Here is a 288,358-nt window from a genome sequence, read left to right as displayed (position 1 = left end):
AAGCTTGTGTGCACTGTGATCTTATAAAAAAACAGTTGAACTATTATGAACATTTACATGGTGCTTTACAAAAAATATACGGACTATTCCCTACATTTAAAAACTATTTCTGTCACAGAGGAAAATATGTACAACAACTAAAGTATGAGAAAGATTATCAGTGAAGAGATAAAAGAGCAGACAAACTATTTGTGCATGTCTCTGTTCATTATATGTTCAGAATAAAATCTTAAGGCTAAAGAGATACTACCAAGTTAAAAGGAGTCATATTTCCATCTGAAAAATGTACTTTATTATTATAACATGTTCTCTAAACTAATGTAACATTTTTTAGTATGGATTCTTATATTTCAGAATTAAAAGCATTTGTTTGGCAAAAAGTGTTTCATAAAAAAAGATTTGTGACCAACTGTATTTGGGAGCTATTGGCTCCACCCCTGATTGGAATGAATTTTGTTAAGTGCACCAATATGAAGGTGATGTGTCATAACAAAATTCATGTGGCAGGAATGGGACCAAGGGGTTCTGAGTGTGAGAAGGGGCTCAGGGCTGGAACAGAGGGTGTGTGTGCACAAGGGCTCTGGCTAGGTTTGCCGGCTCTGGGGCGGAGCTGGGGAAGAGGGGTTTGGGGTACAAGAGGTGTGGCTCTAGGCTTGGGGAGGGGCTCAGAACTAGAGGTTGGTGTGTAGGAAGAGGAACAGGCTCAGGGCTGAAGGTGTGGTCTTTGGGGTTGTTCTGGGGATGAAGGCTTTTTGGTACAGGAGGGATGCTCAGGGCTGGAGGAGGCTCAAGGAGGAACAGGAGGTTGGTGCTTGGGCTTACCTGGATAGTTCCCTGCTGCAGAAAGTGAGGAAGAGCCCCTTTACTCTTTCCCAGGAAGCTTCAGGGTTTGGGGAGAGATATCTCTCTCCATCTCAGCCCTGCACCTCATCGTGGGGTTCAATGGGAAGCTGTGTGAGTGACTTAGCTTTGCTCCCAGTGTTATGCACAGTCTACTAGATATGTGGTCATTTTATAAGTACATGATACAGTATCATTTTTATACTTTTAGAACAGGGGTTCCCAACCATTTTTGGTCCCCGTACGCCCTTGGCTTTTAGTAAACCTTCCTGTACCCCCTATTCAATATGAAAGGAAATAAATTCTAGACTCTAGAATGCACAACTTTTTTCACTAACACTACTACTTTTGGAATATTACAATTGGGATAATCTAGTTATTTACCAAATATTCCCCGTGACCCCTTGACAAGCTTCTCGTACCTCAGGTTGGGAACCCCTTCTTTAGAATAAGGAGATACTGTATATTCAAACAAATTCCTACAATTTCTGAAAGGAACTTTGCAGCTTCTGATTATTGGTTTACATAATTAACAATAAGACATCCTCCAGTGTGTCTAAAAATGTAGTTGTGAGCATGCTGGGCCTATAGCCCAGATATTGATGGATAGTGCCCATTCTCTACTAGCACTAGGCCCCATTATTTCAGGATTAGACTAGATTAACCTTGTGATCCCTTCTAAGGCCAGATCTATACTAGACCTGGAATGTCAGCTTAAGGTATGCAACTCTAGTTATGTAAATAACGTAGCTAGAGTTGACATATGTTAAGCCAAGCTTGGCACTATCTCCACAGCCAGAAGCTGATGGAAGCAAACACTTCAGTAAGCTTCCGTTACTTCTTATGACTCAAGGGGTATGACTAGACTATATGCCTCTGCCGACAGAGGCATGTAAACTAGGCTACCCAACATAGTCAAAGAAGCCAGGATTTAAATATCCCCGGCTTCATTAAAATAAACAGCTGATCATTGGCACAGCGCGCGAGTCAAGACGTGGATCGGTTGACAAGGAATGCCTTTGTCGTCCGCTCCCTTATGCCTCATGAAACAAGGTTTACAGGAGCAGTCGACAAAGGCTTCCCCTGTCGACTGCTCCGTGTCTTGACTTGCACACTGTGCCGATGATCAGCTGAGCCAGCACAGCACGGTGGCCATGTTCATGTTAATGAAGCCAGGGATATTTAAATCCTAGCTTCTTTGACTATGTCAGGTAGCCTAGTTTACATGCCTCTGTTGGCAGAGGCATGTAGTCTAGACATACCCAAGGAGTACTGGTGCCGACAAGGGGAACACTCAGTGTTCAATATAGTGTGTCCTTACTAGACCCTCTAAATCGAATGGCAGAAGATCAGTCTCTGGTGTGGCAAGTGGAGTCATGGCCTAACTCCCGAAGCGGACAGGGGACTGCAGACAGGGGAGTTGAAGAGGGAGAGCAAAGCGACCCCACCGCCGAAGAGGCTACCCGGTGAGAGTACAAGCTGTGGTGTGAGTGTGTGTGTGTGCCTGACTGTTTGAATTTTACAGTTTGAAGTGTGAATTGAGTCTGATTCCAGGTGAGTGCTAGCAGTTTCAGTTTCAGCTTCTGTGGCAGTTGGGACTGAGAGCCTGCCATTGTTCCCTTGATTGCCTCTGATTAGCCTCAGGCTCAGCCTTCCCCAGTGTGACTCAGAAGGGGGCAGGCCTGACCTAGGCAAGCAGGCTTTAAAAAGCCAGAGCAGTGCGACCAGGGGAGCGAAGCGGACAGGGGACTGCAGACAGGGGAGTTGAAGAGGGAGAGCAAAGCGACCCCACCGCCGAAGAGGCTACCCGGTGAGAGTACAAGCTGTGGTGTGAGTGTGTGTGTGTGCCTGACTGTTTGAATTTTACAGTTTGAAGTGTGAATTGAGTCTGATTCCAGGTGAGTGCTAGCAGTTTCAGTTTCAGCTTCTGTGGCAGTTGGGACTGAGAGCCTGCCATTGTTCCCTTGATTGCCTCTGATTAGCCTCAGGCTCAGCCTTCCCCAGTGTGACTCAGAAGGGGGCAGGCCTGACCTAGGCAAGCAGGCTTTAAAAAGCCAGAGCAGTGCGACCAGGGGAGCGAAGCGGACAGGGGACTGCAGACAGGGGAGTTGAAGAGGGAGAGCAAAGCGACCCCACCGCCGAAGAGGCTACCCGGTGAGAGTACAAGCTGTGGTGTGAGTGTGTGTGTGTGCCTGACTGTTTGAATTTTACAGTTTGAAGTGTGAATTGAGTCTGATTCCAGGTGAGTGCTAGCAGTTTCAGTTTCAGCTTCTGTGGCAGTTGGGACTGAGAGCCTGCCATTGTTCCCTTGATTGCCTCTGATTAGCCTCAGGCTCAGCCTTCCCCAGTGTGACTCAGAAGGGGGCAGGCCTGACCTAGGCAAGCAGGCTTTAAAAAGCCAGAGCAGTGCGACCAGGGGAGCGAAGCGGACAGGGGACTGCAGACAGGGGAGTTGAAGAGGGAGAGCAAAGCGACCCCACCGCCGAAGAGGCTACCCGGTGAGAGTACAAGCTGTGGTGTGAGTGTGTGTGTGTGCCTGACTGTTTGAATTTTACAGTTTGAAGTGTGAATTGAGTCTGATTCCAGGTGAGTGCTAGCAGTTTCAGTTTCAGCTTCTGTGGCAGTTGGGACTGAGAGCCTGCCATTGTTCCCTTGATTGCCTCTGATTAGCCTCAGGCTCAGCCTTCCCCAGTGTGACTCAGAAGGGGGCAGGCCTGACCTAGGCAAGCAGGCTTTAAAAAGCCAGAGCAGTGCGACCAGGGGAGCGAAGCGGACAGGGGACTGCAGACAGGGGAGTTGAAGAGGGAGAGCAAAGCGACCCCACCGCCGAAGAGGCTACCCGGTGAGAGTACAAGCTGTGGTGTGAGTGTGTGTGTGTGCCTGACTGTTTGAATTTTACAGTTTGAAGTGTGAATTGAGTCTGATTCCAGGTGAGTGCTAGCAGTTTCAGTTTCAGCTTCTGTGGCAGTTGGGACTGAGAGCCTGCCATTGTTCCCTTGATTGCCTCTGATTAGCCTCAGGCTCAGCCTTCCCCAGTGTGACTCAGAAGGGGGCAGGCCTGACCTAGGCAAGCAGGCTTTAAAAAGCCAGAGCAGTGCGACCAGGGGAGCGAAGCGGACAGGGGACTGCAGACAGGGGAGTTGAAGAGGGAGAGCAAAGCGACCCCACCGCCGAAGAGGCTACCCGGTGAGAGTACAAGCTGTGGTGTGAGTGTGTGTGTGTGCCTGACTGTTTGAATTTTACAGTTTGAAGTGTGAATTGAGTCTGATTCCAGGTGAGTGCTAGCAGTTTCAGTTTCAGCTTCTGTGGCAGTTGGGACTGAGAGCCTGCCATTGTTCCCTTGATTGCCTCTGATTAGCCTCAGGCTCAGCCTTCCCCAGTGTGACTCAGAAGGGGGCAGGCCTGACCTAGGCAAGCAGGCTTTAAAAAGCCAGAGCAGTGCGACCAGGGGAGCGAAGCGGACAGGGGACTGCAGACAGGGGAGTTGAAGAGGGAGAGCAAAGCGACCCCACCGCCGAAGAGGCTACCCGGTGAGAGTACAAGCTGTGGTGTGAGTGTGTGTGTGTGCCTGACTGTTTGAATTTTACAGTTTGAAGTGTGAATTGAGTCTGATTCCAGGTGAGTGCTAGCAGTTTCAGTTTCAGCTTCTGTGGCAGTTGGGACTGAGAGCCTGCCATTGTTCCCTTGATTGCCTCTGATTAGCCTCAGGCTCAGCCTTCCCCAGTGTGACTCAGAAGGGGGCAGGCCTGACCTAGGCAAGCAGGCTTTAAAAAGCCAGAGCAGTGCGACCAGGGGAGCGAAGCGGACAGGGGACTGCAGACAGGGGAGTTGAAGAGGGAGAGCAAAGCGACCCCACCGCCGAAGAGGCTACCCGGTGAGAGTACAAGCTGTGGTGTGAGTGTGTGTGTGTGCGCCTGACTGTTTGAATTTTACAGTTTGAAGTGTGAATTGAGTCTGATTCCAGGTGAGTGCTAGCAGTTTCAGTTTCAGCTTCTGTGGCAGTTGGGACTGAGAGCCTGCCATTGTTCCCTTGATTGCCTCTGATTAGCCTCAGGCTCAGCCTTCCCCAGTGTGACTCAGAAGGGGGCAGGCCTGACCTAGGCAAGCAGGCTTTAAAAAGCCAGAGCAGTGCGACCAGGGGAGCGAAGCGGACAGGGGACTGCAGACAGGGGAGTTGAAGAGGGAGAGCAAAGCGACCCCACCGCCGAAGAGGCTACCCGGTGAGAGTACAAGCTGTGGTGTGAGTGTGTGTGTGTGCCTGACTGTTTGAATTTTACAGTTTGAAGTGTGAATTGAGTCTGATTCCAGGTGAGTGCTAGCAGTTTCAGTTTCAGCTTCTGTGGCAGTTGGGACTGAGAGCCTGCCATTGTTCCCTTGATTGCCTCTGATTAGCCTCAGGCTCAGCCTTCCCCAGTGTGACTCAGAAGGGGGCAGGCCTGACCTAGGCAAGCAGGCTTTAAAAAGCCAGAGCAGTGCGACCAGGGGAGCGAAGCGGACAGGGGACTGCAGACAGGGGAGTTGAAGAGGGAGAGCAAAGCGACCCCACCGCCGAAGAGGCTACCCGGTGAGAGTACAAGCTGTGGTGTGAGTGTGTGTGTGTGCCTGACTGTTTGAATTTTACAGTTTGAAGTGTGAATTGAGTCTGATTCCAGGTGAGTGCTAGCAGTTTCAGTTTCAGCTTCTGTGGCAGTTGGGACTGAGAGCCTGCCATTGTTCCCTTGATTGCCTCTGATTAGCCTCAGGCTCAGCCTTCCCCAGTGTGACTCAGAAGGGGGCAGGCCTGACCTAGGCAAGCAGGCTTTAAAAAGCCAGAGCAGTGCGACCAGGGGAGCGAAGCGGACAGGGGACTGCAGACAGGGGAGTTGAAGAGGGAGAGCAAAGCGACCCCACCGCCGAAGAGGCTACCCGGTGAGAGTACAAGCTGTGGTGTGAGTGTGTGTGTGTGCCTGACTGTTTGAATTTTACAGTTTGAAGTGTGAATTGAGTCTGATTCCAGGTGAGTGCTAGCAGTTTCAGTTTCAGCTTCTGTGGCAGTTGGGACTGAGAGCCTGCCATTGTTCCCTTGATTGCCTCTGATTAGCCTCAGGCTCAGCCTTCCCCAGTGTGACTCAGAAGGGGGCAGGCCTGACCTAGGCAAGCAGGCTTTAAAAAGCCAGAGCAGTGCGACCAGGGGAGCGAAGCGGACAGGGGACTGCAGACAGGGGAGTTGAAGAGGGAGAGCAAAGCGACCCCACCGCCGAAGAGGCTACCCGGTGAGAGTACAAGCTGTGGTGTGAGTGTGTGTGTGTGCCTGACTGTTTGAATTTTACAGTTTGAAGTGTGAATTGAGTCTGATTCCAGGTGAGTGCTAGCAGTTTCAGTTTCAGCTTCTGTGGCAGTTGGGACTGAGAGCCTGCCATTGTTCCCTTGATTGCCTCTGATTAGCCTCAGGCTCAGCCTTCCCCAGTGTGACTCAGAAGGGGGCAGGCCTGACCTAGGCAAGCAGGCTTTAAAAAGCCAGAGCAGTGCGACCAGGGGAGCGAAGCGGACAGGGGACTGCAGACAGGGGAGTTGAAGAGGGAGAGCAAAGCGACCCCACCGCCGAAGAGGCTACCCGGTGAGAGTACAAGCTGTGGTGTGAGTGTGTGTGTGTGCCTGACTGTTTGAATTTTACAGTTTGAAGTGTGAATTGAGTCTGATTCCAGGTGAGTGCTAGCAGTTTCAGTTTCAGCTTCTGTGGCAGTTGGGACTGAGAGCCTGCCATTGTTCCCTTGATTGCCTCTGATTAGCCTCAGGCTCAGCCTTCCCCAGTGTGACTCAGAAGGGGGCAGGCCTGACCTAGGCAAGCAGGCTTTAAAAAGCCAGAGCAGTGCGACCAGGGGAGCGAAGCGGACAGGGGACTGCAGACAGGGGAGTTGAAGAGGGAGAGCAAAGCGACCCCACCGCCGAAGAGGCTACCCGGTGAGAGTACAAGCTGTGGTGTGAGTGTGTGTGTGTGCCTGACTGTTTGAATTTTACAGTTTGAAGTGTGAATTGAGTCTGATTCCAGGTGAGTGCTAGCAGTTTCAGTTTCAGCTTCTGTGGCAGTTGGGACTGAGAGCCTGCCATTGTTCCCTTGATTGCCTCTGATTAGCCTCAGGCTCAGCCTTCCCCAGTGTGACTCAGAAGGGGGCAGGCCTGACCTAGGCAAGCAGGCTTTAAAAAGCCAGAGCAGTGCGACCAGGGGAGCGAAGCGGACAGGGGACTGCAGACAGGGGAGTTGAAGAGGGAGAGCAAAGCGACCCCACCGCCGAAGAGGCTACCCGGTGAGAGTACAAGCTGTGGTGTGAGTGTGTGTGTGTGCCTGACTGTTTGAATTTTACAGTTTGAAGTGTGAATTGAGTCTGATTCCAGGTGAGTGCTAGCAGTTTCAGTTTCAGCTTCTGTGGCAGTTGGGACTGAGAGCCTGCCATTGTTCCCTTGATTGCCTCTGATTAGCCTCAGGCTCAGCCTTCCCCAGTGTGACTCAGAAGGGGGCAGGCCTGACCTAGGCAAGCAGGCTTTAAAAAGCCAGAGCAGTGCGACCAGGGGAGCGAAGCGGACAGGGGACTGCAGACAGGGGAGTTGAAGAGGGAGAGCAAAGCGACCCCACCGCCGAAGAGGCTACCCGGTGAGAGTACAAGCTGTGGTGTGAGTGTGTGTGTGTGCCTGACTGTTTGAATTTTACAGTTTGAAGTGTGAATTGAGTCTGATTCCAGGTGAGTGCTAGCAGTTTCAGTTTCAGCTTCTGTGGCAGTTGGGACTGAGAGCCTGCCATTGTTCCCTTGATTGCCTCTGATTAGCCTCAGGCTCAGCCTTCCCCAGTGTGACTCAGAAGGGGGCAGGCCTGACCTAGGCAAGCAGGCTTTAAAAAGCCAGAGCAGTGCGACCAGGGGAGCGAAGCGGACAGGGGACTGCAGACAGGGGAGTTGAAGAGGGAGAGCAAAGCGACCCCACCGCCGAAGAGGCTACCCGGTGAGAGTACAAGCTGTGGTGTGAGTGTGTGTGTGTGCCTGACTGTTTGAATTTTACAGTTTGAAGTGTGAATTGAGTCTGATTCCAGGTGAGTGCTAGCAGTTTCAGTTTCAGCTTCTGTGGCAGTTGGGACTGAGAGCCTGCCATTGTTCCCTTGATTGCCTCTGATTAGCCTCAGGCTCAGCCTTCCCCAGTGTGACTCAGAAGGGGGCAGGCCTGACCTAGGCAAGCAGGCTTTAAAAAGCCAGAGCAGTGCGACCAGGGGAGCGAAGCGGACAGGGGACTGCAGACAGGGGAGTTGAAGAGGGAGAGCAAAGCGACCCCACCGCCGAAGAGGCTACCCGGTGAGAGTACAAGCTGTGGTGTGAGTGTGTGTGTGTGCCTGACTGTTTGAATTTTACAGTTTGAAGTGTGAATTGAGTCTGATTCCAGGTGAGTGCTAGCAGTTTCAGTTTCAGCTTCTGTGGCAGTTGGGACTGAGAGCCTGCCATTGTTCCCTTGATTGCCTCTGATTAGCCTCAGGCTCAGCCTTCCCCAGTGTGACTCAGAAGGGGGCAGGCCTGACCTAGGCAAGCAGGCTTTAAAAAGCCAGAGCAGTGCGACCAGGGGAGCGAAGCGGACAGGGGACTGCAGACAGGGGAGTTGAAGAGGGAGAGCAAAGCGACCCCACCGCCGAAGAGGCTACCCGGTGAGAGTACAAGCTGTGGTGTGAGTGTGTGTGTGTGCCTGACTGTTTGAATTTTACAGTTTGAAGTGTGAATTGAGTCTGATTCCAGGTGAGTGCTAGCAGTTTCAGTTTCAGCTTCTGTGGCAGTTGGGACTGAGAGCCTGCCATTGTTCCCTTGATTGCCTCTGATTAGCCTCAGGCTCAGCCTTCCCCAGTGTGACTCAGAAGGGGGCAGGCCTGACCTAGGCAAGCAGGCTTTAAAAAGCCAGAGCAGTGCGACCAGGGGAGCGAAGCGGACAGGGGACTGCAGACAGGGGAGTTGAAGAGGGAGAGCAAAGCGACCCCACCGCCGAAGAGGCTACCCGGTGAGAGTACAAGCTGTGGTGTGAGTGTGTGTGTGTGCCTGACTGTTTGAATTTTACAGTTTGAAGTGTGAATTGAGTCTGATTCCAGGTGAGTGCTAGCAGTTTCAGTTTCAGCTTCTGTGGCAGTTGGGACTGAGAGCCTGCCATTGTTCCCTTGATTGCCTCTGATTAGCCTCAAGCTCAGCCTTCCCCAGTGTGACTCAGAAGGGGGCAGGCCTGACCTAGGCAAGCAGGCTTTAAAAAGCCAGAGCAGTGCGACCAGGGGAGCGAAGCGGACAGGGGACTGCAGACAGGGGAGTTGAAGAGGGAGAGCAAAGCGACCCCACCGCCGAAGAGGCTACCCGGTGAGAGTACAAGCTGTGGTGTGAGTGTGTGTGTGTGCCTGACTGTTTGAATTTTACAGTTTGAAGTGTGAATTGAGTCTGATTCCAGGTGAGTGCTAGCAGTTTCAGTTTCAGCTTCTGTGGCAGTTGGGACTGAGAGCCTGCCATTGTTCCCTTGATTGCCTCTGATTAGCCTCAGGCTCAGCCTTCCCCAGTGTGACTCAGAAGGGGGCAGGCCTGACCTAGGCAAGCAGGCTTTAAAAAGCCAGAGCAGTGCGACCAGGGGAGCGAAGCGGACAGGGGACTGCAGACAGGGGAGTTGAAGAGGGAGAGCAAAGCGACCCCACCGCCGAAGAGGCTACCCGGTGAGAGTACAAGCTGTGGTGTGAGTGTGTGTGTGTGCCTGACTGTTTGAATTTTACAGTTTGAAGTGTGAATTGAGTCTGATTCCAGGTGAGTGCTAGCAGTTTCAGTTTCAGCTTCTGTGGCAGTTGGGACTGAGAGCCTGCCATTGTTCCCTTGATTGCCTCTGATTAGCCTCAGGCTCAGCCTTCCCCAGTGTGACTCAGAAGGGGGCAGGCCTGACCTAGGCAAGCAGGCTTTAAAAAGCCAGAGCAGTGCGACCAGGGGAGCGAAGCGGACAGGGGACTGCAGACAGGGGAGTTGAAGAGGGAGAGCAAAGCGACCCCACCGCCGAAGAGGCTACCCGGTGAGAGTACAAGCTGTGGTGTGAGTGTGTGTGTGTGCCTGACTGTTTGAATTTTACAGTTTGAAGTGTGAATTGAGTCTGATTCCAGGTGAGTGCTAGCAGTTTCAGTTTCAGCTTCTGTGGCAGTTGGGACTGAGAGCCTGCCATTGTTCCCTTGATTGCCTCTGATTAGCCTCAGGCTCAGCCTTCCCCAGTGTGACTCAGAAGGGGGCAGGCCTGACCTAGGCAAGCAGGCTTTAAAAAGCCAGAGCAGTGCGACCAGGGGAGCGAAGCGGACAGGGGACTGCAGACAGGGGAGTTGAAGAGGGAGAGCAAAGCGACCCCACCGCCGAAGAGGCTACCCGGTGAGAGTACAAGCTGTGGTGTGAGTGTGTGTGTGTGCCTGACTGTTTGAATTTTACAGTTTGAAGTGTGAATTGAGTCTGATTCCAGGTGAGTGCTAGCAGTTTCAGTTTCAGCTTCTGTGGCAGTTGGGACTGAGAGCCTGCCATTGTTCCCTTGATTGCCTCTGATTAGCCTCAGGCTCAGCCTTCCCCAGTGTGACTCAGAAGGGGGCAGGCCTGACCTAGGCAAGCAGGCTTTAAAAAGCCAGAGCAGTGCGACCAGGGGAGCGAAGCGGACAGGGGACTGCAGACAGGGGAGTTGAAGAGGGAGAGCAAAGCGACCCCACCGCCGAAGAGGCTACCCGGTGAGAGTACAAGCTGTGGTGTGAGTGTGTGTGTGTGCCTGACTGTTTGAATTTTACAGTTTGAAGTGTGAATTGAGTCTGATTCCAGGTGAGTGCTAGCAGTTTCAGTTTCAGCTTCTGTGGCAGTTGGGACTGAGAGCCTGCCATTGTTCCCTTGATTGCCTCTGATTAGCCTCAGGCTCAGCCTTCCCCAGTGTGACTCAGAAGGGGGCAGGCCTGACCTAGGCAAGCAGGCTTTAAAAAGCCAGAGCAGTGCGACCAGGGGAGCGAAGCGGACAGGGGACTGCAGACAGGGGAGTTGAAGAGGGAGAGCAAAGCGACCCCACCGCCGAAGAGGCTACCCGGTGAGAGTACAAGCTGTGGTGTGAGTGTGTGTGTGTGCCTGACTGTTTGAATTTTACAGTTTGAAGTGTGAATTGAGTCTGATTCCAGGTGAGTGCTAGCAGTTTCAGTTTCAGCTTCTGTGGCAGTTGGGACTGAGAGCCTGCCATTGTTCCCTTGATTGCCTCTGATTAGCCTCAGGCTCAGCCTTCCCCAGTGTGACTCAGAAGGGGGCAGGCCTGACCTAGGCAAGCAGGCTTTAAAAAGCCAGAGCAGTGCGACCAGGGGAGCGAAGCGGACAGGGGACTGCAGACAGGGGAGTTGAAGAGGGAGAGCAAAGCGACCCCACCGCCGAAGAGGCTACCCGGTGAGAGTACAAGCTGTGGTGTGAGTGTGTGTGTGTGCCTGACTGTTTGAATTTTACAGTTTGAAGTGTGAATTGAGTCTGATTCCAGGTGAGTGCTAGCAGTTTCAGTTTCAGCTTCTGTGGCAGTTGGGACTGAGAGCCTGCCATTGTTCCCTTGATTGCCTCTGATTAGCCTCAGGCTCAGCCTTCCCCAGTGTGACTCAGAAGGGGGCAGGCCTGACCTAGGCAAGCAGGCTTTAAAAAGCCAGAGCAGTGCGACCAGGGGAGCGAAGCGGACAGGGGACTGCAGACAGGGGAGTTGAAGAGGGAGAGCAAAGCGACCCCACCGCCGAAGAGGCTACCCGGTGAGAGTACAAGCTGTGGTGTGAGTGTGTGTGTGTGCCTGACTGTTTGAATTTTACAGTTTGAAGTGTGAATTGAGTCTGATTCCAGGTGAGTGCTAGCAGTTTCAGTTTCAGCTTCTGTGGCAGTTGGGACTGAGAGCCTGCCATTGTTCCCTTGATTGCCTCTGATTAGCCTCAGGCTCAGCCTTCCCCAGTGTGACTCAGAAGGGGGCAGGCCTGACCTAGGCAAGCAGGCTTTAAAAAGCCAGAGCAGTGCGACCAGGGGAGCGAAGCGGACAGGGGACTGCAGACAGGGGAGTTGAAGAGGGAGAGCAAAGCGACCCCACCGCCGAAGAGGCTACCCGGTGAGAGTACAAGCTGTGGTGTGAGTGTGTGTGTGTGCCTGACTGTTTGAATTTTACAGTTTGAAGTGTGAATTGAGTCTGATTCCAGGTGAGTGCTAGCAGTTTCAGTTTCAGCTTCTGTGGCAGTTGGGACTGAGAGCCTGCCATTGTTCCCTTGATTGCCTCTGATTAGCCTCAGGCTCAGCCTTCCCCAGTGTGACTCAGAAGGGGGCAGGCCTGACCTAGGCAAGCAGGCTTTAAAAAGCCAGAGCAGTGCGACCAGGGGAGCGAAGCGGACAGGGGACTGCAGACAGGGGAGTTGAAGAGGGAGTTGAGCAGAGGGAGTGACTGATGGTGATGAAGACCCGAAGCGCTTGTGCCAATACTTCTCCTGTCTCCTCCACCTGTGCCTGTATCCAGACAGAGAACCTGAGCATGGATGCCTCTACCCAGGTCCTGGTGTGGTCTTGCTGTATTTGTGGCTTGCAATTCCCACTAAGTGATCTCCAGGCTGGGGGAGACAACCGTTGTGAAAGGTGCCTGCTGGTGGAATCTCTCAGGCAGCAGGTGGGAGAGCTACAGGAGGAGGTGGCCAGGCTGAGGAGCATTCGAAGCCATGAGGAATTCCTGGACAGTATTCCTGTGGAGTCCACGGAGGTCACTGTCCTAGGATGTGGTACTGTTGACCAGCCACTTATGGAGGAGGCGGTGCTGCAGGGTGAGAACTGGCAGCTGGTTACTTCCGGCAGCAGGCAGTGTTCCACCCCTGCTCCTAACCCTCCCACTGTGTTGTTACATAACCGTTACACTTTACTTTCAGCAGGAGACAAGGAGTCACCCCCCACAGTGGAGGAGACCAGGCCTTGCACCACCAAGGTTGAGCAGTCTCCTGCCACCACTGCGAGGAGGAAGCGTAGGGTAGTGGTGGTTGGAGACTCTCTTCTGAGGGGAACGGAGGCACCCATCTGTCGCCCTGACAGCTCATCTCGAGAGGTATGCTGTCTGCCAGGGGCCCGTATCCGAGATGTTACGGAGGCATTGTCGAGGATTATCCGGCCCTCTGACTACTACCCCATGCTACTCATCCACGTGGGCACAAATGATACTGCCAGGTGTGACACTGAGCGGATCAAGTGTGACTACAGGGCTTTGGGAGTACGGGTGAAGGAGTTTGGAGCGCAGGTGGTATTCTCTTCTATCCTTCCTGTCAAAGGTAGGGGCCCCGGCAGAGAGAGGTGCATCCTGGAGGTGAATGCCTGGCTGCGACGATGGTGTCGCCAGGAGGGATTCGGCTTCCTTGATCACGGGGTGCTCTTCCAGGAAGGACTGCTTGGCGGAGATGGAGTTCACCTTTCCAGGAGTGGGAAGGCCTTGTTTGGACACAGACTGGCTAACCTTGTGAGGAGGGCTTTAAACTAGGTTTGTTGGGGGCAGGTGAACAAAGCCCACAGGTAAGTGCTGCATGTGCGGGACTGGGAGATGGGTTGGAAATGGGGGGGACTACGGCCTATAATGGGAAGGAGAAAGGAGGGTCAGGGCACAACAGGGAGGCAAGATCAAATCAGTATCTTAGATGCCTATATACAAATGCGAGAAGTATGGGTAATAAGCAGGAAGAACTGGAATTGCTAACCAATAAATACAACTATGATATCATTGGTATTTCAGAAACCTGGTGGGATGGGACGCATGATTGGAATGTTGGTATGGAAGGGTACGGCTTGCTCAGGAAGGACAGACAGGGAAAAAAGGGAGGAGGGGTTGCCTTGTATATTAAAAATGTACACACTTGGACTGAAGTGGAGATGAATGTAGGAGATAGCTGTGTAGAGAGTCTCTGGGTTAAGCTAAAAGGGGTAAAAAACGAGGGTGATATCATGCTAGGAGTCTACTACAGGCCACCTAGCCAGGTGGAAGAGGTGGATGAGGCCTTTTTTAAACAATTAACAAAACTAGCCAAAGCCCAAGATTTGGTGGTGATGGGGGACTTCAACTATCCAGACATATGTTGGGAAACTAACACAGCGAGGCACAGGCTATCCAATAAGTTTCTGGAATGCTTTGGAGACAACTTTCTGTTTCAGAAGGTTGAAAAAGCTACCAGAGGAGAAGCTGTTCTGGATTTGGTTTTAACAAATAGGGAGGAACTAGTTGAGAACTTGAAAGTGGAAGACAGTATAGGGGACAGTGATCACGAAATAATAGAGTTCATGATCTTAAGGAAAGGTAGAAGGGAGACCAGCACAATTGAGGTAATGGATTTCAGGAAGGCAGATTTTGATAAGCTCAGAGAACTTGTAGGTAAGGTCCCATGGGAAGCAAGACTGAAGGGAAAAACAACTGAGGAGAGTTGGAAGTATTTCAAAGGGACGTTGTTAAGGGCCCAAAAGCAAACAATTCCGCTGTGTAGGAAAGATAGAAAATATGGCAAAAGACCAGCTTGGCTTAACAAGGAGATCTTGCACGATCTCAAAATAAAAAAGGAGTCATATAAAAAATGGAAACTAGGACAACTAACAAAGGAGGAATATAGGCAAGCAACACGGGAATGCAGGGGCAAGATTAGAAAGGCAAAGGCACAAAATGAGATCAAACTAGCTACAGGCATAAAGGGAAACAAGAAGACCTTTTATAAATACATTAAAAGCAAGAGGAAGACCAAGGACAGGGTAGGCCCACTGCTTAGTGAGGAGGGAGAAGCAGTAACAGGGAACTTGGAAATGGCGGAGATGCTCAATGACTTCTTTGTTTCGGTCTTCACCGAGAAGTCTGGAGGTGTGCCTAACGTAGTGAATACAAGCAGAGAGAGGGTAAGTTTAGAAGATAGGATACACAAAGAACAAGTTAAAAATCACTTAGGAAAATTAGATGTCAGCAAGTCACCAGGTCCTGATGAAATGCATCCCAGGATACTCAAGGAGCTGATAGAGGAGGTATCTGAGCCTTTAGCTATGATCTTTGAAAAATCATGGCAGACAGGGGAAATTCCAGAAGACTGGAAAAGGGCAAATATTGTGCCCATCTATAAAAAGGGGAATAAGAACAACCCAGGAAACTACAGACCGGTCAGTTTAACGTCTGTCCCAGGGAAGATAATGGAGCAGGTAATTAAGGAAATCATATGCAAACACTTGGAAGGTAATAAAGTGATAGGGAATAGCCAGCATGGGTTTGTGAAGAACAAGTCATGCCAAACTAATCTGATAGCTTTCTTTGATAAGATAACAAGCCTTGTGGATAAGGGAGAAGCGGTGGATGTCATATACCTAGACTTTAGTAAGGCATTTGATACGGTCTCGCATGATATTCTTATTGATAAACTAGGCAAATATAACTTAGATAGGGCCACGATAAGGTGGGTGCATAATTGGCTGGATAACCGTAGTCAGAGAGTTGTTGTTAACGGTTCTAAATCCTGCTGGAAAGGGATAACAAGTGGAGTTCCTCAAGGGTCTGTTTTGGGACCCGTACTGTTCAATATCTTCATCAATGATGTAGATATTGGGATAGAGAGTACGCTTATTAAGTTTGCAGATGATACCAAACTGGGTGGGGTTGCAACTTCTTTGGAGGATAGGGACATAATTCAAAATGACCTTAGCAAGTTAGAGAAATGGTCAGAGGTAAACAGGATGAGGTTTAATAAGGAGAAATGCAAAGTGCTCCACTTAGGAAGGAACAATCAGTTCCATACATACAAGATGGGAAGCGACTGTCTAGGAAGGAGCATGGCGGAAAGGGATCTAGGGGTCATAGTGGACCACAAGTTGAATATGAGCCAACAGTGTGATGCTGTTGCAAAAAAAGCAAATATGATTCTAGGTTGTATCAACAGGTGTGTTGTAAGCAAAACTCGTGAAGTCATTCTGCCGCTCTACTCTGCACTAGTTAGGCCTCAGCTGGAGTACTGTGTCCAGTTCTGGGCGCCACATTTCAAGAAAGATGTGGAGAAATTGGAAAGGGTACAGAGAAGAGCGACAAGAATGATTAAAGGTTTAGAGAACATGACCTATGAAGCCAGGCTTCATGAACTGGGCTTGTTTAGTTTGGAAAAAAGAAGATTAAGGGGGGACATGATAGCGGTTTTCAAATATCTAAAAGGGTGTCACAAGGAGGAAGGAGAAAATTTGTTCCTCTTGGTTTCTGAGGACAGGACAAGGAGTAATGGGCTTAAAGTGCAGCAGGGGAGGTTTAGATTGGACATTAGGAAAAAATTCCTAACTGTCAGGGTGGTCAAATATTGGAATAAATTGCCAAGGGAGGTGGTGGAATCTCCCTCTCTGGAGATATTTAAGAACAGGTTAGATAGACATCTGTCAGGGATGGTGTAGACGGAGCTTGATCCTGCCTTGAGGGCGGGGGGCTGGACTCGATGACCTCTCGAGGTCCCTTCCAGTCCTATTATTCTATGATTCTATGATTCTATGATTCTAACTGTGACTCTAAGACAGTGAATCTCACTCAGAACCATAGATTGATAATATAAACATTTCCCCCCCAAATACTTGTGTAAACTATTCAATTAGACTGAAGTGCACCTGCATTTCTTGACAAAAGAAGTCATTGGAAAGATTATTGGGAGTTATTGGGAAGATTTCAATTTGTAGTTAAGAAAACAGGTTCCTCTCAATAAGTTGTTTTACTAATAAGAAAGAGCAGATGTCCTAGGGCAGTAAATAAGACAAAGGAGAAAAATCTCAAAACTGAGTCTTCCCAGTGGATTAGATAATTACTGCAAGGTCTGCACCTGATGGAATAATTTGCTTATTAAAGCATCTACCCCCATAAACAATATAAGATGGTAAGCTGGCAACCATCACTATAGCAAAAGAGCTCATTTTGCCTTGGTGCTATGAAGATGAAATCATTTACTACTGTTTTCAGTTAGAGATGGGACCAAAGCAGAAGCACAAATCTGAGCACTACTCCTGACTGTATGAAATATTTGGACCCAATTTTTACTTGGAAACTTAGGCTCCTTGCTAATTACTATTAGTAGCGTCTATAAGGAGAAAGGGGCTGAACCTGTGAAGGGCTGAGCAAGGGCAGACAATCCTGCAAGTTGCTGCAGTTCAGTGGATGCACACAATGCTCTGTATTTCCCAATGACTGGGACCTGCATGGATATAACTCTTTGGGGTTTTTTTCCCATATGTTCTTCCTTTAAATAGACAACTGCAAATAGTTGTCTCCCACTTTAACTATTCTACCATACACAGAACCATTCTCTTTCTGAAAAATATTAGTATGAGACTTATGTTCAACTTTGTTAAAAATACAAAACCCCATGTTGCATTTATTTTAATATATTGTAATATCCATGTTTTTGTTTGAAATTACAAAATACAGAGCGGCAATCATGGGTAATGGCTGGGTGGAAGGAGGTTGCTTTTTATAAAATAGCTTGTCCTTTAGATGGCTCTTTTCTAGAAACACGGAATCTGTATAAAGGTTTTCTGCATTGGGAATAAATTAATGGATCAGTTAAAGAGGACAAATATTTTAATGCGAGCTGCACTCATGCTATCACAGAAGAACAGATGTTGAAACAGTAACAGACATTCTTGCAGAAACAAAAGGTTTATCGCTAGGCCAGCAGTGCTGGCCCATTAACAGCAGCACTGACCTACTTAGAAGACATAAAATTCAAAAGCTGGTTACTCATAACAAAAGTGCTCCTGGTTTTGATTGATACAAACAGCCTCTACTCCCACACTATTTCAAAGCTCAGACCCAGTGCACTACATCACTTTTAGCATCTATTTAGTATACACAAAAAAGAGTTTCTGATCTAGGGAAGACTGAGCATTATTCATCATATTACTCTATCTGTGGAGTTCCTATGATGCTAAAAAAGATCCTGGGTCTTTGTGACACTCTGTATCCCTATGATCACCTTTTTTTCAAGACTAAGTATGCCTTGTGAAGTCTAATTTTAAAACTCTTACTTTGCTGATCATTATTGTCCTAGCAACCATTATACAATTCTGCTGCATGACATTGCTGAGACACATTCCAAGTTTAGAAAAATAGGCACAGACCAGTTGCTCAGAGACAAAAGGCAAGCTGACACCTCAGCCAGGTGTTAACAAAATCAAATGACCTATCACCTGGTTAAGTGACCCTTCTCTGGCAGAAAAAAGGATGGGAGTGAGAAATCTACATTTTGGGAAAGAAACAGCTGGAGGTGCTTGTCCCCACAGATTTCTGTTTCCTGAACCTCAGCTGTAGATGATTTTCAAAGAACAATAGAACTACAAGAAAGAAGAATTGATGCTGCAAAAGATCTTTCCCTTCATCTCTACTCATGGCATCAACAATCTTTGAAAAACAAAGGGAGTATCTTTAGACTAGGCAGGGATCCCGGTGGAAAGGAATTCAGCCAGTAAAACTGCTACAATATGTGGTAAGAGAGACTTTTGATTTAAAATCACTTAGTTGGATGTTAATTGCATTTTGCTTTTTTATTTCTTTGCAACCCATTCTGACTTTTATGCCTCATTACTTGTAATCACTTAGGGCAGGGCTACACAGTATGTGGCCTGTGGGCATGCCCCGTTTGTTTGCGGCTCGTGGTGTAGTTTGGGTTTACATGGGGCTCAACAGGTGGCCTGTGGGTGGAAGCCAAAACAAAAAAGGAGTCAATATAATGGTCTTCTGTTGATATGCATTTTAGTAGTTAAATTCCTGGACTGTCATTGCTCATTAAAAGTGCTATCGTATGGGTGGAAATCGGGTAAATATTGCATTTTATTAATATCAGCAGAACTGACTAACATGGGGCATGCATGTTGTGTAGTCTTAAACTTTGCATTCATGCCCATCAATGTGAAAGAAGCTATTTGCATATACATTTGCATGCCTGTGCAACCACACTTAAGTTGAGTAGCCCTGCTCTAGGTCCTTTATAAATAAGGTCTTTCTAGGGTTGTTAGCTTTAATTGAAGCTATTCCTGGAGATTCCCCCCTCTCAACATGATGTAATGTCATTTTCTTAGAGTATCCCATTAAAATCTCCAGTAGTCACCAGGAGAGCGATGCTGATTCTAGGAAACTTCAGGCCAATCCTGGAGGGTTGGAAATTCTAGCCCTTTCAAACCAAGCCATATGACAGGGTAGGCTGACCAAACAGCACTACCCCATCATAATACCCTATGCATTAGATCACACTGTCTCTCATGATATGTCAAGACAAACAGGAGAACCAGTTAAACAAATTGTTTCTAGTTCTGGATTTTTGTATTATCCTAGATTCGCAAATGGTGTAGTCCTTATTTAGCAAATCTCCCATTGCCTTCACTGTGAATTTTGCCTGCATAAAGGACTGCAAAATTTGGCCCACCGATATTGGAGGTAAAGAAGAAGTCAGGTTTGTCTGTACAGTGTGTTAGTCTGCACTAGCAGATTGTACATTTTAGTTGGGACTTGCATGTCCGGCACTAACTGGCCCGTGTGGACCCTGCTGGCCCATGTGGTTCCTGTTTAAAATGTGAATACATCAACATACACAACAAAACTTTTAGGCTACATCTACACTGCAGGCTTCTTGCTCAAGAACTGTTTTGTGCAAGGGTGCGTCCACACTGCCATGTGCTTTTGTGCAAGAGATGTGCTCTTGTGCAAGAGTGTCCATGGCAGTGCGGATACTCTCTTGTGCAAGAAAGCTCTGATGGCCATTTTAGTCATAGGGGTTTCTTGTGCAAGAAACCCCTGTTGCCCGTTCACACAGCCTTCTTGCGCAAGAGGACTTATTCCTTGTGGGGAGAGGAGTAACTCTTGTGCAAGAAGCCCGCTCTTCTGATGCTTTACTGTAAATTTACTTGCACAAGATTGCATGTGCAGTGTAGACGCTCTGCAAGTTTTTGCACAAGAACAGCTGTACTTGCACAAAAAGCGTGCAGTGTAGACGTAACTCTAAAGTGCACTAGCAGGGTCCACTTGGGGCAATTAGTGCATGATACATTAGAGTGGACTAAAATGTATACCTTTCTGGTATGGATTAAAGCATTGTATGGACAAATGTTCATTGGGTTCATTGCCTTGCCAGTGCAGTATTATTCCTCGTGGGATATTTTTTGGTACTTCGTTTTGCGAGAACATTGAATTTTTCTGTGTATATGAAGTTTACATGTTACTAAATTGAAGATTTTGTTAGGCCAATATTCTAAGTTTTATCCCTCTAGAGAATTATCTCACAACATTTTCTGGTATGCAGAACAAAAAACTACAAAATCTACTGTATATTTGAGAAAGTTTGTTTATTTGTCTGTCTGTTTGTTCAAGAACTCCTCCTAAGAGCTAGGACCACCAAATTTGATATACAGCTTCCTCTTATCATAACTTAAGGCAAGGTCTGGATTTGGTTGTGCCAGGGAATGAAATGTGCCTAGAATAGGAGTGCTTCTCATAAAACCATACAGAAAAGAGAGAATCACCAGGTAGGTGAAAGGGGCTAGCTGGGGGTGCAACTCATGCTTCTCCAAGACTGCCCCCAGCACCGAGCCTCCCATCTTTCAGGCACCCTTTCGCGAAGGTGAGGAAGGACTGAAGATCCCCACATTCCCCGATTCATACAGGAATATTGTTGGCTGTTCTTCATCAGGGAGTGAGGGGAAAAGTGCATAGTTTTCTGTATTCATCTCTGGTGGGAAAGCACAAGGGTCAGATGAACCTAGATCTGCCCCAGCAAGGGGACATGTACTCCTCTCCTGGCTGTGCCTGCTGGAGCCGCAGCAGACATGGAAAGGTGCGTCCCACAACCTGGCCCCAAACTGCTGCAGTAAGAGAGGGCTGGGGTAGTTTTCTATCCCTGGGGCAGCCTGCATACTGCACCCCTCATTCTCCAACCCTATCCCCAGAGCAATGATTTAAATGAAACATGTACCTTTTCATTTTATTTTAAAAAAAACCCTACAATTAATTGTGTTAAGGTCCCAAGCAATGTCCGGTAAATCTTCTAGTAGAGCATAACATGAAACAAAAAACCCTTTTCCTCTCCTCCCAATTTTTTATAAACCAATGTCAGTAAAAATATTTATATATTCATTTTTATTTTCTGACCAACAAGGGGAAAGAGATTCTATTCTATGGAACACCATTTAACCCATTTTTTAAAAAATTTTCTCCCTCTGAAACTACTTCTTATGACAGCTAGAAGACTCAAAGTAGGCTCTCTGAGAAAATTAGATTCTATTCAGTACAATCTGAGGAATGCCAACCAATGGGTGATAATGAGAGTGTCGCCATTTGGACATGTTCAGTAATGAAATGTCTTTTGCCAGACAGTAGATTGTACTTCTGCCAGCTTCTGTTTCTTATAACAAACTTTTCTTTCCACTTCCAGCCCAAGCAATATTAAAGGTGAATTGGAATGTGCAATATGTCAACTTACACAATTCACATACTAATGCACTCACTTGTGATGAAAGTTGGTTGGGGCACTACCAATTTAACAGCCCTTGAAGGTGCAAACAGCTCTTTATGTAGACTCCTAAGTCAGGAAGGATACTATCAATTGACTTTGATTCTTATCTGCTTTGTTTTTACTACCCAGTCTTCAGATGCTCCCTGTCTCCTACCCCCCTTCCCCTTTTTTTTCCTCTCCTTCCCCTCTCCTATTTATTTTGGGTTTGCACATCCTAAACTCATAACTCCGGTCATCTGAAGAAGTGGGCTGTGCCCACGAAAGCTCATGATACCGTCAACATGTTGTGTTAGTCTATAAAGTGCTACCAGACCATTTGTTGTTTTTTTCTGTAACAGACTAACTCGGCTACCCCTGAAGCGTCTGAATATGCAAGGCACTGCATTCAGCCGTATGGAATGGAAATCCATCAGCTTCACAAGAAACTCGCACAGATCCAAACTGACATCATCTTCCTTTCCAAATGCAAACAGATGGGCATCATACCTAATGGCCTAAGGGTGAAAAACCCACTATAATCTACATACCCCATGGATTACAGCCAGAGATTATGCCACACACTCGCAAAAAAACTAAGGAACCACATTATCAGCATTCTCTACAACAAACAGAAAAAATCAAGGAGGAGTTCTCTACATTAGAAACTATCATAAAAAACCAAGCGTCCACACACATTTCACCTTTTCAAGACTTTACTACTATTCAACAAACCACCTACAAGGACCATTTCATCTCTCTTCAGAGGAAAAAGGACAATAAACTGTCCAAACTGCTATATGTCTCAGGATCTCTCATTACGGATACTTTCAACTCACCCGACAACATCATCAACCTATCTAATGACTCTCTCAGCTCAGCAAAAGAACCTCCTTCTGCCCCACCACACCCACAAATATGATTCAGTTCTGTGGGGATCTGGAATCCTATTTTTGCTGCCTCTGCCTGAAGGAATATTTCCAACACACCGATATACAACGTAGTGACTTCACTGCTCCCCCCGCCAATCCCACAAAAGGAAAGCTTCTATGTGGACCCCCACCAATGGATGTGATGAAAGTCTTGATTTTTACATCAACTGCTTCTGCAAACACGCTTGATCTGACATTATCAGCAAACAACAACATATTACATACAACCTCAGTCATGCAGAATGCAATGCTATTCACAGCCTCAAAACCAATCCTAACGTCATAATCAAAGAGGCCGATAAAGGAGGAGCTGTAGTCATCATGAACAGGACAGATTATGAACAGGAGGTGAACAGACCACTCACCAATACCAGATTCTACAGGCCTCTCTCTTGTGACCCCATTAAGGAATACCAAAAAATCATGAAAAAACTGCTCATGAAACTCCCTGATGCTGCTCAGGAACAAATTTACACTAACACCCCCCAATCCTCATCCAGGAACTTTCTATCTGCTACCCAACATACACAAACCTGGTAATCCTGGACAGCCCATCATCTCAAGCATTGGTACACTCACTACAGGATTATCTGGCTATATCGACTCCCTCATCATTGCAGGAGGAATACCAGCTAATTTGAGTTAGGGCTTTAAATCAGAATCCCCTTTCACTGCCGCGTGTAGACGCAGGCAGTTACTTCAGGCTAGCCAATTTCTAAAATGGTGACCGGCCAGGAACATACAAATCAAGCGAGGGATATTTAAATCCCGGGCTTGATTTGCAATTTTGGTCGCCCTCATTAGCTTCCCTAGATCGATCTAGGAGACTAGTGTAGATGTACCCCCTGTCTCCCATCCCCCTTCCCTTTTTTTCCTTCCCCTTCTCCTCTCTTATTTATTTTGGGTCTGCACATCCTAAACTCATAACTCTGGTCATTTGAAGAAGTGGGCTGTGTCCACAAAAGCTCATGATACCATCTACATGTTTTGTTAGTCTGTAAAGTGCTACCAGACCATTTGTTCTTTTTTTCTGTAACAGACTAACTCCGCTACCCCCTGAAGCTTACCTTTTTTTATGTAAGAGATTATGAACTATGAGTGTATTTGAATAATTATTAGCTTTCCCTACCAAGTTCAGACCTTATTTTTTAATGGCTAGGTTCAACTGAAATGTGCCATAATATATATTATCTAGTGACAACTGGAATATAAAGTTAGTAACATTTACTATTAGGATACATCTACACAGCAGTGTTATTTCAGAATAACTGACATTATTTCGAAATAACAAAGAGCATGTCTTCACTACATGGCTTTATTTTGAAATAACTGATTCATGGTATCCCTCATTTCATAAGGAATATGGGAAGTTGAAGGAAGAGTGTTCTTCCTTTGACTTTCTGCGGTGTAGATAGCGCCAAAAGCTGAGTTAAACTATTAATTGACGTAGCTGAAATTGCGTAGCTTAATTTGACTTTAGCTCTGCTGTGTAGATGTGCCCTTAGTTTCTACTTTTTCCCCATATCTGAGTAAATATATATCTCCCCGAGGATCTCTGGCTTTCCTACCTCTTACTATACTGTAGCTCTCATGGAATCAGAAGTATCTGCAATATAGTCCTGGTACTTTTGGTATGTCATAGCCATGATGTTGCATGAGCTTTGCATTGCATAGATTATTTCAGTGACTCACATCTCAGACAGTTTGACCAATTTTATTCAAGAAATATCTCTTATGGCACTATATTATACATTTCTTACTTTTATAGTATTTCCAGGGTTTATTTGTATATCTCTCAAAACCTTTTTCCTTGAACTACTTTGTTTTTTGCTTTTCTTTGTCATCTACGTTGTTGGTTTTGTTTTTACCCTGCATATATGCTCGGTGATGCACACAACAGCTGGTATTTTGAATATTTTCCATTCAGATCTAGAATTGTTTTACCTCTATATACATCCAAAGTTTGCTCCTTAAAACAAAAACAACATCAACAACAAAAACACCTGAGAACAATTAACTGCTCATGGTCAGAAAAGTTTGGATACCTCCAAACACAAAGTAGAATGAGTATGCTATTGCTTATAATACCTACCTGTCTCTCGCTGAGTTAAATATTTTGAAATTGTTATTCAAAACAGAAGGGGAAAATTAGGAAAAATACCCCCTACATAAATACTTCCCATTAGCTCAGAAATCGCAGGCTGAATTTTCTTTTCTAGTTTTTCCTGAAACGATATCATTTTGTCAGATATATTGTTTCATTCATGTGTGTGTGTGTGTACGTGTGACACAGAGGCTATGTCTAGACTGCAGGCTTCTTTCAAAAGAGGCTCTTTCGAAAGCATCTTTCGAAAGAGCCTCTTTCAAAAGATCGCGTCTAGACTGCAGGCGGATCTTTCGAAAGAGAAATCCGCTTTTTCGAAAGAGAGCACCCAGCGAGTCTGGATGCTCTCTTTCGAAGACAGCCTCTTTACATTGAAGAACGCCTTCTTTCGAAAGAGGGACTTTCGAAAGAAGGCGTTCTTCCTCGTAAATTGAGGTTTACCGCCATCGAAAGAAAAGCCACGTTCTTTCGAAATAATTTCGAAAGAACGCGGCTTGAGTCTGGACGCAGGGGAAGTTTTTTCGGGAAAAGGATACTTTTCCCGAAAAAACCCCTGAGTCTGGACACGGCCAGAGAGAAAGAATTTAACCCCTCCCCACATTTCAAGAACTAGAAACACAGTGCAACCCTGAACATCTAACCAATCTCATTCTGATAACCTCTAAAGTAAAACAAATATTACAAACAAACAAACAAACAAACAAACAAACAAAAAAAGATCCACAGATAAGAAGCTGGCAGCAACCACTTCTGTGTGTCACACTCTCCACATTGTTCTGATTCACCAAGAAAACCTGAGTTACAAGAACATGACACCACCTCTGCTTCTAATCTGTTCACTGGAATAGAGCTACCGTCCACAGGTATGTCTAGACTACAAGCCTCTTTCATAGGAGGCTTTTTCGAAAGAATCTTTCAAAAAAGCCTCTTTCAAAAGAGAGCGTCTAGACTGCAATCTCTTCTTTCGAAAAAGTGAGCCACTTTTTCAAAAGAGAGCACCCAGGCAGTCTGGATGCTCTCTTTCGAAAGAGCCCTGTTTACATTCAAGAATGCCTTTTTTCGAAAGAGCACTTTCAAAAAAAGGTGTTCTTCCTCGTGAAATGAGGGAGTACCACCGTCGAAAGAAAAGCCGCATTCTTTCAATTTAATTTCGAAAGAACGCCGCTGTAGTCTAGACGCAGGTGACGTTTTTTCGAAAAAAGTCTATTTTTTTCGAAAAAACCCTGCAGTCTAGACACAGCCCAGCAGCCAAACCACACCAAGTTGTCTGCTTAGCTGAGAAATGGAGTTTTAATGCTGAACATCACCAAAAATGCAGTTCCTCTCTTCTGTCTTGTTCACAAATTAGGATAAAATTGGAAGAGCGAGAAGATGTTATGTGAGAAGCACAGAGCATTGTGACACTTGTAATGTTTAGTCCTAGCCACAGAAATCTCCCATCAAATCAGTGAGAATGAAAGATCTTCTTTAGGTTTCCATTCAAGTTAGTGGGAGATACAGATAGCCAGCAGCTCTTAAAATCAAGTCATATTTCATTAGGGTGTAAGTATGGATTTAGGTGCTTAACTCTAGGCATCTAAGGTTGGTGAGCAAAATTGTGTCTAAAATATCACCCCCTCCTCCAAATAAACAATATCTTGATGGCTGCTGAAGAGTTCACTAAAGTATTAAAAATGTCCCACAACAGCCCTTAGACAAAATGACTTCAAACATATTCAGCTTTTTCTGTCTTTTGGTGCTGAAGCCCTATCAATACTTTAAAACAGCTCTTCTCAAGGATGAATCCCCTTTATGGCATAGCTGCTTCCCTCGGCACAAATTGCATTGCCTGCATCAGCAGTGGTGAATCATGTGCTCTGATGTATTTTCCAAATCTATTTTATTGAATCATTTTTATTACTTACTGTTGCTACATTTCAAGGATTTGGGTTCTACTTCCTCTGTTCCCCCCCTTAGGCTTTTGCCTTCGTCCATTCATTTCTGTTACCAATAGAACTAAATGTGCTGTATACGTTCATATCAAAATTTAAGCCTGCTTGAACTAAGCCTGTCTGGATTTGGTAAGTGGGAGGGAGTTCACACAATGGAGAAATGTAGAGACTTTGTCAGAAGATTCCTCCCATTCAGCCAGCTGGCATCTATTCCCTAACAAGACAAGGATTCCCTGTTAATCACTGCTGTCAGCAGGGGAGCCTCCCTTAGGCTTTTTGTGTAACCTAGCGACTCCCGACTTGGGCATCTGCCTGGTACCATCTTGCTGCTCTTCCTGTCTGCTTTATTTAGGAGGCAGGCATGTCCACTGCCTCCTATCCCAGTAATGAACAGGGAGTTCCAGAAGCTGAGGAAAGGTGTGAGGGAGATTTTAGTCAGTATAAGTAGGAGTGGGATGATGGAAAGCTCCTTTGAATGCTCAAATTGGCAAACTCAAACTACAAAGGGTTTAAAACATTAAAGGGTTTGTCTGCTGTTTAGCTCACATGATCTGAACTCTGTAGAGTTCATGCAGCTCTCATTTCTAATGTTGCTGCTAGCAATTTTAGACAGTTCAGTCTTTGTAAAACAAGAAAAGGCGAGGCCTGACTTGTCTATGGAATTCATTTGTTAAACACACCTTAACTTATTTCATACCTGAGCACTCTGTGAATTCACTGATCATGGAGGGCAGTATACTTCGAGCAGTGTTTCCCAATTTCATTTGGCCACGGAACCCTATGTTGCTCTGACATGGTGCCTGTATCATAACTGCAGGAAAATAGACAGTGTGGATCTTCATAAATGGTTACTATAACATGCAAAAATAGTAGAAAGAAAGTAAATTGTTTTCTAGATACTATGGTAATGGATAAATTAGAAATGCGTATGGAGACTATTTCATAGACTTGAGAGATTTTGTGTATATAGTACCAGTTCCCAGGTTTTTGTGATGCTTTATATACTAGCATCACATGAAGCAGTGGTTCTTTTTTCTATACTGTGACCTCCTTTTCCATAATAGGACCACATGGGCCCTCTTACTATCCAGCAGGGATCTAGCCAACATTACCCTATTACATAGCAATAAGGAAAAGGCAGGGTGGTCATGCCCTATGACACCTGTTCATGCTCTGTGAGATTGAAAACCCTTACATAAGAAATCACTTTGTAATGATATGTACTTGCACTTTTGATATTTAGCCACTTAAAGTTTGCACATTAGGACTGTTCCAGATAATATAATGGTCCCTGATACAGGAGAAAGTGATATATCATGTTTGTAGTTTGTTGTTGTTGGGCCTAAAAAGGTCAGTGACTCCATGCAATGACAGCTCCTTTTAAAGGGTTTTCGTTAGACTCCACAAAGATGCAAGATAGCTCTTTAAGAGGAGATCAAGGTTCAGCTGCAAAGTAGGTCTCTCCTGCTTCTGACTATGACTTAGTTGTCTCTCTTTTCAGCCAGAAGAAGTCCCTGACAGGAGGTCCAAGAGGCAGATGGACGGGAGAATAAGGAACCCTAGAGAGGAGGAAGTTCTGTGGCATCTGATAGAGACCTCAGGGGAGGATAGAGATGGAAAGGTTGAAGTACCTGAGGAGGGAGTTTCTTACTTTAGAAAGCCACATGTTACGATTTCTAGGAGGGAAGTTGAAGAACTAGCAGAAGGAAGGGAGAGGCTGTAGACTAGGGGGCATAATGGTATTAGAATTTGGAGTGAGTATTAGCTTCTGACGGTGTGCCCATGGCTGGCACTCGTGAGAGGTAGATGGCAGTGCCCCTTCATTCCCTTACATTAAGGGGAAGATTGCTGTTTATCCAATTTCTGATACCTCTCTGGCCCACTGACCAGACTATGGAAACCATTGTTCATCTGGAGTTTTACTGAAGAAATTGAGGTTTTTTGGTTTAGCCAGAAAACTAAGCTACTTAGTAGGAGGAAACAGAGGCAAAGGCCACCCCACCACAGCACAAAGGAAAGATACTTTATTATAATGATCCCTCCTAATATGTTAACTTAATATGACTCATCTTCCAGCTGCAGAATGTTTGAAAATTGACTGGGGGAAAATTTATGCTAAACTCATAGGGCTCTACTTCTTACAAGAACTGTTTAAATGCTCGCATGCACCTGGGACCCATTTGTTTACTTGCCAAATGAAGCAAATTGAGAGATGCTTTTTACACTTAATTACTCTCCAGTCCATAGAAACTTTTGATTAAAACCTTTATCTATCTGACAAGTGTTCAAGGGCCTAGTCTTGAGAGGTCACATCTACACTGCAGGAAAAAAATCAAATTAAGATACGCAACTTCAGCTACTTCAGTCAATTGCATAGCTGAAGTCGAAAGAGCTTACATTGGCTTTTGGCATTGTCTACACAGCAGAAAATTGAAGGAAAAACACTCTTCCTTTGACTTCTGTTACTCTTTTTGAAAAGAGGGTTACAGGAGTCTAAGAAGTCCTCCAGCTCAACATTATTTTAAAATAATGGCTTGGTTTGTAGATGTGCATTTTGTTATTTTGAAATAATATCATTTATTGCAAAATAACACTGCTCTGTAGACACACCCTCAGGTACAAAATAATAAAATGTGTGTCTACACAGCAAGTCGTATTTTTTAAATAATGTTGAGTTGGAGGGCTTCTTACTCCGACTTCTGTAACCCTCATTTCATGAGGAGTAAGAGAAGCCGAAGGAAGAGTGTTCTTCTTTCAACTTCCTGCTGTGTAGACAGCACCAAAAGCCAAATTAATATATTTTGACTTCAGCTATGTCAGTTACGTAGCTGAAGTTGCATAGCTTAATTCAACTTTTGCCCTGCTGTGTAGACATACCCTGAATAAGTGACTGAGGGTATGCTCAACACTTCTCAGGATTAAATCCTCATTTGACAGTTCTTAGAGAAATCTTATTACTCTCCCCCTTCTTCTTTGCTTGCTTGTAGTGCTTAGCATATAATGCACACTTCTCTATTCATGGGAGAAGATAAGGTAAATGCTTAAATAAAACCTCATTGACTAACTGTAATCTATAAAACTGATTTTGGTGCTTTAATGTGAAAGATGGTACAGTATACCTTCTATTAATTCTTGAAAAGCTGTTACAGCAATGCTAAAGCGCATGCCCAAACTGAGAGAATTTACAGGGAAAGCTCAATCTTTGACTTTATCACATTTGTTTTCCTATTTAGTATTATAGCATTTTGGATTTTGAAGCTGCACTGTGCATAAAATTGTGAGGCATTGTAGGAAAAGTTAGAGGTAAAAAGTAGCCTTTTTTTTTAGTGCTACAGTCTATGGTAAAAAGCACTTGTTACCAGAAATGGATTGTAAAATGTATTTCTGAATCTTTTTAATTTCTCAGACTAGGGCAAGAGGTTTCTGTCTTCCTACAAAATTCTGGGTTTTGTGTGTGTGTGTGATAATGGGAGTGTGACCACCTTATAGAAGGGAATGTAAAATGGTTTTTACCTAGATCTTGTGAAATATTCAACTGAAAATTGAAAATGCACAGATTTGCTTTTTTATTTAATTTAAACTGCTTCTCAGACCAAGCAGTGTTTAATCTGACACTGACAATCTTTTTTCAAGTAGGCAAAATGTATTCATCAAAATGAGACAAAAGGCCACATTTCAATAATTCACACACCCCTCTGTGCCTAGCTGACTTGTATGCACAATGTTCTCTTTACAGGTGTAGGTCAGGGATATTTTGGTTCAATCTAAATGCAAAGCTTTTCAGGCTGTAATATGAATTTTGAACTGGTTGATCCTCTGAGCTGGAAGGTATATATGGGGGCCCTTATTCAGCCTTTTTGAGATGTTACTTTTCATCCTTGGAAATATAGCTTTGAAAACGAAAACAACCTGAACTGATTGCTAACACTGAAAGGAATATGTAGCTGAGCTCTACATATGCACCAGGAAGCTGGAAGGTAGTGGAGAGCTTAAAAAATCTCTCCCCTAGTATCTCATGAGTCAGTATATAGTGTTGTAATAATCATGGAGATCAATGGAGGAGGCTGCACAGACTATTTCATAATCGGTCCCCAGATGCTAAGGCCATTTCTGTTTACTAAAATGTCCAGCCCTGTTGGAATGTGCTCCTTATTGCTGTGAACACAGCAACTGCTTCCGGAAGTGCCATTTACATTCCCCACCTGGGCTACTAGGTGTGCACAAGGAACACACTATGTCTATATTGCAATCCTTTCCTATCCTCCCCAACCCAGGACTCCCAGCAGTACATAATGAAGAGAGGTGGTGCCAAGCTACTGTTATATGGAATAGGACTGCTGTATGCCCTGCTAGTGGTGCAGACTTGGGGAGAGGAAGTAGGCAGTACCTGTGTTTGGAAGGAGCTCTCTTTCCCTACTCATCAGTCGGGAGACAGATCTCACCAACCAGACTCTGGAGATCCCCAAGTTCTCTCCTCCTTCCCAAAACTCCATCAGTCCCTTACCCATGGCCCCCACACCAGATGGGGAAGCCTCCAGCAATCAGGGAAGATCTGCCCACCTGTGTATCACCAATAGGGAATCCTTGTTCCTTGTCCAGCCATCCCATAAGTAAAGTCCATAGAATGATTAGCCAGCCCTCACTGCAGCTCGCAGACTCCACAGCTCAGCATGCTTGCTGTTGCTGCTGTTGTGGGGAACAACGGTCACTTGGGAGGGGTCACCTGTGAGGTACCTCAGTGTGGAAACCTGACGGATTAAGATATTGGTCTGGAATGTAAAAAGATGAAAGGCTGAAAGAGTCAGGATGGGAAGTAGAGGAGTATGGAATTAATGGAGTTCTCATGAAAGCTGAATCTGAGGTGGAGTGCTAGAACTAGAGGTAATAGGGGTGCTGCTGTACAACCCAGCGTGAAGTGGTTTCCATCATATTCAGGGTTCACAGCAGTGGTTCTCAGCACCCTCCCTATACAAATTGTTCCAATATTGTTGCCATGCAACAGGATCTAGGGACAGCACTATATTTCATATTCAGCAACTTCCCCCTTCCCCACAGCTGGGGCTATCCAGACACTATGCTTCTAGCCAGAGTGTTGCCCTTTCATCTTCTATATCCATTTAGGATGGCAGATTTAGTTATCTGGCAAGCGGGTATCTGGTAAATTGTTCAAAACTGGATGAAATGGAAAGGTGAGAAAAGGATTTTGAGATCCCAGCCGGAAGAGATACCTGAGAGTCAGAAAGGGAGACAGATTTGGGAATCATCAACACAGAGATAGTAGTTGAAACCTTGGGAGTACAGTAGATACGGTAGAGAAAACATAGAGCATACAGAACTCTGAGGGGCATTTTCCCTCTCCCAGTATCAGCTTTTCAGGCCTGGAGTTGGCTGTGACTGAGAAGCTGATAGGGGCAGAGTGAGAAAATGAGGAGCTACCACATGAAACACTGGAAAAAAAGGTCAGGAGGTGGGAGAAGCAGGACAGCACTGAGTCACAGGAGACTAGTGCAGAGGGAATGGGGAAGAAGAATGATTAACTCTGTCAAAGACAGCAGACATCAAGAATAATAACTGAGACCAGCATGCTTAACCTAGCTTATAACCTTGGCCAAATCACTTTCAGTGGTGTGAAGGGGTGTGTGAAAGACATAGGCAAGCAAAGGGGAAAAAGAAGGCAGTTCCTCCAGACACAGGAGGAAACGCCAGCAGCAGTTGTTGCTACTGTTAGAACTATTTAAAAAAGAATCATTGTTAATGTTTGTCAGATGGCAAAGATAACATGAGTAGGGAGTGAGAGATGTTATATTAAAGCTCTTAAAAGGGTAATTAAAGAATAGCATAGTTAAAAATAATACATATGTATGTGACAGTGTTCATTTAAATGAAAGTGTCTGGGATAGTTATAAAATAAAAAAAAAATACTGTAGAAACTTGTTAGGAACTGGGTTTACAGCTCATCTGGAAGTCAATGAAATATTAATAATTTCCATTTATAAAACCACACAGATTTTTAGTTGGAGCAGCACAAAAAGATATTCAAAATTAGTAAAATTCTATTTACTCACTGTACTATTTGAAATGCAAATCCATCTTAACTGCTAACTTCAATACGGTGTACAATGTATTACCTCCTACATCTGTACCCGTTTTATGATGTTTGAATGGGTTTGTACTGGAAAGACTGTAAGACCCTTTACTAAAGCAGTGCTAGCAGGCTTTTTTTTTTATTATTAAATCTTACTACTTCACAATATAACCTTACGTGAGGCCTATCCAAAATGAATCTCAGCCATAATATCATTAGTGAAATTAGATCCCACCCTTATAGACACACAGGTGCTTGCTTTCATTCTCAAAAGTAGCCCCATGTGTAAAGCTAAGCATAAATATAAGCTTGTTTGCAGGACTGGGAACATTAGTTTTTCACTCAGTACCACAAAGTAGATTCCTTAAATATACTTGGGAGTGCTTAGTCCCATAGCTGTTAACAGGACTTTTTGTGTCAGTGCTCATGAACATGAGTAAGAGTTCTGCATGTGGGCCCCTTAACCATCAATGATTGTTTTTACTATACGTACAATATACATTTAATTTTGTATGATACAAGTTACAGATCAATGAAGATAAAACATTGTGACTATCTGGAACAGAATTGGAAGGATGAGAAGGAAAAATAGTTATCTTTTTGGCATGCACAAAGTCTAAATTCACATGATTTTGATGTCTTTGACTATAGTAGAAATGTTGGGGTTTTTTTCTGGCTTGACTTGTGTAGACATGAAAAAAAGTCACCTTGAGAATGGATATCTACTTGACTTAACAAGGAGTGTAGCCTTAGGGATTTCCTTGACCACTATTAAATCTAGGTCAGTTAAAAAGTTAGTATAGGAACTCAATACACCAGGGCTGCTATTATTAATCTGTACTACATGTTGATGCCCAGGTTTCTGTATCTCAACTCAGTCCTACATTATTGTATATATAAAATGTAAGGAAAGGTGAATGTATTTAAATGGAGGAGACAATGAAATACTGTCAGAGGGTATCTAGTCCCTGCAAGTAGACCAAGTCCTGTGCTCCAGGTGGGCGCAGTTGACCTAATGAAAACGGGGCAGAGCTATACCTGGAACTATAAAGACCTGTTAGAGTCTGTGCCTAAGGAGAGGAGTGGGATTCATTATTGTCACGGGGCCCTAGAGCAATGGACCAGTGCTTAGGAAAGTAGCCCTGGGGCTGGCCTTCCAGAAGGGGAGCAGAGTTTGTTGGGAATGAGAAGCTGCAAGATGCAGTCAACAGGCTCACCAGTGACCCCTTGGAGAGGAGATTGTGAAACTCCAGGCAAAGGATGAGCTAGAGCATTGTTTGTTTTAGTCATTTATGTTTGTACAATAAACCTTCCTGAAGGAACCTGACCAGAACAGTGCCCCAGAGGGAACAAACAGAACAGGTAATCCTCAAGTGATCAATCCCCTATTACTCATTCCCATCTTCTGGCAAACAGAGGCTAAGGACACCATTTCTGTCAATCCTGAGTAATAGCCATTGATGGACTTATCTTCCATGAATTTATCTAGCTCTTATTTGAACCTTGTTAAAGTCCTGGTCTTCACAACATCTGCTGGGAAGGAGTTCCACAGGTTGACTATGTGTTGTGTGAAGAAACGTTTCCTTTGAAATACACCTTTGAAAATCAGACCCAAACAATAGAGGTCATACCTATAGAATATAGAACTATATCCCAGGAAGCAGGGCTCCTGGAAAGAATTTAGGGATCATAATGAACATGAGCTCACAGTGCAATGCTGTAGCAAAAAGGAGCTTATGAAGTCCTTGGATAAACTGAGGCTGACAGAGCTTTGACTCTACTATATTTCTGTTAACCAGACTCATATTTTTTTAGAACTAGAAGTTCTGGGTTAAACCACTCCTGCCAACGACACTATTTCTTGATTTTTACAAAAATAAACTCCCATTGAAGATGCGCTATAGAATACTTACTTAATTTTCATGAGATGTAATTTTGTCTAACTACCAAATCTTTGGAAAATATGAAACAAATAGAGAATACTGGAGCAGGATGAAATTCTAAACTAGATTCAGGCATTGCTCTCTTGTGTCCCTCTAGAAACTGATTCTTCTTCTGCTTGCAGACACTTCTGACTATTTCCCCTTGAGCATGTATGACTCAGCAATACACTACTGGGACTATTTTCTTATAGTTGTGAATGTACTACTTCACACTCCCCCACCAATGAAGAACTCATTATAGACTGAGAACTAAGATTTTTCAGAAAGCTTGGAATCATTGGCTAGATATATAGGTGTGTGAAATAGACTCTTTGTGGATATCCCATGCATTCTTTGCTTCACTTGGGACTGGGCAAATTACCTAAGTTTGGATTCAGAATAGACTCTATGTCAATGAAATAGAAGCCCTGCTAGACACAGCAGGAATCTTTATGAACCTTTTTGTATGCTATCTGAAACTCTAAAGAAATGTATCTTTAATAGATTAGAGATGGAGTTGCTAATTATGTATTGAATTTTTGCAGATTAAAAATGAACACTGTATAAATAAAGTCAAAGTCTTGAAATATTTTAAGATTCACAAAAACTTTGCATTATAAAAATCCTCTATGGTATACCAGTTTTATGTGTAAAGTTTTTAATAATGGTTTTGCATAAAGTGTAGTTAATGAGAAACATTATGAAAGCCTAATTCTTAAAATTTAAGTTGAGAACCTCCAGGGAGTGGGCTGGGAGGTTTAGGAGATTAGAATTATTATATAGTATATAGAGACTACCACCTCTCGATAACTGATTTAAACAGTTTAGAATTGGTAGGAAGTAATTATCAGTGATTCTTAACATGCATAATTTCCTATAAAGTAATTTTTGGGAAGGAGAGGGGGGAATTGCAGTGAAAAGAACCATTCAAATGGAAATAGTAATCAAACAGTATTTTGTAACCAAAAATGTATCCCTGTTTGGGCATTACCTTTTATTTCTACCATATTTGCGTAGTCAGGAACTAGCTAGCAAGTCAAGACATTATTGACAAATAATGTTTGTTTCATGATGGAGAGAATCACTGTTGACTATGATTCAGTGATTGTCCAAAACAACTTTATCTTTTTTGGAAGAAAAAAGGCAGAATGTTTGCATGAATAGATCCCTTCTATAGATATAAATCATGAAAGGCCTTGGCTTTTTTACAGTTAACCTACTCCTTTCACCTTTTCCCTTCTGCTCTCTTCTCTTCAGACCTAATCCTATATTTGAGGAAAAAATTATTTTGTTAACTGCTTTTGAAACCAGAGGATTAGGGTCTAATGCAGGGCTACTCAACTTTGGAAGCTCTGGGGGCCACAATGATAATCACAGCACATGCCAAGGGCCGCAACTTAAGTGTGGTTTTATATATATATATATATATATACAAATATATGCAAATAGCTTCTTTCACACTGACTGGCATGAATACAAAGATTAAGGCAAGACTACACAACATGCAGGCCCCATTTAAGTCAGTTCTGCTGATATTAATAAAATGCAATATTTACCCGATATCCACCCATATGACAGCACTTTTAATGAGCAATGACATTCCAGGAATTTAACTACTAAAATGCATATCAACAGAAGACCATTATATTGACTCCTTTTTTGTTTTGGCTCCCACCTGCAGGCCGCATGTACCCAAACCGCATCACGGGCCACAAACAAACGGGCTGTGGGCTGCATGTGGCCTGCGGGCTGCGTGTTAAGTAGCCCTGGTCTAAATTGAGGAGGTAGAAGGGGGAATAGCCAACATCTGCTTAATCCCAACCTTCAACACACACCTGCATGACACAGGTGCAATGACATCAAAGAAGCAGTGTTACATAGCTTACATTTTCTTCTGTCATAGAGATCCAAAGAAAAAAGGTAAGAAAAATTGTTAAAACTGTCAATTCTGGCTCCCAAGACTCTTGCACAACAGCAATTGAGCTGTCTTTCTGAATGGTCTAATCTGCCACATTTGCAGCTCTCTTAGGAACAATTAAAGTGTAGCATGGAGATGGATGTACACAACCACAGAATCACTCCCATGGGATCCTTCTGCCATCAGTTATTCAACTATTGTTAAACAATGTTCCTGTTCTATACGTTTTGTGGAAGGTTTGCTAACCAAATCATCAAAACTTTTTCTCTTCCCTTATTTTTAAGATTTATATAATAATAATAAAAAAGCTGTCTGACCACTTTCTCGATTGTTTCTGACCACTTTCCTCCATCTCTAATATTTTTCACCAACAAAAGTATGATGGGTGTATCTATTCTGAAGAAATGGGCTGTGCCCATGAAAGCTCATGATACCATCTACATTTTTGTTAGTCTCTAAGGTGCTGCAAGTCTCTTTGTTGTTTTTTAAATTTTTCCAGTTACAGACTAACATGGCTACCCTCTGAAACTGATAAGAGAAGTTTCAGGCAGAAGGGACATTTTAGCAATAATGCAATACTTGTAATTTGAAATATGTTGCATTGAATAATAGCTGATGGTCTATCCTTGGGGAAATCTGGAAAGTGGGCTCTGAATTTCAGTTTAAACTCAGAATATGCTTGTTAAATTCCTAGTAGATCAATGACACAGTGTCTCTGCAGAGGTAACCGAAGTCAAGAAATAATGAAAATAACACCTCATTTTACAGAATTAAAACATGGGGTGAACAATTAGTTTCTTCCCATCAGTTTATCTATACCAATTTTCAGCTTATTTTTCTTGCTTGATAACGACTAATAATATGTGTTTTTTGACATGTCAATGATAATCATAATGTGCACATACTGAATGAAGCACATCATTACATTTTTTGTGGTAGCCATACTGTATTCAAATCCCACACTGTGGTTTTTAAAAATGGAAAAGTGACTTTATATAACTACTTACCACAAATGAACAGAAATACTTCAGCAGCTCTCACAAAATCATTACAAACTAATTCTAAATTGAATAGAAAGTCCAGAGTTCAATGTGTCGTGATCTGACTGAAAGCTATATGTAACTTACAGTGCCATCCCAAGGATATTTATTTTTACCACTAGTATAAAAGAGTTTTAAATGCTTTTGTGTCATTATATCTTGTTTTACAGCACAACTGTCTCCCATTTAGATTATGAGTCCTGGTAGGTTTCTTTTAGCTTCTCCCTGTCAGATATGAGTACTACAATGCTGTGTTTGTGCAGAAAGCTTATCGTATACAGCAGCATTCTGGGTGCAGGGGTGAACAATGTGTTTAGAGGCAATCTAGCATGTTTGAACCTATCATAATTAGCAGGCCACATATAGCATTTAGATGCACTAAACTCATTGTGCAAGCATATCATGAAAAGAGAATACCCACCCCAAGGAGCTTGCAGCGTAGGTGTAAAGTGTAGTATTGTCAAAAGCATTCAAAAATGAGTGAGGCCCAAATATAAAAATGGTTTAAAATCATGAGGTTTTATTTAGTGAATAAAAAGACAAAATGCGCTTCCTGCTTTCAGAGCATTTAGCGCTCTCTTGATCTATTGATTCAGCATCTGAGACTGTAAGAAAAAACCCCAATATTATGAAAATTAGCAGCACTGAAGTTGGAGAGAAGAAGTTGGTACAACAGAAACAGCTGGCAACAGACTTTTCAGGGCGTTGGGCAATGTGGAGGAGGGAAAGCATGGAGCCTCAGGTGGAATGGGGGGCGGAGGGGCAGCCAGCCCTCACTGCCACCCAGACTGTGCCATTCCTCACTAACCTAGCTCTCAGAACCATCCAGACCATGCCATGCGATGCTCTGGCTGTTACTGCTGCCTCAGTAGCAGGGTCCTGGAGACCTGGGCCCTTTAAAATCACTGGGTCCTTGGGCAGTTGCACCCTTTGTCCTTTAAGGCAATCAGGGAAATGCTTATGTGCCTTACTTATGCCTTGCAATACTCTTGTTGTCCAAGTACTAATATGTATTTTTGTGTTGAATTCCAGTCGGTCATCTATAGCTACTCACAAGGGACAGAACTGCTACATTGATAATCCCCAAAACAGCTCTTAAGAAGTGATCACTTCCTCTATTCACATCTTGTGCACATCCTCCTTGTTTATTTATGTCAGAATATTATGCCTGAGCATTTACTACTACTAACTGTTTCCCAATCTACTTCTGATCTGATTCAGGAAATCTGGGTTCGGTTCCTAACTCTGCCACGGACATGGATGTAGTGGACTATGCTACTACGGTCACCACTTTTTATAAGATCATGATACATTTTGTACAAAATATTTCTTGTGACATTTCATTTGAAAACTCATATTCTTCTGAACATTATTGTCCTGGTGAAATGTGTGTATTGTTATACATTTCTACTACATAAAATTCTTGTAACATCTTCTACTGTTGGGCTATGTCTAGACTGCAGGCTTCTTTAGAAAGAAGCTCTTTCGAAAGCATCTTTCGAAAGAGCCTCTTTCGAAAGATCGCGTCTAGACTGCAGGCGGATCTTTCGAAAGAGCAATCCGCTTTTTCGAAAGAGAGCACCCAGCGAGTCTGGATGCTCTCTTTTGAAGAAGCCCTATTTACATTGAAGAACGCCTTCTTTCGAAAGAGGAACTTTCGAAAGAAGGCGTTCTTCCTCGTGAAACGAGGTTTACTGCCATCGAAAGAAAAGCCACGTTCTTTCGAAATAATTTCGAAAGAACGCGGCTTGAGTCTGGACGCAGGGGAAGTTTTTTCGGGAAAAGGCTACTTTTCCCGAAAAAACCCCTGAGTCTGGACACAGCCTTAGAGAGGCAGGCTCAAAACAGTTCTTTATAGACAAAGACACACTGGCAGCCCCATCCAGGTATCAGCACAATCAACTAGACAATCACTTAGTTAAACGATCTTTTCTTAGCAGGAAGAAGGGTACGAGTGAAGAGTTTACATATTGGCAAAGACACAGAAAGGGGTTTCCACATAAACAGATTGCAAGTCACCTGAATCCCAGCTACAGGTAATCATCAAATAGGGGAGAAGGGCATAAGGATGGAGGGGACATACACACACAGAAAAATTACCTTTTTCCCAAATCTCTCTTCATAGCAGCTACACTGCTTGAAAGACAAAGGAAACCTCTTAGGTGAAGGCACCTGTCTGAGAGGCTTTTCAGTCGGTAGAGACGGTTGTAACCTTATGGTGAGGGACCTTTTGCTTCTGAGTTCATTTGAGCTTGTTAAGATAAATATTATATTTTATTTCTTTTGTAACTAATCCTGACACTTTTGTCTGATTACCTACAGAAAGAAGAGAGATTTTAAGTTGCTACAGGTAAGCAAATAAAACAAGTTTATTATCTTAACGAGTATGTTTTGGATTAAAGTGTGTGGGGCAGATCCATTTGGGACAAAAAGGCAGGTGCATATAATTTTCCATTGTCTATTGATAAAATGATGGACTTTATATGAGCTTATGTCATTCAGTAATGTAATGAGCAATACAAGATGCATACTTTTAGGGGACAAGGAATATGCTGGTGTTCTTAAGTGGAATTCAAGGGTGGCTAACTAGTAGCACTTGGTACTGTGCAGCTGGGCGCAAGTTACATACTAGAGGCTGTGTGTTAACTAGCCAAGAATGTCTGTTCACTAGTACAGCAGACTAAAGTGACACACATTCAATAGTCTGGATAGTAACCTGAGTAATGTAACAATTGGCTAAATCATTTAGGTCCTAATCATGAATAAGTCTTTGCAGGTGTTGGACTTTACAAGCTGTGGGTAGGCCCACTGTAACCACTGTCTCTAGAACAATGTTTCTCAGAGTGGGCTGTGGATCCATTTTGGGAAAGCTGCTCGTTGACCTGCCCTACTTTGTTTACCTAAAGGCTCCATAGCCATGTAGTCTTGTGGCTCCCATTGGCTCCAGTTCACTGTTTCTAGCCAAGGGGAACTGCGGAAAGTGGTATGACCCAGGTCATTGCTTCCCGCAGCTCCTTTTGGCTCTGGTTCACTGTTTCCAGCTGATGGGAGCCGATAAGCTCAGTGGCTACATAGCCTTAAGTAAACAAATTGTCGCAGGTCCACCAGCAGCTTTCCCCAAATGGCCTGCAGCCCACTTGGAGAAATACTGATCTAGAACTAGGTTCAACAGGGCTACTAGGTGCATAAAGTTACTCATCTTTGAAAGTCTCTGCAGGATTTGAAACTGCTGTGTCTCTGTTTTCCATCTGTAAAATGGGGATAACACTTCCTTCCTCCCCTACCCTTTTGTTGTGTTTATTTAAACTGTAATCTCTCCGGAAGAAGGGCTGTCTCTTTTTATGTGTATGCACATTGCCTAGCACAATGGGACTTTTGAGTACTAACGTAACACAATCAGACTTTTTAATTTTCTGTTCTGATACAAAAATCTTAGACCATTCAATGAAAATGTATTTTAATGGTGAACTAGATGAACTGCTAGTTAAAATGTCATATTTTGAAATTTAACATTGGTGTTCTACATAAATACTTTACATGCCTGTGTTCTAGGGGTTTGATTTTCAGAGGAAGTTTAATAGGGGGTGCCCAAGACATAGCACAATAGAGAAGTCTAATTGACACATTCAAGTGATAAAATATTTGTTAATCTATCAACATCTATTTTATTTTCCTTCCTTATGTGCTAAAAATCCAGGATTTAGAATTCAGACCATTGTTGTAACAATGTTTTCTCCTTTACCCACTTCCCCCAGAAAGAAATCATTATCTAAACTAGACACAGGTGTTTGAGAATTATCTGATTGAAATTAATGGCATAGGACATGCAAAATGTGCCATTAACTATACCTGCTACTGGTGAAAAACATACTTATTCTGCTACTACAGTAGAACATTTCACTACTTGAATGTTAGCATAGTCCCTGAGTGCTGGTACATTCTCCTTCCCACTCATCTATTTCTGGAGATGGGCCTCACCCAAAGCTTTGCATCCTTCCATGGAACTCTCTCTTTACATCATATTCAGATCTTTTCTCCTCTCTCCCCGGTGAATGGAGGGGGCACAATCTTCTGGATGTTCCAGCCATTCAGTCAGCTAAAATCTTTTCTCAGTGGTTGTTAACTCTTGAAACTTAACCCTAATTTGCCTTTCCTGAAATAGCTAACCATAGACAACAAATCCTGCAGAGTCTCAGAAATGTTTAGGGAAGCAGGAAGTGAGTTGGCAGAAGGCCAAGAGAGCCAATGAAAACAGAGTATGGGCTTTGAATTGGAAATAGTAGCTCTTCTTGTTCTGTTTTGGAGGAAAGAGTTCCAGGAAAGTCTGGTAAGTAGCGAGGGAGCCAGGCATGGAGAATACCTCTTACTCCTTTTTAAAATAAAGACATACTTAGTTATTTCTAACATCTCTTTATTTCTAGGACCTTCCCTTGTTTTCCCAACTGAAATGTGCCATATTTTGCTGCAAGTCCTTTTGGGGGAGGAGGGAAGGGAAGAGAGAGAGAGAGAGAGGTTGATTGATTGGAAGAGGATGAAATCCAAGTGCTACTTCCCCCAGCCATACCTATTCCCAAAATAATTTTAAAGTGGAGAACAGATTTTGGGGAAAAATAAAATCTTTGGAGAAGACATTATACACTGCCAAGGAGCAAAAACCATACAAACCTCTTCATAATTTGCTTTTTAGTTAAGTTTTAAAGCTGTTAGTAACATGTACCATTAAGTTGCGTTTTTGCTTTGGGATCCACAGCATCCCTCATTAAGTTTCTTTGGTAGCACATTTTGGTATTCTTTTAGCATCATTTAATCTGAAATGACTTTATTCTTCATTCAGCAGTATTTGTGTTCAACATTTTCACAGCTCTCCTTACAAGGCAGCTTAGAACAGATGTTATGAAGCAGTTGAAGGAACGTGAAACAAATTGTAGGTAATGGCCCATGTTTATTTGTTTTGTATCAACTCTGGTTTCTATAGCTACTCTACATCTGCTTCATGCAGTTTGCTGTTCACTTTCTGTAGCTGTCGCAGGCCTTATAATTCAGGCAAACAACTGATTTTACTCAACACTGTAAACTTCTGAGTGCTATGAACAAACTCTCAATGTGTGTTATGAACTTCAAACTGCATTTGAAAATAATGTGTAATTCTAAACAGTATTTCTCAGTCTTCTGCTCACAGAAAATTGTGACATAAATTCAGCAAAGTCTTCAAGAATATGTCTAACTTTATACATGTAGGTGAAATTAGGCATATTCATAAGTATCTGGCTCAAATGGGCCTTAGTGGCAGAAAGGTCAGTTTAATTTATGCCTTTTTTTAACATGACTGTTAGGGTTGCCAGATACTTTCACAAAAAATACCAAACATGGAGGGGGAAAAATTAGTTGAGCAAAAAAACCACCCCACCACACAAAAAAAGAACCGCTGCGACTTTAAATCCCCACGCTCTCTGCTCACCCTAGCCCTGCCAGACGTGGCAGGGGAAGAATGTCCCAAGCGCCCTTCCATCCGAGAAAAACAGAAAATACCGGACATTTTACTGGACAGAGGCTGAAAATACCGGACTGCCCGGGCCAATGACGGACACCTGGCAACCCTAGTGATTGTGTAATTTTTAAATAATTGGGTCAAACTCACCTTGGGTGTCACTATGTTGGAGTGAAGGGGCTTAGTGCAGGGGTTGCACTAGCGTGAATTTCGCCCAGTATTTCATATTTGTATTGAAAGTTTTCTTCTCTGAAGTAGAATGGAACTGCTTGTGCTCCCACGATCTTTATCCATGCAAGGCCACTTCCCATTCTCTCCAAAACACTGCTTCTCTTTCTCTTATCAAGTAGGACTTTCTTTTATTTTGCTGATCTGCTAATTTTAAAGGATTTCACCACTTGGTTTGTTTTGATCATCACTTGCATTCTCTTTCTTGGATATGCTTAAGAATCCTATTGTCTCTTGTGGGTGGGGTAAGAAGGTTGTGAATTTGCAAGGCCAAACAAATCATGTCAATTCAATCTGTATTTTATGCTCTAAAGCTCAATGTTAATTACCTTTCTAGCAATTTCGTAGACAATCTAAAGGGATATTGTCTGTTTTCAGTACCTTTCCTAATGATATTTAAAAACATCTCTGGACTTTAGGTAGCACCCAAAAGAATTCCATCAACTACAGTGCCACAAAAGTTCCTTCTGTACTTTAGATTAAATAGACTTATTTCTTTATAATAAGTTTAAAGGGTACCTGGTATGCTAATTTAGCTTGAGTAATTTTAACATGTAAATTCTCCCTGTGTTGTTTGAAACATGTTTCATTAGTTAGTAACCCAGGTTTCCCAATTGTTTGGCATGCCCTGTAATTCCTGATATGGACCATGCTACCTCCCAGTCTTTCAAATTCATATTGAATTGATAGTCTGATCTGAAGCAAGTGTGCTTATGTGCAAGAAGCTGTGGATTTTATGTATATTTTCAACTGTGTCCATAGTAAAAGGAGAAATTAAATTCTTATTCTGGAAACATATTTTTCACTGTCATGTTCTATTATTTTATTCATTATCTAGATTTAAATGTGCACATTGATACAGCCAGCCAGTTTATAACTAGGAATGGAAATCCCAGTCTATTTTCCTCCTTAGCTGCAGGTGCTCTGGCTTCTTTAGCCAGTGAAATTTATCATGGCAGAGTGGACATGTGGGCATGATTTCCACTGTGTACAACACTGTGACAGAGGGTATGATTGATTATTTTTCCATTTTGCTCAGAAGAGTGTTTCATTTTTCATTTATAAGACTTTCTATGGCTCATCTCCAGAAGTGTGTACTGATGTGGCAATAAGTGTGTGACAAACTTGGTTGTTGTGCTGGTGGCGAGAATTATATGAACTATTTGTCCTCCAGGGACTGAAAATGAAACCCATAGCTGCAAACAAAGATGAAGCTGTACTTTCACTGAAGCTGCTAAATGGTTCTATAGACCACAGCAGCTGATCTCATGAAATAACAGCTGGCTGGGAAATGTGTAACAGCTCTCTTAGGAATGGAATTTTTGTTCAGATGTTCTTCATGGATAAGTCTTCTCAGTTACACTGGCAAAAGTGCTATTTCAGGTTTGCATGGATCTGTTGAAAGGTAGATGGGTACAAGGGCAAAGGTGACCTTCTTAAAGGAGTCATTGACTAAGTATAGTCAGAAACTAGGCCATTCTTGGGACATAACTCAACCCAATTATTGTTCTGTTTGTTCAGAGACCAAACTCGTGAGATGTGACTAATTTACCCTTGTCAAATTGAGTGCAGTTTGATATGACAGATCACAAGAAGGGGCAGATGATGCCATTAACATTGTATTTGTTACATGAGGTGGTGGAACCTACAGTAACAAGCACACACAGAGATTTAATACTTAGTCTTTTATTTCTTGCATTTAGGAGTATTCTTTCTAGGAGGAGTTTAGTGATAGAGGATTTATTACTTTTCAATATGCTAACAGTTTACATTATTCCCTCCCCCCCAAAAAAAACCCCTCCCCAAACAACCCTGTTATCTCTTTAGAATAACAGAATACAGAAACATTAATTTGTTTTAAATAAAATGCAACTCTGTGACAGCATTACAGCTTACAGTCCCTCTTAAGTCTTTTTGAATCAGAAAATGGTTAGTAAACCCCCATCTTTTATATACAAATGTGTCATTTGAATTACTGTATTTCCAACAGACTTTTCCTACATATCGTTCAAAGTGTTATTTAGCGTAATTACTAACATAGTTTAAATAACACATCAATCTTATTTTTTAAAATAGGGTATATTATGGTTGATCGGTGATGAATAGTCAATTAATATGGCTTGCTAGAAAGATGCATTAAGAAAGTATGCTGTTTACTATAAACCTCTTTTCCTCAACACTGAATTCTCTCTCTCCATCCCTGAAATCAGAAAGCCAATGATCAAAAAAGGGGATAAAATTAAGTGAGCTGACTTCAGACAAAAGGCAGTAAGACCTAATTCTTTAAACCAGAGGTCTCCAACCTTTTTAAGTACAAGATCACTTTTTGAATTTAAGGGCAAAGTAAGATCTACTTCAAACCCAAATATCCTTGCCCCACTTCCTTTGTGTCCCTTCTCTGCCCCCGCCCACTTACTCTGTCCCTCTCCCATTTTCCCTTCCTTTCATCAGGCAGGGGCAGAGGCTTGGGCTAAGGGATTTGGAATGTGGGAGGGGTTCTGAGCTGAGCCTGGGGCAGGGAGTTAGGATGCAGGAAGGGGTTCAGGGTACAGGCTCTGTAAGGGAGTTTGGGTCCAGAGGGAATACGGCTGGGACTTGGGGTGCAGGAGAGGGTTCATGACTGGGACAGGGCTCCAGCTGGAGCAGTGGGGCTAAGGCAGGCTCACTCCTGCCCTGCACCACTCTTAAAAGCAGCCAGCAAACTCCCTCCATCCCAAACCCTGTTGTGTTTTCCCATACCCGGTTCTGTGGAGATAGAATACAGAGTGGAAGAGGGAGCACACCGACATCAGCACCCCCCACCTCTCCCTTCCCTACTCTGTACCTCATGAGGCTCCTGGGGGTCAGGGGCCAGCTCCAAAGCAAAGAGCAGAAGTGAGCAGCAGTAGGGGGAAGAGATAGCTGAAGTGCCAGCGCTGATAACCTCTTGGCCAAACCAGTCAGAATCATCTGTCATAGGCTTCGAGATATACCAGTGGATCCCAACCTACTGATTGGTGAACACTGCTTTAAACAGTTATGCATTGGCTTAATTTAACTCCCATGAATAGTCCCAATGCCAAGTGTGTAAAAGTTTTCAGGATGAGTGTTTAAATTCTCCAGGCCTTTTAATAGTACCTTAAAGCACATAGGGTATGTGTACACTACAGAGTTAGTTCGAACTAACGGACATTAGTTCGAATTAACTTTCATAGGCGCTACACTAGCGCTCCACTAGTTTGAACTTAATTCGAACTAGCGGAGCGCTTAGTTCGAACTAGGAAAACCTCATTTTACGAGGATTAAGCCTAGTTCGAACTAGCTAGTTCGAATTAAGGGGTGTGTAGGCCCTTAATTCGAACTAGTGGGAGGCTAGCCCTCCCCAGGTTTCCCTGGTGGCCACTCTGGCCAACACCAGGGAAACTCGTCTGCCCCCCTCCCGGCCCCGGACCCCTTAAAGGGGCACGGGACGTCTACGGTGCCCGTGCCAGGTGCAAGCCTGCCAGCACCCAGCCAGCAGACCCTGCACCTGGCACGGATCGAGCCACCCACCCGATACCCCCCAGCCCTCCCCCTCTTCCCGGGACCAGGCTGGCGGCTCCCGGGAGCTTGCCCGGGACTGCAAGAGGCGGGCACCCGCCTGGGCTAGTGCGGACATCGATGACCTCTTCCACGATCTCCGCACTAGGCACAGGAAAGTGGCCGTCTAGGGCAGGAGAGCTGCCAGCCTGGCCACCCAGGAGCAGGTGTGCAAGAGAATCAAGGGGGTCCACTGAGATCCCCGACCCTGAGCCCTGAGCTTACAATGGCCGTCCTGGGTCAGACCTAAGGTCCATCTAGCCTAGTAGCCTGTCTGCCGACAGCGGCCAACCCTAGGGACCCTGGAGGGGATGGACCGAAGACAGTGACCAAGCCATTTGTCTCGTGCCATCCCTCTCCAGCCTTCCACAAACCTTGGGCAGGGACACCACTCCTACCCCCTGGCTAATAGCACTCCATGGACCCAACCTCCATGACTTGATCTCACGTCCCTTTAAACTCTGTTCTAGTTGTAGCCTTCACAGCCTCCTGCAGCAAGGAGTTCCACAGGTTGACTCTTTGCTTTGTGAAGAACAACTTTCTGTTACTAGTTTGAAGCCTGCTACCCATTCCTTTCCTTTGGTGTCCTCTAGTTCTTCTTTATGGGAACTAATGAAGAACTTTTCTGTATGCACCCTCTCCACCCAACTCCTGCTTTTAGAGACCTCTATCCTGTCCCCCCTCCATCTCCTCTTTTCTAAGCTGAAAAATCCCAGTCTCTTTAGCCTCTCTTCATATGGGACCTGTTCCAAAGCCCTGATCATTTTAGTTGCCCACCCCTCTCTCAGCCTCTCTCTTCCCCTCTCCCACCTCCTTTTCCCAGTCTCCCCCAGTTTTGTTCAATAAAGACAGATTCCATTTTTGAACACAATTGTCCTTTATTTTGTACATCAAGAAAAGGGGCTAGGGAAGGGTAAGTGGAAGGAGGTGAGGGAGGAATGGGGTACGAGCCACCGATGGGAAGGACTGGGCTGGCTCTGCGGGCTTCTGGGGGTGGAAGCTCTCCTGCAGCCCCCCAATTGCCTCCTCTCCCCAGATGGCAGCCTGCGGCAAGTGCAGCCGGTCTGATGGCCGAGTGCTGTGATGTGCCCAGTGTGGGTAGTCCGGGCACTCCAAGCCAGGACTGCTTTGCAAGCGAGGCACCCCTGAGAACTGTCTGTCCGGGGTGGGGGTCGGGACCCTTTAAGCACAGCCTTCGGCTAGCCTGAGACAGCATGTCCGCGCTCTAAGTCCTCCTCTGATGCCCTGCCGGCACTGCTTCCGGCCATCCTTAAGCCCGGTTCAGGGTCCACTTAATGTGGACATCCTAGTTCGAATTAGCAAAACGCTAATTCTAACTAGTTTTTTAGTCTGGATCCGTTAGTTCGAATTAGCTTAGTTTGAATTAACGTTGTAGTGTAGACATACCCATAGGCTTCACCTTGAAATGAGTAGTGATGGGCTGAGAGTATGATATTTCATTAAATATTTGTTTTGAGAATTAGTTGTTAGTAATTTTTGAATTTTTGTTGCTGGCATTTTCTATTTACATTTTACATTTAAAAAAAATGTAATTTATATATTAGAAATATGCATCTGTCTGTCAATCCATATGAGTCTGTTTGTTCAAGAACTCCTCCTAAATGGTAAGTGCTAGGATCACCAAATTTGGTATGCAGCTTCCTCTTCTCCTAACTTAAAGTAAGTCTAGGGTTTGGGCTGTGCTAGAAAAAAGAGAAAGATTTGGAATGGGACTGTTTTCCATAACATAAAAAGGGAAGGGGCTGTTTAGAGGGATGTGAAGAAATTGGAGAAGATCCAGGGAAGACCAACAAGAATGATTAAAAGTCTAGAGAACATGACCTGTAAAGGAAGACTGAAAGAATTGGGCTTGTTTAGTTTCAATCATAGAACATTAGAACTGGAAGGGACCTTGGGTATGTCTATACTAGCCCCCTAGTTTAAACTAGGGAGGCTAATGTAGGCATTCAAAATTGCAAAGGAAGCCCGGGGTTTAAATATCCCGGGCTTTATTTGCATGTTCCCATCCGGTCGCCATTCTGAAGTAACTGCCCGTGGCTACACGTGTCAGAGAAACGGTAATTCAAACTAAGTCCTTAGTTCAAATTAACTGTTACTCCTTCTGGAATGAGGTATAACAGTGAATTCGAACTAAGGACTTAGTTCAAATTACCGTTTCACTGCCGAGTGTAACTGCGGGCAGTTACTTCGGGCTAGTGGAATTTCAAAATGGCGACCGGACGGGAACATGCAAATAAAACCCAGGATATTTAAATCCCGGGCTTCATTTGCAATTTCGAATGCCTACATTAGCCTCCCTAGTTCAAACTAGGGGGCTAGTGTAGACATACCCCTTGAGAGGTCATCGAGTCTAGTCCCCTGCCCTCATGGCAGGACCCAGTACCATCTAGACCATTTCTCATAGATGTCTGTCTAACTTGCTCTTAAATATCTCCAGAGATGGAGATTCCACAACCCCACTAGGCAACTTATTCCAGTGTTTAACCACCCTTACAGTTAGGAAGTTTTTTCTAATGTCCAACCTAAACCTCTCTTGTTGCAGTTTAAGATCATTGCTTCTTGTCCTATCCTCAGAGGCTAAGGAGAACAATTTTCCTCTCTCCTCTTTGTGACACCCTTTTAGATACCTGAAAACCTTATCATGTCCCCCTTAGTCTTCTCCATTTCAAACTAAACAAGCCCAATTATTTCAATCTTCCTCCATAGGTCTTCCTTCATTATAGTAGCCCCATCTAAGTTATATTTGCCTGGTTTATTGATAAGACTACATGCGAGACTGTTTCAAATGCCTTACTAACGTCTATGTATGCTACATCCACAGCTTCTCCTTTATCCACAAAACTCGTTATCCTATCAAAGAAAGCTACCTGATTGGTTTGTCATGATCTATTCTTTACAAATCAATGCTGGCTGTTACCTATCACCTTATTATCTTCCAGATGAATTCCTTAATTACTTGTTCCATTATCTTTCATGGCACAGAGGTTAAACTGACTGGTCTGTAGTTTCCTGGGTTGTTCGTATTTACCTTTTTATAGATGGGCACTATATTTACCTTTTCCAGTCGTCTGGAATCTCTCCTTTCTTCCATGATTTTTCAAAAATAATAGCTAAAGACTTAGATACCTCCTCTATCAGTTCCTTGGGTATGCTAGGATGCATTCCATCAGGCCCTGGTGACTTGCAGATATCTAACTTTTCTAAGTGATTTTTAACTTTTTCATGTTAACTTATAAACCTCATTTTTTGAGGAGTAACGTTAGTTCAAACCAAGGGATTTGGTTCAAACTAACACATCCCAGCGCGCACTTCCTGGTTCAAATCAGCTGTTGAGCGGAGTAACGCGTCGGCGAGATCATGCTAATGAAGCGCGGGATATTTAAATCTCCGCTTCATTAGCAATTTCGGTCGCCTACATTTGCATCCCTATCTCAAACTAGGGAGCAGATGTAGATGTACCCTCTAGGATTTCATGATCACTTTCACCCAAGCTGCCTTCCACTTTCACATTCTCAAGCAGTTCCTCCTGATTTATTAAAATCAACTCTAGAATAGCTTCCCCCCCTAGAAGCATTTTCAACCTTCTGAAATAAAAAGTTGTCTTCAATGCAGTCCAAGAATTTATTGGATAGTCTGTGCCCCACTGTGTTAGTTTCCTATGTTTAGAAAAGAGAAGACCGAGAGGGAACATGATAGCAGTTTTCAAGTATCTAAAAGGGTATTATAAGGAGGAGGGAGAAAAATTGTTCTCCGTGGCCTCTGAGGATAGGACAAGTAGCAATGGGCTTAAACTGCAACAAGGGAGGTTTAGATTGGACATTAGAAAAAACTTCCTAACTGTCAGGGTGGCTAAACACTGGAATAAATTGCCTAGGGAGGTTGTAGAATCTCCATCTCTGAAGATATTTAAGAGCAGATTGGATGGACTTCTATAAAGGATAATCTAGACGGTGCTTGGTCCTGCTGTGAGGGCAGGGGTTTGGACTCGATGCCTTTCAAGGTGCCTTCCAGTTCTAGTGTTCTATGATTCTGAGAACATGGAAAGGGAGGTGGTGGAGGGACATTATATTGCAGAATGACCTTTGGGGCAGCCGCACCAGTGGAAGATTGGCCAGCAGGGGCTGGAACTCACCATCTTGCTGGCCAGTTGATTGGGTAAGTGACCCCTCTTCCCCAAACCTCTCTCCCCGGCCCTTGGCCATAGTGCCAGAGAACAGAAGGGAGGGAGGGAGAAAAGGTTGTGCCGGATGAGGAGGGAGAGAGAAAAGGCTCCTGTTGCATGGTGCAGAGAAAGCCCTGCCATCCTCCGGGAGGATCCATAACCTGTCCTACCCCAGCTTGCATGGCCTCTCCCCTCTACTTCCTGAACTGGGACCAGGGAACACCATTGGGGCCAGCCTATGTATCCGTCCCCTGCTCTGGGCTTCCCCAGGCCTGGCCTCCTGGGGACAAGCAGGTGGGTGGCCTGCGCTCTCCCCCATTGCCCAGGCCACCTCCAGGGAGAAGCCAGTGGCCACCCCCAACCTATGCTCTGATCTCCCCTCCCACGAGCTTCCCCTCCTCCCATTTCTCTGCCCTGATTCTTGCACCCCCATCCTTACCCTGAGCCCTTCCTCTCCCCCAACTCTGACTTGCACCCACTGCATTTCCAGCCCCCTGCCCTGAACCCCTCCTCAGCTCCCCATGCTGACTCCTGCACTCCCCCACATGCCTCCAGTCTCTTGCCCTGAGCCCCATATCTCTTCAAGGCCCTGTCCTAACTTCTGCACACCCCACACTGCCAGTCACCTGCCCTGAAGAACCTGGGCAATGCTAGGTAAGTCTTCTAATTCATGGTTAAGTTCATAGCTAAAGAGTGTTCCTTGGTGACAATCTGGAACTGAGTTTAAAAGGGTAAGGTGTCCCTTCCTGTTAATGGGAGCTTGCTAGATCTTGCTAGAGAGCTGTGGCTGCATGCTATCATAAATTCATCGATGGCCTGAGTCTTTCCATTTCATTCTAGCCAGGATTTTAAATTATTTTATACATTACCTGGGCTATCGAGTCGTCTCTTTTGCTTCTGAAAGGTCCAAAGGCCTGAAAATCATCTAGACTATCTCTAATCTGTAAATTAGATCTGCTGGACCATTCAGAGCCATCATATGGATCTGCATGAGACTAGCTGATTACCAGGTGGTAATGGATCATTATACATAAAAGTTTTCTTTTATGGAGCAAAGTCCTTCATTTTATGGACAGTCTTCCAGGAAATAAAAGGAATAAGCTAAGGCCACTTGTTCAGGAAGACCATGGTTTACAAGCTGCTTATGACAAGTGCAATAAGGCCACTCATTCTGTTGTATCTCCTTTAATTCTTGATAGGTCACCTTAGTTATCTATGCCCTGCCTTCTTATAAGAAGCCAAATAAAAGTTCTGGGATTTCCTTTGTTTGAGGACCTACCTGTAACTGTAACAATGGATAAAACTCTAGGAAAAACTCCAGCTGGTGACAGGGCCCCGAGGAAATGTGTTGGAAGAGAGAAGGTGGAGGGAGTGTGCAAGGAACTTCCTCAACAACCTTTGTGCACACCAAGAACACACCTCACCCCAAAAAGGGGCAGGGAGAAAGCAGAATGTGGCACTGCCTATAGACCACACCCAGCGTACCACAAAGTATGCTGCTTCTCCTGAAGGGATGTCATTTCTAGGCGGGCAAAATTCCTCCCAGTTATTTCTCAGGAGCAGAGAGCAGAATATCTCCATACGGCCTTAAACTTCAGGTTGGTGCCTACGTGGAACAGCAGAGCCTCTTAGAAAGCAAGCCCATCCTTTGCTTTGCAGCTCTTTCATATAGCTGAATTTTATAACTCTTCCACTCCAGGAGACCATGTTGTGATATTGGCAAACCCATAAGAACTCAACAAAAGGCATTACAATTATATCAGGACAATTGACTTGTATTTGAGTATTAAAGAGATGTACTAGACCAGTAATCACTAACCCATTTGTTTGCAGTAACAGAAATTAAAGGCAGAGGCTAAATGTTTGTCTGTGTACCTATGTCCTCCTATTAGAAGTTTACCAAGTGTAACCAAATAATCTTTTAGATGCTAAATCCTTGTCATGCCTTAATTGCCTTACATTATGTATGTGAACTGTCTTCAGTTAACCTTAAGATCAAAGATGTGATACACTGCAGGAACCTAATACTATTACCTACATTGTCTTCAGTTTATCTATCCCTATTAAAATGAATGACCTGCTGTTGCCTTATGTAAATGAGCGTAACTAGATTACCTGTGCATGCATTGGAAATTGAATGTTAACTGCAAAGTGGTGGATCAGTGTGTGCCCAAGGAAGAAAAATCCTGACACATGCTGTGCTCAAAACAATTGACAGCCTGCTTCAGCCTGTAAAAGTGAAACCTCTGGTCTGATCAGAGGGACTTTTGCAAACTAGCCGACTCGTACATCAGTGCTACAAATCTGATAGAAGGACCTTGCAAGCATTTGTAATGTACTATGTATAAAATCTTTTAATCATCCATTAATATAGCTTCAGTTTTATTAAAGACTGGCTGACAGTGATATTTGGGTAAGAGCTGAACTACATATAAGCCTGGGGTATCTGATCTTTCGGGATTAGTAGAACCTCATACATGGTGAACTGGGTTCTCAATAACCTCTCCCTACATTAGACCTGTTTGCCTAGATAAGAACCAAGATCTGGAAAGCTTAAAAGGGGACTGTGTTTGGCCTCTTCTTAAGCTATCTGGTACTACAGATGTTCTTTTGATACTATTTGATGACTGTAATGAAATAAACTACTAGTTTTCAGGCGCTATGTGCCCCATTTCTTGCAGTATTCCTTTAGCATGGGTCATTTCAGGCACCCGGTCAGACCTGTCACAGTGAGCCTCCAGTTCATCTGTTTTGCCGGTTCAGCAGCCACACACAGGTAGTCTTGGTAAGTTAGATTTTCATGACCCATTAGCATTGATAAAGACCATATTCCACTACAAATTTTCCTCCTCCTCTAGCACCTTCAAAGTAAGAAGTTTGCAGAACTTCAGAGAACCACAGGCCCACCCACATGGAGGGGGAAAATGGAGCAGCTGCCCTGGAACCCTGTGATTCAAAAGGGCCTGGAGCTCCCTGCTGCCACTGAGACAGTGACTGGAGTTTCTGGCCCTTTAAATTACCACCAGAGCCCTGAGCAGAATGCTCTGGGAGGCGCTAAGGGTTGGCTGGAGCTGGGGGAGGGAGAGGGATGCAGTATGGTCTGGATAGCCATGTGGGCTGTCTGCCCTCGGGCCACTCCTTCCAAGACCACAAAGCCAGCATTCTCCCCACTCCTTTGATCAGGGCACTGGCAATTCTGTCAGACCCCTGGAGAACCAATACATTCCATTTCCATCTCCTTCACCTTTTAGGGACTGGTTAAGATGCAAGTCCATCCGTTTTTCAAGGATTCCTCTCACAAGATACTTGTGAGGAAAGAGGATACATGCTAAGTTTGGGAGCCACAGTGAGTTCCGAAGACATAGTATAACAATATTATATCTTTACTATTTTATTTTTACTATCTATGCTTCCTTTTCTACTTACTCCTTCCCACCCCTGAACAAAAGGCAGGAACTCTTCATCTTTTTCTCAGACACACACAAATGAAACCAAGACTTCCTTTGGAGCTTGATTAAAACCAGTCTCAAGTAGCCTAGTACTTTAAAGATGAGAAGTCTCCAGTTTGCATCCCAAGCTTACTTTGTCCTTGAATGATTTTCACTTTTGGAATTTTAGAAGACTTTGGCTTTCATCAAGGAAATATATTCTAGACACCATATTAGGGAGCCCATAGAAATAGTCTCATTGGGTGGAGTCAAGGTGTATGAAATTTATCTCCTAATTATTTCCACTATGGCTACGTCTACACTACGAGTTTTCTCGGCAAAAAATATGCGAATGAGGGATTCATTTGCACGAGTCGCTATCTCATTTGCATATTTCTGCCAATCCGTTTTTTCTCTAGGGTTTTTGTGTAAAAACAAACAGAGTGGACATTTTCTTTTTGCACAAAACCCCCTTTTCCCGCCAGAATCTTATGCCCCAAAAAAGGAGGTTTATCAATCTGGTGGGAAAAGGGTTTTTTTGTGCAAAAAGAAAACGTCCACACTGCTTGTTTTTGCACAAAAAACCTAGTGAAAAAACAGATCGACAGAAAATATGCAAATGAGCATGACTCATGCAAATGAGTCCCTCATTAGCATATTTTTTGCAGAGAAAACTCGTAGTGCTGACATAGCCTATCAGTGCATTTTCCAGGCAGAATAGAAGAGATAAACCAAGTGGGAAAATCCATTTAAAAAAGATAAATTGCAAATAGAATGGAAAACGCTTCCTGTTTTCACCTGTTGATGGGTAGTGTCATGCCTCTATCTCCCTGGACTCATGGATTCTTACAGTAATCTAATGGGGTTGGCATGTTATTAAAATAATTCATCAGATGACTAAAGGCTCCTTCTCAGTGACCTCTTCTGGTGCATTTTTAAGTTCTGCTGTTACAATTACCTCCTGGCAAGACAGAATAGTGTGAGGAATATTGCATGACAGCCATGTATGTTTCTATCAGGACTTACAGTTTCTCGTTGTGTTTTTTCCCCTGAGCATGCTGCCTCCTCCCCCCTCCACATCTCTGTTTCTTTAGCTGCGTAGAAATAACAATAACCTACATCCCAGCCTCCGGATAAGTGACAATTGGTGTCCTGATCTGTGGGCACTTAGTTGAATGTCCATATCTGATATTTCTTCCCTTTTTCTTCACTATCAGTACCAACCATGGTGTCTTTCTTCTCCTGCTTCAATACAGGTGAATGTTTAGGTGTATTCATTGGATTATTTTTATTAAGATTCACTGTATTTTAGTTCAGTTGATAGTAAAAGAAATGGGATATTCTGATATGGGGCCCGGACGCAACGGGGTGGGTGGGGCCACTCACGTGACATCAGGACGACGTCACGCCTGGCGCTGGGAGCAGCGGGTAATTTAAACGCTACTCTGCGACGGGGGGGAGGGGAGGGGAGGAGAGGCGTGTGTGTGTGTGTGCGCTGGGGTAGGCATACGCCAGTAGGACCCCCTGTGAGGCAATGGGGACCCAAGCCTGTAGGAGGAACCAAGCGGCCGAGCTGCTGGAGGCCAAGTAGGCCCCGGGCAGGGGCGGTAGGACCAGTAGGGGAGAGGAAGTAGCCCAGGACAGGGCAATGCAACGCCCGCGGGCTGATGGGTTTCGGTGGAGACCCCTGTCAGCCGGGTAGGACTGTAGAAGGTCCATGTCCTTAGGGCCCTCGGCTGCGGCACGTGAGTGAGGGTGGGCCAGGGTGCCCCTCTGCACCATTCACCCTCAAAGCAGGGAATACCCCAGCTGCAGATGGGAGCTCTGCATGACTAAGGACCTAGACGGACTGGCTGGAGAAGCCATTCTGCAGTAAGACTACGGGTGAGGTGCTGGGACATTTGGGACAGTCAAATGGGCTAGGGCAAAGACTAGACAGGGGTTAGACCCAGCCTGGTCACAGGCTTGTGAGGGGCATTCCTGGGGTGTAACTTAGAACTCTTTAGTGTAGAACGAGGTGTATTCAGAATAGACCTACCAGTTTGGGACCCATGGAGAAAATAAGCACTCTTACCTCCTTACTTCTGCCACTTTCTGGTTTGCTTCGTGGCTTAGGCATGAGTTAGGTGCCTGCATGGCAGAAAACTAAGCATCTAGTGGCTTTTTATAGTGAAAAGGTAGGTGCTGAGTGAGTTTATGTGCAAGCAGGGGATTTGTGGATCCCAGCAGATCCTAAATCTAGAATCAAGGCACCTAAGTCCCTTAATGGATCAGCATCTATGTATATGTAACATTTCTCTTAAACTACTGTAGCTGGACCCCAGTTCTCCACTCTGTAAAATCAGAAGCTTACATGAAGACAAACTTCTCCAAGGTGGGGATTATTTATTAGGGACACAGAATGTAACCCAGGCTAACCTAGAAAGGCAGTAAGACTCCAATATCCTGCTTGTTGCCTTTGGGTAGACTACTCATACACGAAACAATACAGAACAAATAAAAACAATGCGGCATAGGGCTCAATTCCCCAAGCTTCCTGTGGCAATAGGTAGGGGAAAATATACTTTCCTGTAGCCTCCTTCCCTTCTGCCTACTCTTTATAAAAAGTACAGGCTCTTTAATTAAAAATCCACTTGTGTGAGTTTATTATGCACAGTTACATTTGTCATAGTGCATCAGACTCCCAAAAGGATTAACTATTTTCTCTGGAATTTCCTGAGCAATGTAAGGTTCTCCTTTGGGTCTAGCTTCCCTTAACCCTCAACCTCCTATCCCTAAAATCTAGCACTTGAATGGCTTTAAAAGATTATAGGAAAATATCTTAGATATAATTATTTTAAACTAGGGAAGATTTGGTGTTGCTTGTTTTTTAATGAAAATGTGGCAGAGTATTTTCTATTCCAGTTCTTGTCTTTTACCAGTTTATATATATTTATTTGTGTGTGGTGGTTTTATTTTTGCTTTGATGTCTTGGTTGACACTGTCTTTCAGGAAGACCGGCAGTCCTTAGTCTGTCCGTGCGCTGCAGTGGCAGACTGCAGCCCACAGTCTAGCCCAGGACTGGGCAAGATACCTCTCATGAGCCAGTTCTGACCTGCCAAGCCACCAGATCCGGATCTGGATCTGTCCCGCGGATGCCCCTCCTGGGACTCTCAAGCATATAGCAGCCACTGTTTTAAATGTAGGGCTGCTCCATGTGACTCTCTACTCTGGAGGGAGAGGGAGACTTCAGGTGTTTTCCCTGCCCCCAGCCCAATCCTCAGCTCCTATCAGTCAGAAACAACTGGCCAATAAGAACTGACCCTAGCCAATATCTCATCTCCTATTGGCCAGAAACAGCCAGCCAATACAAGCTGAGATACTGGCCTGGAGGATGGAGGCAGCACAATCCTCTCCCCACTCCTGGAGTTGAGAGCCAAATGGAAGGAGTAGGCTGTATTTTCAATGTTCTTGGGGCTGCAGCAGGCAGAGAGCCTGGCCTGCTTCAGGGGTGCTGAAGGCTGGGAGATGCTTAGGTAAGCGCCTCCCAGCCAAAGCCTGCATCTAGCACCCCTGCCCCTTCCACACCCTAACGCCCTTCCCCAAGTCACCTTCCAAATCCCCTGCACTCCCATTGCTCCACGTCCCTCCAAGACCCTGTACCCCCTCCCACACCTCTCCCCCAGGCCAGAATTTTCTCCTGCACCCCCACTCTCTCACTGACCTACACCCAATCCCCTGACCCAGGTCACAACCCCCTCCTTCACCCAAACACCATCTAAGACCCCACACCATCTCCTGTATGCCAGTCCCTTATCCCGTGCACCTTTCTGCACCCAACCTCCACCCTAGATCCTGCACCCCCTCCACAGAAAAGTGTAGCCCTTGGCCACTTTCCAAAATCTTGGAGTGGCCCCCCGCCAAAAATTATTGGCCATCCCCGGTCTAGCCCCTCCCTTGGAGGCAAACTGCAGTTCTTTGCTAGCCACTTCTTTCAGCTGCTGGGCAGAACATAGGCCCACCCACTAGCCTGCACTCAGGTACCCTCAAGTTGCAGCTCATACACTCCCTGTACTATCTGCCTTCTTTGAGCCGCTTCTTCATAGCCCTTGCATCCTCTCAGCCCTTTGTATCAGGGACCCAATTTCACTGTTATCACGACAAGGTAGAGCTCTCTCTACCTCCCCTGACTTTGCCCAGCACTGTTCTGCTCTTGGTGCCCCCTCAGGCAGCCAGTCTTTCCCCTTTGTCTTTGGCTGTGTCTACACTGGCCACATAACCCGTAATAGCTATGCAAATGAGAGAAGTCAGAATAGGGAAATGCGCGGGGGATTTAAATATCCCCCGCGGGATTTAAATAAACATGGCCGCCGCTTTTTTCCGGCTTGGGGAAAAGCCGGAAAAGAGCGTCCAGACTGGTGCGATCCTCCGGAATAAAGCCCTATTCCGGAGGGTCTCTTGCAAGTAGGAATAAGAGATCCTCCGGAATAGGGCTTTATTCCAGAGGATCGCGCCAGTCTGGATGCTCTTTTCCGGCTTTTCCCCAAGCCGGAAAAAAGCGGCGGCCATGTTTATTTAAATCCCGTGGGGAGCCTGTCTTTTGTGCTGCAGAGCAGCCCTTTATATCTGGTCAGCTGCAGCAAGCTTTCTCCTTATTGACTCTCAATAAGCTCATCCCTAATTGGCTGGGTTATGCACAGACTCCTTCTGCCCTGTTTTAACCCCTCCTACACCAAAGTGGGGAAGCTGCCTCAATAGACCTCCTGGGATCTCTGCCCTAAATTCAGTGTGGTGACTTTCTAGGTTATGTCCGAGGAGGCCCAGAATGAAAGTTGCTTTGGGAATGGAGAGAGAGATTTTCAACCTGCATATGCAATGTAGAATTAAACCTTGTATTGGATCTTTAACTGAGAGGCTTCGGACTTTTAACTACTAAAAATGTAAATGCTAACAGTGTAGTAGTACAGCTTGGGCATGTAATCAATTCCTAGCTTCTTCTGTATTTAAAGTTTTCTTCTGGCACAAATATGTTGCATTTCTGTGTGGCTGCTTTGTTAAAAGCATGCATTTGGAGGGGCAGATAATCGTTGCATTTAATTAGATTCTTCTGCATTCAAATTTTTATTTGTATTTTAGGTTTGGTCTTATTTTAGATCAAGAGAAATCCCTCCTCTTTATACACTGAAATTATTCAGATGTTTATGGTTAAGTTCACTGAACTGTCTCATCCTAATGATGCAAACCAAATCACCAAGTACACTAGTTCACATTTCAAAGGTGACTCATGAAAGCTAGCAATTCATCATGGGATCCTTTGCAGAACTATTTTTGGTCTGTTCTCAACACACAGCCTTACTGATGAATCCCAGGTGTTGTAGCTCAGAGCAAAGGGAACGTGTGAAGATTGCCCTGAAAGAAGTGAACATGCTCATTAAAAACGATTTCTGGTAAGAGTTCTGGCAGTTGGAACTTCTCCTTGTTGTGACCTGTTTCCCCTTTGCAATGTCACCAATGTGTTTGAGCATAACGAACAGTAGTTCATTGGGAACACTGAGGAAATATCAGACGTAGTTTGGGGATTGCTGGTTGATAACAAAGGAACTGGACATCTGTTTTTAAATTCATAGATATTTATTTAATTTTCACAATTGATATTTCCCACTTATATTCTGCTTACTACTGAGATTTTTGTTTGTAAGCATACAAGACAAATGGCCTTCTTTAATCAAATCAATTTAAATGCTTCATCTCTGCAAATGAACTGGAATATGATTTCTTGGTTAGAATTATTTTTAGATGCACTTTTTAATATGATTAACCTCAGCATAAATTGGAAAGAGACTTTAGACCCCCTCTCATCAGGACACTGGAATGAAAGTTGCAGTCAGATGAAAATAATTGCTGGAGGTCTCAAATTTCATTTACATTTGCATAATTTTGGTATATTAGACAAAAAATACCCAACAAAATTGAATAGAGAAGATCCCCAGTTGTGTGATAAATGTCAGTGAGAAGTGGGGCATTTTTTGTATAAAAATGTAACATGTCTGTGAGTGTGGGGGTTATTTAGAAAAGTATTATATAGGAGAATGTAATCAAACTCTCCTACAAAGACATTAAGAAGCAAATTTTAGGCATACTATTACTTGTAAATTTATATATTACTAAATTCCAGAGTTCTTAGGAAGTATAGGCAGTTCAAATACAGAAACAGGAAAAATTGCATATTATAGCTCAATATAATTTTTGAGTGAGAAATTATTGGTTTTATGTATTTGAAATATATAAAATGCTTTATCTTGCAATTTATAAGTTACCACACAAGTACTTTAAATGAAGCAAGATGGAATTACTACTAGCCTTCTGTGATCTTTTCTTTCTTGAATTTATATGATATGTTTCTTAAGAGTGAAGCATTCGACAACAAATGCAGATGCTGAAACTTCCTCCCTGGAAGCCCTGTGAAAAGAAAGGTTATAAATGTTTTAGATCGCATCTCGGGGTATTATGTTGTTTCCCCAGGAGGCCAAGTCTTCAGTGAATAACTTCCAGTGTTGTAAGTTAGCTAGCTGCTTCCTCACACTGACTTTAGCAGCTGAATATTCTTTATGCTATCCATGAAGTAAGGTGCTAATGAGGACAGCTTTATATGATACTGAGAACATGTGTGGCCAAGATACATTTGCTGAACTTTCTAGCATCAGTATTTTCTTGTAAATCTTAACTCTTCTGATAAATATGGATAATCTTTATAAAGATCTTATATCTTGTTATTAAAGCCTAAATAGTCTTTATGTTTGTAAAATATATTTGTAAAAGTAAACTTAACTTCATAACACTCTACATGGCCTCCCCCCTGCCATTAATATTTTGCATTTCTAGTGCTTCTGCACAGATCTGCAGGAAAGGAAAATAAAGCTCTTTAATCTTTTTGCTGCAACTGGCTGCATATAGTTATCTCACTGGGTCTGATGCTCCAGTCACTTTTCCCTGCAAAATTGGAATTCAGGGTTGAGTCCTGAGTCTTAGAATGATGCCTGCTGCACAAGCAGTGCTCTTAAGGCAGAGGACTCACCTCGTGTCTGCATAGCTATGCTCTCTGGAAAATTGAAAGAGCTGTATTGACAAGTTCCAGATAGTGCTGCACCCATGTCCCCTTCACAGTAAGTAATGTCATATAGCCTGTGTGGCCAGGAGTTATTTGGCACTGTCCTCAAAAGCTCCCTCCTCAAACCTTCCAATTACTACCCATTAGTTATACCACCTTCCGGAGAAGGGGCCAGTGTAGACGTAGCCTGTATGTTCTGTGTGCTGTAATATTTGTACTGAGAATACACTTACGTTGTAGAAGCTGTTGGGTGTGGGGGAAGGGAAGAGAGAGAGTGTGTGAGCTAGAGGTTTTGATAGTGGCATTTGGAGCTTTTGGCAACTACAGGCAGTCCCCGGGTTACATGGATCCGACTTACATCGGATCCCTACTTACAAACGGGGTGAGGCAACCCAGCACTAGCTGCTTCCCCCCAGCAGACCAGGGAGATGTGAAGCTAGCGCCCCCTCCCCAGTAGACCAGGGAGACGTGGAGCGGCTTTTCTCAGCAGACACCTCAGCTTGAGAATAAAGGACTGAGGGAAGTGAGGTGTGGGAGAATAAAACTGAGCTCTGGAGAAATGTTTGGCTAGAGTTTCCCCTACAATATGTACCAGTTCCGACTTACATACAAATTCAACTTAAGAACAAACCTACAGTCCCTATCTTGTACGTAACCCGGGGACTGTCTGTAGTAAGTCATGGGAGGATGTTTTTGTTGACATTCAAAATGCATCTCTGGTTTTATGTACAGGGGACAGAGGTGACTTTAAACTGATGGGATGGGGAGGCCTCTTATTTCATCTCAATATCTGCCATGCCTTCCTACAATGATGGATAAGTAAATTATTTTGATAATAATATTATAATAATTAGTAGTAAATAGTTAATGATGATGGCCTTCTACACACGATTAAGCTTCAGAGTTAATATGTGCTGTTAATGGGCAAGCCTTATCTTAGAGATATTGCAGCAGGCTGTCTACTGATTCAAGCATACTTCACTGCCTGTGTCTACATTTGAAGCTTATTCCAGCAACCATAAGAGTATATATTTTTTAAAGAAGGTTAAGATTTTCAATCCTAATTGTGCAGCAGGCGAAAAAGAAAATAAAAAGGATTATGAAGCTCTATCTTGTGGTTCCAAAATTGCCTTAACTCATAACCATTTCATGAGGCTTGATATTGTACAGAAAAAATATCAGCAATAACTGTTGTTCATATCTATACAAATAATTACCCAACATTTGCGAAATAATCTAATCAAACACCGAGTAAGAAGTATATACTAGCATCTGAATTGTACTTATCATATAAAGAAGTATATTTACATAACTGTAGAAAGACACATTACATTATATGAAATGAGCAACTTCTATAATGGCATGTTAATTTGTCATCAAAAGAGAGACCTTGAAATGCATGTAACATGTTAGCATAAAGCAAAGTACATACAGATATCGAGCTGATATCTATTTTTTACTAGCAACTAGCACTTCTGGTCACAATCACAGAAGTGGCATGGCATGCCAAAGATGGTGTACTTTTGTCAATCACTTTGGCAGTTCAAACAGGTCGTTTTTTTTAGTAAGGTTCCAGAGATCAAAGTCAAAGTTGTTCATGTATAGTGGTAATTCTGATATGGCGGTTCACATACCCTATAAGCATCTAGGCTATGAGGCTGCTGTTAAAGTCCTTCGCTGAGAGATGACATTGAAATCTATAGTTTAATAGCAATACAATTTGGTGGTTCAATGGAACCTCTTCATAGACCCAAATCCTTCTCCTGCACAGAGATTTAAGTGCAATAATCAGGCTTTAAAGAAGTATTCTCCAAAAGAGTTAAACTCTGTAGGCTACAGAATGCCATCAGACAGCATGTCTACACTACAACGTTATTTCAAAATAAGTTATCGTTATGATCATCATGGAGCATCATAGAGTGGTGGGATGGCCAACAGCGGCTCCAGAACTTCCACATGCAGAAATAACGACTCCCCAAATAACTATTTTGAAATTATGCATCCACACCTCAAATTCCCATCAAAATAGCACAGAGCTATATTCAAATAACACGTCCACAGTGATTGGAGCCTGAATAGCATTTAAAGCCCTCTGGAAGCACTCCAGGCAGGGCATCAGGACAGAAATCACTTGCTATAGTTCCTGCCTGAAGCTAGCTGAGGCTCGTGCTTAAAGCGGCTCCCCTCTACATCCACGTCTCACCTTTGTCTACTTCTTTAAGGAACAGCAAACATCACACCATGTGCTGGTTGCCCTTGCGGATGCCACAGCACTCCTACCATGAAGCCAGACCTGCTGCAAAGCAGTCACCAGATGTTAGACTTGCTGCTGCAACTCCTGGCGCAGTTTATGCAAACTGGCCTCATGGCACTGCCTGAAGACTATGACCAGCCTGGAATGGGGGACCTCTTCACCCATGCCTGGGCACTCCTCATTCACCACAATCCCTCCTTCCTCCCCACACTAAGCACCTCTGCTTCTGGCATTGGGAGACCAGTACCGACTGGTGTGACTGATTGTTATGGAGTGGTAGGATGGCCAGCAGTGGCTCCAGAACTTCCACATGTAGAAAAACACCTTCGTGGAGCCATGTGAGTGGCTCATCCTTGCTCTCAGGTGATGGAACACTCACATGCGACCTGCCATGCCACAGCGGGCACTTTCCTGCAATGGCATGGACATCCCAGGGGAGCCTCGTTTCCCCAATGTCCCAGGAACCTGTGGAAAAGAGGGGGGATGGGCTCAGCTTCCTTCTGTGCCCCATACACACTGGTTCTGACAGTGGTAGCATCCCACAGGGAGAGAACTGTGTTGGGGTGGGAGGTCTGTGTGAGTGGCAGATGCCACTTGCCAGGAAGGGTGGTACAGGGTTTCCCTCCACTTCTTCCCCCCAGCAGGGGATTGGTGTCATCCACCTTGCTGTGCTTGACTGGGAGTGGATGCTGCCCAGAGAGCGTGGACATGAGCCTGTGCCATGTGAAGCACTGCTGTGTGTTTCCTGATTGCAGCCTCCTTAGTGGTGGCTTGTGGTGGGAAGGTGTCCCACCACGGAGTCCGGAGTAAAACAGGCCTCTCCAGAAACCTTATGAGGAGTGACAGGTTCCTGTGTTGCAGCTTCATGGGGCTCAGTGTTCCAGACTGGAACTCCACGTGCACAGACTGCTGTGTGATCCACAGGCTGAGATAGCCAAGCAAGGAGGTGCCACCTCTCGCAGCCCAACCGCCTCTCCCTATGTGCATATATGGAAAGTAAAGGATCATTCCATGAGGATGCCCTCCTCTTCTCCCCCCACCAAGGGTTTCCAAGTTGGCTGCTGGTGTGCTTGCAGTTGTGGGGGCTCGGTGGGAGTGCTGGGGTCTGCCATGACAGCAGGGAAGGCTGTGCATGGTCCTGCTGTGTGGCACAATGCGACCCGGGACCACAAGCACTTCTCCTTCTGCCTGCTCTTTGAAGGCTGCAGGGAAAGGGAAACTATAGAGTTTTAAGGGGTGTAGACAGAGTGGCCACCAGGGCAGCTGTGAGAAACCCTGGAGGCCAATGTTTTTAAAATAAGCACAGCTTCACAGTCCACAGTCACGCGTTATTCCTCATGAATTGAGGGTTTACTATTTCAGAATAAGAAGCCTGTTACATCAAAATAATTTAAAAATAATGGGCTTCCAGTGTAGATACTCACCTTATTTCAAAATAACATTGTAGTGTAGACATGCCCAGAGAGACGCTGTGACCATTAGTATACTTCAGTCTCTGCCCCCTTAGCCCCCATTTGTGTGAATTTGACTGTTGGATCACATACTTCTTAGGTGAAATTCTTTGGCTTGTTAGATATATGAAGCTTCAGGCAGTAGCCGAGTTAGTCTGTTAAAGAAAAAACAACAACAAATGGTCTGGTAGCACTTTATAGACTAACAAAACATGTAGATGGTATCATGAGCTTTCGTGGGCACAGTCCACTTCTTCAGATGACTGGTCATCTGAAGAAGTGGGCTGTGCCCACGAAAGCTCATGATATCACCTACACGTTTTGTTAGTCTATAAAATGCTACCAGACCATTTGTTGTTTTTTTAAATATATGAAGTCAGTGTAAATTAGCATATTGATTCCTTCCAGACTTAAAATCTATGAATGTGTCCCAACCCCTGGAACACACATAGGTCTATTGTGTAGGAAGGGTGTAGAGATGTCTTTGCTTTCTGCAGCCTGTTCCCTAACATCCTAAGTCTAACAACAACTGATATGTGTGTTGAGGGAGTGTAAGGGGAGCCACATTTGGTCAGAGGAAGGAGTTTTTTTGGAGAACAGCTTCATAAGCAGAGGTTAATATCTTGAATTGTAATTTACACACTGCAGAGCATTAAAATAAAATTCTACTTCACAGCAATAATAGTCTCAGTGTAAGTGTGTTCCACTTTATATTGCAGGCAAACACCAGGCAGGACCATCTAAACTTCACTCTGACATTCTCACTCATCCAGCTACAGAAGAAAGAAGAAACTGGGGATAAGTGAATTTGTCCATATTTGATTACTGCTTCTCTTTCCTTCCAAGCCAATATATGAGACAAAACAGAAACATATCCTTTTTCCGTATAGCCATGATGTCCTGTGTTTGTTACATTCTTGTCTAAGGGCTCGTCTACACTGGCCCCTTTTCCGGAAGGGGCATGTTAATTTCAACTATCGTAGTAGGGAAATCCGCGGGGGATTTAAATATCCCCCGCGGCATTTAAATAAAAATGTCCGCCGCTTTTTTCCGGCTTTTAGAAAAGCCGGAAAAGAGCGTCTACACTGGCCCCGATCCTCCGGAAAAAGCGCCCTTTTCCGGAGGCTCTTATTCCTACTTTGAAGTAGGAATAAGAGCCTCCGGAAAAGGGCGCTTTTTCCGGAGGATCGGGGCCAGTGTAGACGCTCTTTTCCGGCTTTTCTAAAAGCCGGAAAAATCGGCGGACATTTTTATTTAAATGCCGCGAGGGATATTTAAATCCCCCACGGATTTCCCTACTACGATAGTTGAAATTAACATGCCCCTTCCGGAAAAGGGGCCAGTGTAGACGTAGCCTAAGTGTATAAAGAAAATAAAAGTGAGTTTGCAAATCCCATTTACAAGATAAATTAGATAAGCTAGGATTTCCTTTGTGACTGAATTTTTAAGGATGGTTAGCAGGAATACAGGAGACTGAAGCTATAATAATATAAAATGTCCAATATCTGACAATGTACATGTAATATACAGTAACTAATCTGATTTTTTTTAAATTCCCAGTAGAATGACAAATGGCAATATACAGTACTTTATTGCATAAAAACAAACCTTTCTGATGAGTCAAAGGTGACTTATTTTCATGAATTTCTCTAGTATGGAACAGACTGTAAGATAGGTGAATCATCTGTTCTTCTTGAGCCTTTCTCCTCCTCTACAAATAAAAAGGTATGGCCATTTATGTCAAGTGATAGATATTTCTTCATGGAAAAGTTAATCTCTAGTCTACAGAAGAAGATGCATTTGCATGATTCGTTTAGTTGTGGATGTGCAATGGAAACCTCCCCCCCCCTCCCCAAACCCATTAGGAAAGAACTAGGAATTCCATCATTTGTTCAAATAATTGTGACTACTTATCAGGATTTGCTACAATTATTTTTAAAGGCAACATATTGCGATTTGGTTTTGAGATAAAGGACAGCTCCTGTTGTGTTTGTCTGGAATATGTGTATCTTGTTCAGCTATTATCTGCTCTACACATTGTATCTACTCATTTAGGACCCAGCACCACCCTAAGATCTGTCTGCACAAGAACATCTGTTCTCATTACGATAGATACAAAATTAGGCCCTGAGATCTTTATGAGAATGTAAACGTGGGATAATTTTGAAAAAAACAGTACTGAAAGGAAATTTATCTACCCGGTGCAAATGCCTATATAAGTGTCTTTGGCTGTGTCTACACTGGCATCCCTTCCGGAAAAGGGATGCTAATGTAGCACTTTGGAATAGGCAAATCCGCGGGGGATTTAAATATCCCCCGCGGTATTTGCATTAACATGGCTGCCGCTTTTTTCCGGCTTGGAGATAAGCCGGAGAAAAGCGCCAGTCTAGACGTGATTCTCCGGAAAATAAAGCCTTTTCCGGAGGATCTCTTATTCCTACTTTCAAGTAGGAAAACTTGCTTTCAAGTAGGAATAAGAGATCCTCCGGAAAAGGCTTTATTTTCCGGAGAATCACGTCTAGACTGGCGCTTTTCTCCGGCTTACCTCAAAGCCGGAAAAAAGCGGCAGCCATGTTAATGCAAATACCGCGGGGGATATTTAAATCCCCCGTGGATTTGCCTATTCCAAAGTGCTATATTAGCATCCCTTTTCCGGAAAGGGGTGCCAATGTAGACACAGCCTTTGTGTATATAGGTGAATTCCTAGTGCTGAGAGAGGTAAACTATTGTTTACCTATTGTTAACGGCCAGGCACAAAAGCTTTTGAAAGATGTGGAAGAACTAAAGCCTAGCAGTATTAATTACTCTTATGCAAATACTTGAAACTTAACTTCCTACAGTCTCCAAGAGCTATTGACCCAGATTATTCCTCTGAGATCTGTGCACAGAAGGGACCATTCCGCACAGATCCTTTACCTTCTGAGCAGAAAAAGCTCAGGTGCCTCCATTCTCTCCCTTTCTTTAGGCTTCATGGAGACTTCACCATGAATTCTGTACTGGGTGGCTGACAGGGCCAGGAAAGATGTAGTCCCCAAAAGAGAACATAGCTGGGGCTCTATCTTTCATGTGTAGTTTTCCCAACTAGGAGTGACTGGGACTTCTTAAAGGTTTGGGAGACTCTAATGCAAGGCTATACTTTTAAGTACTTTATTTGGAATATCTTGATTTTATAATCTTAAATTTCACTTATTTTGCCAAGCACGCCAAGTGTGCGTGTTCATCCTTATTTTCAGTCTTAGAAGTTTTATTATTTGAGGAAAGAGTAGAATCACAAGACTGGAAGGAATCTTGAGAGGTCGTTTAGTCCAGTCCTCTGCACTCATGGCAGGACTAAGTGGTATCTAGGCCAGGGTTTCCCAACCTAGGACCTAAATATGGGTTGCCATTACATTTTAAAAGGGTTGCCAGGTGTCTCCCCAGGTGGCTCTTAAGGAGCCATTCACACATTTTTTGAATTGCCCTGGTTCACCAAGTCTACCTGAATTGTCAAAATGGGTCCCCATCTGGAAAAGGTTGGGAACTGCTGATCTAGGCCATCCCTGGTAAGTGTTTGTCTAAGCTGCTCTTAAAAATCAATGATGGAGATTCCACAATCTCTCTAAGCAATTTATTCTGGTGCTTATCTACCCTGCCAGGAAGTTTTTCCTAATATCCAACCTAAACTACCCTTGCTATAATTTAAGCTTCTCATCCTATCCTCAAATGTTAAGAATAATTTTTCTTCCTCCTTGTAACAACCTTTTACACTGAAAACGGTTATGTCCCCTCTGTTTATTCTTGAAAAGAGAAGACAAACACAATTATTTCAGTCTTCTCTCACAGGGCATGTTTTCTAAACCTTATTTATTTTTGTTGCTCTTCTCTGGACTTTCTCCAATTTGTCCACATCTTTCCTGAAATATGTCACTGAGAGCTGGACACAATGATTCAGTTGAGGCAGAACAAAATGAAACAATTACTTCTCATGTATTACTTACAATATTCCTGATAATATATCCCAGAATGATGATTGCTCCCCCCCCTTTTTTTTTGGCAACATATTTGGCTGGCTCCTATTTGCTTTGTGATTTACTATCACCTCCCGATCTCTTTCGGCAGTACTTCTTGCTAGGCAGTTATTTCTTGTTTTGTACGAGTGCAGTTGATTGTTCCTTCCTAAGAAGAGTACTTTGCTTTTGTCATTCATGAATTTCATCCTATTCACTTCTGACTATTTCTCCAGTTTTTCCAGATTATTTTGAATTTTAATCCTATCCTCCAAAGCACTTGCAACTCTTCTATCTTGGATTGGACAACTGAACACAAACTTCCCAAATGTACTTTATATGCCATTATCTAAATAATTGATTAAGGTATTGAACAGAACTGATCCATGCAGTACCCCGCTTGATATGCCTTTCCAGTTTGACTGTGAACCACTGATGATTACTTTCTGAGAATGATTTTCCAAAATATTCTGTACCCACCTTAGAGCAGCTCCTGCTAGATTGTATTTCCCTTGTTTGTTTATGAGGTCATACAATACAGTATCAAAAGCCTTACTAAAGTTGAGAGATACCACATCTACCGCTTTCTCCTCTATTCAACAGGTCTGTTACCCTGTCAAAGAAAGCTATTAGGTTGATTTGACATGATTTGTTCTTAAATGCATGCTGTTATTTTCCCTCTTATTATATTTTAGGTGTTTGTAAATGGATTGTTTAATTATTTGCTCCATTGTCTTTCTGGATGATTAGACTGTAATTCCCTGGATGGTCCTTATTTCCTTTTGTTATATGTTGACACTATGTTTGCCCTTTTCAGGTCTCTGAATCTCTCTTATCTTCCATGAGTTTTCAAAGATAATCAGTAATGGTTCTGAGGAGATGTCAGCTCCTTGGATATTCTGGGATTTCATCAGGCCTTGTACACTTGAAGACATCTAAATTATCTATATACAGTAGACTTCCGATAATCTGGAACCTATGGGACCTAGGTGGTGCTGGATTATCAGATATGCCGGACTATCAGGAGGTACTATAAACTGGTTATATATATACTGTATATAAAGTGTTCTTAACCCTTTTTATTGTACATACTGTATACAGTATACTGTAATGTTTTAGTTTTTTTAAGCCTTTTTTACCCTTTTTGCTCAGTTCAGCTGCTGCCGCTGTTACCTTGTGACTCATTTTTTGCCAAAGCTCACTCACTAGGCTCTTGCCATTTTGATGCCGGACTATCAGGAGTGCCGGATTATTGGATGCCGGACTATTGGAGTTTTACTGTATTTTTAAACTTGTTTTCATATTTTAGCTTCTGATCCTACCTCATTTTCACTGGCATTCACTATGTTAGAAGTCCAATCACTGCTATCTTTTTTTATTTAAACAGTCATTTAGCACTCCTGCCATTTCCACATTTTCTGTGTGTTGCCTCTCCTATTAAATAACGGGCCTATCCTGTTCTTTGTCTTCATCTTGCTTCTAATGTATTTGGGAAAAAATTTTTGTTACCTTTTACATTTCTAGCTAGTTTAATCTCATTTTGTGCCTTGACTTGTTTAATTTTGTCCCTATAAAGTTGTTTATATTAATCCTTATAACTTGACCTAGTTTTTATTTTTTGTAGGACAACACTTTCTTATATTTCCTACACAGTGGGATAATTTGCTCTTGTGCCTTTAATAATGTCCGTGTGAAAAACTGCCAATACTCTTGAATTTTCCCCCTTAGACTTGCTTCTCATGGGATCTTACCTACTAACTCCCTGAGTTTGCTAAAGTATGTTGTCTTGCAATCCATTATCTTTATTGTGCTGTTTTCCATTCTTTAAAATTATAACAGTACCATTTCACAATCACTTTTACCTAAGCTGCCTTCCACTTTCAAATTTCCAACCAGTTCCTATTTGCCAAAATTAAATCTAGAACAGCCTCTCTCAGGGTATCATTCTCCGCCTTCTGAAATAAAAAAATCGTTTCCCATGTATTCTAAGAACACGTTGGGGAAAAACAACAGCCAGGCATAGAGACATCAGTTGGAGAATGAGTAGTTGAAGTCCTCCCATCACCACCAAGTCCTGTATTTTGGATGATTACTTGTTTTTAGAAAAGCCTTATCTCCTCATTCTTCTTGGTAGGTAGTCTGTAGTAGACCTCTACCATGAAATCATCCATGTCCCCCTCCTCATTTAACCTTACCTAGAACTCCCTATCTCCTTCTCAATCTCAGTCCAAGTTTATACATTGTAAGGCAACATGTCCTCCATTCCCCCCCCCCCCGCCTGTCCTGCCTGAGCAAGCTGTACCCATCTATTCCAATGTGTGTCATGTGTATTATTCAGTCATGTGTATTATTTTATAAATCTATGTGCTGCCACTGTTATAGTAGTATTTGTTAATTAGGACTTCAAGTTCTTCCTGCTTATTCTCTGTACTTCTTGCATTTGTATATAGACATATAAGATACTGATGTGATGTTTCCACTCCACCCTGCATGTTCTCTTGTATTTTCCTTGTCCATTCTATGAAGGTCCATACACCCTTCCCCCCCTTCCTGTTCTGACTCTTCTCCCAGGTCTCCATGTTTTTTTTACTTACCTGTGGACTTTTGTCACCTGCGCCCATCAACCCTAGTTTAAAGCTCTCTCCACTAAGTTAGCCAGTGAGTATCCAAATATGAGCTTCTCATTCCTTAACAGATGGACTCCATGTTGAACCACAAAATATTAAAAAGTCAGATGTTCTACTTTGTTCAAGACAAACTATTTCTTTTCTTAGTATGTATAGCATTTAGTGCTTACTAGTTACTTTTAAATGTCCAGAGGTTCTTTCCATACACTTATTATACAGCTGGTTTTTCTTAAGTTTTAACTTTTAACACTTCAGACCCAGAAGGTGCCATTTTTCTACTGTTCATGCAGAACAGTCTTATTGTTTTTGGAAGAAACTGTTGTGTTCAATTTTGTATTAAAGTTTTGAACATAAAGAAAACATTAATAATTTTCTGAAATTTTATTCTATTACTATTCTATATAGTGCAATAGGGCTTAGGAGCAGTGTTCCCTGTAAACTGAGAGCTTGTGCGACTTTCCGGGAGAGTCAAATGCCAGTCAGTTAATTAGCCAGCAGAATGTGTTTCTATTGATAGTGACATCTGCACATGCCTTGATGCGTATAACTAAATCTATTTTGCACATGGATGGAAAAAATTAGAGGGAACATTGTTTAGGAGCCCTAGTCTTAGACCAACACCCCTTTGTGGTAGGTGCTGTACAACACAGAAAACTGGTCTTTGCACTGAGTCTATCTAGACTGCAGGGTTTTTTTGAAAAAGTGGCCTTTTTTTTTCAAAAAAACTTCACCTGCGTCTAGACTGCCACCACGTTCTTTCAAAATTAAATTGAAAGAAAGCAGTGTTTTTTTGACAGTGGTAAATCTCATTTTACGAGGAAGAATGCCTTTTTTCGAAAGAATTCTTTCGAAAAAAGGTGTTCTTGACTGCAAACAGGGTTTTTTCAAAAGAGAGCATCCAGAATGCTTGGGTGCTTTCTTTCGAAAAAGTGGATCGGTTTTTTTGAAAAAGTTGTGGGTGTCTAGACGATCTCTTTCGAAAGAAGCTTTTTCGTTGAAAAAGCTTCTTTTGAAAGAAGCATGTAGTCTTAGACGTACCCTAAGAGACCAAACTTCTGAAAACATTATTGTACAATATATTTAGAACATCTTCCTCCTACTTAAACATTATTTCCATAACATGTACCTAAGATCCTGTTGTCAACAGATCTCATATTCATGAAATGTTTACACGTTTTGCATTAGTATTCATTAGCCAGGATGATGATGGGGATGAAATCTGAGCTTTAATGAAGTGCATTGCCTTTTTTTTCCCCCTTCCATGTCAGTCCACCATTGTACTGCTTTGTCTCAAAAAATGAATCTTTGTTGTGCTGAAGGGAGATCTAGGCAGCCCCTTGTTAAAATTAAATCATCAAGTTGAAAGGGGAAATTTCCCTACTTCTGGTAGAGCTCCCTCTTAATTTTAAATCCATCCCTGCCTAGAATGATTTATTCCTGGACTCAGAAATTACTGCCGATGCTCATGTTTTCATTGTTGGAATGCCTCAATTCCCGCAAGTGTCAAGTACTTTCAGTGTTCTCTGATAAGGATATTGGCAGGGCAGTCCTTAGACAGTCACAGACCACCACTAAATTTGGGGAACCACTGTGCCACAAGTAGTACTTTGTTTGTGTTGATTATGCCTAGTGCTGGCTGAGGACAGTACTGACTCAAATTGCTCCAATTCCCTGCCCTCCAGCCCATGCTCTACCTCCTGGCCCCGGCAGCCCAAGCCCTCAGCTCTCTGATCCCTGCTCCAGCACCCGGCCCTGGCAGCCCCAATCCTCTAGCCCTGCCCTCCAATATTCCACCAGCCTGCAGCTCTAGCGGGCTGCACTGCTTCCCCTTCCGCCTGTTCCCCCACCAGCCTCTATGCCCTGTTCCTGTCCATACAGCCCTCCTCCACCCTTCAGAGTTGCTGCCCTCTCTCCAGCAGGAGATAGGGGTGCAGATGCTTGGGCTGCCTAGGGCACCAGAATTCATAAGGATGGCACTGGATGTTGGGCCTGTATTGTATTACATAGGGGTCCAAAACCTCGCCTGCAGTGGGCCTTCTTTACACCACTGCCAGCATGCACCGACCATAAGGCCAGAGCATGTGAGGAGCTTTCCAGTGTCACTGAAAACCAGTGGAATGCAGGGGAGGGGCATGGTAAAGAACCATTACACTGCATCTGAGACACTGGGGTGATTCTCTCACAGTAATCACCATTGCTCTTAGGGCCCTGGGCAGCTGACATACGTTAGAGGAGACTTCAGGCTTCTCTAGCTTATGGCAGGGCACAAGCTCAACATACAATCAATCTAGAACCAGCATAATGGTGACAGAAACCAATCTTTCACATTGGGGAGGGGTATGTGTTACTGTCCCTTCTAATTTTTCCATCCATGTGTGGAATAAATTTTGTTATATGCATCAAGGCATGTGTGAATGTGAACCACCAGTAGAACACATGCTGTCAGCTGTGAGAACTCTGCTAAGCAGTGGGGCAGCATTTGAATCTCTCCTGTGTGACTGCCCGAGAACTCAGCTTAAAAGGACTGTGCATGCCTCAGCTATGCAAGAGAATCAGAGCCACAGTTTTAGCCCTTCCCCTTTCAAATTAAAGTTGAAGTGTGTACGTGAACAATACAACTGTACTGCTGGTACTGCACAAAGTACAAGTATTTCTGGCATGTGTACTTACTGTATTATTGCAGGTTGAATTCTCTCCCTTCTTGGTTACGATTATCTTTGTTTTAATGGAAAAATGCATAACTATCTTCCCTTGTCCTTCATTCCTATTCTCTGCAAGCACACACTCAGCTACACAGGCTTCACAGCAGGCTAAGTGGGAAGTGGATTTTGGGGGGATTTCTTTGTCAAAATATTGGCAGCAGCTCATTGCTGTAAGCACAATAAAAAGAAAGTGGAGACAAAGGAGTGTTTAGTTAAAACTACCCATCTGGGAGTGGCTCTTTTACAAGCTATGAATTCCAAAGCTACCTACAAAACTTGGTAGATGTTAATGGTTTTGTGGTATCCTTCCCGCTAGTTTGTGGTATCCTGTAGTTTTGTGGTATCCTTCCCGCTACGTTAATCATGCTCAACTAATTTTACTGCAATTAATATTTAAGAAAACGAAGAAATTAATTTTAGTGTTATATAAAATTGGACATACCGAAGAAAACCATTTTTAATAAAGGAAAGAATCGGGCTGTTAAATATTGCTTATAAAAATCTGGGATGAGAGAAATCTCAAAAGTTAATTTCTAAATGAGACAGAGTCCAGAACTGTGCATAAAATACATATAAAATAGGTAAATGAGTCAAACGAGTTTCTCTAATTTTTTCTCTCCTTAAAAAAGATGTTTGTGCTGTGCATTTACACTATGACAACTTAAAGAACAAAGGGTTTTTACTAACTTCATTTACAAGGTAGCAAATGTGGTTCATATAGGATACTTAACTATCTGAAACCCAAACATGCAGACATCATGCTCTAAAACTGCCATGTGTAAAAGGGGTTCAATGACCCTGAGCCTACACCTTCCATGCTCTGTGAGTCTGAGGGGAAAAACATGCAACTCATTTGCTCTCTGGCCCTGCAGAAATTACTTAGCAAAGATTTAATATATCTTAAAGTTGTATCAACTTCCCCCGAGCCCGCTTTTAGGGGTTATAGCCAGGAGAAGACCCTATCCGTGTAGTTCTATGAAAGTCATACTATCAAATAGGGGAACTGAGACAGAGTCAGGTCAGTAGCAAAGAACTTATGGGTATATATGGACCTGGCCTCTTCTCCATCAATAGAGAGCTGCCATGATAGGCCAGCATATTTTGCAAGGTAAGAAGACCCTGCATCTGCTGGGATGATGCTGAGGGGAGGCTGTGGTGAATTAAAACTTAGCAAGTTCTCTGTGGGTATGAAATGCAATATCTAGCCCATCTTGCATACTAATGGAAAGCACAAGTGCAGCACATCCCCAGAGTGGCCAAAAGTGTTGTAGAGGTTTAGGGTACAAATACTAATAAAAAAATGTTCAGTGCTGAAATACTGTATGGTCTGAGAGCAAACTCTCCCAATACAGTTGGGATGTCTACACTCCAGTAAGAAATCCCATGGCACAGGGTCCCAGAACAGCTAGCTTGAGTTCTAGCTGTGGGGATAAAAATTGCAGCATAGAGGCTCAGGCTGGAACTTGGTCTCTGCCACCTCCATGCCCCTCTTCCTGGGGTCTCAGACTGTCAGCCAAAGCATTCATCTAGCAGTTATGGCCATGCCGCAGGTCCTCAGAGTATATTTACACTGTGTAAAAAAAAAATCCAAGTCACTGGGGTCAACTGGTTTGGGTGGTAAAAATTGCAGTGTAGATTGATGCCCAGTCTTCCCAAAGCCCTATGAGTCCAAGTTAGTTAAAACTTGTGGCTGGCCTGAGTTATCTCAGTACATATATACTTCATGCGATGCAGGGCAGCTATACCCTGTGGGATTGTGGAAGGAGCTTTGCCTTGTACTATTGGGGTATGTCTACACTAGCTCCCTAGTTCAAACTAGGGAGGCTAATGTAGGCATTCGAAGTTGCAAATAAAGCCCGGGATTTAAATATCCCGGGCTTTATTTGCATCTTCCCATCCGGGCGCCATTTTTAAATCCCCTTAGTCCGAACTAACTGCCCGCAGCTACATGCGGCAGTCAAACGTTAACTCGAACTAAGTCTTTAGTTCAATTCAATTTCATTTATTATCTTATTGATCTGTTATAAAATCATATTAAAATCATTTACCGTAGTCTTCACTTTTACTCTGTAAGCAGCCTTGTCTATTATTGGTATCTACAATTAAAAGGAAATTGGGAAATATATTTACATAGTCAGAATTATTTTAAAATCTCACTAAGAATATCTCTGGTTACTAATCTGATTTTCTGAAGAATGTAAATGAAATTTTAATAACCAATTAATTCAAGTTACAGTACAGTATCCTTTTCTTCACTTTCATTTTTAATTAAAAAAATAAAAGTATTGAGAAAACACACATTTCTGGTCACTTTTTACAAAGTATCTTTTACAAAATAAGTACCTATTTTGCCCTAGTTATGCTGCACCATACACACAAACTTACCAAAGGAATATTAAGTGCTAAAATGTAGGTTGCTGTTTTATATAAATCCTTGAAATGATTAGTACTTAGATGAAGACATGGGTTTGTATCAGATGTTAAGACAATGATTCTGGCTGATTAGTGGTATTGATATCATCTGGTCTAAACTGGTCTCTTACACTTTTTTTTTTTAAATCGGTCAAGTTGGTTCATGCTACGTCATCTCAGACATACATCAAATCCTATCGTGTTAGAAATACAAGTATTTGTGATAATAAAAATGACAAACTACAAAGCTCTGAAGAGCTTTATTCAGGACAACAGTAACCTCTACTGGATTGTGACTGTCTCCCTGGAAACCTGCAATATAAAAATATCTTGTACTGCTTTGTGGAAAAGCCCTACTCTGCATAACTATTATACAGAGCCACTCACCCCTATGTTTGCAGTAAATTTGCCATTTGTGGGACTGAACTCGAAACCCTGCAGAATTTACGTTTAAGCTCTCTGAAAGAAATCTGTTCCTTGTAAATGCTAATTGAGGAGAGATGTAACAATACTTCTGAATTCACAGATAAATTATGAAACCATACTTATGCTCACTAGTTTACTTCACAGTTAACATTAAACTTCACCCTCTACATTTTTTCTTGAAGTACACAAATATAAACATGCTTATACAAAATTACCATTAACAATATCATCATAAAATACTGGACATGTGTCCCAGACAAGTATGAGCACTCTTCAAACATCTCAAATATATTGGTTTTGTAGTTGTGGAGGGAATAAGGGAAATGAAAAAAAAAGCAGAATTCACTGTACAAGTGCAAAATACAATCTATTAAATAGTTATTTTACTGAAAAACTGTAAAAAATCCAAACCAATTCACTTCTCCAACTAAGAATAAAAAGCATTTCAATGTCATACAACAGCAAACTTTTGTTATCCCAATGCTTTCTACATGTGTACTGGTTCCTTAGTGGTCTTTGCAAAGTGTATTTTTCTGCAGTTATGTTTTCCCCCTGAGCTCTAGTTTGCAAAAGCCTTCTTTCTTTTTCCCCAATAGACAATAAATTATACACACTACAGACACTGTAATCTTTATCGAGTATTAAATTTATCAATAGACAAACTCCTGCTCTCCTTAATAATATTAGTACAAAGATTAGAAACACTTGTTCACCAAAGTCAGATGTGATAGTTCAGTAGTCCATATTAAAACTCCCAGGCTTCACAGGATCAGTTTGGCCTTCCTTTTTCACTTGACATGCAGTACTTCTTTACACTTAATTTAACTGAGGTGTTTAACCAAGTCTGATCTTGAGGTAAGTTTGAGTACTGCTACTACAGTTGTAGTGAGAATTCTGGGTATCAGTGCCCACTGGGAGAAGGAAGTCTATGTTCCCCAAATTACCTCCCACTCTGAGCTTTGGATCAGAGACCCTCTAGCTGAGAAGTTTTCTGGTATCTTGGAAAATGGACTATAAAGGGTGCACATGGGAAGAGAATTAATGCTACACAGAAAACTCCAACTGAAGTCTTAAGGTATATGCCACTTGTGAATTCATTTCCTCCGTCACCCTATTTTATTTTGTACACAGCTGCTTTCATAAAATTGTATCCTTGATTGCTTAAAATAGTAAAATAATTAAAGTAAAGGTGGAGAGAAAGGTGAGAAAAGAATATTTCAAATATAGACTGTGAGCGAATGAGGTAAGAGATGCAGGAAGGCTGTTGCATATGCCAGCAGTTACAGAGAAGGCTCTTGATGGACAGTGGCAACATTTCGGGAATGGACAAAGGTAGGCTGTACAAAATCAGCAGAGGGAACAAGAAAGGGAGTGGACAGAACGAAGACTCTCGAAGTACTACACAAACTAGTGTAGTATTTCTATGAGATAGATATACTGTTTGCCAGTTCTGTCACATGGAGGTTAAGATTTAAGACTGTTAGAGTTGCTTGAGTTTTGGGTGCCCATCTTAATACAATTTACAGAGGCCTGATTTTCATCACTTTTCAAAAAAGTCAACCCTAAGGTCTCAAACTGGGCACCCAGATTCATCAGCCATTTTTTAAAATATTGGTCATTAAGCACCATCAGCTTCCATTGAGAGTTATAGTCAGGGTGGAAAAATGTGATTTTTTTAAAAAATAATTTTATATTTTTAATTTGATTTTAATTTTGTTTATATATATGTAAATTAACACCTTTAAAAGAAATCTGAATGTAATACACAATGTAGTAAGGCATAAACTCGACTTAAAAATTTAATTAAAAAGTTCTGAATATATGACCCTCTATCAAGACTATCATATAAAGGAAGATTTAAAGAAAAAATAGCTAACTTTTGAGGACAAGCTTTCTAAATATGGAACAATAAGTCAACCGAAATAATGTAAGAGTGTCTCATTTTCATCAGGATTCAGGTGAGTAGGATCTTAAGTGCCAGTCTCTTTCACTTAAGCACATATTAAAAACTTTTCAATGCTGTCCTGACCATAGTTAATTCCTCTTTAATAAATCATTAAAATTGTAAATATGAAACGTGTTGATGAAAATCATATATATTTAAATCGTATATATTTAAAACATTTAAGTTTGAGCAGTTTAAACTTTATATGCTGATGGATTTGTTTAAATTTCAGTTACTATCCTAATGCAGTTTGACACAAATCATGAGCAAAAAGTTAATTATCTAGTAAATAAGCAAGATCATTCATCATTTTCTCACTTAAAGTGTACAGCTATTAAGAATATGAAATTAATTTGAATAATTGCTTATACAGTTATAGTGTAGCAAAAAACATGTACCATGTCTAGTGTAAAGGCTCTATTTAACAAGATTTGAGGGTTATATCAATCTAAGATAATGCAATTTTAAAAAAAAATAGCTCAAGTACAAATGGAGAAGTTGATTACAGATAGATTATTTAAATGTAGATTTTCCACTTGATTTAAAAATCAATTTATCTTGTGATAGATATTCCACACTTGTAAAAAGTAATAAGCGAAATGCCCAAGGTCACATATTGGTTAAATAGCAAAAAGATTACTGCCTACCTCTTCTAATTAACCAATATAATGGATGCCACAAACTCTTTTTTGTTGTTGAGATGTTTAAAGGCAAAAGTGTATCCCTATATCTAACCCATGAACAGATCCATTGGCTTCAATGGGACTTCCGTTCTACATAAAGTTAAATACTATATACAGAATCATGTTTGCAAGACATGGCTCTGTTTTTAGACTGCAAAACAAGAGTAAAAACAAGCAAAGAAAAAAAAAAACAGTCACAGGGAAAAAAGCCCCAAGTTTGTCAATAAACATTTTAGCATTTTTCTTCCTCAATTCTGGTAAATTCAGTCAGTTTGATGTGTCCCAAAAGGATATCAAGTTGTTAATAACTGTAACATACTGTTAACTATAATTGCTATTTTCATATTTTTCTAAATATTACACTAACATTTTTTCTCACTAACAATACCGGACAATCATCAGAACCTATCCAATGGCACAATACCTCTGATACAAATATTATTTTCTTACATATATGTTTGTGGTTTACCAAAGGACTCGGCTCAGCTCAGCTCAGGCTGAGCCAAAAACAAGTCTGTTGTGGGAGACAGAGGTTTGTGGAGCATTTAGACTAATACGTATAAACAAGTTAACTAATTCAAATTAACTGGCAATAAATATGAATTTAAAAACACTACTGTAAACAACCACAATAGGTTTACATTTAAGCATCTTTCTGTGCTGGGTATCACTAAGAATGCAACAAAACAATAAAAGTAAGGAAATTACAACTAAGCGTGACCATGTACTTTGGTTTATTCTTGTGCCAATGCATTTGAATAAAGTACAGTACTGTTCTGTCATCACCTCAATCCTTTGCAATATCAATGGATAGCGAGAAGAAATAGCAACCTTCACTTTTATTTCCACTCTGTCACAATCTAAAATGCTCTTAGAAAATAGGGATTTTTTAAATGAGATTTATTCTCATGATTTTTATTTTGTTACGTGCGGTTGAGCCTATGGCCTTTGTGTAGTCAGAACTCTGGGCAACTTTTTCTTTAATTTTTCCATAGTAAGAGAATTGAGACTCAGCCACCATAATTTCTTTGTATGTCATTATATGTAATTTTATGTTTACAGACTGTAAAACAGATTTTTATATAACCATTAAAAACCCAAAAATGTATTATAATTAAGAATGTTTAAATCAATATGTAGCATGGAAAGAACTGCTAAGATTACATTTTAAAAACAAAGTTATCATATAGCATTCAAAACAAGAATACTTAGGTCACAAAACCTTAAATCACTTGTCAAGTTTACTTGCCAAAAAAAAAAAAAAAAAAAAAAGTCCTGTAGTCTGCAAATAAATGGTTTTTACTCGTACTAGTTAATGATAATTGCCCACAGCCATAACCTTTACTATAAATAAAAATTGCATTTTTATTTAAAACCACAATTCAGCATTGCCTGTAACAATTTAAAGTAGATAAATCAAGAAAGAGAGCACACATTTGTAAGTAATCTGATAGTAAAACCAACAAGTCTTTGTTCAACAACCATTCTTAATTATAAAATATAGCTATAATTTGCACATGCCCTGAATTTAATAATTTTACAAGTCTCTTCCATGCATAACATTTCTAAAATTGAATCAGACTTCAACTTTAATTCTTTCATCACAATGTCTATTAAAATATCACTACTAGTCTGTCTGGATACTCTTATGTTATTTCATGCATCATTTTAGAGAGCTCAAACTCAGGAGTCTACAGTATTTTAATAACATGCCATAAAATTGAGCTTTGTACAAGGGGAAAATGCTGCCCAATGAATGCTTTGGGAAGAAATGTAAATAAGAGTAAGTTACTAAAAAGTTATTTTAATAGATGTATCTTAAAATAGTAATTAATCATTCCCATTTGTTATTTATATTGATTACATTAGAGATCTAAAGTTAACTAAATTCAATTGGAAGTCTCTCTCCATTTATTTAATAAGAGCTGAAGCAGGCTCATAATGTTCAGAAGTTTTGAAGACTGCATGCAAGTTTGTTGGTTGCCAATTTAAAAGAACTTGCACTTAAGAGCACTGAAAGCCCATTTGGGCATAAAACATGTAAATATGTTTGTAAAGTATCTATCTACATCTATATTCTATTATGCCAAATAAAAAATGGCACCGGCAAAACACCTGCATTAAAGAATGTTACATAACTTAGCTCTGCTTGCTTTGCCCAAAAGCTTGGCTGCTGTAGATTGTTAGTGATAAGATGCCTGGAGATCCATAAAAACTGTCCACAATAAGAAAGGCCATGAGTCTTTGACAGCGTAAGAATACTATCTTATATCAATCAATAATTGTATCTATTAGCTGATAATCACTGCTGACAAATTTAATAAAACCTCACTGATGTCTCTTTCATAGTTTTATAAACAATTTATCTTTTCAATCACCCTGTCCTCCATTACAGAATACAAAATTCATTTGGAAGCTTGGAATTTAAATATTTTCTTACCAAATGTTATTTTCTTTCATCACACGTTCAGAATTACTGAGTGGTTGCTCATGAATACTCAGGTGCTGCAGAGAGGAAAAAAGTGTACGTCAAGTTTTGGTCCTGTCAGCCTTGAAAAGGGCCTTTTTTATAGAGTAAAAACTTAAGAGCAAATGACAATGGTGAATCTCAAAATGCAGTTGCACTCAGACTGATTTGTGGAGACCTTTCATTATATATAATTAGCTCTGCAATAAAATGTAACGTTATCACCAATGGCTGCTTTGATCAGTACTGTATATTGGTTTGGACTGAGGGCTTCATCTACACTGCTAGGGCTTAAAAGTTAAACTACTGAACAAGGAAAGATTTAAAATAAGGCATATACAAATTCTGATTTATTTTAGAGTTTCTAATCTAGCAGCCATACTATGTTTGGCTGAACATATGAAATAGCTGACTGTGCCTAGGAAGTTTTGGGGAATTTGCACTCGCTGAATGGACAATGAACTGATCCAAACTACAGGGTTTGTTTTTTTATATTAAAAAGAATTCTACCACACTTCTCTATTTTGTTTCCCCCCTCTCAAAGTTTAAGCTTTTTTAATTAGACTACTTTCATGACAGTGACAGACTGTTAAATTTAATACTATTTTCCTTTTTGTTTCAGGAAGCTTTATCCCTTGCTTTATGCCAGATAATGTTTCCTATGAAACCTCAAAGACAACCTAGTCCATCTGAAACTTTTAAGGTGTCAAAGCAGGATAAGCAATGGGAAAGAGTAGGCTTTCAAAAATCCCCCTCTCAAAGTTTAAGCTTTTTTAATTAGACTACTTTCATGACAGTGACAGACTGTTAAATTTAATACTATTTTCCTTTTTGTTTCAGGAAGCTTTATCCCTTGCTTTATGCCAGATAATGTTTCCTATGAAACCTCAAAGACAACCTAGTCCATCTGAAACTTTTAAGGTGTCAAAGCAGGATAAGCAATGGGAAAGAGTAGGCTTTCAAAAATCCTTCAATCCCAAAGCATTTTAAAAATATACTTTTTAAAAATTCAGAAGCTCCTATCATGAATTGTATAGAAGATACTTTAAAAATCAAATGCATTTTAGTCTCTGCAAAACACCAAAGCATTCATTACTGGTCAAACATTTTAGATGCATATCTGCGTAACACAAAACTGTCACAGGTCTAATGGTCATATATGAATAATATTTGAAAGCAAATGGCATAACTTATTTTTAAATCAGGAGTTACCAGTTCTCTCAAAAATTTTACTACAATGAGTTTATAATACAATATTGATAATCATTTAGTCTAATAGCTGTTGATACAAAAGTGACACTATTCCACTACACAAGCACCGAGTAGCTGAATTCTTTAGTTACAGAGTATATGACTAAAAAAGTCAATTAGCTATGCTTAATAAGCTATGTATGACAGACTGCTATTTTATTAAATATTTAACTTATCTATTAACAAAGGCCACACCTCCAAGAAACTGCTTGGCTGGTACATATTTCACAAATTATTCTTAAACATTGATACATAGTAGTAGTTTCTACAGGCCAATGATATTGAGGCCTCATTGTTCTAGGCCCGGTCACCTTTCATATGTTTGTACAATCACTGAATTAACTAATACAATATAGTTTGTATGTAACTAACAAATACTATCTTGTAACAGACTGTTCTGCATGTACTCAATAATCATGAGCTTTACAAAACTTTTTGGTAGTTGCACAGTAAGTTATTCATACAATAACTGAACTATTCTTAATATACTTGTAACTAACTTTTGGGAACTTTTTAAAAAAAATCTGTAAACTGAACCTATTGTGCTGTGGCCCATTCATCAGAGTAGAAGAAACTGGACAAAGGTAGCATAGGTCATTAGTTTTAAAATAAGTTTGTCAAAATCTTTGAGTGTTCTTCCTTTTGCAATATTCCTAAAATTGTGCATACTGTATATTTCAAACAAATGTCAGCATTACTGAAAGTTGCTAATTTCAAGCTACAGAAGTTAGTCTCAAAATCAGTTACTTGAGAAAGTCACTGTGGGGATTTAAAAAAATGCATTTAAATAGGGACACTGTCACAGTTTATTTTTTTAAAATCTAGTATCTTAGTTTAAGAGCTTATGTTCATAAAAAACTATTATGAAAAGCATATAGCTACTAAAATAAGTATTTTGCTATTAAAAGCAAAAATACTTCTATATACCAGAAGTTTTTTGCATTATGCTGAGTATCATTTAAGAATGTCAGATAAAAATCATTGAAGGGTTTAGCCAAAAATACTAAATGAAGTGTTAAAAATTCAATGTGAATCTATACCCTTTCATTTAGAATCTGCCTGTTCACAAGAGAAAGTTTGTAAGTTGATATCTTTTCCATATGTGCTATCACAATTAAATACTAGGTAATATGATAAAGTCCTTCCTTGTATCTTTTGCATAAATATTTAAACAAAACATCATTTATAGGCAAACATCTAGCACAGACATCTACAGAATTATTATTAAAGATCACCGGTTAGTAGTTTTAAGAAGCTGCAAAATTAGGTCAGGTCTCAAAACTCGTGATGCACAGTGTAGATTACTGCAATATTGTCCAAGAATTGCAATTTTTAAATGAAAAACATTTAGTTTCATGTGCCAAATTTTGCCTTCAGGATTTGTCAACATTTAATGTACTATGGGAAATACATCTTTATAATTGAAAGCAATAGTTTAGATGCTTCCCCCATCATCACACTTGATTTTTAACTAAAGCGTTATTGTTTTCATGCAATTTTTATAAACTTGCAGTATTTTTAAGGGAGAAACTAGCATTAGCCTCTGTTCTTTTGTTTGCTGGTGTTTTTTTTTAAACAGGGAAATCTGTTCTCTCCTTGTGGAATCTATATGCTTACATTACATGGTGCTTCACAAGTTGCCATGTGAGTATTATAGCTACACTTACAAATGGACCCTGTTCTAGAAAAGTTTCTCATAAATAATACTGTACAACCTGTTGTGAATGGTACTATATTCCATCAAACTTAGTCTTCCATGCATTTATTTCAGAGTTTTATAATTAAACAGCAAACTTCAACAAAATGGTAGTTCTTTGTAATTACATTTATTGAATTATTTAACAGTTCAAACTGAGTTTCTATGCACTTTATATTAAAAAAGCATCCATCCTATTTTCACATCAACTGCCATCAAAAAGAACTTTACAAAAGAGAGTAAGAGGCTTATTGAGGTTGTAAGTTTTCCCTAAGATGTAAAACTACAAAGTATTTGTGCATGCTCACTATTTTAGTTGCTTCTTTGTACATGGTTAGGAGCTTTAAGTCTATGGAATATAATTATTTTCTTCTCAATTAGGATACATAAGAACAAAACTGTGATGAATAAAGCTTCTTTCCCAAAAAAGTTGAGGCAGCTTTTGTTGAACAGTATCTGTATTGGTGCATTTTATATGCTCTTGCAGTTTGGAAATATCAAAGAAAGTATCCTTTTTCATTTCAGATCTTGAAAAATGTTTCAAATAAGTCTTGAGAACAAGTTGCAAAGAAATACAGTTGTGTGTGTGGAAGGGAGGAGGGGAAGCAGCAGCATGATTCTTATGTACAGCCTAATGCCATGCACAGTTGCTCAGTATTTCAGGGTAACAGAAAAGAGTCATCAACTTAACATTATGTGAAGGTATATTCTCCACATGGCACTGCTGTTCCTTTGGAAATGGGGAAGCAAGCATGGGGGTAAAGCTTATGTCTATATTTCATGCATAGCTATTGTGCCTTTCCCTGCTTCCATAGTCTACCTTCATATATCAGAACTAGAACTGAGGTTTGTTAACCTAGGGTCTGCGTTGATCTCGTATCTGTAGTGATATCCCTCCATGTGATCCCTACATGCATCTCTGATATTGTACATCCACTTTTTGATTCCTTTTCGGTTCAAATACAAAACCAGAAGAAAAATGGCTCCAATGAGAGCCAGCACTATCCCTAAGAAGACATACGAAGTTTGCAGTTGGGACTGGATGTCTACAGGCACAGAACAGTCCAGGTCTGAGCTGCTGGTTTTCACCAGGGGTTTGTCCTGCATCTTTTCAGGATAAGAGCACTTCAAAGCCTCTTTCCCTTCCACCTGGTCACTCTCCTTAAGCCAGTTCACCAAGTGCTGGATGCAGCAGTCGCAGACCCAGGTGTTGTGGCCCAGGTTGATCCTGTGGAGTGCGGGCAGGCTGCGGAGCTGGGCGATGGTGGCATTCTTCAGGCACTTCAGGGAGTTGTGGCTGAGGTCGAGGCTCTGAAGCTGGGCCAGGCTGTGGAAAGCCACGGCATGCAAGCTAACCAGGAAGGTGTTCCGCAGGTCCAGATGCTGTAGGTTAGGCAGAGAGGAGAACATGCCCGCGGGCAGGAAGAGCAGCTTGTTGTCTGCCAGCTCTAGGCGACTGAGGTTGCCCAGCACCCCCCAGCCCAGCAGCTCGGCCAGGGCAGGCACCACGCTCTGGTTGCTGAGGGAGTTGCTAAGGTTAAGCTCCTCCAGGGGGCTGCTGGCGTTGCCGAAGGCCTCGGGGCTGAGCTTGGCCAGGTCGTTGCTGCTCAGGTCCAGCTGCCTCAGGCTGGGCAGGCTGGCGAAGGCACCCGCCTCCACCTGCTGCAGCTGGTTGCCGCTCAGGTTAAGGAGGCTGAGCTCGGGCAGCGGCGGCGAGAGGAAGGCGCCGGGCTGGAGGCTGGCCAGTTGGTTGCCGGTGAGGAAGAGCAGCCGCGTGTAGGGCGGCAGGTCCTGGGGCACCGCAGTCAGGTTCCTGTTCACGCACTTCACCGTCCGGGCCGCCTCGGAGCACTCGCAGGGCGCCGGGCAGGAGCCGGACTGCTGAGCCGAGCCCCAGCCCAGCAGCACCTGCAACAACAGCCCCAGCGCCGCCCGCCTCTCCCCGACCGGGGCAGGAGGCGTCGCGCCCCGCACAGCGCGCCCCGGCATCCTCGCGCCACTCGAGCCCCCCTCTGGCTCGCCCTGGCCGGGATCCGGACGCCGGACAGAAACTCTCCGCTCGGGGCACGGCCCGCTGCCCGCGGCGGGTGCAGGAGGCGAGCAAGGCAATGCCCGGGGCGCCTCGCACGCAACCAGCCGCTGCCCTTCGCTTGCTTCCTCGGCGCGGGGAGCCGTCCCCTGAGCCCCAGCGAGACCTGCAAAGAGCAAAGAAATGGATAAAGCAGCAGCACTTCGCCCCGGACCTTTGTAGCCCCCTCCCTGGCACGGAAATAAAGGGAGACCCTCGCCCCCACTGCTCCCCAACACTCGCAGGTAGGGGCCCTTCGGGGTCACAGCCTGTCCAGCACAGCCCGGCTCCCCCTGCACCCTCAGGGGAAGCTCCCCCCCACCTCGGAGTCAAACAAGCGCCGGCTATTCCCATCGGAACCGGCGCCCCGCCCGGCCCATCACGCGGCTCCCCTGGGCTGCCCCCGTCCAGAAGCGGCTGCGACCCCCTGCCCCAGAGCCAGACAAAGCCCCCGCTGCACAAAAGAGCCGCCGCCGCCCCGCAAGTTGTGCCGAGACACTGCCCCTGCGCCGCCGCCGCTGCCTCCAGCCTCACCTCTCGGCCCGGCGCCGAGCGAGCCCCGTGCAAACTCCACGGCAGGCGAGTGCGAGGAAGCGACGGTCCCCGGGCTCGGCGGCCAACTCTTCCCGCGCAGTCCCACCCCCGCGCCGCGCCCAGCCCCGCTGCTAGCTCAAATCAACCGCGGCCGGGGGAGGGGCCGGGACATGTCCTGGAGGAGAGCCGCTCGCTGTTCCGGGAACTGTTCCTTCGCAGCCCCGCACTGGCGCACCGCTAGGGAGCCCCGCAGGGATGTCCCTGCTTCTCCAGCTTGGTGGCTGCTTCCGCACATTTGCCTCGGAACGGAGCCGCGCCACGTGGATCGCTCCCCAGTCCAGCCAGGGAGGAACAGAGTGACTCCCTGCAGAGCAGGCGGAGAGGGCAGCCCCAGCAGACGGAAACGTGTGTTACGGATGTGGAAGGGAACCCTCCGACACCGATGCTGTTACTGAAGAGCAGACTAAAGCTCCCAGTCAGACGAAGGAGGTGTGCGGTTTTGTGGTCAAGGGGAAGAAGTGGTCTAAGTGGCCTGACAGGGTGGTGTGATTGATCCGGAGTGTGGGGGAAAAATAAACTATCCTCTTTCCTTTCCCCGCCCCCAGAAAAAGGGTTGTAGGTCACTTAGCTAAGGAGTATTGTTATAGTGAGACACTTACTATCTTTCATTGGACCCATGAAAGATAAAGCTTCAGAGGGTAGACTAGTTAGTCTGTACAGGATAAACTTAAAAAACAACAAATGGCCTGCTAGCACTTTATAGACTAACTAAATATGTAGATGGTATCATGAGCTTTTGTGGGCACAGCCCACTTATTCAGAAGACTATGATACCATCTACATGTTTTGTTAATCTAAAAGTACTACCAGAGGGTTTGTTGTTTTTTTAGTGTACCATGAAAGATAGAATCTCACCAGAGGTGAAAGAAGGTCAATATGGCATAGTGGTAAGAAGTGACTGCTGGTACCAGCCTGTACACAGCCTGCGTTAAAATACTACTGCTGCCCCTCAGTGGTGGCCCTGCTGGTAGGTGAAGCAAAATAGGGTTTGACCAGCACTGCTGCAGCAGCACTTAACATTGCTGCCCCATTTTGCTACCCTAGGGTTGCCAGTGGTGGGGGGAGGAGAGAGAAAATGATCAGCTGTTAGTGATTTAAAATGCCTTCTTGGGCTTGCAGTAGTGACTGGTGCCCCAGGCCCTTTCAATCACACTAGAATCCCTGGCAGGCAGGGATCCTCTTCTGCCCAAGGTCCTGCCCCTGCTGTAAGATTTTAAAACTACTTTTAACTCTGTAACTTGCTCATCTTGCTTCTCAGTTGGATAAGAGATGACATTGATAGAAACTTCATCAAGGTATTCAAATAGCAACAAGAGCAGCCCTCTTAGTGCTAGTTACTAAAGCCGCATCATTGCTTCCCAGAAGATCAACATTGAGGTGGTCGATTTTCTGGAGTTCGATTTAGTGGGTCTAGTAAAGACCAACTAACTTGAACACTGAGCGTGCCCCATCAGTGCCTTCTCCTTGAATCATGAGAAGTAAGGGAAGTTGACAGGAGCATTTGTTTCTGTCAACCTCCCACTGTGGAGATGGTGCCAAAGTTTGAATTAAGGTACATCTACTCCAGCTATCAATTATTGTAGCTGGAGTTGCATATCTTAATTAACATTTCTGCGTAAATATAGACATGGCATAAGGAGTTGCTAGCCTTTCCTTCCAGGTGTGAAGCTGATCAGAGCAGCACACACCTTTAAGTGCAGTAATAATCAGGGACAAAAAATGAAGGGCTGTGTCTACATTGACATGAATTTCCGGAACTGTTTAAAACGGAATACCGTTCCATTTTCAGTTTTTCTGGAAAAGGAGCGTCTACATTGGCAGGCTGCTTTTCCGGAAAAGCGTCTGTGGCCAATGTAGACGCGCTTTTCTGGAAAAGAGCCCCGATCGCCATTTTCGCGATCGGGGCTTTTTTCCAGAAAAGACTACTGGGCTGTCTACACTGGCCCTTTTCCGGAACAGTGTTCCGGAATAAGGACTTATGCCTGAGCGGGAGCAGAATAGTTTTTCCGGAATAGCGGCTGATTTTGTACAGTAGAGCATCGTTGCTTTTCCGGAAATTCAAGGGCCAGTGTAGACAGCTCGCAGCTTATTCCGGAAAAGCGGCTGATTTTCCGGAATAAGTGGCCCAGTGTAGACACAGCCAAGGTGTTTATCAGCGGTGAGAAATTGTGCTCTGGAGCCTGCCCATCTTTTCAGAGAACTGGTGATTAGAACACACTTAAGGAGTTTGGGATTCATCATGCTTGTTAATGATAGTTTTGTACTTGAATCTAGCCTGATTTTTTTTTTTTTAATATCCATCCCCATACCTACTGATTTCTAGGGCGTGTGGCTTTGGGGAACATTCTATTGTTTATTTATATATATATTTTTTACTTAACAGAAGTGAAGGTGAAACACGAATGAAATAACACTGACTTTTAGATATAATGTAAAGTGACCCCATGTTCAAGAGAATTATAATCTAAAAATCTCAAAACAATATATTGTGTATTTAAATTTGCTACTGAAGATAGAAATACTTTTTCCTTGGTTTGTCCTTTAATGACTGCTGTATAAAAAGTACTATCAATCAAATTGCCAAGTGTGATAATATGGAGACAGTCACTTTATGTAGGCAGATAACAATATTTGTGGTTGGGGTGATGTTTGGGGAAAATGAAGGCAATTTTGTGGGAGTAAAAATTGTTCAAACCGGCAACAATGTTTTTTTCTTTATGGAAGCAACAAGATTGGTGTTATGAATCTAACCACCAAAACACAAATCACTTCATAAAAATGTGTAATGCAACATAAAATAAACTGTGAAAAGTAAAGCATACAGAAGCAAAAATAATGGAGGTTTTGTCCTAAACAGATACATAATCTAGTTGATTTAGTTTCTGACTCTTGGAGTATTTATGCTGTATTAACGAAATCAGAGTGCAGGGAATTATTTACTATGTTTCCTGTCAGCCACTTGAATGACAGCTTGTGTGGCAAGGATAGAGAAAAAACTACTTACAGAATTTATTTTTTTTCTAAAGTTTCACCTTTTAAGGCAGTATGTTTGTCTATGTATCTACTGGTTTTATGGCGGTCACACTAATGACCCTAGGACTGACATTGGCCAAAGCTAACTCAGGTTAAGTGATTGTTACTCCTGCAAATTTGATAAATTACAAGCTTTAGAATAACAATGTTATGAACAAGAGTACTACACAAGGTTTATTAAGATTTTCTTCTCTTTTCATCTCCTACCTCATCCCTTTTCCAAGAAAGTAAGCACGTGATTGGACAGTTAAACTCTGGTGTGGTCCAGATCAGATTTCTTGCATTTCAGGTCTTGTAGAAACATATAAATGTAGGACAGCTGGAAGGGACCTTAAGGGGGCATATGGTCTACAACTTCCTTGGTAACCTATTGTAGCCAGACACAACTTCCTTAACTCCCTACTATTTTCCTCACCCTTATCTAAAATAATGCTTTAAATACCCCTAAATTATATTTTTTTCTGGTCCTATTGTGCGTAGTCATCTATCTCCCATCCCCCCAGGCTCCTGATCTTTTCTTGGGCTCACACATGCTATATCATGATTCAACATCCTGATCTCATTTTTGTCTCCTTGCAAACTTCTTAAAATCAGCAGAAGTTCCCTCACATCTTAGTAGACCACATTGGGATCTTGTGTTTTGGTGAACAATTAGTCTTCAGCAGGTCCTTTGAACTTTAAAAAGCCAAGAGGAAAGCAAAGATACAAATCAAGCATGGAAGCTGGGAAAATAGGTGAAAACAACTGGCAGAGATTGAGGAGACTGAGCCAAAGAGAGCTCTTAAATTTCACAGCATTTCCTGCCTCTTGTCTCTCTCTGTTCCTGTTGTTCTTCAGTGGTTAATCAATGGGATGATTCATTGGGTAAAGATTAAACACTGCAGAAATAGTTGCAGAATCTGGCTATTAGATAGAAAGTATTCCTCAGAGAGTTGTTAAGGAAAGAAAATGTGAAATAGATACCAATGATGTGAATAGACAGAGGAATGTAAACAGCTCCAGAAGACTGGAAAGCTGTTACCTAATTTTAATTTTAAATATTGTGTATTTAAGCTGTACCTAATTTTAGATATTGTGAGCAAGTGTAGCTCAAGGTTGGAAAGCAGCTGGATCTGGTCATCAATGAATTCCCTGGAGTATGAGGAAGCTCTCAGCTGTCATAGATGAACTGCCTGTCTCGTGCTATTCTCTGTCCTAGTTTCCATGTATTGAGTAAGGAGGATCCATGACTGGAGCACAGCATGAACCAACTAGCTGGTGTGTAGCCCCTTTGGGATTGTGGAAAGCTCCCATAATTTAAAACAGCATTCCGGTTTTTACAGTGAGCAATTTCGCTGTGAGAATCAAGTAGCATCAACTGGCTCTCTCTTGTTCCTCTTCACTGTAGAAACTCAGTGTAGCCCAGAATCTGAACCCTGTTCCCTCACCTTTCAAATCATTGAACACTAAAACTGGAAGAAACCTCGAGAGGACATTGAGTACAGTCCCCTGCACTTATGGTAGGACTCAGTACTGTCTAGACCATCCCTGATAGATGTCTGTCAACCTGCTCTTAAATATCTCCAGAGATGGAGATTCCACAACCTCCCTAGGCAAGAACTTATTCCAGTGTTTCACCACCCTGACAGTTAGGAACTTTTTCCTAATGTCCAACTTAAACCTCCCTTGCTTCAGTTTAAGCGCATTGCTTCTTGTCCTAGATCATGATCCAACTCAAAGCACAGCAGTACATTTTAGTGCAATGCCAAGATCTCTGGATCTCAGTACAAAGAAGCTGACTCTGCTCTAACTTCCTAATGGCTAATAAACAAGTGTGGTAGAAATGTAAAGACTCAACATCTCAAGCATACAGGTTTAGAACGTAAACTTTGTGATTTGAATTAGTTGGAAAGGTTGTCATACAAAAGACTGAACAGATTGGAAGAAATTGAAAACAGATAGGGCGTGACTCTCCACTGCCTTGCACCTTGTATTGTTAGGTACACTTTTGCAACGTGGATGCAAAACATAATTTTGTGAAACTTGTAAAAATTTACGAGGAGTACACAAAGGACTCTCCTGATTACTGTCTAGCAAATTTATTTCAACACCAGATAAAATAATGCACATTACCATTACAACTGCAAATATAAAGGAGTATGCAAATTTACGAAGAATAAGACGCTGGAAAATCAGGGGTCTCATCCTTTCTATGTATAATCAGTAATCCACAGTTATCCACTGTGAAACTCCATATTACACTTGTTCATTCACTGAACACCACTCCTCTCCTTCACTTCTGCTTTTCTTCCATTCTCTTCTCATCTCTGTCATTTCTTTCTGTTTTTCTTGGGATCTGCAGCTCCTCTTCTTTGGACTGATTGCCGATTTGTAAATGTATCTAAATTCTTATGATCTGGGAGAGGAGGAAAAGCCTATTTCTTTTTTTCCTTTTTCTTCTTTTTTTTGTGAGCTGCACAAGAAGATACATATTGTCATAGAGCAGGGGGATGATAATTCCTCTTCTATGCAGCACCAGTGAGACTGCATGTAAAATACTGCATTTAATTCTGTCACTCCAATACCAGTAAATCTACAAAGATGATGTGAGATTTCAGAAAAGAGCAATAGAAATGAAAAGGGGCTGTTGGGATTTATTTATGAGGAACAATACAGAGAATTTTAAATATGTATAGCTTGTCCAAAGACTAAGGGGGATATCATAAGGTCTATAAGCATTTGAAAGAGGATAAACACTAATGAGAAAGAATTGTTTACCATGATTTGAGAGGAATAAGTAGGAGTAATGGGGAAAAATGAAGCAAGTTACAATTCAGACTCAATACCAAGAAATGAGCTTGCTTCTGCTGTGGAACTGCCTAATGAGCACACCGGAGAAGTGGAATTTTAAACAAACTTCTTTACCTAGTTCAAGAAAGTACTTCAGAATTCACATTCCACTCTCTGTAATAAGATTTCCTAAACCTGTGAGAAGGCAAATATAATACATCACAACTTTTCTGCCATGTAATTTGATTGGAGACAGATTCTTAAAGGCACAAATGGCAAATAGATGTTCTGAAGTGGTGTATAAACCTCCCATATTGCGACAGCAAGGAAAGAGTTAGTAGACAAACAATTGCTGCTCCCACTGAGACTAAGGATAGGTCTACAGGGGGATAAAAAAACCTGATGCTGGCCCAGGTTACCTATCTTGGACTTATGGTGCTTGGACTCTGGGGCTGAAAAACTGTAGTGTTGGAATCTGAGCTTGGATTGGAGCCCAAGGGTAGGGACCCTTCAAGGGTTGGAGGATCCCCAAGCCCAGATTTTAATGCAATTTTTAGCCCACAGCCTAAGCCCCACATCAGCTGTCCCAGGCGAGCTGCTACTATGCTGTGGGTCGTTTATCCATGCTAAGGGTACGTCTATACAGCTACATTACTTTGAATTAACTAGCTTTATTTTCAAATAACTTAGTCTGCATCTACACAGCAGGCAGTTATTTTGAAATAATGTCGAAATACTGTCAAACTGGAGGACTTCTTACTCTGACTCTTGTAACCCTCATTGTACAAGGATGTACAATTGTACTCCAGTCATCTGAAGAAGTGAGTTGTGCCCACGAAAGCTCATGTTTTGTTAGTCTTTAAAGTGCTACTGGACCATTTATTGTTTTTTAAGTTTTTCCATTGTACAAGGAGTAAGGGAAGTTGAAAGAAGAGTGCTCTATTTTTAAATAAGTGCTGTGTAGATGCTCCCAATGTGACTAGTTAACAATAACTGGCGTAAAAACTGCAGTTCAGTTAGAGAAGGGATGTTGCTAGAGACGGTGAGAGAGGTGTTGAGAAAATACCTCAGTAGAGAAGAAGCTTGGGTGGAGAGTGGAATCAACAGTGCTGTGAGAGATGTGGACAGAGGGAAAAGGTGGGAGCAGCCTAGGAAGTGCCTGAGGGATTGCAAGGAGCGGTCCTTATCTGACTAACACAGTCAGGTTTCTGGGCTGGAACCTAGAAGAAAAGCTGGGTTTGGGTTCCCCTAGGACTCTCACTAGCAAAAAGGGAAATGCAAATCTTTCATTTAAAAGTGGTAGAGTCTGATGAATCTGATGGGGGCTGGCATAAGGACCATTAAACACCCTGGAAAAAGACTGCTTCTGAAGGTGACGTGGTGAGAGAGCTATGCCATGGAAGCTGCACACTGCTATGGCATCGTATGACATCGACAGGCTGTGCTAGAGCAGATCCCCTGCAATGCTGTGTCCACAAGGTGGTAGTGTGGCATTGAGTTCACCTGGTGAAAGGTGCTTAGTTCCTTTCATACCTGCCAGCTGTGCCTCTAAGACCTCCTCTGATCTGGCAGATGTAATTGCCTTTTATGATATAAAGAATTTTAAAATTTTAGTTGCATTGTGACAGTCCGATCTTGGAAGATTCCGCATGTTTTCTTGGTGTAAGAGAACACAGGAAAGCTTTAAAAGTCTAGGGCTAGCCAAAAGCAGCATAGAAGGAGCTGCCAAGGAATTAGAGTTGCTGAGCACTTGTCCTTTCAATGGTTTCTTTTCCTAATCTATCCATTTCAAAAATCACTAAGTCAAGTCCTCAGCAATTGTGTGCAAAGAAAGAAGCTATTCTTTCTCTATTTGTCTAATACAATTAGTATCTAAATCTAAATGTTCAATTTAAATTCTTTCTGCTCTGGTTCAATCTTTTAAAAAAATGATTACTACAGAGTATTAAAAAATGATACTTGGGTTATGTAATTAATAGCTAGCCACTGACATAAAAATCCTGGTCTGAATTAATTGGTATTAATTTTTATAGTATAATTTTTATAGTTTTTCATGCATTTTTCGTAAGAGTTTTGTTAGAATTGTTAGTTTAATGTCTTAGCTTCCATTCCGTACTCTGTACTTCCAGAGTACTGATTTACTCACAATACTGAGTAGAAATTAGAAAAGATTTGTGCCAGAACACTTGTTATAGTACTTCAAGGTTATGAATATAGCTGGCTGAATCATTTCAGCTAAAAAATTTTCCCACTAAAAATGAAGTTTGTCAAATTTTGTTGTGGGAAAATACTGCTTTTGATTTAAAAAAATATTTTAATGGGAAACTATAAACTAAATCAGTCTCATAGTGTTTTTCCTTTCATCACTCTAACATTTTTTAAGTCGGGGAGTTTGAAAAGAGTAGAAAAAAGGAAGAGGGGAAAAAAAGGGAGAATAAAAGTCAGTAGATTTCTAACTTTCATTCTCTTAAACTCTGAAGCAGAGTGGGGGTGAAAGTGAAAGGGTTTGGGGGGGGGAGACCAAAATCTGGATTTTTTTTTGTTTAAAAAAAAACAACTCAAAAACTTAATTTAAAATAAAAAACATTTTAAGTGAATTGCTTCAACTTCTTGTGGGAAAATTTCAAAATGTTTTGAATTTAAATTATTTTATTTGAAAATGTCCTAAAAAAATTGTTCATTCAGCTCTAATTATGAAATTCTCACTGAACACTGTTTCAGCCAACTCAGTGGTAATGTTTAAGAGATCAGGGAAAATTAATTAATTTTAATAGTCTAATGAAAGAGGGTTTTTGATAGTTTCTCGGCATACTTTGTCATGAATAATGCTCTTTTATTTTAGAACTGTAAATGGGTATTGTTGAATAAACTCTTGGGTGCAAATCTGCTAGAAAGGGTAGCTTAAGAAGTTCATAAACTTCCTGCAGACCTACTCTTCATGTAAACATTGGCTTGATTTTGAGTAATATTAAGGCCTCTTTATGTCATTTTGGCAGCATAACAGTGATTTAAAGTATGAAATGGTCCTGAGAGGATCCCCCTGTACAGAGAGCCTATGTGGCTAATACAGAAAGGTCAGTAAAGGCAAATCTGTACTAGTTCTACTTTTAGTCCCTGGCATATAGGTAGGTCAGGGCGTGGTCAGACTACTCTCACCTTCCAGTGCTCTGGAATGCAGATTATAACTGAAGCTGCTCTGACTGCTGGGCAAGACCCTGGATTGTTTCAGAACACAAGTAGTATATAAGCCATATTTGTGCCCCCCTTTTCCACTCCCACTAACCTGTTTGTCTATGTGCCAAATATTAATGGAGTAGCTAAAAAATCAGGTCCCATTTGTTCATTTTAATTTCTAGGAAGTGCACAGTTTTCTTTTCCCAGTCTATGGTGCACGTATACCAAAATGTTATGAGGTGCCTTTTGAGTGTAGGACTGCTGCTCCCGAGCTTATAAGATTTTTTAAGACGAGCACTGAAACATTATTACTACTGTATTATGGAATAGTGAAATAAAAAAGGTACAAACTTGGGGGAAAAGACTTGCATCATATTTTGACTCTACCAGTGATGGTAGTGGGCTTTTGTAAAAAAGATACCACAAATATTGTAACAAAATATCTATACAATTTTTAAGTCTTCCTTGCTGAATGCTTCATTTAGAACTCAGAATAGAAGGTTGGTAGTCTCATAGGGTCCCAGGTGTCCGGTATTCTACCAGACAGTCCGGTATTTGCGCTCTTTGTCTGGTAAAAAAAAACCCAGAGAATTCCGGACATGTGAAATGTCCGGCATTCTCTGATTTTTCCGGCTGCGCACCAGATGGAAGCCTGACGTGGGCAGGGGGAGCAGCTGGAAGGTGGGGCCACGATCGATGCTGAGAGCCTGTGATTGCGCAGAATCCTGGTGGGGGCAGGGGGCAATCACAGACTCCCAGCAATCACGGGCTCCCAGCGCCAATGACGGCCCTGCCTCCTAGCCAGGGAGTCCCAACTGAGAGGCAGGGTTGCGATCGCCGCTGTGGGTGCCCCAGAATGGGGGGGCTTATTATCCCGCGTTCCTTTCTTTTTTTGTTTTGCTTGACCAAAAAATAATACGTGTCCGGTATTTTTTGGGAGACCATCTGACAACCCTACCAGTGAGGAGCAACTCAGGAGTGAGGAACAAAACAGAGCCAGTGGCCAGCAGATGGAGAAAGCTGGTATCTCAGCAGGGTTGAGAGTGGGAGGAACTGGAGCTCCGGGAGGCTGCAGGCTCGGCCAGGCACTGGGGCCAGTTCAACTCTCATGGCGTTGGAGGTGGCCAGAATTTAGACCGCAGTGAGCAAAAGTGTCCAACAGAGATCTGATAGTTATACTACTAGAATGCAAAGGCTTGGTATATGTACTGTACATTAACAGACCTTAGACTAATATGCCTGATAGCCAGGTATACAATTGTGAGTTTTGGAAGATGGCTATAAAAGTCATATATAATGGAGAAGTGACAAGAAAGAAGAGTGGGCAGAAGTTATTACTTTTACAACTAGATTAAAATATTCTGAGGTTTAGCACTTTAATGCCCGGTAAATACACATGACATTTAAAAATTAATATGGTGTCAGGGAAAAGGGCCAGAAAGGAGTGTTAATACTATTTAAATTATCTGTAGTTCACAGTGTTTAAAAAAATATCCGTATGCAAGCTTTTAGCAAGGGGAATGTGTTATTGCTTATCATATAAATTCACTAATGATAGTTATTAACATAAATGAGCTCTGGTGGGGTTTGTATGTTAATCTAAGGGTAAGAGCCAAGTGTTTCTTTGAAAGGTAAACAATTTTAACTTAAATAATAATGAAAATAATAATAGTTTTTTAAAAATAACCTACTCTGAAAAAAGCTACTCTTACCTCTTAAAATGAGTGTAATATGTAGGGAACTTAGATTTATTTGTGTTAAGGAGTGCATCATAATCAGGAATCCCATAATAGTATAGCATTTCTGAAGTTAAAGTAGATGCATTCTGCTGTTAACACATAACTGCCCACAGTCTCAAAGCCATAGAACAACTGACCTGCAGCATTTTGCAATTATGGCTTGTCATAATTACCTGCCCCTGCAATTCATTTAGCCCTTTCAGCATACTTAAATGAGTGCTACAGCAAATCCATATGTCTCTGAACAGATGCTGCAAGCCATCAAACAGAGTTGAGGGGAAGAAACAGAAGAATGTGGGTTTAAATGCTGCATTTACTTGCTCTTGATTGTATTTTCTAGTGAAATGGGAAAGAGGTTAAAAAGATAAACAGACACCACTTCCGCTTATACTCTACATAGCATTTATATAACCCAGACCAGTTCAGTCTTTCAGTGTGCTTTTCATCTAGCATCTAATATCAGCATTAAGAATGCCCTCACCTTGCCAATTGTGTGTTGCCAAGTCATAGTTCAGATTTGCAGGAGAGCAAAGTCAAGATCAGTAGCTTCAAAAATAGGAGAGAGAGAAGAATAGCTATAAAAGGGATGTAATTAATGTTATTTAAAACATAGTATTATGTTGAACCTCTTTAAAGTACTGTTTCATTCAGTGCCAAAATCTGTTCTGTACTGATTATTTGTGTCTGAATATAGGCAAATGACTTGGCATTCTTTTTATTTGTCTTCTGGGTTTTGAACCTTTAGGGTTCATGTTTTCAAGCTCTCCTCTGTAATTGTGAGGGTTTTTTTTGTTTTTTATAAAAGCTCAGATTCTTGTGTACTCACATGATTCCCAGGAGCTGAAGCTTAAAGACAAATAGCAAATACTGTATTATGAAACTCACGGTAAAGTCTCCAAAGCTGGCAACAAGCCTTGGAAGTTTGGTGAAATGATATTTCATGGGGGAGCAATGGTCCTCACAAAATCTTTTTGGCAGGCACAACTCTAAGGCAGAAATCCAGGTACAGAGGGTCCCGGAGATGCTTCCTAAGAACCAGGCGGACAGCCAGCCCGGCAGTGCCACTGAGGAACTTCTACCAATTAGTATTATGTGTTTTATTCCAATACACCATCTGAGTACTGACTGTGTAGGCGGATTTAAATAACTTTGGTCCATGTTCTGGCGAGGCCTTGCTACATTGATCAGATATCACTATGTGAACTAACAAAGATGCCTGTCTTTGAGAAGTACCTTTTGTTATTATTTGTTCAGCTATTGTCACTCTCTCCTTCCTGGCATGCTCAAAATACTCTCCATGCTGGAAAATTTGGGCAAAAAAATTACTTGCTTAAAATCTCACCTTTCTGTGCTGCTTGAGGCTCCCTTTCCTTCTTGGTTGCCAGTCTCTGGCCCCTTTGCTCAAGATGGTATCAACATGAAAGCTTAAAAAAGATCAAACATGCTGCATAGCAGGTGTTCTTATTGTAGCAGCAGAGACAGAAATAACAAAAGAATACAAACTTTGGATCACTGTTTTGATTAGTGCCCAGATCTTTTAGCTACTTTCATGTTTTCAGACTGCACTGGAAAATATGGTAAGTGACCCAGAGTGCTTCTGAAACACTTCACGGTATAAAGAAATTATGAGGCATTTGTGCCTACGTGTGGTTAATTTTCATCAAGATCTTTTTTGTTGCAGTGCACATCATTACCAACCCCTTCACAGCAAAATGGGTGTGAGTTACTGCAAAAGTCTGTTTTGTGCTGCGTTCTGTGCTGATCATCAGGTACTATAAATTAGAGCATATGGCATCCACATTTCAATGCAATATGGCCTTCTCAAGGTCATCCATACAGGTGATGGCTACCATCTGCTGACTTGGGGGCACCATCCTGATAATAACGTTGTTGCATATCTTCCCAGGTAGTCCATTGCCTTTTTAAATAGGACTCTTCTCTTTGTCTTGGACACGGGTCTTGGGGGCAATATTTGTCAATGTAAGGGTGGCTTTCAAAGGTGGATTTATTAACCTAGCCCTGTATCCACCCACCCACCCACCATTGTTACAGGAATCTTATATAAAGTGGAAATATCTTAACATCTCACAATGGAAGCTGGCATAAATCAAGCAGTGGGGATGCACGCTTTCTGTATAGTTATAGCAAAAAACCTATAACAAAGAAACTTTCCCATGTAGACAAGGCCTGATATTTACCTGTGAGGCAGGCAAATGTGATAGCACTCAGGCTTTTGGAAGAGCTGCATATGTCTGATGTTTGGCAGGTGTGTTCATCTTGCATACAATTTGGCCTTGAAGTAGACAGGGATTCTGTAGAAATAATATGGCCAATGATAAAAAACAATGAAGTTGAACAATAGACTGAAATGAAATATGAGCTTTTCTATTTGTACAGCTCAAGGTGGAGCCTAGGTCCTGTAGTTGTCCTTTGAACCAACATTGTTAAAAAAATGTGGAGGATTAACAACTGTTCCATTATTCCAAACTGTTTTAGATTTCTTCATGACTTTTAGCTTTCCTCATTATTATCTCATAACTTATGTCCAGGGGCAGTGGGTATAATAAGCTATATGGGGGGCCGCCTTGGTGCCTCCCCTTTCCCCAACAACTCTACCACCTCCTCCACTTCATTCCCCTCCCCTGAAGGTCGCTGCTACTCACTGCATCCCTTCTTGGAATGGGGAAGTGAGGAGCAACACAGAGAGCCAGTGGCCAGCAGACAGAGGAAGCTGGTAGCTCAGCAGGGTTGAGAGTGGGAGGAACTGGCGCTCAGGGAGGCTGCAGGCTTGGCCAGGCATTGGGGCCAGCTCAACTCTGATGGCGCTGGAGGTGGCCAGGTGCTTGGGGACTAGGGGAACAGAGGCTTGGTCTGGTTCTTGGGTGTCAGTGGGTCAGGGGGCTGGCGATGGCGGCTTGGCCTGATGTGGCTATGGTGGGTGTGGGTCTGGTCAGAGGATCCCTTAGGGCTTTCACTTTTACAGGGGGGTGTTTTGGGGCTCTGGCATGGAGGGGTGGGACCTTGACAGGAAGAGATGGGGCAGCAACTAGCCTCCCAAATGTGGGGGTTCACCCTCTACTCATGCTTATGTCTTTGCGCTTTATGTTTTATTGTAGGTCAAACAATGACATGATAATGAGTGAGTTCTATATTAGGCCTCATCTCAACAGATAAAGAGGAATTGATCACGGAAATAAACTGTAATGGAAGTTTAGGTACAAGGGATCATACTTATCATGTGCAAACAGAATAAAGTACAAATTGGTAATATGTATACTTGCTGTTTTTAAAGGCTATTCCCACACACCCGAAAACAATTATGAGCCAAATCAGATGGTAGGAGAAACTCAAACAAAAATATGAATATTTAGGACCAGTTTAAGACTACCTTATTAGATTCCCAAAATGCCACAACTGAGAAAGGAAGCTGTCCTGGCTAAAACAAACAAACCTGACTTAGACTTTGTCTACACTACATGCTTTGCCAGAAGAGACAATGCAAATGAAGCGCAGATTAGCATTTTTTCATGCTTCATTTGCATAATCTCTTCTGGTCTGTTTTTGTGCAAAAACGGCTCGGAATATATTATGCAAATGAAGTGTGACAATATGCTAATCAGTGCTTCATTTGCATTGCCTCATCGGGCAAAAGCCATAGTGTAGAGATACCCTTAGAGCGGAAGTGAAGACAGCTATAAAAATAGAACAAATGGAAGAAAAGGTAAATTGATAGTAATGAATGCACATTAGAAGCTAGAAATTATAGAAAATTTATGAGGAAAAATGCACATGGTGAAATATGCGGCCTGCAGATTTAAGAACTAAAAGTTTTAAAAAATATATTAGGAATAAAAATAATACTAACTAAAGTACTGGTCCATTACTTGACAGAAATGATTGAATTGTTAATAGCTGCAGAAAAGGCAGAAGTATTTAATAAATATTTCAGTCTGGTACTTGGGGAAAAGGCTAGACGGATGATGTGGTCATACAGATGATGAAACACTTTCCACTACTGTAGTAACTCAGGAGGATGTTAAATAAAAGTTAAATATTTTGTAATTAAGCAGGTCTCCATAACTTTTATCCAAGAGTTTTAGAAGAGCTGTCCAATTAGCGTGCTCAATTATTAATATTTATTTTCAATGACTCAGTGCTGAGAGTTTTCAGAAGATTAGAAGAAAGCTAATTTGTGCTAGTATGTAGAAAGAACAAGCTGGTTGATCTTGGATAATTATATGCCTGTCATTGATCCCAGAAAAGATAATGCAGAGGCTGATAAAGGATTTGGTCAACAAAGAATTAAAGGAGGGTTATAGTTAATGCCAACTGGTATGGGTTTATGGACAAGTGATCCTAACACCATCTGTTTAATGAGATTATAAATTGAGTTACTATAGGTCAGTGGTCTCCAACATTTTTACACCCAAGATCACTTTTTAAATGTCAGAACAAGCCAAGATCTACCACCCCATCCTTCCCCCAAGACCCACCCTTTCCTTGAAGCCCCACCCTCTCTATTCTCCCCCTCTCTATCACTTGCTATCCACAGCCCTTATACACTCTACACTGACACTTTTTCCCCGATTGCTCTGTAGGAAGAGGTTTTTCCAACATTTGGCCTGTCTAGACTGCATCAATTATCAGAAAAACCCTTTCTTTCGGAAGTCTCCTTATTCCACGTGGGATTACCGAAAGAGTATGTTTGCTCTTCCACTAAAAAAAGCGGAAAAAACAAATGCGTCCCTGGATGCGGAAGAGTTTTTCTGGGATATCTCTGGAATCCTGGAAAAACTTCTGCAGTCTAGCCATACCCTCACTGGGTTGAGACAGGATGTTTGGGCTCTGGAGTGGGAATGAGGGTATGTCTACACTACAGCGCTAATTCGAACTAACTTAGTTAGTTAATTAGTTAATTCGAACTAAGCTAATTCGAACTAACGCATCAAGACTAAAAGACTAGTTCGAATTAGCGTTTTGCTAATTCTAACTAGCATGTCCACACAGAGTGGACCCTGAACCGGGGTTAAGGATGGCCGGAAGCAGTGCCGGCAGGGCATCAGATGAGGACTTAGAGCGTGGAGCTGCTGTCTCAGGCTAGCCGAGGGCTGTGCTTAAAGGGACCCGACCCCCACTCCGGACAGACAGTTCTCAGGGGTGCCCCGCTTGCAAAGCAGTCTTGGCTTGGATTGCCCGAAGTACCCACACTGAGCACATCACAGCACTTGACCATCAGACCGGCTGCACTTGCCGCAGGCTGCCATCTGGGGAGAGGGGTAATTGGGGGGTGCAGGAGAGGTTCCACCCCCAGAAGCCTGCAGAGCCAACCCAGTCTTCCCCATCCGGGGCTCATACCCCATTCCTCCCTCACCTCCTTCCACTTACCCCTCCCTAGCCCCCCTTTCCTGATGTACAAAATAAAGGACAATTGTGTTCAAAAATAGAATCTCTCTTTATTGAACAAAACTGGGGGAGACTGGGAAAAGGAGGTGGGAGAGGGGAAGAGAGCGGGTGGGAGAGGGGAGGGCAACTACAATGATGAGGGGTTTGGAACAGGTCCCATATGAAGAGAGGCTAAAGAGACTGGGACTTTTCAGCTTTAGAAAAGAGGAGATGGAGGGGGGATATGATAGAGGTCTATAAAAGCATGAGTGGGGTAGAGAGGGTGCATACAGAAAAGTTCTTCATTAGTTCCCATAATAGAAGAACTAGAGGACACCAAAGGAAAGGAATGGGTAGCAGGCTTCAAACTAATAACAGAAAGTTCTTCTTCACAAAGCAAAGAGTCAACCTGTGGAACTCCTTGCTGCAGGAGGCTGTGAAGGCTACAACTAGAACAGAGTTTAAAGAGAAGTGAGATCAATTCATGTAGGTTGGGGCTATGGAGTGGTATTAGCCAGGGGGTAGGAGTGGTGTCCCTGCCCGAAGTTTGTGGAAGGCTGGAGAGGGATGGCACGAGACAAATGGCTTGGTCACTGTCTTCGGTCCATCCCCTCCAGGGTCCCTAGGGTTGGCCGCTGTCGGCAGACAGGCTACTGGGCTAGATGGACCGTTGGTCTGACCCAGGACGGCCATTCTAAGCTCAGGGCTCAGGGTCGGGGGTCTCAGTGGACCACCTTGATTTTCATGCAAACCAGCTCCTGGGTGGCCAGGCTGGCAGCTCTCCTGCCCTAGACGGCTGCTTTCCTGTGCCTACTGCTGAGGTCGTGGACGAGGTCCACGATGTCTACACTGGACCAGGTGGGTGCCCGCCTCTTGCGGTCCTGGACAAGCTCCTGGGAGCCGCCAGCCTGATCCCGGGAAGAGGGGGAGGGCTGGGGGGCATCGGGTGGCTGGCTCGAGCCCTGCCAGGTCAGGGTCTGCTGGCTGGGTGCTGGCAGGCTTGCACCTGGCACAGGCATCGTAGCCAGCCTGTGCCCCTTTAAGGGGTCCGGGGCCGGGAGGGGGGCAATAGAGTTTCCCTGTTGTTGGCCAGAGTGGCCACCAGGGAAATCTGGGGAGGGCTAGCCTCCCACTAGTTCGAATTAAGGGGCTACACACCCCTTAATTCGAACTAGTAAGTTCAAACTAGGCTTAGTCCTCGTACAATGAGGTTTACCTAGTTCGAACTAAGCGCTCCGCTAGTTCGAATTAAGTTCGAACTAGCGGAGCGCTAGTGTAGCGCCTATCAAAGTTAATTCAAACTAACGTCCATTAGTTCGAATTAACTTTGTAGTGTAGACATACCCTGAGGGATTTGGGTGTGGGAGGGGGTGACAGGTGCAAGCTCTGGGAGGAAATTTGATGCAGGAGGAGGTGGAGAAGGGGACTCTGCACTCACCTCCTCAGGGGATGACTCCCCCTTCCCGCAGAGGATGGAAGCCCCGGCACGTGCCTCCTTGGAGGACGACTCCCCGCTCCCGCAGAGGAGGGAAGCCCCGGCGCGTGCCTCCTCTGGGGATTCCCCCCACACCTCGCAAGTTCCCGGCACGCCACAGACCTGGGGGAGGGGAGCAGCCAGTGCACTTCTGGAACCCCCGAAAGTGGCACGCAACTGCAGGACTTCCGTCCACCCCGCAGGAAGCCGACACCACCTCCATTGTCGCTGTAGTGGGGCTTTTTGGGGGTGGAAGAAAATGGGGAGCCCCGAACACCTCGCGATCGACGGGTTGGTGACCAAGGCTATAGGTAATAGTGCATGTATTTTATATTAACACTTCTGTAAGGTAATTGATTTGGTACTGCACAACATCTTGATTGAGAAAGCAAACCAATGCAAAATTAACATGGCACACATTAAAGCTACGTCTACATTGGTGCGATCTTGTACAAAAACTCTTTAGCACAAGAGTTCTTGTGTTAAAGTAGTTGCGCAAGAGAGCGTCTATATTGGCCGTGACTTATTGTCCAAGCGCTGCATTTTTGCACAAGAGAGCGTCTACATTGGCGGGACGCTCTTGCGCAAAAGCAGGAGCCCGGAACCATTTTGGAGAGGGCAATGGGGCACGAGCCCTTTCCGGGGGCCGGGGCTGGAGCTCCTTTGAGACACGTGCTTAAAGGGATCTCCTTTGCCAGCTGTTTCTCTCCTGCTGCGAGCTTTAGTACCTCTTTGTCAGCCGACGGTCAGGGCAGTGTGTGCGTGTGTGTTATACACCTGAGACTTCAACTGCCGAGACCGGGGTCCCTTGCAGCGGGCAACCTGGAGGAGGTTGACAGGCGCCCCAATTCTGCCCACTGATGGTCAGGGCAGTGAGTGGTGTGTGTGTGTGCTATACACCCGAGACGTCAACTGCTGAGACCGGGGTGCCTTGCAGCAGGGAACCTGGAGGAGGTTGACGGGCGCCCCAATAAGTTTACAGGGAGAGCTTATAACACCTCAGATTTTAGCTGCTAGGATACAGAAATCCCTTCGCAGCGGGCAGCCTGGGGAGGCTGAGAGGTGCCCCAACGGATCTGTCCCCTGGAAGTGACACGATCCAAAACACCCCAGCTCTCCCTATATCTGTCCCTTATGACCGGCTGAAGTTCTTTTAAAATTGTGCTTGGTTCTGTTACAGCAACTGAAGGAGTCAGGTTAAAGCTTAAACAGTTACTATTTTATTGTTACAGGGTAAACTTAGCTGTTAAATGCTACTACTGTGTTACAGATAACACAGTCACTACAAAGGACAGGACAGAAATTACACTAATAAGTCACTTATAGGTACCATGAAACCCTTTTGGTTCTCTGAGCTCTTATTAAATGCATGCAAAATAGACACCTAGCAGGTATAATTCTCACCCCTGCGTTCCAGACTTGGCGTGGCCAGCGTCTTTCTCTCAATCCTTCAGGAAGAAGTAGGGCAAGGTTGGGCGTCCCACAGACCTCGGGAGACAATCAATGCCTGCCAGCAGGTGTAGATGATTGGCGCTCAAATGGGGTGGGCTACTAAACCCCTCTTTATACCCCTTGGGTCACGTAGGCTACTTCCTGGTCTCAAGTGGCCAATTAGGAAAAATGGCTTTGAATGCCAAGTTTCCCACCAAGGGTTCAAAGCATAATTTACACCTGGGAAAATGCAGACAATGGGCACCTCTGGTATGTGATGGGCGAAGATTCCTCTCCTGGGACAGTGCAGGCGTGTCAATTACTGGTACTAGCCATCAGGGTGACGGGAGGCCCCGGGTCGTCAGCTAGCCCATTTACTGTCTGGTTTCTGTTTATGGTAGAGTCAGGGACAGGCAGCACACCTGCGTTCCCAGGGCATCAAAGACTGACTGCCTTTCTCTTGCTCTCGGGGGGGGGGGGGAACAAGATGGGGTTCATGTCTGGCTACACTCTTGCAGGGACTGACAGCCATAGCAGTTCTAGTTGTGGTTGCCCTCTGCCTTGTTGGACACCACAGCTTGTGCCTTAGTGCCATTTGCTGATTTTTTTGACCTCAGCTCTTTTGTTATGCCATGGAGCCAGGGGTGCCCTTGTGCCTGCTTTGGCCCCTTCCAGACATTTTGGAGTGCCTGCAGCTGCTGCTCCATGCTGCTGCACTCGTCGTCCAGGACCTCATGGTGCAGGTCACTCTGGACTCCCTCACCAGGGAGGCAGTGGCATCCCCACCCCACCGTGCAGAGGTCCTTGTGGTGACTGGACACCAGTACCGAGTGGTGGGACCGGCTGGTCCTGGGGCAATGGGATGACCAGCAATGGCTCCGGAACTTTCGCATGCAGAAGTGGATGTTCCTGGAGCTGTGTGACTGGCTCGCCCCTGCACTCCAGAGAAGCACCACCCAGCTGCGGGCTCCCATCCCCGTGGATAAGAGGGTCGCCATCCCCAAATGGAAGCTGGCCACCCCGGACAGCTACCGATCGGTGGCACACCAGTTCAGGGTGGGCAGATCCACTGTCAGTGCTGTCGTCATGCAGATAAGTCCTGGGGGGGGAGGGGGGGGAAGGGTGCTGCGCTCCATGCCCGGGGCAGGCAACACTCCAGGCCGGGGCGATGGGTTTGGGCCATCCCTCCTTTGCACAGGCCTGCTGGTGGGGGTGGGCCCGTGGGGCGAGGGGACCCTGATGTGTGTGTGTGTGTGAGGACAGAGGGCATCATGGGGGGGGGGGGGTTGGAACCCCCCAAGGGAGCACACACTCACCCTGCCTTATGTGATGCATTTCCCTGTGTTTTTGTGCACCCTTCTGGAGGTTGTCCATGCCATCAATGATGTCCTGCTCCGGCGAATCATTCGCCTGTGGGACGTGGAGGCTGCGGTGGCTGGCTTTGCTGACCTGGGGTTCCCCAACTGCGGGGGAGCCCTGGATGCAACCCACATCCCCGTCTGTGCCCCGGAGCATCGAGTGGCCCATTTCATAAACTGCAAGGGGTACTTCTCCATCATGCTCCAGGCCCTCGTGGACCACTGTGGCCAGTTCACGGACATTTATGCAGGCTGGTCCAGTAGGGCACACATCGCCCACATTCTCTGAAACTCCAGCCTGTTTAGCAGGCTGGATACGGGCACTTTCTTCCCCCAGCAAGAATTTATTATTGGGGACATGCCTACGCCCACATGTATTGTGGGGGACGTGGCCTACTCCCTGCTGCCCTGGCTAATGCAGCCCTACGTGGGACGGACAGACCATGACCGGGCGCAGTTCAAGGACCACCTTAGCCAGGCCCGCAACCAGGTGGAGTGCGCTTTCGGCCGTCTGAAAGCCTGGTTTTGCTGTTTGCTCACCCGTCTTGAGATGGCTGAGCGGAACGTCCCTGAGGTGGTGGCTGCGTGCTGTGTGCTCCACAACATCATGGAAAGGAAGGGGGAGGCCTTCCTCCGGGCAGGGATGGCAGGAGAGGGCCAGGCCTTCTAGCAGCCCCGCACAACTGCCATCCGCCAGGCGCACCATGATGAGGTGCACACATCGGAGACCCTGATGGAGATGTTCTCCCAGGCCCCACAGTAGGGTCGCCTCTGTCTCCCTTTACATCTCCCTCCCATCCCCAACCCTTCCCTCCTCCCCTCCCCTTACCTCCCAATAAACAACACAGTGTTTTTTTTAAAACAACATCTTGAACTTTTTATTTACAGTGGGGACGTAGGGTGTGAGGGGGCTCTGAACTGGGAGGGGGAGGAGGGAGCTAGTGCTGGGAGGGGTCGCCCATGCGAGTGCCCCTGTGAGGGCGGACCACTACATGTGGTTCAGGCTGCATCGGGGCAGCAGCACGGGGAGGTGGGAAAGATGGGGTGCATCAGGAGGGGGCATGGCAGGAGCAGGAGGGGCAGCAGGAGGGGGCATGGCAGGAGCAGGAGGGGCAGCAGGAGGAGGGGTATTGGCATTGGCATGGGAGGGATGGCAGGTGCATGGGGCAATGCCATACCATAATACACAGCATGCCTGATGTGTGCAGTGAGGGCGGTGATGGCATCGCCGCTGCACTGGCACTGAGCCTGGAAGCGGCCCCAGGCCTGCTGGCGCTACTCCAGGTCCTCATCCGCCCGGTGTGTGATGGTCGCCTCAATCCTCTCGATGGCCTGTACGTTCTGCTGGAGGAGTTGGTCCTGCTGCCGGACCAGCTGGCTTGGTGCCTGGACGGTTGTGGGTGCTGCTGCTGCCGCAGGGCTGGAGGGTCCCCTACTCCTGCTTGGTCCCACTGCAGGGAACAGAGGAAAGGATGGGTCAGTCAGGCAGCCCATCCACCATCCCCACACCTCATGCCCTCCGCTCCTGAGCCCAGGTGACACCACAGTACTGTGGCTTGGGCACACTCGTTTCCCCCCTGTGTTGTATGTTTGTATACAGGACCACCCCCGAGTAGGGTGCTCCTCCATGTATTGTAACCACCGGTCTGTGTCCTGGCCCCTTGGGGGGGGAGGGGGGGGGGGGGCGCGCGCGCGCGCGCGTGTGTGTTGTGTTAACCCGTGGAACTCCCTGCTGTGAGGCTTTGGGCTAATCAATGGTGTTTGACAGGGAGCAAGATGAATACCCACACAGTGCCTGGGAGACATGGTCTGGGCTCTCTGATCCCCAGCACGTGGATGTCTCCTGGATGGAACCAGGAGTGACTAGGGAGTATACCATCCTTGCAGCAAAACTCAGGTGGCCCTAGGGCCGGCCCGAGCGCTTCCCCGCCCCTCCCGCTAGCCCTCACACACGTAGCCCAGGGACATGTGTGGCCGCAGTGGGGACTTCCCTCGGGGGGCCAGCCAAGGCACCGGGTGCAGGCGAGGGGCTCACCGGTTTTCCCAGGAGCAGCTGGCTTTGTTGCAAAGCCAGGCATGAACAGTGTGCTGTCTGTGTGCTACACCCTTCGGGAGGTGTGGGCTCTGGCCTGAGCCCCTGGGGCCCTGGCTGGATTTCCCCCTGGTCTGGATGTGTGTGAGCAGCATGGTCCCAGGTGTGCCCTGGAGCTGCCTGCCATGGCCACATGCCACTCGGTCACCAGGCTGCACGTGGTTGCACGTGCTGCATACTGGTATGGTACACAGCGTGCAGCTCATGCTGCCTGAGTGATGCTCCCTCCCCCACCCTTCTCCCCCCCAGGCACCTGGCTCCCCCTGCCCTTGTGAGTGCAAAGTGCAACACTCACCAGTGGATCCTTCCCCGGCCTCTAATGATGCATGGGAGATGTCCGGGCTGCCTGAGAGGACTTCCATGTGCAGGGACACAGTGCTCCCCTGGTCCTCCTCGTTGTCCTCCGACCCAGTGGGCAGCTCCGCCTCGTCCCATGCCTCGCTGGGCCTAGTGACAGAAGAGGTATCAGGTTATTTTTTCCACTTCAAACTAAATTACCAATAAAACACTAGGGCTGTGTCTACACTGGCGCGATCTTGTGCCAAAGCAGCCTCTCTTGCGCAAAAACTTGCTGCCTGTCTACACTGGCTGTGTGTTCTTGTGCAAGTAAACTGATGTTCTACTGTATAAAATCAGGGCTTCTTGCACAAGAACTATGATGCTCCCACTCAGGAATAAGCCCTCTTGCTCAACTGTTCTTGCTCAAGAGGCCAGTGTAGACAGGCAACATGAATTTCTTGCACAAGAAAGCCCTATGGTTAAAATGGCCATCAGAGCTTGATTGCTCAAGAGAGCGTCTACACTGGCATGGATGCTCTTGCGCAAAAGCACATCCCTTGCACAAAAGCACATGCCAGTGTAGATGCTGTCTTCTGGAAGAGTTTTTTCATAAGAACTCTTCTGCAAAAGAATGCTTGTTCAAGAAGCTGGCAGTGTAGACGTAGCCAAGGGTTACCTCTGGGCAGGAATGGGCTATGTTTATTGGGAAAGTACTACATAAAGAAACAGCACCATAGGCACTGACTCCATGGGTGCAATGGTGCTCAATCACCCACAAAAATAGGGGGTGCTCAGCAGCACCCACAGTCTGTGGCCCTGTGCTCAGCCTCTTCCCCTGTGACCCCCCTCCTTTTCCCTTGAGGCCATAGCTACTTGCTTTACTCTGCTCCTCACCATCACTCACACTTAAGTCAGGAGGGCTATGTCTACACTTGCGGCTTCTTGCGCAAGAACAGCTGTTCTTGCGCAATAATCTGCAGTGCATCCACACTGCCCACCCTCTCCTGCGCAAGAAGATGTACAGTACGGCGTGGTAAGAGACGGCTTCTTGCGCAAGAGCTCTTGCCAAGACAGCTTCCACTTGTAAAAAAAGAGCGTAGCTCTTGCGCAAGAAGCACAAGTGTGGACGTTCTCTTGAGCAAGAAAGCTATTTTAGCTATAGAATTTTATTGCGCAAGAACCCCTGCCGCGCATCCACACTGCCATGGGCGCTCTTGCGCAAAAGCACATCTCACACATGGCACAAGGAGCCACCAGTGAGGACATAGCTGAGAAGTAGAAAGAAGCAAGTGGCAAGCACTCCACTCTTGGAAGAGGCGCAAGTGGGGAGGAGGTGCTCAGGGAAAAGGCTCAGCAGGAGCAGAGTACCCACTGGCAAAAGCAAAAGTTAGCACCTGTGGCCACAATTTACACTGATAGGCTATGTCTACACTGGCATGATTTTCCGGAAATGCTTTTAACGGAAAAGTTTTCCGTTAAAAGCATTTTCGGAAAAGCGCGTCTAGATTGGCAGGATGCTTTTCCACAAAAGCATTTTTGCGGAAAAGCGTCCGTGGCCAATCTAGACGCGCTTTTCCGCAAAAAAGCCCCGGAAAAAGACTTTTGCCCGAACGGGAGCAGCATAGTATTTCTGCAAAAGCACTGACAATCTTACATGAGATTGTCAGTGCTTTTGCGGAAATTCAAGCGGCCCGTGTAGACTGTTGGCAAGTTTTTCCGCAAAAGCAGATGATTTTGCAGAAAAACTTGCCAGTCTAGACACAGCCATGGTGCAAATCTTCTCATAAAGAAGAATTTGGGGGAAAAATTCCTGATTGCAGCAGGATATAAATTGCTAACGAGAAAAAGGGTGATCATAAAACTTCACCTCAAAGCTGGAGGCTGAAAGAAAAGGACCCAGAAAAGATGTTCTTCAGAGGCCCCCAGGAATCATCAAATTATTTTCTGTCCTTGATGAAGCTAAGATATACTTGTTTAAGCTGATTTTATTATTAAAGCTTAATGTATCCTATCTTTTGCAAGGAGTCTAAGTCACACTATATTATTTGGGTACCTTGTGCAAGCCTTCTGCACTGGGATGCTGCAGTGCAGGGGTGTGTGTATATATATATATATATATATATATATATATATCAAAGACCATGAATAATTTGATGATATACCAACACTGCAGCATCTCAGTGCAGGAGGTTTGGTCAAGGTACCCAGACTCAGATCAAGGGGTTTGGCCATTTGGATTAGCTTGAGAACCTGAACTACTACTTGAGTTGCAACAGACACATAACTATTTTGGCAGGCTAGTGCAAAAGGAGGCTTGCTTCCCAGCTGCAGTGTGGACACACCCTTAAGAGGAGCTGGAATAGCTCCACCTGTGCCATAACTAATTATCCTTTTTTCCCATCCAGAAGGGAATTAAAGGGTTGGGTGATAGTTAATGGACACTTGGGCCTTATAAGAGGGCTGAGAGAGCAAGTAATGTGATGCTCAGAGCTATAGGGTGTGGGCAAGAAGCTGTAGAGGTTTCTAAGTCAGGATCAGCAAAAGCATGAGTACTCCAGGCAAACCAGGTTGAGATCTAATGTTCTGGTAGCTCAGAAAGGGTCTGAGAAAAGAGTGGCCTGAAGAGAAGCCACACATAGTAGTACTTATTTCAGTCTTTCTCACTGGATTTTTGTTATTAGAAGGGCTGAGTCATATCTCCAGGACAGACCTGTTTGTGGAAAGCCAAGGAGCCTCTCCTTAGGGGAGGAAACTAATGCAGGGAGTTCAAGCAATACCATACTCAGGAGGTAAGGGGTACTAGAGAGCAGCTATGCTCTATGATAGTTTGAGAACCTCAGTGTTCCTACTGTGATTGACTGACTCTAGTGCATATCACTTCACTGAGAACTAGCTGTGTTAGTCTGTTTTGGCAAAAACAATAGCACTGACAATTGGTTTTTTATTATTTAAGGGATGGTCAATATACATTTTAGACTAATATATCATTAACTGCATTGGTGGGAATAATAACAACTCCTTTGTGCTACTGTGTCGCTGAGCCCCGAAGCAAGATAACACTGAGATGAAAAGCCTGTAGTAAGAGAAATCAATAGAAGGTAAAAATAGTTTCTCATTGGTCAGCTCATTAAGGATGCTGGCTCCCGTTCTTTTATTTACTTTAATTTTTTTCAGAAACGCCAAGAAATTTGCTTAATTAGCATTGGCATGAAAAATGCTTTTGGATATACTTAGCTAATATGCTCTACAAAAATAGAGCTATGAGAGCAAAGAAATAACACCTGGTAAACCTACTGCTTCAACTCCCACTGACTTCACCTGGAAGTGCTGGTGCTCAGCACCTCTGAAAATTGGGATTGAGTTTAAAAGGTCTCTAGTTTTAATGGTGAATTTAGCTATGGACAGGGATGAAAATTATCATGTACTACCCAGAGCCTCTCACTTCCTCCCCCCCTACCAACCCCACTTGGGCCTCTGAATTGGGGTGAAGGGAAATAAGTGAGGTGCTCTAGGAAACAGTATGTGAGGCTTTTCAGCTCCGCTGATTTGAAAATATTTACTGGAACTCTGCTGTGGACAGCTCCAGCTGAATTTGTTGTGGATACGGAACATTTTTGTTGGCATTGGGAGCACTGTTAGGCTATGTCTACACAGCAGGCTTTTTGTGCAAGAACACCTGTTCTTGCACAAAAACTTGCGGAGCATCTACACTGCACGTGAGTTCTTGCACAAGTACATTTACAGTAAGGTGTCGGAACAGAGGGCTTCTTGCGCAAGAGTTATTCCTCTCCACACGAGGAATAAGCCCTCTTGCACAAGAACTCTTGTGCAAGAAGGCAGCGTGGACAGGCAACAGGGGTTTCTTGTGCAAGAAACCCCTACGGCTAAAATGGCCATCAGAGATTTCTTGAGCAAGAGAGCATCCACACTGCCATGGACACTCTTGCGCAAAAGCACATCCCTTGCACAAAAGTACATGGTGGTGTGGACATGCTCTTGCGCAAAACAGTTCTTGCACAAAAAGCCTGCAGTGTAGACATAGCCTTATTGTGAGTCTATCATTATGTCTGGTAATAAGCTTATATGGCCTTCTGCCCCACCTGGCCTGCAGCTCATGTGATATGCTCGCTTACATGTAGCAACAATGAACTGCAGTGTGCATTCATTAACCATTTTTTAATCCCAGGTGGTTGCATGCATGTTTCCACAATAGATATGGCTTAAAACAAATCTGAAGTACAACATTTACAATATATCTAGCTTTTTGCTGTCATTTTAATGGTGTGGGGGTTTTTTGGGGGGGGGGGATCTTACCTTTTTCTGTACTCATTTCGATGACAGGAAGAATAGCATCTTAATTCCCACCCTTCCTCCTCACTCCCCGGTCTACAGTTTGATGAAAGCAGCTGGAATTCTGTTAATATGGTGATGGCATTTTCTGACTGTATTAATGATTCTTTATCTATTTCTCTAGAAAACATTTCAAGGCTCTATTTAATATCCAGTTGTGATTAGAGCAGAATGATGGCTTTCCAGAGCTACTGCTAATAAGGCTAGATTTAAAATTGTTACTGTTGGTCATGTAATAGACTAAAAAGGCTGATATTTCTCACTATGTACTCTTGTCTATAAAAATGAAGTGGGCAGCTATTTGCTGACTTTATGAAAATCTGAATGTACTCTGGTTTTTAGTAGGCGATATTGCAAATCTGATTGCAATAGCCCACTAGATAACTAAAGGCTGTGACTGTTCTGCTACAGTGAATTTACTCAGTTCAACTCATGAAGACTTTTCCTTAGCAAATGAGCATGGAAAAATATGGATTTTGTAATGTATCTAGAACGTTACAAATTGCCAGCTCTGGTGGAACAAATTATCACCATTGCAAATTCTGAAGACACACACATTCCTTGGGGGTAGAGTGCAAAATGGAACAAGTATCAAAGTACTTTTGTGGAGAACATTCTGATTGCTCCCCCTTAAACTTCTGTTGAAGGACTTTTCCACCTCAATAAAGATGACTGCCTTGTAATGGTGGCTCCGTGATCCATGTGTAAAATGAAGGTAAAGCATTTTGGACTCATTCTATATTTGAGGCTCAATAAAAGGAATTTATTATCACCACTGCAGTGTTCTACATTCACTTAAAAAAATAAGTGCAGAGATGTAATCGCATAGTCTGCCATAAAGCACCAAAGCAGTAAAAGTTGCTGATATTTGGTAGGTGGCGTTTAAAAAAGATTTTCACTTCTGGCCATCGTATTTCAAGAGTAATGTTTCCAAAGTGACACCAAGCATCTTGCTGCTATCACTTTAATCTAGTGAGTAGCCTTGGAGAACTCTGGACAGGAAGTCAAGTGTCTCAACAGTGTCATCTAGTGGCAATAAGGTAAGCTGTACTAACAGTACAAATGTATACAGCTGCCAGCAAGAGCCTTTCTAATATTTTGCAGGATGGCATTGCCAGCTGCCCAATGAATTGTCTTAACTGCTGATTAATGACTACTCCATTAATCCATTCTTTCTGGAAAGCTCCCCTGTGAATCTCATTTTGTGACTTGTCGAAAGCCTTCTCCCACCCACTCCATCCACCCGGGAGAACAGACTGGACAGCGTAACTCCATTAATAAGACAGACAGCGATGAGATTTGAGGCCATTATTGCTGCTCTGGAAGAGTCCCATAGTGCCTTAGAAAGCTCTGCTCTTTGTATTCACAAAACAAAATTTTATTAACTCATGAGGATGACACTTCTTGTGAAGTGCTGTTGTTGAGAGAAACTGACCTTGAAGAAGGAATTGTACACAAAGGGTACATCTAGACTACAAGCCTCTTTTGAAAGATCTCTTTCAAAAAAGTCTCTTTCGAAAGAGGGCATCTGGACATCCACAAGATTTTCGAAAAAGTGATCCGCTTTTTTGAAAGAGAGCATCCACGCAATCTGGACACTCTCTTTCGGGAAAGCCCTGTTTGTGTTCAAGAATGCCTTTTTTCAAAAGAGCTCTTTTGAAAAAAGGTGTTCTTCCTTGTAAAATAAGGTTTTACAGCTGTCAAAAAAACTACCATATTCTTTCAATTTAATTTCGAAAGAACTCGATGGCAGTCTAGATGCAGATGAAGTTTTTTTTTCGAAAAAAGGCTACTTTTTTCCAAAAAAACCCCCCAAAAACTAAGTGGTCTAGACATAGCCTAAGGTAGCTTGGGCCAATTTCACACAAGGACTTAAAAATGAGCAGGAATGTAGAAGTTGACTTTGTGTTACAGGGAAACTAGTATAGTGAAGGGAACACAAGATAATGCACAGTCATCCTCACAAGTAAGAAAATTTCTTTTGAGGAAAATGTCAATGAAGACAGGAAAAATAGTATGTGCGTGTTGGGTGTGTGTGTGTTTTTATAATTTCTCTTCTCCCCTTCCACCCTATGGTGTTCCAACTGGCTCTTGCTTTGCAAAGATATGTGCTATTGCATTCTGGATTAATGTAATTTCTTTAAAAGCAAATTACTCATTCCCAAATATAGTAGGTTACATCAATCCATCTTACACTATAGGTTCCAGACATGCTTCTAAAATGCATTCTTTCATCTGCAGCTTATTTATTCAAGTGCCCAGAAGGCATCTGAGCCTCTTTGAGGATAGGTGTTAAAGGAATCTGGTTGTGGAGCTCTAGCCACCACTAATATTTTCTTCTACACACCCAAGTAAAGTGTTAAAGGTAAGCATGCTACCTTCCATCCAGGTGCTGCTTTCTGCCAAGAATTAGGACCACTTCATGAGATTATTAGTGGGGAATGGAGAGAGCTGGGTATTTGCCTTATTGCAGCATTTGGGTCCATAATTCCCTATAGACATACCCCTATACACATACTAGTCTTCAGGTTAACTCCCTTCTTTATTTGTTTACAGTTCTGCAAACAGAGCCAACCCATTCATAGGATGAATAAGGGTGGCCACCCCCAGATCTCGCATTTTTGGGGGCCCCATGGTGTCTGCCCCAACCATCCTATGGACAGGAGAGACCTGGAGATTATGGGGGCCTGCTACAGAAAAGTGGATAAAGAGGGCTGGGGGATGGCAGGGTGGAGCAGTCTGCTAGTCTGCCTGTGTGTGTAGGGTGGCTGCTGCTACTGTGCCAGGACCCTGTAAAGCCCTAGGACGGATGGAGTGGGGGCAGGGTTGGGGCCTGCAGCAGCGTGTGTGTGTGGAGAGGGGGGAGGGATTCATGCGCAATGTTTCCCTCAGGATGACCCTGTCTACAAATTTCACCTTTGGGTCTGAAACATTCCATGCTTTATGTCCACTCAGCAGTGAATTGTTTAGGAAATATGAAGAGAGAAGCAGCTGGATGGACTAAGCTATGGGAAAATCAATAGCTCAAATGGCAAAATAAAAACCTACAAAGTGGATTAATTGCAAAGAGACTCTTTGCTATGTTTGGGGAAACACTTTTAAATACTATCTACCAGAACTGCTAATTAGGCTTCTACTTGGTTCTTACTGTGATTTAGCAAATCTCTGAGTCTGTTAGTTACATCATACAGGGGATGGACTGACTGTCTTAGGGGATATTTACCTGCCTAGGCCTAGCTAGCAGGTGGAAGGGGCTAACTGTTCCTAGGTGGCTGAAACAGTTTGTTTAAAGGCTTTTCTGCCCAAAGCACCTTTCAAATTAGCAACAGCTGAAAAATGTAGGTAAACATTCCATTTATTGACCTCATTAATGTTTGAAATACCAAAACATATTGTTTAATGGTTTCTGTGATATGAAGTTAATACTTATGAATGTCTGAAGACGCTATTGATTCATTTGGCTGTAGCTAGTAGTATAAATAAATGTTAAAGAACACTACTGCATTTTAATAGGTACTGCTACAAATGCTGATTTATGGGAACTGCATAGGATTACTTGACTGCATAATATTTATTAAGAGTATGTAGAATGAAGAGCAGAGACTGTATGTTGGTATTTATCACTATTGTTTGAAAATAAAATGGCTAAAAACAAAACTATAACTGAGAACTTCTCCACTTATACTTTCATCTTTTTTCTACTTTTCCACTGTTGCGCAGGGTACTTCAGTGTTGTAAATTAATGGGCACAAACTCATAACTTGTGGACATTAACAGTGAGCTGTAGTTTCTGCATACCAAAACTTTAATAGGCACAAATTTTGCATAAGGATGTAACAGACCCCAGAATGCATTTTTTTAATCTTAATTATTTTAGGAGTCTGGTAATAGCCATGATTGACCACAACATTATATAACAGACATCAGACTTCAAAGGAAATTATTTCAGATAATTTAAAAGCAGAGGTCTTGCTGTTTTCACAGGATGTGAGAAGAATCTTGTTCTGGGTGCAAGCCTGGCAGAGTGTCAATATTTCTGATGCATGTCATCCTAATGCAATTTTTTTAGTGCTAAAATCTTTCTAGAAGACTTATCATTTGGGGAGTCAACTAGAAAGTGATTCGTGTTTCAACAGAGAAGGGCTTTCCTTAAGCATATGTAAATTGTGTTGTTCCCCAAGGGTACGTCTACACTACAGCACTAATTCGAACTAACTTAGTTCAAATTAGTTAATTCAAACTAAGCTAATTCGAACTAACGAGTCTAGAACTAAAAACTAGTTCGAATTAGCGTTTTGCTAATTCGAACTAGCATGTCCACATTGAGTGGACCCTGAACTGGGGTTAAGGATGGCCGGAAGCAGTGCCGGCAGGGCATCAGAGGAGGACTTAGAGCGTGGAGCTGCTGTCTCAGGCTAGCTGAGAGCTGTACTTAAAGGGTCCCGACCCCCACCCCGGACAGACAGTTCTCAGGGGTGCCCTGCTTGAAAACCAGTCCTGGCTTGGAGTGCCCGGAGTGCCCACACTGGGCACATCGCAGCACTCGGCCATCAGACCGGCTGCACTTGCCGCAGGCTGCCATCTGGGGAGAGGGGGCAATTGGGGGGCTGCAGGAGAGCTTCCACCCCCAGAAGCCCGCAGAGCCAGCCCAGTCCTCCCCATCGGGGGCTCGTACCCCATTCCTCCCTCACCTCCTTCCACTTACACCTCCTTAGCCCCCCTTCCTGATGTACAAAATAAAGATAACGTTTCTTCCAACATTGACTGTCTTTATTGAACAAAACTGGGGGAGACTGGGAAAAGGAGGTGGGAGAGGGGAAGAGAAAGTTGCCCTCCCCTCTCCCAGCCTAACATGATCAGGGGTTGGGTACAGGTCCCAGATGAAGAAAGGCTACAGAGACTGGGACTGTTCAGCGTAGAAAAGAGGAGATGGAGCGGGGACAGGATAGAGGTCTCTAAAAGCAGGGGTTGGGTGGAGAGGGTGCATTCAGAAAAGTTCTTCATGAGTTCCCATAAAGAAGGACTAGAGGACACCAAAGGAAAGGAATGGGTAGCAGGCTTCAAACTAGTAAGAGAAAGTTGTTCTTCACAAAGCAAATAGTCAACCTGTGGAACTCCTTGCTGCAGGAGGCTGTGAAGGCTAGAACTAGAACAGAGTTTAAAGTGAAGTGAGATCAAGTCATGGAGGCTGGGTCCATGGAGTGCTATTAGCCAGGGGGTAGGAGTGGTGTCCCTGCCCAAAGTTTGTGGAAGACTGGAGAGGGATGGCACGAGACAAATGGCTTGGTCACTGTCTTCGGTCCATCCCCTCCAGGGTCCCTAGGGTTGGCTGCTGTCGGCTGCTGTTGGCTGCTAGATGGACCTTTGGTCTGACCCAGGACGGCCATTGTAAGCTCAGGGCTCAGGGTAGGGGGTCTCAGTGGACCCCCTTGATTATCATGCACACCTGTTCCTGGGTGGCCAGGCTGACAGCTCTCCTGTGGACGAGGTCCACGATGTCCGCACTAGCCCAGGAAAGTGCCCGCCTCTTGCGGTCCCGGGCAAGCTCCCGGGAGCCGCCAGCCTGGTCCCGGGAAGAGGAGGTGGGCTGGGGGACATCGGGTGGGTGGCTCTGTGCTGTGCCAGGTGCAGGGTCTGCTGTCTGGGTGCTGGCAGGCTTGCACCTGGCACGGGCACTGTAGCCAGCCCGTGCCCCTTTAAGGGGTCCGGGGCTGGGAGGGGGGCAATAGAGTTTCCCTGGTGTTGGCCAGAGTGGCCACCAGGGAAACCTGGGGAGGGCTAGCCTCCCACTAGTTCGAATTAAGGGGCTACACACCCCTTAATTCGAACTAGTAAGTTCGAACTAGGCTTAATCCTCATGAAATGAGGTTTTCCTAGTTCGAACTAAGCGCTCCGCTAGTTCGATTCAAATTCGAACTAGCGGAGCGCTAGTGTAGCGCCTATGAATGTTAGTTCGAACTAACGTCCGTTAGTTCGAACTAACATTGTAGTGTAGACATACCCCAAGTTAGTAGTGTCCTATACTGCGTGTGTGGCATATCTAGGGTAGTCCTGGCTCCAGTGGCACCATCCCTACCCCGTCCTCTAAATATTCCTTTAAAACTGGGATTATTATATCAACAATTGGGAATCAGTTCAATCAATAAAAATTATGCATACTCTTAGTGAATCCAGAATAAACCAGATAATTAAAGTGTGACTACTTGTTAGTTGGCCTAATTTCAATGTGCTTTAAGTGTCAAGATAAAAAGCAGTAGATAGTTTAGTACAGAAATTTGCAGAGCTGCTGACTATAGGAACTGTGACTTTAATGTGACCTTCCTTCTGTGGTGATGAGGAGGGGAGGGAAGAATGCCACGAATCTGTATTTGTAAAGTAAAATGCAATCCGTAGCTACGCCCTCTGGATTTTAGTCTTCATCCACACTGAAAAATCAGACAGGTGATGAGAAAATTAGTATATGTGGATGATTGTGCAGTCAGAATTAGAACATATATAGAGGAAAAACAATTGGTTGTGGAAATAGCTTTTTTTTTCTTTTATGGGACCATATCTATCTATAGCATTGCACTAAAGTTGCTACACTTAAAACTGAGAAGGGACTTCCATCAAATCTTCTATTTTATTAACTAGCCATCTTTTTCAGAAAAAAAAAATTCGGCTGACATATCTTATCAATGGTATTGGTCTGAGAGATGTGGGATTTGTTTGGGCATTAGTAGTTATTTGTGTCTCTCTCTCCCCTCTTTCTTAACTTGGCTGGCTTTGATTGACAGGAAAGGATAAAGATACAGTTTTTAGTTTAATATGGTCTTTAAACAATTTGGCAGGACGTTGTTGTTGTTTTACGTGCTTTGTGGCCTGTGGATGAAATGGTCTGTGTGGTAAATAGTGTTGGCTAAATTTTCAGCTTTTACCTCCACCTCTGGCTTCATAACCTCATAAAACAAATGGTATTAGCACTTTCCTTAAAGTTTTTAAACAATCTCCCCTCGCTTTACAAATGGGAAAACTGAGGCATGGAGCAATTAAGCAACTTGCCCAAACACATACAGTGAGTTGGTGGCAGGACTGAGAATAACAGAGACCTCCTGTGTCAGTCCCATGCTGAACATACTTGGACATCAGCAGCCAGCTTTAATGAAGCAAGCTATAGTAATAGGGAAAAGAGCATGGGTGGTTAGTAATGTAGGCAACAGAAGGCACAGCCTTCCCAAAACTGCCTACACGCCCAGCTGCCTTACGCTTGGGCCACTGCTGGGAAAGCTAGGGCCACAGCATGGCAGCCTGGTCCCCCACCCCCTTCCCCAGCAATCGGGAGGGCCGGGATATGGCCAGGAAGGATTGGGCTGGGAATGGGAGAACCTTGGCTCCAGGGGCGGGGCCTCGGGCAGAAGGGGCGGGGCTGGAGCTTGCCTTCCCGGGGTGGGCTTTCGCCTGATGCCTATGGGAAAGAATGTGGCTGGTCAGATATTGGAGAGAAACTGCAATGTTTTCTCTGAAGAATCAGGCAGCTAAGTCCGAGAACAGTTAATTTGGTGTAGTGTAGTGCTACAACGTATGCTACAGGAGCTATTCATAGATTTAAGACCATAAATGGCTAGAGCCCTGCAAATTTACAGATATCTGTTTTATGTCCATGGCTCATTTTTTTGCAACTATAAAAAGGTGTCCATTTAGGATTCTGTAAATGGTATCTCAAGTGAGTAAAAAGGTGTTTGCTTACTGCTGAGATTGTATTTTATTTAGGCTCTGACACTTAGTTCTTATTCCATCATTATAATATAACTAAACTAGACTAATTTTTACATCTGAAGGAGAGATTTTGATGTCTCTACGGATAATACATTTAATTTCAAACAAAATAAAGTCCAGGTGCTTGTATCTAACACGACAACATTTTTCTAGCAACAACAATTAATATTTATAGGCTATTACAAGCACAACTACTAACACTGTCAACTCTATAGATTTGCAAGACGTAATTTCACTCCCTCCCCCCACCCAACTTTTTTTACTCTTCAGCCTCCAGTGTGCAAGAATAGAAAAGTTAACCCATTATTAAGCCAACCACTTGCATCACCTAAAGCAGTGTTTTCCCAACCACTGGTGCCAAGCTGCAAACTGCTGGCTGCCAGGCTGTGGCACATTGTCAGGCAATGCCCGTGCTGGCTGCTCCAGGGCTGGGGCTGGGGTATACCCTGGGTGTGTGACTGGCAGCTGCCAGAGCTGAAGCCAAATGTTCATGGAGGCTCTGGGGCCAGGGTTGGGGTACATCCAGGCCCCCTGAGCCACCACACAGCAGCCAGCTTCAGCTTTCGTAGCTACCCTGTGGCGGGTGGCAGCTACATCTGAAGCTGGCTGTTTGTGAATATGCAAATAAACTTTTGCCAGTCTGCCAAAAGTTTGTGGGTGGGTTTGTGGTATAAAAAAGGTGGGGAACCACTGACCTAAAAAGACCACAGTAAAGTTTGGAGGCTTTGAAGTTGACCGGTTAACACATGTATGCATATAGAACCAGGCCTGGGCAAAATACAGCCCATTGGACGGATCTGGCACTCCAAGCCACTAGATCTGGCCCATGGACTCTGCAGGGAGCGTGAGGCAGGCTCCCCGCTTGCCTCGCCCCACCCGCCCGCCACTCAAATGTGGCTGCGGGGAAGCTTCACTTTAAAAACTGAGACCAGAGGGGCAGGGGAAGCTTTAAGAATTACTCCTGCCCCCAGAACAATCCCATTGGCCGGCTTCTGCATAATGCAAATTGCGTAGCTTATTCCAACAGAGGGATGCTGTCTAGATGCACCCTAAGAGTTGCAAGAAAACCACTTTTGTAACTGGTTTGCATTTTTAGATGCATCTAGGTCCAATCAAGGAGTCCATTCAAACATTTATATTTCAGGCAGTTTAAATGCCATGAATGTACTGAAGCATATTTATAACACATACATTGCTGAACAATTTTAACAGCACCCACCAAAAGCATCTGACTTTTTCTAATGGTGCAGGCTTCTACCCCAACCATTATAGGTCTTTTATAGACCAAAAGTGTAGAGTACAAGAAAATACTGTGTTCAGCAGTCAATATTACAGGGGAAATAAAGTGATTCATCCTACCTCTTTCAGCACTAGTTGCACACCTTTGACTTGCTTTAGGAAAACACCCTTAGATTCAGGAAAGTTAAAAAGAGCTAGAGAATTGAAAGGCTCAGAGTGTTTTCATTCAATACAAGGAGAAGACTGTGTGGCAGTTGCAGCGCAGTATCATAAAAACATGTTAAGAGACTATACAGTCTTAAGATAAGCATACTTATGCTGCGCAACCATGCAGCAAAGCCTACACAATTTTCTGTCTTGCTGGTATCCACCAGCTGCTCCTCATATATGTTGCAGGTAACAGGACATTCCCAAATTTTCAATGAGTGTCTAAAACAATTTGCAGCTTCAAATTACAGGTGAGAGAAATACTGTATAGGCAAAAGCGACAAGGAGTCCCGTGGCACCTTATAGACTACCAGATGTATTGGACCATAAGCTTTCATGGGCAAAGACCCACTTTGTCAGATGTCTGATGAAGTGGGTCTTTGCCCACGAAAGCTTATGCTCCAATACATCTGGTAGTCTACAAGGTGCCACAGGACTCCTTGTCGCTTTTGCAGATCCAGACTAACACAGCTACCCCTCTGATACTGTATAGGAAGATATCTTCTTGATCATTTAGGCACAGTCCTGGTAGAGACAAATGAAAATTTAAACATCACAGCATTTTCTAAGGTTTTAAGTTTGTAGTAAATCTAAAACACAACAGTAAATATAAATTTAAAATGTAGCAAGACTCTTTATGATTACAATCAGTGTTCCAGTGGAGAACCCTATCTTTAGAAATCATGCATTTTTTTTATATTAGAATTGACAGACTGAAACATCCTGTAAAAGATTACTTTTCTTCCACTTTCCTCTGTACCTCATGCTGCAAGAATGTTAGTGATATGATGTACATTGACAAACTGTGAACATGTAGGATTATTAATAGATTTCTTTCTCAATTGGGCTATGTCTAGACTATGGGGTTTTTCCAGGTATCCCAGAAAAACTCTGTCACATCTGCTCTTCCACTTTTTTTTTTTTTTTTTTTTTGCGGAAGAGCAGAAGCACTCTTTCGAAAGAGTGTTTTTTTCTGAAATTTGGCCCAGTGTAGAAAAAACAATCGGAAAAAGGTATGCAAATTGCGGAGTGCGATTTGCGTACCTTTTTCTAAGAAAGCCCCTTTAGTGTAGACATAGTCTTGGCGGCATGAAGAGATACAAGCACAGGTGCTGGAACTAGGGGCATGAGGGGTGCAGCTGAACCCAGTGGCTTGAAGTGGTTTCCTTAATACACAGGGTTTACTGGTTGGTTCAGTGGCTCTCAGCACATCATTGTACAAATTGTTCCAGTACCCCTGGATACAGAACTAGCTCTTAACAAAGACGAGCAAATTCAATCTGTTACAAGCTGATCTACCATCCAGTAGGTTGACAGTAAGGACACCAGTTCATGATATGAATCAGTTAGCACTCTGTACAATTAGGGATGTTAAATATCGGTTAACTGAATAGTCAAGTAACCTCATTAAAATTTTATTGATTAGTCAACTAGTCTATAGTCCCTGGGGGTGGGGCCAGCAGCTACTGTATCAGAAGCAGCAGCGCAGACCAACTGCCTGTCACCCTGTGCCACTGCTTCTGAGAGAGGCAACAGTGGGGCGTGGCAGCAGTCCCTGTTTATGGGAGGTCTGAGCTCCTGGACCCAGTGTGAGCCGGAACTGAGCTGGGCTACCTGCCCGCCTGGTTGGTTCTTAATACACTTGAAATGCAGAGTTGAAATGGGGACAGGTCCCGGACCCAGTGTGAGCTGGAACTGAGCCAGGCTGCCTGCCCTCCCAGCTCCTAATATACTTTAAATGCAGAGCCACAGCAGATTATGTCTCAGACCTGTCGCAAACCAGGACTAAGCCAGGCTGCTAAAAAATGTACTGGCAGGGAGAGGGGGTGAGGGAAATAAATGTAGTCTATAGCATTAACCTATAAGCTTTTGCTTATCGGTTTATTGACTATGCTATTATGTTCAATGCCGCCCTGATTATCAAGAGCACATTGTATGACATCTTGGATGAGTTGTTCCTGGCCCCCAATGTTAGTTGACTTACCTGTGGCTGCTGTAAAGTTGGTTGCGCTAGTTAAACCTCACTGTTTGGCCTGGATTATTCAAGCATCAGAGGCAGGGTGGTTCTGAAAAGCTATGTTGATTTTGCAGATGATGAGTACCTTACACTGGAACCACTTTGCCAAGACATTGTTTACTTTATCTAATGGGTGAAAACAGATACCAAAAGCTCTTTGCTTTGGATTGACAGACACTTGACAGGATTGTCTGAAGCAGGGTGGCCAACCTGTTCCAGATGAAGAGCCACAATAGCAGTGGAGACAGTGTGAAGGGCTGGGGCAAAATTGTTGAGCCCTCCTTCCTCCTGCCCCCCCCCCCCCCCCCAAATAAAGCAGAGCCGCAAAGACCTGGGGAAAAGCCATTGACCTTTTTTTGGCTCAACTACTTTGCCCTGGCTCTTCATGCTGTCTCCACTGCTATTGTGGCTCACAAAAAAAGCACGGGAAAGGGGTGAGAGGTGCAAGCTCTGGGAGGGAATTTGGGTGCAGGAGGAAGTAGAAAAGAGGATGCTGGCTCAGGAAGGGGGCTCCAGGCTGGAGAATGTTGGGCTCCAGTGAAGGGTTGGGGTGCTGAGCAAGCTGCCGGCTTGTGGCTGTGAGGGTGCAGGAGTTTGGGCTGGGGTGCATGAGGGGATCAGGGCTGGGAGTATGATGGGCTCAGGACACAGATTTGCAGTGTGCGGGAATTCCTTTCAAGTAGGAATAAGGGATCTTCCGGAAAAGGGCTTATTTTCCGCAAGATCCCGTCTAGACTGGCGCTTTTCTCCAGCAAAAGCCCGAGCCGGAAAAAAGCGGCAGCCATGTTCATGCAAATGCTGCGGGGGATATTTAAATCCCCCGCGGCATTTGCAATTCCGAAGTGTCTCATTAGCATCCCTTTTACGTAAAAGGGTGCCAGTGTAGACACAGCCAAAATGTTTCAGCCTTGTCTTTATTTATGAGAAGGGCAGGGAACCTGTTTTGAGTCAGGGGTCACTGACCCACAGAAAAGTCAGTCGGGTCCACACAAGTGAGATGCAAAAAAACAACCGCTCCAAACCCCCCAAGCCTCACTAATGTGGCCCCACCTGTGCTGGTGCAGGCAGGGAGCAGGGTGCTGGTACGTACTGGGGCAGGATACTTGTGGGGGTGGGGGTCTGGCCAGAAGGAGGGGACAGACAGCTGGGCCCGGTACCTGGGGATCCCGAGTCTCAGGAAGTACACTGGCTGCTCCTCCCCTCCCCCAGGCACCCCCCTGCTCTTACCCAGTCCCCCTCCCCTTCCCCAGAGCCAGGCACCCCCAACCCAATCCCCCACCAGAGCCAGGAACCAGCCATCCTCTATACCAAATCCTTCCCTCCTCCCCCCCCCCCCCACTCCGGCTATAACCTAAATCTTGATCCTGGAGGTGGAGCTGCCACTACAGCCGCGTGTTTCCCTCCAGGTGTTGGGGTGCGTGCATTGAGTGGCCGGCATGCAGTTCGCACTCCCCTCAACCCCCCCCCTCCTCCCCTTCCTTTCCCTTCCTCAGAGTCAGACATCTCCCCTCCCCGCTCTAACCCTAACCCCTCCCCCACTAACTTTATGTCCAGGTCCTGGAGCCACTGCTGCAGCACCTGGAGCCGCTGCTGCTGCTTGCGCTCAGCAGCTGGCTGCTACACATGCAGGCTGGGATGCTGTGTGTGACCCGGCCTGTAAGTGCAGGATTTGATGTAGTGCGCTGGAGCTGTGAGTGGAACGGCACAGGCCGTGAGCACCCATGCAGCTCAGAGCGTCCTGGCCGTAAGAGTGGCTGACCTGAGTGGTTCCGTTCCAGTTCTGTCAGGAGCTGCAATTTTTTTCTTCGTGAGCCGCATGTGGCTCATTAACCGCGGGTTGGCCATCCCTGAGCTAAAGTGTTGTCCCTGCTAAAAAACTGGAACATTGTGAATCTGACTGCGAAGTAATTAGGTATTTCACTAGTCATACTTAGCTACAGTTTGTTAAAGGTTATTCTTGGCTTTGTAAAGAAAGCTTCAGCAAATCTTGTCTGGGGACCATATTGGGGTTGGTTGTGTATTTTTTTTTTTTTTAAAGAAGGAGAGGGAGGAACTCCGTGCACAGCACATACAAATGAAATAATGCTGCAGAGCCACATCGCAGAATATTATTTAGTCTTTTGACCAAGCAATATACAGGCAGTCCCCGGGTTACGTACAAGATAAGGACTGTAGGTTTGTTCTTAAGTTGAATCTGTATGTAAGTCGGAACTGGCGTCCAGATTCAGCCACTGCTGAAAGTGACCAGCGGCTGACTACAGGAAGCCTGAGGCAGAGTTGCTCTGCCCCGGGCTTCCTGCAATCAGCCTCTGATCAGTTTCAACAGGCTGAATCTGGACGCCAGTTCCGACTTACATACAGATTCAACTTAAGAACCCCAGGCGTCCCCAAGTCAGCTGCTGCTGAAACTGATCAGCGGCTGATTCCAGGAAGCCCGGGGCAGAGCAACTCTGCCTCGGGCTTCCTGGAGTCAGAGCTGGTCAGTTTCAGCAGCGGCTGACTTGGGGACTGCTGGGGCAGAGCAGCTGGGGTGCTGCCGGGTTGGTCCAGTAGAGCCCAGAGCGGCGCTGCGGGACCAACTGGCAGCGCCCCAGCTGCTCTACCACAGGCATCCGGAGAAAAGCCTGGTCTGCTGGGGGGGGGGGGGGAGTACTAGCTGCGCCCGCCCCCCCCCCCCCCCCCAGCAGACCAGGGAGACGCGGGCGGCGGACCGAGATGCACCGCGGTCCCGCCGCCCGGGTCCTCTGTGGCTTTGCTCCGCATCTCCATGGTCTGCTGGAGACCAGCAGACCAGGGAGACGGGGAGCAAAGCCTCTGAGGACGCTGGCAGCGGGACAGCCGCGGCGCGTCTGGGCTGTCCGCTGCCCGTGTGCTCCCCAGCAGACCAGGGAGACGCGGAGCAAACCCCGTTCATAACTGCGGATCCGACATAAGTCGGATCCGCATAACTTGGGGACTGCCTGTATACTAAACTTCAACAAATTTGGTTGAAGGATGATATGCAGATATGAAATTCACCAAGCTGCACTGTCGTTCCTTGGTGTCCTTGGCAAAAGATGTGTGAATGCAGGACTTTTATCCTTGTGACTATCAAAGCATCACAATCAATGGTGTTTTGAATGGTCGCCATTATCACAGCATGAGAGTGCACACAGCTTGGATATGGAGAGCATGCAGCATTTGGAATTGCATACTTTCCTTAAATCACTGTCACTGAACAAAGCAGATTAATACTAACACAGCAAATGTTCAAATTACCAAGCTGCTATAATGAGGTATTCCTTTAACAGCATGAATGCTCCTTTCCCTGTTGTCCGTAGATGGCCTTTAGAAGACAAGGGTGACATGAAATACAGTATCATAGTATGTTGTAGGTACTGCATTGTGTCAGCAAGCTTATAAAATATCAAACGGGGAGGTGTTCCTGTCTTGCTGCTAGTCTTCTGACACTTATAAAAGTCTGTGTAGAGAAGTGCAAGAATCTAGATAAAAACTTTGCTGAACCCCCCTAATTCACAATGATGTGACTGAGTAGGCTGCTATAACTGTCAGTCTGTGTAATACAAATATATTCTGCTTTGATAATAACCACTACAGTACCAATAGCAATACACAACTCAAAATGAACTCTGGATTTGAATAATAAAGATTTGACAAATCAAAATATTTTCTAAATAACAGTTCACCTGGATTGGTATGAACTGTTATAATTTAATATAAATGTCATAAACAAGGGGAATCCAGTAAAAAGGTTTGTTAAACTTTTTTTTTTCAGTGTTGCTGTTGAGGCAAATATGCTGGTTGCCACAGAGCATAGTTTAGGTAAGTATGTAGAACAGATTTTTTTGTAACTATTTTGATGTAACTAGACTGGTTTTAAACACTACTTTTGAGAATAAACTCTAATATGGGTCCAGGGCCGGCTCGAGCCATTTCTGCATCCCAGGCAGCGGGCACGCAACACATGCGCGGCTCTGCCCCCGGGTGCATGGAGCATGTGCAGCCCTGCCCCCGGTGCACTGTGCACCTTACAGCTGCCATCAGGCGCCCCCTCCCCCTAATCTGGCCCTGTATGGGTCAGACTATGGGGAAATGTGAGTTTTACCAATGAACAAATTGTTTTAGTTCTTTAACACATTTGATTATCTATGGGCATGTCTACAGTGCAGTGTTTTTCTGGAAAAATGGCCGTTTTTTCCAGAAAAACAATACTTGCATCCACACTGCTGTCGAAAAGAGGACAGGTTTTTCTGACAGCGGTAAACCTCTTTCTATGAGGAAGAAGCCTTTTCCCAAAAAAGCTTTTTTTGGAAAAAGGCGTGTGTGGACGCAGACGAGAGAGTTCTTTTGAAAAAAGAGGCCTCCAGGAAATAACACAGGTGCCCTGGTGGCCACGCCGTCCAAACTATAGTTCCTGTCTCCTGCCAGCTTTTAAAGCTGCAGGCATCCGGGACAAGCCTTGTGGCAGCAAGCCGGCCATGGGAGCTGCACCTCACCATGCAGCTCTGACTGCAACAGGCATTTGGACCCATGGCCCAGCCACAAGCCCCCTAAAACTGCCCCACCCTCCCAGTCCTCACAGGGAGCACCAGCCAAGGGCAGCGAACACCATGCACCCTCACCCTGGAGCCAGTATCCCAGGCCCTGGAGATCTCTCAGGCATCCTCTGATGGGGGGGAGGGAACATCAGGTGAGTGCTGTTTCTCAGACACAGGGTAGGGGTAGGGTTGCCAGATGGTTTCAACAAAAATACCAGACACACACGACATTACATCACAGTCTAAATTACATCTTATTTAAAAAATACCGGACATTTATAGTTTCTCAATTATATTCCCTCAATTTGTTTTCTGAACAGAAATACTGGACTGTCCGGTTCAAAACTGGACACCTGGCAACCCTAGGCAGGGGAGGCAGATGCAGAGGGGACGTGGTGCAATCATCGCTTGGCCTGGACATCATGCTGCAGTCCATGCACATGGAAGTATGTGCAGTGCCCGTATATGCCACGCGGCCTCAGGAGGCATTCCTGGAGCACCCCCAGGCTCCTGCTCACAGGCTTGGGGGAGGCCACACACATGTCTGATCCCCGGGGCAGATGCCCTCCCACCACTAGCCACTGCTGGAAGCAGGCTGGGCACAAGCAGGGCTGGACAGAGGCATGGGCGAGCCAGGCAGCTGCCTAGGGCGCCAACTGATGGGGGGCGCCTGATGGCAGCTGTAAGGGGCGTGCGGCATCCCTTACAGCTGCCATCAGGCACCTCACGCCTGGTTCCCGCAGCGCCGGCCCCGTGGTGCTGGCCAGCAGCACCCTTCCCCCCATGGCCGCAGGGCCCTGCATGGCCTGGTGTGCGTGCCAGCAGTGCTGGCTGGGCCAGGCTGGGCAGCGCATGCACTGCGTGCCCTGGGGGCGGTGCCACATGCCTGGGCCCAGGGCGCTAAAAGGGCTCGGGCCGGCCCTGGGAACAAGGGTGCAGGCACGACCCCACACAGACTGAGGAGTGCCGCATACAGCAATGCCTGCACGCGCGAGGCACCACTTGCTCCCACAGACAGCGATACCAGGCACAGGTGTGTGTGAGGGGCCCCATGGTAGGCCAGGCTGCACCAGACCCATCTCCTGCCCATGGGATCCCAGTGTGGATGGACACTTCCCTTGCCTGCTTGTCCGAAGCGGGAGGGAGACAGAAGCATGGTCCTCTGGGCACCACAAGGCCCCTGTGAGGCAAGGCCCACTGTGCAGGCTACACATGGCCTTGCTCCTGGGACCTCCCCATCCTCTGGCCCAAGGACTGGTGCTCGCAGCTTACAAAGGAGGGCATGACTTCAGGGACAGTGTCTGCAAGGATGACTGACCACCTTGCCCTCCTTTTTATTCTCCACAGCCAGACCAGCCGTCGCTGAGGGGCAAGACACGCCATCAGAGGCAGCCGCCTGACCCTGGGGGAGCTGCAAGCGCAGGAGGGTCCATGAGCACCTCATGAGGGAGTGTGTGGCCATCCTTAATGACATGCAGCAAACCCTGTCCCAGAAGGTCTGGGATGATGCCCAGTGGCGGACCCGCATGTGGGACCAGCTTACACGTCAGGGCGGCAACATTTGTGCCACTATCCGAGAAATGATGGCACACCTGGCTGCCGTCCTGTTCCTGACCCCACAACCTCCCCTCTATGCCTCTTCCCCCTCCCTCTGCCCTTCCTGCCATACCTGGCCCCACCCACCCGAGGTCCCCGGACCCAAGAAGGCACTTCCAGATGCACCACATGCCACTCCCAGCCCTGAGCCTCCCTGCCCCCATCCAGGTTCTCAGCCCCCCTCCTCCCCACTTCCTCTGTATTATTTTTTTATAATAATTTTTTTTTCAACTCAACACTGGTGTGTTTATTGAGAGTACAGCGAAGGGGGGAAGAAAGGGGTTGTTGTGGGAAAGACATAGTGGAGCAAGGCACAGACCCCTAGTGGGAAGGCCCTGGGGAGAGTTATTGGGTTCCTTGAGAGAAACTCTCCCTCACGGCCTCCCAGATGTGGCCCTGATGGGTCTGGTGGATTGTAACTGTGCATGGCTGCTCAAAGGCCCTTCCTTCCTAGCCGGCTACTGCCCCCAACCTAGGTAGGAAGGCCTCCCCCTTCCTCTCAACATTGTTGTGGAGAACACAACAGGCTGAAACCACCTTAGGGCTATTGTCCTCCTCCACATGGAGGCAGGTCAGGAGGCCCCTGAACCATGCCTGAAGGTGCATTTGGGCCCGGCTGCGGTGGGCATTGAATTGGTCCCTCCTGGGTTCCAGGTAGCTGGTGTATGGCTTTATGAGCCATGGCATTAGGGGGTAGACCTCATCCCTCCATGATACACAGTGGCATCTGCACATCCCTAATATGAAAGTCATGCTGGGGGAAGAATGTGACACAAGCTTGAGGTTTGGAAAATGTCGTGCGTGCTGCTTGATTGCCTGGTGAAAACGTCTGTAAACTGTTCACGGTGGTCAACTAGGGCCTGCAGCACCATTGTGAAATAGCCCTTTCGGCTGATGTATTGGGCAGCTCAATGATGTGGTGTGTGGATCGGGATGTGGGTTCCATCAATGGCTCCTCTGCAGTTGGGGGAATCCCAAGGCAGCAAATCCTGTGACAATAGGGTCCAGGTCTCCCAGGCAGATGACCCTGTGCAGCAGAATGGAGTTGATGGCCCTCACCATCTGCAGAAGGAGACAAAGAAACACACAAAACAGAGAATGAGAGGGAGTGCCTGAGCCCTTGAGAGATGCCTGCCTTCCCCCCCCAAAACACCCTTTATGAGGCTGCCCTCCCAGCAGGGCTGTGTGAGGGTGGGACTGCAGAACCCCCTGGGGATGGGGCTTCCCCAGTCCACCCTGCACCCCCACCCTCACCTTAAGGAAGGTGACTTAGCCCTCATCTTTCTTAATTTCCTCCCCATCTCTAAATTTAGTCTAGCATATAGACTGCAGAACTCTACCTCAGTGTTGCTCTAACCTATACCTGGTGGTGGTGGCCCTCTGGCCTGGTATAAACTAGGGGATAAGTTTGAATTAAGATATGCAACTTCATCTATGTTAATTGTGTAGCTTAAGTCAAAGTATTTTAACTTGAATTTTGGTACCATCCACTGCGGGAAGTTGAAAGGAACATGCTTTCCCTTCCACTTCCCTTTCTCCTCGTAAAAGCAGAACTACCAGTATTGATGGAAGCGCCCTCTCAGTTCCAATTAACATGTCTTCCCTAGACCTGCTAATTTGAACCCCGGAAGATTGACTGCAGCTGCTTCAATCTTATCTGTAGTGTAGACATGGCCTTTGTCTTCAACTTTGGATGGCTGGAGAGTTGCAACATTCTGGCTAAGATCTCAACCTGCCACAGGCCTCAAGGGAGGCATGGCAGAAGAGGCAGCCTCACTGGCTCTGCGCCATTTGTGAAATTGCCACTTGACAGATGCACCAAATTTATAGCTCCTATGTACTAGCAAATGAGTGCAGAGGGATTATGCAAATGAGAGAGGATTTGGGCCAATATGAGCGAGAGAAGCTATTCAATTACAGGCAGTCCCCGAGTTACGCGGATCCGACTTATGTCGGATCCGCAGTTACGAACGGGGCTTTTTTCGCCCCGGAGGACGGGAGCGGCGGGACGCCCAGATGCGCCGTGGTCCCGCCGCTCGCATCCTCCGGGGCGAGAAAAGCTGCTCCGCATCTCCCTGGTCTGCTGGGGGGAGTCCCCTCCCCAGCAGACCAGGGAGACGCGGAGCAAAGCCGCGGAGCACGCGGACAGCGGGACAGCCGCAGCGCGTCTGGGCTGTCCCGCTGCCCGCGTGCTCCGCGGTTTTGCTCCGCGTCTCCCTGGTCTGCTGGGGAGGGGGCTCCCCCCAGCAGACCAGGGAGACGGGGAGCAAAGCCTCGAAGGACACCGGCAGCGGGACAGCCGCGGCGCATCTGGGCTGTCTCGCTTCCTGCGTCCTCCGCGGCTTTGCTCCGCGTCTCCCTGGTCTGCTGGGGGGGGCTCCCCCCAGCAGACCAGGGAGACGCGGAGCAAAGCCGCGGAGGATGCGGGCGGGACAGCGGCGCATCTCGGCAGTCCCGCCACCTGTGTCTCCCTGGTCTGCTGGGGGGGGGGGGGCGGGGCAGCTAGTGCGCCCCTCCCCCCCAGCAGACCAGGCTTTTCTCGCCAACGATGCCTGGGGTAGAGCAGCTGGGGCGCAGCCGGGTTAGTCCCGCAGCACCGCTCCTCGGCGCTACTGGACCAACCCGGCAGCACCCCAGCTGCTCTGCCCCAGGTGTCCCCAAGTCAGCCGCTGCTGAAACTGACCAGCGGCTGACTACAGGAAGCCCGAGGCAGAGTTGCTCTGCCACGGGCTTCCTGGAATCAACCACTGATCAGTTTCAGCAGCGGCTGACTTGGGGACACCAGGGGTAGAGCAGCTGGGGTGCTGCTGGGTTGGTCCCCGCAGCGCTGAGGTGCGGCGCTGCGGGGACCTACCCAGCAGCGCCCCAGCTGCTCTGTCCCAGGCATCCAAATTCAGCCGCTGTTGAAACTGATCAGTGGCTGATTCCAGGAAGCCCGGGGCAGAGCAACTCTGCCTCGGGCTTCCTGTAGTCAGCCGCTGGTCAGTTTCAGCAGCGGCTGAATCTGGACGCCAGTTCCGACTTACATACAAATTCAACTTAAGAACAAACCTACAGTCCCTATCTTGTACGTAACCCGGGGACTGCAGGGGGCAGTCTGCCTTAGCCCTCCTATGCTGCTGGACTGTTAGCAGCCCCTCTCCTGTTTGGCTGCAGGAACATCCAGGAGATCAAATCCAATTCCAGGAGACCTTGGGTCAGTGTTCCACACATGGATAGAAAAAATTAGAGGGAATTGTGCACCAATATCAAGGTAAACTGCAGATGTGCACCACCAGCATGAAACAAAAACCTATATATAATATATATTTAAATTCCCTTGGGATATTTACTCCAGCCATGACAGGATAGACATTTTAGAATTCACTACTCAAAACATTTAAATATAAGCATGAGCAAAATAAAAATTATGAAATGCACAGGCCAGTCAAAAACCTGAAATAAGACACAGCCTAATCTAGGTTAATCCACTTCAACTATGTGAATCATGAAGCTGAAGTTGACATGCTTAGATCTACTTACCACAGTATCTTCACTGCAGTAAATTGACAGCTGATGCTTTCCCGTCAACTCCACCTACACTTCTCATTCTGGTGGTACAGTGCTCATTGGTCAATTTATTGCATTTATACTAGATGTCTATGTCTAGTCTGGCAAGATTTAGTGCAAATACTCTAAACGCAAGAGTTTTTGCGTTAGAGTATTTGAGTAGGAGAGCGTCTATACTGGCATGTGCCTTTGCGCAAAATATTTGCTTTTGCGCAAAAGCATCCATGCCAGTGTAGACACTCTCTTGTGCAAGAAAGCTCCGATGACCATTTTAGCCATTGGGCTTTCTTGCACAAGAAATTTATGTTACCTGTCTACACTGGCCTCTTGCGCAAGAACACTTGTGCAAGAGGACTTATCCCTGAGCGGGAGCGTCAGAGTATTTGCGCAAGAAGCACTGATTTCATACAGTAGAACATCAGTGTTCTTGCGCAAATACTCGTGGCCAGTGTAGACAGGCGCAAGTTTTAGCGCAAAAGCAGTCGCTCTTGCGCTAAATCTTGCCAATATAGACACAGCGGATGTGATAAATTTACCCCGCTGGATCAATGGATCCAGTGGATAGTGAAGACAGAGTGTTTGTGTGAGCAGGGCTATCCCTAGGTAGGTGCACACCCTGGGGCAAACCCCCTGCCTCTGCCCACCTCTTCTGACCCCTGCTCTGATCCTGCCCCCGCCTCTTCCCCAAAGTCCCTGCTCCAAGCATCACAACCTGGGAGATTATAGGGAGAGGGCTGATGTGGGGCAGCAGCAGAGGGGTGGGCCACCCAGCACCCACACGCTACGTCTACACAGCAGAGCTATTTCAGGATGCCTCTGATATCCCAAAATAGCTATTCTGTGTCTTAAGAGCAAGCCTGTTACATCGAAATATAACAGGCTTGCTATTCTGACATCCCTGTAAGCCTCATTGCATGAGGGATAAGGAATATTTTGGAATACAGGAGGACACCGAGATGCGACCAAGTTCTCAAGTTCTGACCCCTCTCCCCGCACACTTACAACTTGTAAGTGCGGAAGGGGCTGGAAACCCCTGATTTACGTCCTTGGCCTGTATTTACGACAGCGCACGGCGCCTATCATAAATGAAGATTCCAGTTATGACACTGACTTGTGACGCTTCCCCCGGAACCAATCGCATTGCAAGTCGGGGGGCTCCTGTGGCGCTTTATTTCGAAATTTGGTGCTGTGTAGACAGCACCAAATTTCAGAATAAGATATTTCAAAATAATATCGAAATAAGCTATGCAATTTGCATATAGCTGAGCATGTTCAGATATAGGAGCAGCTGCCAGCAAGCTCCCTCCATCCTGAGCCTTGTCATGTCTCCCCATGGAGATGGGCAACAGGGGCAGAGGACACCCTGTGACCAGTACCTTCCTCCTCTGCCAGCACATCAAGCAGGAGGCTCCCCAGGGGCAGCTCCAAGGCAGATGGCAGGAGAAGCAGGGTGGTGGGGGAAAGGGCAGCTGCAGTGCAAACACCCGATAACGTCCTGTCCAAACAAGTCAGGATCACAGCGGATCAGAGGCTTTGGGATCTAGTGGCTGGTGACCACTGCTTTATGTTGTAAGCTATTTTGCGACTCCTACAGCATTTTGAAGACTTTTGGTATTACAGAGATCTCAAAATATTATCTTGCCAAGTGAAAGTCTTCTGCTAAAATGTTCCCTCCCTCTAATGCTTTCCAGATGTGTGCACCCTAAATCAACATTTTGACTCTTATCCTCCCAGATCAGATGGAAAAGATCCAGACTCTATAGTCGTATCATGGTCACCTTCATGTGTGCATGCACACACAATAAACTCAGTTTGAAAGCTAATTAAACCTCTCTGAACTGAATTGTCTCCTTGAATTGAAAAATGTGCTTGTTTCCTCAGCCTGATGATATTCTTTCTCCAGTTTTGTGGAAAGTGGAGTGTCCTGGTCCATTATTAGTTTTAATTACAGAATTGGTGCAGAAAGAATAATAGTCAAGGGAGAATTTTTTTTCCCTATGAGATAATTAAAAATTGAGTTGTGCATTATGAAATGGAGAGTTTTGAGACATGCCCCACATATGCATGAAACTGAGAAAAACAGTTAATCTCCTCCGAACTAGCAGACTTATTATTAACTTTATATACTCACAAATCTGTACATAAAGTGCTGTTTGGAATGTCCAATTAAAGTGACAGTAGGAGTGACTTATAGGTGTTTCCTCTCCATTGTTGATCATTCTGAAAAATAATCTTTTTTTCCATACCAATTATGCCCTTTTTCCATTTGAAAAAACACTGATTTACACACACAGCTCAAATTAACCTGTTTCAGCTGTTTCTGTTTTGTAACAAATGCAGATATATCTACCTTATCACACCAAAATCTCTCTGAACCCAAGTTATATCATCCCAGTTCTGGGAAAAGTACTCATTAGTTAACTCTTTTGAAAAGAAATCATAAAACATTGGGCTTTTTTGGGGAGACCTACAAACTAGAGACAATTACAGTAAATATCTAATAATCACAGTAGTACCTCTCCATCAAAAGATTCTAAAACTGTAAATGAGGTAATTTCTGCCTGTAAACATACTGCCACTAGCACGTTTACTGCCACGTCTAGATCCTGAGGATCCTAAAACAGATCTCGGCAAGGTCTGGGATACTTTTTGGTCTAGTTTTTCATCTGGTTTCCTCAATGCATGATTGTGTATTCTTTTTCCTTTTTTGTTCAAAAGTTTCAGAGGGGTAGCTGAGTTAGTCTGTAACAGGAAAAACTTAAAAAACAAATACTCTGATAGCACTATAAAGACTAAGAAAACAAGTAGGCTGTGTCTACATTGGCACCCGTTTCCGGAAAAGGGATGCTAATGTAGACTTCGGAATAGCAAAATCCGCGGGGGATTTAAATATCCCCCGCGGCATTTGCATTTACATGGCTGCCGCTTTTTTCCGGCTTGGGGATAAGCCAGAGAAAAGCGCCAGTCTAGACGTGATTCTCCGGAAAACAAGTCCTTTTCCGGAGGATCTCTTATTCCTACTTGAAAGTATTTTCCGGAAAAGGGGTGCAGTGTAGACACAGCCGTAGATAGTATCACGAGCTTTCCTGGGCACAGCCCACTTCTTCAGATGATGAGGCTGTGCCCACGAAAGCTCATGATACCATCTACATGTTTCGTTAGTCTTTAAAGTGCTACCAGACTATTTGTTGTTTTTCAAGTTTCTCCTTTTTGTTACTTCAGTGTCACATGCTGAATATAGGGATGAGAAAGACTGAGGATTCAGTCCAACTCTTCATGGAACTGATGTATTTTTTTCCTTTCCCATAGTATTGTCACAACTACGTCTACATTGGCATGATCTTGCGCAAATACTCTTTAACGCAAGAGTTCTTGCGTTAAAGTATTTGCACAAGAGAACATCTACACTGGCATGTGCCTTTACGCAAGAGATGTGCTTTTGTGCAAGAGCATCCATGCCAGTGTAGACGCTCTTTTGCGCAAGAAAGCTCCAATGGACATTTTAGCCATCGGGCTTTCTTGTGCAAGAAATTCATGTTGCCTGTCTACATTGGCCTCTTGCGCAAGAACAGTTGCACAAGAGGGCTTATTCCTGAGTGGGAGTATCATAGTTCTTGAGCAAGAAGCACTGATTTTACACATTAGAATGTCAGTGTTCTTGCGCAAGAACTCCCCACTAGTGTAGACAGGCAGCATGTTTTTGCGCAAAAGCAGCTGCTTTTGCGCAAGATCGCGCCAATGTAGACTCAGCCTGGATGTATTCATTCTGGGATTCCTTTATCTTTTCACAGCACTACTTGCCTCTCAAAGTGATAACTATCTTAGTCAACTGAATTCCTCATCATACAAAAAAGAATTGCTTACGATTGAATTCAGCGAGGTTTTGATCTCAAGATAGTCATCAGTGACCACAGGCCAGCTACCAATACACCAATAGGAAAGCCAGCTCTGAGAAATGTTGCATTGACTCATGCAAAATAAATTGATTACTGTGAAAATAGTACAAAAATGAACACAACTGTGTGCTGTCAAGTTATACGGGTAAATGACTTCTGTACAATGAAGTACAGGAAGCAGATCACACGCCCAGGTCACATTAGCAAGATCAGATGCCACAGTGGTAACAGTCCTTCTGCTCCCAATACTCATAGCATCAGTAGATAGCATCAGTAGAGTTGCAAGGGTCAGGCTAACTATACAAACGTACATCCAAATGCATACCCTAAACTCAAAACTATGGTCATCTGAAGAAGCAGGCTTTGCTCATGATACCATCTACATGTTTTGTTAATCTAAGTGCTACCAGACCATTTATTGTTTTTTAAATTTATACAAATGTATACAACACTCCACCCCAAAACTTGCGTCTGAGCTATTATTCAGGGAATTAACATCTTCAACAGCAATTAGATAACACAATTGTAAAAACAGCACTGATACAGGAAAAAATACCTGTAAGTTTTCCTACTGTTCATAAAGGCTGCATCTACACTGGCATGATTTTGCGCAAATACTTTTAACAGAAGAGTTTTTCCGTTAAAAGTATTTGCGCAAGAGAGCGTCTATACTGGCATGTGCCTTTGCACAAAAGATTTGGTTTTGCGCAAAAGCATCCATGCCAGTGTAGAGGCTCTCTTGCGCAAGAAAACTCCGATGGCCATTTTAGCCATTGGGCTTTCTTGCGTAAGAAATTGATGTTACCTGTCTACACTGGCCTCTTGCACAAGAACACTTGTGCAAGAGGACTTATTCCTGAGCGGGAGCGTCAGAGTATTTGAGCAAAAAGCACTGATTTTGTACATTACAATGTCAGTGTTCTTGCGCAAATACTTGCTGCTAGTGTAGACACAGCCAAAGATTTTAAAAGGAGCAAGGCACATTCACCATTAAAAATAAAAAGCTAAATATAAAGAAGACTATAACAAAAGTAATGCTTTTTTAAATTATAAAAGGCATATCAATGTGGGTGAAATTTAATGGCCTGTGTTATAGAGGAGGACAGATTATATACTCTAATGATCCCTTCTAACCTTCAATTCTGTATCCATAGAATTCTGTCAGATGAGGTCTGGGGCCATATAACTCCAAATGTGACCTGCTTCTAAATACTTTGCATAAATAGACTAGACTAGATTGAAAAAATGTGAGCATTTTCAATTGTTTTTGACACTCATGAAATCACACTCATCCTTTCAAAAATGTTAGCGAGCAGCATTTGGTGCTGAGTGTTCAGGTTACAAAACTTAATAATTATGAGTAAGGTCACTCAAACTGTGCCTAAATGAGTGACAACTTTGCAGCAGCCAACCCTCCCTCGATCTGGAATATTTCCATAATTCCAGGGACTGCAGAGGTGACATTTAATATTTTTATATGAGCTGCTTAGATCAGGATAGACCATGACATGCTGGGCTCTGTAGTCTCCAGGATCTTTGCACTTACTTATTATTGATAAGACATCCATAATGCCATAATTGTGTTCAGTAATAAGAGTTAGCCACAACACTCCTTCTCTTTTCCACCTCTTATAGTTTTATGGGGGTGTGAAAGTGTGTGTGTGTAGCATTTCCATAGTATATGAATGTGAGTCTAAATTTGTGTGTATGTGTGTGTGTGTGTGTAGCATTTCCATAGTATATGAATGTGAGTCTAAATTTGGACTATTTTGGTATAAGAACTGGATGGGATGCCAGGGCTCTATTTTCCTTTTTCTTAAGGGATGGAATTCTGCTGAACAAGTCAGACCGCTGTGTGACTACAGGTTATTTGTGGTCTTGAAAGCCTCTCCTCATTTGTAGAATATAGATTATGTTAAATGTTTTGATAAAATACTCCAGTTTAAAACAGGCTCCTGAGAACATAATATCTGTATGTCTGGCAAGAACATTTATGGACTATGGCACCTAGTACCAGTGTCATATGTCTCAGTTGCATGTTGCCAACATCGTGTATGCCCGTGGTCACCAACCAGTAGATCGCGATCTACTGGTAGATCTCAGGGGCTCTAAGAGTAGCTCTTGAGCCCTCTCTGAACTGCGCACCTGCACAGTACATTTACATTAGATTTCCTCATGTAATGTAGGCGGGGCTTCAAGGAAGGGGCGGGGCAGTAGATCTTCGCCTGTTCTGAGACTTAAAAAGTGATCTTGGGTGTAAAAAGGTTGGAGACCACTGGTGTATGCCATGAGGTCCCTGTTGTACTTGCCTTCAAACATCATCACTGATGATGATGTTTGTCCCTTTGGGTTGTCAATTCTCATGATTTTTTTTCCCCGAGTGACAGAATTTTAGCTGGGTCTGGTGCAAGTCATGCAATGAGAAGGTCCAGGTCTCTAGCCACGTTGACCCTGAGTGGCTACCATAACCTGCCCCACTTGCCTGCCTGCTGAACAACTGTTGGCACAGCCCTCCCGGCCCCCCTTTCACCAACCCAAACCCATTTGGGCAGAGGGAGAGCTAAAGAGCCCAGCAGTTCAGGGAAGCTCTAGTAAATTCTAATAAGTAGCATGCAGAGGATGGTACCCATACACTCCCCTCTCCTGCAGCATCAATGTTAGGAAGGGGCAGAGGAGCCTCAGGAGCCAACACTCCCCAATTTGGAGGGAGGACCCCGCAACATTACAGTCCACTTGAAGGCAGGAAAAGAGGAGTGAAACAGTCCCAGGATAGGGTGTGGTGAACAGGGGTGGGTAGGGTGTGGTGAGCAACTGCTGGACAGATTAGATGTGGAGGCTGAGCCAGAAATAACTGCTGGGCAGGATGGGCGGCCGCGGGAGTGAGCGCTCCTAGAGGGTCACGGTAATCTTACATTTGGGCGGGCTGGGAGGTCCCCAGCGGGAGCATAACCCCGATAGCGACCATCGCACAAAACCCAAACGAGCCTCATTTCGTTGGGGAAGGGAGGGCTACGGGGCCTGACAGCGACTCTGGATCTCTGCGTGGCCGCGGCGCCTGCAGCAATGACCCGTCCGTGCGCGGGACGAGGCGCAGCAGCAGCGGAGGGCACCGCGCCCTGCCCAGCCGGGCTCTGCACCGCCACGCGCGCCCAGCCCCGTCAGCGGCGCCCGCCCCGTGACCCCGCGTGCCAGCCAGCCGGGGCTCTCTGTTCCAAGCGCCGGCCAGAGCCGTGGCTACCAGCAGCCAATAGGCGAGCGGGATACGCAGCGCCCCCGCCAATCGCGAGCGCTCTTCTTCCGGTGTGGCACTCGGCAGCTGTTCCCTGCCCTGTCCGCGCCCCCTGTAGCCGTGGCTGCCGCTCGGAGCGCTCTGGCAGCCTGGCCCTGAGACCCAGTCACTGAGGATGAGTCCCCGCGTCGCGCCGCGCGCCTCCCGCCCCGTCCGTCCGAGCCCTTTCATCTAGCGACTGGTGAGCCGCGTCCTGCCGCGGTGTCCGTGGGGCGGGGGGCAGAGGCGCGAGGCGAGCGGGCCGCGAAAGCGCCAGTCGCTGCCTGGGGGACGGACGGAGACAGGCGCAGGGAGGGCGCAAGGCGGGGGAAGAGACCAGCGACCAGGCTGGCGACACGTCAGTGCGACCTCTCCCCTGGCTCTAGGACCCGGACTCGTGCCCCTCCCTGCCTGGCACCGACCATTTGAAACGCCTTCCAGCGACCACAGGAGGGGGCGGGTCTGGGCAGCTGTCCCTACCCGGACAGTCTTGAAAGCCTTCTCGCTTGCATGGGCTCTCGCGTTATTTATTCTAGACCTTTTGGCAAAGGGCCTCCAAGCTGGCTTCGGACTCCGTGTACGGAAACATTCTTGGAGAAGTACCAAAATGATGTGACTTTTTAACAGAGTTCAAAGAACTGGTGACCTTTCCGGGTTGTCTCCATGCTCCCGGGTCTTTTCTTTATTTTGGTCACTTCCTCTTTCCACTGAGATTGGCATAGTTGCCTGTCTTGATACAAATCGCCCACCTTTCAGATAAGGCTTTTCAGATAAAAGTTTCCTAACAATGGATGTTTGACAGTGTGTGTAACGAATGTTTTTATGATATTCATACTTTAAGTTGTCAGTCCATCAAATAATTTTAAATTCAGTGAAACACTGAAAAAGTATTGTTGGTTCACCAGAATATATTATATGCATTGACACACAGAGTTAACGGAAGGATCCAGCTTATGTTCCCAGTAGGAATGTGAAGGACTAGTCGACTATCCGATAAGCATTTAGTCGTCTCCCCCTCCCCCCCAACTTGCTGCCTCTGTCAGATAGCGGCAGCAAGGGGCAGAGGAAGAAGAGGATACTTCAAAGTGGTAGTGCTTCATGGAGCCTGTGGTAAGCTGCTCTGTGTGGCACTATCTCTTTGAATGCCGCAGGGAGCCTGGGGTCAGGCTCCTCCCCACATTTCAAAGCGGCAGCGCTGCATGGAGCCCAGGATCAGATGGGGACTCACCATCTGACCCTGGATGGGCCTACTTTTGCCATTGAAGTGTAGCAACAGGGCTTTGCTACATTTCAAAGGCAGAGGCAAAAATGCAGCAACTATTTGATTAGTCAGTTACCCTATACTTAACATCCTTAGTCAGTTACCCTATACTTAACATCCTTAGATCCCTGTAAATGAGGGGAGGGGGAACAGTTATAGTATTTGAGTAGGTTCATGCCTGTATTTGTTTGAATATGCTAGAAGCCTGAATAGTTTTGACTATTTTCAAATTTACCCCATATAACATTCCTTGTTATATTTAAAAGGCTTCAGCATCTGTAGAATCATAGAATCATAGGACTGGAAGGGACCTCGAGAGGTCATCGAGTCCAGCCCCCCGCCCTCAAGGCAGGACTAAGCTCCGTCTACACCATCCCTGACAGATGTCTATCTAACCTGTTCTTAAATATCTCCAGAGAGGGAGATTCCACCACCTCCCTTGGCAATTTATTCCAATATTTGACCACCCTGACAGTTAGGAATTTTTTCCTAATGTCCAATCTAAACCTCCCTTGCTGCACTTTAAGCCCATTATTCCTTGTCCTGTCCTCAGAAACCAAGAGGAACAAATTTTCTCCTTCCTCCTTGTGACACCCTTTTAGATATTTGAAAACCGCTATCATGTCCCCTCTTAATCTTCTTTTTTCCAAACTAAACAAGCCCAGTTCATGAAGCCTGGCTTCATAGGTCATGTTCTCTAGACCTTTAATCATTTTTGTTGCTCTTCTCTCTACCCTTTCCAATTTCTCCACATCTTTCTTGAAATGTGGCGCCCAGAACTGGACACAGTACTCCAGCTGAGGCCTAACTAGTGCAGAGTAGAGCGGCAGAATGACTTCACGAGTTTTGCTTACAACACACCTGTTGATACAACCTAGAATCATATTTGCTTTTTTTGCAGCAGCATCACACTGTTGACTCATATTCAACTTGACCCCTAGATCCCTTTCCGCCATGCTCCTTCCTAGACAGTCGTTTCCCATCTTGTATGTATGGAACTGATTGTTCCTTCCTAAGTAGAGCACTTTGCATTTCTCTTTATTAAACTTCATCCTGTTTACCTCTGACCATTTCTCTAACTTGCTAAGGTCATTTTGAATTATGTCCCTATCCTCCAAAGAAGTTGCAACCCCACCCAGTTTGGTATCATCTGCAAACTTAATAAGCGTACTCTCTATCCCAATATCTACATGATTGATGAAGATATTGAACAGTACGGGTCCCAAAACAGACCCTTTCGGAACTCCACTTGTTATCCCTTTCCAGCAGGATTTAGCACCGTTAACAACTCTCTGACTAAGGTTATCCAGCCAATTATGCACCCACCTTATCGTGGCCCTATCTAAGTTATATTTGCCTAGTTTATCAATAAGAATATCATGCGAGACCGTATCAAATGCCTTACTAAAGTCTAGGTATATGACATCCACCGCTTCTCCCTTATCCACAAGGCTCGTTATCCTATCAAAGAAAGCTATCAGATTAGTTTGGCATGACTTGTTCTTCACAAACCCATGCTGGCTATTCCCTATCACTTTAGGTAGTTCATTACGTCTGACAAATGGATTCAATTTGTGTAAAATGGAGTCATTTCATGATACTTTGGTAAAAACCAATTAATTGTCCATTTTTATGTTTTATTTTGTTATGAGTTAAGTGCAGACTTTTCTCATTACGGTATTCATTAACAGAAATGAGATAAACAGCTAGACTAATGAACATTGAACAAGTGAGCTAGAGCTGCTGGGATTCCTTCCTTCTCCCTCCCTTCTGCAGCAGTAAAGACAAACAAAAAGTTATGAGAAATTAGTTGCAGTGTTTTATCCTGGTGTTCGTTTATGTGTTTGGGCTGTGATTTAGTTATGTGAGTTTTTTGAGTTGGAACATCACTAAATCATGATAAAAATGTAGCACTTTAATTTAAGGAAATGCATGTGATTTTTGTGTGTGTCTGTTGATGACTGTTCACTTACAAATGGACTCTTTAACTTTCACCCCCAGATTTGGTGTCATTCTTAGAGGCAATTTTGATAGCTACATTTCTAATGTTCACATTACTTGACATTAGAGTTGTAAGAGAGTAGTTGATTAAATGACTACTTGTATTCCCCTCCACCCCCCGCTGCCTCTATGTCAGAGACCGCAAGGGAAGGAAGCAAGAGCCTCCCCTTAAAACCCTGTTACCCGGAGCACTGTCTCTACTCTCCACCCCAATCAGAGGCAGTGGGGGTAGGGGAGGCTTCGTGTGCAGCAGCCCCTGCCTTCAGGGGTCCCAGCAGGGACCTGTGACCCAGCAGAAATGGGCTGCTATGGCTTGCACTGGGACCAAACCCCACTGAGGCTCTGCAATTTAAAGGCAGCAGGAGCTGGGCAGTCTGGCCTCCCCCGCCCTCTCCTTCCATGGCTCTTACTATGTTTTAAATTGCAGAGCCACGGCAGGGTTTGGTCCCTGACCTGGTGCGAGCAGGGACTGAGGTGGGCTGTCTGCCCTCTCAGCTCCTAAATTTAGTAGGAGCCTGGTGGTCAGGCAGCCCAACTCAATCTCTGCTCACGCCAGGTCAGGGACCAAATCCTACTGTGGCTCTGCAATTTAAAACATAGTAGGAGCTGGGGAGCAGGCTGCCCAGCTCCTACTGCCTTTTAAATTGCAGAGCTGCAGTGAGGTTTGGTCCCAGCTCGTGAGCTGGAACAGAGTGGGGCTGCCTTCCCCTATCGAGTAGTCAATAGAATTTTTATCGACTATTCAGTTACTAAAATAACCTCAATTTAACATCTGTACTTGATCTAAATGGTTTTTCAGACAACACCACCCTAAAGAAACCAACAGGACAAGGTTTCTGTATGATGAAGCAGTTTTGATGTCTTCCATATTATAAGTAGTATGATTGACTATTTTAAAGATTATGTAAACATATCTTAATTTTAAAAATGGGCTAAACCTTACGACCTTTACTTTGGATCAGAGGATATCAAATAAATATTTATTTAACATTATAATTATTCCAGTGAATAATTCTACTTTGGAAAAAAATCATAATTATACTAGAAATAATAAAAAAAAGTTTAGAGAACTCAAATCTAGCTAAATGAAATAATAGAAGTTTAGAAGTCTAAGACACTTCAACAAAGAGCAAATTGTCAATAGTCTAGACTCAGAAAGAATGAGATTTAGGTCTGGGTATTGGTCCCTTGTTCCTTAGGTTGATAGGGATTTGGAACATTGCAGAAGCAGCGTGTCATTTATTAAGGAGAAGAGCAACATGCTGCTGTTCCTTTCCTTGGGTCTAGATGATCTGCCTCTATAGCTCTCCCAGTGTATGCCAAAATAAGAGAGACACATTTAACTGCAGAATAATTAAATGTCAAAATGAATGTACATAATACATGTTTCATTAGTATCTAGCCCAAGGTGTAATGATCTTACTCTTTAGTGTACTAACTCTGGTTTCTCTTCAGATCGCATACATCTTTCGCCTTTTATTTCTGATGTTTTACAAGTTATGACAGGTGCGATCTTTATCCAAATTGTTTCAACATTTTGTTCCCTCTCTAAAGTTAAATTATAAATAGGGGTGTAAGCGACTAATCAACTAGTTGACCTTCTGATAAGCAAAAGCTTATCGCAGGGCTACTCAATTTTGGAAGCCCCAGGGGCCACAGTGATACTGCACATACTGAGGGCTGCAACTTTGTGTGGTTGCATATACATGCAAATATATATATGCAAATATGTTATTTCACACTGATGGGCATGAATACAAAGATTAAGACAAGACTATAGAACATGCAGGCCCCACGTAAGTCAGTTCTCTTGATATTAATAAAATCAGTATTTACCTGATTTCCACCCATATGACAGCACTTTTAATGAGCAATGACAATCCAGGCATTTAACTACTAAAATACATATCAACAGAAGACCATTATATTGCTCGCCATTGTGGAGCGTGTTCCAAGTGGAGACCATGTTCAAAGGATCCCACCCATGAGCTGCAAGTTGAGCCCTGCGTAAACCCAAACCACACCACAGGCCGTGAACAAATGGGCTGCGGGCCGCATGTGGCCCATGGGCTGCGTGTTGAGTAGCCCTGCTTATCAGATAGTTGACACACTAGTCGACTAGTTGCTGCGCCCCTCCTCCCCCGCTGCCTCTATCACAAAGAGGCAGCAAGGGGGGGAAGAGGAGAGTGTGCTGGGGAAGTGACTTAAAAGCCGGTTCCCCCCGGCTCCAGTTCCGTGGGAGGGGGCGGGGCGCAGTGGCGGCATTCTAACTTTGAAATGTACAAGAGTCCCCGCTGGGCTTCTTGTACGTTTCAAATGGAGCCTGGGGTTAGCAGGGAGTCCCCGCATTGCTTCCTTCTTGAAATGTACAAGAGCCCCCACTGGGACTCTTGTGCGTTTCAAAGCAGAAGCGCTGACCCTAGGCTCTATGCAGCATTTCAATATTTGAAATGTACATTTCAAAGGCAGAATGTGCTAGTCCTTATTGACTAATTAACTAATCGAATAGTTGATGGGATTTCCATCAACTATTCGATTCATCAAATTTAACATCCCTAATTATAAAGCGTATCTATTTCACCAATAGAAGTTGGTCAATTTAAATATGTTACTTCACCCGCTTTGTGTCTCTAATATTCTGGGACTAACAGAATTGTAACAGTACTGTAAACAGAGCTTCAAACCAGGGATGTTAAATTTTGTTTAATCAGCTAATTGAGTAGTCAATGGAATTTCCATTGACTGCTCAATTAGTTGATAAGAGGGGAAACTGCAGAGCCGCAGCAGGGTTAGCTCCCGGCCCTGGGAGCTAACTCCGCTGTGGCTCTGCCTTTGAAATGTACGGACAGCTGCCTGGCTCTTACTACATTTAAAAGGCAGAGTCATAGTGAGGAACTGGGCACGATCCAGTGCCAGAAGCTATGTCTCTGCTTTAAAAGCATTTAAAAGATAGAGGCGCAGCAGGGGACTGGGCGCAAACTGGGATACTGGATTCCCAGCTCATGCCCAGTACCCTGCTGCTCCTCACCCCTCCCCCTACTCCCCCCAGTGGAGACAGTATTGGGGGGAACTGGCTTTTAAGCTCATTCTTCACCAGCACTGGCTCCTGCGTATGCTTATCGAGTAGTCGACTACTTGACTATCCACTTACATCCTACTAAAAACCTTATTTTTCTGTTAAAAATTTTAGTGCATTCCTTGAAATATTGTTTAAAATGTTTCATATATGTACCATGTGTCTTGCTAGGTGCTCCACAGATTATAAATATTACTACCGTATATTGTGTATAACATAAAACAGGATTTGAAATACTTGAAGCTGCTACTACAAGAACTAAGTTATCTAGCTAATCGATCTTTCTCTCTCTCTCTTTTTAAACATAATGTGTTTCACTATGTTATTTAAGCACTTATTAATTAGGGTGAAAAAATACTCCCAAAACCATTTCCCTGCATTTCAAGAGAATAAAAGTTTGGTGGTGTTTGTAATATTGTCAATCACTTTTCTGATTAATACACTATTTATAATTAGGGCCTTCCAAATTAATGACTATGAAATATGGTCTCCCCCTGTGAAATCTGCTTTTCTGTGTGCTTTTAGCCTAAACTATACGGATATAATGGGGAAGGCTAACATTGCCCAATTAGGACCTTGACCCGAAAGGGAGTTGCGGGATATGGGTGGGTGGGTATTGCATTATTCCCACCCATATTTCTCTGCTATCTTGAAAGCTGGGCTGCTGCAGGAAGCTGTCTGTTGGCTATGTGCCCAGCTCTAAAGGCAGCACCAAGCTAGCAGCAGCACGTAAGTAAGGGTGGCAATATCATACTGTGCAGTCTTTATTTCTGTACTACTACCTTCAGAGCTGGGATCCTGGCCAGCAGCCACTGCTCTCCAGCTGCCCAACTCTGAAGACTCCACGACTGTCAAAAGAAATAAGGATAACAGTACACTCAGTCCCCCTTACTATAGCCTTGTGACTACCCCACAACTCCTTTTTCCATCAAGATCCCTACAACTGCAAAACTGTAACATTTTAGATTTAAATAGCCGAAATCATAACATTTACAACTTTTAAAATCCTATGACAGTGAAATTGACCAAAATGGACCTTGAATTTGGAAGGGCCCTAACTGTTACAGACTTCCACTTTTCATGGTTTAGTTATGTTTTCTTGCTTCACTTCTCAGACTAATTGATCACAGTGGTTCTTTCTCAGCCTGGAATCTCTGAATATCCGATGTAGAATTGAATTTGTGTCCATCTTGGGTCTGGCACATGTCAGTAGAATGTCAATCTTGTGTAGAGAATAGAACATTGTAAACTGGATAGACATTTCTTTTGATTTATGAAATATTTCTGAATTTTACTGTAAAATAGAACAGAGTGAATAATTCATAGTGAATAACTTTCTAAAAATTTACTCAAGCAGTTTATTTTTCTTAAAATGACTTGCTATTTGAAATTTTTTAGCGAATACTCTTTGCACAAGTTTGAGTACATTAGTTTATTCCAAAATATTTGCTATTGTAGGAATTTCTTAACTTTGGGCATGTCATGTGGTTTGGATTAATAATGTTTGTTTAGAATCATATTTCTGCTGCAAGTCACATTTGAGCTCAGAATTCATTTTCTGCAAATATTCTTTAACAATTGATTTCTGCGAACACTTCTGTCAGTGTCACGTTGGAGAGAGAGAAGCCCTAGGACTGGGAATCAGGATAGCTGTTAGGGATGTTAAATATCGTGTAATTGAATAATTGTGTAACCACATGAAATTTTAGTGGTTACATTACTATTCAGTAGTCCGAGCCGACAGTCAGCGTGTATCAGAGGCAGCAGTGCAGGTTGGCAGGCAGGAGCTAGTCCATGAGGGGAGCCAGTTTTTAAAACTCCTGCCTGCCACCCCTGTCTGCAGGGGGCCCAAGTGCCCCGTGGATAGAAGCTATGCTGGCAATCCATTAAGCAGCCTCTCCTGCTCCCCTCGGGGTGTGTGTGTGTGTGTGTGTGTGTGTGTGTACGTGTACATACCCGTGGGGGCAGACTTTTAAGCACTGGCTCCTGCCTGCCCGCCCACCCCACCCGCTCTCTATCAAAGGCAGCAGCACAGCGGTGGGAGGGAGCAGGTGGCTCCACGGGATCCGATGCCCGTAGGGACTGGTTTAAAAGCCAGTTCCTTGGGGCACTGGCTGCTGTCTCACCTCCCCCCCCATTGCTGCCTCTGATACAGAGTCAGCAAGAGGAGGGGGAATGTGTGTAGTTGACAAGATTAACCCATAAGCCCAGGCTTATTGGTTGGTTAATTGTGTAGTCAACTAGCTGTTCACATCCCTAATTTCTGTGTCCTATTTCTGCCTCTTCCGCAGTTTTCCTGTGTTGACTTTGGGCAAAAGATTTAACCTGTTTTTCCTTTCTGCAAAGTGGTAATATTACTTTCCTACCTAACAAAGTTATGGGCAGCTAAGTTCATTAATGTTTTTGGGACATGCAGAACAGTGATGAGTGCTATAACTTATGAGGTGCCAAAGCATCTGTGTTTACATTTTTCATATTTGAGATAATGTTCACAGGATTCATTGATATTTATCCAATGAAAACTTTGTACTGGTCCTTTTGGATATACCATTCATGCTTCTAGGAGAATTTTATACTGAGGTTTCATAAGCTGAAAAGTTGTAAATCCTATATGCAGAGAGTCAAATACTACTAACAGGGTGACAAACATGAAAATGAGGGAGTTGTGCATGTGTAACCGAGAGTGATATCTGGTTCAGAATATGTTTGTGCTGAAGAAGGCTGTTGTCTGAAAGTTTGTGTATGTTGTTGGGGTTTTTTTTGTTTAGCTTGAATAATAGTTCAAATTCAGATAGAAATATTAAAACTGTTCAGAGTGGTGTATGTACGTCACTGACTATTTTAATTATGTACTTATTTTGAATGTTGGGGAAGGTTGGTTTTGAATGCTGGTTGTTTGTACCTCATTTACTATGTGATCTATTCATTGAAGAACAAACAAGAATTAAGAATCTTTTTTAATCTCACTGGTCAGATGCCTGGCAACAAATCATTAGTATCTTGAAACTGAATTTTTTCCTTACCCAAATTACTTTTTTTTCTCTGTGAAAAGAAATTTTTTAAAGTATTTTTTTTGCTACCCCCCCCCCCCCAAATAGCCACCTTCCCCATCCCCTACACATTTAAAGAATTACAAGTATTTTGTAGGTATGTTAGCATATAGTCCGTTTAATTAACTGATAAACCTGGACTCATCAATTAATCCTGGGCTCAAAGCATACCTCCCCTCTTGCTGCCTCTGTATTAGAGAAAGCAAGTGGGGGTGGGTGGGGCGGTGGGAACCGGCTTTTAAGATGGCTCCCTCCCCAAGCACTGGCTTTCATCTGCTCCCTTGCATGTAAATGTGTAACTGCAAAAAATTCAGCAGTTCTATGTTTACAATTATAAACATTTGTTAATATCCCTAGTTTTGTGTGTGTGTGTGTGTGTGTGTGTGTGTGTGTGATGGCCCAGTTTACCAACATTTTACTGTCCCTTTAATCTACAAATTATTTAAATCATTTGAATAATCAAAGGGACTATTGGGTAATTTGGTCACCTGGAGTCAGTGTGGGGGTGTGAATGAGAAGTTTCATATTTTTACAGGACTTATGGGGGCTTTTCCAATGTATGGAAACATCAATGCAACAGACATAAAAATTGGGCCTATCAAAGTTCAGTGTTTCTCATATCTAATAAAAAGCCCCTAAAAATATGGTCTTGGGGTAGAAGTCTATTGAATGTTGTGTAATTCTTATTTGTCTCTTTTCCCCTCTTATTCCTTTTCTTGCAGGTCTCTTTTGCAATCATGGAGATTTAGAAGAATTAGATCGTGTGGAGGGGGAGCCCCCCTCCCCGCTCCTTTGTTTCTTGGAATTTTCTATGGACAATAACATTTTTTTTGTTGTATAAAATGGAGAAATAGGACTCCACAGTATACATTTATACTTATAAATATTATATTTTTTATTAAGTGCCAAACGTAACTGCATAAAGATTTCGATGGCTGCTATATAAAATTTAATTTAAGTATTAGGAGTAATGAATTTCCTGTGGCACTGTATTGTGTCATAAAAAGGGAGTGCCTTAGCATTCATACTGGTTGCTCCTCTTAATGAGGGAGCAGTTTGAGAAAGGGGAGAATGAATTCTATCCTTCCTGACTGCACTCTGAAGTGTCATTCTCTGCAACATGCTTTGGATATTATTTCTGTAGTAACCAGAGGAAGTGAAGGCCAGATCAAGGCCTTTCTCTCCTCTTACTGCTACAATGCAGCAACCTTAAAGGATACCTTTGGTAGGAATGTCCTTCATCTTGCTTCATCTTGTGGTAAGAAAGGTGTTCTAGATTGGCTGGCAGAGGCCAAAGGAGTGGATTTATTGGCAAAAGACAAGGAGTCTGGATGGACAGCTTTGCACAGAGGCATCTTTTATGGACATATTGACTGTGTTTGGTCATTGCTGAAGGTCAGTATCTGACTATGTAATGCATACTATTTTTTTAAATGTGTTTAGGGTGTGTCATGCATGAACTTGTAAAGAAAGTCCTGTATTCAAAATTTCACTCAAGGTGTGACTTTCAAACTGATTGAGCTAAACTAGTACAAAACTCTTTGAGTTAAGGATGTTAGATATTGTTTATTTTAGTAGTCATGTAGCTGCAACAATTTTTAGCAATTACACAGTTACTAAAATGCTCCCCCTTGGGGTGGGACTGGCAGCCAGAGACAGCAGCGTGGAGTGTCAGGCGGAGCTGATCTGCGAGAAGAGCTGGTTTTAAAAATTGGCTCACCATGCAGACCGGCTCCCACTTGCTGTCCTGTGCTGCTGCCTCTTTATGAGAGGCCGAGTGTGGGGTGGCAGCAGCCTTGTTTGTGGGGGAGATGGGGGGGGGGGGGGAAGCTCCGTCATCACACGGCGTCTGATAGAGATGTGTAGTTGTTCGGATTAACCGATAAACCCAGGCTTATCGATTAATTGTTTGAATGACCATAAACTAATATCCCTACTTTTGTGTACGCTACTTAATTCAGTTTAAAACTGAATTGCATTGATTTTTAATGTAACTTGATTCCTTATGTCCAATAACAATTAAGCCAATTTTGAAGTTAAATCTGTGCAGCTTAAAATATAGACAGGATCTCAAGTGCTTATCTTGTAAGTGACTCTACATGAGCTGACCCTTACCTCTGTGCAGGATCCTGTTGAAGTCAATGGGCTGCACGGAGTTTCTGTTTACTTAACAAACAGTCTGGGCTTAGATTTGGTACTATATTTAATTTTTTTAAAATGTGTTCCAAAAATACGAACAGAAATGTTTTCCTGACACTAAAAAAAATAGTTAAATGGAAATATTTCTTAAGAAATCAGGTATCTACTGCTCATTTCTTTTAACATTTTATTAGTAGTACACGAAAGTGAAATTGATTAGAAGGTGATTGTCATGTTGGGCTTTAGTTCTGCCCCACTTGTCTCTTTAGCCAATTTCTTACCAGACAGAGGTCAGGGAATTCTCCCTTTCTTATTTGAGGTATTACACTGGTTGATCATTGCTAGTATTATCTGCTTTCAATAGGCAGACTAACAAAAATGGATGTATCTCCAATAGTTTTAATTTTAAAAGCTTTGATGGTACTAAAATGCTTATTTTACCTGCCACTTTGCTTTCATCCCAACCATTCTTTCCTTGAAAATGTTCCAAGTAGTTGTTTTTCAGCCCTTTCTAATGATTTGTTATCTTTAGTGTGTCTGTGATTCTGGAGAACTTTAAAACTTTTTCAGTAGAAATGGTGTCCCATATTTGTTCACTCCAAACTGCTCTGTGTGCGTGTGTGTTGGTTTTTTTGGGGATCTGGTTGTGTGACTTGCTTCTCTTTGTCCCTAGGTACTGTGTAGCTAAATAAGCTGCACTAAAATATATATTGTGTTTGGAACTGCTTCCAGGGCTAAACTGAACTTTTTTGGGGACCAAATCATTTTTGATTAGTCCAGCAAATATTTTAATAATTCATCCAAAGGTGAAATCTGTCAGTCTTTGAGAGTGCAGCCTCTACGGGAAGAAACAAAAGACCCCAAAAGTGCAGACTGACCTCTGAAAGATTCTTTTAGTTCATAGTCCAGATTACTGTGCATATTCAGAAACATAGCAAACACAAATGGTATTACATAGCCCCCATTTTAATCATGAAAATGACTTTATCAGCTATCCTTTAAATAAAGAATAATAACCAGTAGCTTGTGTTGAATCTTCAGCCATTGTATTCTTTCCTGTTTCTTCTTCCCAACACATCCTCCTATTAGCATACCAACATTCATGGAGAAAATATTCTAATTAACAGATAAACATACAGTATTTGTAAATTATTACAGAACAACTCCACTTCTGTCACACCCACTTGCTAGCCTTGGTGAAGATGCCCAAATGTAATAGTAGTATCTAACTCTTGTATAGCACTTTATCATCTCTAGCTCTAAAAGCACAGTGGGGACTCCCATTTGTTTTTCAACTGTGGGAGTCATTGCCACATCACTGTATGTAGAATAGTAGTTATTGTTGAAGCTTGTCCCGTTGAGCTTTTTTGTAGACTTACTTTGAAATAGTCCATTTCACTTGTCCCTGATTATTATTTACTGAGTTTAATCCATCTTTAGAATGTTATGGTTCTGGAATGCAAAGGATTTATTTGCTTAGCAAATGTAGCATTGCAGTGAGATCACCTAAGACTATTTGTCATATTCATTTCTTTGCTAGCTGTGAAATGTTGGGATGATAGTAATACTCATACCAGCCGGTTTCCCCCCCCCCTTCTTTCAGCATGGGGCTAGTTTATACATGCAAGATAAAGAAGGCTTATCTGCCTTGGACCTTGTGATGAAGGATAGACCAGCCTATGTAGTATTCAAGAAAACAGGTAGGACACCACATTTAATACAGAGATTCCTACAAGATGGTTATCTCTATCAACTTACAAATGTTTGTGCATGTGTAGACAATACCCTCTGTTACTAATTATGACTGTACTAATGGTGTAGTACTTAGAGAAGATAGAAGCAGCATGGTTAGGTGGTAGAAGCACAGAACCCTGGAAAACCCTTGGTGGCTGGGCAGCTCTGATCAAGAAACCCTTGGGATGGCTGGGCAGCTCTGACCAGGAAACCCCTGGTGGCAGCGGGGCCTGGCAGTGGTGTGGGATCTCTGGCTGAGAAACCCTGGCAGCGAGGCCGGGCGGCAGCTGAGGAGTCCCAGCTCCCCACAGGGGAATCCCCAGTGGCTGGCCCTGGCCAGGGAACCCTGGGAAACCCCCAGTGACAATGGGGCTGGGCCTCAGCAGCCGGTGAGCAGCTGGGTGGCCCTGGGGTCAGGCAACCCCAAGGAACCCCTGGAGGTAGTGGGGCTGGCAGCGGCTGAATGGGGCTGACAGTGGCTGGCCATCCCTAGATTGGGAATCGCTGGGAACTCCCAGGGACAGCAGGGCAGGGAGCCTTGCCTGGGCCAGCATTATCGAAGCAGTGGCAGGGCAAGGAGCCCCAGCGTTGAGAGCTCCAGGGAGAGGAGCTGGCATCAAGGCAACCAGCAGGGGAGCATTGACCTCCCCTGGGTTGGAATGGCTCAGGTCCTGAGGGAGGTCCAACCTGTATTATATATAAGTCATATGATCTGCTAATTTCAGTATATCAGAACTTTAAGATACTGTTAAGTTTAAAATCTTTGAATATACTTTCCCATCAGTGTTACTAATATCTTTGAATTATTATAATCTAATTTTCAACATGTAACCTGCTTTTTCCTATTTATGGTCCACTCGTGCTTTCCCCCATTTCAGTCAGTTTGGGCAAATAAACAGAGTTATCAGTTTCCTTTTCTAATCTATTAAATTACTGATTGCTGTAATATTTCATTACACAAATATATCTTAGGTTTTTTTGGAAAAAGGAAAAAAAATATATGCAACCTAAATTCTGGGCTGATGTTGCCTTGTCTTCTATTTTATTAAACAAAATTTCATCATTCTATTTTGGTATTTAAGTGACTTTAAAATATAAGTGATTACAATCATGCTTTGCATCTATAGATAAAATATAAACTCATTGTTGCATCTGTACTTATTTGACTTTCTTATCTGTTTGTCAAAAGGAAGTAAGTTTAAATTCACTTTCTAGTACCAGGGTATTTACAGCTGAAAGGGTACTCTATTTTCACAGCTCTAAATTATATAACTTTGACCAAAAGTGTCTTGAGTTGCAAGTTTTTGTTCTTAGCCAATAATATAAATTAACTGTGTGGAAGACAAAATTTGCATATCAGTAACTGCAATTTTGTATTGCAGACTTTACATATAAATAGGTCTTAAAGATGAAAGTGTGCCTCCCTTGCAGAGACAGTGCTGGGGGGAACCAGCTTTTAAGCCGCTCCCCAGCACTGGCTTCTGCTTCCTTCTTCCTACCCCCCTCTCCCTTCTTTGATAGAGGCAGCAAATGGGGGAAGAGACTAGTCACATCACTAATCAGATAGTTGACTAGTCACTTACATGATGTGACAGTCCTAGGGATGTATAGTGTTAACTTAATTCCATCTGAAATATAAATATGAACTAAATACACAGATGTGGTAGATATTGAAGATGGAATTTGTCCTTTGAATTTTAGATAGGGGTAAACAGTGAGGTGGCAAAGTTTACAGACAATACAAAACTGCTCAAGGTAGTTGAGACCAAAGCAGACTCTGAAGAACTTCAAAAAGATCTCACCAAACTAAGTGACTGGGCAACAAAATGGCAAATGAAATTTATTGTGAAAAATTTGAAGTAATGCACATCGGGGGAAAAATAACCCCAACTATACATATAATATGATATGGGCTAATTTAGCTACAACTAATCAGGAAAGAGATCTTGGAGTCATTGTGGATAGTTCTATGACGACATCCACACTGTGTACATTGGCAGTCAAAAAAGCAAACAGGATGTTAGGAATCATTAAAAAAGGGATAGAGAGTAAGACTGAGAATATCTTATTGCCCTTATATAAATCTATAGTATGCCCACGTTTTGAATACTGCATACAGATGTGGTCTCATCTCAAAAAAGATAGTGGCATTAGAAAAGGTTCAGAGAAGGGCAACTAAAATGATTAGGAGTTTGGAAAGGGTCCCATATGAGGAGAGACTGGGAATTTTCAGCTTGGAAAAGAGGAGACTAAGGGGGGATATGATAGAGGTATATAAAATCATGAGTGGTGTGGAGAAAGTGAATAAGGAAAAGTTATTTATTTGTTCCCATAATATAAGAACTAGGGGCCACCAAATGAAACTAATGGGCAGCAGGTTTAAAACAAATAAAAGGAAGTTCTTCTTCACACAGCGCATAGTCGGTCTGTGGAATTCCTTGCCTGAGGAGGTTGTGAAGGCTAGGACTATAACAGGCTTTGAAAGAGAACTAGATAAATTCATGGAGGTTAAGTCCATAAATGGCTATTAGCCAGTATGGGTAAGGAATGGTGTCCCTAGCCTTTGTTTGTCAGAGGGTGTAGATGGATGGCAGGAGAGAGATTGCTTGATCATTACCTGTTGAATTCGCTCCTTCTAGAACACCTGGCATTGGCCACTGTCCGCAGACAGGGTACTAGGCTTGATGGACCTTTGGTCTGACCCAGTATGGCCGTTCTTATGTTCTAGATCCCACAGATGTCTACACTTGGGGAAACAACATAAATTTTACCTTGGGTCATGGTGGTCAACAGAGCAAGCATCATCCTGAATTGGTGGATTTGTTTCCTAGAAATGGAGTCTATATTAAACAGGTATTTTGAACATTTTTACCTTAAAAAAACCCCAAAGATTAAAAAGTTGTATACCATTGTGTAATTGTTTTGTCCACAGAGAAATAATGTATATATTGGAACTGATTTTGCTGTTTCTCATGTAACAGTCCTATTTTAGTCATTGAGACTGCTACTGGGTATAAGTCCTCCTGGATTACTTTTCCTTCAGTACACAGATCAGGGCTCCCAATTCTTCTTGAAAGTATAGATACCGTAATGATGATGTAAAATGCTGGATTGACTTTTGATTTCAAAGCTATAATACATTCCTAGCTTTTGTTACAAAATATAGTTTCTGTTTAAAACATGATATTAAACAATTCGGTGCAGGAGCATGTTATTGCTGTAGTTTCCTGTTCCATGTAGCTATTTCTTAAATTGTGACTGCATATATTTTTTTCAGGTGGTGCTTTGTAAATTTCATGCGGTGTTCCTTTCCCAGAAAGGACAGATTTACACTTGTGGACATGGTCAAGGAGGACGCTTGGGTCATGGTGATGAACAAACATGCCTGGTATCTTTAAAGATATATTTTGCATATTTTAGCACAAAAAATCTGTTTTTAAATATGCAGTCCCAAGTGCACTACAGAGTTCTAATATTTTAATCAGTTGTGGGTTATTTTTAACAATGATCATCTTTGTTCAGGAATTATTACAAAAGAAGAATTTATAGTTAAAATGGATTTTATTGAAAATGATCAGTACTTGCTTTTTTTATTCGAGTAATAGTTTCATGATGCAAATCACAAAGAAAAAAATTAGAATTCAATTTGGTGCTGTGTGTGTCAGTCTCCATGAAGACTTCAGGGCTATGTACTGATCACCAATAGTACATATTTATTTACATGAAATGACATGATTATAACATTTTCTGAGAAACCTGAATGGAACAGTTTGAGAAGTTGCAAGTGTGTATGTGTACTTATGTATATATTAGTGTTGTGTGCTTAAAGTCATTAGCCAAAATTTGGAATAACTATATAATTTATAAATGGTAAAGGCTTAAATGACCAGTTTTAGGTCCCATACCAATGCCATCTTTGATCACTTCACCTATATTCTGTAAATTCCACACATTTAAAAAAAAATTGATTTAAAAAAAGATCCTTCCATTTATAACACCAAGCTTCTTTAGTACTATGAATCCAATTTACAGATGTCTGATGGAAAGTCCTGAAGGCCTTGATATTATGGAGGTTGATACTAGCATAGAGAAATTTTATGTATCTAATTGATTTTTAACAAAATATTGTTTGTATGGTTTTTCTTCCCCCACTTGAAAATTCACTAAAATAGCATTTTTAATCAGAGCTAGAGGCAAGTGGCTTTTGGAAAGCTGGATTTCTCCTCTTTTCTTGTGGGATTGAGAGAGATTGGATCTCAAGCCCATTTTGTACTATCGTAACTTTGAAAAAAATTATTTAGGAGAAAGAAGGGAAAGAAGGAACTTCAAAAATGCACATACATACCACTAATTGTTGCTGTTGAAAAGCGCTCAGCTTTTTTGGAATTTTATATTTTGTTCATGAGTAGATAGTAGATTATCTGTTTTTAAGGTACATGGAGAGAAGATTAATGTGACAAAATACTTTTACCATGTGATGAGGTGTTGAGCATTAAATAACATAGGAAACAATAATTACACAATTCTATACTTTACAATTAATTTTCTTTTGCATTTGTTTTTGGCATTTTTTGTGTGTGAGTTGCTAATAGGCTGTATGCATGGTGTTTTAAAATATTATCTCTTTGTACAGAAATAAGAATTCTAATGTTTTCAACACTTTGTCAATCTGTACTAGGTTCCAAGACTTGTGGAAGGTCTAATTGGCCATCAGTGTTCCCAGGTAGCAGCAGCTAAGGATCATACTGTTATTTTAACAGAAGAAGGGTTAGTTTACACCTTTGGCCTCAATACTTACCATCAGTTGGGTATTCTTCCTCCTCCTACAAACTGCAGTGTTCCCAGACAGGTAATAACTGTCTTGCTAATACCTCAACCTTTTCTCACTGAGAGTGAAATGTTAAGATGATGCTCTCTTACAGAATGCTAGGACACTTGTACTTAAAAAGAGTAAAGCTTTCCAATAGCCGCTTTTTAGACAACTTGTATTTTTCCTCAATTTTCTTACCTATGTACTGAACTCTTAATCCTGCTTAGTTCTGGGATCTGTTGGTAGCCCAAGGTGGTATTGCTCTGAGTCTAAGAAGGTGGGGGGGGGAGGGGGGGAGGGAGGGAAATAAGTTAACTTACTGGTTTTTCTAGTTTCTCTTCGTTTGTGGTAGGATAGGGTCCCACGTAACTAACTTCTGAAATGAACCCTGCTTTTTTTTTAATGCCAAATCTTCAGTGAAACGGATGCAACCATTAAGAGTTTAATTGGTATAGATTTTTATTGACAAATAAGTTGATTTATGCACATCAAATTTATTTGTTTGGGATTTGATACTGCTATGAAAATCTTTGACTTTCATATGTAGGTTCAGGCAAAAAATCTGAAAGGTAGAACGGTGATTGGAGTGGCTGCAGGAAGATTCCATACAGTTTTATGGACTAGAGAAGCAGTATATACCATGGGATTAAATGGTGGCCAGCTAGGTAAGAATGTTTTCTTAGCTTTTTCTTTGAGTAACATTTTTAAAACACAATTTTTATTTGGCTATCTGCTGAATGAGAAAAGAAGCTTAATTTATATTGTCTTAGAACTAGCCATGTTAGTCTGTAACTTTAAAAACAACCACCAGTCCTGTGGCACCTTAGAGACTAAGAAATATATTATATCCTGAGCTTTTACAGGTAAAACCCACTTCATCAGGTAAGTTGTCATCCCTTTGCTTTAGCCCCTCCGCGGCTTTGCAAAGCCTCAGGGGAAGCCGGCAGCGGGGCAGCCCAGGCGTGCCTGGGCTGCCCCGTTGCCCGAGCCCCTCCGCGGCTTTGCTCCACGTCTTCCTGGTCTGCAGATCAGGGAGACGCGGAGCAGCTTTTCTCGCCCCGGAGTACACGGGCGGCGGGACCGCGAGGTCCCGCAGTCCGTGTCCTCCGGGGCGAGAAAAGCCCCGTTCATAACTGCAGATCTGACATAAGTCGGATCCGCGTAAGTTGGGGACTGCCTGTATCCAGCTTTCCTTTCTCTGTGAAATACTATTGGGAATTCGCTCAATTTTTTACTCCTTATTAACTTTAAAAGCAAGATATATATCTGAATATGCATTGTGGGGGTTGGGTTTGTTTGCTATTTTTGCTAAGTCCTTACTATGGTTGGCTTCCTTGATCTGTCACCCTTAGGACCTGAATGGTCTTGGATGAGAGATTTTTTTCTGGATTTCCCTCTTCGCCCCCCCCCCCCCCCCCCCCGTTGCTGGTGTCCTCTGCCCTGGTTCCCCCCTACCCTGGCTTCCTGGTTCCCTCCCCTGCAGCCCAGCTGAGCTGTGCATCAAGCTTCCCAGCTCTCCCGTGCTCACCTCCCCTTGTCCCCTGCAGACCTGGCTGGGCTGCGTGCCACCACCCCTGCATAATGCCAGGCTTCTGGCTCCCATCCCAGCCCCTGCAGTGCACTGGGGCTCTCTGATCCTTCCAGACCACAGATGTTGCCAGACCAGAGAGTTCTGGTTTATAAGAGCACAACGGTAGAATTGCGTGTTGTTTTTTGTTTCCTGAATAAATCTTCATCTGAGTTAAGATAACTAATTTAAAATACCATACAGCAGTGAACTTCATTTATAGTTATGGGGACAGTGTGAGATGAAAATTTTTTGACATTTTTAACTCTTTATAACCTCAGACTGATATTGGTGTTTAGACTGAGTTTTTCTTTCTTCACATGTACATCTGTGCAGATTGAAATGTTTTTAAGCTAATCCTGGTGTTTTGTGTTGACCCCAGGAGGCTTAGGCAATGCTTCTAGAAATTGCTTTCTTTTTTCTCTCATATGTAGGAGCAAGGCAACAGTGGGTAAAACTTGTTTATTACAGTTGGGGAATATGAATAACTTTTATTGAAAAACAAATAGCCATTAATACGAAATATTTAAAAAATAACTCCTGTTCTTTTATTTAAATTTAAGTTCATAGTATTATCATGCTATTTCATGCTAAAGTAATTATTTATAAGTATTTAATTTAGACATTAATATAAATACTGACAAACTTGCATAGGTTTTTATAATTTTTTTTAACATTTTAAATGTTAAATCTATTTAAATATTTTTTAACAATGTTTACTTAAGGGACTGTGTCTGTGTGTGTCTCTCTCTAGTATTTTCAAATCTTGATAAGTTGAATCTGGAGCCTCTTAAGCGTTCTTTAGAAGGGATTTTGGGCTCTAAAATGTTCTCCACACAGTATGGTTTGCCAGAGTCTGGATTGTTTTACCTACTAGGCTTGCTCACAAAATCCACTTTTTGTTCTTGAGTATTTGCGGAAGAAGTGAGCTATAGAGATGTGGAGGAAGTGGGATGAAATATTAATGAGTACTTCAAGTGCAAGGAATATTGTGACTATTACTAACATAAGGATAGTCAAATTACTAATAATGTGGAAGACCTTTTTTATTGATAAAAATGTTGTTTGAAAATAAGCGCTCAGAGTTCTAGGTAGATTTTGGAAAAAGTCAAAAATAAAAATTCATTTAATAAGCTCATATAACATTCAATAGGTATCTTCATCAGAGTGACTGCCATCAATAGTATGCTTTAATTTACCGTGGTCCCCAACCCGGTGCCCGCGGGTGCCATGGCGCCCGCCGGGCCCTTTACATGCGCCCGCGGAGCAATCTGGGCTGGCCCCGCCCCTGGGAGTGCGGTAGGTGCCAGCCCCGGGCGCATGGCCAGCCCCAGCCCCGGGTGCGCCGCGCGTGCTGGTGCTGACCCTGACCCTGGCCCCCGCACATGCCCTTGCCGGCCCTGGCGCTGGCCTCGCCCCCGCCCCTGGGGGCGCCGCGCGTGCCCTGGCCCTGGCCCTGGCCCTGGCCCTGGCCCTGGCCCTGGCCCTGGCCCTGGCCCTGGCCCTGGCCCTGGCCCTGGCCCTGGCCCTGGCCCTGGCCCTGGCCCTGGCCCTGGCCCTGGCCCTGGCCCTGGCCCTGGCCCTGGCCCTGGCCCTGGCCCTGGCCCTGGCCCTGGCCCCGGCCCTGGCCCCGGCCCCGGCCCCGGCCCCGGCCCCGGCCCCGGCCCCGGCCCCGGCCCCGGGGGTGCCGCACTAGCCCCAGCCCCCGCGGCGCCGCGCGGAACCTGGGCAGCCCCTGCCCAGGATCGCAGCACATGCCGGTGCTGACCTTGGGCGTGCGACGCATGCTTGGCCCCGCCCTCAGTCATGTGGCCTGTGAGCGGCCCCGCCCCCATACGCACAGCGCGTGAGCGGCCCCGCCCCCAGGCGCCCAGCAGCCCCAAAACGTTGGGGACCACTGCTTTAATATATCATTTGAAGTTTAGTAATTGACTTTTAGTAAATTCTAAAAATATTTTTCTTAAAAAGTAGGAAACAGGATTCAGACAATCCAGCTACTTCCCCTTAATTGCTCCCCTATCCGCTCAAAACAAGTCAACCAAATAAACAAGCCTGACCTGCAGCTAGGTACAAGAGCCTTTTCAATCTGGTCGATATTGTGTTATACAGGCAGTCCCCGAGTTATGCGGATCCCACTTACGTCGGATCCACAGTTACGAACGGGGTTTTTCTCACCTCGGAGGACGGGAGCGGCGGGATGCCCAGATGCGCTGCGGTCCCGCCGCCCGCATCCTCCGGGGTGAGAAAAGCTGCTCCGCGTCTCCCTGGTCTGCTGGGGGGCGCTCCCTGGTCTGTCTGGGCTGTCCCGCTGCCCACGTGCTCCACGGCTTTGCTCAGCGTCTCCCTGGTCTGTTGGAGACCAGCGGAGTAAAGCCTCGGAGGACGCCGGCAGCGGGACAGCTGCAGCACGTTTGGGCTGTTCCGCTGCCTGCGTGCTCCGCGGCTTTGCTCCCCGTCTCGCTGGTCTTCAGCTAGTGCGCCCCCCCCCCCCCCCCAGCAGACCAAGCTTTTCTCCGGACGCCTGTGGTAGAGCAGCTGGGGCGCTGCCGGATGGTCCCGCAGCGCCGTTCTGGGTGCTACTGGACCAACCCAGCAGCACCCCAGCTGCTCTGCCCCAGGCGTCCCCAAGTCAGCCACTGCTGAAACTGACCAGCGATGACTACAAGAAGCCCAAGGCAGATTCAACTTAAGAAAGTCAGAACTGGCGTCCAGGTTCAGCCTGTTGAAACTGATCAGCTGCTGATTGCAGGAAGCCCGGGGCAGAGCAACTCTGCCTCGGGCTTCCTGTAGTCAGCCGCTGGTCAGTTTCAGCAGCGGCTGAATCTGGACGCCAGTTCCGACTTGCATACAGATTCAATTTAAGAACAAACCTACAGTCCCTATCTTGTACGTAACCCGGGGACTGCCTGTAATTCTGAACAGAGTCTGTTCATGCAGCAGATTTGATAATTGCCGAAGCTAGTTATGGATACGTGAAGGTTGTGTTGATGTGATGTGGCAGCTAATATCAATATCTTCGTTATAATCAAATAAAATTGACCTTATACAGTGTAATTTTGTATTAGTTTCTGCTTAATAATTGTGAAGAGTTGAAATTGGCTTTTCAGGAATACAGGAGAGAATGGAGAAGTGTTCTCAAAATAAATAATTATGGAATCTCAAATAGAACATATAGGGGTCTTGTGTTTTTGTTGTAGGATATTTACTGGATCCTAATGGAGAGAAGTGTGTAACTGCTCCTCGCCAAGTCTCTGCTTTGCATCATAAGGACATAACTGTGTCCTTAGTCGCGGCAAGTGATGGCGCTACAGTATGTGTTACTGAAAGAGGGGACATTTACTTGCTCACAGACTATCAATGCAAGAAGATTGCTTCAAGGTATGTATTTTTTTCTTCTACAGGGAAGTACAATACTGACTTAGTTTCATTGTGTTTTTCCTTTTTCAAACTAGAGAAGAGAAAAGATTTGGAGGGGGGAATATGTTTATGTTCAGGAGGTTTTTAACATTTTAAATTTCTTCTCCTTGGACTTCTTGAATTTGGATGTAATAGTTTATTCAGTGAAGGAATTGAAGCCTGGCCTTGTTTCTTTAATATATAGTTTTGTATTTGACTGTGAGTAAAATAGCTGTATGCCAATAGCTGAGTTAAAATACAGCTGTTACTCTGCATCTTCTAAAAGCCTTTTATATATAATTGGGTACTTTCAATGACTGAATATTTAAACAATACATCTGAAGGTTTTGGATGTAGGAAGATCAGTTGTATTCTATCTAAATGTCTTACTCTTAATTTTCTCTTCTAGCAGCTATCATTTCAGAATCTCCAGTCTTCTTCTCAATTTGGTAATGATGGAGAAACTTCCATACTTATATGCAAACCCTTTAAATGCCTTCTTATTTAGGGCAGGGAGAAGAAAATTAGGCTCAAAATTTGACAGAGCTTAAGTCCCTGTTGGTCAGTTAGTTTCCTAAAGAATGGTTAATTACCACTGTTTGGTATAATCCTTAAAGTAGATTTGAAACCAAATGTAGCCTTTAAATTATAAATTGGAAATTTGTGCTAACCAGGTTGTCTTCACTATATACATATTTATTTAAGCAATTGTATATCTTGACAATTTGTATAAATGTTAACTTTACACGTTTTTATGTTAAGAAAATATCTAGTAAAAATATACATTTAACTTGGATTTGTGTCAAGCTGAATTTAGATGGACATCAGAATTCAAATAACATGCACAAAAGCAATATTTCAAGAGGTTTATCTGATTGCTAATGTGTCAAGTACATAAGTTTATAAAAACATGTTGCATTTAAAACTGATTTATTAAAAAATTAGGTATTCACTGTAGTTACTGAATTGATGGATTTTTTTTTTCTCATCACTATGGGCCTGATTTGTAAAATGTACCTAAATCAATTATATAAAAGTACGTGCCCAGCCTGCTTGTATAACAATTGGGATTTTCAACAGTACCGAAGAACCTCCAGAGACAAAGGCCTTGTCTCCCCTCCTACATAGGTTGATTTTTTTTTTTTCTCAGCACTGGATTTTGTAAAGTCAAAGGTGCAGGAGTTCGAACTGGTGTGTCCCCAGTAGGGTGGCTACTATCGACTTTGACAGTGATTCACTGTGGATAGTGTGACAGGATCAGGCAGATGGCTATTGAAGAGTATTCAAAGGGATATATGTTAGCCCTAGATTAGAGGTGTCTCTCTTTTCCCTGGGTAAACTAGTGTGGGCTGGTCTAGAATCAGCAGCAACTTTCCAGAAGCAGTCTGGACAGTCTGGCTAGTTAGAACACCTGGTGGTAATTAGGAGACTTTCAGAGCCAAGGGAGTTAGGCTAATCTGATTGCTTGGGGCTAATCAAGAACCAGTTGAGACCCACTGTGACAGTTGACAAGAGCTCGATGGAAGCTTGCAATGCCAGCTAGCTGCTGGTTAGTTGGGAGTTAATTTGGAGTGGATAAATTTACAGTGGGAGCTGCTGTGATTTAAGTAGCCAAGACAATTAGTACTCCTCTATGAAGGATAGTCGCTCTGGGAAACATGCAGGACATAGTGAAAGACTTTGCTGCAATGTGGTTCCCTAACTCTGGTGGGGTGATAGATGGAACACACTTCCCTATCATAACCCACTTATAACGTGAACTCACCAGAAGTGCCCTTCCCACCATCAGGATCTGTCAGGGATATGTCCTAGGAGGAGGGCATTGTCTCCAAAGTTATGAAGAAGTTCTGGCTGTCAGTGAGCTCTAATGCTTCACTCAACCATTCTTCTCCTCCTCCTTCACAATGTCTTCCCTCCTGCTGCCTGAAGAGTCTCTTGGGAGGAATTCACAGAGTGGGTTGGGACACAGATGGGGTCTCGCCCCCCCCCCTCCCCCGCAGAATCCCATGCAGCTGCTCATAGAAGTGTCACGTTTGCGGCAATTATTCAAAACATCGGTTTGCCTCCTTTGTCTTCTGGTACGCCTGCCTGAGCTCCTTCACTTTCACGCAGCACTGCTAGGCATCCCTGCATATCCTTTTCCCACCAAGCCACGTGTCTTGGCATAGATATTGTTTCTTTTGCTGTGTCGTAATTCTGCATGCAGATTCATTGTATAGAAAACTTCCCTAATGCAGTTAAGTTCAGCTTAAATGCCTAATGTAGGTCAGATCAAAGAGAGCTAGGAGTCTGACTGGCTTAGGTGCATTTGAAAATCCTGTATCTTAAGGTCCCTGAAAACCTCTGAAAATCTGTATGGTATTGTTCAGGTTTTTAGAATTAATGAATCTTATCCTCCATCGCATGGTTTTTATAATAATGGAAGAACAAAACAAGCTCTCCTGTTTTTTAAACTGTCAATTGATTTTTCAACTTTAAACTATTTAAACTATTCCAGATGAAGTAAATATGATCTCTGTACCTGCTAGCTGAACTGAATCCAAAAGGAAATAAGGAAATACCTTTTCTGCCAACAAACTGAGAGACATTTGAAGAAATAAATATTAGCATTTATAATTGTGTAAAAACTTAAATACAGATCTTTCATGCAATATGTTATACTGTGATTCACACACAAAGTTATCCTCAAAAGAGAAGTATGTTTTCCCTAATTTTGTAATGCAACTTATTTAAAACTTGAGGAGGGCATATTGATGCAGAGTATTTATTTATTTATTTATGTTTATTTTAATAACTGACATAATTTCAAATTTCATTTTAAGAGGTTCATTTTTTAGAAGGGCATTTTATGTTTCAAAAAAAAAATCTGACTTGTTTTTAAGTCAGTTTTTATCTATCCAGAAACTTGATGGATTCTGTAAAGAGGAAATACGTATTGAATATCATAATATCCTACCACGATATCACAACTGTGGACAATAAGATCATCGTGGAGAGACTAAATGATTTCTTTGCATTGGTCTTCACGGCTCATGACGAGGGAGATTTCCAAACCTCAGCTGTTCATTCTAGGTGACAAATCTGCGGAACTGTCCAAGATGGACAGTTTAGAGGAGATTAGATTAGAGGAGGTTTTGAACAAATTGGTAAACTAAACAGTAATAAGTCACCAGGGCTAAATGGCATTCACCCAAGAGTTCTGAAGGAACTCAAATGTGAAATTGCAGAACTACTAGCTATGGCTTGTAATCTGTCGTTTAAACCAACTTTTTGTACCAAATTACTAGAAGATAGTTTACGTGATGTCAATTTTTAAAAAAGACTTGAGGGGTGATCCCAGCCTGTAATTGTTGGGTAAGTCTAACTTCAGTACTGGGCAAATTGGTTGAAATTATAGTAAAGAACAGAATTGTGAGACACATAGATGAACATACTTTATTAGGAAAAATCATCATGGTTTCTGTAAAGGGAAATAAGGTCTCATCAAACTATTAGATTTCTTAGAGGGGGTCAACAACCATGTGGACAAGGGGGATGTAATGTACTTAGATTTCCAGAAAGCATTTTACAAAGTCCTCGTATCACAGTGTGCCACACCATGATGTCACTTCCTGCTGGTCATGCATGGAATCCGCTCTAGGACCGAATTGAGCTAATTCTTCTGGCTGGTGTCTCACTTTACCTATTTTGGTTTTGCCCCCTTATATTAGGGCCCATGTCCCTTCCATACTGTTGCGCTCTCTCTTCTGGGAACTGCCCTGCTGCAATGCCCCCACTCTCAGGGTCCTCCCACTCAGGCAACCCCCTATACCCACCTTGCCTCAGTGATCCTACTGCCAGTCAACATCTAGCCCCTTACCTCAGGGGCAAACTGCAGTCTGAAATGGCCACTTATCATAGTCAAGGGGTTGTAGACCTTCTGCCTTCTCCTGCACTGACTGCCTCCCTGTAACTCTCTGGTCTCCTCAGGCCTTATCTGACGCTCTGCAACCTGGGAGTTTGCCTGGCCAGAGCTCCCCAGCTCTGCCTTCCTTTTCCTAGTACCACTCTATCTTAGGAAGCCTCTAGTTTACCTGGCTGCCAGGTCCTTCCTGCTCCACAGCTGGAGCAAGAGTGAGTGAGCCTTTACTCTCCTCCAGGAGCCCTCATTCATACAGTCTTCAGCTGGGCCCTAACTGGGGGATACATGCCACAGCTGCTTGCTCTCTCTTAGGCCACTTAAAGCAGACACCCCATCACAGACCCTCAGGCTCTTAAGCAAAGTAAGTTGTCATAGGATAAGAGGGAAGGTCCTTTCATGGATTGATAACTGCCTAAAAGAACAAAAGGTAGGAATAAATAAAGAGAGGTAACTAGTGGTGTCCTGCAGTCGTCTGTACTAGAACCTATCCTACTCAATATATTCATGAATGATCTGGAGAAAGGTGAAGTGGCAACATTTTGCAAATGATACAAAATTGCTCAAGATAGTTAAGACCAAAGTAATCTGTGAAGTGCTTCAAGAGGATCTGACAAAACTAGATTACTGGGCAACAAAATGGCAAATGAATTTTAATGTTGATAAATGCAAAGTAATGCATATTGAAAACATAATCCCAAATATGCTTATAAAATGATTGGGACTAAATTTGCTGTTCCTACTCAAGAGAAAGATCTTGGAGTTGTTGCGCAGAGTTTTTCAAAAACATCCACCCAATGTGCTGCTGTAGTCATCAGATGGTAGATTTCAGTATCCTGACCAAAGGAAGAAAAGAGAGTAGTAAAACACACACCTTGGACTTCAAAAAAGCAGATTTTGACTCCCTCAGAGATCTGATGGGCAGAATCCCCTAGGATGCTAACGTGAAGGGGAAAAGGAGACCAGAACAGCTGGCAGTATTTTAAAGAAGCCTTATTGAAGGCACAGAAAGAAACCATCCCGATGCATAGCAAGAGAGGCAAACATGGTAGGAGACCAGATTGGCTTACAGAGGAAATCCTTGGTGAATTTAAGCACAAAAAGGAAGCTTACAAAAAGTGGAAACTTGGACAAATGGCCAGGGAGGGGTTTAAATGTATAGCTCGAGAATGCCGGGAGTTATCAGGAAGGCAAAAGCGCAAATGGAATAGCGACTGGCTAAAGATGTGAAGGATAACAAGAAGGTTTCTATGGGCATGTTAACAAGAAGAAGGTGATCAGAGAGGGTGTGGGCCCCTACTGGATGAAGGAGGTAACCTAGTGACAGATGATGTGGGGAAAGCTGAAGTACTCAATGCTTTCTTTGCCTCAGTATTCACGGACAAGGTGGGCTAAGTGACGCAAGATGGGATGAAGATGGACAGCCCTTGGTGGGAAAAGAACAGGTTAGGAACTATTTAGAAAAGCTAAACGTACACAGATCCATGGGTCCGGACTTAATGCATCCAAGAGTACTGAGGGAGTTGGCAAATGTCATTGAGGAGCCTTTGGCCATTATCTTTGAAAAGTCGTGGAGGTCGTGAGAAATCCCGGATGATTGGAAAAAGGCAAATGTACTGCCAGTCTTCAAAAATGAAAGAAGGACAATCCAGGGAACTATAGGCTGGTCAGTCTTACCTCGGTTCCTGGAAAAATCATGGAAGGGATCCTTAAGGAATCCATTTTGAGGCACTTGGAAGAGAGGAAAGTGATCAGGAATAGTCAGCATGGATTCACAAAGAGCAAGTAGTGCCTGACCAATCTGATTAGCTTCTATGATGAGGTAAATGGCTTTGTGGACGTGGGAAAGTCGGTGGATGTGATATACCTTGACTTTAGTAAGGCTTTTGAGACAGTCTCCCACAATATTCTTGCCAGCAAGTTAAGGGAATGTGGATTGGATAAATGGACAGTAAGATGGATAGAAAGATGGCTAGAAGGCCGGGCCCAGCGGGTAGTGATCAACGGCTCGATGTCAGGATGTCGGTTGGTTTCTGGCGGAGTGCCCCAAGGTTTGGTTCTAGGACCGGTTTTGTTCAATATCTTTATTAATGACCTGAATGAGGGGATGAATTGCACCCTCAGCAAGTTTGTGGATGACACTAAGCTAGGGGGAGAGGTAGATTCGCTTGAGGGCAGAGATAGGGTCCGAGTGACTTAGACAAATTGGAGAATTGGGCCACAAGAAATCTGATGAGGTTCAAAAAGGACAAGTGTAGAGTCCTGCACTTGGGACGGAAGAATCCCAAGCATTATTACAGGCTGGGGTCCAACCAGCTAAGTAGTAGTTCAGCAGAAAAGGACCCGGAGGTTACAGTGGATGAGAAGCTGGATATGAGTCAACAGTGTGCCCTTGTAGTCAAGAAGACTAATGGCATATTAGGTTGCATTAAGAGGAGCATTGCCAGCAGATCCAGAGATGTCATTATTCCCCTTTATTCAGCTCTGGTGAGTCACATCTGGAGTATTGTGTCCAGTTCTGGGTCCCCCACTAGAAAAAGGATGTGGACACATTGGAGATGGTGCAGCGGAGGGCAACCAAAATGATTAGGGGGCTGGAGCATATGACAGATGAGGAGAGGCTGAGGGAGTTGGGTCTGTTTAGTCTGCAGAAGTGAAGAGTGAGGGGGGATTTAATAGCAGCCTTCAACTTCCTGAAGGGAGGTTCCAAAGAGGATGGAGAGAGGCTGTTTTCAGTAGTGACAGATGGCAGAACAAGGAGCAATGGTGTCAAGGTGTGGTGAGAGAGGTTGTCAGCCGATGGTCAGGGCAGGGTGTGTCCTATACCTGTCCCTTATGACTGGCTGAAGTTATTTTAAATTGTGCTTGGTTCTGTTACAGCAACTGAAGGAGTCAGGTTAAAGCTTAAACAGTTACAGGTTTATTAAAAAGACTTACAAAAGCATATGGTTACAATGGCTATTGCTCTATTTCTTAACTGCTAGCAAATATAGATTTTAAACATGGTTACAGGAAAAAGGTAGATAGAAAATAGAAATAATGGTACCAACTGACAGCTTAATCTTTAAAGAGCTCTAAATCTGTGTGTGCACTTAAGACAAAGGACCACATCCAGGTACAATTTTTACCCCTTTTTGTGCCTCTCGACTCCAGCGTGTCAGACCAGGGCCGGTGTCTCAATTCCTAGGAAAGACGAATACGAGGTGGGACTCTGGAACCTCAGGAGATCAAACACCTAACCCGACAAGCAGATAGATGGTAGATTGACACTCAGAGAAAATGTGTTGCTGGACCCATCTATATACCCCTGGGGGCCCGTATCCTCTTTCTTATCTAAGATACCGAAATGTACTGGTCCGTTTTGTGGAGCCAGTTCTTACGAGCAAGTTTCAAGTGAATTTACACTTGCAAGAGAGAGAACTAAATTGTGTGTACTAGACATTTTTTTACTGGGCGAGAGATTCCCCCCCCCTGCGGACGGCTGAGTGTTCGTATCAATATGGGTTAAGTCAAGGGCACTCTTTGGGTGTGTCTAGACTACCTAGTTTTGTCGACAAAAGTGGACTTTTGTCGACAAAACAATACCAGCGTCTACACTACCGCGGAGTTCTGTCGACATAACGTCGACAGAACTCCGCGGTTTTGTCGACGCTGGTATGCCTCGTTTTACGAGGCATAACACTTTCTGTCGACAGAACTCTGTCGACAGAAGGTGTTATTGCCTGTAACACTGCGTCCAGACTACGGAGTTCTGTCGACAAAGCGGCTTGCTTTGTCGACAGAACTCCATGTGTCTGGACGCAAATTGTCGACGGAAGTTTTGTCGACAGTATCTGTCGACAAAACTTCCGTCGACAAAACGCGGTAGTCTAGACGTACCCTTTGGCAGCCTCTTGGTCAGCAATTGGCATATCTCTTTTTACAGCCATTCACGGTCACAGCAGCCTGGGCCTTCTGTTCTGTGTGCCCTGCATGCTCCATTCAAGCAAAAATGGATGTTACAAGGGGGGTTCCTGTCTGGCTACATTGGTCCAGGTTGGATATTAGGAAAAACTATTTCACTAGGAGGGTAGTGAAGCACCAGGATGGGTTACCTAGGAGAGTGGAGTCTCCATCCCTACAGGTATTTAAGTCTCAGCTTGACAAAGCCCTGGCCGGGTTGATTTAGTTGGGATTGGTCCTGCCTAGAGCAGGGGGCTCGACTTGATGAACTTCTGAGGCCTCTTCCAGCTCTATGGTTCTATGATTCTATCTTATTGCCTCTATATAAATACATGGGACACCCACATCTTGAATATTGTATTCAGATGTGGTCACCTTATCTCAAACATATCTTGGTATTGGAAAAAAGTTCAGAAAAGGACCAAAAAAATGATGAGATGAATGGAAGAGCTGCCATATGAGGAGAGATTAATAAGACTGGGACTTTTGAGCTCGGAAAAGAGAAAACTAAGGGAGAACATGTTAGAGGTCATCATGACTGGTGTGGAGAAAAACTTACACAAGTGGTTCTGTAACACCTTAAGGCGGGGGGCGGAGGAGGTGAGAGAGAGAAAAAACCATCTATCATGGTCACAACCCATTTCTTCAGATGAGTGGGTGTGGAGAAATAAAGAAGGAAAAGTTATTTACCTGTTCCCATAACACAGGAACTAGAAGTCACCAAATGAAATTAATAGCTGCAGGTTTAAAACAAATAAAAGGAAGTCTTTCTTCGCACAGTGCATATACAGTCAGCCTGTGAAACTTCTTGCCAGAGGATGTTGTGAAGACCAGGACTTTAATGGGGTTCAAGAAAGAACTAGATACATTTATGGAGGAAAGAGCCATTACTGGCTATTAGCCAGGATAGGCAAGAATGATTTGCCTACCCTCTGTTTGTCACAGCTGGGAATGGGCAACGGGATGGCTCACTTGATGATTACATGATCTGTTTATTCCCTGTGGGGCACCTGGTCCTGGCCACTGTCAGAAGACAAGACATTGAGCTAGGTAGACCTCGGGTCTGAGCCACTACAGCCCTTCTTATGTTCTTAAATAATTAAGTTTGAATTAAGGGGTGATGGATATGATCTTGAAACTAGAGGAAGAGGAACCTTTCAGTGTAAAACATTTTATGTGTAGCATTCTAGTGTTTTCAGGAGACTGTCAATACTGTAAGTCCTGCAGGAACCTAATTTTTGCATGCTTAGTATAACTTTGCTTAATGATCACTTGTATGATTCTTTGGGCTGTGAATACAGATCTCCTAATACAGTGTTCAGATTGTGGTGTTGGGAGCTTTACTTATCCCCTACTCTACAGGCAGTCCCCGGGTTACGTACAAGATAGGGACTGTAGGTTTGTTCTTAAGTTGAATCTGTATGTAAGTCGGAACTGGCGTCCAGATTCAGCCGCTGCTGAAACTGACCGCCAGTTCTGACTTACATAAAGATTCAACTTAAGAACCCCAAGCGTCCCCAAGTCAGCTGCTGCTGAAACTGATCAGCGGCTGATTCCAGGACGCCTGGGGCAGAGCAGCTGGGGTGCTGCTGGGTTGCTTCAGTAGCACCGCTCCTCGCTCCTTGGCACTACTGGACCAACCCAACAGCACCCCAGCTGCTCTGCCCCAGGCGTCCTGATTCAGCCACTGCTGAAACTGACCAGCAGCAGCTGAATCAAGACCTGGGGCAGAGCAGCTGGGGTGCTGCCGGGTTGGTCCAGTAGTGCCCAGAGCGGCGCTGCAGGGCCAGTCGGCGCCCCAGCTGCTCTGCCCCAGGGTCCACAACAAAAGCCTGGTCTGCTGGCTTTGCTCTGGCAAAGTCTCAGAGGTGAGGGACCCCGCCACGGCTGCGGCTTCGCTCCCGGTGCCTGTGGTCTGCTGGGGACCGTCTCCAGCAGACCAGGGGCACCGGGACTGAAGCCGCAGCAGCAAAGCCTCAGAAGCACGGGAACCCGCCGCTGCTGCGGCTTCAGTCCCGGTGCCCCGGTCTGCTGGAGACGGTCTCCAGCAGACCACAGGCACCGGGAGCAGCTTACGAACGGGGCTTTCTCGCCCTGGAGCTCGCAGGCAGCAATCCGCCACCTCGACCTCCGGGGCGAGAAAGCCCCGTTCATAAGTGCGGATCCGCGTAAGTCGGGGACTGCCTGTACTGAAAACAGGCACCCTTTTGTACTTAGTTTATTTTACCATGTCCACTCTTTACAACTGTCTAGACATCCTGTAAAACCTTTTGGTAGCAGTCTTTATAATGTAAAGGGTGGGGAGAGTAGCCTTTTTTACTTCTTTTCCTCTGGGTGAGATTGGTCAAATGGATCAGTTTGTGTTGAGGAAATAACACAGAAACGAAAGATGAATTGGTAACTAATTTTGTTTTCATACTGTGCTCTGTGACTCCTCCCTTTTTCAATTCAATAGAAGTAACTTTAAAAAAAGTATTAAATGCCAAAATTGTCCGAAGCAGCTATAATTCTCTCCCAGGGCTCTTGAGCTTGAAGTTTATTTTTAGGTTTTTTTACTTGTTCACCAGTTCTTTACAATAGGATATTCTCCCTGTAGAGACAAAGGTAACCTGTTTTGAAGAATGGATGGACATGAGATATCTGAAGCCACAAAAATGTTCTGTTTTTAAGGACTTGTAGACCTACCACAAGGGAAAATTAAACATCATCATAGTAAAAAACTATGTATGTTACCTTAGTTGTTTTTTAAAGTGATTCTGTACATGTAAATCACTTCCTTATACATGTTTAATATTTCTCCTAAAAATCATTGTTAACTTTCCTTTTGTGTTCATTCAGACAGTTGAATCTAAAAAAGGTTCTTGTTAATGGGGGATATCTGGAATACAAGATGGATCCTCAACATCTCAAAGAAAATGGGGGTCAAAAGGCTTGCATTCTTGCCCTGGATGAAGCTGGAAGAGTAAGTTGTCTGCCTAATATAGTAATTCTTTTGAAATTACAAGTATATTGAAAGGGATTGATAAATTGAGAGCAGAATCAGTTGGGGCTCCTCAATGTGTTTTAACTTCTCTGTGAAGACAGGCCCAACGAGGAAAACAACAGAACACCAGTGGGCATCTCTTTTAACCCACTCAATTTAGGCTCATGAGTACAGGAACTGTAATTGACAGGTATTTTTTTTCCTCTCTTCTTTTTTTTGTTATACATTTTGGATTCCCATCCCCCCCCCCCCCCACTCCAGCTCATCTGAAGAAGTGGGTTTTTCCTATGAAAGTTCATGATACTATACATATTTTTGTTAGTCTCTAAGATGCTGCAGAACTACTCATTGTTTTTAAAGCTACAAGACTAACATGTCTACCCCTCTGAGAATTCTATTTTTTGATAACGGAAGATGGATGGCATCTGAATTCGGGGTGCGTGTCACCTGGTTGAAAAATTCATCATCATTAACCCAAAGAACAGTTATTTAAGAACTTCTCTGCACTAGCTTGTACTTTCTTTGCAAGATGTTTTCTCCACTTCTGCCATCCCTTCAGTTTCATCACAGAAATGTCTGCTTGTTCCACATCACTTTTAGTTTGCTGACATCAATGGGAGAGACATTGAAAAAAGAACCTGATGGCCTGGGTGCTATTTTTTTTTTATGAGATAGTGAGAAAATTAAGTGTGAGCCACTTTTTTAGCTCCTAATTTTTTTTTGTTCTGTTTGTTGCTATACAAGTACAAATTGTTACACGCTTAACATTTGTCAGGATGTTGTCTAAATTGCCATTTTGAGAGAGGCCAGTATTATGGTCTGAAAATATCCATTCCTTAGCTGCCAGAGTTCTAAGATATGATCGGTACTCTAGCATGAACCACTATACAAGTATACAACAGGGTGGAACCTCTGTTTTGTGTGTCTTCTGTTGCTTAGTGTGATCAAAACCTATCTTAAAGACATTACATTGGCAATACAGTACCTCCTCACTTGACATGGTAGTTCTGTTTCTGAAAAATGCTACTTTGAGCAAACAATGTAAAGTGAATCCAATGTCCCCATAAGAATTAATGTTACTTAGGTTTATGTTCCAGGGAAATATTTTTCAGCAAACAAAATAAATTGTATGTGTATATACACTGTACATTTTTTAAAAATTAAACAAACAGTACTGTACACAGCCATGATGATTGTGAGGCTTGGTTGAGATGGTCGAGTCAGAAGGTGAAATATTTACCAGGGAATGTCTTGCTGATAAATGATGAACTGGCATTCAGTACTCTTTCAATGGATAACATGTTGTTAATCTAGCCCCTCACTTTACAAGGCAGCATGGACTGAGTCTAGAGGCAGAAAACACAATAGATGCAAAGGAATAGCTTCAAACGCTTCTGCAGAAATTGAACATGATGATGAACTCCCACTATCCAACTGGCGTTCACCACTCTTTCGTCTGGGTGCATACACACCTGCATAGTCCTAAGAACGGTGTGTGACACACACACACACACACACACACACACACACACACACACTCTCTCTCTCTCTCTGTCTCTGTCTCTCTGTCTCTCTGTCTCTCTCTCTCTCTCTCTCTCTCTCTGTCCTTCAAGTACATTGCCCTTGTAAGTAGACCAGGAAGTCCAGACACAAGATTCTATAGCTATGATATCCTGCTTTGTAGAGGAGGTGTGCTGGACTGACATCAGCACCCCTCTTGCCCTGTCTCCCTCCTCCACACAGCAAGCAGGAGGTTCTCTGGAGCCACTCCAAGGGAGAGGGCAGGAGCAGCATGGCAGTCCAAGGGAGGAGCAGCTGAACTGCAGTTGCATACCTTTCAGGGACCTTAGGGGAGCTGATGGGGGCAGAGTGTTACAATTCCCCCATGGTTCCAAATCCCCACAAGGACAGGCTTCCCGAAAATCCTGTAAGTAGTGGACAAAATGGGCAGCCAAACGACATTATAAGGGAGCACTGCATAATTGTAAACAAGCATATGCTCTAACAGATAAGCAAAGTATCAATGAAACATTAACTGGGACATTAAGTGAGGAGTTACTGTACAATATATAGTACATCTGACCACACTTAAAAGGTTACATGCCATAACCAATGAGTGGCTTCGTATATATATTTAATTGCAGACCGTTGTATGGTCTTATAATGTGAAAATGCAGAAGAATTTACTAAAACTTTCCATATTATAGTGACTATGCCTAGAAACCCTCAAAACTCAAAGCATCCTAGAATTAGATTGCTCCAAGTTCTAAACTTGCAGCACCATCTAGTGGTGTTTATGAAATTTTTGCTTCATGAAAATGCTGCAGTGGGGGAGAAATCTAAAATTGTGCTTGCACATAAAAAAAAAAAAAAAAAAAGGGAAGATCTGAACTGGTGGTCCTCTCTGAAATTTTCTGTCTTCACTTTTGCAACCTGACTGAGCTCAGTTTTTATAGGACAAAGCGAGTTTTTGGTAGGTCCATCTAGTCTTTCAAATTAGATGGCAATGTTTTCTCAAGACATTCATGAGTGTACATGTGCATGCTGTAGCCCATGTGGTTTATGAAGTTACCAGGCCTGTGAGCTCCCAGTGGGCTGCGATATCTTTATTCCCAGAGTCACTCGAATCATCAATATAAATCATCATAGCTCTATTTATTTCAGTAGAGATAATGTGCAAATAAAATTTTTGTGAGTATCAAGGTTGTCTTAGACACAAACATCACAAATGACTGCTTGGAAAGGGGAGGACTAGGGATATTAAAATGAGTTTGTTTAAATATGTAACCACTAAACATTTCAGTGGTTACACGTGGGGAGTGCATGTGAGGAGCTGGCTTTTAAGCTGGCTTCCCGCTAGCACTGGCTCTCGCCTGCCCCCCCTCCATGCTGCTGCATCCATTGCAGCAGCATGGGGTGGCGGGAGGGAGGCAAAGCTGGCTCACTGTGAGCACTGGCCTCTGTCTGTCCCCTCCCCCCCGTGCTGCTGTCTGTGATGCGGAGGCTGCGGGGGGAGGTGTGGAAGGGACTGCATGTAACTTCCCATTAACTGATGAACCCATCAGGCTCATCGGTTAATCGTGTACATGGTTACACTTTTACATCCCTAGAGGGGAGCCCCTCATACTTTTCAGCACTGAATCAATACTTAGTGGTCTGTCTTTATCTTGCCACTCCACGTGCAGTACTGAAAGGAAAGGAACCTTGTTACATAGCTTCCCTCCATGACATTACTCAGGGTACAACCTGGAGTGATGAATAGTTGTATCCTCTCTGTTCTCCAAGGTTGGGGTGCTTTTTATACTGCTTTGCTGTGAGAACTTCAACTTGTGGTCTGCTCATAAACAGCCTTCACATGTAAATTACTCCCAGTTATAATATATCAGTGTTGTTGCCAGTCCCCTTTGATTTACATTGTGGAGGAACCAGCAAATTCCCAGTCCCAGACTTTATCCAGAATCTAGTACTGCCCAACTCTTTTGGTCCATATGTGCTCACATAAAGCCTGTCATTTGATTAATCGGAAAGTGATATACACAAATCCTGTTACTTCAAATGGAGTTTCCCACACACTTCAGTGCAATCATACAGGTTCAGATAAGACAAAAAAGCATTTATTAACTATGACAAGATTTTAAGTGATTACCAGTAATGAGGCATAAAACTCAGAATTGGCAAAAGGAAACTGCAACTAATGCCTAACTTAACAAGCTAGGTCAGGGGTGGGGAACCTGCGGTCCCTGGGGTTGCCTGGATCCAAACCCCCCCCCCCCCCCGCATTGAGGAGCCTGTGCTGACACTCTAGCACCATTCTGCTATCCCACCATGGGGCTAGAGCACACAAAATCTACTTGCTTGGGAGTCAGTGGCTTCCGGCCTGAAAAAGGTTCCCTGACCTGAACTAGGTGAATTCAAAACAAAGGTTTCTTTTAACACGTATTGCAACAGGCTTACTGGTTGAATTTCTGGGAGTCCGGCTCCCTCCCCTCAATCCAATGCTGCTTCTTTTTTCCTTAAGTGTTGTCAATGCTGTGAGTAGGGATTAAAGGGGAGAGAATTTGAGGTATCTAATCTTGTTCTTATATTTCTTTCTCGTCTGTAAGAAATATCTCCAGCTGAGAGTCAGGTGGCAGAGAGACTGAATAGATGGGAATCACAAGCTGTTTCTATGCCATGATAAAGATTTTTTTTTTCACTAACAAAAACATAAGAAAGTACTTCTCCCCATAATATACAATTAACCTGTGGAACTCATTGCTATGGTATATTGTGAAGGTGAAAACTATAACACAGTTCAAAAAAAGGAGTAAATAAGTTCATGGAGGATAGGTCCATCAGTGCTGTTAGCTAAAATTCAGGGATGCAATCCCATACTTTGGGTATCAGTAAGACTCTGGCTGCCAGAAGCTGGAATTAGATGGCAAGATGGATCGCTCAATAATTGTCCTATTTTTGTTAATTCCCTCTGAATCATCTGGCACTGGCTACTGTAAGAACAAGATATTGGCCTAGAGGGTCATTGGCTGTACATATCATTTTAATAATTTTTTTTAATTGTAAGAAGATAAAAATAAGGTGTGGTGTTTTTTTTTGGGGGGGGGGGGTGTTATTAGTCTGATAGTTAAAGAAAGGTATATTGTGTTCTTGAAATGTTAGGGGATCTTCATTCTTACATTCTTTTGAATGTTACCTGGTATTAGGAAAAAAGGGACTAGAAGACCAATATAGCCAAATAACTAAGAGGTAAAGTCTACTTATCACTTGATAGGAATTTCCCTCATACCCTTCTAGTTCTCTTTGAACAAGATACTTCATTTGGATTCTATTCAAGTGCAAGAAGAAAGAGGGGAAAGTATAGCTGTAATCCTAATTGCTTCATAATCTAGCTACTTCCTAGTAATTTCTTCAGTTTTCTGCTATTTTATTATAAAATATAGCAACAGTAGACTCCTACCTTTTTAGAATGGTACTTGAAAGTAAAAATTGTAGGTAAGACCATCAAAACATGGTAGGTTATCTAGTAAAGAAGTGTTTAAAAAAATCGTTAATGGTCAGGACATTTTTTTATATCGGAGCATCTCCCTTTATTGCTCAAAGTGAAATAAATAATTCCAATAAAATTCCAATGTTAATGCATAATCTCTCCTCTGTTTTCCAATAATTTTGAAACGATGTGCTTCTGTTTTAATAACGATCACTGTGACTTGCTTTTTTCTAAAGATTTCTAAATTCTCTAACACACTCCCCCATATCTTAATATTTTAGGTGTTTTGCTGGAAATCTTCCAACAGTCCTATGAAGCAGTGTCGATGGGTCTATGGCCGTTCAGTCTTCATGTCTGATGTTGCTTTAAATAACAATGAAATAATGTTCGTCACACAGGATGGGGATGCATTTACAGGAAAGTGGGTGGAAGGAGGAAAAAAAGCTTCTGAAAAGAAAGGTTAGTTTATGCTTTTAAAGAGTTTCTGAAAGTACATGACAATATTTTATAACCCATTTCTAATTCAACAAATACCTATATTCCCAGTCTCTTTCTTCTCACACCTAACATTTGTAATTATTTTCGTGTTTTGATTTGGGAGAGGGAATTTTCTCTTCTTACTCAATCTCCCTGATGTATTAATAGTGTGTGATAGACTATCTCTACTTTCTCCACGATTAAAAGAAACTAGCGGGTTGTGCTCTCTGCTCTGTATGCTCACCAACAGCCTTCTTTCTCTCTGGCTGCTTTTGCTTTCGTGGCCAGAGAGCCTGAAGACATCATTCTTTTGTGCATCAAGAAAAACCTTTATTTATATACAGAGATAGGAGAGAGTTGGCACTTTTCAGTTAGTTTAGTTTTTGCTCTATTTTTTACCCTCTGCCATGTTCCGTTTAACTTGTTTGTAGAGACATGGTGCACAAGCTGTAGCTTGAATAACTCATGTTGAAAAGGTCCAATCTTCATGTCGGTGTTTCTCAAAAGCGGGCCCAGTAAGCTGCTAGTGAGCCCACACAGCTTTACTTACCTAAAGTGTCTGTAGCCACGGAGCCTTGCAGCTCCCATTGGCTGTGGTTCACCAATTCCTGCAGCTCCCCTTGGTTGGAAATGGTGAACTGAAGCCAGTGGGAGCTGGGAGGTTCCATGGCTACAGAACCTTTTAGATAAACAAAACTATATGGGCCTGCCAGCAATTTACCCAGGAGGGCCTATGGCCTAATTTGAGAAACACTGGTTTATGTGAATATTAGTGAACCTGAAATATGCTGGATGTACAGCACTGGGAAATTAGGTTCTCTGTCAGTAAAATAATGATATAAGAAAGAAGAGGAGTGTATGCTTCTTCACACTGCCCTTTTTCATAGAGACTGCTTATAGAAAACTCTGGTCTTCCGACGAAGTGGGCTGTGCCCACGAAAGCTCATGATACCATCTACATGTTTTGTTAGTCTATAAAGTGCTACCAGATCATTTGTTGTTTTTTAAGTTTATCCTGTACAGACTAACTCAGCTACCCCCTGAAGCTTATAAATCTGAAGGTTATTCAGTTCAGTCCTTGTATTCTTTGTTGCATCTGCTGACAAAGGGTCTCAGCTGTAGGAGATTTTTTGAAATGGGAAACATGTTTGATAGGCATTGTGTGAAAACATCAACTCTGCTCACATGGGCCAACTGAAAGTCCACAGATGTAACGATTTTGTCACCTCTAGTCTGGGAGGGTTTGGACTTTTATGTCCTATGGTTGAATGGCAATATCACATTTCTGGACCTTAATGTTCAGTTTATCATTAAGTTTTAAGCTTCCACTCTTATATTCCTTCATAGCAAGGTGTTCCCATTCCCTCTCAAAACACTGAGTTAGCCCATCAGTTTTCCTGTTTTGCTTGTCTGCTTTCCAAGAAGGTCTCCTGTCATGGTAATTCTTCCTCCATCATCTCAGGTCTCCTAGCCCTGTAAAGTGTGAGAACACAGGAATCTGTTTAATTTGGACCTCCCACATGGCAGTGTATGATACACTTGTAGACTCCTAGAGTAGTCTTAAAATACTATAATGCATTAAAATGTTTTCCTTCCTGAAAGATATTGAATCAAAGGCCTTTGTAGTCTTGAGTTAACTCTTGCTGTCCTTGTTCTGGACTGGGGACATCATAAATGTTTTGGATCAGCAGAAATATCTTTTTGTTTATTACTTGTGTTCTGTGCTTTAGGACTACAATTTAAGAAGCACAGAATTTTAATATCTCTTTAAGAAAGCACAAATGGAATGAATTATCTTTAGTAATACTTCCTGATGTTCATTATTCAGAATTCACTTGCCACAAAGTTATAATGAATACAATTATTTCTATTTTTGAAGTTTTCGAAGGTGAAGATTTATCATGAATATATGAACGGGACATTCTGTGCATTATATCTTGCTAGTGTTGTAACTGAAGTACAGCAGAAAAAGCTATACCATCTTATGTTACAGATCAGTTTCAGCAGCGGCTGAATAGGGGTGCCTGGGGCAGAGCAGCTGGGGTGCTGCTGTGTTGGTCCCGTAGCGCCGCCCCTCGGCACTGCGGGACCAATCCAGCAGCACTCCGGCTGCTCTGCTCCAGACGTCCCCAAGAGCAGCTGGGATGCTGCCGGGTTGGTCCCGCAGCTCCGAGGGGTGGCGCTATGGGACCAACCCAGCAGCACCCCAGCTGCTCTGCCCCCGGCTACCCCGATTCAGCTGCTGGTCAGTTTCAGCAGTGACTGAATCGGGGAAGCCAGGTGCGGAGCAGCTCCAATTGTCCGGCTGCCCTGAGCACTTCCGGGTTCCTGATGGTGCCGGACCATCAGGAGTGCTGGAGCATTGGATGCTGGACTAATGGAGTTTTACTGTATTAAGATTATGGCTCAGATTTGTGAAGCTTTGGATGTTGCTATGCTTAGCAGTGCAACACCCTAGTCTCATTTTCAAAAGGGATACTCTGTCTCTTAAATGCCTTCAGAAAATAATATAGGCTTCTAAATCAGTTAGGGTTTGCAATGCTGATTAAATACCTTTAAATATTTAAATTTATCTCTTTAGGCATGCAGTTTCTGATTGCAGTCAACATTATTTGGGCCAAAGTCTTCAATCTCATCTCTGTTACAGCTTTGTTGACTCCAGCTAATTGGGCTCACATCAGTAATTAACTTTGTTCTGTGTTTTGTCAGTTAAATCTTAGTTAACTCTTCCATATTTTCCCATTATCTCTTTAACAGAGGTTGTATCAAGCCTTCAGAATTCCTCATACGAAGTGTCTTGTCACTGTGATACAAACAGTGTATATGAAAGAATTCGACTCGAGAAGCTTGCTTTTGTCCACAGAGCGGTTAGTGTTACCACAGATCCTAACGGATGTAACTTTGCTGTTTTACAATCAGATCCTAAAACAAGGTATATTTCAGATATCTGCGGTTGTAACTTCAGTTGTTGAAAGTACAGAGAGGGAGTGGGTGTAAAGCATTTTCCTGTTCCATTAACAATCTTGTTCTGTCTTAATTGTCAATCAAAATTTCTGCTTTATAAATGTCCATCTTTGCTCCTCCAAAGATCATAGTAAATATGATTATCTTGTCTTAGTGCTTGTTTGTAGACAACTATGTTGAGATTGTTTATTCCAAAAGCCTTCCATTAGGACATGTCTCTACTAGAACTGCTGCAGTGTAGACATATACAGTACTACAGCAATGGTCTCCAACCTTTTTAACCACAAGAACACTTTTTCAGTTTAAGTGCAATGTAAGATCTACCTCAAAGCCAAATACCCTTGCCCCACTTCCTTCCCACCCCTTCTTTGAGGCCTCATCCTGCTCACTCTATCCCCCTTTTTCCCGAACCTCATTCGCTTTCACCAGGCTGGGATAGGGGTGCAGGCTCTGGTCTTGGGCCAAGAGTTAGGAGTGTGGGAAGGGCTCTGGCCTTAGCCCAAGATGTGGAATTGGGCCCAGAAGGGGTTTGAGGGTGCAAGCTCTGGGAAGGCGTTTGGATGTAGGGGAACTCACATCTGGGCAGGAGGTTGGGTGTAGAAGGAGGTTCAGTGCTGGTACAGGGGTTCAGGAAGCAGGCTCTGGCTGGACACCATTAACGGAGACAACTTCTGGGTGTTGGAACAATGGATTTAAGGCGGCCTTACTCCTGCCTTGGCCATGCACCACTCCTGAAAGCAGCTGGCATGTACAACAGTGGCTGCATGGTGCCATGTGCTGCCCCTCATTTATAAGCATTGAGCCCACAGTTCCTACTAGTCACAGTTCCCCATTCTTGATCAATGGGACCTGCAGGAGTGGTGTCTGCAGGCAAGGACAGCATGTGGAGACCCCCTGTTCTGCCTCTCTCGGGTCATGCATTTTAGAACTCACTACTCAAGGAATTAAATTTAAGTGAAGAGTGAAATGAAAATTATGAAATGTACAGACCAGCCAAACCAAAAAGTAACACACTTTGCAAGCAGTAAAAGTAACAACAAGCCTCCCCATGTGCTGGGTCTGGAGATGAGTGAGGGACAGAGTGTGTTTGTGAGTGACAGAGAGACACACAGCATGTGAGAGTGACAGAGATTTGCATTGCCAAGCATCCATCATCTTCTGTGTGGAGATAGGTACAGACGAGGGGGGAGGAAGGACACCCTGACATCAGTGCTCCCCCCCACAGCCTGCACAACAAACAGGAGGCTCCCAGGGGGGCAGCCCCAAGACAAAGGGCAGGAGCAGCATGACAGTGGGTGGGACGGCAACTGTAGTGTCAGCACTTGATAGCTTCCTAGCCAAACCAGTCAGGATCACCTGTCAGAGGCTCCAAGATCTACTAGTAGATCCCGATCTACTGGTTGGTGACTACTGTGCTACAGTGATAGAAGGGTTCTTTTGTTGCTTGAGTGAATCTACATCTCTTAAGATGGCAGCAACTAGGTTGACAGAAGAATTCTCCCATTGGTCTAGCTATAGTGTACATGGTGTTCAAGTCAGTGTCTCAAATATGCAATTCGGCACCCCCCCCTCCGGTCTCTGAGTGATATAGATAGGCCTAATGGGTGTAGACCAGCCCTTAATCTGCCAAAGGTAAAATATTCAAGCCAAATTCTTATAATAAAGTCCACCTTAAAAGCTACCTTTATAATGTACTTCAACATCTAATGTACTTGAGGTATCATAGAATCCTTCTTAACATGTAGTCTCCATGTTTCTCAGAGATGTCCTGTAGTACAGTAAAACTCCAGTGGTCCGGCATCCAGTGGTCCGGTACGCCTGATGGTCCGGCACCAACTGCAACCCGGAAGTGCTCCGGCAGCTGCTTCAAGTTGTTAGAGTAATTGATTAACTGCGGCTGGATCCACAGCCGACACGCAGTTAATGTAACTTTCCTCTGTACTGCCGGAAGGTAGGGGGCAGAGGAAGGTAGGGGTCGGTGGGAGAGGGAGAGGGGGAGAAAGAGAGGGCGAGGGTGTGCCAAAGCAGCCGCATTCAGGACGTTCTGGTCAGTTACAGTCACTCTGGCTGGATCCACAGCCGACACGCAGTTAATGTAATTTTCCTCTCTACTGCGGGGAGGGGGGGCAGGGGAAGGTAGGGGTCGGTGGGAGAGGGGGAGGGGGAGGAGGAGGGGATGAGGGTGTGCCAAAGCAGCCGCATTCAGGACGTTCTGATCAGTTACAATCACTCGGGCGGGATCCACAGCCGACACGCAGTTAATGTACTTTAACTCACCCCCTCCTCCTCCTCCCCCTCCCCCTTTCCCACCGACCCCTACCTTCCCCTGCTTTCCCCCCTCCCCCTCTGGCAGTAGAGAGGAAAATTACATTAACTGCACGTCGGCTGTGGATCCAGCCGGAGTGACTGTAACTGACCAGAACGTCCTGAATGCAGCTGCTTTGGCACACCCTCGCCCCCTCCTCCTCCCCCTCCCCTCTCCCACCGACCCCTACCTTCCCCTGCCCCCCCTCCTCCCGGCAGTAGAGAGGAAAATTACATTAACTGCGTGTCGGCTGTGGATCCAGCCGGAGTGACTGTAACTGACCAGAACGTCCTGAATGCGGCTGCCTGCCTGTCACCGCCTCTCCTCTTCCACCGCTCGCAGGCTCTGCCTCCCTGCAGCAGGAGGGAGGGTTTGGCACACCCCTGCCACCTGCCCCGCTTCCCCTCCGACGAGACCCACCCCTGCCAGAGTACCTCCTGATAGTCCTGCATTTCTGATAATCAGGCACCACCTGGGTCCCAAGGGTGCCGGATTATCGGAAGTCTACTGTATATTAAATGGAAAATGCAGAGGTTAATTATTTAATTTTTTGTTTAATTTAAAAACTCTTTGAAATAATGTTGGCGTAAACAAAACATTGAAAGATGCACTTCTTGCATTCTCATGTTAGATTTTAGAATATCTAGCATACCGTTTAACATGAATTTTTACTTTGGACTTCAGTAATCAGTACTTCCTTGCAGGAAAAATGACATGGATATCATGCAAAGAGCTAACACTGCTGATGATTTCATACAGAAATGGCTGTCTTAGTATTTATAAAGAGAAAATGTGATATTATTTGGTGCTTTAGAAAAATGTCACAAGTTTGTTTTATATATCTATATATAGATATAGACAGTGTAATAATTCTGAAAGTACCATATACATCTTATATAGCCCTTTTAATCCATTTGAGTTTTTTGTATAAAAAATACAGTATGAAACTTTGAATAGTCATGTAGAATAGCCAAAAATTGAGGTTCTTCATTTAAAACAATGATGATAGAATTTAAAATTTAATCAAATAAAAATAACATTTTGTGTTTATAGCCTATATGAAATTCCAAGTGTGTCATCTTCAAGTTTTGTTGAGGATTTTGGCAAATTGCTAGGGGAAACAGATGAAATGGACAACATCCATGATGTGACTTTTCAGATTGGCACTCAAATGATCCCTGCGCACAAGTACATTTTGGCCATGCGCTCTGACTTCTTCAGGAAGCTGTTCATTTCAGATGACAATCGACCGGACTCTTCAGATGTCTATCGTAAAGATGAAGATGCTGTAGGATGTGATCTCTTTATGATAGAGAAAGTGCATCCAGATTTGTTTACATACCTTCTGCAGTTCATATACATGGACACTTGTGATCTTTTGAGTCATGGTTACAAACCAAGAATGCTGCATAAGGAAAAAACAGAGGGATATCAAGATAACATGATTTCTAATTTGAATAAAATGAGTTTCAGTGGAGATGTTAATGGAAAATCTGCATTTGAGGTTTACAGAAGTAATCAAGTGCACTTAATAAATGAAAGAGAGAAGAACAAACCCAAGTCTTCTAAAAAAGGCAAAGTTGTTGGTGAAGATGTCAATCCCATAAAAATGTTGCAAAGTGCTGCAAAGAAATTTGGTCTCAGCAATTTAAGTGAAAGGTGTGTTATATTTCTTGCTTTGTTGTTATGCACTTTCTTGGTGCTCACTTCCCTCCCTCTTCCCGACTCTATATAAGCTTATCTAGAAAATGGAAGAGTTTTAACTCCTGATGTAGTTTGGGTTGACATAATTCTCAGATTGTTTCTGTTTACCACTTCCCCATGTTTCACAGACCCACAGCATATTTTAAGAGGAATTTGAGGTCAGCATATTCCTACACTTTTCTAAGAGCAAGTGAGAGCAGCCCTTAAGTAATGCAACCGAGAGTGGAGGAAAAAAGAGAACTAAGGTTGCTCTTAATCTAAAGCAATGTATTCCCAAATGAGCCACGGGGCCTTTCTGGTGCAGGAAGCTCTGTACGTCAGCACTGGTTTCTTCTTAATCCTATCTTGGAAACCTTGGACTAAATATATATATTCTGTTGCTTTGAGATGGGCGCATCCTGTGTTTTGAGTTTAGATGCAAATAATGTAGCTTTCCAGATTACTCCTTACTGCAGATTGAGACACATATATGGTCCTTTGTGTGATACATAAGAAGTCATGGCTCTCATCTTCACACAACACACAGTCAACCAGTGGAACTCCTTGCCAGAGGATGTTCTGAAGGCCAGGTCTTTAAAAGGGTTGAAAAAAGAGCTAGATTAATTAATAGAGAATAGGTCCATTAATGGCTATTAGGAATGGTGTCCCTAGGCTCTGTCGGGATCTGGGAATGGGTGATGGGTGCGATTGCTTGATGATTACCTGTTCTATTCATTCCCTCTGGGACACCCGGCATTGGCCACTGCCGAAAGACAAGATATTGGGCTTGATGGACCTTTGGTCTGACCCAGTCTGGTCGTTCTTATGGTTTTTTTTAATCAGTGGTTGATGCTGATCATTTCGTTAAACAATATGAAGCAAAGAACTGGAACCCTGTTAACTGGTGTCTTGTGCTCCTGATAATAATACAAGATAAAATCATCTGTGCTATTATACAAATGTCTCCATGTTACTGTTTTTATGTCTTGTGCCTCTCTGTAACTTTGTCACAAGGATTGAGGACAGTTAACCCTTATAAACAAATTTTCCCCATTCTGTGGTTTTAACACTCGGCTCTGTTGTTCAGCTTTCTCGGGCACTCAGTTGTGGTCATAAAAAAGAAGCCGTTATCACAGCTGGGTGTACATAAAAGAACGGCCAGGGAACACCTCAGTCATTTTAAAAACAAAAATGTCGCTCAGCCTTCTGATAAAGCTACCATATCTGATCACCCAATTTACAAATTGTCCCTCATAATATGTCTCTTGTCACTCAAGGTAATTAATATCTCCTCAAACAATGGCTCAGAAGTAGCAAGCACCATTCCTGTGTCAATGGGTGAACCTATTTGGGTACAGTCCACCTGTCACTTGCACCAAGATAAATAAATAGGAGTAATTAAGTAGGAGAAGCCTAGTAATATATTTCCATATACCTTTCATATCTATGTTGAATGATGACTCAGTTTATTAATGGACTTCCTGGGATTCCGTGAAGTGCATTTATTGGCCTTTCATTTAGGGTCACAACATTCTACTTAGTGCTAAATTTCAAACCTATTTTTCTTTTTAGTATAACTGTTATCAATAATATATATGAGTTGAGGTTTACAATATTTATGCCTTACAGATTGGATGGAGTTAAACTAGAAAATGGAAAAATTAATGTTGTCAACAAGAAAAATGGAAACAAACCAAAGTTAAACCAAAGAAAATGGTAAGCTTTTAAGTCTAGCTTTTTCAAATGTGTGTGTACCTGACCTTACTTTTTAGTACCAGTGACTTCAGTTTGAATTAAGCAGATACAAAGCAGAAGCAACCAAGATTTTGTAGACTTTTTTTTTTTGCAAACGGTTAGTACTTATGTGTGTGTGTTTATTTCACAATCAATGTCAGTTGGAGAGAGATGTTTTGTATTTGCCTGTTTTTGTATTTACATTCTTGTAATCATAAAGTGGGTTAGTATTCTGAATCCGATCGTGATGACTGATTGTTGTGCATTCACATTTTCCATGGCTTTGTTGTATTATAGAATAGTAACGTCAGGAAAAAAAATCATGACTTTTTCCGGTTTGATGTACTCTGTCTGTTACAGGGCTACACATTATGTTGTTCCTACTAAAGCCATGTAGATTTTGGAGTTTGCAATTAGAAATTCTGTAACCCTTCACCCCCATTCACTTCCTGTCTCCGTCATTTCATAGCAGCAGGGTAAAAGGTATTATACAGGGAACTGTCCCCTCATCCTCCGATGCCACTGTTGGCTTAGTCCAATAAAAATAAAAGAGAACTTGACAGATTTTTTGATTGATACTTGTCAGTGATGAATCATATGCTGGGCTCAGCTCACGGATTGGTAGATATGAACATTCGCATAGTGATCTCATCTCTAGATTTGATGGGGAGGGGGGAGGCAGGTGACCAAAGCCCACAAGTAAGTGAAGAACATGAAGACCTGGGAGATGGGTCAGAAATGGGAGGGAGTGTGGGCTATAATAGCAGAAAAAAAGGAGGGACAAGGCAGACAGAACTGGGAGGCAAGATCAAATCAGTATCTTAGAGGCCTATATACAAATGCAAGAAGTATGGATAATAAGCAGGAAGAACTTGAAGTGCTAGTAAATATACCAACGATGTCATAGTTGTGTTTAACAGAGACTTGGTGGGATAATACACATGATTGGAATATTGATATAGAAGGGTACAGCTTACTCAGGAAGGGTTGACGGGGGGGAAAAAAGGCAGGAGGTGTTGCCTTATATATTAAAAAGGTATACACTTGGGCTATGTCAACATTGCATATTTTTTGCGTAAAACGGGGGCAAATGAGGCAAAGCGTGGAATATCACGGTGCCTCATTTGCATAATTAATTAGGCCTGGTTTTGCGCAAGAAACTTTTGCTCAAGAGCCGTTCTTCCTGGAAAAAAAAATGTCCAAGAGCCGTTCTTCCACAGGAGGGGGTTTTTGCACAAAAACGGAGCCTCATTAATTATGCAGATGAGGTATGGCAATATTCCACGCTTTGCCTCATTTGCATATTTTTTGCACAAAACGGGCATTGTAGACATAGTCTTGGACTGAGGTGGAGAGGGACATAGGAGACAGATGTGTTGAGAGTCTCTGAGTTAGGCTAAAAGGGGTAAAAAAACTGCGATGATATGCTAGGAGTCTACTTTAGGCCACCTACCCAGGTGGAAGAGGTTCATGAGGCTTTTTTTAAACAACTAACAAAATCATCCAAAGTGCAGGATTTGGTGGTGATGGAGGACTTCAGCTATCCAGACATATGTTGGGAAACTAACACAGCGGATCACAGACAGTTCAATAAGTTCTTAGACTGCATGGAAGACAGCTTTTTATTTCAGAAGGTGGAAAAAGCAACTGGGGGAAAGTTGTTCTAGATCTTATTTTAACACATAGGGAGGAACTGGTTGAGAATTTGAAAGTGGAAGGCAGCTTCAGTGAAAATGATCATGAAATCATAGATTTTGTGATTCTAAGGAATGGTAGAAGGGAGAACAGCAAAACAGAGACAGTGGATTTCAGGAAGGCATATTTTGGTAAGCTCAGAGAGCTGGTAGATAAAGTCCCATGGGATTCAAGACTAAGGGGAAAAACAACTGAATAGAGTTGCCAGTTTTTCAAAGGAACATTATTAAGGGCCCAAACGCAAGCTATTCTGCTATATAGGAAAGATAGAAAGTATGGCAAAAGACCACCTTGGCTTAACCAGGAAATCTTTCATGATCTAAAAATAAAAAAGGGGTCTTATAAGGGAGTTATGATTTGAAGCTTACTAGAAGACCAGTGAAATTTCAAGTGTAAAATGAGTGTCCCAAATAAATAAATCTCTAAAATCTTTATTGTGGAGGATCTGGGAAAGAATTATGTTTTGCTGGATCACACATATTAGGCAATGATTCAGCACCATTTAGACATGGAATCCCATGAAAGCGGAAAGAGGGCTATGGATAGTAGGAAACAAACATTTAAAAAAAACCCAAACCAAACCAGATCTATCTCTTTTTAAGAAGATGACAGAGAGCTTGAGACATATTATTTAGCCAAATGGGACTTGTGAATGCATTTGCAAATGTTGATATCTCATTGGAAATACTTGATCACCCAGAAGTGCTAGTTGCTTGCCAACTGCAAATAGGTTATGACAGGATTACCTTCCAAAGGCTACAAATTTTGAGGAGATGAAGTCTTAAATTAACTCATGAGTCTTTTGCAGTCACTGCAAATAAATTCACAGCTGAACAAGACAACTATGTACTGCGTGTTCTGTTTAATTTCTGATGAGGCTGAAGATACACCGACAAAAAAGCTATTAGTGCTTGCCAACTGCATTCACTTGAATGCTAATAACTATGCTACCGTTTCTCAAGTTATAATTAAAACTACAAAATATTGTGTGAGTTTTGTCAAAGGATCTGCTTTCATGAGCAGCGGTGCATCTTACGCGGGGAAATCTTTGAAATCTGTTCACCAGAGTTTAATGCCAAGTGCTGTCCATATTACATGTAATGCACATATAGTTTCTTGTCATGAGTTGTGCAAATGCCAGTTTGATAAATTGATCAGCTATGTTAAAAAGATCTTTAAACCCTGCCCTAGCTGCAAACTGATTTAGTCAACACATTGCAAGCACAATGGAAATGACTGAAATTGAGGAACAAAAATTTCACTTTCCTCAGAGTCAGTGATTACTTGCTGAAATTCCTGATTTCAGGCTGTATAATGCCATGCAGCTCACTTGACATACTCAGAGGAGCTGATGTTGACACTGAAAATGAAGGTTTCACCAGAACTTCCAACCCTTTTAAAACAATATTCAGCTAAATTAGGAAGTTCAGTTCATTGTCAAGAATGCCACACGACTGATGTACTTAATCACTTAGTTTGAATCTTGACATGTCACAATCCATGAAGTGTACAACAAAGTAATGAATGTACAGGCAGTCCCCGAGTTACGCGGTTCCAACTTACGTTGGATCCGCAGTTACGAACAGGGCCTGTCTCCCTGGTCTCCAGCAGACCAGGGAGAGGAAGCAAAGCAGCGGAGCACGCAGGCAGCGGACAGCCCAGATGCATCTGGGCTGTCTGCTGCCCGCGTGCTCCTTGGCTTTGCTCTGCTTTGCTCCCCATCTCCCTTGTCTGCAGACCAGGGGGACGGGGAGCAAAGCGGCGGAACACGCGGGCAGCCCAGACGTGTTTGGGCTGTCCGCTGCCCGCGTGTTCCGTGGCTTTGCTCCCCGTCCCCCTGGCCTGCAGACCAGGGAGACGGGGAGCAAAGCAGAGCAAAGACGCGGAGCCCAAGGGCAGTAGGACAGCCACGGCGCATCTGGGCTGTCCCGCTACCCCCGTGCTCTGCGGCTTTGCTCTGGCCGCCTGTGGTACAGCTGCTGGGGCGCTGCCAGTTGGTCCCGTAGCGCCGCCCTAACCCCAGCTGCTCTGCCCCAGGCGTCCTGATTCAGCCACTGCTGGTCAGTTTCAGCAGCGGCTGAATCAGGACGCCTGTGGCAGAGCAGCTTGGGTGCTGCTGGGTTGGTCCAGTAGCACCGAGGAGCAGCGGTGCTACAGGACCAACCCAGCAGCACCCCAGCTGCTCTGCCCCAGGCATCCCCAAGTCAGCTGCTGCTGAAACTGACCAGTGGCTGACTACAGGAAGCTCCTGCCCTGGGCTTCCTGAAATCAGCCGCTGATCAGTTTCAGCAGCAGCTGACTTGGGGATGCCTGGGGTTCTTAAGTTGAATCTGTATGTAAGTCAGAACTGGCGTCCAGATTCAGCCGCTGTTGAAACTGATCAGTTTCAGCAGCGGCTGAATCTGGACACCAGTTCCGACTTACATACAGATTCAACTTAAGAACAAACCTACAGTCCCTATCTTGTACGTAACCCGGGGGCTGCCTGTACTGTCTCGGCTGAGGCACAAACAAAAATCACTGACAATGCAGAGTTAAATGTTAATTCTGAGCAGGTGTTAGCTTCTTTGACATACAAGGAAAGGCAATACTACTGCTATAGGGAAGAGTCAAGCAAAGTAGCAAAAACTGCTCAAAAGTTTCAATGACATTCAGTGAGGTTCCTAAAATGGTGCATATTTTTGTCCCTGCATAAATTAGGGTTGTTGTTGTGTAGTCATTTACATGATTAATTGATAAGCCTGGGCTCATTGGTTAACACTAATGGCTACATGAACCCCTTCCTTGCCGCTTCTATATGAGAGGCAGTTGAGGAGTGGGAGGGAGGGGAGAGGAGGAGATAGGCAGGAGCTGGAGCGCACTAGCTCCTGCCTGCCTACCCTGTGTGTAAATATGTTAATGTTAGAAGAAATTCAGCAGTTATTTTTGTAAATGTGTAACAGTTTGCTAACATATCTGGCACAAATGCACATGTTTGGTGGATTTAACTGCAATTCCTGGCTTTGACAAGAATTGTAGGCAGGAGATTTCTGCTTACAAAAATATTGTGAAAGAAGTAGATTGTAATTTGCCTGTGCTACAGTTTTGAAACTTAGTGGAAGGTACAATACTCCTCCTCGCCTGGTTAGCTTGACATTGTTTTATAGTTCCAATGAACTTCATGGGTGCGGAGAGCATTGTGTCTAAACAAAACAGGTGTTCTCAGCATAGAGACCAGGAATGAAGAAAGACAGTTGCTAAAGGCTCCATTTTGGCATTGAATTAATGGCATTAGGAATCACATCTTTTTTTTCCCCCACTTGCTTTTGTTAGCTTAAGGCCATGATTCTCAAGTATGAGGTAGAGTGATGATATCAACTGGTATCCTATCTCAGATGTCCATGTCTACCAAGGAAGGGGTTGAGCCTATATGTTGGTTGTTGCTGTAAAGCTTCAGTCAATAAATCCTGTCAAGTCCACATGACTTTTATTGAAATGAGCATCTGGCGGGGGGAGCAATCCTGTACAGTGACTCTTCCATCTACAGTTGCAGAGCAATGGGGAGGAAGTGAATGTGTCTGGGGTAAGGGAGAGGGATTGGTGGGTGGAGGGTTGTGGAGCTTTCTGCAGCTAGGAGAGATACCCAAGAGCAGTTGTGGAGATAAAGAGGAAGTTCTGTCTGTCCCCAGCCTCGTCAGATCTTGGAGGTAGGAGCCTCTTGCTGGGTTGTTCCTGGTAGCACAGGGAAGATCATATCAACCTTGACTGCCAGGAACCTCCTGCATCTCCAGGAATCACCATAGCTGCTGCCTTCGGAACCCAGCTTTGAAAGTAGCACAAAGTGAGGGTGGCAGTTCTGTAATCCTGCAAGTTTGTGACTCCCCTTTCCTACCTCCTTTTGGGTTGCAACTCCCAGAGTTACAACACTGTGAAATTTTGGTTTTAAACACATGAAAACATGCAGTTTACTAATTTTCAAATCTTGTAGATGTGAAGTTGACCAGAATGGACTATACACTTCATGTGGTCCAAGTTATGCTTAAGTTTTGACTACAAAAACCTTTCATAGATTTTTTTCATGCCACTAAATTATTTTGTCTAAAAGATGTGCTGTCCAATTCCCAGTGGCTATTAATTTATTTAAAATAATAATTCTGCACAGAAATCTACAAAAACTCCACACTTCAGAGTCCAGCATGGAGTATGTCTTTGTGTGGCCTATACTTTGATTTATAGTGCTAGAGAACTGTTTGTGACCCCTGTCTTGAAGCAATAATTGGAAGATAGGATTGGTTTTGGAGGAAATCCACTTCACTATTAGCTTGCCTTTTGGTTAGCTTGTCTAATTTTTTTTTAATTCCCTTAAAACTGTTGAGAAGGTTTGTTGGTTATATTTATCACCATAAAAGTAACTGTATTGTATTTCTAGTGAAATATTAGTGCTTTCTGTCTCCTTGTTGAGAGGACAAGAAGCCTAGTCTTATCACAGCTGGTTTCAGGCACAAAATGAGAAATGGCTGTTTAGAAGAGTGTATATTTGCGAATAACTTTAGGCTTATAACTGTTCTAAATGTCTTTTAGTTCATACCTCTGTGATGTGACCATGAAATCTGTAGATGGAAAGGAATTCCCTTGTCACAAATGTGTGCTCTGTGCAAGACTCGGTATGTATGTATTATGTGAAGAGTCTGTTATTCACAGTACCTTGCCCCTCTCAATGTCTTTTAAAATGACTTTGTTTTTTACAGACTACTTTCATAGGATGTTAAGCAGTTCTTGGATTGAGGTAAGCTTGCCAGTTAAAAATATGTATGTCATTTTAGTTGCTTTTCATTAATGTAAGTAAATGACAGATTTTCCTCTGTCGCTAAAATAAGATTTTTCCATTACTTAGAATATAAATTAAAATACAGTTTGTAAATATTGTAAGAAAATGGAAAATTGTAGCAGAAATTCTAATTTTGAACCATTCAGAAGCTGATTAAATAACATATTTAAGGCTTTTTATGAGCCATTGTAATTTTATGTAAAAGCAGACTTTGAATTAGTAAGTATATGACTATTTAAGAAATTTCTACCAAACTAATCTGTAGCATTATAAAATTCCTTAAGTGATTTTATTGGCTGCTAAAATCCTTGGAGGTGTATTAAATTTCCTGAAGTAGGTCTTAATAAATGACCTATAGATAATATTAGTCTTTGAGCATTATCCCTATTAGTGCTCCACTTCAGGTACACTCACACCCTACGTATCAGGGATTTCTTGGTGGTTGTGCCTGCTCTGAAGCTACATAAGACTATGTGAACGAACTGTACTCAGTTGCTTCTGAACTACCTTGGCCTGAAATGGAGCATTAGTATGCCTTTCTTTTGAAGTCTCTTAGCTTTATTGCCCTTTTTATTATTTTTCTTTAGTTATTTTATGTACTCTTGTATTTTGGGATCAAGGAGGATTTTCTTGACCCCTTTCTTCTTTCAGCAAGAGGTGCCTTCCCTGCTAGATACTGTTGCCCCCGGGGTATGTAAGGCTCGATTCAAGTAGTGCGTCTCATTTTGGGAGTCTTTTCTGGTCAGTGACTGGAATTCCCATTTTTATCTACTGCTTGTGGGAGTCTCCATATTCTGTAAAACCGCTCCAGCTATTCTTCAAGGGGGAAAAAAAAGGATCTAAAATGAATCTTTTAAAGAAGGAGTGTTCCTTGCAACTGGCCTCAGAGTCAGACCATATGACACCTTCCTTCTCTACCCAACCTCCAACCCAGACATTGCTGAATGAACACAGTGCCCTGTCCATTTCAGTACATTCTCCTGTGTCTACCTGAGGTGTGTTCATGGAGAAAACCCATAGAAAATGGAGCCCTTCTCCTCTGAAGGGGTACATCTCAAAAAGAGTTTGGTCCCTGTGGAGACCTTGTGTCCCACCCAAGTTATGATTGAGGCTTCAGATGTTCTTGGTACCAATTCTGTGCCTAGGCTCAGCAGATTAAAAGGAGAGCAAGTATGCCTTGAACTGAGTGCCGCATTAGCAGGACACTTAATATGGAAACATTCCACCTGTAGGAGAACTATACCCACAACTTCTGTTCTGTCTACATCTAAATTGACCACCAAGATGACTGTGGTAACCTGGAAGATGCCATGCAAATAATCCTTATGAGCACTGACTACTTTGACCAGAATATACTTTCCAAAGTAGCATACAGCCTCAGTACTGACAACTAAATCCCATCTTTCAATCCCACCTAGTACTGCAGGTGTTGAGATTCTTGAGGGATCTACTTGTTTTGAAGTAACCAGAGTTTCCTGTGTAATTACCTCCCTCCCTCCCCCCAATGGTCAGTTTTTAAAATTGTGCTGTTCTTATCCCTTTTTCCTTTAGGCATCCTGTTGTGCAGCTCTGGAAATGCCAATCCATTCTGACATACTTCAGGTTATCCTGGATTACATCTATACCGATGAAGCTCCTGCTATTAAAGGTGCTGGCAGTATATTTGTGTCTGGAAATTGTAGAGTTAGGGGTATGAACAATTTACATTGTGTTTTTAAAAACAATAGATTTGAGCTGGATCTCATTCAAATAATTCTGCTATTTTCATTTTAATAAATAAGGAAAAGACACCTGAAGGAAGCAGAAAGTTGAATAGTCTACACTACAGTATAACACTTTCAAATTAGAGATATTTGGTGATATGAGGAAGTGGTACGATAATTACACAATAAGTTGACATTGTTTACTAAAAAGTATTGTATTGCCTTTGAATCAAATTTTATTAGTTGGTAAACTCCAAACAGTATGATATCATTTTATACTTTTGGAGTCAGTTATGATTTTTACCACAAGTGTTGTCTTCCCCCTGCCTTCATTTTGCTAAAGACAGCAGGATCTTCTGCTTTTTGCTAAGCATCTCTGTGTTTTCTTCTATGTTGCACCTTGTACATTAGAAGAACTTGTCTACAAGATTAGCAAAGCCATTGCCACCTTGTCTTGTTTTAAATCCCCCTTTATAAGCTACCTCTGCCATGTTGCCTACAAATCACAGTGGAACAAACTGACCCTTGTTAAAACTTTACTGAAGTATTTTCTTACTTAACTAGTCATCTTTCTGATGTGGCTTCTTCATTTTCCAGAGTCTCAAAATGTGGAATTTATTTGTAATGTTCTGGTGGTAGCAGATCAGTTGCTTGTATCTCGACTGAAAGAAATATGTGAAGTAGCCATTACTGAAAAACGTGAGTGTTTTACTATTTTCCTTAATGAAGTGATTGCATTTTTGTTGTTGTTGTTTAGAAGATCAGTGTAGTACTTTTTTGTGAGTTGCATTATGGAGCTTCTTAATTCTGACAGTAGCTGTGAAAGAAAGGAACGAATCTCCAGTTCGTGTCTTTGTTCTGTCTTGCCTGGATATCTATTGCCACATTACCTGCAGACCGCCCAGTGTTAGGGATTTAAAATCTTTTTAGTCTACACCTTCAATTACATCATTTCAAATCAAGTATCTTTACCCCTCGCGCTGGAGTATTACAGCGTTCAGACGCTTCCTCAGGATGGTGGATTGAGGAAGTGCTCCATGGAGTGATCCCAAGGGGTTGCACTGAATAATACGGAATAAGGTGCTGTGGACCAACACTACTAGGGCAAGGGAAACTCTGATTCCAAACCGGGGCAGACTGAGCTCGCTAAGCCTTTTTAGGTGCATCAGTCTAGGAGAAGGTAACTGATCTCAAACCTGTGCGCTCTCCCTCCAGTGTACATGTTGAAGTTCCTGTGCCTGTGCACGATGGTCGGAGTCAGAAGCGAGTGGGGATGGAACTTGCAAGCCTGCCTCAGTTAAATCCATTCATATGTGAAGGTCTCTCTCTTGATGCCAAAGATTTACCTCTTGATAAAAGTCCTACCGCAATGGGCAAGTGTCGTCAGATGCAGGTGGAGAATACCACTGGAAGCATTTAGTCACAAACCTGCATGTAGGTGGCTCAGGTGTGATGGTTGTCTTTCTACTGAACTGGAACAGCAGCTGCTCCCGTATCCTGCCTGCATGTCAAAGCAGCCCTATTTAGGGACAGCGCTGCTTTCTTCTAAAGAAGAGGGGGAGAAAAAAATCCCCCAACTACAGCTTGTTCCAACTGCATCCTGTCGGCTAACTGTGACTGACCGGATATCCAATTTTTGTGGTCACAGGGGAAAATCAATGACTAAACAGAAACTACGCTTTGCATCCTGAAATGTACGCACAATTCTTGATCGTGGTGATCGCCATGAATGCAGGACAGCAATCATTGGTCGAGAACTTGCACGTTGCAAAATTGATGTTACAGCTTTAAGCGAAACATGTATTTCTGGTACCAGCCAGTTCACAGAGGTTGGAGCAGGCTATTCATATTATTGTGTGGGCTACTCTGAGGGTCATCCAAGGCAAGCAGGAGTTGGCTTTGCCATCAGGACACCACTAGTCTCCCAACTTCAATCCGAGCCACGTGCCATCAGTTCTTGCCTTATGACTGCAAAGTTTAGACTGAGGCAGGGACAGTGCCTTGTACTTGTTAGTGCATATGCACCCACTTTGACTGCTGCAGATGATGAAAAAGAGGCTTTCTATGCTAGCCTGAATTCAGTGATTTCTTCAGTACCTTTTAAATCTAAGCTATATATATATATATATACTCGTTGATTTTAATGTTAGAGTTGGTCAGGATTGCATCACATGGCCAAAGGTGCTTGGACATCATGGTATTGGAAGTGAGAACTCAAATGGCACTCTTCATGCTGTGCACAAGTTTGAAGAAGAACTTGCTATTGCAAGCACATTCTTCCAACAGGCGAACAAATACAAAGCAACCTGTATGCATCCTCGGTCTAAGCATTGGCATATGACTGACTACTTCATCACCAAACAAAAAGAGATTTCTGATGTCAAGTTGACTCATGCAATGCGTGGTACTGGCTCCTGGTCTGACTACTACATGGTATGCCGTGTTGTCTCCTTGAACCTTTGTTCATGAAAACGTCCTCATTCTGCTGTATGCCGAAAAAAGTTAGATGTAAGTTAACTTGAAATACCTGACACACAAGTGCTGTTTCAATGCAATTTTGATGCTTCTTTAATCACTAGCAAGAATGTCTAGAATGGTTACCCACTGGACTGAACATTTTCACAAAGTATTGAACCAGACGTCAACTTTTGACAGCAGTGTTCTTGAAGAGATTCCTCAGTGGGCTAATGATTTACAGCTGACTATACCACCAACTCTTGGTGAGGTACAAAAACCTGTTAAATAGATGAAATCTGGAAAGGCACCTGGCAGTGATGCAATTCGATCAGATTTATAAAGCTGCTGGTGGCCAGCTGATGTACCATCTCACCCACTTGTTTAGTGTCATTTGGGAGAAGGAGCTAGTCCCCCAGGACTTCAAAGATGCCCTGATTTTGTGTGTGTGTGTGTGTGTGTGTGTGTGTGTGTGTATATATATATATATATATATATATATATATATATAAAATAAAAATAAGAGGAAATGTGACTGTGCGTGTTGTGATGACCATTGGGACATCTCTCTGCTTTCTATAGCTAGTAAGATCCTGGCCCCGCATCCTTTACAGTTGGCTCTCAATACATGTGTTTAACAATTGTATTATTCTTGAATGCCAGTGCAGTTTTCGTGCTGGTCGAGGCACTGCTGATATGATATTTACAGACAGACAGATACAAAAGAAATGTAGAGAGCAACATCAGGACCTCTTATGTGATTTTCAATGATTTCACCAAGGCGTTCAACACGGTCAACAGAAGTGGGCTCTGGAAAATACTTGGACGAATTGGCTGTCCTGAAAAATTTATCAGCATTGTTCAGTCTCTCCATGATGGCATGCTTGGTTGCATCCTTGACAATGGAGACACATCAGTGCCTTTTGAAATATTAAATGGTACAAAGTAAGGATGTGTCCTTGTTCCTCTCCTGTTCACCATTTACTTTTCGGTTATGCTGTTAGTTGCTTCTAAGGACTGCTAGCGCTGCTTTTGGAAAACTGACCAAATACCTATGGAATGACCATGGTATTAAACTCCATACCAAGATAGTGGTTTATCAGGCAGTTGTCCTGAATGTCCTGCTGTATGGCTCGGAGTCATGGACAATATATCGTTGCCATGTTTTGAAGCTCAATTAGTTCCATATGCATTGTCTGAGGAAGATTGCCCATGTGATCTGGAGGGACAAAATTCCTAATACGGAGGTTCTTAAACTATGTGGTGTCATGGGCATGGAAGCAATGCTTATGAACAAACAGTTTAACTGGATTGGTAATGTTATGAGGATGGATGATACATGGATACCAAAGATGGTTTTCCGTGGCCAGCTTGCTCATGGAAAGCACTCTATCGGTGGTCAATATAAGTACTATAAAGACATCTTAAAGGCCAATATGAAGTCATGTGGCATATCTCCCAATGATCTGGAAACTGTAGTTTAGGACATTCTGTCCTGGTGACAAATCATTGTATAGGCTTTTAATTGCTTTGAGAGTCAGTGTATCCAGGCATTGCAGGAAATGCACAGGATCTGAAAAGAACATACAGTGCCTGCAGTTGGCGGTTTTTTATGTGACATCTGCTGATCAAGGATTGGTTTAGTTGCTCACCAAAGGCATCATAGAAGATGAGATCCGTCGATTGACAGCTTAGTCCAAGAAGATCTTTAACAGATCTGGGTCTCTTACTTCATCATATTCAAGGCACTTGTCCTCACTTTAAGGCACTACTCAGTTTGTTTCTGTCTAATTCCCATCTTATGTCCTTCTCTGGATCTTTGTTGTTGCCCTTTTTGTGGTTTCCTACTTCTCTTGACAAAGTCTTTGAAGGTGGAAGGACCTCCCTCATCCAGTAAATCAAACATCCTCACTCTCCTTCATCTCTCTCTCCTTAGAATTGACTTGGTTTGCTTGACTTTCTTTTGTGACTTTCATTCCTGTCTTCTCTCACTACATCTTTCTCCAATATAGGAAAATAGCGGCACTTAAGCTTTGTTTACAATGAAATTATTCATGTTACTTTTGTTTTAACCCATGTTTCTCCATCTCTGTGTGCTCCATTTCCAATGCTGACCTTTGTTTAGGTTGTAGGCTTTTCATACCTGGGACAATCATTTCTATGTCTGTATAGCAGGGGTGGGGAACCTTTTTTAGGTCAGGGACTACTGACCCACAGAAAAATCAGTTGGGCAGGAGGCAGTCGGGGGTAGGGGATGGAGTGCCCATGTGGGCTCCCCAATGCTGGGGGTGCATGGGAGGAGCCCTAGGAGCTGGATCCAGGCGATCTGGGGGACTGCATCTGGCCCCTGGGCCTTATGTTCCCCACCCCTGCTGTATAGAATCAGTCAAATTCATGTTGCATAATGATTTAATAATAATAGTTGCCTGGGGTGGGAGTCAGGGGCACTTAAATATTAGTAGTTCTGACTAATGAACTAGGAAAAGTGTTTATTTTTAGTCTTTTAATAACCTTATCTTTCCTCCATTCATATTGTATATATTGAAAGAACATGTGATTACAGAACAAAATTACATAGTTAAGTCTGTGATTTTTATTTTTTCCAGTTACTTTAAAGAATGCTGCTGAGCTGCTGGAGTTTTCAGCAACTTATAATGCTGAACAGTTAAAATTGTCCTGCTTCCAGTTCATAGGACTAAACATGGCAGCCTTGCTTGAAGCGAGGTAAGGATGGATGTTGGTGTTACAATGCACTTTAAACCACTAAGGTGAAATACTGCAAAAGGTGGATCTGTTGAAAGGATTATCAGGAATTGTTACATGCATCATTGTTGAGAATATAATTACAAATCTTCAGCTGCATTTGTGCTGAAACTACTGTGCCCTGTCTTACATGTTATGTACCTGTTTCACCTGTACTACTATATATAATAAAGTGTTACATTTATAGAAGTAAGAGAAAAAAGGGGCCTGATCCAAAGCTCATTAAAATAAGTCAGTAGGCGTTAGAGATGTTAAATGTTAGATTTAACGGGTTAAGTGATTTAATGGCGGCGGGGAGGAGAGAGCTGTGCTGCTGACGGGCTGCTCTAATCCGGCTGCTTTCGATCTCTCACTGAGCTGCCAGTTCCCAACCCACGCAGGCTCACGGGATGGGAGTTGGCAGCCTCCCGTAGGGAGTATTGGGAGCCAGCAGATCCTCCCCTCCCCACTGTGAGACTGCGACAACAGCAGCTCTCTCCCAGGCAATGATTAACCATTACCTGGTAAGCATCACCCATTAAGGGTGATGCTTAGTGGGTATCTGATTATCTAGTTACATTCCTAGTAGGGGTTTTTCCACCGATATGGGCTTTGGATCAGGCATAAGAACGGAGGACCAGCAAGGTAATTCTGAAAGACCATTCCAAATGGTTATAAGTAGGGCTAGATTAAATTTTTCAGTTTATTTGCTGAAAAACACAGTTTTGAACAACCTCAAATGTATCACTATTTTTGCCTATTGAATCTTGGATGTAAAAAAGGAAAACAATTGTCAAGATCAGCTTCAGAAAACTGTTTCTGTCTCTGTCGCCTTTTATAACTTCCTCCAAGGAAGTGGGGCACTTGCCCAGTATGTTGGAAACTCAGGTTTGAATCACTACTCTGGAGCAGGGATTTGAATCTCTCCGCTGAATTAAGCAGAGAAGATTTGAATCCATATGTCCTACCTCCCAGCGGAGTGCCTTCATCACCAGGCTGCTGAATCATTTGAATGTAGCTATAGTGGGATGTCAGTGCGCATCACCATAATATTTAATTCTATCACCTGTACATATCAATTGTACCCTGCACCGTGATTATTTGAACCCCATTGAACAAATACTACAGTCTGAATCAAATGATTTAAAGTATGGTAAAAGAGATTGAAGATATAACTATATATTTTATTTTAGGACTCTGGATGTCTTAAGTGATGAGATTTTGAAGGACCTTTCCTTGGCTTACAGAAAAATGGTAAGCTATACCTACTTCAGTGAAAAGTGACTATTTAAAAAAATGAAAATTAAGGAAAGGTGATAAATGTGTCAGATGCTTATCAGGTGGGACATAAATCCAGAAATAAATTTAATGTGTATTTTAATTCTTCTTTATTTCTGAAATTTTCTGATAGTTACATACTGTTTACCACTGCAACATATATAATTCTATCAGTCATAGTCATGTAAAAGTATTAATGATATCACAAAACATAGATCTAAAATGGTTTTAGTGAACTAAAATTTGTCAGGTAATTCCACGCAGAAGAATTTGGGGGGTGAGGGGAAAGAGGTAACATTTTTATTTTTAGTAGAATTAGTAGCTTCTAAGATCAGCTAATTCTGCTTTCCTGCTCTAATATTACTAGGGCAGTGTAGGAAGAATTAATATTAAGTGAAAGAAATTAAATGAGTGAAACTTTGCCAGTAAGCATGGGTGAGTCAGTATGCATTATAACCTATTTTTCTTCTGTAATAATTTAATTGTAAGAGACTCGTGCGTGCGTGAATCTACCATTTTTCCTGTGAAGTCAGTTGAATCTGTGGTATATGAATGTAATAGTGTCTGTGCATGTTGGATTTTTCGATTACAGCCTACACCTGTCCAAGGAAATGAATAATGGTCTTATTACCTGGACTGTAAATGTATGTATTAAAGTGATTATAATCTAGTACGTCTGCAAGAAATAGTGTGCTATTACACCAAAAGGAGCAATATATCATTAGCTTCTCATATTGTAGATTCCAGCCATGGTCAGGAGAGTGATTACTCCATATCAAGATGGACCTGACATCAGCTCTTTGGAGCCTGATGATGGAGAAAACTTTCTCTTTTTGAAAGAAGAAATCAGTATAGAACAAACATCTCAGTAAGTCTTATGTTTTCTTTCTCTGATTGCAGAAATAGTTGATTTCTGAAGTTCTTGCCATTCATCACTCCAAATAGCGAACCACACATAGCAATATTTTTCTTGTACGATACCTATTAGCTCTTTTTTCGCAGTTGGCAGTCAAGAGCATTGGTGGCACTAAACTAATAGAGTTTAAAATATTAAAGTGGAAGAAATGCTGGTTCCAGAATCTGTTTTCAAAGTCTTTTCGGATGACGAAAACATCATAAAGCAGCAACAAAGTACTCTTCTTCCATCTGCCTCAATTAGTGTGGTATGCAAAAGTGGCAAAAGAAGCTGTTCAGAATGATGTTTAGGCTGAGTGGAGATTATAATAGTTACACAGAAAGAAGCTGAGTTATTGAGGTCCTCAAAACTAAAGATAAATTTAAACTTTAAATGGCATGGGGATAATCTAAAGAAGTGATTTGAGGAGGAAGAGAAAATGATACCAAAATGATGTCAAAAGAAGAACTCTCTTCAGTGGGAATGGGTTCGCATTGTTTTCAGTGTTTTGTAATTGGAATAGAAAGATGGGAGTGTGGGTGACTGGCTCGTAAGTTTCATGGCTGTGTGGCCCTTTTCTGAACCCCGCACAAAGGTTCAGAGCTTTCCCTGCAGGCAGGGAATTCAGCTGATCATCTGGGGAAGGGAGGGCGAGGCACTCACTCTCCTGGAGGAGTAGAAGCAGCATCAGTAGCTGCTGCCTGCTACAAATGGAGAAGCTGGTTTCAGCCTCTACTCCAGGGCTGGGGAAAAGATAATCTGTGGCCCGATCCAACCACAAGAGCCTCAGCTGGCTCCCTGCCTGTCCCATCCCACTTGGACTCGGTGAAGCCAGCTGCAGGGCCATGTGTGTGTTTGTGAATGGTGAAAGCCTGGATAGAGGGGAGACAGGCTTCTCATGCTACCCCCTGCCCTCCCCACTCCTCCTTAGTTCCCATTGGCCAGTTTTCACCAATAGCAGCTTCCTGTTTGCAAAACAGGCGGTGTGGTATGTGCCCCTCCTCCCTCATTCCTTGGGCTCACACGAATCAGTTAGAGCAATAAACTTGGCTCCTGCAACACATACAGTTGTTGGAAGGCAGGGTCCCTGGCTAAGGAACCTGCTGGGCTGCTGGCTTGGAGCCAGGTAAAGTCTCCCAGCTAGAGCCTGTAGTATCCCAGCCCCTCTGTGCCTCCCCAACCTTCTGCCCCCCTTCTGTCATCCTATCCCATGTAACCCAATCCTCCTCCATCCCTGCTCCAGCCCTCACATGCCTTCCCGGACACTGCATTCCCTCCCATACCCTCATTCTTCGAGTGGTCCCCGTGGGTGCTCCATTCATGGTGTCTGGCTCATCTTGGTGCCACAGCTCAGAGGCTTTGTATAGCTGTTCTCAGCTGGGTTGCGCCTGCGCAGTGTGAAGCACGCGCCATTCGTGCTCTTTGATCTTCGTGCGCACCTGGCTTACCCGTCAGTTCCTCTCAAGACACAGATGGAGCTTCCATTCTCTCATCTCCTCAGTAGTTCTTCTTCCCCTAAGAGAACCTATAATTAGTTAATTGTAAATAGTTAGCCTTCTTTTGTTGCCTGTTCTTCTCTTAGCTACAAAACAAAGGAAAAAAAAGAGAGGAGGACTCTTGTCAGCATTTTCTTGAAGCTTCCGCTTCCCGTGGCTCCCCTCGGTTACTGACTAACAGTTCAGCAGGGATTTAACAAACTTGTTCTTTTAGAAGAAAATGATTAACCTAGTCATGCCTGGATCTCCACGGTTTAAAAAGTGTGCCCAATGCAGCGAGCCCATGCCAGTTTCAGATGGGCATTCAGCCTGCCTAGGGGAGAACCACATTCCCCGTAAGTGTGGGCACTACTCAAAGATGACAGCCCGCACTCATCGAGACAGGGAAATGCGACTTAAAATGTTCCTCTTCGACAAGGCGCTGGACCCCAATGCAGGGAATGCTCAACAGCTGGAGGGGAACCACAAGAGAAGGATTTCTTCCCCCGAGCTACTTGTGGGGGGGGGGGGGGGGGGGAGGAAGAAAAAAGATCTCCCCTGCCAGATCACTCCCACCTGAAAGAACGGTGGGAGGTAAACCTGAATCCTCTGGCTCTGTCCTGTGACCCTCACCATCTGGGTTGGGGACTAAAGGGAAAAAGGCTGCGGTATCCGATAGAGCTTACTCTGTGCCAAAAGCAGCCTTGGTGCTGAAAAATGGCGCCTGTGTTACAAAGGTGCCGGCACCGCACCGGTTAACTTCTAAAGCTGAGCAGAAAATAGCGCAGGAAGCAGCGGCACTGGAGGGAACTCTCCTGGCACCGGCAACACAGCAAGCAATGTTGCCAGCGCTGAAGGCAGCCTCTGTGCAGACAAGCGGTGCACATCCTTCAAAGTCCCCAGCATCTCTCCATTCAGCCCAGCAAGCAGCGCCAGAGCAGCAGACAACCGCGGGGGCAGCTGTGGCACCAGAGGGAACTCTTCCGGAACTGGCATCACAACAAATACTGTTGCTGGAGCTACCTGGTGCTTCCCAGTTCCAAACAGCCCTGGCGCCGGCATATATAATGGTGCTGCAGCTGATTGAAAGACCTGCACCAGAGCAGGAGCTGGAGCCAGGGTTTATTCAGGCTGAGCCTCCATCAAAGGCATCAGTTAAAGCACAGGGACAGGGGACTCCCCTTCTCTAAAATTTTCACCGGGTCCCTCTCCTTCTCTTCCGATGTATGCCTCACTTCTGCACCATACCTACCGGCACCACAGCCCGAGACACCAGGTCTATTATAGACAGTATTCTCCATTTGGCCGCCCACATTACAGCGACTACTATTGGCACTGATCCTACTCGCCACCAAATGGATGATCGCCACGTTATTACTATTCCCTGTGTATCAGTCACAAGAGGCGACATACCAGTAATAGATCGTTCAGGTGCTCGTCGCCTCATCTGTCAAATCGATATTATGAGTATCGCCATCCTCCTCCGTACTCATCACATTCCCATTCCCATCACCGTATGCATCAACAGTCTTCATGCGACAATCCACTGTCAGTGGGGCACACTCCGCCACAGCAGCACTGTGACCGTCACCTGACTTCTTGAATACGCAGTCCGGGGGCCACAACACAACAGTCAGACCTGGAAGACAGGCAGTTGTCTGAAGTGGATGACCATCAGACTGAAAGTCCAGTTCCTGACCGTTCACCCTCTTCAACACACAAAGCGGTTTTCCCACTGGACAGGTCCCCACCAGACAATTTTAAGCAGTTCCAGAACCTATTCAAGCGGGTGGCTCAGTCCCAAGAAATCCAGATAACAGAATCACAAACGAAACAGCGACTGCTGAAAAATTTGCATCCAAGCAGAGTGGGAAAGTGGCCATCCCTATTGATGAAGCCATTATGGAACCGGCGGACATCATCAGGTAGACACCAGCTTCAGTACCACCAGCCTGCAGGAGGGCAGACAAGAGAGATTTTGTCTCTTCCAAGAATTTAGAATTCCTCTTTAACCATCTGCAGCCGAACTCGCTGGTGGTAGATGCAGTGCAACAACAGGCCAGGACACCGCAGTATAAGACAACACCAGATGCCAAAAAGTTAGATATATTTGGCAGGGAAGTTTACTCCTCGGCAACCCTTCTCCTAAATATTTCTAATTATGCCACCTTGCTATCGAACCACAACTTCGACAGTTATTGAAAGGTATTGCAGCTTCTTCAGTACCTCCCAGAAAACAAGCGCTCCCTCTTAAAGTCTTTTGTGCAGGAGGGTTTTACGGCATCAAGAGCAAGTCTGCAGATCTCTTGGATGTGACAGACACAGCAGCTCACACCACTGCAACTGCAATAATGATGAGGTGCTCATCTTGGCTTTCTTCCACAGCAGTTCCAAAGGAGCTTCACACAAAAGTGGAAGACCTCCCTTTCGACAAAAATAAGTTGTTTGCGGAAAAGACGGATGAGATCCTCCACTCCGGAAAAGATTCCTGGTCTATGCGCCGCACCCTGGGGATGTATACACCCCCTTTTCGGTGCAAGAGATATTACTCCTACAAGAAGAGGTGCAACTACCCCTATCAAAGACAACAACATCAGCAGCGAGCCATAGACCAATCACGCCCAAAACAGTACCACAATGTAGATGGCCCCAACCATTCCGTTTGAACAGCCGACAAAATTCCAAACGGCAAGTTTGATGGTTCGATTGAGGGTATGCAACAAGTCCTTACGGTGATGGAACAACAAGTCCCTCACCTCTTTCACCCTGGACTTCGACCTTTTCAAGATCAATGGGCGGCGATTACATCAGACCGCTGGGTATTACAACTGGTGGTATCCGGGCTCACCATCCCCTTCACTGCCATACCACCCACAAATCCACCAACCCCGTCCCTTTTGAAGGACCTATCTCATGAGATCCGGTTGAAAGAAGAGGCCCGTCCAGTGTTTGCTCTCCATAGGGGCCATAAAGCTCGTTCTTCCTCAGTTCAGAGGAAGGGGCTTCTATTCATGGTATTTTCTCACAGAGAAGACCAGAGGATGGAGGCCCGTCCTCGATCTCAGGAAGTTAAACAAATACCTCCGCCGTCAAAAGTTCAAGATGGTGACCCTTTCCAAGATAATGCTGTTGCTAGAGAAGGATGATTGGTTTGCAGCCCTCGACTTGCAAGATGCGTATTTTCAGATAGCGATACATCCGGCTCAGACGTTTTCTCCGTTTCATTATCGGGGAAGATCATTTCCAATACCGGGTGCTACCGCTTGGACTAGCATCTGCTCCCAGAGTGTTTTCAAAAACCCTGGCAGTAGTAGTGACACACCTGCGGCACAGAGATGTGATCATATTTCCATATTTAGACGATTGCCTTATATAAGGCAGGTTGAGACAAGAGGTCCTACGCATGGTGACACTAACCAGGCAGACATTTCTATTGCTTGGGCTCATAATCAATGAGCAAAAGTCGTCTCCAGATCCCACGCAGAGTATAAATTTCATAGGTGCATGTCTGGATTCCATCATAGTCCGTGCATACTTACCTCAAGAGTGCTTTCAAGTTATGCACGAGCTGGCCACAGTACTCATCCACGCCCCTACAGTCACCGTACTTACCTGTCTCTGCCTCGTGGGGCATATGGCGGCCACCACCTTCGTGGTCCAACATGCGAGACTTCATTTTCACTGTCTTCAACACTGGTTGGTATCAGTGTATATTCCAACAAAACACTCCACACACAAAGTGATAACCCCAGCTCCTTTAATTTGCAGGTCCCTGGGTTGGTAGTTGAACCCCAGAAATCTGCTAGCAGGGGTTCCATTCAAATGTCAACCGCCATCGATCCAGTTGACTACAGACCTTTTGGGCTGGGGGCTATACATCGATGGCATGTCCATGAAAGGCAGATGGTTGGCGGTGGAGGCAGTTTTTCATATCAACCTCCCAGAACTAAGAGCTGTATTCCTTGCTTGCAAACACTTCCGCACACATATAACTGGTACAACTGTCCGAGTGCTAACAGACAAGATAGCAAGTATGTATTATGTCAATTGACAAGGAGGAGCATGATCCTGATTACTTTGCGCATTGGCAGTCAGTCCACTTATGGAACTGGTGCATAAGAAACTGTACCACTCTGGTAGCATCCTACTTACCAGGCACAAGCAATGTCATAGCGGATGCTCTAAGCAGATTTTTCCCTCAGGATCATGAGTGAGAAATCCACCCCAACGTCTTAGACAACATCTTCCGAGCTTGGGATCACCGCAAATAGACCACTTCGCGACCTACGAAAACAAGAAGTGTCACCTTGACTGATCCAGAGGAGGCATGGGGAAAAGCTCTCTTGGAGATGCACTGCTAATCCGTTGGGGCACGCCTCTCCTCTGTGCGTTCCTGCCAACAGTACATATTCCGAGAGTAATCCAAAAAAATCAAGGAAGACTCAGCCCGGGTCATACTCCTAGTACTAGCCTGGGCAAGACAACCGTGGTACCCGTTCCTCCACAGGATATCCCTGTTACCACCACGTTCCTTGCCACTCCTCCCAGACCTCCTTTCCTAGATCCAAGGTTCTTGCTACACCTCAGACCAGAGCGTGGCTCATAACTGGTTCAGAGTAGAACAACTACTTTGTTCAGAGGCTTTAAAGACAGTACTGTTGAACAGTAGAAGGCAAGTCACAAGAAAGACTTACCTGGCAAAATGGAGGAGGTTCGTCGCTTGGTGTGAGAAAACTGGCATCCAACCGCACTCTGCACCAATGCATGAGACCCTTGATTATACCCTTTCCCTACACCAGGTGGACCTTTCAGTCTCTATGCTGAGAGTTCACCTCTCAGCAATCACCGCCTTCCATGCCACCACCGAAGGCCATTCCGTCTTTGTTCATCCTATGACCAAAAGACTGCTTAAGGGAATAACTAACCTTAAACCCCCACGAAGACCCATCCCTCCCGCTTGGAGCTTGGATTTGATTCTTGACACATTAATGTACCTGCCCTTTGAACCACTAGCCACCACGTTGTTATTGATGCTCAACACAAAGGTGGTATTCTTATTGGCTATTACATCCGCCCGTAGGGTGAGCGAACTGGCAGCATTAATGGCAATGCCACCCTTCACAGTTTTCACCAAGAACTCAGTCACATTAAGTACCCATCCAGCCTTTATCCCAAAGGTCACAATAGGATTTCATATCAACGAACCCGTCTTTTTACCCATCTTTTACCCAAATCCGCATACTTCGACTCGAGACTCGCTATTCCATACCCTTGACGTGCGTTGAGCATTAGCATTCTATATAGACAGAACACGGACTTGGTGTAAGACCGACTGTCTAATAGTATCCATAGTGGACTGCTCCAAGGGCAGTGCATTGTCTTCCCAGCATTTGTCCAACATCATAGTCTCTTGTATCACAACGTGTCACTCAATGCGCAACAAGCCCCTTCAGCTTGTACCTAGGGCGCATTCCACAAGGGCAGTGGCAACATCCACAGCGTTTGTCAGAGGAGTCTCACTGCTGGAAATCTGCGGGGCAGCTACATAGTCCTCAAGCTTGACCTTTTATGAATCACTACGCAATAGTGCGCCGGTGGACGCCTGACTCCTTGGTGACCTCAGCAGTACTTTCGGTCATTGACAAGCCTGAACTCCAGGAACGCAACGCGAGCGTTGCTATGAAGGCACTATGAGTGGAGCACCCACGGGGGCCACTCAAAGAAGAAGTTACTCACCTTCGTGTAGTAACGATAGTTCTTCGAGATGGGTCCCTGTGGGTGCTCCACGTCACACCCTTCCTCCCCGTTCCGGAGTTGTTTTCTTTTGTATCCTTACAAATGTAGAACGGTGAGAGGAACTGACAGGTAAGCCAGGTGCATGCGAAGATCAAAGAGCGCGAGCGGTGCATGCTGCACGCTGCACACTGCGCAGGGGCGACCCGGCTGAAAACAACTATGCAAAGCCTCCGAGCTGCAGCGCTGGGATGAGCCGGACACTATGAATGGAGCACCCACGGGGACCCATCTCAAAGAACCATCGTTACTGCATGAAGGTGAGTAACTTCCTCTTCCATAGGTCACAACCCCCTCTCAGATCTTGCACCTCAAACTGCTATCCCTGGTCACAGCCCAAATCCCTGCAACCCTGTCTCAGGTCACAATCCCCTCTCAAGCTCTGTACACCCTCCTTACCCCAGCCCATTGCCCCAGGTCACAGTCCTCTACTTCACCCAAACTCCCTCTCAGATTCCACACTTAATCCCTTACCCCAAGCTCCCTTCTGCACCCAACCTCTATTCCAGACCTTCACACTTCCTCCATCAATATAATGGAGGTGTGTGGCCCTTGACCACTTACCAAATTCTTAGAGTGTCCCCATCAAAAATTATTGCCCAGCCCTGTGTTAATAGCTTAAGGTGAGAGAGAGAAATATTCTTTTAGTAAATTTTTTTTGAGTGTTGCAGATACCTAAAACTCTGATCTTAATAATGTTTTAATCCTGGTAAATACAATTTACCATGTATTAATTAGTATTGCATTAAGGCCAGGTCTTTGCTGTCTGGTAGAGTTCTGATCCTGTAACACCTTAGACTAACATATATAAATAGTATCATGAGTTTGTGAGCACAAGCCATTTCTTCAGCCAAGGGAAGTGTTAATTTTCTTTTTATTTGATTTAATATTAAATAATTATAAGCATTGCTTCTTGTTAATTATTTCTTGTTTTTAATATAATATTTTCTTCCACACTATGGAGTATTTAAAATATATATTTATATATATTTATATCTTTAGTTTTTGTTTGTACTAGTAGATGCACATCCACACACTGCCTTGGTATTGGTGTTGCACAAAAGAAAATTCAATACACCCAAGGATGAAAAATCTTAGAGGCAACCGTGGTGGCTGGAGGAGAGAATGTTAGAGTAACTAGAGCGTGAAAAATGGGGAGCAAAAAGGGAATTAACAAATTTTAGAGATTAGAGGAAAAAGTGGTAAAATCTGGCAAATCTTAATTTTGAGATTGGAGAAGATTTGAAAGTGATTCCAAGTTGTGAGATTGTGCAGGAAGTTATATGTTGCAGTCAACAAAACGTGTTCAAGAATACAAAGCTTTGAGGGAAATATGATAAACCCAGTTTTAGACCTGCTGAATCCAGGGAGAGGTGTCAAGAGACAGGCACAAATCTGAAATTGTACGGAGAATAAGAGATGATGTATTTGGTAGTAATCAGTGTTCAAGTGGCAGAAGCCATGGAAACAGGTAAGATCACTAAAGTAAGAGGGTAAGAGAAGTCATCTATTTAATATTCTGTGAAAAATCAGCATTTAGAAACTGTTTAAGAAACAGAAACTAATGATTGAGGGCTGAAGAAGTCCACACCTTCTGTACCGTATTAAAGTTAATAAGAGTTTGTCTGCAAATGAGCCTCATACTACAAGCTTTAAAAAATTGTGGTGGTTTTCCATCTAAAATGTAAATAAGTTTTTCCCTCTATCAGAGCAGACTGACCTTAAGTTTTCAGAGCTCTGTATGCAGAGAAATATGGTGGGCTCCTGCTAGTTCCTTTTTTCCTCCTCTTCTTCTCCCACTCATTCTGACTGGTGACATTGTTGTTAGCCCTATGGTAGGTAAGCTAGGTGTATGCCCAGTGTGCACCTAGATGTATGGAGTTGTGTGTGGCTACTACAAAGGAGTTGGGCTCTTTACTGTCCTATTGTAGTGTATGTAGCTTTCATGTGCTCCAGTTAACTTCAGTTTGCTTAACAAGAAGTAGGTCTAAATGGACATATAAGCTGTTAAGTTTTACATCATTTTTGTTTTGAGTGAACTTGTACTGCAGTATTTGTATGAGGTGAATTAAAAAATACTATTTCTTTTGTTTATCATGTATACAGTGCACATACTTGTATTAAAATATAATACAAACACAGTTCTGTGAGGACGTGTTTTCTGTGTTGTAATTGAAATAATATTGAAAAATGTTGAAAAATATCCAAAAATATTTAATAAATTTCATTTGATATATTATTATTTAAAGTACACTTTAAACTTCAATTAATCATGATTAAAATTACAGGCAGTCCCCGCGTTGCATGGATCCGACTTACATCGGATCCCTACTTACAAACGGGGTGAGGCAACCCCGCACTAGCTGCTTCCCCCCAGCAGACCAGGGAGACGCAAAGCTAGCGCCCCCCCTCCTCCCAGCAGACCAGGGAGACGCAAAGCTAGCGCCCCCTCTCCCCCCCCAGCTGACCAGAGAGACGCAAAGCAGCTTTTCTCAGCAGACACCTCAGCTTGAGAATAAAGGACTGAGGGAAGTGAGGTTTGGGAGAATAAAACTGAGCTCTGGAGAAATGTTTGGCTAGAGTTTCCCCTACAATGTGTACCAGTTCCGACTTACATACAAATTCAACTTAAGAACAAACCTGCAGTCCCTATCTTGTACGTAACCTGGGGACTGCCTGTAATTATCATTAATTTTTTGAGTTAATCACATGAGTTAACTGTGATTAATCAACAGCCCTACTAATAATGCTAAAGTATTTCTATGGCATCTTCTGTCAGAGTGCTTCAGAGCACAAACACAAATGATTTTAAATGCCACAGCTTTGATTTTAAATATGCATAATATTTCCACCAGTCTAAAATTAATTTTTCAAGGTTCCTACTGGTGACGGGAGGAATCATGTGAGAATTACCTGTTATGTTCCTTCTGTCTGGGGCATCTGGTATTGGCCACTGTTGGCAGACAGAGTACTGACCTAGATGGACCTTTGGTCTGACCCAGTATGGTCGTCCTTATGTTCTAATCTTGATACATTTATCTTGCCAGTAATTTAGTTTGACTTGTCATGCTCATGCACGCACACTTGATGCACTATATATAATCATAACCGGTGCTAACAACCCAGTCTGTAAATAAGCTTTCATATTCTAAGTGATTTAAAATATAAACGTTGTTATTTTTAAACACTTCATATATATATAACACATTTTTTTAATAGGGAAGCTCTTCTCAAAAAGGCAAAAACGAGGGCTAAAAAGAAGCCACGAAGACGATCGGACAGCTCTGGAGGATATAATCTTTCAGATATTATTCAGAGTCCGCCCTCCACAGGTTGGTGGCAAATGAATTTTCTTTCTCAACATCACACGATCTAGCGTCAGCTAGATTATACTTCTGCTATCTGTTCATCTTTAGAAGAAATTCTTAGTTAACACAACATTTTTGTAAATATTCAAGATGGATTATAATGGTTTATGTAATGAACTAGCCAATTAGCCCATCATAAGGCGACCCAGCTGAATGGCACAGATGTCAGCCGAGTGCCATGGCAGGAGGCGAAGGGGGGCGAGGCGGTGACGTACATGGCCAGGCCCCACCCCCTTCTTCCGTGGCACTCGGCTGACTTCTGCACTGTTCAGCCGGGCCACCGCGGGGGACCAAGTGGCATAAGCAGCCGTTTGGGCCCCTCACTCCCCATGCAGCATGGGCTGCCCAGAGGGAACAGCCAACATTTCAGGCAACAGCGCCCTCCAGAGGGAACAGCCAGCATTTTGGCGTTCCAGACTCTCAGACACTGGGCTGCTATATATATGATTACAGAATTAAGTGATATTGTTTTCTGTACTGTTCTTAAAGGGATATTTGCCAGGTTAACTTTGCCCCCAAACTTAGTTTTAAGGAAAACAAGCCTTTTATAAAACTAAGACTAAAGGACATTTTATCAGTTCTTTTTTTGGTAACTTAATTATTCTGCAGAAATGTTGCAGCCCAAGCATTGACTCACCACTTGAGACCCTGAAAGAAAGTGACTAGAAACTGATTAGCCTGTGTTTCGTTGCCCAATCTGTGAGAAATAGAAAAAGTAAATAAATTCCTTTTTTCAAGTAGATGGTTTGTTTCAATCAGGCTAGAGAAAGGAAGAAATGGGGGAGGCTATTTTATTCTGCCCGGTGATGGTAGTTACCTGCACTGTATGGGATTATATGATGAACTACCCTTTTAAATGTTATATTGATAATTATCTATAGTTTTATATTTTTAGTTTTATAATTGTATAATGTTCAAAATATGATTTTCAACCTTCCATCTTTGCATGTTTTTTTCTATAACCATTGTATAACAATCCTGCTTTTCATTATACAATTCTATGTTGTATTCTTCTCCAATACACATTAGGTTTAATAAAATTGGATAAGGCGAACTCTGTGGAGTCTCTTCCAGAATTGTTGACATCTGATTCTGAGGGCAGTTATGCTGGAGTCAGTAGTCCCAGAGATTTACAATCCCCTGACTTCACAACAGGATTTCAAGCAAATAAGACAGAGGTTGGATGTTTTGATTCATAAAAATATGTTTTTTAAAAAAAGGTCTTACCTTAATTTTTTTTTGCCTTTCTATGTGCATTTGAAAAAAATGCAACGCTTGATTTTTTTTTTTTTTTTGCTTTTAAAAAGAAAAATTAGTCACATTCTCATCATTAAATAGTTTAAAGTGTGTGATTATTCACATAAATGCACACAAATCCTCTGCAGTTTTAATAGGTAGTGCTGGTATTTGTGTGTGTGTATGCTATCAGGATTTTTAAATCTTTTATATATCTTCTTGTTGTGTTTTTGTGTTTAAATTTTTCAATTCTCTTATGCTAAAATCCTTACCTCATTTTTTTATCTCAAAGTATAAAAGGAACCTCTATTTTAGCAAAATAAAGCTAATTTTCTGAACCTGATGCATAAGATAAAAAGATTAGTGATGATAATTATAAAGAGATGTTTTATATAGAGAAATGAAGTTCACAAGAATTGAAACTAATGCAGATCCCTGTTCATGCCAGTCTTAGGTAACAAAATCATTATTTTAGACCTGTAACAAATTTCTAAGAATGATATTACACGAGTTTATCTAGTAATGTATTTGAACATAGTTATGATGTCATTCTTGTTTTTTGATGGATGCTGTCAGTTAAACATGATATAAATAATGCAGATTGAGCTGGGATTAATTAAAATAAATCTGCTATTTCTGATATTTCCTATAGGTCTCTTCATGTACAGGCAGTCCCCGGGTTACGTACAAGATAGGGACTATAGGTTTGTTCTTAAGTTGAATTTGTACGTAACTCGGAACTGGCTCCAGATTCAGCCGCTGCTGCTGAAACTGACCAGGGGCTGACTACAGGAAGCCCGAGGCAGAGTTGCTCTGCCCCCAGCTTCCTGGAATCAGCCACTGATCAGTTTCAACAGCGGCTGAATCTGGAGCCTGGGACAGAACAGCTGGGGTGCTGCCGGGTAGCTCCCCCCAGGACCAACCCAGCAGCACCCCAGCTGCTCTACCCCAGGCGTCTACAACAAAAGCCTGGTCTACTGGGGGGAGGGGGCGCTCTTCCCCTCCCCCCCCCCAGCAGACCAGGGAGACCTGGAGCAAAGCCTTGGAGGCGCGGGACCCTGCCGCCTCTGCAGCTTTGCTCGGGGTGTCCCTGGTCTGCTCCGGTGTCCCTGGTCTGCTGGGAGGGGTCCCCAGCAGACCAGGGACACCCGGAGCAGCTTTTCTCGCCCCGGAGGACGCGGTGGCGGGACCACTGCGCGTCTGGGTTGTCCCGCCGCCCGCGAGTTCCGTGGCGAAAAAAGCCCCGTTCGTAAGTGCGGATCCGACATAAGTCGGATCCGCGTAACTTGGGGACTGCCTGTATATTTTAATTTTTGCCATTTTTGTCACTTCTGACATTCATCCTTTTCTAAATGGGGGAGGAAAAACTCTGTTTCAGTGTAATTTTTTGTATGTTTCAGATAAAAAACAAAATGTATGTTCAGGATGTAAAAGCCCCGCATTCAAATACAGAGATGAAATTAAGTGAGGGGACATCAGCATTGAAACAGTCTGTTCCACAGTCAATACCCAGTAATAAAAACAATTCTGCAAGTTCTCCAGGTTGGGTTGCTACCTCTTTCAGGTACAGCAACATTTATTGTATTTAATTAGCTGGCAAGTATTGTTCTTTCTGTTTGGTAAAGATATAATGAACATTAGTAATTTAATATTCTTTCTTTTTTGCAAAGCAAAAAGTTAGCTGTGTTTAAATTGATCATGTGATACTAGCAACATTTGACATGTTGCCTAAAGATGCTGGCTTTCATTTTGCAAATTAATATGCTTGCTTTTGAAGAATAATAAAGAATCATTAGATACATCTTGATTCTATGATCTTAAAAGGGACACTGTTTCTAAGGACTTATATTTTAAAGTAGCTCTTTCTATTACTTGGATCCTTTATTTCATCCTTTAATTAAAAAAATAGTACTACAGTACTGTGCAGTAAAAGTGCACTTTATAATACTGTTACTGCAATAAATTGGGGTTGTCACTGTCACGTACCCTTTTTTTTTGAGGGAGATGTTTGACAATTTTGAACATTATTGTGTTTATAGACAATTTATGATGAAATGTGTTGGCTTCAAAGATTCTTAATGTAGTTATAGTATTTTATCTGCATGGCCTGGGGTTGGGGGAGCATGCAAAGTCTCCTTCCCCCCATCAGTGATGAACCAGAATGCTTCACGTGGTGCAAATTGTCTCTGGGCACCTCCCGTCCCTGGCAGGGCAAGGGGGGAAAGATCTCTCATGCTCCCCACCCCATAGGGGAGCGCACAAAGTCTTTTTCCCCGCGCATGCGGTGACTAGAGGGAACCGCCCCCTTCTGGATTACCACTATCAACATTGGTGACGTGCCCCTCCCCCTACAAAAATTATTGCCCTCTCCTGCTCAAAAGCCATCTGCTCTTGTTCTGAAATCCGTTTCAATTAGCACCCCAAAGGGTTCTTCTGGCACCAGGTCTCATATTTCAAGTGAAGCATTCTGGTTCATCACTGACCTGGATTGCAATCAGTGTCATCTTCTGCCTAGAGTAAGCATGAGTAGAGTCAACAACAGTAGTCATTGTCAAGAAACATTTTGCTGACTTGTCCAAGTCTGCTCCTTATAAACCTGACAAGCAATGCAAATTTTCAGTGACTCTTGACTTTTGCATTCTTCAACATGGTCAGGCCCCAGTAACTGAAGCTCCTATCTCAATACCAATGACATTTGGTGTGGTCTGACTTAGAATCTTCTGTGCTATGTTGTAGTAGAAATCTGTTGATGCATAGTATTAGTGTACATTAGGGATGTTAGCAAATGTTTAAGTTTGTAAACCTATAATTGCCAAATTTGTGAGTGTGTGTGTGGGGTGGTTGGGGGCCAGGGGCTTGTTCTCTTCCCCCCACCCCAGGTTTCCCTATCCTGCTAAGGGATTGTTCTTTTCCCCTCCCCCAGATCTCCCCTAGCCCTTTAGGGACCTTTTTTCTACCCCCCTCCCCCAGTGCTATCGCCAAGGGCTGGGACAAGGGAAAGGGACTGGGGCAGGAGGGCTACTTACTGGTGTGCTGGCAGGCAAGATGGTGGAGCCCTAGCTAGAGAGATGAACAACTAGATACTTCCTCTTTCCTCCCTTCTCCTCCCTCCCTCCCCATTTGCTGCCTGTATCAGAAAGAGGCAGCTGAGGGTGGGCCTCGCTGACCCCGGGCTCCATGCGGCTCTGCTGCTTTGAAATGCTGCGTGGAGCCTGATGACGTTTTCCCTGTGGCATTTCAAAGCGACAGCGTCCAGCTCCCTAACTGACCCCGGGCTCCATGTGGCGCTTCCACTTTGAAATGCCAGCAGAAGCACGGGTGCCTAGGGCTTCCTGTAGTCAGCCTCTGATCAGTTTCAGCAGCGGCTGAATCTGGAGCCAGTTCCGACTTACATACAAATTCAACTTAAGAACAAACCTATAGTCCCTATCTTGTACGTAACCCGGGGACTGCCTGTACTTCGAACATAAATAAGTTGCACATATTAATTCAAAAGGAATTTATGAATCTGTTACTAGCTGACTAAGCAAGTATCCTTGTTTTAAATATGTTATTTACAATGACTTCTTAAAAATAAACACACTTCGCTTCTTTTCACATTGTAATGAATCTTGGATGTATTTTTGTGTACTCAGTATGTATACATATATAAAACTTTTTTTTTTTTTTTTTTGTCAAAAACATTCTATTTGAGGTTTGCCATAATTGAGGAAATAGACATCCAATGATACCCGGATGTATAATTTAAGTATGACTTAGAAGGTTCCAATGAAGATTGGAAACTGTGGAATGTAAGTAAATATGAGTGCCTTGAAAGGTAACTTTTTTTATTTTTTATTCAGCCTTGCCAGTCCTCCTGCTGTGGACCTAAGAACCATCATGGAACTTGAGGAAAATATGCAGAAGCGTGGAACTATGCCAAAGACAAATTCAAGGTTGGTAAAAAACCAAAATCTATAAAAAAGAGAGATGTTGACGAATAGACCATTATGGATTTACTTCGTGGTTCAGATGGTTTAAGATTTAAAAGAAGGAAAATCTATCTCTTTTTGTGTTTGTACAGCTTTGTTTATTCATTTTGTTATGGAATTTCTGTCCATGTATTTAAAATGTATGTCTCTTTATGCAATGGCCTGATTAAGCAAGTTAGTGCAGAACCCTCACTTGGACTCCTGAGACATAAATGGAAAGATTAGTAAAATAACAGATCATATGTGGAATCGGTGGCCTACCTGGCCAACCTTTTTTGGGCTCTCTCTGCTCAAATATAATGTAAATTACCGCCTTGTTGCTCTTTGGGTATCATCTGTTCCCACCATCCCTTCCAGACTCCTCAGTTGCATGGTGTTGTACCAGATTACCACTGATGTGGATTGGGGGGGGGAGGGAAGAGATGATTTCAGTGCAGGCTGGACCTTTCGCAGGACTTTTTTGCCCACCTATTAGCCTAATTGTCACCTGTCTGTATTTTAAGGAGCAAACACAAGATGGAAAAGTGCATTTTGGAAACAAAATTCATGGTAAATTAAAACTTTAGACCAGAAATACTCAGTAAAACTGTATATACATAAACATAAAAATTCAGTTAGTGGGTTTTCTTTTTTTTTTTTTTTTTGGGGGGGGGTATTTTTAGGTGTGTCTACCCATACGTGAGAGTGGTCAATGATTCTGCCTTGATCAGAGAAAGGGGAACATCCTGGGAAGTCTCCACCATCTCGCTCGGAGGAGCAATGTGAAAGCATAATATCTAGAAGAAACTTTAATGCAGGGCTACTCAACTTTGGAAAGCTCTGGGGGCCACAGTGATACTCACAGCACATGCCGAGGGCTGAAACTTAAGTGCTGTTGCATATATATGCAAATATATGCAAATATTTTCTTTTATGCTGATGGGCATGAATGCAAAGATTAACGCAAGACTATGCAACACGCAGGCTCTATTTAAGTCAGTTCTGCTGATATTAATAAAATGCAATATTTACCCGATTCCCACCCATATGACAGCACTTTTAATGAGCAATGACAATCCAGGAATTTAACTACTAAAACACATATCAACAGAAGACCATTATATTGACTTGCCGTTGGGGAACGTGTTTCCAGTGGAGGCCATGTTCAAAGGATCCCACCCATGGGCCACGTGTTGAGCCCTGCATAAACCCAAACTGCACCACAGGCTGCAAATAAATGGGCTGCATGTATGTGTTGAGTAGCCCTGCTCTAATTCATTGTATGTCCAACCAAACAATTGACTTCCCTTGCACTCTTTTTAAAAAAAAAATTGCATCCAACATATACACTTATTTAAATTCCACTTTGTGCTATTGGTGGTACTTCATAATGTTTTACCTCTTGACACCAGCAAAGTGTCCCTTGGGATCCCATTTTCTAAATGTGGAAGACTCTGAAAATAGAAAAAGACAGAGAAGCCTAGTTGCCTTTTAGTTTCTTCTTAACTGCTGAAGTGTTGAGGACTATCTGTGTTTGGTTAAGTTATCAGTCAGTTTTCTCTCTTTTTAAAGAAAAGGTGCTTTTTTGACACTGGTATCTGGACCCATGCAACATGAGACAACTTCCTCAAACATCTGTGCTGTTGAAGGGAGGCTCCTCAGGCCCAGTTCACGAAGTCTGTCATTAAGTCTATCATTGACTTCAGGGAGCTGCTCACCTGAGTGACTCTTTATCTGCCTTGAAGCAGTGTCCAAGTTTGTGTTTGACTAAGATTGATGATACTCTAGCATACACATTGAGAAACAGAAGTTCCTGAAATAGTCTGGTTCAATCTAATCTGATGCTAAAAGTCTTGCATTGCAGTTCATTCTAATCTTTGTGCTTGAAGAAGTCTGCTGCCTGCATTGGTGATGCTAGGTCCTTAAATCCACCCAGAAAAAAAATCATTTTGAAGTTTTGCCCAATTCCAGTAGCACTAATGTTCCTGGTTTCATTGATGACTTTGGTAAACTGTTAGTTGAAATGGCTGTTTACCCAGTGTTAATCAAAATAGAATACCCTGCTGTGAGTTTATGAAGTTTGGCATCAGCAGTGTTAGGTACAATAAAACTCCATTAGTCCGGCATCCAATGCTCCGGGACTCCTGATGGCCCGGCACCATCAGGAACCCGGAAGTGCTGGGGCAGCCGGACAGGCTTCCCCCATTCAGCTGCTGCTGAAACTGACCAGCAGCTGAATCGGGGAAGCCGGGAGCAGAGCAGCTGGGGTGCTGCCAGGTTGGTCTGGTAGTGCTGCCCCTCGGGGCTTTGGGACCAACCTGGCAGCACCCCAGCTGCTCTTGGGGACGCCTGGGGCAGAGCAGCTGGAGTGCTGCCGGGTTGGTCCCGCAGCGCCAAAGGACGGCGATGCGGGACCAACCCGGCAGGACCCCAGCTGCTCTGCCCCAGGAGTCCCCGATTCAGCCGCTGCTGAAACAGATCAGCGGCTGATTCCAGGAAGCCCGGGGCAGAGCAGCTCTGCCCCGGGCTTCCTGGAATCAGCCACTGATCTGTTTCAGCAGCGGCTGTTTTGGGAACCCCTGAGGCAGAGCAGCTGGGGTACTGCCAGGTTGGTCCCGCAGCGCCGAGGGGCGGCGCTACAAGACCAACCCGGCAGCACCCCAGCTGCTTTGCCCCAGGCGTTGGGATTCAGCCGCTGCTGAAACTGACCAGCAGCGTCAGTTTCACCAGCAGGCTGAATCCGGACGCCTGGGGCAGAGCAGCTGGGGTGCTGCTGGGTTGGTCTTGTAGCGCCGCCCCTCGGCGCTGCGGGACCAACCCGGCAGCACTCCAGCTGCTCTGCCCCAGGCGTCCCCAAGAGCAGCTGGAGTGCTGCTGGGTTGGTGCCGTAGCGCCGCCCCTCAGCGCTGCGGGACCAACTCGGCAGCACCCCATCTGCTCTATTGCAGGCATCCCTGATTCAGCTGCTGCTGAAACTGACTCCTGGGGCAGAGCCTGACTATCATGGGGGGGGGGGAAGGGGGCTATGAGGGGTCTGGGGTGGCATCCCCTTCCACCCCACTCCAGACCCCTCATAGCCCCCCCTTCTGATAGTCCGGCATATCTGATAATCCGGCACCCCCTGGGTCCTAAAGGTGCTGGATTATCGGAAGTTTACTGTATATGGAACTCTGTTTTCTCATCACTTACCAATGTTGGATCATTGAATCTGCACGCCTCTCCTATTTATTCATGATAACTGCACATTGACAGGAACCTCTGAGTTTCCAGCGAGCAGCTTGGATGTGTTTGGGGATTATGAGAAGTGGACACAATTCCTATGCCTCTGCAATGGAAGTGTCTGTTCCAGTCATATTTGGTTTCCTGGTCCTGCATCTTTGACATTTTAGCCTCAAACCTATTCTGCATTAATTCTAAAAAGACACATATAGACTTTCATTCTCCCTTGGACTTGGTCATCTGTACTAGTCACCTCAGTGGTATTCTCATAGGGTATGTCTACACAGCAAAGTTATTTCAAAATAACTTTACTAGTGTCTATACAGCCAAACCGCTATTTTGAAATAAATTCGAAATAGCAGAGCGCTTATTTCGAATTTGGTAAATCTCATTCAACGAGGAATAATGCCAAATTCGAAATAGCTATTTCGAAACAAGTGCTGTATAGATACTCATATCGAAATAGGGGGCCTCCAGCCTCCCCAGGATGCCCTGGTGGCCACTCCAGCCTCAACCAAGAACATTCCTCTCCCTACCCCCTCCCCGGAACCCTTAAAGGGGTTGACTCTGGCCACAGTGCCTGTGCCAGCTCCAAGCCTGCAAGTCACTGCCTCTGAGCCAGTGGCCCCAAAACATGAGCCAGCAAGCCACTGGCAGCCAGCCCTCCACTGCTCCCCAGGAGCAGTCTGCCAGCTCCCAGGAGCCTGCCAGGGCCTGGAGAAGGCAGGCACCTTCCTGGTCCAGGGTGGAGATCCTGGACTTTATTCAGGTTTGGGGGGGGGTTGCCCGCAACGTCCATGATCTCCTCACTAGACAGAGGAACACGGCCATCTATGACAGGATAGCTGCCAACCTGGACACCAAAGGCCACATGCGAACCCAGGAGCAGGTTTGCATGAAAATCAAATTGGTCCAGCGAGACCCCCACCTCTGCGCCCGGAGCTTCACCTCCCCCTTCTTCCCCTTGCTTCCCCTTTCCAGCTCCCCTCTCCCACTCTCTCTCTTCTCTCCTCTCCCGCCTCCTTTCCCCATTCTCACCTGAGTTTCATTTCCCCTTCCCCAGTTTTGTTAAATAAAGTTTGTTCATGAAAATACATGTATTTTATTTGACATCAGGAAGTGGGTTTAGGGAGGGGTAAGTGGAAGGACATGAGGGAGGAATGAGGCACAAGCCCCCAGTGGGGCAGACCAGGGAGGCTCTCAGTGCTTCTCAGGGTGGAGCCTCCCGGATGGCAGCCTGCAGAAAGTGCAGCCAGGCTCGCAGCAATGCATCCATGAGAAGCACCAGAGTGCCCATGGGCAGGTCTGGCTCCATGTTGCAGAGTGGTGTGGTGTCCCAAGTGAGGGCAACTAGAGCATGCAGAGACAAAATGCTTTGCTGTCCCTCATCGAGGTAGGCAAGCAAGCAGGGAAAGCTGAAAACCAGCTGTCCGGGGGAAGGGGGGGGGGGGGCGTGGAGAGGAGTCCCTTTAAGCACAGACCTCAGATACTTTGTGTGGCTGCTTCCTGAGGCTATCTCTTGACCTGATGCCCTGCTGGGCCTGGTTCCGGCCGGCCTTAAATGCGATTCAGCGTCCACTCAGTGTGGAAGCACTATTTCGAAATAGCAAAACGCTATTTTGAAATGTATTTTGTTTGTAGACGTGTTATTTTGAAATAACTTATTTTGAAATAGCTAATTCAAAATAAGATATTTCAAAATAACGCTGTAGTATAGACATACCCATATTGTTTTGTAAACTTACCTGAACCTTCACTCAGGTAGTCACAATGGCTAATGGAAAAATTCTCAACTTGTAAGTTTCAAGTTCTCAGCTAAGGATATATCCCAGCTAGGACTCTTAATTCATGGAGAATGACTGACAGTTGTATCCAGTTCTGCCTAAGAATCAAACAAAATTCACTGTCATTGATGGTACTCTCCTTTTGTACTAGAGTCTAGAATTCTTTGGCTTTCCCTTTGATTCCACTGAGTCAGGAGGTCTGTGTGAAGATCAGTCATAATGGATCCAGAAAGTTGTCAGTAGCCTTAATTGTTCTTGGCAGCTTCACCTGTGAACATCTTAAGTCTGATGTTTGTTAGTACCAGAAATATTGTTTTCCATTCTCCTTATTCTTTGTCTGAGTTGGGGTAAAAGTATGCACCTGAGCCTGAATCTTCTCAGGTTTACAAGATGAATTCTGGATTACTGAGTTGCTTTTATGGAGAGGTTTATTCTGAAGTCTTGTAGATCGTGTTAAAAATGCAACCCATGAAAACCTGCAGCAATAAATATCAAAGTTTTCTTATCTCAGTAGTTGAAGAGAGTGATTCAGAATGGTTTTCTCTTGGTTTTGATACACTATACTTTTAACATTGGTATAATTCAAAAAGTTCTTCCAGACTGAATTGGTGATGTCACACTCCTTATGATGTCACACTAGGAGTGGTACAGTCCTTTATGGAAGACTTGTTCCTTGTACTAGCAGTAATGCTATTTGGGAAGTTTGCTTTGTTGTTATAACTAAGACAGCAAAATTGAGTTTCCTTTTCAGCAGTTTTGCAGTGGATGGATTTACCTGAGCAGTCCTTGGGTTATTCCCTGGCGCATGAATCTCCTTTGTCACGAGATTAAAATCTTTCCTTCACACAACTCTTAGGATCTGTGCTCTGATTCACATGTGCATGTCGTCTACACCATATACATTCCTCATAGCTTTAAATATGGCAATATTGTTGGTGAGATGCAGTTTAGCACATAGTCTGCATAAACTGAATTCCATATGGAAAATGTGGTCCTGTGCATATCTTCAACACAATTTCCAGATATGAAGAAAATCCCTGATTTAATTTTTCAAGCATCTAGTCTATTTTTATTCCCACAATCATCTTTCTCATTTTTGTGTTTGGTTACCTGAGAAATTAAGTTATTGTTAAGTAAATTAGAATACTAAAGCATCAGATAGATGCTGACTGTTTCATCATCTTTCTTTGCAATGATGCTACACAGGCATGGGCATCTATATGTGCTTTAAGCAATCTTTCTCTGACAGACTTATTTCAAGAGAAGACGTTTCAGTCACTTACACTCTTGAGCTAATGTAAATGTGGTTAGTTTTTCTACCGTACTGGGTCCTGCCATGAGGGCAGGGGACTGGACTCGATGACCTCTCAAGGTCCCTTCCAGTCCTAGTATTCTGTGATTTACAGCTTTTACCTAGGCTTTCAGTCCATTTTCCATAGGATTCTGTTGCTTTTGAGTCTTCCACAAGTAGGACTATACAGAGGCTATTTGAAGGAGGGAGAGAGATTTCTACCAAAAGCTGTTGTCCTTAGCATTGCCACTGCATATTGTTACTTCCTGCCTGCCTTCCCCACTTCTTTGGAGTCTTGGGAAAGAATTTCTTCAACTAGGGAAGGAACTGAAGGATGTCTGGACAAGTCCCTGTATTTTATAATCTGGGAATCCTTGTAAGGAGCAGGGATGGAAGGGTGAATATTCTCAAAGGACACTGCTCTTCAGAAGATCCTTCAACTTGATGTTTTCTTTTTAAGTTAGTATTTCAAATTATCATCTGTTTTCTAACTATCATTTTAATTTATAGTAAATCTGCTTCTCTTGGAATCAAGCTTTCTCAGAAGCAAAGAAAAATGATTGCCATGGCGGCTAAGGATAATGGTTCATTTACCATCAACCTGGAGACTACTCCCAATACAGCCACTCCTGCAAAAGCTGCAAAACCAGGAAGTGCATGGTATGTCATCTTCTTTAGCTCTGTTTGCCTTTGTGTTGATTGGTTCTCGTTGGACAGTATTTTTTTTTAAGATGACACAACTTCTATTCAGTTATAAGAAATAATTGTTGCTTATACTTTTTGTAGAACATTTTAGTGTTTGTAAAATTTTTAAACAGGAGTTGTGGTGGATGGTGATGACTCTCTCAATATTCATATAGCTTAAAGTCCATAACCAAGCTGGGCCCTGTTGTGCATATTGTGAGTATAATCAACCATGGAAAAGACATGATAGACATAAGAATGTTCATCTTGGGTCAAAACTAAAGGTCCATCTAGCCCAGTATCCTGTCTTCTGACAGTGACCCAGAGGTAATGAACAGAACAAGTGATCATCAAGTTTTCCATCCCCTATCACCTATTCCCAGCTTCTGGCAAGCAAAGGCTAGGAACACCATCTCTTCCTATCCTGTATAATAGCCGCTGATGAGCTTATCCTCCAGGAACTTGTCAAGTTCTTTTTTGAATCCTGCTATGGTCTTGACCTTCATCATCATCTGGAAAGGAAAATACAGGACTATGTAGCACTTTAAAGACTAACAAGATGGTTTATTAGATGATGAGCTTTCGACACTCTCCGTGGAGGCCTGAACAAAGACTCCAGCTATCTTACCCATTACAAAGATAGCTTCCCTAATTATCACCTCTAACACTATTAACTCACAGACATTTACCCTTCCCCACCTCTAATATCATTAACTCACAGGCATTCACCTTCCTTCCCCCTCCCCCCCCCCCCCGCATCCCCTTTCTGTTCTGAAATGTGATTTGTCCTTTTCATATGTGTTCACTTTTTTTTTAATTGTATCCTTTGATATATATGGTTGTGACTATTTTCTTCCACTATTTGATCTGAGGAAGTGGGTCTGGCCCACGAAAGCTCATCATCTAATAAACCATCTTGTTAGTCTTTAAAGTGCTACATAGTCCTGTATTTTATTTTAGCTACACCAGACTAACACGGCTACATTTCTATCACCATCTGGAAAGGAGTTCTACAGATTGATTGTGTGTTGTGTGAAGAAGTACTTCCTTTTGCTTGTGTTACATCTGCTGCCTATTTATTTTGTTTAACCCTTAGCTCTTGTCTATGTGGCATAAATAACATTTCCTTATTTACTTTCTCCACACCAGTCATGATTTTATAGACCTTTATCATATTCCTCCCAGTCATCTCTTTTCCAAAGAGCACGGGAGCAGTTCAGTATCATAGTCATTAGTTACTGTAATTACCGGGGCTTGGAAGAGCTGGCGCAGAGCGATCTGTGCATGTGCAGAGCGCAGAACTGCCCGGCTGGTTAGCGGGGCTCGCCGCTGCTTGGCAAGCCCTAGTAATTACAATTTTCCAAGTTTATATGGAAAGTCTGAAGAATTGGTGGTGACCCATTATTAATAATCACTCTGGACAAAGAAAAGAAACAATACGTTTTTTTATATTAATTTGAAAATGTGTCTTGTTACAAAAAAAAATACCATATATTTGCATTTCCTTAAATAATTCTGTATTCAGAGTAAGTCTTGCAATTTGGGGCAAATATGGGTTGTTTTTTTTTTCATACATAAGAAAAGTTTGAGTTCTTGCTTCAAGTGCAAAGCAGAACTCAATCTGAACCCTAGAGCTCTGACTTCTTCCATAATGGAAGAAACCGTGTGTTCAAACTGCAGGATTTGGAGTTTATTGAACTTTGTATAATGGTTTTATGGATACATGGGATTATCAGTTAGACATCAGAATTCTTCATAGTCAACTATGAAGTGTTGCAGTGAATATAGTACCTACTTTAATGAGCTCTAAGATGGTACATCATGTCGACCTGAGTTGTTTTTTAAATTTATTTTCCTGAATGGTCCAACAAAGCATGAATTAAGCGTTCTAGGATGTTTAAAGCATCTGTTCACCCAATTTTTGCAAGAAGCTGTTGGGTTTAGTGGCTCAAGTTTAATTTACTGGCTACCGGGAGCTGACTTTTAGTCATTTCTTTTTGTTAATTGGTGTATTTTATAAGTGCAAGCACCCAAAGATTGTTAGGCATATTTCAAATAAATAAAAAGTGAGCAAGGTTGATGTTCAGTATTTTTTCCAAGTATACTTTAATTTCTATTTCATTATTCTTTTGAAATATTTTGTATAGTGTGTGGTGCAGGCCCAGGTATCTTAAGTTAAAAGGCCTGTACCACACACTGCTGCTTCTACTGAAGATTATTTTTCTGGTTTAATTTTCATATGGTCATAGATGCCTATAAATGTTTGTTTTCAATATTCCAATTGTGCTTGCTCAGCGGGAAAATGGTGATAAACCAAGAGTTAAAGCTCTAAATGTTTCAAATAGGGATGTGAGCACGCAACACTCAGCCGAGCCACCACAGAGGGAGGGGAAGGGTGCGAGGTGGTGACGTACATGGCCAGGGGACGTCACCATGTATGTCACCGCCCCCTCCCCCTCCCGCTGTGGCACTCAGCTGAGTGCTGCGCTCCTCAGCCGGGCCGCCAGGAGAACCAGCAGTGCAAGGAGCTGTTTGGGCTCCCCTGGGATGGTAGGGGAAGGGAGGGTGGTGACATACACGGCCCCACCCTCTGGCCCTGTACGGCACCGCCCCGCCCCCCTCCCTCACGGCAGCCCGGCTGAGCAGACAGCACTCAGCCAAGCGCTGCGGCGGGAGGGAAGGGGAAGAGGGGTGGGGAGAGATGGAGGGGGGAGAGAGGCAGGAGGACAAGAGAAAGGGAGAGTGAGAGGCAGGAGGGGGAGAAGAGAAAGAAAGAGATGGGGAGAGAGGCAGGAGGCGAAGGATAGCTGGGGAGGGGAGGAGGCAGTAGGAGGAGAGAGAGAGACAGAGTGAGAGAGCTCAGGAAAGAAGACCTGAAAATCCCATGTTATGACGGGCTAATTGGCTAGTTTCAAATAATTGTCTATCTTTTGGAAAATGGAATTAACTTTGTTAAATAAAATTTAAACTTCAGAAGGGAAACTGTAGATTACTGTTGAACTTGTGCTAGTTCCTCCTCTTCTTTTTCTTTTTTTTTTCTTTTCTTTTGGTAATAACAGTTATTGTCCACATTTTCTGTCTGTCTAATTTTCTGTAAAAGAATGGAATAGTAAGCTTAGGTGCATCACTTATCCATGTAGAATCGTGGATGTTTGGATTCAAAATGTAGAGTGCATCTGGCAGCAAACTGAGCTTTCCATGCAAGCAGGATACTGAGAGCTATAGAGTCTTTGTGTTCCAGTGAAAGGAGATACTTGTATTGGAAATTCGGCAGCTTTACTGGCAAGAACTTTTGCCAGAAGGGTGTGGGACCTTCTGGTACTTTCTTTAGTTGATTAAAAGACAGCATAACTTATCATTCTTTTCTTTTATGCCAAAAGAAACCTTCAATTTTTCAAGTTAGGAGATTGAAGCTAAATATCAAGTGATTTGAAGACTAGTAGAAAATGATAAACTTTGTCAGGTGCAATTTTATTTTGAGAGATTCCCATGTCTCACTAGGTATTAAACAAGGTATATAATGTGTGTGTATTTGGTTCAGATATCTAACGTCCATCTGGAATGGAGGCTTTCCACAATTAAAACTTACACACATTTTTGCAACTAAAATATTATTATATGTGCAGAAATCCATACTAGTTCTCCATCTATCAAAAATGGCTTTTATATAGGAATGTTTAGTTGTGGTTAATTAGCTAATCGAGTAGTTTATGGAATTTCCATCAACTACTCGATTAGTCAATGAGAGGGCAGTTACTACCCCCCTCTTCAGCTCTGCAGTTTAAATGTAGGAAGTGCTGAGTGTGCAGGCAGCCTGGCTCTTCCTATATTTAAAATGCAGAGCTGCAGCAGGATTAGCTCCTAGAGGCGGTGCAACAGGACTGAGCAGTCTCAGCTTGCACCAGCTCTGGGATGCTGCAACTCTACCTCTCCTGCTCCTGCACCACACAGACAGTGCTGGAAGGAACCAGCTTTTCAGCCGACTCCCCCTGATACAGAGGCAGCGGGGAGGGGAGGCAGCGACTAGTGACTTGACTACCTGATAAGCCTAAGCTTATCGGGTAGTTGACTACTCGAGTAGTCGCTTACATCCCTACTTCTATAACACACCAAAATGTCAATAGCTCTTCTGTAAAAGAACTGCAGGCTTGTTTGTGTGTAGCCAACATTCCATAAATACGATTTTTTTTTCAAGTTTCTTCAATGTCTTTAAAAGAAAAGGTGTGTTAATTACAATATGGTCCAAAAATTAGTGTTACATATTAGGTGTATTTGACAGTACACAAAAGAATGAGATAGTATTATTGCTGCTAGTCTAATGGCTCAACTGCAATATCTTCACTATCTCAAACACTTCATTTTGTTTATATCTAAAATGATTAAAAAATAGTAACATAGGTTCTTTGCTGTGCCCAGTTGCCATTGGTTTGCTGCTAGGATGACCAAGTGTCTGGTTTCAGCTGGAACATCCGGTTGAAAAGGGATCTTGGCAGTTCGCCTTTGTCTGGTTGGTGTACACAGTGATGCTGTGAGGCTTCCTACTAGCTGATGTATAGTTCCTGGGAAGCAGCTGGTATGTCCAGTTCCTGGCCTTAAGGGCAGCCAGGGGAGTCCATGCGTTGTCCTGCCTCCCCGCCCACAGGTGAAATTCCCATTGGCTGGGTCAGGGGACAAACTCACATGACTCTTAAGCACTCAGCATGTGACTGTTGAGAGGTTGTGGCATTCTCCTTTCCCAGTGCTCCTTGGGGTAAGGATAGCTCAGTGGTTTGAGCATTGGCCTGCTAAACCGAGGGTTGTGAGTTCAATCCTTGAGGAGGCCATTTAGGGATCTGGGGCAAAATCTGTCAGGGATGGGGTACTTTGTCCTCCTGTGAAGGTAGGGGACTGGACTGGATGACTTTTCAAGGTCCCTTCCAGTTCTAGGAGATAGGCATCTCCATTTGTGTGTGTGTGTATGTGTGTGTGTGTATATATATATATATATTCCCCATCCCAATCCATCTGTTCCCCCATCCTCATACCCCTCGTCCTTGCATCCCCATCTCATCCCACCCTGGCCTCCCCCACCTACCCATCCCAGTGTTGAACCTTTTACAGTGCTCTCCCACCCATTCTCTTCTCCTCTTAGTCACCCCCCCCCCCCCCCCCGCCACAGCCCTGCATCTCATTCACCTCCATACACTACTGTGCTCCCATTATGCCCTTATATCCTCCTGTGTGCTCCCCCTCCCCCACATCCTGATGCACCTGTAGCTTTCTGCCTCCTCTTCATACTCATCCTCCCCACATAGCCCCCCCCAATCACCTACTTACTCCTTCACTTGCCTCCTCTTATCCCCACCCTGCACTTGGCCTCTTCTGCTCCCCTTTTGATCCTCTCTCTCCTGCCCCCCTCCATTTTTCCCTTCCAGTCTATCCTCCCTTCCTGGCTGGGTGATTTAGACTATCCCTAGAAAAATATATGAAAAAGTGTCCTTTTATGGTCAGGTGTGTGTGTGTTAGAGACTGCATGTCTTTTTGTAGAGGCAGGTGTGAATTGCATACACCCATGTAAATGAAAGTTGCAGTCTAACTCTGACTTTTAATAATTTTTGCTGGCTTCCTCACAGAAGAATTGATAATCCAAAATGTGCGTATTCCTAACAAGATTTTAAAAGGGAAGGGAATGCTAAAAGAAGTGTTTTATTTCTTAAGAAGTGAATGTTGTTGACTAATAATTGCAGAAGAGGCCCCACCTTTGTCTAGCTACATTATAAGCTTTTTGCTGCAGACTCTCTTTTTATGTGTATGTCTGGCATCTTCCACTTAAGAGCCATGATCTTAGTTGAGGTCTCTAGGCACTATAAAACAATTATAATAATGTGGAAATATATATGTTAGGTATATACACATGAATACATATGTGTTTCTGCATGAAGGCATGGGAGTCAGTTTGTGCAGATTTATTTATATAGGTATTTAGACAGGTGTGCATTTCTGTGATTGTGCTCTAGGCATTTGTATTTGGGCTTCAGGAGTGTCCTTTAATGGACAAATGGCAGCTATAATAATGTATGTGTGGAATTAGGACCACACAATTACAATATAGGTATTTATGAAATAAAAATATATTTATTGGTCTATCATTTCTACAACTTAACCATCACTGACAAATGTGAATTTTAGTCTATTTGCTTATAGATGAAACAGAAATGTTACATTATACAAAATGTTTATATGGATGTTGTGACCTGAACAAATCAGGTTTTGTACTTGTTAAGAGCAATATTTGACAAGTCACTGAGAAAATAGAGCTAAGGGTAGAACAGATTCTTAATTTCCCTTTTGGATTACCCATTAATTATGCTCAAAGAAAATAAAATACTCCCATGATTTTGGTTTTCCAAGTTATATTCTTACTAGCTATCTTACTTACTTGCATTTGAAGCCTAAATTCATTTTCACCTATTTATCCTTTTGTCATTCATCCATTTTGGAAACCAACACCAGCATGTAGGAGTGTATGTATGACACTAGTGAAACAAATACTGTAATAATGTATCTGTTTCTGGTGTCTTCATTTTAAATAGGATGTTGAAATATTGGAGAGAATATAGAAGACCGCCACAAAGATAATTTGACTAGAGAAATGCTTTACCCTGAAGAGCTTAAAGTTCTCAAGATGTTTAGTTTATCAAAAAGAATACCGAGAGGTGACTTGATTACTGCGTAGAAGTATTTTCATGGGTAAATAATATCAGATACTCTAGAAATCCTTAATTTAGCAGAGAAAGGAATAAAAAATGTCTGGAAGCTAACACCAGAAAAAAATTCAAGTTAGAAATAAGGTACACATTTTTTTTCCACCAGAGTGATTAACAATTTCAGCCTTGCAGTGAAAATAAGCTAATGAGTGAGGATTGGAGAGAGCAACTGATGGAGGGAAAGGGGATAGAGGCAGTGGGGCCCTCAGGAAGGGACAGGGCTTAAGGGAAGGGACAGTGCAGGGGAATAGGGCAAGTGTGTTCAGTTTTCTGAAACTAGAAAGTTGGCAACCCTATGTGTAGTTGTGGCAAGGAGGCAACATGGAGGTAGTTAGGATCTTTAATTGTCTGGTGGGCTTTGTAATGGTCTCAGAAATGGCTCCTGTGACCTCTGTCAACTAGTAATGGACCTCAAGGCACTGCCTGGGAAATAGCTAGCATGTTCCGGTCATGTCTCCCGTTCACTCATACTCCAAGACTGCAGTAGGTGTGGCAAAGGAGCATGCTGACACTTCACCCGCTCTGTGAGGGGAATTCCAGGCAGGGACTTGCACCTTATTTTTGTTCCCTTTGCACTGCTTGGATGCAAAGAAGAAGAGTGCATCATCGAATATGTGAGTAATAGCTTAAAGTAAAATTGTAATGTGTAATAGCCTAGATAAACTTTAATTTGGCTGAATCCTGCAGCTGAGGGTACATCAATTTGAGGATGTAGTATTAAACTGTTCAGTTCCTGACATACTTGAGATTTTCCTAAATAATTCTTGATTGAGTTTTCTGGATATTTAATTTTTCTTGCTTTGGTCATGATATAGGTTTATAATTCACCCCACATTGCTTTGGTATAGATAGTATTATGCTCGAAAGAAATAATCTTAAAACCCCCCCCACTCTGGCTCTTTTTTATTCACATGAATACCCTGTGGTATAATGAAATACCATAAGCAGTCCCATTTAAAATAAACAGCAGTACTCATGATAGCAAAGTTAAGCATGTGGTTTAGTGCATACAAGATTGGTGCCTGAGATCCTGACAGGAAGAAATTATACTGTAAAGTTGTGATAACTTTTCTCCTGTAAATAAAAATTGCTTTTGAATGTTAGTAATTCTCCTCCCTTCCCCTAACTCAAGAGTACTCAGTAGCCCAGGGGTGAACAGTAATTTTTCATGGGGTGGCTAATCCAAGAGTTTGGTAAGTGTTCAAGGGCTGCACTTTTTTATATCAGTGGAGGAGGGGCAAAACCTGGATGGAAGTCAGGTGCAAAAGGGAGCTCCAAGTAGGGGATTGGGATGCAAGAGGGGGTATAGAGTCTGGGAGAGTGTAAGGGTGTAGGAGAGTATTCTGATCTGGAGGAAGGGCATAAGAGGGGGTACAGAGGGTTTAGTTTGTGACCTAGGGCAGGGATTAGGCGTGTGGGGAAGGAATGAGGTGCCAGGTGCAACCTCTGGCTGAGAGACACTTATCCTATTCAGCTCCTGGCCAGATACTTGGGCACACTACTGAAGTGGCCTATTGTGGGGGCCTTGTGCATCTCTGTAGAATTAATACTACTAGCATATAGCTACACTTGACATTGTAGTGTAATATTAACCATAATGTTAGTGAATGCATGTTTTTTGTTTATACTATAGAAAGATCACAAATGTTTGTTACTTGTACTTAGCTCTAGATTTTACCATTATAAGTTACTAAATATTTACATGTAGATATCTCCCATGTGAATTCCTTTAGCTTATTTATGGCAAAAGGCCTGACAGATACGTTGATGTGTAAAATTATGTTACTTGGGGACACAGAACTCCAGGAATTATTTTTAACATGCAGATCTCTAGCCCATATTTATTATGTGACTCAACAATATAGTCTTGAAAAATGTAAGTCTCTAAAATATTTAGGTATTTTGTTGTTGTTTTTAAAGGGCATCTTCATTACATTCAACTTTGCCAAAGTCATTCCGCAATCTTGTACTGGAAGAAGAAAAATCTGTCAGTGCAGGTCATCCTCCAGGCATCAGTGTCAAAAAAGTTTGTTTTAAAGGAATTGAGGATCCGCGTGCTGAAAAGGCTGTAAGGTAAGTGTTGTTTCTCTCCCTTCATTACTCATGGGCTAATGCCCCCACCTGTGGAATTTGGAGGCAGTTCAGCAGTGATGCTTAAGAAGGCTCCAGAATTAGGTTCCAGTTTTCAGCTCAGATTACCAGATTTTCTGTCTCCTGCTGTAGAACAAATTGGTGGTTCACTTTCTCCTGACCATTTTGTTCTTAAAACCTTTGTTTTTATTTATTTCCATGCAGTTGCAACTTTATAATCTTCCTCCTCCCATGCTCTGGTAAATAGCAGCATGGTAGTTTCAACCACATGGATCTGCCCTGTATCTCTTTCCTGCCAGACTCCTGTGCATCTGTTCAAACCTGACATGAGCTGGACTGCAGATGCCCATCTTATGAAGCCTTTGATAAGTAGCACTTATAAGTTCTGCAGCCTGTGAATTATGCCTCACTTGTTACCTGTCAGCTGAACGTCACTCTTCAGGGGTATGGTGTCAGAATCAGACCAGCATGTTAGGTCCTCATTCTGCCCTGGGAAGCCACAGCTCTAATGCAGAAATGATCCAATCCAGCGGTACTGTGCTTTCAGTGAGAGAGTCTAAGGATAAGGAAGAAGCTGTCAAACCAGCTGAAGGGGTAAGTCCCACAACAAACCTGGATAAGAGGGAACAAACCTGTGAAAGATTCCAAAGCTGCTCTCTCTCCTTCCCTCCCCTCGCCCCCGATCCTCAAGTACTCGAGGGCTGTCAGGTCCCTGGGGAGAGTAGGGCTCCAACACTGCTTCCCTTCTTCCCCACTATGGATTGAGGAATTATCATGATACTCAGGGATAAATCCTGCAAAATCCAGAGTGCCTAAAAGGCAAAAGCAAATGTGTCCTTCTCAGAGTAATAATTAATATTGTTAATTGACCAGTGGAGGGAAAAATCCTGGTTAAACCCTTCTCTTTTTGTTTTCTTACTGTGGTAATATTTGCTGGCACTTTTCTTCTACATGTTTTTTCTCATGGTGCTCTGTATCATGCTCACCACCCTCAACCACTCTGCATGTCTGGCTCTGCAGAGGAGGATGTTCTTGTGCAGCGTTGCTTTGGGCTGTAGTCTAATGGAAATGGTATCAGCTGGCTTTCGGTGTAAAGACCCTTGTCCTGACAAGAAAAAGGATTCATATTTCAGGAAGCAGCAGAGTGGAAAGTGTGCCTTCTGCATGTCAGCCCTAAATCATAATGACTCCGATTTACTATAGGTCGGACCTCCCTGGTCCGGCACCATTGGGACCTGACGAGTCCTGAATAAGAGAATTTGCTGGACCAGGGAAGGTCTCCTGCCTCTGACTCTCAAGCTCATAACTTGCTGCTTGACAGGCTGCCTCAGCAGGCATCCTGCTTTGCTTTCCCCTACCCCCAACCTGGCTGGACTGCTTGCCTAGCAGCTTCTGGCTTCCTAGGCAGCAGAGGCTCTGGCTCTTGCTTTGTGGCTTTAGCCCCATGCATTCAGATGTAGCTGCAGGGCTCTGGCCCTGTACTCCAGTGAGCTGCTGCTGGGATCTGGCCACAGGGTTGCTGCAGGGATCCAGCCCCACGCTCCCGTAGGCAGGTGCGGGGCTTGACTCCAGACTCGCATTCCTGTGTTCTGCCACGGTACCTCAGCCCCGAGCATCCAGGGACCACTGTGGAGCTTCAACCCCCCCACACTTACCCACGCTGCCGGGGGACTCTGGCTTGGCTCCGCACTACCGCAGGCTGCTAGAGGCTGCTGTGGAGCTCTGGCTCTAGTCTCACGCTGCCCCAGCTGGGCTGCTGACCCAATTGACTTAGCCTTGGCTTGCCCTCCTGCCCTTAGGCTCCTAGCTCTCTGGTCCAGGAGCATCCATGTTCCTGCTGAATGACGAATGTTGCCAGACCAGAGTGCACCTGTTTTTGGAGGTACAACCTGTACTTAAAGCCCAGAGTGTTTCTAAGCTGCTCCTATGACACTTACCTCAATGGGAGCCAGCCTGAAGGAGCCAGCAGGCAAGTTTTCAGGTTCCTAGGCACATCTAGCAAGTTACTTCCACAGTTCAGTATGAGTACCAGTAACACTTCTCTGTTGTGTGATCCCTGTGCCTGGATGAATAGTGTACTACTTAGACAGCTAGGGTAAAAAGAGTATACTTACTACACCTTCTTTTAAAAAGAAAAAAATCAGAAGCTTGCAAGGAATTGATTAATATTAATAAAATATCTTCCCTGTAAAGTATTCTTAGGCATATATTCCCATTAATGCTTTCTGTGAGTGCATCATAAAAGCCAAATGAGCTGAAGGGTAGAGCTTAGTCCTGGAGCTTCCAGCAGCAACAGTGGTGGCAACCAACTCTGAATTCCATAAGTGGTGTATTCCATAGTTAGCCTATGAGTAATGATTTCAAAGAGATAGAAAATTATCAGGTAAGAAATGTCTCGATTTCTAAGCTAACATGTATAACACAAGATTTTTGCTTTCTTAGTGATTGGTAGTCATCCTTTTTTGTAAATCACTGAATCAGTTTTTAAAAGAAAAAACATGCTAGCATTTATTAGTTATGAGTAGAAACCAAATATTCTTTTTATTAGTATGCATTGGATTTTTTACTTGCCATGCAAATATATTAACATCATATTTATATTAAAATTAAAGAGGTTTCAGATTCTTCTTATCATGTGGGCAAGGCCATCTGCTAATACTTGGACTCAAACCACAGATTAATTCAAGTTATATGGAGAAAGGAGGGAGGTGCTGGTTTTGATATTTCTAGTTTTATTAGTCATTTTTTCTATTTTGAGACTGTCTTTGTGGATTTTCTTGCTTGATTTTACTTATGGATTGGAACCAGTTTTCTTGGCAATTTGCTGGAAGTATGGTGGTGGTTTTGTGACTTTTATGATTAGGGCTCTTTGTCTGTCATGGAGGTGGTAGAAGTCACAGACTCAATGACTTTCCATGACATCCTTGACTTCGGCAGTGGCCCATATGGCTGACACCTGGAATCAGCTGTTCAGGTGGCCTGGGGATACCTACACTGGCTACTGCTGGAGCAGCCCATGGGCCAGATGCACTGGACCCTGGTGGAGTGGCCAGGGGCAGGCCTGCTGATGGCAAGAGGAAGGGGGGGCATAAGAGAGCCCCCCTGAGCACTGAGGCAGCAGCTGGCTCCATGGATCAACTGAGCAGCCCAGTCCTAGGGATGGCTGGAGCAGCTGCTGCTTGATGGCCCTGGCAACTGGCCCCAGGGACTATACGAGTAGAGCTCTCAGGGCTGGACAGTGCAATTGCTGGTCAGTGTCCCCCAGTAGCTGGTGCCATGCACCATTGCGCCCCCCCCCCCCCCTCCTTCCACTGGCAGAGCAGTGGGCCTTACCAGCTAAGATTTAATCAGAGGTAAAATTTATACAAGTTACAGACTGGGCACACACTGAATTTTTTTTATGGCTTGTGACCGGTCCATGACTTTAGTACTTTAAAAAAAAAAAAAAAAAAAAAAAAACCACGAACAAAAGACCCATGACTAAATTGTAGCCTTAATTATGAGGTTCGTGAGTTAGCAACTGGACTGAGATGACCAAGCTCTCTTTTGTTGACTGCTTCAATTACAGTATTTGTGTACAGTTATCTAACTCAAGACCCTAGTGTGAACTGGGGAATGACAAGTTACAGTCCTATATTTTCTTTAGAGGACACAAGTATTATACCAAAATTAAATGGCCTACTAAATCTTCCATTGAGGGGCTGGCTGGAGGAGGCTATCCCCTAGCCCTGCCCCTTCTGCTTGAGGCCCCACCCCTTCCAGGGCATTACCAGGGCCATCCCTAGAAGGGGTGCAGAACCTTGGGCAGTTCTTTGTCTGGACCTAACATTAGTAGTATATAATCTAATTTAGGATTAAATTCCTACATCCTCCTTTCAAGGATGGTATGAAGTAATATTAAAGCTGATTGTGCAAGATGTAATTTTCACAGCACTGTGACTTTTTTTTTCAGTGTGCTTTCATTTTTTCTTAACATAAAGATAGGTTTAGCAATTAAAGCTCTTTGAAAGTAGTGTGAATGAAAAATAAAATGCTTTGTCAAAGCGAGATCTACTTTAGTGACCTTACAGTTTGTTTAATGTTTTAGATGTTTTGCCATCTTTAATTGCCTTTACGCTATTGACATCTTTCCTTTTTTTAAATAATGCTACCAACTTGTGATTAGGAAAACAAAAATGTTTTGTTTTTAAAGCTAATCCATGAAACCCTGCAAAGGTGAAATATTGTAAAGGTTAGAAGTAACCCAGAGTTAAGTGGGATCTTTTTTTAATGACTGTATAACTACACATCTTGTAATGGTTCTGCTCAACGTTATTTAATGAATCTGGATTTTTATATACAGTGACATTAACTGCTTTGAAGCACCATTAAATATACTAAGACTTCTGTATCTACATCCATAAATATTCATATTGTATTTGCAGAACATAGAGGGCCAGAATTTTCAGTAAGACAGAATTATCTTTGTATATCTGTAATATATACTTGGAAAGGGATTTGCATGACTTTGACTAGACAGGCCATATGTGGATGTAGACAAGTCTATGTACCATAAGTTTAAAAATCTGGTCCATAACCAGAGCGCTAGTATTCTTGTGTACTAAAAGTGTTAGCCACGCCACAAACCTGTACAACCTTGTTTGCAATGATACGAAATGCACACTGGACTGAGGATGTTAAATTTCAATTAATCAGCTAATCAAGTAGTAAATGGGATTTCCATCAGTTACTCAATTAGTCAATAAAGAGGGCTGGGGGGCCCGCTAATCTGCACCTCTGCCTTTAAATGCAGTAAGACCTTCCCGCATCTCTTACTACATTTAAACGTAAGAACGCCCATGGTGGGTCAGATCAAAGGTCCTTCTAGCCCAGTATCCTGTCTGTCAACAGTGGCCAATACCAAATACCTCAGAGGGAGGGAACACAACAGGTAATCCTCATGTCATCCCACCCCTGTCTCCCATTTCCAGACAAGGGTCCCGACTTTTGCACCTCTGCCTTTTAAATGTAGTAACAGCCCCGCTCACGCCATTTCCCTGCTGCACCTCTGCCTCCCCTGCCCCCCTGCAGAGATGGCTATGGGGAACTGGCTGTTAAGCTGGCTCCCCCCCAGCACTCACTCCTGCTTCTTCCCCCCAGCACTCACTTCTGATACAGAGGCAGCAAGGTTGGGGAGGAGCAACTAGTCAAGTAGTGACTTGACTGCCTGACTAGTCACTTACTTTTGATCTGCCTGACTAGTTAGTCACAAAGGGTATGTCTAGACTACGTGGCTCTGTCGCCAGAGCCATGTAGATTAGTTTACTAGACATACCCAAATGAAGTGGCGATTTAAATAATTGCTGCTTCATTTAAATTAAAATGGCTACCGCGCTGAGCCAATCAGCTGTTTGTCGGCTCAGCGCGCTAGTCTGGACGCTCCGCAGTCGACATCAAAGGCATTTGCAAGGCATAACGGGGCAGTCAACAAATGCCTTTGATGTCGACTGCGGAGCATCCAGACTAGCACGCTGAGCCGACAAACAGCTGATTGGCTCAGCGCGGTAGCCATTTTAATTTAAATGAAGCAGCGATTATTTACATCGCTGCTTCATTTGGGTATGTCTAGTAAACTAATCTACATGGCTCTGGCAACAGAGCCATGTAGTCTAGACATACCCTTAGTTACTACACTGGACAAGGCAGGGGCTTACTCAACACTGCCTCTTTGCATGTCTATGTATGTAGATTGTAAAACCATAGAAATGGGACAGTTACATCCTATGTCTTGCATATGACATTCTTGTTAAAGCTAACATCATTGTGTCTCCACAGGGAAGTAGTGTGTGCAGACTTGCTGAGTGCACTGTGCTCCCCACAGCTCCTGCCACTGCAGGAAATATAGGGATGAGGGTGCCCTGGCTGCATCCCCAGGCCTGACAATCACCGAGGCCATGTCCCTCAGGGAAAAGGTGCAGTGGGGGAAGAAGGCAGGTTGGGATTTGGGGATTGGGTACAGATCCCACCCCACCTCCAAGACCACTGGGACTCCTGGATTGGATTACAAAAATGCTCTGGCTGTAGATTAGCATCCAGGTCCTTTTAAGCAGTACTACTGCCTAACAGGTTATTTAATTGTGCATTTAATTTTTGCTTCCTAAGTATAAGGTTTGCATTTGTCATTCTTGTGTTTTATTGTGTTGATTTATGCAAATCCTCCTTTCTTGGTGTCATCTACAAATTTTATAAGCAAACCCTCCGCTCCATATTCCAAGTCATAATAAAAATACTGATTAGAGCTGGATTCAGGAGAGATCACTGTGAAACCCTCCTACATATGTTCTTTCTGCATTTTGACAGCAAACCATTGATAACTACTCTGTGAGTGAAGTATTTCAACTTGTTTTTTCCCCCTCCTTGTTGTAGACTTCATCTAGCTCACATTTCCCTAGTTTGCTAATGAGATTGTCATGTGGGGAAAAAAAATCAAGGTATGTCCCTTCCACAGCTCCCTCTGCAATCCAGTAGGTTAAAACCCTGTCACAGAAGGAAATTCAGTTTTGTGTGCTTTGTTCTTGACTAATCCATGATGGGTATTTCTTATAACCCTGTTGTGCTCTAGGTACTTATAAATCGATTACTTAATAATTTGTTTTAATATCTTGCTAGGAATAAAGGTAAAACATGATCGGTCTATAATTCCCTAGATTCCTATTGTATCATCCCTTTTTGTCCTTCCTCCCCCATTTTCTTCAGGAGAAGGGCAAACTTAGTACTTATCTTTAAAAGGAGACACAAGAAACAGTATATGTTCACATACTATTACACAAGTAATAAAACATTATGCCATTTTTTTCTACAACTGTTGGCGGCTGCATTTTTAAAGTTTGGCCTCTTTGGAACCAAACCTGATGCACTCTGCTGTTTGTATGTATAAATGAATTCTTATTCTGTCTGGCTTGTGTTGTGTGTGTGTGTGTGTGTGTGTGTGTGTGTGTGTGTGTGTGTGTGTGTGTGTGTGTGTGTGTGTGTATTCATGTGCAGCATGCATATATATATAAAAGGTGGTTTTAAAAAAAAATGGTGTGTATATCATGCACAAAAGGCGTAGAGTTGAGATTGCACCTACAACTTGAATATTGGCATTTATTGACCTGAGTGCTTAAATGTGCCATCAGAATATCTCTAAAATCTAATATCTCTAAAATCTTTCATGGAGTTTAAATTTAAACTCCCAAAACATTGATGCATTGGTGAAACTTCCCAGTTTTTACTGTTGAAATTTTTTAGTCACAAGGAGGAAGGGTGCAACCAAAAGTTATTCAGTTTGTTTTGTAGGAAGGGGTTTTACCGCTCTGACCTAAACATAGCTAGTTTGTCAATTAAATATTCTTTTTTAAATAAAAACTCCATAAATAGTAAAATTACATTTAAGATAAGACCTCCCATGCAAGTTTCAAAATGTATTTTATAAAATGAAGACTTTCACGTGGAAGGTAGTATAGTTCACTGTACTATAGGGCATTGAGCTAGGAATCAGATCCTGGGTCCTTATCCTGGGATTGCCAGAGAGCTGCTTTGTGTTCTTTGTCAAGTCACACTTTTTCTTTCATATCTTGGGCCTGTGCAGTTTAAAAGTTCTTTGGGATAGGATTTGTCTCTTAATGTGTCTGTATAGTTCCTCATGCAGTGGGGCTTTGATCCTGATTGGAGTCTCCATAACACGTTTTAGAGATCAGTTGGCCTGGAACTTATCTAGAGATCTTTGCACACAAAAATCCTTCTAAATCATGTACACTTGACATTTCCATACCATCCTATTTCACTATCCTCTACTTGAGAAGCAATATTAAGATGTGAAATTATTGTATGCACAATTAATCTATTATATACACTTAATTTCAGATTCTCACACTTAAGACAACATAAATCCAAAATGCTTAAAACGTGAAATCTCTGACCAACTCATTATTATGTGTAAGGGTCACAGTAGCAGTGGAATAGATGATCATTGTACATTAAACACCTGTATCGTTATGTTATGTTTATCTTTTAATTGATCACTAGAGTGTACTGTGACATTACTGCTAGCCATGATAAAATAGTCTTGCTCTGGAAAGAACTTTGTTATCTAGATTGAATTATACTTGCTATGACAAAAATCACCTTGGTTTTTACTTCTTTATAGTGGTGCTATGAATTCTTTGGGCAGGTATAGGAAGGAGAGTGCATCTGACTTAGTCAGGAATTTTTACTGCAGGGAAGATAACACATTCTGTTATGTGGGTCTCAAAAACAGTAACGATTTTACAATTCTCAAGTATCTGAATTGTAAATACTATTGTTTCAGCTCAGAAGATTGGACAGGGTTTGTTGTACAGAACACCAGTGTTCTACCTTAGTAGAATGAAGGCACTGTTGAGCATCACAAGGCTCTCCTTTTCCATCCTATAGCTGGAGCATGTAACTTCTATTCCTTCTTCTAGCTCTTGACTATAAGAATGAGAGACCTGAAGTGACAGCAAACATGTCTTATGCACAGAAATGTAGAAAGTTACTGCTGAGCCACTGAATCAGAAATAGCAAGCTTTTCTTATTAATGTTGAGTTGGAGGAATTATCCCCAATGGTGTCTCCACAAGCTTTAATTTGGCATCCATCATGGGACCATTGAGTTTTAATGCATTCTACAGAGTGCACAGTCCTTCAGTACATTAACCTAACTATGGTTTAAGAAAGCCTATTTCTGTTGTCTTTTTACCGTACTCAGTGACTCACCTAAATTCAGATGAATGTTGGAGTTGAGAGTTCATGATAAATAAATTCTTGTGTCTAAGTGGGAAAGATCCTATATGCAGTTTTTTTGGATCACTGGGCAATTTGCTCAGCTTGGAAAAAGATTCACATCTTAATGGGAAATTTTGAAACCATATTTTTTTTCTTGATATTAAAGCATACTGTTTTATTCCCTGAATCTGAATTTATGCCTTTTTATGTATATTTATCAGAATGTAGACCATGTATATGAAGGACGGTACTTGCGTTTGTGTGCTGAAGGTTTACCATCTCTAGTATTGAATAATCAGCACTATACTTAGAGAGAAATAATGCAGTAGTTCTGTAGCACTTGACTTAATGCTATAGCCACCTCTTTGAAGACAACGATTTTAGGAGTAGCAATTGTATCATTCCCAGATTTATTATGACTAGGTTTACATACTTTGCGCTTATTTCAGTTAGAGTGCTCAACTGTTTAATATTTTTATGTAATGTATTTATTTAGGTTACAAAGTCAGGCACTCAGAAATGAGGAAATGCTATAATTCAGGTTGCCTATGCGGGAAGTCTATTACAGTTCTAATAATCAAGTAGCTAGCTTGGGAGCCCATTCTCCACCACTATACCACACAGAAAACCTTCCACCTAGAGATCTTGGATTTGATGTTGGATTTGCTACTATTTTACAATTCAGTGAATATTCAGAGGGAACTTTTGTTTGAATTTGTTTTTTGCTGGGCCACCCATGTACTTCTGACTGAGGTAGTTATTTGAATAGGAACAATATTGCTAACTGTGCTCACTGTGGGCTGTCACGCGAAGGATACTCATTTCACTGATTTCTTTCAGTGGTTTGAGATTCCCTTCTCCAGATTGTTCCTCTCCTCACCATAGCTCGTGTAGTACAGTAGAGTAAGTCTGAGGGCAGCTGACAGTCCTGTTACATTCCAAGAATGTTGAATCAGCAACTTTCGTGTCTTTTCCTCCCAGATGCACAATCAAATGCAGCCCAGGTCAAGAAGAAGATCGTGTTTCTGATTTACCACAACTGGAGAATTATAAGTAACTTGATTTCTGGCATTTTAAAGATTTTTGGCGCACATTTTCTGTTAGCTCTTTATATAGCTTTTGTTTCAGAATGTCACTGAGATACTTCACTGTGTAATTTTTTACCTTGCAGTCCATGGTTAGTGACATCCTTGACTAGCTCTACTGCAACAGAGCCTATCACATTTGCAGCTATTGTAGAGGAAGAGCTCCAACAAGAAGCAGCTCTTATCAGGAGCAGAGAGAAACCTTTGGCTCTGATCCAGGTAAAGGAAGCTGTATTTTTAACTACTTCTTTCAAAGGTGACATTTTATAATTGATTATTCATTTGCTACATAGTGTCTACCAGCTGTTAAACCGTGACCAGGCTTATTTTTGGAGATTTGGGCTAGCCTGCAGTGTTTGAGGCCCTTAGCTGCTGGTGCGAGGGTCCATGTTTCACAATTTTCTTTGCCTGCCCTCATGGTTTGGAGTGTGTTGCCTTTTTCAAGTGCTTCAAGTATATTCCCCATTAGAGGTGTGTGCTCGCCACATGCATTAGTGCTAAAAGTTTTTCCCTCAGCAGTATCTATAGCAGACCAGCCATGGCACCCGCTCGAGTGGCTCCTGCATGGCATGGTATAAGGGGTGCCTCCGTCTCTCTCCACCCTCAGTTCCTTCTTGCCACCAGTGATGGTGCATTGAACATTTGCCGCTCTTCCTGGAGTTGTTTAAGCTTCAGTCGTGCAAACCTGTAAAATTAGTGTACATATTTTTGTTCTCTCCAAATGGGACTTAGGGAGGCATAGGGCATGCCTCATACCTAGACCAGTGTTTCTTAAACTGTGTTCCGCGGTACAGGCAGTTGGAGATGTGCCGCAGAGAACAACAGAATTCAAAATGGCTGCCTTTAAAGGGGCAGACAGCCTTTTTTCCCCCCCTCAATAACTTCCCCCGACCCTTCTCCTTCCCCCTCCCCCCAACTTTATTTTTCTTTTGGCTCAACAGAAAATCCTTGGTGTTCTTGATTTTAAAAAAAAAATTGTTTGGTGTTCCTTGGTCTTAAAAAGTTTGAGAGACACTGCCCTAGACTTTAAGCCTTGCAATCATTGCAAACTGCCGATGTCCATTAGCGATCCCCAGAGTAGTTCTCTTAGGCATCACATCTGCAAGTCCTTCAAACCAGGGACTAAGGAGAAGCACGATACCTGACTCAAAGCACTCCTGGTGGAGTTGGCACTTGTTCCGGCCCTGGAGCAGCATTCTCACTTGGCACCTAGCACAGTGGCATCAGTGTGCAGTGCCTCACTGGTATCATCAGCAAGCTGGCACCGATTCCCTTTTGTGGCCCCAGCCAAAAAGCCAAAGAAGGCCAGTAGAGGACAGGCTGCTAGTCCCCAGAAGGAGAAGGACAGGGCTGAAGGTGAGCCAAGACCCACACAGTGCACCTCGTCATCCCCTTTGGGAAGTTAGACTTCAGCTCATGTTGAGTGATACAGCCCAGCATGTACCTCACATTAGAGCCCCAACATAAATGCAAGCCTCCATCAGCTCTAGGTACCATCGACACCTGAAGCTCTCCAAGTTACTCAGGAGATTGTAATGCTTCCAGTGCTGCCCAAACTGTCTCTAGCAGCGTTCAGATTTCAAGGTAAACCCGCCCTGGGACTTTACTGCCTGTCCTCACCTGAGCAATGCCACTCCTCATTGCGAGACACAGGGGAGCCTGCCAGGAGCAGGGAGGCAAATGCAGCCTGCTCACTCAGTGTGGGGAGCCCTGGACAGACCAGTAGCCTCAACAGTCCAACCCCCTCCAATACACGCGGCTTCCAGGAGACCAGGTGGACCAAGGGGAGCAGCCTGCTGATACTGGCATCTTCCTTGTCGTAGCCAGATGAGGCCAACACAGGGTCCCCTCGCTCAGTTCCCTGGGATGAAGCTAAAGCACACCAGGAACTGTTCAGAGAGTTGCTTCCAGCCTCTACTTGCAGGCAGGAATTGGAGGAGCAGGCAGACTCCCTGTTTGATGTCCTCTGCTTCACAGCCCCTGCCAGCGGAGCCTTGCTCATTCATGAAGGAGTAACAAAGATTACTGTGACAAACCCCTTCCTCCTTGCATCCCACCTCCAAAATGGCAAAGTGTAAAAACTTTTCCCAACTAAGAGGCACAACTACTTGTACTCTCACGTAGCCACTAATTCCTTGATAGTCAAGTCAGTTAATCCCAGGGTGTTTCAGGAGCAGCCTGCGGCTAGGTCAAAAAATATAAACTCCAAGTGGTTGGACCTGTTTGGACACACAATTTATTCGTCTTCTAGCCTAGAGTTGAAAATGGCCAAGCACCAGGCCCTCATTGGCCGCTATGACTAGAATATGTGGCAGACTGCAGCCAACTTAAAGAGCTCCCTCCTGGAAGGTTCCTGGAAACATTTCTAAGTAATCCTCGATTAGGGTACAGCCACCCAGGTAGTCATTCAAGTGGCATCTGATGTAGCAGACTCTGCTGTTGGCACCATGGTGCCTGCCATCTCCACTCAGTGAGCTTCCTGGTTGCTCTTCTCTGGGTTGTTCTTTGCACTAAAGCAGTCGATTCAGGGCCTCCCTTTCGAAGGCCAGGACCTGTTTGCAGAACAGATGGACATTAAGCTGTATGGGTTGAAGGATTCCCAGACCACTCTGAAAACATTGAGACTCTATTTTCCAGGCCCAGCATGCAAGCAGTTCAAACTGAAACTGACTCAGGGGCAAGGGAGTCATGATCCACCACACCAAAAAGCTAAGGGCTATAGATGCCACCCAAGTCATCTGCCCCCAACTTCTGGGCTCAAACCACTCCAAACAAGGATCCAAAAAGTCATTTTGAGGGTACACCCAGGGGTAACTTACCAGACTGTTCTCCAGATGCAATTTTCCTGTTTTGTTTTGTTTTTTCAATTGCCTTTAATTGTTCCTTCCTGCATGGACTGTTATAACTTCAGATCACTAGGTCTTCAGAACAATGTCGCAGGGCTATGCCCTCTAATTTCCCTCTGTCTTTCTTCAGGAACCCTTCTCACAAGAGTCTTCTCGGGCAGGAGGTTAAGGAGCTGCTGCAGCTGGATGCAGTGTAAGAGATTCTGCACACAGACAGAAACAAAGGGTTTTATTCCCAATGGTTTTTTTAATCTCAAAGACCAAATGTGGTCTTAGCATCATTCTAGATCAGAGACCCCTCAACAGATACCTAAAGAAGCTAAACTTCTGCATTGTCTCCCCGACCTCCATTATTCCCACCCTGAATCCAAGAGACTGGTATGTCACCTTCAACCTGAAGGTTGAATACTTTCACATAGTGATCTTTCCAGGTCACAGATGCTTCCTCTGCTGTACAGTGAGTTCTGCCCATTGCAGGTTTGTGCTCCTCCTGTTTTGACCTGGCTACAACACCAAGAGTGTTTACCAAGTGCATGGAAGTAGTGATGGCTTACTTCAGGTGCTGGGATGTTGAGATCTACCCATACCTTGATGACTTATTGGTCAAAGGCAGATCTTAAGGCATGGGTCCAATGAGACATCATTGTTCTATAATCCATGTGTCACTCACTGGGTCTACTACTAGTCAATGACAAATTCCATGTTCGTTTCATTGCAAAGGATAGACTTCATCAGAGTAGTGTACAACTCAACCCATGCAAGGGAGTTCCTGTAACTTGACAGGGGCCTGACCTAATTGCAGAGGTATCCACATTTCCCCTGAAAATAGGCAGGGTGTGCCTCTGCCTGCTGGGCCACATGACAGTGCGCATATACATGGTCTTCTGGGCCAGGTTCCACATGTGGCTCTTTCAGCAGTGGCTTATGTCAACCTATTCCCAATCCAGGGATCACCTGGAAAAGATTGTAATTACCGCTCCAGTGGAACTTACCTCACTGCAGTGGTGGACTAATCACGAGAAAGTCCTGAAAGGAGTTCTGTTAGACAGTTCTCCTCGCTTGGCCAAGCTGGTGTTGGACACCTCAGACCTCAACTGGTGTTCGCATTTCAAAGATCTCCAGACTAGGGATGTAGAATCCTGGCTAATCTGTTCACTGTTGAACCTTAGTTGTGACTGGTTAATCGATTAAACAGGATCCCATGTGGGAGGGGCTGGCAGCCCCAAGTACAGCAGGGGAGGATAACTTCTGTTCCCAGCCCTCTGCCCATGCTGGAGGGGCCGATTCCTGACCCCTGCGGAGCTGCTCCTGTGTACGGGTATGTCTACACTGCATTCCTCTTTTGAGAGAAGAATGCAAATGCAGCCAAGCGAAATTGCAAATGAAGTGCGGATTTGAATTTCCTGTGCTTCATTTGCATAATCGCGTCCAGCTGCTATTTCGAAATACCCTATTTTGAGATAAAAAATGCCGGGTAGAAAGAAACCCCTTCTTTTGAAATAAACCTCATTTTTTGAGGAGTAAGGGTTAATGGTTATTTCAAAAGAAAGGGGTTCTTTCAAAATAACTGAATCTACATGGCATTTTTTATCTCGAAATAGGGTATTTTGAAATAGCGGCCGGATGCGATTATGCAAATGAAGCGCAGGAAATTCAAATCTGTGCTTCATTTGCAATTTCGCTCAGCAGCATTTGCATTCTTCTCTCGAAAGAGGAATGCAGTGTAGACATACTCTACCAGTTCACTGTTACCCAATAAGTATCACCTGTTAAGATGATGCACATTACTCATAAACATCAAAGAACTCAGAGTGGTCCAACTGGCTGAGAGATCTTCCTGCCTCACCTGTTGGGCAAAGTAGTGAGAACCTGATGGATAACCCAGCCTCATGTTCTATAATAACTGGCAAGGGGGAGGCAAGAGGCACTCAATCTTGGGGACTTCTGCGTCAGCAACAATCCATCAGGAAGCTTGTCAGCTCCCTGGCATCAGGAATACCCTAGCAAATCTCTCACCGTGAGCAGAGATGGCAAGTTGTATGGGCCCGTGGTGCCCAGCGAATATTCAGGGCCCGGTGGCCTGGCTCCACCAATGTTCGGGCCAGATCTTTTCTATGGCCCCACCTGCTGCCTCCCGCAGTTTCTCTCCTGGCCCCACCTGTCATCCCTGGGCAATTTAAAAGGGCCTGGGGGCTGCTTCCAACACCACCACCAGCAGCAGCGCAGTAGGACTAAGGTGGTGTCCTGTTCTCCTGCTCGATGTCACTTTCAGCAGTGACTGGCATGTCTCTGCAGCTCTGGGGGAAGCATGTCTGCGCATGCTGCCACTGACCTGAGCCCCTATCTGTTGCCATGCTGTGTGTGGGTTGCTTTTGTGAGCTAGTGCAGCTCAAGGTAAATGCTGACCCCCATACATCCTCCTGCTCCCAACTGTCTGCCCCATCCAAGATCCTGCACCTAATCTCCCTCCCAGAGCCTTAGGCAGGTATGTGAGGGTAGCTACCAAAAATTATCCAAATCTGCTGCTAGTGACCATGAGAGATTGTTCAGCTGTAATATGGCCAGTGTGATCTTCCAGAGGTTGGTGACCTTCCAAGTAGATCTGTTCACCACCAGGCAAAACAGAAATTGCCATTGTGTTAGCTTCTGGCAAGATCTGGGAAAGGATTCCCTCTCTGATGCCTTTCTTCTATCTTGCTCAGGGAATCTGTTGCATGTGTTCTCACTTATCCCTCTCATCAATGGGGTCCATCCTGGTAAAGATGAAGAGGGACAAAGTAGAGGTTATCATGATTACCCAGTGTGGTCTTGCCAGCACTGGTTTAGCACACTCAAAAACATGATGATAGCTCTTCTGTGTCCCCTTCCCAGCTGAGCAGACCCTGTTGTCCCAGGGTCATGATTGGCTCCAGTACTCTAACCTTGCAGCTCTATGCATCTTGGTGTGGAAGCTTTGTGGCTGAACCAGGAGAAGTGTACCTGCTCAGAAGAGGACCTGCGGGTAGGAAGTAGGAAGCCATCAACCAGATTCACTTACCAGGCCAAGTGGACAAGATTTTCCTGCTAAGTGTTTGATAAGATCCAGTAACAGCCCCACCTGGTCTTCCTGCCGAAAGTGGTCTCTACCTTCCATATGAACCAGGACATATTCCTCCTGGTGTTCTTTCCCAAGCCACACAAGACCAATGTGAAAAGGTGTCTTCACATGGTAGATGTCCAGAGGGCCTTGGCTTTTTACTTGGAATATACCAAGCCTGTAAATCAACCCAGCTCTTCCTCTCTACAGCTATGCCTGCACAACAAGGTAACCGGCAGAACGTTCATACCTCAAGTGCGTTTTTGCGCCCCCCCCCCCCCCCCCCCCAAAAGCAGTAAATTGACAGGACAGAGGGCTTTTGCTGTTGGAGTTATTCCTCTCCCCACATAGAATCACTCCTTTTTGCGCAACAGCTCTTGCGCAAAAAGGTGTGTGTGGATGGCAAACGGGCTTCTTGTGCAAAAAGAGCCTATTAGAAAAAGCACAGGTGTTCTGATGGCCATTCTGTTAATAGCGGGCAGAGCTTTCTTGCGCATGAGTGTTCATGCAATGTGGATGCTCTCTTGTGCAAAAGCACATTGCTTTTGTGATGCAGTTTTGAAGAGTGGACGCGTTTTTGCGCAAGAAGCTTTTGCACAAGAAGTTTTTGCAGAAGATCTTTTCCGCAAAAAGCTTATTGCGCAAAACCCTGCAGTGTAGACAAAGCCTACAGCAGATAGGGTGAAAGGCCTTGCGGTTTCCTCACAGAGGATTTCCAACTGGATCATCTTGTGCATAAAGACCTGTTATGAGCTGGCAGTGGTCCCGCCACCGGCAATTGGCAGAGCCCATTCAACTAGAAATCAGGTGTCCAAGGTGGACTTTCTGATGCACATCCCTATCTAGGACATCTGTACAGCCATGACTGATCCTTTGTTCGCATGTTCACGTCACATTATGTCATCAGTCAGCAGGCCAAAGATGATGCTAGGTTCTGCAGAGTTGCGTTGCAATCTACACCTCTATGAACTGCTGCTACCTGCCTTGGTTGGTACTGTTTGGAGTCACCTAGTGTAGAATGGACAGGTGCAAGCACTTCAAGAAGAAAGGACGGTTACCTATTTCTGTAATTGATGTTCTTTGAGAGATGTTGCTCATGTCCATTCCATGACCTGCCCTTCTTCCCCACTATTGGAGTTTCCTGCAAGAAATGGCTGTGGGTGGGAGGAGCTGGCAGCACCCCATATTCTGTGCCATGTGGACACCACTGCAAAGGACTCCACAACTCGTCTCCTATGGATACTGAGAAAAATACTCCTGGCACTAGCGCAGGTGATTGTGGAATAGCCATGGGCAACACACACACAACTCTTTTCTCCCACTCTGCTGGGGGATGATATCCAGCCAGTCCGTGAGGTCTGTTTGTGTGTGTGTGTGTGTGTGTGTGTGTGTTTTTTTTTGTTTGTTTTTTTGTTTTTTTTAAAGAATCTGTTAGTCAGTTCCTGGGACCATACATCCTATTTGAGTTCCACCCAGTTATCAGATTTTAACATGCAAAAATGTTCCTGTATTTGAAGGAAATGAAGAATATTCATTGATGACTGATGTGCAGGCTGTATAATTATTCAGGCCTTCTTGATAACTAATTTGTTTTAAAAAGGTAACACTGCTATTTAGTGAATAGTTTCCATACCCCATGAGATATTTTCTAGAATTGATTATAAAATTCAGACTTCTCCTTCCCCTCTTTCTTTCTTCAGATTGAGGAACGTGCTATTCAGGATTTGTTAATCCACTACACAGCTTTTGACAACCCTGATGAATTTGTTGTCATTGAAAGGGCTCCACAGGGACCTATCGCAACACCTTTATGGAACAAGCACTGATGCTAATCCATCATGAATGTCATGAAGATCTGTCTACTTCAGAGTTTTTGACTTTTATTACAGGTAGAACTGGACTGGGGACGAAGAGTCGTGTAAATTTAGTATCAGTGTTAAAATGCTGCACATAATCTGCATGTGTCTGATTATTCTAGAAAACAAGTGCAGACTACAATTTGTGTCCATTATTCACACTGTATAATGTACGTATATTTTGACTACAAACTTAACCCGATCCTGTGTTGTTAACATTCTGTATAAAATTGTTTAGTGAAAATACATTTGCTTTATATTAAGGTTTGGTCCCTATTTAAGACAGTAAGGTTTTTGTTAAATTCACAGGTGGTGGTGAAAAGTAGGAACTAATTTTGTGATTATTGTAAAACAGACCCTGCAAAATCATGCATATTTTAAATATGAGCACTTAATCAGGATTGAAAGGACAGATTAGAAATAATCCCAAATATATTTTTGCTTAAACTTCATCTAAAAATACAATTTGGCAATGCAGTTTCCCCTAACCTCTGATATGTATGTATGAGTGCTGGTCCTCTCAGCTTATAGTACTTTTGATGTCACTCTTCATGATGAGACTCTGTGCTGGCCTTAAAGTGCTGTGCTGCTATATGCTTCCAGTTCAGTTGTGTGTGGTTTCATGCTGTTGTTGGATTGGCATTTTGAGCAGCCTGAGCTATATAATAAGCTAAAATGAACACAGTTCCAGTGGGATGTGGTATCACTAGTTGGTGTAGGCTAATAAATTGGTACCATGTTATAACCACCGTGTTAAAGTACAGTATATTTAAAGTGCTAGGGAAATGGGAAACATGTATGTTAACTATTAGAACTACAAGGATGAATGCTTAACTGTGGATTTTAAAAATGTCTGTCCTGCAAAGATTCAATATTGTGTTTAAAAAGTTTGTTGTGCCTGGTTTCTCTGAACAGATTTATAAAAATTGTTTAATAGCTTTATGTACAATAAGCTGTCTTGTTGGTTTGTGTTTGGGTAGTTACATGTGGATTTACCAGTTTCAGTAATTTCAGCGTTTACATATATCTTGGGCAAACTGGAGAGGATCAGGCTTAGAGAAGGTAGTATACCCAGATGAATGTACAAAGCAATCACTGTGTGATAAATTATCTGAGTCTTGAAAAACAATGTAGCTGCATCTAATGGCTTCAGGTGAGCTACATTTTAAAAAAAAGCAAATGTAAACAAATGCAATAAACATTAAAATCTCAATTCACACAAATTTGTGTACTTTTTTTATGCCATTGTTTAAAACTTGACTTTTGTGGCAGAGTATTTCTAAAATTATTTTCATCTTATATAGTACGTGAGAAGCATGCTTAATATATGATAAAAGTTCAAGTAAACTCCTGTAAGAGGGAGAGGATTGCTGTGGAAGATTTCAATGTATTTAAATGCTAATGCTTATTATTTGAAGATTTTCAGTAACTGGGTGCTGCAATGCCTCTTGCCCTTTAAGTTTTATAAAATAGCTGTATCAAGATTTTTTTAAAAAAAAGCAATTACTGCAATAATAAATTGATTTAACAGCTGAAATTGATTTCCACCCATTATCTTATTTCACTAGCAAATACGATTCATGTAGTTTTTTTTAAAAAAGTCGCTGTTTTGCAGTATTTTGGAAAAAGTGTTTCATACTTCCTTTCTAAACTACCTGTGAAAACTATACCCACTTTTGCATATTTTGAAAGCTGTGTAACTCTGGCAGTCCAGATGCGAGCATATGACAAGGCCCAGAACTCACTGAACACTTAGACTGATTTCCATCTATGTTTGTGTAGCTATAGAATGTAGCACCTGTTTGCCTGGGATAGTTTCCCTGCTTTTGACAGTCTACCCTAAAGTAGGCACTCATAGATGTGAGCCATTCCAGGTAGTGCGGCAGTCTTAATTTGTATACATTGAGAGACTGAATATACAGGTTGTACCTCCTTTAACTGGGACTCTCTGGTCCAGCAACATGCGTGGTTTGGCAGGACCTGGGATGTTCCTGGACCACAGAGCCAAGATATAGGGAGGTCAGGCCATGGGACTGGAGCAAGGCGGGGACAATAACTCGCTTGGGGGAGCCCCTTGTCGGAAGAAGGGGGGACGCAGAGGAGTGGGCAGCGGAGGGTTCTGCTCCCCTGGTAGGTAGCAGGGGTCGGCAGTGATAACAAAGCTCTGGCCCTGGCTACAGCCAGGGAGCTCCAGATCCAGACAAAGAGGTTGGGGTCTAGCAGTGACTGCGAAGCTGGGGCTGCAGAGCTCCAGCCACGGAACTCAGGGTCCATCTGTGGAGCTCCAAGCCATGGAACTCTGGCCACGGATCTCAGGATCTGACTGCGGAGCTCTGGCCACAGATCTCGGGGTCCAGCAGTGGCAGCTAGGGAGCTTCAGCCTGGAGAGCCACGGCCAGGCAGGTAGCAGTGGAGGTGAACTTGGAGCCCTGTCGGGGGCAGGAGTTCAGCATGGGCCATGTTAGGAGGGACCTCTCCTGGTCCGGCAAATAATAGGGCCGGAAGAGACCTCAGGAGTTCGTCGAGTCCAGCCCCCTGCCCAAAGCAGGACCAACCCCAACTAAATCATCTTAGCCAGGACTTGATGAAGCTGAGACTTAAAAACCTTTAGGGATGGAGATTCTACCACCTCCCTAGGTTACCCATTCCAGTGTTTCACCACCCTCCTAGTGAAATAGCTTTTCCTAATATCCAACCTAGACCTCCCCCACTGTAACTTGAGACCATTTCTCCTTGTTCTGCCATCTGTCACTACTGAGAACAGCCTCTCTCCATCTTCTTTGGAACTTCCCTTCAGGAAGTTGAAAGCTGCTGTCAAATCCCCCCTCACTCTTCTCTTTTGCAGACTGACTAAGCCCAAATCCCTCAGCCTCTTCTTATAGGTCAAATGCTCCAGCCCCCTAATCATTTTGGTTGCCCTCTGCTGGACCCTCTCCAATGTGACCTCATCCTTTCTGTAATGGGGGGCCCAGAATTGGATTCAATATTCCAGATGTGGCCTCACTAGTGCCAAATAAAGGGGAATAATCGTATCTCTAGATCTGCTGGCAATGCTCCTCCTAATGCATCCTAATATGCCATTAGCCTTCTTGGCTACAAGAGCACACTGTTGATTCATATCCAGCTTCTCATCCACTGTAATCCCCAGGTCCTTTTCTGCTGAACTGCTACTCAGCCAGTCGGTCCCCCAGCCTGTAACAATGCTTTGGATTCTTCCATCCCAAGTGCAGGACTCTGCACTTGTCCTTGCTGAACCTCATCAGATGTATTTTGGTCCAATCCTCTAATCTGTCTAGGTCACTCTGGACCCTATCCCTGCCCTCCAACGTATCTACCTCTTCCCCAAGCTTAGTATCATCTGCAAACTTGCTGAGGGTGCAATCCATCCCCTCATCCAGGTCATTAATGAAGATGTTGAATAAAACTGAGCCTAGAACCAAACCTTCGGGCACTCCACTTGAAATTGACCGCCAACTAGACATCAAACCGTTGATCACTACCTGTTGGGACCGACAATGTAGCCAGCTTTCTATCCACCTTACAGTCCTTTTATCCAATCCATATTTCCTTAACTTGCTGGCAAGAATATTGAGAGACCGTATCAAAAGCTTTGCTAAAGTCAAGGTATATCACATCCACTGACTTCCCCATGTCCACAGAACCAGTTACCTCATTATAGAAGCTAATCAGATTGGTCAGGCTTGACTTGCCCTTTGTGAATCCATGTTGACTATTCCTGATCATTTTCCCCTCTTCCAGGTGCTTCAAAATGGATTCTATGAGGATCTCCTCCATGATTTTTCTAGGGACTGAGGTAAGGCTGACTGGTCTGTAGTTCTCTGGATTTTCCTTCTTCCCTTTTTTAAAGATGGCCACTACATTTGCCTTTTTCCAGTCATCCGGGATCTTCCCCGATCTCCACAAGTTTTCAAAGATAATGGCCAAAGGCTCTGCAATGACATTTGCCAACTCCCTCAGATGCATTAAATACACAAATTCATGGGTCTGGATGTCTAGCTTTTCTAAATAGTCCTTAACCTGTTCTTTCTCCATCGAGGACTGCCCACCTCCTTCCCATACTGCATTGCATAGTGCAGTAGTCTGGGAGATGACATTATCTGTAAAGACAGAGGCAAAAAAAGCATTGAGTCTTTCAGCTTTTCCCACATCATGTCATTAAGTTACCTCCCTCATCGAGAAAGGGCCTCACACCCTCTCTGATCACCCTCTTATTGCTAAAATGACTGTAGAAACCTTTCGTGTTACCCTTCACATTCCTTGCTAGCTGCAATTCAAATTGTGCTTTCGCCACCTTGATTACTCCCCTGCATCCTCGAGCAATATATTTATACTCCTCCCTAGTCATCTATCCAAGTTTCCACTTCTTATAGGCTTCCTTTTTGTGTTTAAGCTCACCAAGGGTTTCCCCTGTAAGCCAATCTGGTGGCCTATCATATTTGCTTTTCTTACTGTGTAACAGGATGGTTTGTTCATGTGCCTTCAGTTAGGCTTCTTTAAAATACAGCCAGCGCTTCTGGACTCCTTTCCCCTTCATGTTAGCCTCCCAGGGCACCCTGCCCATCAGTTCTCTGAGGGAGTCAGAGTCTGCTTTTCTGAAGTCCAGGGTGTGTATTTTGCTGATCTCCTTTCTTCCTTCGATCACTGCTTCCCAGGTTGCCACCCACCTCTACTTCCCCTTCTAGTTTCTCCCTGCTTGTGAGCAGCAAGTCAAACTGCACATGACCCCTGGTCTGTTCCTTCAGCATGTGAACCAGGAAGTTATCCCCAACAGTCTCCCAAAAACTTCCTGAATTGTCTGTGTACTGATGTATTGGTTTCCCAACAGATGTAAGGGTGATTAAAGTCCCCCATGAAAACCAGGGCCTATGATCTGGAAGCTTCTCTTGTGTGAAGAAAGCCTCGTCTACCTTATCCACCTGATCTGGTGGTCTATAGCAGACCCAACCACATCATCACCCCTGTTGCTCCTGCCTCTAAACTTAATCCATACTTAACCCTAAACCTCTCTCTCTCGCTCTTGCTCTCGCTTTCTCTCTCTCTCTCATATACTGGAGCTCTGAGTAATCATACTGCTCTTACATATAATGCAACTCCTTCTCCTTTTCTTCCCTGCCTGTTCTTCCTGAACAGTTAATTTTCTTCCATGACAGTGCTCCAGTTATGTGAGTCATCCCACCAAGTCTCTGTTGTTCTAATCAAATCATAGTTCTTTGACTGGGCCAGGGCTTCTAATTCTTCCTGTTTGTTTTCCAGACTTCTTGCATTCGTGTACAAACACCTAAGCGTACAACTATTTGATTGCCCTACTTTCTCCATTGGGATCAGGGGTCCTCCTTTGTTGCTCGTTCCTCCTTGTGTTTCTTCCCAGTATCCCAGTTCCCCACTTGATTCAGGGCTTAGGTCACCATCCCCCGATGAACCTAATTTAAAGCCCTCCTCACTAAGTTTGCAAGACAGCCCCCGAAGATGCTCTTTTCTCTCTTGGTTAGGTGGATTCCATCTCTTCCTAGCAATCCTTGTGCCCAGAATAGAGTCCCATGGTCAAAGAAACCAAAGCCCTTTCTCCGACACCACTTGTGCAAGCAAGCAGTTACTTCCACAATTCGACGATCCCTACCCCTTTTCCTTCAACAGGGAGGATAGACGAGCACACCACTCATTCGGGACAGGTCAGGTCCCAAGGATACCAGATGAGGAAGGTCGAACCTGTATCAAATTTTTGGGTTGCACTCAGAGTTCTTAAGTAATGTGTCATTGGTTATACTTAATTTTGGTATTATGTGTATACACATGATATATGGTATTTTGTGATATTATTTATGTACACTTTCATGAAATTGAAAACTCATCTTTGGAACAATTGCATTAATGTAGTTTATATTTTACAGCCAAAATCTGAGGCAAAAAGCTTTGAATGAGGATCATATTGGAAACAATATATGAGCTTTACATTTAAAAGTACAATAAATAAAATTAAAAGTTAGCAGGTGGCTTGAAAGATTTGGAAATGTTGAAATCAGCATTTCAAAATATAGTGGGTAAGATACATTCAGGAGGCAAATTACTGTACTTACTTCAGTACATGAAAATTAAGTGTAATTTATTTACACTTTATTCTGTTTTCCTGAATGTGACCAGAAGTTTGCATTTAAATGTTTAAGGTATGTTAAAAGTTAGTGCTATTTTATTTCTTGAATTACCGGTAAACAATACGTCAGTATCATAGAATACTAGAACTGGAAGGGACCTCAAGAGGTGATTCTAGCAAAATATAATCGTGTCAGCTACACAAAGACTAGTTCTTTTATGGAACATTTACCACAGGAACACAAGGAACAGTTTCAAGATATTTTTGTAGAGGGGCAGATTTTGATGCAAACCACCTCGCAGACTTCTTGTATGACAGCTAGCACCTCTCCACTGCTATAGTTATATGTGAATTCTCCTTGCTCCAGTCCCTGGAACTTTCTGTGAAAGTCCAAAGTACAATAGAGGACCTTATCTTTGATGGTTTTAAATTGTTTAGTAACTCTTTGGTGACTCCCTGCATTCTTTAAAGGACTCCAAAGTGACTTTCCATTCATTGGAAATATGTACATGTGCAAATAAAAAGTTTCACTGGATTCCAGGCAGCACACAGATTGTAATCACCCAGTTCCATCTAGTATAGGACAGAAGAGTTATCTAAGCAAAAACCAAGAATGCAGAATGGAAAGTTCTTAACTGTTACTGCTACCTTGGTGAGTACCAAATGTTTGTTTTGATGCTACAGCAGAGGACCAAGGACACTCTTATGATCCAGATCTCTTGCTAGACCATCCTGCTCCTTCTATTCCACATTTTAGAGACTCCTCTTCCATTTACCCAGCTCATAGGAGCAGATTCTCTGACAGATTTCGAGGTTATAATTTTGAGATACTTTAACCACTTCCACATCATACCTCTTTCATACATTCCTTCCTTTTCAGGGATCCATCTGAAATAAGAGGTTTTTGTCCCTTCGGGTCAGGAGCCAATTTCTGCTCCGTGCAAGAAAGACAATTTTAGTCCAAGTACTTTTTGGTTCCCAAAAAAGAAAGGCAGATGAAGATCAATTCTAGATTCAAAGCTGATACTTTTCTCAGGGCTCAGAAATGTATTTAAGATGGTGACACTCAGTTATCATTCCATCCCTGTGTCCAGAGGACCTTTTCATGACCCTGGGCCTTCATACAGCTTTCTCACTGAGGGTTCCTAAAGTTTGTGGTAGGTCAGGACCCTTACCAATATTGAGTCCTCTTCCCCTTTTAGATTATCTGCTACCACCTGAATGTTCACAAAAGCTGTGGTGGTATTGCTGTACAGCTTTGCCAGTCAGGTATAATCATCTTCCTTTACTTTGATTGGCTTTTCCAGGGGCATTTCTATACTGATGTTAGAAATGCTCTAAAAAATGCTCGTGATTTCGTTTAACAGGCTTTCATCAGCTCAATATTGTGAAAGTCCTCCCTCTTTATCAGGGCGACAGTAACTTACATTTCTTACAGGTATTGTTGTATCCCAATCTTGTCCCTTTCCCCCTGCCGGGGAGGCCTCAGGGCAGGAGATCGCTAAGTATGTGATACAACAGTAGCTGTAAGAAATTTAAGAGTGGGGTGGGGTGGAGTGCAGGGGGGCTTAGGGCAGGAGATTGGGAAGTGTTAGAGGATGTGGATTGTACAGGAGTCAGGGTTGGGGGTGTGAGGGAGGGCCTCAGGGCAGGAAGTGGGAATGAGGAGGGATGCAGGAGTCAGGGTGTGAGGTTGTGGGCATGGGGTCTTGGCAGGGGTTTGTGTGTGTATAAGGCAGTAGTGGGCCTCAGGGCTGCATGTGGCCCATTGGGGTTCTATGTGTGACTCACGGGACATTTTATTTACCATTGCCCATGCACAGAATTCCCAAATTCTGCTGGGTTTTGTCCACATAGGGTTTTTTTCGTACCGGTATTACAAAATTGACACACATGTAAAACAAGGGCACAGGAAATGAGATGTGTGCTGAGTGCACACAACATTGTGAGAGCTATGCGCTCCATCTGCACCCAATCAAAACACTGCTATGGTTCAATCGGCACAGCTGGCAAATTCTAGGTACACAAGTGCAGTCAGCAAAACTACCCTATCCCAGGAGACTGTCTTGGTTATGACAGTCTTGTGACCCATTGAGATGAAGAAGGGCTATGCATGCTTAGGTTGCCCCTCACTGGTGTAGAGGGTGCATGGGTAGAAAAGGGGGGCCTGAAAGCCCTTTCTTCCCCCTGAGATTCATACCAGGACTGCTTGCTCTTCCCCTTCCTGTCACTCTGAATGCATAGCTCCTTTGCCCCATGCCCTTCCCAGCCAGAGTGAGAGGAATGCAGCAAACTGTGCACTTTCCCCTCATTCCCAGATGGTGATGGGAAAGGGAGCAACAGCAAGCAGTGTCCTCATACGAATCTTGGGGCAGGTGCTGGGACAGAGTATGGAGTACCAGCCCCCCTGCTATCCCAAAATGGCACTCAGAAAATAGAGTTCAGAAGGGCCTCTTTAGAAGCCACCACATACAGAGCTTATCTGCTAATGGGCAGATTCCTCACCTTGTCTCACTGACTTTCACAAAATTCAGTTGCAAGCTCAGATCACTGCCAGATTGTACATGCAATTCCTTAGACTCATAAAAGTTTACATTGGGTCATGCTACAGGCCCTCCTATGCTGGGTTTGCTTCCAGGCCTCATTCAAGACAGTTTTTATCCTCACTGCCTAAATAAGTTGCCCTATCTTCCCTGTCACACACTAGTCTCTTTGGCTAGTGGAAGAACTGGACAAGGTGTGTGCAGGGGTTCCAGTCAACTACTTCCTCCTCTTGCAATAATTTCTCATGTGTCCATCTTTTGATGGGGAGCTCATTTGCAGGACTATACTATCCAGGACATGTGAACCTTACCCATCAGACGTCCTGGAAATCGGAGCAGGAAGAACCACTGACAGCATCTCCAGCCTCAGATAGTCTATTATATGCCTGCCTTGATTTTCTAAGGGGCATAAATTACTGTGTAAATTGGCATAGGGGAGCAAGATCTCCCAAGTTCTGCAGTGGATGTGGCTTGGGAACCAACTCAGGTGGAACACCCTTAGGCTACATCTAAATTGCATCCTTCTGTGGACAGAGAGATGTAGATTAGGCACATCGAAATCGCTAATGAAGCAGGGGTTGAAATATCCCGTGCTTCATTAGCATAAACATGGCCGCCGCTTTTTTTGAAAAAAAAAATCAGATCTGTCGAAAATAAACCCTTTTTTTGACAGATCCTGTATTCCTCAAAAAAGGACACAACAGACAGAAGGAAGGAGTGGTTCTTTACACTGTACCAAACTGGAGTTTTCCATGATGACTGTCCTCATAGGTGCTCCACTACCCACCCTGCTTTTCCTCTGGTTCAATGCCTTGTCTCTGGAGCTTTGTGGTTGTGAAGGACAGCCCATCTCATGCAGCTCTATATATCCTCAGTATGGGGTGTAAGGATGGCTAGGGCACATGTGAGGACTAAATGAGAGCTGCTGCTACAAAAAAAAAAATCTCTCATCAAAGGTGCATGGCGTTCACGTGCTCCTCAAGTGGGGCACCCTTTGACCCTTCGACACACACCTCGAAGAATTGCTGTTACTGTACAAGGTGAGGAATGCCTTTTTTGGTAACAATGGACTATAGACACTTCCAAACACTCTGCCGCTTTAGTTTGTTTGCATAAGATACCTTTCGCATGTTGAAAACTAATCCGTTGGAATACAGACTAACATGGCTACCCCTCTGAGACTGTTGGAATACTTGATTTATTTAAGAACTGACTGGAACAGCTCCACTGCAGTTGCTCTGAAATAGAGAATACACATCTGACAGTAACCAAGTAGCAACTGCTTCTCTTACTCAGCAGGAAACAGCAGGTTCTCTCCGCCTTGAAAAGTTCTCAAAGCGATGAGAAACTACGAGAAATGAAACACAAAGTTTATTTTCTGGTGGCCAGCTCTAGGATTTCCTTCTCTCTTTTTTCTCCTTTCTTTGAGAATGTACTGTCAGAGATGGGGGAAGAGGGAAAATCGTAGCATTATAGGTAAAATGTTTGAGGCTGGATCCTGAACTGGTGTAAATCAATTGACTTCAGTGGAATCAGCTATACCTATTTATAACAATCGATTCTGGGGGTTAGGTTTTGAACTGAGTGTAAGTTGGATGATACAAATGGACCTGCCTTCCCTTAGTTACAATTTCATTTCCATCCTATTTCTGGAGGAATGTGTCCAATGCAACCTCTAGTCAGTGAAAGGACTGAAAGGGTATGTCTACACTACCCCACTAGTTCGAACTAGCGGGGTAATGTATGCATACCGAACATGCAAATGAAGCCCGGGATTTGAATTTCCCGGGCTTCATTTGCATAAGCTGGCCGGCGCCATTTTTAAATGCCGGCTTGTTCGAACCCCGTGCCGCGCGGCTACACGTGGCACGGGCTAGATAGTTCGAACTAGCAAGCCATTCCGAACTATCTGTACGCCTCGTTCCACGGAATGGCTTGCTAGTTCGAACTATCTAGCCCGTGCCGCGTGTAGCCGCGCGGCACGGGGTTCGAACAAGCCGGCATTTAAAAATGGCGCCAGCCAGCTTATGCAAATGAAGCCCGGGAAATTCAAATCCCGGACTTCATTAGCACGTTCGGTATGCATACATTACCCCGCTAGTTCGAACTAGCGGGGTAGTGTAGACATACCCAAAGAAAACTATTTATTATGAGTGCCATAGAAAACTACCTGTTGAGTTTAAAAAGCACTGATATGATGTTCTGTGCCTTTATATGCCTTAAATATAGTCTTCCTGTCTCATTGAAGCTACATCTGATTCACAGATCACTGTGTACTAGTGTTAGACCAGTTTAACCTGTATTAGGATCATATCAATTATATTGGAAACTCAAGCCATTTGCTTCTTTTTGTCTTCTTGTTGTCATGATGAATCATCAGCTGTACGATCTTGCATTATGACTCATATTTAAACCTATTTGTTGTCTAATTTCATACCAGTGTCTTTGATCTGGAGAGTACCCTGCCACATCTGCTCAATGTGACTGATCACAACCCAACACTTACTAAGAGAACTACGCTAGCCTACCTGAGGAGTGGTTGAAACAATAAATGGAGAAAATAGCACTTTGAAACAAACACTTCTCTATTTGAATTTTTTACACACAGAGCTTTGATCCTATGCTGTATTTTGTATAAACCTTTATTGCAAAGAAAAAAATTACATAAATGCTGTTCCTTTTCCTGTTGTCTGTATTATAAGATGTTTTCCAGACACACTCGCCCACATGTGCACATGCAGACAAGGTGAAATTGAGCTATAGGACTAGAAATCCAAGAAAGGTTGCTGATCATCATTGGCAGCCCAGAGTTGTTTGTGTAACTTTGCTAACCAGTTTGTGTGTGTTGTATTCAAATAGTTTCAAAAGGGCACAGTAGTGTTTGCGAAATAGATTTATTTATTTCCCTTTAGCTTCTTCTGTTTCTATTTAGGTACATTTCTGTTTGTTGAAAAATTGGAAAGCAAACGATGCTTTTCAACTAAAATGTCTATCTTTTGCAAACATTAATAAATGAATATGAGATATGGTAGTAATGATCTGCTAGCCTGGCTTCATGGGTCGGGAAAGACAGGCCCAGAGATGGTAGCTGACTTACCCAAAATCAGATGGGAAATTAGTGGCAGATTCTAAAAAGCCCAGAAGGCTCATCTGTGAGCTTTCTGCTCTAACCAAATGTAGTACTGCAACTGTTTGCAAGACCAGTTACCCCAAAACCTAATCTTTGGACTCATAAGAATTTATTTTCTAATTTCAGTGATTCTGTTACGGGAACTCAAATAAGTTAGTCTGCTACCATAATATTATTCAATCAGCTTCCAAACTTTAGTTGAAAACTTTGTTCATATTCTGGGGAGTAGGCATGAAGCAATTAACCTTATCTTGATCCTGACTTGTATTCTCTATGCATCGGCAAGTGGTAGTCCCATAAGCTTTCAGAGTTGTTCTAAAAGTACTTGGAGTTCTAAGTGCAACCAGGCCTGCCACCACGGGAGGGGATAGAGGGGCAATTGCCCAGCGGCCTGGAGATTCAAAGGGGGCCCGAAGCTCCCAGCCAAGCCCTGAGCCCCCTTTCAATTATTGCGGGAGTGCTGCTCTGCACAGCTCTGAGGGGTGGAGGTATGCCATGGTCTGGGAGGTCCTGAGGGCTGACTCTTCAGCCTCACACTTTCCACCCTTGATCTGGGAGCTGGCCTCCCCCACACCTTGCCATAAGGCTGTAATGGCTGTCAGCCCTACTGAGTGCAATCCTAGGAGTCAGTTTACATTGGGTTAACAAAGCTTAACAAAAAGGGAGTTGAGTGGCTCGATTTACCATCTGGAAGTACCTACTCGGGAAACAAATGTTCTATAACGGACACAAGTATAGCAGGGAAAAGGTATAATACAGTCTAATGGCTGGAAGTTGAAACTAGGAAAATTCAGAATGGAAAAAATGTGTACATTTTTGACAGTGCAAGTAATTGACCCTTGCTAATTTGTTCCAATGGTGAAGATGAATTATCTGTTACTGACATTTGCAGGGAAGGGGTTTTTAATTACTGATTAAAGCTTGGTGTGTGTGCGTGTGTGTGTGTGTGTGTGTGTGTGTTGAGAGGATTTGTGGAGGGTAATGTGGGGGCGTTGTTACTACCAATGGCTAATAAACACTTGGAATGAAGGGAGCTTTTATTTAAAGATTCAGCACCCTTGCTCCTTTTAATTGAGTGGTGGGAACAAACAATAAATAGCACTGTGGTCTCCACTAAAAAAGAGGAAGATAGTAAGTTAGAGAAATGGTCAGAGGTAAACAGGATGAGGTTTAATAAAGAGAAATGCAAAGTGCTCCACTTAGGAAGGAACAATCAGTTCCATACATACAAGATGGGAAGCGACTGTCTAGGAAGGAGCATGGCGGAAAGGGATCTAGGGGTCATAGTGGACCACAAGTTGAATATGAGTCAACAGTGTGATGCTGTTGCAAAAAAAGCAAATATGATTCTAGATTGTATCAACAGGTGTGTTGTAAGCAAAACTCGTGAAGTCATTCTGCCGCTCTACTCTGCACTAGTTAGGCCTCAGCTGGAGTACTGTATCCAGTTATGGGCGCCACATTTCAAGAAAGATGTGGAGAAATTGGAAAGGGTACAGAGAAGAGCAACAAAAATGATTAAAGGTTTAGAGAACATGACCTATGAAGCCAGGCTTCATGAAATGGGCTTGTTTAGTTTGGAAAAAAGAAGATTAAGGGGGGACGTGATAGCGGTTTTCAAATATCTAAAAGGGTGTCACAAGGAGGAAGGAGAAAATTTGTTCCTCTTGGTTACTGAGGACAGGACAAGGAGTAATGGGCTTAAAGTGCAGCGGGGAGGTTTAGATTAGACATTAGGAAAAAATTCCTAACTGTCAGGGTGGTCAAATATTGGAATAAATTGCCAAGGGAGATGGTGGAATCTCCCTCTGGAGATATTTAAGAAGAGGTTAGATAGACATCTGTCAGGGATGGTGTAGATGGAGCTTGGTCCTGCCTTGAGGGTGGGGGGCTGGACTCGATGACCTCTCGAGGTCCCTTCCAGTCCTATTATTCTATGATTCTATGATTCTAAGATCCAAGATAATTTTTTTAAAAAAATCAAGCATTTATAAATAAATAAACCTTTCAGCCATAGTTCAAATATGACACAAACACAGTTTGTTGCATTTTTTAAAAAGTTATGCTGATCACTTCTACAAACAAATGAGTTAGGCCCAGTCTTGCTATTTGACACATGTTGTAGAGGGTCATACGTGAGTATAGAAAGCAGTGGCTTGGGGGAAACAATAGTCCTGGAGTAAGAGTCTGGATGACCATTGGAACTATGCTGTTTTTCTGGACTTCTGAAAGAGGTGCTACATTAGTCAACTACCAGCTGCATTTTGTTTTTGTCGTCTAAAATTCATGCTCGGCAGTGTATTCTGCAGCTGCCACCTTGCCACTTTCCCCAGAATGAAATAACTTACTTCTAAGCTTTATATCCTTCCACCCTACTACCACCACTACTTGGCTTATTGCAAAAGTTACCTGCCATTGCTGCTCCACTGGTGATAACAATAGTAAGAGGGCTAGTGTAGGTAAAACTTTGAGGCCTAATGGCATGTTTAATACTATGTAATTTAATTTAAATTAATACTATGTAGATGTGGTGGCTACAGGAGAATTGCTTAGACTAAGGTTCTCTGTGGCTGCCAGTAGTGTTAGACTAAGGGATCTCTGCTGCAGACACAGCATTAAAGATCAGTCTGTCCTACTATTCATCATGGAACACTATGGAAGGGACCTCGAGAAGTCATCGAGTCGAGTCCCCTGCACTCACGGCAGGACCCAGCACCATCTAAACCATCCCTGATAGATGTCCATCTAATCTGCTCTTAAATATCTCCAGAGATGGAGATTCCACAACCTTCCTAGGCAATTTATTCCAGTGTTTAACCACCCTGACAGTTAGGAAGTTTTCCTAATGTCCAACCTAAACCTCCCTTGCTGCAGTTTAAGCCCATTGCTTCTTGTCCTATACTCAGAGGCCAAGGAGAACAATTTTTCTGCCTCCTCTTTGTGACACCCTTTTAGATACCTGAAACCCGCTATCATGTCCCCTCTCAGTATTCCCTCTTCTAAACTAAACAAGCCCAATTCTTTCAGTCTTCCCTCATAGCTCATGTTCTCTAGCTCATGTGTTCTCTGGACCATCTCCAATTTCTCCACATCTTTCTTGAAATGTGGTGCCCAGAACTGAACACAATACTCCAATTGAGGCCTGATCATCATGGAATAGAGCGGAAGAATGACTTCTCATGTCTTGCTCACAACATTCTTGTTAATGCATCCCAGAATCATGTTTGCTTGTTTTTGAAACAGCAACACACTGTTGACTCATATTTAGTTTGTGGTCCACTTTGACCCCTAGATCCCTTTCTGCAGTGCTTCTTCCTAGACAGTTGCTTCCCATTCTGTATGTGTGAAACTGTGTGAAACTTTCTAAGTTGAGTACTTTGCATTTATCCTTATTAAACTTCATCCTGTTTACCTCAGACCATTTCTCTAGTTTGTCCACATCATTTTGAATGATGATCCTATCCTCCAAAGTACTTGCAACCCCTCCCAGCTTCATATAATCTGCAAACTTAATAAGTGTACTCTCTATGCCGATATCTAAATCATTGATAAAGATATTAAACAAAACTGGTACCAAAACAGACCCCTGTGGCATTGTCAGCCCATGGTCAGGGAATGCGTGGTGTGTGTGTGTGTTATACACCCGAGTCTTCAACTGCTAGGACAGGGTCCCTTCGCAGTGGGCAGCCTGGAGAAGGCTGACAGGCGCCCCAAAAGTCTGCAGGGAGAGCTTATTACACCCAAGTCTTTTGCTGCTAAGACACAAGGTCCCTTCGCAGCGGGCGGCCTAGGGAAGGCCAATGAGTACCCCAATGGTCTGTCCCTCAATTCCTTGGAAAAACGAGTACGAGGTGGGTGTCCCCGTGGACCTCGGGAGGCAATCACCTAACCCGACCAGCAGGTAGATGGCGGATGGACGCTCCGAGTGAGTGTACTGCTGGACCCATCTTTATACCCATGGGGTCACGTATTCTCTTTCTTATCTATGGTGCCAAATGGTGCTGGTTCATCTTTGTGACGCCAGTTCTTACAAAGGAGTTATGAACTTAATTTACACTTGTAAGAGAGATAACTAAATTGGGAGTACTAGGCATTCTTTTCTCAGTGGGAGATTCCTCTTCCAGGGACGGCTGTGTGATCGTATCAATATAGGTGCCAGCCAAGGGCAGTTCTTGCAGCCCCTAGGTCAGCTTATTGGCTTGATCACCCTCTCGTATCTGTGTTTACAGTTATCCAGGGTCAGATGAGCCAGCATATCCGGGCCTCTGTCAAGGCATCAAAGACTATGCTGATTTTTTTGCTGTCTGTGATCTCCAGGCACCTCAGAGGGGCAAGCAAGATGGATGTGATGGGGGGGGGGGGGGTTTCTGTCTGGCTACAGGCACCCCACTTGTTATGCCCTTCCAGCAGGATTGTGAACCATTAATTACTACTCTCTGAGAATGGTTATCCAGCCAGTTATGCACCCACCTTATAGTAGCCCCATCTAGGTTGTATTTGCCCAGTTTATTGATAAGAAGATCATGTGAGACCATGTCAATGCCTCATATGCAGAGGCTGTAGTGTAATGCTGGGGGGAGAGTCCTCTAGCACAGCTATTGGTCAGTAAGTTTTCAACATGTTCTGCTAAGGACTGAGAGACTTTCAAGGGTGCACTTTTATAAACTGAAGCAAATAAGGTCTGAATTCACATAGACTTGGCCTGAGCTACATTGGATCCAGAAGGTTAGGTTAAGGCAGTGGTCCCCAACCTTTTGGGGCTGCTGGGTGCCCGGGGGTGGCACCATGCATGCGCCGTGCGCCTGGGGTGGGGGCCGCGCATGCCTGGGGTGCAAGAATGATTCGGGCCAACCCTGGTCACTAGGTGGGCACCATGGCGCCTGCAGGCACTGGGTTAAGGTACGCAACTCCAGCTCCATCAAATACATAGCTGGAGTCAGCTTACCTTAAGCTGAGCTTGATGTCGTCTTCACAGTGGAAGGCTGATGGGAGCTTCAGCTCCTCCCCACCCCCACACAACCAAACCCTGACTTTGTTTTAAGTTAGGTTAAGAGGAAGCTGCATACCACATTTGGAGATTCTAGCTCTTACTGTTTAGGAGGATAGTAATGGAAATGTAGCCGTGTTAGTCTGGTGTAGCTGAAGCAAAATACAGGACTATGTAGCACTTTAAAGACTAACAAGATGGTTTAATCCTTTTCATATGTGTTCATTTTTAAAAATTGTATCCTTTGGTATATATGGCTGTGACTATTTTCTTCCACTATTTGATCTGAGGAAGTGGGTCTGGCCCACGAAAGCTCATCATTTAATAAACCATCTTGTTAGTCTTTAAAGTGCTACATAGTCCTGCATTTTGTTTAGGAGGAGTTCTTGAACAAATGGACAGACAGACACAGTCTCACTGACTTGCTCACATATACTGTGGATGCCAAACTTTACTTTGTGATCTTTTAGAAAATGTAACTGGAAAAACAGCCCTAGACTAAATGTCTTGGGTGAGATTTACACATTATGAAAAGCCCTTGCAAAATCAAAGTACCAAATGTGAGTTAGTGGCATTATGTACTAGCTCACAACTATGCTTTTCCAGCTGCAGCACTGCTTGTACTTGGAAACATGTCTGGTCTGCTGGATGTTTCTAATTAATTTAGTTAAGTTCTGAATGTTTTAGCAGTTTCTAAAAATCAGGATGTTTATATCTGAAACAAAAGGTTGGTGACCAAACCACAACTAACTTCTTACAGAGCAGGATAGACAAACTGACCAGGAAATGCACTGATGAGACCAAAAGGTTTCAGCTGTTTGTGACATACAAGTATCTGTACATCTTCTCTTCTGCATGAAGGTAGAATGCTATGGGAAAGTCATCTAGTCAACCACCTATCAAAGCACTGATCTAGCACTCCCTCCATTGTCCCGGGCCATACTGGCCAATAGAGTGCTGCTCTCCTCAAAGTAGGAATTGAAATATCCCGCTCTGGTTTTCTGCTTGAGCTCCACGTGTGGGAGCTCTAGGGCTTTCACTTGTAGCCCTTTTGCCCACAAGTGCTGGCAACAAGAGGGGCTGTGTTCACAAGTTCTAGGGTTGCTCATACCAAATAATTCAGTAGGCTCATGCCCCACTTAGAAACCCAAGGCAATGAAATGCATCTTCTCTGAGAGTACACCCAGCCTACAGCACAAAGTCAAATTAAGCTACGCAAATTCAGCTATGTTAATTGTGTAGCTGAAGTCAAAGTAGCTTAACTCGGCTTTTGGTGCTGTCTTCACTGCAGAAAGTTGAAGGAAGAACACCCTACCTTCGACTTCCCTTACTCCTTGTGAAAGCAAAGTTAGCATCAACTGGAGTGCCCCTCTCACTTTGAATTAGCTGTGTTAACTAGATGGCTCATTTGAACTCTGGAAGATTGACAGTGGCAGCTTTGCTCTTCCTCTGTCATGTTAGACGTACCCTGAGTGCCCTTTGCAGGCAGAACTTCTCCACTTGCAATCATTCCAAGACTGTACAAAACAGAGAATCTGTATTAGGGAGAAAGGAGTAATCATAATTTTGAAGGGAGGGGGGTCCAAAAGACTGCAAATAGAGAGTAAAACACTCTCCCCCCCCCCCTTTTGGTAACTTTGACAGTTGTCCATCTAAGTCCCTTCTCACCCACCTGTGAGAACATCTTTCGATCTCTTGGCCCAATTACATCACCCATCCACACACTCTCCTTTCATTTAGTTATGGCAACTCCTCAGGTGGCAGTGGAGCTAGGTAGATTATGCAAATGAATAGAGTGACCATATTTCCCTGTGCCCAGTATGAGACACCAAACAGGGGGAACTGCTGGTGCTCAGGGTTTTAGTCCAAAGTGGGGGTGTGGGTCTGTTGGCACTCAGGGCTTCAGCCCCACAGTGGGGCAGAAGGAAAGAAGCTGCTGGCCCTCGGGGTGCCAGTGACTGAAGCTTCGGGCACCAGCGGCTCTTCGCCCACCCTGCAGTGCTGCAAGGATGAAGTTCAGCCTCACAGCATGTAGAGCATGCAGGGTTGGGAGTGAGGAGGGGAGCCACCAGCGCTTGGGGGTCCAGCCCCACGGTAGAAGGGGGAGAGGGTGGGGACCGAGCCTCATGCCAGTGGGTGCATCCCACAGCAGGCAGCCACCCAGGAATGGGGCTTCAGCCCTGAAGCGGGGCCACCTGGAAATGGGGCTGAGCTCTGTGCCAGGGCCTCCCTGAAATAGGGCTTCAAGACATGGCCCCATAAAGGCTTCATCCCAGTGGCAAGGGCGGAACGGGAACGGGGTTGCACCCAGCAGTGAGGGCACCGGAGCAAGGGATTTCAGCCTGGGGGGCCATCGGTGGTCAGGGCTTCAGCCCATGTTCTGGAAAGGCTGGCAGACTTCCCCCCCCCCCTTTAGGGTACACAGGGAGGGAAGTCGCTCCTACCTGGTTTCTTTCTATGTTTCTCCCTCAGCACCCTGCCCTACTCCAAACACCATGTGCTGGTGCCTGATTACCGCCAGTCACAAGTAGGAGGCTGCCATGGCTGTGCTGACTGGGGAATGCACGGACCAGCAGAGGCCATGCCAATGTGGGACATTTTACTCCTTTTTTAAAACCAGTCAAGATGCCTGGAAGACATCTTAAAAACAGGTCAGTCCTGGTAAAATGGGACGGATGCTCACCCTACAAATGAAGCACTCTCATTTGCATAATTAATTAGGTTCAATTTTTGGTGTCCTTTTCTCCCTTCCCTTTAATCCTCCTCCAATTCCTTCTGACCACAGGAATTATACACTAAGACTATGTCTACACTGCCCCCTCTTACTCCAAAAAATGCAAATGAGGTGAAGCTTGGAATATCGCCTTACCTCATTTGCATAGTTAATGAGGCTCCGTTTTTGAGCAAGAGGCTTTTGCACAAAACCCCCCTCTTGCACAAGAGCCGTTCTTCCTCCTTTTTTCAGGAAGAATGGCTCTTTGGCAAGAGGAGGTTTTTGTGCAAAAATGGACCCTAATTAATTATGCAAATGAGGCACAGCTATATTCCACTCTTCGCCTCATTTGCTTATTTTTTGCACAAGAGGGGGCTGTGTAGCCGTAGCCTAAGGTTTTCCATTCTAAGCTCTCTTCGCTAACCCTTTGACTTCAAGGGTACATCTACACCTCAGTTAAACACCCTAGTGTGCTAGTTCAGTTCAGCTGACTTGGGCTCATGAGGCTTGGGCTGTGGAGCTATAACATTGTGATTTAGGCCCCTCCTGTTTTGAGCAAAAATGTCTCTACTGCACAATTTTCTGTCCCAAAGCCAAGCCCCATCTGCCCACAATGCCCCGGGTCTTTTATTGCGGTGGAGATGTCACCCAAAAGGAGTATTCCCCTTTATTCCAGAGACTGTCTCTTCATCTCCCTTCAGTTAGGAGGAGAGGACCAGATAGTATCAAAGCTTTTTCAATGTCACTGTATTTCATAGTTGTCAGTTTTGACATTTTGGGAAGATGCAAGAAGTGTTTGCTGTGTTTTCTGCCACAGGCATTAACAATCACTCAAAGCAGCAAGCACAGGGATGTGCATAGTGTGACAGACAAATAATGCAGCATACACTTTTACCTGTAAAAGCTGATTATTTTCTACAAGTTGGCAGGTAATTACTTACTGTCTGTACTGTAGAAGGAGGGTGTCATGATGAGACGTACTTAATGTAATCACAAATATAGAACTGTCACTTGTTTTTTAAGAAATATTTATTATGCATTTGCAAACAATACTTTGATCCCCAAAGGACTGCCATGTTGGCTATTGGTTTCCACACTGGTCTAAATATTTCTAGTGCATTTATGAGCAGGCCTTTTAGATTCTAGGCCTGATGCTGCCAGACAGGAACCATAATTAGTTTTATTCATTGGTTGTCAAATTCCTTTGAGTCATGCTGGTCAATGGAAGCTATAGAATAAGTACTGTTGCTTGCCCTTATTAGTTCTGTCTTCTGAAAGTATTTAAAACACAAAGCAGAGATTTCAAATGAATCCACAATATATTAAGGATCAGTGTCTCTTTCAACCACAGCCAGCTGTAGCAATGCTGGGGCTACCAACATCATGTGCATCTTGATATTAAGCATCATACCAGGCTGCTATTCTGGCCTTTTGGGGGAGTGTTTCTCCATTCAAGAATGAGACCTATACAGTATTGCATTTCTTTTTGGTATCTTTTTTTAATAGGGTCTTAGCAATTTTAACTGCCAATTGGGCTTTCCCATTTGACTGGCTGTGATGAAGTGATATGACTGAATTCCCATTTCCAGATAAATTACACAAACTTACTGCAAGTTAATTTAGGCCTATTGTCTGAAACCATTCAGTCTGGGGTAGCATGTTGGCTGAAATGCTTCACTACTTTGTCTATGATGGTTGCTGAGGAGTTAGTTTAGTTCCCACAAATCTGAATAATAATCTACAGCAATAGAATCATAGAATACTAGAACTGGAAGGGACCTTGAGAGATCAAGTCCAGTTCCTTGCCCTCACGGCAGGACCAAGTGCCTTCTAGATTATCCCTGATAGGTACCTGTCTCCAGTGATAGAGATCCCACAACCTCCCTAGGCAATTTATTCCAGTGTTTAACCAACCTGACAATTAGGAAGTTTTTCCTAATGTCCTACCTAAATCTCCCTTGCCACAATTTACGTAAGTGAGGTAGTTTATGTGGTTTGCAGTAAAAAGTCCACTCCGAGTTTACTCCAAGGTATACTTGGACTGCAGTGTATTTTCATTGTTTCTCTTTGCTGCTGGGCCTGCATTTCTCCACATGTATCATGACTGTTCTCTGATATCTTGGGTTACTTTTTGGCAAGATTTCAGCATCTTCTCTTCATGAGCTGGGTATTATTATTTGACTGCCTTTATATATGATGCTATCTCATACATTCAGATCAGTAGTTCCAATATTCTTTAGAGGCAGGCAATGCCTCTCTGCTGGCATCTGTCTTGTCTGCTTTGTTCTTTGATTCTTTCAACCCCTTCCTTGAAACTGGCAGAGTGCAGGGTTGGCTGTTGCTTTCTCTTAGGTTAAGGAGATCATTCTTTCCAACTGCCAGATTTTCATGCTGCAGAGCTGCTCTGATAAGAAGTCAGCTATGCATGTCTTAGTCCATTTCGTGTAGCAGACATTGAAGTTGTGGTGTTTTAATTTGAGTAGCATGTGCTGACCGTGTTTGGGGGCTGCATGCAAGGGCTTTTTAAAAAAATGTTCTCTAGTGCTTTATGCTCACTTTCTACTCCAATGGTTGCTCATCTTTGAATATATTGGTGAAACTTTTCACATGCAAACACTAGTGCCAGATATTCTTTTTCCAATTTAGGCCCATCTCTTTTCCATTAAAAACTTTCATGTCACAGCTTCCCACCAGCTCTCCCTTTTCCAGGCCCACTGACTGGGGCAGAGGGAACTTGGGGGAGGGCCCAATGGACAGTTGCCCCAAGGTCCAGTGATTTGAAAGGGCCCAGGACTACCTGATGCTGCTGCTGCTGCTGTTACTACAGCAGCAGCTGGAACCCCAGGCACTTTAAATCACTGGTGGAACTTTTGTGTGTTGTGCATTTCTAAGCTCTATGCAGCATCTTTGTGCCATAGCCATATAAGGAGTTTGCATGCAGCCGAGAGGCTTGGATAAAACCTTGTTAGATCCTAATAGCCTATGAACTGATTTAATATCTTTAGTTGTGGACTGATTTCATATCTTTAGTTGTGGGGGCTATGTCTACACTGCCCCCTCTTGCACAGAAAAATATGCAAATGAGGTGAAGTGTGGAATATCGCTGCATCTCATTTGCATAATTAACAAGGCTCCATTTTTGTGCAAGAGCTGTTCTTCCTCTCTTTTTCAGGAAGAATGGCTTTTACGCAAGAGGAGTTTTTTGCGGAAAAAAAGGAGCCGTGTAGATGGCTCCTTTTTGTGCAAAAGCTTCTTGCGCAAAAACGGAGCCTCATTAATTATGCAAATGGGGCGTGGTGATATTCCATGCTTCACTTCATTTGCATATTTTGTGCGCAAGAGGGGACAGTGTAGACATAACCCTGCTGTGCTGCTTTCCCTTCTTCAGATTTAGGGGATAGCTTTTGAGAGGTCATCTGCAATCCCATTTATGGGGCTGCAGTTAATGGCCTCCAACTTGATCTTGTTTTTATTTAATTTTAGGTTTTCTTCTCTAGCTCTTTCTGGCAAACAGAGAGGTTGCAGTGATGATCTGCCACAGATTTGTGCCATGTTGTCTCCATAGCCGTATACCAGAATATTATCATCGTGAGGCTATTCTTCAGGAATCTCATTAGTATCTCTTATTGGCAGCACTGATACTCTTCTGTGGGTTTGATCCCGAACAGCAATCTCACCCATCTGTATCTACTTGCTGGTGTCCAAAATATAGGAAGGTGGCTGCCTTCCTCTAGCCAGGGCCAGCCCACAACATTTTGGCACCTGAGGCGGGGAGCCCAAATGACGCCCCCATGTCCCCTCGCTTCAGCCAAAACTTTGAAAGGTCTCAATTCTGTCTTCTTCTTGTTCTACTCATCTCATAGTACTGCAGAGAGAATACATATGCACCAACAGCAGACACAATTTTCTACACTCTGGGTCCTAGTGGCGCCCCTCCCCCCCCCACACACACACATACAGTGTGTCACCTGAGGCGGCTGCCTCAGTTCACCTCATGGTAAGGCCCTGCCAGTAGCACTTGTCAATATCCATCCTTGGCCACAGTACTGCCTTGGAGAATATTTTTGCTATTGCCAAGTCAAGTAATTTTTCTTCAATTATGGGCACTTGATACTGAGCTGTTGTTAAGTGTGTTGTTTAAATTACTTGGCTCTGTGCTAATATGTAGCTTGTCTGGCTTTTCAATAACTACTATGCTACCTACGGTGTGTCTACTCTGCAGCCTAACTCAAAGTAAGCTACGCAATTTGTGCTACGCAAATTGCGCATCTTCTTTCGATTTTATTTTGAAATTTGAAATTTGACATGTCTACATGGTGCCACATTTCAAAATAAAGCGCTATTTCGAGCCACCTTTTCTTACTGGTGCAACGAAGTTTACTGAGATGGCGAAATAGCATGCCTGTTATTTTGAAAAATATTTTGAAATAACGGGTGGCTTGAAAATACTGGACACATAGCGGCTGTGTCTACACTGGCATGAATTTCGTCATTCTCGTGATCGGGGCTTTTTTCCGGAAAAGACTACTGGGTTGTCTACACTGGCCCTTTTCCAGAACAGTGTTCCGGAATAAGGACTTATGCCTGAGCGGGAGCAGCGTAGCTTTTCCGGAATAGTGGCTGATTTTGTACAGTAGAGCATCATTGCTTTTCCAGAAATTCAAGGGCCAGTGTAGACAGCTCGCAGCTTATTCCGGAAAAGCGGCTGATTTTCCAGAATAAGCGGCCCAGTGTAGACACAGCCAAAATGTCTGGTATTTTCTATTTAGGTAAGTTTAATTATTATTAGGAGTATCGGTACCTAGTTGCGTACTGCCTGGATGGTAGACACTACTAAGCTAGTTCGAACTAACGCATCTAGAACTAAAAACTAGTTCGAACTAGCGTTTTGCTAGTTCGAACTAGTAAGTCCACATTGAGTGGACTCTGAACAGGGCTTAAGGATGGCCGGAAGCAGTGCCGGCAGGGCATAAAAGGAGGACTTAGAGCATGGAGATGCTGTCTCAGGCTAGCCGAGGGCTGCGCTTAAAGGGTCCCGACCCCCACCCCAGACACACAGTTCTAAGGGATGCCCCGCTTGCAAAGAAGTTCTGGCTTGGAGTGCCCTGAGTGCCCACACTGGGCACATCACACCACTCGGCCATCAGCCCGGCTGCACTTGCCGCAGGCTGCCATCTGGGGAGAGGGAGTAATTGGGGGGCTGCAGGAGAGCTTCCACCCCCAGAAGCCCGCAGAGCCAGCCCAGTCCTCCCCATCAGGGGCTCGTACCCCATTCCTCCCTCACCTCCTTCCACTTACCCTTCCCTAGCCCCCCTTCTTATTGATGTACAAAATAAAGATAACGTTTCTTCCAACATTGACTCTGTCTTTATTGAAAAAAACTGGGGGAGACTGGGAAAAGGAGGTGGGAGAGGGGAAGAGAAAGGCTGGGAGAGGGGAGGGCAACTAACATGATCAGGGGTTGGGAACAGGTCCCAGATGAAGAAAGGCTACAGAGACTGGGACTGTTCAGCTTAGAAAAGAGGAGACGGAGGGGGGACAGGATAGAGGTCTCTAAAAGCAGGGGTTGGGTGGAGAGGGTGCATTCAGAAAAGTTCTTCCTGAGTTCCCATCAAGGAGGACTAGAGGACACCAAAGGAAAGGAATGGGTAGCAGGCTTCAAACTAGTAAGAGAAAGTTGTTCTTGACAAAGCAAATAGTCAACCTGTGGAACTCCTTGCTGCAGGAGGCTGTGAAGGCTAGAACTAGAACAGAGTTTAAAGGGAAGTGAGATAAAGTGATGGAGGTTGGGTCAATGGAGTCCTATTAGCCAGAGGGTAGGAGTGGTGTCCCTGCCCAAAGTTTGTGGAAGGCTGGAGAGGGATGGCACGAGACAAATGGCTTGGTCATTGTCTTCGGTCCATCCCCTCCAGGGTCCCTAGGGTTGGCCGCTGTCGGCAGACAGGCTACTGGGCTAGATGGACCTTTGGTCTGACCCAGTACGGCCATTGTAAGCTCAGGGCTCAGTGTCGGGGGTCTCAGTGGACCCCCTTGATTTTCATGCACACCTGGTCCTGGGTGGCCAGGCTGGCAGCTCTCCTGCCCTAGACGGCCACTTTCCTGTGCCTAGTGCGGAGATCGTGGACGAGGTCCACGATGTCCGCACTAGCCCAGGAAGGTGCCCGCCTCTTGCGGTCCAGGGCAAGCTCCCGGGAGCCGCCAGCCTGGTCCCGGCAAGAGGGGGTGGGCTGGGGGGCATCGGGTGGGTGGCTCTGTGCCGTGCCAGGTGCAGGGTCTGCTAGCTGGGTGCTGGCAGGCTTGCACCTGGCACGGGCACCGTAGCCAGCCCGTGCCCCTTTAAGGGGTCCGGGGCCGGGAGGGGGGCATAGAGTTTCCCTGGTGTTGGCCAGAGTGGCCACCAGGGAAACCTGGGGAGGGCTAGCCTCCCACTAGTTCGAACTAAAGGGCTACACAGCCCTTAGTTCGAACTAGCTAGTTCGAACTAGGCGTTAGTCCTCGTAAAATGAGGTTTACCTAGTTCGAACTAAGCGCTCCGCTAGTTTGATTCAAATTCGAACTAGCGGAGCGCTAGTGTAGCACCTATTAAAGTTAGTTCGAACTAACGTCCGTTAGTTCGAACTAACTTTGTAGTGTAGACATACCCCCACACTGCATGAGCGTGTCTACCAGCCAGGCAGTATGCAACTACGCGAGGCGGGAGCAGGGGCGGGGCTGGGGTGGGAGGGAATCCCCAGGGCTGGGTTCGCTTGTGCTTCGCCGGGACCTTGCATGGGACAGGCAGTGCCCCGGGATCTGCATGCACCCGGGTCAGTCCCGTTCCCCGCCAGCTGATTCTCTTCCCCCGCTGCCTCCCCCAAGCCAGCCCCTTCCCAGCCAGCCCTGCTTACTGTTGGCCAGTTCCCCCCCCAACACACATCCTCCCGGCCAGCCCCACTCCCCTCCTGGTCCCTTCCCTCCGACCTGAGATCAAGTGTGTCCTGTATTTTTTTTGAAACCACCTGGTAACCCTACCTTTGAGGTCCTTTCCAGTTCTAGTGTTCTATGATTCTATCTTCTCGATTTACACTCTGCATTTGGCTGTGCGCTTGCTCATCTGATTTGCATCACTGTAGATCTTGGAAGAGTTTGGGTTCTGTGGGCATTCTCATTTGAATTTCTGCATCTTTTGTCTATCACAAATTAGTTAAACTTTTAAGATTCGATAATAATGAGTCAGACATTTTGTACATTAGCAACATTTTCTTGATTACACTTGCTTAAAAGGTATCTTTGGTATAGGACATATTTTAGAGAAAATGCTTTTGGAATGTTTCCAGGGTTTTACATGGGTCTGCTGGTAACACATCCATGTTCTATGGGAACATGTAGCAACTTTTGTTCACTACAGTTAATAGTGGTGCTTCCCTTATTTTGTTTTCCTTTTTATCCAATCTTGTTGCAATATCCTAGTTTTCTCACTGTAAGCTAAAAAATGTCCAGTTGCTAAACACATTCTTTTAAAGGCCATCTGCTCAGGGACAGGAATCTGATATGCCACTATGATTATTGTTTTCTCTTTATGGGGATTATTATTTTTTATTTAGCTACATTCTTTGTTTCTGATCTCATGTCTGTTTCGGAGATTTCAGGGCCATTGAATCCAGACTTGAATCATAACAATGGTTCAGCCTGAAACCAGAATCCTGAACCTTACTTTTATTAGACCCAAATAAAAACACTTGTTACTTAACCCATCTCTCATTCTTTAGAGACTAATTTAGAAACTGGAGCAAAGGCTTCAAGCACAGTATATACCTACTGTTTCAAATACCTTAATGGCCTGGAAAACTGCATTTAGACAGTCTTCTGGAGACAAGTTTAAATCACTGCAACCTTTCCTAATGATGTTTCCCTGACCATTGGTGTGTGGAAAGCTGCCCACGGAAAATACCCCTCTGGTAGCTCCCTTTCTTAAGTCACTTTTGTTCTAAACCACAAATAAGTTTCCAGCAGTTTGTGCTGGTCCTTTTTGATTTTCCGAGGGTGTTTGTTTAGGAAATATCTTAATGTGATTTTATAGCTATTTAAATAAGAGAAACCAAGAAGTGCTAAATAAAAGCAAAGGTAGCTCAACAAACTAGAACAATCAGATATGGAACAAAATAACATTTCATCTTCTCGAAATACAGTATCAGCACAGAATCCAAGCCCTGGTCCCTGGCAGTTGCAGATACTTCCAAGGATATTTCCCACCACCCTGGTAGTTCCCCCTGCAGGAGATAGAACAAAACTAATGCATAGGGATCCTAAGTTTTTAAGGCCCACTTGGCAGTAATATGTGGAGAAAAGAAGCAACACCGAAGCAGTGGTAACCCGGATTTTCTCCTATCCCAGAATAGATTCTTGCAATAGTGGAGGAACAGCACTGAGTGTTACGTGACTGAACCAGAGAAGACTCCACTATATTCTTCAGTTCTTATTTGAACTGACTTTTCCCTTTGGGCCTGTGAGACTGCCATAGAAGAGACATCCTCACAAGATTACTGTGATCCTTCTGCTCTCTGGGCCAAAACCACAGCCTTTTTTGTGATATTTCCTGATTCCAGAAGGAAGCAAGAAGCACAGAAGTCCCAGAATCCAAATAAAAAATAAACAAACATCAACCAAACTTGTTTCCACTTTAGAAAAACTTCTGTTTAGCTTTCTTCATGCTTTGGGTGAAGGCTGGGGTCAACTCTTCTTCTGTGCCTTTCCCATCTCTGCTTGTCTCCCCTTTCTCTTACAATTAAGGTGGACAGCTAGCATCCAGATATTTATTTTTCCCCATCATTTATGGTAAGCAAGAATTCAGAGTGCTCCTTAATGTGGAAACATAGAAAGTATTTCCAGTGCAGCATGCCACTTCAGACTTTTCCTTTCCTCTGAGATGCTGAATGAACAACTCAGCAAAATGCTCCGTCAAATACAGTCTTGAAGAAGATTAAAAACAGAGCAGTGAATAGCGGATTACTCTCAACCCAAAGCAGCTTAGCATTGCTTCAAATAATCATTATGAAGTTTTTGAACTATGGGGACTATAAGACTTTTTCCTCACACGATCACCCTTCCAGTCAAACTTTTGAATAGATTCTTAGATCTTCAGGCCAGGACAGAACATTGTAACCATTTAGTCTGACCTCCAACAATAGTCGTGCTTGTGCTAGATCATATCCTTCAGGAAAAAGTCCCATCTTTTAAAAATATTTCCAGTGCTAGAAAGTCCACCACAAGCCTTGGTAAATTTTTCCAGTGGGCAATTACTCTCACTTAACATTTTTTCCTTATTTTTAGTCTGGATTTTTCTGGCTTCAATTTCCAGCCATTGGATCTAGTTACCGTATTACTTTGTCTGCTAGGTTGAAGACTCCTCCATTATCACATTTCTGTTCCCCATATAGATACTTGTAGGCTGTGTTCAAATTGCCCTTTCCTTTTCTCATTAATAAGCTAAATAGATTGAGCTCTTTGAGTTTATCGCTAAACCATGTTTTCTAACCCTTCAGTCATTCTCATGCGTCTTCTCTGATCCCGATCGAATTAATCAGCATCTTTCTTGAATTGTGGACACGAGAACTAGACGCTGTATTTCTGCAATAGTTGCAACAGTACCAAATACAGCATTATATAACCTCTCTACTGCTATTCTTTATTCTTCCATTTATGCATTCAAATATTTCATTGGCCCTTTTGCCCATGTCATGTCACTGGGAGCTCATGTTCAGTTGATCATCCCGTCTCCCATCCTGTATAGTCTATAGTCTTTGTTCACAGATTTTGCATGTGGTCATATCAAAATACACATTGTTTGCTTGCATGCAGATGCCATTTGTGGTCCTTGATCATTTAGGTTCTTTTGAAAATTCTAAAAACTTCCTCCCTGGCATTAATTGTGTTTTAGTAAAAGATGTCCGGATTTGATTACTTAACTGTGATGTGCCTCAAACAGATACTTTCTACTCAGAAGTTAGTCAGAAGTAGTTAACAGCAGTCTCCAATGAAGGAAACACCCACTGCCAATACGTACATTAACCTGAAGCAGGGACCTTTTCAAAGGCAGTTATTATGAACAAAGCTTCTGAATAAAAGACTGTGATTACTACACTGAATTTTTAATATTTTGTTGTGGTAAGTTCTTAATAAGAGTTAATATTCATGAATCATATATCTAAGCACTCAGGCTTTGACTTATTAAGGACACTGACAAATTTGTGAGGAGAAATTCTTTTAGAGTGATTTATAAAACCCAAGAGAGCTATTAAATCTCCACACATCAATTCCTGAAGTGAAAATAATTAAAGAACTAATAGATACCAAACATAAATCTAGTGCATCATGGTCAACTAGCAAGATTTGACCAGACAGTCAATTTTCACAGTTCCAAAATTACCTTTGTTTAAAGCATGACCAGAAATGATTTTGATCTTTTTATTTTATCAACAAGTGTTTTTTTCATTTGCGTCTCCACTCTCAATGTTCTTTAAAGCATCAGGAGCCTTGTACAATTTGAGTGACACTAAGACACAGGTTCTGTATTCTGCGTGCATGTATATCTAAAATATATACATCTTAAAACATATTGAGTTCTTAAAAGCAATGACAAGATTCTGAAACTTGGGTGCCTAAAGTTTAGCAGAAGCAGGTTGTTGGCACGTCTGAAGAATAAGATGGATTTTAGGTGCCCATCTTTAGGCATTCAAGTTTTCAACATTTTAGACTCTAACAAAAAGCTGGTCCTTATTAAAGAAAATACGCAGCAGAACTACCCAGATGCAACACACAAAGGAAGAAGAAACACAGGACAAAATAATTACTTTAGAAATGTTTTCTTTGTATCCTGTGGATTATAATAGCTAGATGACCTGAACTCCTCCACATGCTTGAAAACTGCCAGCCACTGCTCCCACATCATTACTGTTATTGCTCAGTTAACAGATACCTGCTTAACTAAAACACTTGGGCTTGTACTGAATAATGTTCCAGAGAAATATTAAGATTACAGCATGAAAGATGTAATCTTTGAATAAAATTTTCCTAGGTAATTTTCCTAGGTAAAACAACAACTACAAAAAATGAGGAGTAATGCTAGTTCGAACCAAGGTTTTTGGTTCGAACTAACGCGTCCTGGTACGCACTTCTTGGTTCGAATCAGCTGTTGAGCGGACTAACACGCCGGCGAGATAATGCTAATGAAGCGCGGGATATTTAAATCCCTACTTCATTAGCAATTTTGGTTGCCTACATTTGCATCCCTAGCTCGAACTAGGGAGCAAGTGTAGACTTACCCCAGTGTTCACTTTTTGTAGGACTCCCTTTTGATTTTCCCATCTTTTTTCTGATCTGTCTTTATTCCAATCCTCATTTATTATCTCTGCTTTTACATCAAAGTTACATCTCTGCTTTTACATCCCTCCCTGTTTTGTCTTTCACAAAATACTTTAAAGACTAGTATCGAAATTTAAAAACTCACAAGCTGTTTTAAAAAAAAACATTTGCTTATCAATGAGCACACTACTGTTTTCAAATGCCTCTCTTTATTTCTCTTTACTGATCTCCCCGCCATCACACATACTCCATCAGTCTCTGTGCAGGCATATTTATAACTCTTGAAGTTATTTGGCAAAATGAAAGCATTTGCAGTTCTAACAACTTTTATAATGTGTGTAGGAATTTAGTGGTGGTAGATGTGAACAAATGTATTTTGTCTTTTATGCACGCAACTTCAAATGATTGTAAAAAGGTTTTATTTTACAAAATATGTGATTGGTTGAAATCTATTCAAAAGGACTTGCAAGTCTGGTTGCAGAATATGTTGTCAGTTAGGGCTTCTGTTGCATTGTGAAACCACCTGTTGTCTCACCTATTTTCCATCAGGCTGATCAATAGAACATGAAACTGCTTGGATTTCCATGTAGTCGAGAGTCAGAATTTCTCGGTGATGAGCTTTCCTCTTTTAATTTTGACAGTTTGGCTCAATAAAATTTTTGTTTTTGTTTTGTTTTTCTTTGCATCATTTCTTCTGCATCTGAGAAACGATAGCAAACAGCTTCTTCTCCAGAGCTGCCTAGAACATTGCCTCAGATACATGGAATAAGAAGGGAAGATTTATTGGAATGTCTGGGTGTGACTGTCATCGTGTCTTATGGGAGGAATTCTTCATCTTGACTAGACTTGGAACAGCAAAGTTCAGCCGATGAAATCCAACTGGAGCCAATGAGAATTAAACTGAGCAAAAGTTCCTTGGGGTTCACCCCAGAGAACAGGGATACTGAAGTTCAGACTTGGATCCAACCTTCGCCTAGGAACTAGAGTGATTAGAACTGGGGTTGTGACTCAGCCTTAGCTTTATTTCTCATTTTTAGTGCTTGAGTTGCTAATCCAACTTGCCTAGTTATATTAGCAAGAAATTATCCTACCAGTCATTTGTGTTGGCTTTTATGCAGTGCTACGCTTCTGAAAACATCAAAACAATGAGTCATAGCCACTTACGAAGGTAACTTTCATAAGTGGTGTTTTAGTTGGTCTTAATCACTGAAGTTTATTTTGAATGTTTTATTAATACTATTTTTAACACGGCGTAGAACAGAAGGCTGATGTTCAGGCAAACTAATGAGCAATACTTTGTGTCCCCAGTACAATTTTCTATTTGAGGTTCTATTAATCTCATTTCAGTTGCATCACACATTAACATCAAATGCTCTGTATGGTGCTTGCAGAAGGGTTTTGCTTTTTAAAGAGAAAAGCCATGAAGAGAGCTTCATGATAGGTGGGTTTTATTATGCACTTGCATGAAAAAATGTCCAGTTAATATAACAAGTGTGCTCATTATGTGAGCTGAAAACTCTTTATTATGGATCCCAGCCTTTTTTTTAGCATCCTGGATCAGAACACCTTATATCATGTATAAACAAACATTACTTCAGTTAATTGCCCATTCAAATAAAAGCATTTTAGGATAATCATCATTGTTACCAGTTTCAATAATTTTTTGCATTGCCCATAGCTCATAGATTTTTTTGAAACATCTGTATCAGTGTTATGTGAGCTACCAGTCGTCTTATCTCCATGTCAGGTTTTCTGCAGAGAA

The 288,358-nt window shown here is 43.7% G+C and overlaps 2 protein-coding genes and 1 long non-coding RNA gene across 10 annotated transcripts; 2 read left to right on the top strand and 1 right to left on the bottom strand.

The window, feature by feature from the left end:
- Positions 1–59,762: 59,762 nt before the first annotated feature.
- On the bottom strand, positions 59,763–87,856 carry LOC112544622 (trophoblast glycoprotein). 4 transcript variants are annotated; one of them, XR_012902589.1, is made up of 7 exons: positions 85,432–87,312; positions 82,150–82,214; positions 76,292–76,339; positions 74,515–75,813; positions 74,212–74,411; positions 66,537–66,639; positions 59,763–60,574 (listed from the first exon to the last, which is right to left on the bottom strand). XR_012902589.1 is itself a non-coding variant. In XM_075923812.1 (2 exons), exon 2 carries the CDS (start codon positions 87,110–87,112, stop codon positions 85,946–85,948), a length of 1,167 nt encoding a protein of 388 aa, XP_075779927.1. In that variant the 5' UTR covers positions 87,113–87,318; positions 87,726–87,856; the 3' UTR covers positions 85,238–85,945. The 4 variants fall into 4 exon arrangements, 1 of the variants encoding a protein (XP_075779927.1); XR_012902587.1 differs by lacking the exon at positions 74,515–75,813 and having other exon boundaries at positions 59,774–60,574; XR_012902588.1 differs by lacking the exons at positions 59,763–60,574; positions 74,515–75,813 and adding an exon at positions 64,946–65,083.
- Positions 87,857–113,010: 25,154 nt separating this feature from the next.
- LOC142827597 (uncharacterized) lies at positions 113,011–132,401 on the top strand. Of its 2 annotated transcripts, XR_012902285.1 has the most exons (5): positions 113,011–113,305; positions 117,108–117,231; positions 129,860–129,906; positions 130,943–131,068; positions 131,970–132,401. It is a non-coding gene; the product is annotated as an uncharacterized LOC142827597 (long non-coding RNA). The 2 variants fall into 2 exon arrangements; XR_012902284.1 differs by lacking the exons at positions 129,860–129,906; positions 130,943–131,068; positions 131,970–132,401 and adding an exon at positions 117,423–118,492.
- Positions 132,402–142,956: 10,555 nt separating this feature from the next.
- Positions 142,957–256,987, top strand: IBTK (inhibitor of Bruton tyrosine kinase). Of its 4 annotated transcripts, XM_006115894.4 has the most exons (30): positions 142,957–143,133; positions 153,042–153,714; positions 156,062–156,158; positions 158,921–159,045; positions 159,470–159,580; positions 160,871–161,041; positions 161,550–161,667; positions 165,767–165,947; positions 176,644–176,767; positions 182,054–182,231; positions 185,007–185,181; positions 188,572–189,177; positions 190,831–190,917; positions 197,191–197,273; positions 197,358–197,395; positions 198,989–199,085; positions 199,738–199,839; positions 204,201–204,318; positions 205,530–205,590; positions 206,355–206,482; positions 216,997–217,109; positions 218,175–218,323; positions 219,782–219,945; positions 222,224–222,316; positions 229,136–229,285; positions 237,976–238,128; positions 247,893–247,964; positions 248,083–248,215; positions 250,973–251,035; positions 255,619–256,987. In XM_006115894.4, the coding sequence occupies exons 2-29, from the start codon at positions 153,391–153,393 to the stop codon at positions 251,009–251,011; spliced, it is 3,990 nt and encodes a 1,329-aa protein (XP_006115956.2). In that variant the 5' UTR covers positions 142,957–143,133; positions 153,042–153,390; the 3' UTR covers positions 251,012–251,035; positions 255,619–256,987. The 4 variants fall into 4 exon arrangements, 3 of the variants coding, with proteins under 3 accessions (XP_006115956.2, XP_006115955.2, XP_075779926.1); XR_012902586.1 differs by lacking the exons at positions 250,973–251,035; positions 255,619–256,987 and adding an exon at positions 238,351–238,740 and having other exon boundaries at positions 248,083–248,099; XM_006115893.4 differs by lacking the exon at positions 250,973–251,035.
- Positions 256,988–288,358: the final 31,371 nt, after the last annotated feature.

Source organism: Pelodiscus sinensis, chromosome 3, assembly GCF_049634645.1.
Source record: "Pelodiscus sinensis isolate JC-2024 chromosome 3, ASM4963464v1, whole genome shotgun sequence".
Taxonomy (NCBI): Eukaryota; Metazoa; Chordata; order Testudines; family Trionychidae; genus Pelodiscus; species Pelodiscus sinensis.
The sequence above is the reverse complement of the archived record's forward strand: the minus strand, read 5'-3'. Positions and strand labels throughout refer to the sequence as shown.

Coding starts and splice junctions, on each gene's coding strand:
- IBTK (XM_006115893.4), top strand. CDS start 153,391: ATGAATTCTATCCTTCCTGACTGCACTCTGAAGTGTCATTCTCTGCAA. Junction 197,274..197,357: donor TGTGCTCTGTGCAAGACTCG/GTATGTATGTAT, acceptor TGTTTTTTACAG/ACTACTTTCATAGGATGTTA. Junction 229,286..237,975: donor GCAAAACCAGGAAGTGCATG/GTATGTCATCTT, acceptor TTGTTTTTAAAG/GGCATCTTCATTACATTCAA.
- LOC112544622 (XM_075923812.1), bottom strand. CDS start 87,112: ATGCCGGGGCGCGCTGTGCGGGGCGCGACGCCTCCTGCCCCGGTCGGG.